The 283,753-nt window shown below is 42.2% G+C and overlaps 9 protein-coding genes and 3 pseudogenes across 14 annotated transcripts; 8 read left to right on the top strand and 4 right to left on the bottom strand.

Annotated features, from left to right (window-relative positions):
* Positions 1-5,503: 5,503 nt before the first annotated feature.
* LOC138072637 (small ribosomal subunit protein uS8-like) lies at positions 5,504-5,884 on the top strand (annotated as a pseudogene).
* Positions 5,885-47,990: 42,106 nt separating this feature from the next.
* On the top strand, positions 47,991-49,163 carry HPDL (4-hydroxyphenylpyruvate dioxygenase like). The gene has a single exon (XM_068966753.1). It carries the CDS (start codon positions 47,991-47,993, stop codon positions 49,161-49,163), a length of 1,173 nt encoding a protein of 390 aa, XP_068822854.1.
* Positions 49,164-50,020: 857 nt separating this feature from the next.
* On the bottom strand, positions 50,021-59,716 carry MUTYH (mutY DNA glycosylase). Its single transcript, XM_068965724.1, has 17 exons — positions 59,293-59,716; positions 54,296-54,379; positions 54,016-54,142; positions 53,336-53,523; positions 53,207-53,246; positions 53,012-53,085; positions 52,833-52,874; positions 52,679-52,750; positions 52,488-52,601; positions 52,310-52,407; positions 52,083-52,227; positions 51,933-51,996; positions 51,567-51,758; positions 51,320-51,462; positions 51,084-51,236; positions 50,852-50,893; positions 50,021-50,152 (listed from the first exon to the last, which is right to left on the bottom strand). The coding sequence occupies exons 3-17, from the start codon at positions 54,134-54,136 to the stop codon at positions 50,021-50,023; spliced, it is 1,620 nt and encodes a 539-aa protein (XP_068821825.1). The 5' UTR covers positions 54,137-54,142; positions 54,296-54,379; positions 59,293-59,716.
* Positions 59,440-63,188, top strand: TOE1 (target of EGR1, exonuclease). 4 transcript variants are annotated; one of them, XM_068965722.1, is made up of 9 exons: positions 59,440-59,643; positions 60,357-60,499; positions 60,586-60,626; positions 60,772-60,868; positions 60,997-61,155; positions 61,426-61,685; positions 61,886-62,045; positions 62,124-62,442; positions 62,518-63,188. In XM_068965722.1, exons 1-9 carry the CDS (start codon positions 59,592-59,594, stop codon positions 62,826-62,828), a joined length of 1,542 nt encoding a protein of 513 aa, XP_068821823.1. In that variant the 5' UTR covers positions 59,440-59,591; the 3' UTR covers positions 62,829-63,188. The 4 variants fall into 4 exon arrangements, with proteins under 4 accessions (XP_068821823.1, XP_068821822.1, XP_068821821.1 ...); XM_068965721.1 differs by having other exon boundaries at positions 60,814-60,868; positions 62,124-63,188; XM_068965720.1 differs by having other exon boundaries at positions 62,124-63,188.
* On the bottom strand, positions 63,092-166,302 carry TESK2 (testis associated actin remodelling kinase 2). The gene is made up of 10 exons (XM_068965719.1): positions 166,107-166,302; positions 133,031-133,152; positions 103,930-103,978; positions 76,802-76,948; positions 67,006-67,088; positions 66,696-66,780; positions 66,129-66,212; positions 65,836-65,922; positions 65,015-65,132; positions 63,092-64,701 (listed from the first exon to the last, which is right to left on the bottom strand). The coding sequence occupies exons 1-10, from the start codon at positions 166,233-166,235 to the stop codon at positions 63,977-63,979; spliced, it is 1,629 nt and encodes a 542-aa protein (XP_068821820.1). The 5' UTR covers positions 166,236-166,302; the 3' UTR covers positions 63,092-63,976.
* Positions 116,240-117,869, top strand: LOC138073608 (BCL2/adenovirus E1B 19 kDa protein-interacting protein 3-like pseudogene; annotated as a pseudogene).
* Positions 166,303-204,839: 38,537 nt separating the features above from the next.
* On the bottom strand, positions 204,840-209,426 carry CCDC163 (CCDC163 homolog). The gene is given in 9 exon segments (XM_068961694.1): positions 204,840-205,548; positions 205,781-205,908; positions 206,984-207,051; positions 207,163-207,349; positions 207,511-207,592; positions 207,695-207,885; positions 208,057-208,090; positions 208,190-208,319; positions 209,105-209,426. Coding segments are annotated over 8 exon segments (876 nt in total). The 5' UTR covers positions 208,268-208,319; positions 209,105-209,426; the 3' UTR covers positions 204,840-205,440.
* On the top strand, positions 208,933-214,149 carry MMACHC (metabolism of cobalamin associated C). Its single transcript, XM_068964835.1, has 4 exons — positions 208,933-209,043; positions 211,444-211,638; positions 212,313-212,465; positions 213,413-214,149. Exons 1-4 carry the CDS (start codon positions 208,963-208,965, stop codon positions 213,824-213,826), a joined length of 843 nt encoding a protein of 280 aa, XP_068820936.1. The 5' UTR covers positions 208,933-208,962; the 3' UTR covers positions 213,827-214,149.
* A 1,202-nt stretch (positions 214,150-215,351) lies between these two features.
* PRDX1 (peroxiredoxin 1) lies at positions 215,352-225,788 on the bottom strand. The gene is made up of 6 exons (XM_068965063.1): positions 225,669-225,788; positions 223,898-224,014; positions 222,117-222,270; positions 221,264-221,386; positions 220,865-220,995; positions 215,352-215,659 (listed from the first exon to the last, which is right to left on the bottom strand). Exons 2-6 carry the CDS (start codon positions 224,001-224,003, stop codon positions 215,574-215,576), a joined length of 600 nt encoding a protein of 199 aa, XP_068821164.1. The 5' UTR covers positions 224,004-224,014; positions 225,669-225,788; the 3' UTR covers positions 215,352-215,573.
* A 6,581-nt stretch (positions 225,789-232,369) lies between these two features.
* On the top strand, positions 232,370-232,922 carry LOC138073688 (large ribosomal subunit protein uL22-like; annotated as a pseudogene).
* A 25,083-nt stretch (positions 232,923-258,005) lies between these two features.
* On the top strand, positions 258,006-258,140 carry LOC138073983 (thymosin beta-4-like). Its single transcript, XM_068965956.1, has one exon. The coding sequence runs from the start codon at positions 258,006-258,008 to the stop codon at positions 258,138-258,140; it is 135 nt and encodes a 44-aa protein (XP_068822057.1).
* A 7,196-nt stretch (positions 258,141-265,336) lies between these two features.
* AKR1A1 (aldo-keto reductase family 1 member A1) lies at positions 265,337-275,591 on the top strand. Of its 3 annotated transcripts, XM_068964951.1 has the most exons (10): positions 265,354-265,467; positions 266,184-266,334; positions 269,426-269,513; positions 272,518-272,637; positions 272,809-272,960; positions 273,560-273,755; positions 274,090-274,289; positions 274,540-274,612; positions 274,752-274,838; positions 275,462-275,591. In XM_068964951.1, the coding sequence occupies exons 3-10, from the start codon at positions 269,430-269,432 to the stop codon at positions 275,525-275,527; spliced, it is 978 nt and encodes a 325-aa protein (XP_068821052.1). In that variant the 5' UTR covers positions 265,354-265,467; positions 266,184-266,334; positions 269,426-269,429; the 3' UTR covers positions 275,528-275,591. The 3 variants fall into 3 exon arrangements, with proteins under 3 accessions (XP_068821051.1, XP_068821053.1, XP_068821052.1); XM_068964950.1 differs by lacking the exon at positions 266,184-266,334 and having other exon boundaries at positions 265,337-265,467; XM_068964952.1 differs by lacking the exons at positions 266,184-266,334; positions 272,518-272,637 and having other exon boundaries at positions 265,337-265,467.
* The last annotated feature ends 8,162 nt before the right edge of the window (positions 275,592-283,753 follow it).

Here is a 283,753-nt window from a genome sequence, read left to right as displayed (position 1 = left end):
AAGTGGGCCTTAGGAAGCATCACTGTGAACAAAGCTAGTGGAGGTGATGGAATTCCAGTTAAGCTATTTCAAATCCTAAAAGATGATGCTGTGAAAGTGCTGCACTCAATATGCCAGCAGATTTGAAAAACTCAGCAGTGGCCACAGGACTGGAAAAGGCCAGTTTTCATTCCAATCCCAAAGAAAGGCAATGCCAAAGAATGCTCAAACTACTGCACAATTACACTCACCTCACAGGCTAGCAAAGTAATGCTCAAAATTCTCCAAACCAGGCTTCAATACTACATGACAATGAACTTCCAGATGTTCAAGCTGGACTTAGAAAAGGCAGAGGAACCAGAGATCAAATGGCCAACATCCTCTGGATCATGGAAAAAGCAAGAGAGTTCCAGAAAAACATCTACTTCTGCTTTATTGACAAAGCATTTGTGTGGATCACAATAAACTGTGGAAAATTCTTAAAGAGGTTACCTGCCTCCTGAGAAATCTGTATGCAGTTAGAACTGGACATGGACTGGTTCCAAATAGCGAAAGGAGTACGTCAAGCCTGTATATTGTCAACCTGCTTATTTAACTTACATGCAGAGTATATCATGAGAAACGCTGGGCTGGATGAAGCACAAGCTGAAATCAAGATTGCCTGGGGAAGTATCAATAACCTCAGATATGCAGATGACACCACCCTTACGGCAGAAAGTGAAGAGGAACTAAAGAGCTTCTTGATGAAGAGGAGAGTGAAAAAGCTGGCTTAAAACTCAACATTCAGAAAACGAAGATCATGGCGTCCAGTCCCATCACTTCGTGGCAAATAGATGGGGAGACTGTGGAAACAGTGAGAGACTTTATTTTGGGGGGCTCCAAAATCACTGCATATGGTAACTACAGCCATGAAATTAAAAGATGCTTGGTCCTTGGAAGAAAAGCTATAACAAACCTAGACAGCATATTAAAAAGCAGAGACATTACTTTGCCAGCAAAGGTCCATCTAGTCAAAGCCATGGTTTTTCCAGTAGTCATGCGTGGATGTGAGAATTGGACTATAAAGAAAGCTGAGTGCCAAAGAATTGATGCTTTTGAACCACAGTGTTGGAGAAGACTCTTGAGAGTCCCTTGGATTGCAAGGAGATCCAACCAGTCCATCCTAAAGGAAATCAGTCCTGAGTATTCATTCGAGGGACTGATGCTAAAGCTGAAACTCTAATACTTTAGCCACCTGAGGCAAAGAACTGACTCATCGGAGAAGACCCTGATGCTAGGAAAGATTGAAGGCAGAAGGAGAAGGGGACGACAGAGGATGAGATGGTTGGATGACATCACCAACTCAATGGACATGAGTTTGAGTAAACTCCGGGAGTTGGTGATGGACAGGGAGGCCTGGCATGCTGCAATCCATGGGGTCGCACAGAGTTGGACATGATTGAGCAACTGAACTGAATTGAGACAGATAAATCTAGAATGATACCACTTACCTAAAGTTTCAATATATGGAAAATGATACTATATATTATTTTGGAATACTTCTGCATTGAATAGTAAGATTATAAAAACATACATGTGAACGTTAAATACTAAATTCATTTTGGTTACTGCTGGAAAAAGAGCAGGAAGCCTCGGGGGAAGAAAGGGCTATAAGAGGGTATTGTAATAATTATATTGTAATCATTCACTCCTTTATCTGGGTGGTGAATTAGGTGGGGTTCAATATTTAATTTTCTCTTCTCTTTCACATGCAACAATATTTTATAATTTGTTAAAGTTGGGGAGAAAGGGCCTTTTGGAATAGACTGTTTGTTAAATTGTAGTAGTGACCCTAGAGCAGTGTCAGTAGGTGGTGGGAGCAAAGGCTGAATGCAGTGGTGAGAAGATGACAGGAGGTACCATTTGAGCTGCATTTTAAAGACTTGCAAGGCCTCAAACTGTATTTCCGGCCTCTAGTCAAGCTAACCAGGTCAATATGCCTTAGATATAGCCCACTTGATCCCCACCCTAATCCTCACACTTGATTCCCACATTTATTTACATCAATTCTGTTCCCAGGGATTAACAGTTGTAGCTGTGACTTTCTGACAACCTGCTGCAGTCCTGGCCACTATGTATAGAATACCTACTATGTGCCGGGAACTTTACAGATACTCTTCTAGTTATCCCTGACAGCAGACAGAAGTAGATGTCATTCTCATTTTACAAATGAGAAAACTGAGCTTAAATGTCATATTCCAGGTCACTCAGGAAATGGTAAAGCTGAGATTTATATCTATGTTCATCTGAACCTAAAACATGTTTTTCCATTATAACAGCCTGTCTTACCTTCCTAACCCTGGCCCCACTGTACTCAGTTTCCATTCCTTGACTCAGTTCAAATATCCAATGCTTCCTTTTCTGATTCAGCCATTCAAACATGTATTGAGTGTTTCCCAGGTACTGGTACTCCATCCATATGCCCTTGGCCCAGCCCAGAGACACTTGCAGCTTCTGAAAACTGAATGGCTTATGCTTCAAACACTGGCATCTTTCAGCTTGAAGGCTTTATCTGGCTGCAGGAGGACTTGGCCCATGTGGCAAGCAGGCTAAGGTAATAGAGAATTAGCACTTGAGGGTGCTAGCTTCAACCAATGCAGGGTGGTGCTTGGTAGAAAATACCCCCACTTGCTCTCTTTGATGGGACAACTCGGAAGTACATTCTACACACTTCCTGAAAGGGCACCCAGCAGGATGGAGCCCTAGTTGTCCATCGCTGTAGCCCTCTGATTAATGAGCCTTTATTGGCTTTCTTACCTTTTGTGTCTCACTTTCCTACTCTCTCACCATACTTCTTGGAATCACACTCAAATAAGCTCCATGTGCTTTCTCAGAGGGTACTTAGGGGAACTGAGACTAAGACAGAAGGTCTTCCTTATGCAGAGTCAGCAAAGCCTTCCCTCGAGCCCAGGCATGGTTTGTGTTCCCTCCTTCCACTTGCTTTGCTCTAGCTCTCTGAGGCTCTGTCATGCTATCCCAAAGCCTTTCTAAATGTGGGTCTGCCTAGCTCACTTTGAACCCCTCAGAGCTGATGCCCTGTTCTTCTTTGTCTTCCTTGACCCTAGCACACCAGAACTGCCCACAGAATGCCTGCTGAGTGGGCTGAACTGTTTAAAGTCCTTCTTACATTTGATCTAATTAATCTTCACCCCCTTTCAGGAAACCTTGTATTACCCTTAAGCCTAGAACTATAAACAGGTAAAGTCAAAATACATACAAGTTGTAACAGTGTCAGAATAAATTCTTCTTCAGTTTGAACCAGAAATAAACTAGAAAAACAAATCCAGGGACTACATCTTCTAATGCAGGGGGTGCAAGTGATCCCTGGTTGGAGAGCTAAGATCCCACATGCCTCGGGCAAAAAACTAAAACATAAAACTGAAACAATATTGTAACAAATTCAATAAAAGACTTTAAAAATGGTCCACATTAAAAAAAAAAAAAACACAAATCCAATCATTGATTGCACTTAAGATATTAATTCTGACAGTTTTCCTTTTGAAAAAACAGAGCCGTACTTACGTTGGTGCTTTGATTCAGACTATGAAGATGAATTGAAGTAATTGTTTTTAAATTTGTTTATTAATAAAATGCAAATGCGTTGCTTGAAATGAAGGCAAGCAGGTTAGTCCAGGACCAGAGATATCTGAAGAGAAATACATTTTTTTGTTTGTTTTCAGTGAGGCACCCTTATGAAACAATATAAAGTGGTAGACAAGAGCATGGATTTTAAAGCCAGCTTGCCTCTGTTTCTGTTTCCACCACTTACAGCCATGTGATTTGGAACCATTTACCCAATCCCTCTATTTCTTAGTTGCCTTAATTATAAATTAGAGATAATAATAGTGCCTATTATCTCACAAAGTTGCTGTCATTGAGATGGGGGTGGGGCTGATAATCTTGCTGCTGTTTTGGCTCATCCCTGCATCTTCCTCCCGCTCCATCAGAGAGCACCTTACTCCATGTTTCTCATTCCTGCACCTCCCCCCACCTTCTCATAACCAGCCACTTCCTCACTCTTAATCTGTCTTCCTTCCCTCACTACCTGGGCCTAGCCGAAGAGCTCTCTCCATTGTGGTCCCTCCTGTTTCTCACACCTCCTTTTCCTACCTCATCTCTCTTCTCCAATTGAGGATATACGTATTTAGAAGAGGCATATCTATAGGACTCAGAAAGGAAGTTCCAGAGAATACAATGGAATGACTAAGGAGAATGCAAGAAGGAAGGGCTGGGTCAGTGGAGGGGACCCAGGGAAGGACCTGTATAGAACAGATGGAAGAAGAGTCAGAAAGGCAGGGTGACCCCAGTGAATGGGGTTCATCCTGAGAGTCTCTTGGAGAAGGAAGCATTAACCCTGACTCACTGGGGTTCATCCTGAGAGTCTCTTGGAGGAGGAAGCATTAACCCTGACTCTTTTCTCCCCAGAGCAGTCTGTTCTTGTCCTACCCTAGGACCTTAGGTGAATCCCTCATTCCAAGTGTCTGGAAGAAGTAATTGAACCAGAATTATCTGTCTTTCTCACTGATAAAGGTGCCAGGTCTGTCACTTTGAAGAGAGGGTCCTCTAGCTTCCAGCCTTCCCCAATCTTACAGCATCATCTTGACTGTATCTGGGAAGTAGGAGATAAGAATATTCTGCTTCTTATCTATAAAACACTGGCTCTCTGGCTGTAGACCTAATTTAGATTATAATCTCCTAGAACCATGTCTAGCAGTGCTGCATAGGAAAAAGCATAAACCATGGTGTCAGGTAGACATAGATTCTATTTCAGCTCTGCCACTCACCAGTCACATGACTTTGAGGAAGTCATTAACCTCTCTGAGCCTCAGTGTCCTCATGGGGACTGAAGTCCCCACCTCATAGATCACAGAAATAATTTTATTTATTTATTTTTTATTTGGCAGCACCAGATCTTAGTTGCAGCATGTGGGATCTAGTTCCCTGATCAGGGACCAAACTCGGGCCCCCTGCATTGGGAGTGCGGAGTTTTAGACACCAGATCATCAGGGACGTCCCGGTTATAGGAAGAGTTAAATGAGATGATGTATGAAAGACTCACAGCTGGGAGGACTGAGACTGGGCCAATTTGTTCACTATTTGTGGTTCAATGTTCAGCACAAAGCATGCTCTCAATAAATATTTGTTATAACTGAACGAATGAGTAGGTATCTAACAAACTGTAGCAGGTATCCCTCTGTCTGGGCTGATTCTGGCTGGCTGCAATGACACTCTTCCCTGACATATTCCCAAAAAAACTCACTGCATCGAATCCAGAGATAGTAGCACACTAGTCTAATGTGCGTGGGAGATTGCATCATGTCCCAGCAGGTTAAAAGGGGCTGGTGTGAAACAAAAGTTTCAATAATATTGATTGTGCCCATTGAGGAGTTTAATATAGTGCTTCTCAAATCTTACTGTGCCTCTGAATCACCTGGGGATCTTGTTAAAAAGTAGGTTCTGTCTGCCATCTTCCTGTGCTGTCATAATGGTGTGCACAAATGTCCTGACTGATATTCTCAAGAGCATCAACAATGCCAAAAAGAGAGGTTCTTATTAGCCTGTACTCCAAAGCCAACATCCAGTGTCTAACTGTGATGATGGAGCATGATTAAATTGGCCAGTCTGAAAGTCACTGACGATCACAGAGCTGGGAAAATTGTTGTGAACCCCACAGGTAAGTTACACAAGTGTGGAGATCAGACCCAGATTTGATGTACAACTCAAAGATCTAGAAAAATGACAGAATAACCTGCTACCATCCAGTCACTTTGGTTTCATTATACTGATAACCTTAGATGGCATCAAGGACCACAAAGAAGCAAGATGAAAACACACAGGTGGGAAAATCTTGGGCTTCTTTTTCTAGGGATATATGTGTATGCTCAATCACTCAGTTGCGTCCGACTCTTTGTGACCCCATGGACTGTAGCCCACCAGGCTCCTCTGTCCATGGGATTCTCCAGGTAAAAATACTGGAGTGGGTTGCCATCTCCTCCTCCAGGGGATCTTCCCACAGGGATTGAACCCACATCTCCTGAGTCTCCTGCATTGGCAGGCAGATTCTTTACCACTGCGCCACTTGGGAAGTAATACATACACGGAAAGAAAATGCCTCACTGGGGGAAAAAAGAACAAGTTCTGACTCATCAGTTGCAAGTGGAGATCTGACAAGCTGCCAGGTGATGCCGAGACTGCTGGCTTATGGACCTCATTTTGAGTAGCAGGGGTCTAATACAGGGGTGAACAAATTTCCTCTGTAATGGGCCAGACAGTAAATATTGTAGCTTTGTGAACCATGGGATTCCTGCTGCAACCGCTTAACTCTGCCAGTACTGAAAAAAAGGCAGCCATAAAAAACACTCAAAGAAATAAGCATGATTGTGTTCAAATAAACCTGTATTTCCAAAAACCCAGCAGACCGAATTTGGCCTATGGGCTGTATGTAGTTTGCCTACCCTTTATCTAATATAGGTAAATCAGCATACCACTCTTGTAATGAACATCAGTGAGCTTGCCACCTGAGTGCCCGATAATTCCCTCTCATATAACTTCTCTTTCCTGCAGATCCGCTTCCCTCTCCCCACTATGATGCCAGGAGAGGAGTACCCACTGCCAGGCTCTCACAACGGGCCTCTGCTTCCAGACCCCATTGGACTGGTTCAGAATGGTGACACAAGTCCAAGGGGCATCATTCACATTCACATTATCCATACTCTCTTGCACAGAGTGCTGCACTCCAGTAGTACCCTCTACAGAGAGAACTATGCACCTGACTAAAGCAGGCTACTCATAGTCTTTCCTTAAGATTCTGGAATTGAGTGTAGGGGATTCCTGTTTTTGTCTGCCTATCTGTTCTCTTAAATGGAGAATACATAAGCAGAGATAGACCCTTTAAAAAAAAAACTGTTTACTGGGATGGAGATAAAGTTAGTAGAGAGAAAGAAGGAAGCATATATTCAGAGAGAGACAATGGTGAGAGCTGAGAGGGGCTTCCTGGGTTTTCAGCAGCTCTGCAGTCACTGACTCCAGGTCACCTTGAGGTCCAGCTGCATCCTTGCCCTTGCCTTCTGTGAGAAGACCTTCTATAAATGTGTTTTTCTTTTGCTTAAATCCAGTAGATCTCGGATGCATGCGAACTTCAGCCCTAATAGCACTGGTAAGCAACAAAAAAGTTCTTCAGTGAAATTCAAATTTCATAGGATTTTTTTTTTTTTTAAATCAATGGATAGGGACTTTCCTGGTGGTCCAGTGGCTAAGACTCCACACTACCAATGCAGGGGGCCTGGGTTGATCCCTGGTCAGGGAACTAAATCCCATATGCTGCAACTAAAAGCTTGCATGCCGCAATGAAGACTCACCACATCCAAATAAATAAATGTTAATTAATTCATTTATTTATTTAGGCTGTGCTAGCTTCATTGCTGTGTATGGGCTTTCTCTAGTTGCAGCAAGCAGGAGCTACTCTGCAGTTGCAGTGCATGGGTTTCTCATTGCAGTGGCTTCTCTTGTTGCAGAGCATGGGCTCTAGGGGCGAACAGGCTTCAGTGATTGTGGCATGCAGGGTTAGTTGCCCCATGGCATGTGGCATTTTCTCGGACCATAAGTTGAACCCATGTCCCCTGCACTGGAAGCACGAATTCTTAACCACTGGACCACCAGGGAAGTCCCCAAAATATGTTAAATAAATAAATGCATGAACAAATAAAAAAATCAATGTCTAGATTGTTGTAGAAGCACTTATTTTTGTTGAAACTGGATCTTCCTGACAATAGAGTATGTCCAGTGCGTGGTTCAGTCCAGTGGTTAGGACTCCATGCTTTCACAGCCATGAGCCTGGGTTCAGTCCCTGGTTGGGGACTGAACTAGGATTCTGTGAAAGTGAAATTGCTCAGTCATGTCTGACTCTGTGACCCCATGGACTGTAGCCTGCCAGGCTCCTCCGTCCATGAAATTTTCCAGGCAAGGATACTGGAGTGGGTTGCCATTTCCTTCTCCAGGGGATCTTCCCAACCCAGAAATCAAACCCAGATCAAAAGAGTATGTGATACTTCATAAATATTAAAGTACATCCATATTCTAATAAGCCACATAGTAATCAACCATTGTGTCAGATGTATAATAATTCTCAGCCCCTAGGGCTTAGTGGCAGAGAAAACTACTCACTTGGGCAGAAAGGGATTTGGTGCAAGGTATTATTAAGTGAAGTCGCTCAGTCGTGTCCAACTCTGCGACCTCATGGATTATAGCCTACCAGGCTCCTCTGTCCATGGGATTTTCCAGGCAAGAGTACTGGAGTGGGTTGCCATTTCCTTCTCCAGGGGCATGGTATTAAGTGGCTTACAATGTTGTTAGATGCCCTGAGGAAACAGATTCCAGTTTGATCACCCAGGAAAAATTCTGTAATCCACTCTGCAGAACTGGGTTGTGAAGAAGGCTGCTGCTCCCTAGAAAAACAGGAGACTACTTGCTGAATCAGGGAGTAACAACCTAGCACTAGCTCTGGAATCTTGATACCTCTTCCGCATCAGGAATTTCCCTGCCAAATTAGGGAGTCAGTACCTCTGCTTTAGGTACATATCAAACTCCTTTCCTCTCAACCATTAGAATGAGTAAGATAGATGCCTCAAACTCTCCCTCTTAACTGTTCATTTTCAGGTTACAGGTGGATGCATTTGAATGAAGGAACCTACATCTCATTTAGAACCCTAGCAGGAAAAGAGTCTCGAAAATGTACTTTTAAACTTTTCAGTCTCTGCATTCCAGGAAGACACACTGTAATGAGAATGGAACAGATGTTGAATGAGCCAGTCCACAGAATTAGCCGCACCCTTAATCGACCACAGAGTTGTAAAACAAAATTCTTATTTTTGTGAAGAAAATGTAAATGTGAGCAAACAAACAATAACACAGTAGTTCGCTGCACTTGTCACATTGATGCTACCTAATTCAGACTTTCCTTCCTTTTGCCAGATAGTGTTAGTTATGCATTCATTTCTACTTAGGCAACTGGAACAGCTTTTAACATCGCAATGACTATGATGAGTAAAGAGATCTATTCATTCATTCATTTATTCAACAAATATGTTTCAAATGCCTGCTGTGTGCCAGGCACTGCTTTTGTTCTGCAGCTACAACAGGGAACAACAGATGCTACATCCTATTAGGTCAAGATTCCCTTTGAAAATTCCCTCCATCCTCTATGAGGCTGAAAGGATTCTCGGGGTTCTGTTGACAGGGGCAAAGACAAAGCTGTTGCAATAGTCAATGACCCTTAAGTAGTTGGCCTTTTAAATCCAAAAGGTGCAAACATTTGATCAAAGCATGCAATGACATGAAAGTTAACTTTATTGACTTAAAAATTGTGTTTAAAAAATCTACATTAGAGATTTATTTTAAAAAAATTTTTAAACCCTCTCTCAGCCAAAATTTCACCATTATTTGACGATCCTTACGAATTTTGCCTTGTCAGCTTTACTTTTATGCCAACTAATCTTTGGTAATATGTAATGGAAGTGAAATATAATTAATCTTTCCTTATACTGAGATCACTCAGATAAATGCAATCTTTTAAGGGTTAAGTATTTTTGCTGATTTCTTGGTATATTTTTCTCCCACTCATAAGGATGAAAAAGTCTATATATAAAGTGAAATGCAGAGAAGAGGCAACAGGAAGTTTCAGGCACCTATTAGAACCATTATTGATCTAATTACTGATTGACACCAAAGCTTAAAAAACAATAAAAAAATGTTGTTCATGAATTTGGTGATTCATTCATTCAGTAAATATTTGTTTAAAAACCTATTATATTAGTTACCTATTGTTGCATTATAAATTACCCCAGAACTTGGATCCTTAAACCAATAATGATAATCATTTATTACCTCTCACAAGAAGCAACTTGTTGCAGTGGCTTAGATTCTCTCATGAGATTATAGTTAGATGCCAGTCAGAGCTGCAGCTATCTTGAAGGCTTGACCAGGGCTGGAGGATCCACTTTCAAGTGCCTTCCTCCAATGGGCGGAAGGGATAGTTAGGGAGTTTGGGATCAACATGGACATTCTGCTATATTTAAAAGGAATAAAATGGATAACCAACAAGGTCCTACTGTATAGCACAGGGAACTCTGCTTAATGTTATATGGCAGCCTGGATGGAGGGGGAGTTTGGGGAAGAATGTTTACATGTGTATGTATGACTGAGTCCATTGGCTGTCCACCTGACACTATCACAACATTGTTAACTGGCTATGTGTGATGGCTCAGTGGCGTCCAACTCTTTGTGACCCCATGGACTGAAATTATAGCATTAGGATTCAGAGAATTCTCAGTTGCTCATAAAGAATTTGAAATTTTATTTTGTCATATTTCTTGATGGAAGTATGATTCCTTGCTAAAGTCTGAGTAAAAGAAGTGTCCTTAGTATGCAAAAGTTGTGGCTTATATGGAACATCTTATCTGTCCCTAACAAGAACCAGCACAATGCATGCCAAGAGTTGTGGTTGTTGAGTCACTAAGTTGTGTCTGACTCTTTGTAACCCCATGGACTGTAGCCAGACAGGGTTCTCTGTCCATGGGATTTTCCAGGCAATAATAGTGGAGTGGGTGGCCATTTCCTCTTCCAGGGGATCTTTCTGGCCCAGTTAATTGGCTATACTTCAATAGAAAATAAAATATTTTAATTAAAAAAAAGACAAAAAGGTGCCTTCCTCTCATGACTGAAAACTTGATGCTGGCTATTGGTAGGAGGCCTCAGTTCCTCTCCATGTGAGTCTTACCATGGTGTTTCTTCTTTTTTTAAAAAAAAATATATATTTATTTATTTATTTGGCTGTGCTAGGTTTTAGTTGTGGATATCTTTACTTGCAGCATGTGGAATACAGTTCCTTGACCAGGGATCAAACCCAGGCCCCCAGAATTGGGAGCATGGAGTCTTAGCCACTGGACTACCAGGGAAATCCCTACCACAGTGCTTCTTGAGTGATGTCATAGCATGCCCTGGCTTTCCCTGAGCAAGTGATCCAAGAACAAGAAAGCACCAGGAGGAAACTTTATTCTTTTTGTAACCTCAGAAGTTATATATTGTCACTTCCACTACATTCTATTTGTTAGAAGCAAGTCACTAAGTCTGGTCCACATCAACAGGAGGAAAATTAGTTTTCTGCCTTGAAAGGGTGAGTGTCAAAGCATTTTTGGATATATTTTAAAACCATCACACCTATTATATGCAAGTATTAGAATACCATGTGTATCAAACAGACATGACCCTTGTGGAATTTACAGACAAGCAAAAGAGAGGGGCTTTAATTAAATGAGCATACAGATAACTGCAAAATTATAACTATGATAAGCTCTGTGAAGGAGAACACAATGTAATGAGACAGAATAACAGGGGAGCCTGGGGTGTACCCAAAGGAGCGATGTTATAGTCAAGATCTGAAGGATGAATAAGAGAGGGCAGAGAGAAGGGTATGTGCCCCTGTGGCAGAGAAGAACATGCAAGAATTGAGGAACTAAAAGGTGGCTATGATATCTGGAGCAGAGAGTGCAATGAAGTGAGAGGAGGCTGGTGGGAAAGGCCTACCATGAGTTGGGCTCTAGGTCTCAGTGGCTGTTCCATGTGAACCTCGGGGCAGATGCCCTGAGTCATCAAATCCCCCTCTGTGTGCTGCACCCCCATGTGAAGCTGCAGGGACCATATTATTGCCAAATCACCACAAGAAGGCTCCCAACTATACTCGGCCAGTGTATATCTCTTTCAATAAGTAATTCTCAGGACAAATTCCATTCAAAAGGATCACCCGACCTTTGTGACTCTCCTTACCTGTTCTCGATATCCCCTCAACTGGTCCAGCACTCTTTCTTGGCCCTGAACCCCAGTCATTCCTTTGTATCCTCTTGAACCTCCTTCTGAAACTGATAAACTCCCTTAGATACCAACATCCCCAAGCTTTTCTTTTGCCTAAACTGAAGCCTGGTGATCCCTTGAGGACCCTCCCTCCACCCACCACAACCCCCTCCCCAGCCAAAGCTCCCTCTCCAAATGGAAGGTGAAATCAATGTCCTTCTTACCACCATGTATAACTTCTAGAACTTTACTACTTCTCCTTGTAAAAGAAAACTTATGAGAACTTCCCTGGTGATCCAGAGGTTAAGAATTCGCCTTCCAATGCAGGGGACACAGGTTCAATCCCTGGTCGGGGAACTAAGATCCCACATGCTTCGGGGCGACTAAGCACAAGTGCCACAAACAGAGAACCCTGTACACTGCAATGAAGAGCCCATGTACCATAATGAAGACCTAGCACAGCCAAAAAAAAAAGAAAAAGAAAAGAAAAATTATGTGCCTTCAATGTCTCACCTCATCCAGATTTACCACCATCTTCTCCTCCCCACACAACTATCATTTTCCATTTTCTTAGTCATGACCTGTCATCCTCTGAAGACTTTGGCATATGATTCAAGACTTTTCTCTCATTTACAATTCCTATTATCCTTCTGCGTGGTATTGGTACCCACACAGCTAAACCTGGGCTCTTGGTTTCCTAGACTTCCTCACTGTCAGTGATTATTTTCTTCATTCCATCTCTGCCTCCCTATGTCCATGGTCACATATGGACCTTGTCATCATCAGAATCCAATCATATCCTAAATAACTTGTCCAAACATATTCTTCTTGAAAGGGCACCACAGTGCCCTCTCATTCCAGCTTAATTATTTAATAATCCCCATGGAAGTCACTCTTGGCCTTACCAGGATCTCTAACTTTCTGGTTTTGCTCCATTCTGTCCATCAGCACTTACCTTCCTTGTCTCCTTAATGCCTTAAACATGGTCTGTCTTTGTGGTCATTCTTTTGCAAATATCCTTGACCTCCCTGCCCCTGTCTCCTGGCTGGGGAAAAAATCTATCCTCATGGGCTCTTAAGCCTGGTTTTTACCCTTCTTGTTTCTTAGAAAGCTCACTCTTTCCACTATCCCCTTCTCCAACCCCCACCTTATCGTCTACATCTTTAACTTCTTCCCCTATAGCAGAGATTGTTGGCTACCAAATCCTTTTCTTCCTCTTCTTGCACGCAGCTAGACAAGATTTCTGAATCTCTCTGGAAGTTAGGTATGTATTGATAGTATGGCTCTGTGTGCTGAAGTGATCACTGCTGCTTCCAAGCCAGACCCCTAAAAACATCCCATGAATATTATTCATGCTCTTTTCTCTTGATGCAGACAAGCTTAGAATCACAGGAGTCTGTTGAAGGTGGGTGAGTCACAAGGTATAGGAAGTCAAGGCACTAAATTACCATCTGGAGTAAACCTGATTGCTTTAGAATTTAAGTTATCAAGACACAAACTTCTATCATGTTTGAGCCATTATGCATAATTGGGTAAGTTTATATAGGAGCTGGGCTTCCCCAGTGGCTCAGCGGTAAAGATTCTGCCTGCTGTGCAGGAGACATACCAAGAGGGACGTTAAATCCCTGGGTCAGGAAGATCCCCTGGAGAACATGGCAACCCACTCCAGTATTCTTGCCTGGAGAATTCCATGGACAGAGTAGCCTGCTGGGCTACGGTCCATAGGGTCTCTAAGAGTTGGACACGACTGAAGCAACTGAGCACACACACACACAGAGCAGCTAATGTTAGCTTAATCACTACATCATTTACTGAACTGTTTTCATCAGCACACAAACATAGGCTGGGATCCTCCAGTTACAGGAGGAAATGTCTCCCTTGATCCAATACCCTTTCCAGCTACTACCCTCTCTTCTCCCCTAATTGCCAAGTTTTGTCAAGAATGATCTCAGACTTTCCTAGTGGCCCAGTGGATGGGAATCTTCCTGCCAATGTGGGGCACATGGGTTCAATTCCTGGTCCAGGAAGATTCCACATGTCAAGGGGCAAATAAGTGAGTGTGCCACAACTACTGAGCCCATGCTCCAGAGCCCATGCTCCGCAACAAGAGAAGCCACCGCAATGAGAAGCCTAAGCACTACAACAAAGAGTAGCCCCCACCCATCACAACTAGAGCAAGCCAGTGTGCACCAACGAAGATCCAGCGCAACCAAAAATAAGATAGACAAATAAGTTATTTTTAAAATCCCTCATAGGCTATTTAAAAAAAGAAGAAGAATGTTCTCACACTTGGTTTTCTCCCCCAACTCATTCTGATAGTCTCCAACCTAGCTTCTACCCACATCACCAAAATTTCTCTCACCTCAGTCACCACTTTTGGTCCAAAGCCTTTTGGACACTTTCCAGTGTCCATCTTACTAGCTCTCTCAGGAATATATGACTCAGTTGGTCAGCCTTTCCCTCTTGAAACACTTTCTCTTATTTTCTGTGGCACCACACTCTCCTGGTTGATCTCTCACCTCTGTACCTATTCTCTTTCTCCATTGCCAGCTCATTTTACCTGACATGGACTGTCAATATATTTCTTTCACTCTCTTTCTCATTCAACTTTCTCTCTCTACACAACTTCATCCACACCCATATCTTTAACAACTAGCTATATACAAATAACTCAAATTTATGTTTCCAACATAGACTTCCCTTCTGAGCTCTAAATACTCTATCTACGTGAGGTATTCTACTTACTCATTTCATGATATTAAAGATAGAACAAGAGTCCAGGGCCAGAGAAGTGAGAGTGATTGCTGGTATATCCAAATCAAGCAGAAGGAGAGGGGACTTCCCTAGTGGTCTAGTGGATAAGACTTTGCCTTCCAATGCAGGGAATATGGGTTTGATTCCTAGTCGGGGAACTAAGATCCCATATGTCTTTGGGCCAAAAAAACCCCAAAACAAAACAGGAACAATATTGTAACAGATTCAATGAAGACAATAAAAATGGTCCATATCAAAAAAAATATTTAAAAAAAACTACAGGAAGGACAGATTGGACTGGGAGTGGAGGGGATAGAGAACACGGAGGACACACTGTTTTACAGCCCATGGAGCACACAGCCTGGATGGATCAGTCTCTCTCTTTAAAAAATATATATATATTTATTTGGCTGTACCAGGTCTTAGTTGTAGCATGTGGGATCTAGTTCTCTGACCAGGGATTGAACCTGGGCACCCTGCATTGGGAGCATGGAGTTTTAGCCACTGGAGCACAAAGGAAGTCCTAGATCAGCCTCTTTTAAGGGACTAATGAAGCAGAGACACGGTGACAAGTATTTTGCTTCATCCTTTGCCTATAATTCCCTTCCTCTAAATCAGAGAACTAATTTAGCCTGAAAGTTAGACTTGTACATTCCCAGACATTTGGGAAAATGTATTAAATATGAAATTCTTCTTTGTTGGATTAAGAACATAAACTTGTATATAATTTTATTTGTTCAAGATTGTTATACTTTATATGTAATGTTTCAAAACATTTCAAATTCAGAATATAAATTACAAATTCACTAAATTATTTTTAAATATAAAAAAGATGGAGCCCACAAACTACAGGACTTTAAGAACAAAGTACTGTTTGCCAGCTATAAAAAGTAGGCAAAAACTGCAAATATAAGAAGATGAGGACTTCCCTAGTGGCTCAGTGGATGGAAGTACATCTGCCAATGCAGGGGACACAGGTTTGATCCCTGGTTCGGGAAGGTTCCACATGCCATGGGGCAACTGAGCCCCTACACCACCACAACTACTGAGCACAAGAAGCAGCAACTACTGAGCTTGAGTGCTGCAAATACTGAAGCCAGCATGCCTAGAGGCCCTGCTCCACATAAAAGAAGCTATTGCGGTGAGAAATCAGCGCACGGCAATGAAGAGTAGCCCTCACTCACTGTAACTAGAGGAAGCCCAGGGACAGCAACAAAAATAATCCAGCATAGATCCAGCACAGCCAAAAATAAGTAAATAAATAACATTTTCAAAAAGAGAGAAAGAGAGAAGATGATATCCTTTTGGTAATCACCCTGAGTCCTCCAGCCTGCTGGGGTTACTCTTTAATATCCAAATAAAGATTGCTCGAGACACTGCCCCACAGAATGCAGAAGTCTGTGCCCTCCTGATGTTTCGTATATTGCTTGGGAAGGACTCGTGTTCTCCTTATCACTGATTGCCCTGTTCTCCAGCTCATGATGACTTACTTCACTCAAGGTTCTTCTTTGGATCTGGTATTCCAAGCTTGTCATTTCTTCTCATTGTTTCACTCTCTCCAAGTTATCCAGGCCTATTCCCCCAGGCTGCTCCTGAACTCCAAATTCCCCTCACTTACTGCTTACTTTTCCTGGCAGATCAATTCTGCCCTCTTTATCTCATTTCTTCTGTCCTCCTCTCCCCCTGCCCATTCCTTATTCCTCTCCTGAGAATCACACATTGTTTTCCAATCTGTGTCATGAATGCCATCTTCCTCCTGAGCCATGATTTTTTCCCTGAAGAGCAATTTGTTCCCACTCCACAGAGAAAACCATTCTTTTAATATCAACATCTGCCTCTGTGCCTCAGCATATACTGTTCCCTCTGCCTGCAACAGCCCACATACTCCTCTCAACCCTTCTCATGGCCCACACATCCCACACAAGGCTCACTCAAGCATAACCATCCCCAGCACCTGGTACACGTTTGAGAATTGAACACATTAATTACGTCTTCTCAACTCTCAAGTACAAACAGCATTCATTTCTAGAAAAAATCTTCAGGAAAAATAGAGCAAAACTGACTCAAACTTTTAATCTAATGGGTCTCATATTCTGAGCTACTGTTACCATCATTTTCTACTGCTGTAGTTTTAGAATTTGCATTGGCTCCTCCAAGTTCAAGGTTAGCCAAGACGGGAGCATCCTGCTCTTTCTTCCCTCATGTTCCTTTACTCCTTTAACTGATACATTTCCAGGAGGGAATGAAAATGATTTCTGATGGACATGCTTGTTAGGAACCCAGCTGCTCTCTGTGGTGTGTACACTATTTTCAAGATCTTTCTGGTATGCTGTCATTTGGTCAACATTTGCGGGTTTGCATTTCTGCCTCTGCAAGTAGAAAAGTGCAACAACACAGTTCCATTTCTTAAAAATTCTTCTCCAGATAGTTTGGAAAAGGGCTGTTTTCACATTGTAACTAAGAAGTCAATTTCTTCTTTAATTATTTTTGATAGTCTTTTAAATTTTTTAATTTGGAGTATAGTTGCTTTACAATGCTGTGTTAGTTTCCACTGTACACCAAAGTGAATCAGCTAATATGTATACATACATAACCCTCCCTCGTGAGCCTCCCTCCCACTCCACCTCCACCCTACCATCCAGTTCATCACAGAGCACCCAGCTGAGCTTCCTGTGCTATACAGCAGCTTGCCACAATGTGTGTCTGTGCACTCAATCAGTCTATCCAACTCTTTTTGACCCCATGGACTACAGCCTGCCAGGCTCCATCGTTTGCGGAATTTTCCAGGCAAGAACACTGGAGTGGGTTGCCATTTCCTTCTCCAGGGGATCTTTCTGACCCAGGGATCAAACCCACATCTCTTGCCCTCCTGCATTGGCAGGTGGATTCTTTACCACTGCACCACCTGAGCTTCCTGCCAGCTAGCAATTTTACACATGGTAGTATATACAGGTCAATGCTACTCTCTCAATTCGTCCCACCCTCCCCTTCCCCCACATCCAAGAGTCCATTCTCTTTGTCTGTCTCTCTATTCGTGCCCTGAAATAGATTCATCAGTACCAAGAGGTCAGTTTAAAAAAGGAATGCATACATCACTCAAGAGTCCGTCTTCAGGTGGAGACAGATGACTGTGCAACATGGCAGTAATATTTTGACAATTCACTTATTGTGCTGTTGGTCCTATTTACCTATAGCATTCTGATATACACTGCAGGTTAGTAAATCAAATGTTTCATTGGCCCTGCTGCTGCTGCTAAGTCGCTTCAGTCGTGTCTGACTCTGTGCGACCCCATACACAGCAGCCCACCAGGCTCCCCCGTCCCTGGGATTCTCCAGGTAAGAACACTGGAGTGGGTTGCCATTTCCTTCTCCAATGCATGAAAGTGAAAAGTGAAAGTGAAGTCACTCAGTCGTGTCTGACTTTTAGCGACCCCATGAACTACAGCCTACAAGGCTCCTCCATCCACGGGATTTTCCAGGCAAGAGTACTGGAGTGGGTTGCCACTGCATTCTCCGTCATTGGCCCTAGTCTTCTACAAAATGTACTATCATTAACTCATAATACATTGGGTGTTCTGTTATTTCCCTTTTAGCACTTTTATTAAAATTATTTTGAGGTGTTATCATGAAGCTTATTCTTTCTTGTTCCTGAAAACGTTTTATCTATCCAGGGAAGACACAGAGACTCATGCCTTTTTTTCCACACAAGTTTTATCATCTGGTTATAATCTCACTTTAAAAGAGGTTTGTTCTGGGGACTTCCCTGGTGGTCCAGTAGCTAACACTCTGTGCTCCCAGTGCAGGAGGCCTGGGTTCAATCCCTAGTCAGGGAGCTAGATCCCACAGGCCACAACTAAAGACTCCACGTGCCACAATAAAAAGATCTCGTGTGCTGTAACTAAGATCCAGTGCAGTCAAATAAATACGTATTTTTAAATTAGATAAATAAAAGAGGTTTGGTCAAACTTGACTATTGTGCAAATAGGTAAGTAATACAAGGCAGTGATTACCATGGGCTTTGGAATCAATGGCTTCCCTGGTAGCTCAGCTAGTAAAGAATTCAGCTGCAATGCCGGAGACCCCGGTTTGATTCCTGGCTAGGGTAGATCCGCTGGAGAAGGGATAGACTACCCACTCCAGTATTCTTGGGCTTCCCTGGTGGCTCAGCTGGTAAAGAATCTGCCTGCAATACGGGAGACCTGGGTTTGATCCCTGGATTGGGAAGATCCCATGGAGAAGGGGAAAGCTACCCACTCCAGTATTCTGGCCTGGAGAACTCCATGGACTGTACAGTCCATGGGGTCACAGAATTGGACAAGACTGAGCAACTTTCACTTTCACTTTGGAATCAGTAAACGCCTCTATGTACTGGCTGTGACTTTGGACAAATCATTTCAATTTGGTGAACTCCAGAATGCTACTTTAGAAAATGGAGGGCCATGCATAACTAAGAATTGCAACTAAGGATTGAAAAACATTAAATGATTTTCAACTTGTTGACACAACAACCATAGAGCCTGAAACATAGCAAGCACTTAAATAGGAATTACTACTCTACTCAGTTCAGGTCAGTCGCTCAGTCGTGTCCGACTCTTTGTGACCCCATGAAATTGCAGCACGCCAGGCCTCCCTGTCCATCACCATCTCCCGGAGTTCACTCAGACTCACATCCATTGAGTCCATGATGCCATCCAGCCGTCTCATCCTGGGTCGTCCCCTTCTCCTCCTGCCCCCAATCCCTCCCAGCATCAGAGTCTTTTCCAATGAGTCAACTCTTCACATGAGGTGGCCAGAGTACTGGAGTTTCAGCTTTAGAATCATTCCTTCCAAAGAAATCCCAGGGTTGATCTCCTTCAGAATGGACTGGTTGGATCTCCTTGCAGTCCAAGGGACTCTCAAGAGTCTTCTCCAAAACCACAGTTCAAAAGCATCAATTCTTCGGCACTCAGCCTTCTTCACAGTCCAACTCTCACATCCATACATGACCACAGGAAAAACCATAGCCTTGACTAGACTGACCTTAGTCGGCAAAGTAATGTCTCTGCTTTTGAACATACTATCTAGGTTGGTCATAACTTTTCTTCCAAGGAATAAGCATCTTTTAATTTCATGGCTGCAATCACCATCTGCAGTGATTTTGGAGCCCCAAAAAATAAAGTCTGACACTGTTTCTACTGTTTCCCCATCTATTTCCCATGAAGTGATGGGACCAGATGCCATGATCTTCGTTTTCTGAATGTTGAGTTTTAAGCCAACTTTCCACTCTCCTCTTTCACTTTCATCAAGAGACTTTTTAGCTCCTCTTCACTTTCTGCCATAAGGGTGGTGTCATCTGCATATCTGAGGTTATTGATATTTCTCCCGGCAATCTTGATTCCAGCTTGTGTTTCTTCCAGTCCAGCGTTTCTCATGATTATTACTGCACTTATAGGATCTGAAAAATCCTGACATTCCCCTTGAGTTTGCTTGTCAGTTTTGATCAGTGGTGTCCCAGGAAGAGGTCCAAGAAATAAATATTCTATTTTCCTACATGATTTGCTCCAAAATCTTGTATAAAAATCAAATGTGTGAAAATTTAACTATCTATTCATCAAGGAAAAGAAAGGTATCTATTCTTAACATGCAAATATATATGTGTGTATATATATATATATATATATACACACATACATATATACATAAAGTCTCAAATTATATCTGATTATATATTCCCAGTATTTTTTTACCTATTCATTAATTCTTTTTCCATCCAAGTCAACACAAAATAAACTGAGTTAACACATTCTCATCTAAATGAGAATAAAGTCAACACTTCCAGCTTAACTGAATGGTAACCATTTAATCTCAATAGCAATACATTTCTAAGACATATACATTTTATCACCACTATCAGCAATTTCTTTTTCTGTTTTCCACTTAGTTATATAAAATATACAAAAATTTCAAAGTTGGACAAATACTGTTACACCAGCAAAAATGGAGAAACCAAATTGCCACTTGGTATTGTGTGATGGATTAAAACGCTCACTTATCAGCAGATGTGCAAACATTCAAAATGTTTTATTTAGAGATATCAAAGTATAATGTATAAAAGTACAGGTTGTAAGTCAGTCAAGAACTACCCCCATTGCATTTTGACAATCTTTTCTAAAGTTAACCAATAACTTTTCGTAATGATTATTCATCTGAGATTGTTAATGGGCAATTCTTTTTTATTCTTAGTTTTCTTGGGGGGCAGTGCCATGCAACATGTGTGATCAATGCAGGATCTTACTTTCCCAACCAGGGATGGAAACCTCACCGCCTGCAATGGAAATATAGAGTCTTAACCACTGGACCAACAGGGAAGTCCCTGGGCAATCTTTTTAATAATGCTGATGTAATGGAGCAGAGGAGATTTCTGGGCAGAGGATGTTAGGAAAAGCAAGAACACCTTGTCCATAGCCACAAAAGACTTTTAAGGTGTGGAGCTAGCCCTAGTACATGAGGCGGGTGGCCATTTGAATGTAAACTGGAACTGTGTATTTCATGTGCCAGTATTTGCAAAGGTCTTGCCTGGATTGGGGCTTTTTGTCTCATTCTCAGAAAAAATTTCAGTTTGGAAATGTTTTTATGCCAGAATTTCCCCAGGCCTCATCAAGTACAAACGAGGTCACATTAACAGATAAAAGACAGATCGTACTGGCTGAGGCCCACGTTCAAGACTGTAGGCAGTGAGACTGACAGGTGACCTAGAAAACTGGGTTACCTGTGAAACTGATGTTTATTTAAAGGTTACAATGGGAACAAAAGTAGCAGTGGAAAATCTGAGTGTGATGGCAGAAGCATGGGTGCTGCTGCATGAGGGGGTGGGGGAAGTTCCAGCTTAAGGGTATGTTGCAACAATGCAAAAAGACAACTTTCTGTGGCTTCTTTATGGTGACCCCTAGATCCTCATGGTTCAGAGGTGCGTGTATGCTGAGTCACTTCAGTTGTGTCTGACTCTTTGCGACCCTATGGACTGTAGCCTGCCAGGCTCCTATGTCCACAGGATTCTCCAGGCAAGAATACTGGAGTGGGTTGCCATGACCTCCTCCAGGGGACCTTCCTGACCCAAGGATTAAATCTGGTCTCCTGTGTCTCCTGTATTACAGACAGATTCTTTACCTCTTGGAGAGGGAAACAGCAGCCCACTCCAGTACTCTTGCCTGGAAAATTCCATGGATGGAGAAGCCTGATAGGCTACTGTCCATGGGGTCACAAAGAGTCGGACACGACTGAGCGACTTCACTTTCACTTTCACTTTTCTTTACCTCTAGCGCCACCTGGACAACTTGGACTTTAACAAAGGCTCAGTTTAACCAGTCGAAACAAGACACGCCTGCAATGTAGGCCGTCTCTTCTCCCTGCTCACCCAATTCTCCCCTACAATATCAAGTTACATATTAAGAAACATAAGAAGGAAAAAAAAAACACACCGAGTCATAAGCTCAAACCATAAGCAGCACTGACTTTAAACCCGGCCCAGAGACAACCTGCAACAGAGAGGTGCCCTCTGTCCCTGACTGGGAGCTGTCTTAACACAAGCTTCTGGCACAGAGGATGACAGTCACAAGAATCACTTCTGGCCTGAGGGAGTCTCAAGCCTGCTTAAGTCACCACCATGACTCCATGAGGCCAGACTCCTGATAGCACACAGAGGAACCAGAGCCTTCATGTGCAGAAGCGTTTCCCACTTGAGAACAATACCTCCAAACTACAAAAGCTAAAACTTGAGAAGCTGAGAGGCAAAAATCCTGTGGGTTATTGGGTATAAGAGTGAAATGTATATTTGTATACATCACATTGTAGACATCCTAGTTGCATGCACTGATTCCCAGACCCATGTATTCTGGCTGTGGGGGAGAAAGTACCATATAATCATCTCTGAATCAGAACATATACTGTTACTGAAAGAGTGTGTGGGGGTCTGGGAGCTCGCTGCTCAAAAGGCAATAAACAGGCCAGGCTGGAGGAAAGGAAAGTTTGCTTTATTTCACATGCCGGCAACTGGGATGGGGGCGAGGGGGACAGGAGGAACCAGCATCATCTTGGTTGCTTTAGATACAGCTAACCTTCAGTTCCAGGGTCCCGTCTGTTCCCATTTCTTTGAGGCCAGTTCTCAGAATTGTGGCAACTCATGTTGTGGGTACAGTCTGGTCATCATGTGGTTAACTTCTCCATCTGTGTTTTTTAGTATCTATAAGACAGCTCAGAATATCAGCTATAGCCCTTGAGAAAGAACTAAATGTCCTTGACTATGCTTAAAGAGTATATTATTATTATTTGGTTTCCCTTTGTTTACACATGTTCTTATTTCTCCAGTTAAACTTATTCTTTGACTTAAGTTTCCCACAGACAAAAGGCAGGCAGAGGACATGGGTGGGGAGGGCAAGGACCATACAGTCCTGCTCCATTTTAATATTTCAGTCTATAAGACAGAACACTGTCCCTTCAAAGTGTTGCCTCCTAACTGACTCCAAAACTGAGTCTTCAGTATGCCATTCCACCTTTTTAGTAAGCCAGATACTTCTAGGTAATGGTAAAAGTAGTAAGACCAGTCAATTCCCTGGGCATGAACCCACTGACTGTGGATAGAATCCACATACATAAAGTATCCTGAAAGTCTGTAGGTGGTAGAATTGACAGAAACATTACAGGCAGGATATGGAAAATCCATATCCATAATATATGTTTAGTCCTCTAAGGATGGATTTATGACCTTTTCGTGATGAAAGAGATATAATATATTCAGCCTACATCAGCTGGCTGGCTTGTTCCACTAGGGAATGCTATCTATTGGGGACTCAGTGTTAACATCATCTGTTAGCAGATTAGGCACTCAGAAGTAGCAGCAGTCAAGCCAAGTCAGCTTCCTTAAGGGAAAGACCATTTTGTTGAACCCATGCACAGTTCTCACCTCCATCATCAAAGCATGCTGTTCATGAATCCATTAAATATGCACTGGGTGGCTGATGAAAGGGCATAGATTTGACCCAAAATCCTAAAGGTCTATACTGTGATTCTCTTACTGGTACTTGCCTAAGGTTTTATTACCATCCTTATTTGTTAGAGATTCTTGACTGTCACTGGACCTAGTGATCATAAGGACCAAGTAGAAAAACATCTTGTGCTATAGCCTGGACTTGCAGAAGCTTTGTTTCACCATTTGACACTTGCAGCCTTATAAGGGACTCCTCAGATGGTTCCAACTCAAAATGTGGTTTACACTGCCTCCAAAAGCCAAAAAGACCTATCAGTTATGATTCTTTTGTCATGGTAGATAATACATCAATTTGTCTGTCACTGTGGAAAGAATATCTCAACATGCTCCAGTCTGCTGGATTCTCAGAAATCACTGAAGTGGCAGGTCCCTCAGATTTATCTCAAACTTTCTGGTTTGCTCATATCTTAGTAAGGCTTCCAAAATTAACTGCTACTTTTGCTCATCAGATTCAATCAGCAAAATGTCATCTATGCAATAGACAGAGTGACGTTTTGCAGAACATCAGCACCATGGAGATCTCTGCTGACTATAACATGGCAGACAGATTGAGAGCTGACATAGGACTAAGCCAAGTTGGTGAATGTCTTGGCTGTTGTTGCTGCCAGGTAAAAGTAAACTGTTCATGGTTACCTTTTCAACGTGGTATGGAGAAAAAAGCATTAGTCACATAACAGGGCCAGGGACTCTATTGCTTTGTTCCAGTACAGAAACTCTTTTATAATGGGAGTTGCAACTGAAGTCCCATCCTAACTAAGTTTATTGAGATCTACAGTTATTCTCCAATATCCATTCTATCCAGGCCAAACAGGTAAATTAAATAAGGATATCCTAGATATCACCAATCTTGCATGTTTCAAGTCTTTGCTATTGAACTGATCTTTGTAGTTCCCTCAGAAATACAGCATTGCTTCTGGTTTACTATCTTGGTAGGAGGAGAAAGTTCAAGGGCCTTCCATTTAGCTATTTCTACCATAATGACCTTGTCCCATGGGTTAGAGAGCCAACACAGGAATTTTTGCCTCTGGTCAAGTTTGTTCCAATCACTGGGGGAATTACCATAGGGTAGACCCATGAACTGACTAATCCCATACACTGGTGGGCCACAGTGGCATTTTGGGCTCCCAGGAATTAACATTAATCTAAAAGTAGTGTCTAGACATCCACCAAAGCTCTGAGTATTTTCTTTTCTCCACTTTAGTAAATGATATTAGGTATCTTAAGGAAAGGCTCACAAGGAAGATTTATATCATATATTTGTGGCAATTCTATAGGATTCTTCCATAGTGAGACCTAGCTTTCGGTTCAGTAAAGGAGCTCTGGATTTCAGAACTGGATTAATTATGATTATGTAAATTGAATGAGAAGCCATGATTTTCCACTGTGGTGACCCAAAAGAACTGAAAACAGGTACTCCAACAGACAATTGTTTATGAATGTTCACAGCAGCAATATTCACAACAGCCAAAGAGATGGCATGAATAAATTTTAAAAATTGTAGTATATCCATACCATGGGTATAATTTATCCATAAAAACAAATGAAGCACTGATACATTGCTATAGCTTGGATGAATCTCAAAAGCATGCAAAGCCAAATAAGTGAGACAGAAAATAGCACATACTACATGGTTCACTTAATATGAAATATCCAGAATGGGAAAATCCAAAAAGACATTAAAGCAGATTAGTAGTTGCCAGGGACTGGAAGAGGGAGGATTGGGGAGGGATTGCTTAATGGGTATCTTCTGGAGTGATAAAAAAAAGTTTGAAGCTAGAGAGAGGTGGGTGTCTACAACATTGTGACTGCACTACATGATACTGAATGGGACACTTTAAAATGGTTAATGGTATGCTATATGAATTTCATCTCCATTTTTTGAAAGAAAAGTAACAAAACAGTACCCATAAATTAAAAAGTAATGAAATTATTCCTTCTCTAGTACCAGTGGAAGCAGAGCATCCTGTTTTTCAGTCATGCATATTTTTACCCTTTTACCTCAGAGAAACAGTACTTAAAAGAAATTGCAATGATCCAATACTACTAAATAGTTACGCATTTTGCTGAGTCGTTGGAATTTTGGGGGGTCGGGTAGGGATTGTTATGAAGTCTGACAAGGAAAAGAAGATCTATATAAAGCCTTTTTGTATTGGTCTCTTTGTTCTCAAAGAGAACATTTCTTTTTTAAAAATATATATATATTTTTTTATTTGGCTGCTTTGGGTCTTAGTTGCGGATCATCCTACAGATGCTCTTTTGTAAGCATCTAATTTCTTGCATTGAATTCTTTTATGTTCCTTTCCTTTTGAATGGTTTCCGTTTCTTATCCTGAACCTCACTGACTTTTGAGGGTATTTAAAGAGATAAAGCATTAAAAGCAATCAGCCCAGTGCCTGGCACATGGAGAGGGGTCAAAATTGATAGCAATTATTATTATTACAACACTTTATTTTCTAGTTTTTATTATTACTACATGATGTAGGATTTCAATGTTTCTCCCTTTTCTTTGTTTCCCAATCCTGGATAGATTATAAAAGGTCCACTCAGGGACTTCCCTGGTGGTCCAGGGGCTAAGATTCCTTGCTCCCCATGCAGGGGGCCTTGGTTCGATCCCTGATTGGGGAACTAGATTCCACATACTGCAAGGAAGACCCAATGCAGCCAAATAAAGGAATATAATTTTAAAAACAAACAAACAACAACAACAACAAAAAGGTTCACTCAAAGAACTGAGGAGTCCTAAACTTTTTCTCTGTTTTCATTTAGGCTCCTCATATTAGTCAAATTTCTTCAGAAAGAGACTTCCCTGGTGGTGCAGTGGTTATGAACCCACCTTGCAATGCAGAGGATGTGAGTTTGATTGCTGGTCAGGGACTAAGATCCCACATGCCACGGAGCAACTAAGTCCACACACCACAACCAGAGAATTTATGCACCGCAACAAAGATCCTGTGTGCCACAACTAAGACTCAATACAGCCAAATAAATAAATATTTTTTTAAAAGGTTCTTCAGAGAAAAAAGAATCAATAGAATATATGAGCGCGTAAGGATGTGTGGGTATGGGTATGTATGTGTAAGCATGCACACACACACCCTAGCAAGTTTGAAATTTGTAGGGCTATCCAACAGCGTGGAATTCCTGGCAGAAGTTGATAGATTCTTGAATCAGAAGGCAGAATTCCTCTCTCTTCAGAGGACCTCAGTCTTTTCTCGTAAGGCCTTCACCTGACTGGATGAGGCCCACCCACACGATGGAATGTAACTTGTTTGACTCAAAGTCTACCCATATAAATGTTAATCTCATCTAAAAATACTCTCACAACTATTTGACCACATAACATAGACTAGCTAAATTGACACAAAATGAACTATCACACTATTCAAACCATCAATCATGTCATGCAATATTTATCTATTGATGTTAATCCACAATGCTTTTGGGCATAAGACATATTTGATTTCACTATGTACATGCTAGTAAAGTAATGCTCAAAATTCTCCAAGCCAGGCTTCAACAATACGTGAACCATGAACTCCCTGATGTTCAAGTTGGTTTTAGAAAAGGCAGAGGAACCAGAGCTCAAATTGCCAACATCCGCTGGATCATGAAAAAAGCAAGAGAGTTCCAGAAAAACATCTACTTCTGCTTTATTGACTATGCCAAAGCCTTTGACTGTGTGGATCACAATAAAATGTGAACAATTCTGAAAGAGATGGGAATACCAGACCACCTAACCTGCCTCTTGAGAAATCTGTATGCAGGTCAGGAAGCAACAGTTAGAATTGGACATGGAGCAACAGACTGGTTCCAAATAGGAAAAGGAGTACATCAAGGCTGTATATTGTCACCCTGCTTATTTAACTTATATGCAGAGTACATCATGAGAAACGCTGGACTGGAAGAAACACAAGCTGGAATCAAGATTGCCGGGAGAAATATCAATCACCTTAGATATGCAGATGACACCACCCTTATGGCAGAAAGTGAAGAACTCAAAAGCCTCTTGATGAAAGTGAAAGAGGAGAGTGAAAAAGTTGGCTTAAAGCTCAACATTCAGAAAACGAAGATCATGGCATCCGGTCCCATCCCTTCATGGGAAATAGATGGGGAAACAGGGGAAACAGTGTCAGACTTTATTTTGGGGGGCTCCAAAATCACTGCAGATGGTGATTGCAGCCATGAAATTAAAACATGCTTATTCCTTGGAAGAAAAGTTATGACCAACCGAGATAGTATATTCAAAAGCAGAGACATTACTTTGCCGACTAAGGTCAGTCTAGTCAAGGCTATGGTTTTTCCTGTGGTCATGTATGGATGTGAGAGTTGGACTGTGAAGAAGGCTGAGCGCTGAAGAGTTGATGCTTTTGAACTGTGGTGTTGGAGAAGACTCTTGAGAGTCCCTTGGACTGCAAGGAGATCCAACCAGTCCATTCTGAAGGAGATCAACCCTGGGATTTCTTTGGAAGGAATGATGCTAAAGCTGAAACTCCAGTACTTTGGCCACCTCATGCAAAGAGTTGACTCATTGGAAAAGACTCTGATGCTGGGAGGGATTGGGGGCAGGAGGAGAAGGGGACGACCGAGGATGAGATGGCTGGATGGCATCACCGACTCGATGGACGTGAGTCTGAGTGAACTCCGAGAGGTGGTGATGGACAGGGAGGCCTGGCGTGCTGCGATTCATGGGGTCACAAAGAGTCGGACACGACTGAGTGACTGAACTGAACTGAACTGAACTGATGTACGTTTTAAAGGTATGGTACTTCAGTTTTCTTAGACTGAGTATCTGATATATGCAATAAACTACAGAAGACTGCAAAATGAGTAAGGAATAACCTGGGGCCTCTTCCTGCCTTTCACATGCCACAGCTAGAAGATCCTGCATGCCCCAACGATCTAAGAACCCACATACCACAACTAAGACTCAGCACAGCCAAACACATAAATAAATATAAGTGAAGTGAAGTGACTCAGTCATATCCGACTCTTTGCGACCCCATGGACTGTAGCCTACCAGGCTCCATCCATGGGATTTTCCAGGCAAGAGTACTGGAGTGGGTTGCCATTTCCTTCTCCAGGGGATCTTCCCGACCCAGGGATCGAACCCGGGTCTCCCGCATTGCAGGCAGACGCTTTACCGTCTGAGCCAAAATTACACAGAGTGTGAGATATAGGGAGACCTTTAGGATCCATGGCAGTAACCCAGGCAAGAGATGTCAGTCACATGGATTAGGATAATAGCAGTGGAGGTAGGAGTGGAGATTAGAACAAAGTAAATGATTTTAAGAGCCCTTTAAGAGGAAAAGTGAAAACATTCGGATACGGATTGGGCACAAGGTGAAGGAGAGGTTGGGGTCCCAGGTTTCTGGCTGGTACAACCATCTAGTCAGTACATTGTTCACTCAGACAGGGAACACTGGACAAAGAAAAAGTATAGGAGAAACTGTGTGTTCAGCCTCAGGTATGCTGAATTTAAGGTAAGACACTCAAATAGAACTATCCAATAAGCAGCAGGGTATGCAAGTTTGAAGGTCAAAAGGGAGGTACAGCCTGGAGATGAATATTTGGAAGTCATATCCAGGGCCAGTCTATCTACTAGGCATGGCTAGGCACATTAGTGCCCCAATACTCTCAGGGCTCAGTTCAGTTCAGTTACTCAGTCGTGTCTGACTCTTTGCAGCCCCCATGGACTGAAGCACGCCAGATTTTCCTGTCCCTCACCAAATCCCAGAGCTTACTCAAACTCATGTTCATTGAGTCAGTGATGCCATCCAACCGTCTCATCCTCTGTCGTCCCCTTCCCTTCCTGCCCTCAATCTTTCCCAGCATCAGGGTCTTTTCCAAGAAGTCAGTTATTTGCATCAGGTGGCCAAAGTATTGGAGTTTCAGCTTCACCATCAGTCCTTCCAATGAACATTCAGGACTCATGGGGCTCATATACACAAAAAAAAGCTTTAATCTCCTTTAAATCAGAAAAAGAAGTCTTAATAGATAAAGATGTTTTAATAGAAATTCCATGGACAGAGGAGCCTGGTGGGTTGCAGTCCATGGAGTTGCAAGAGTCAGACACAACTGAGCACACACACACAACACACAATATATTCATCTTTACACCAATGCAGTCGTAAAAGATAATTTTAAAAGAAATGGTTCCCTAGGAAGGAGTGAGCCCACAAAAGTCCTAATGCTGTTCTGGTTGTATCAGTAAGGATGCTTCCTACCACAAATATCAGAAAGCCCACTTTCAATGACTTCAGCAGCGATGATATTTAATTTCCCTTGTTCAGCATTAGCGTGGCCTCCAGAGATGACAGGAAGCTTATGCCCTCAAGGACAGAGGCTCCTTCCAACTTTCTACTCTGCCATCTCTGCTGTTGGCTCCATCCTCAGCTGGAAGCACACCAGTGCAGTAGGTCCAGAACACATCCAGACTTGTCAACATTTCCAGAATCCAAGCTCCTGAGGAATGTCATGTCCAGAGAATGCTTCTCTCCTAGCAGTGAGAAAACCTTTCCCAGAAGCCCTGCAGCAAATGTCTTCTTAGTCTCACTAGGCAGATACCCATTCCTAAACCAGCTACTGGCAAGAAGGAAGGAATTTATATGCTGGGCTCAGACTAATAATCTGGGGTGCAATAGAGGTTAGGGGGTCAACCACAATGCCTTCTCTCAAAGACTTCCTCCAGGAGGTGGGACTAGAAGCTAAAAGCAGGGATGAGCTCACCCAGGGAAGAGTGTTCAAGAGGAAGAAGCACAGAGGACCTAGGAACTTTAGTATATCCATGTTATGAGGGCTTCCTCACTGATGGAAGAGACTCATCATTAAATACAGTTGCAAATGGACTGGAATGTGAACACTCCAGCCTGGGTGTTGGAGGCCCAGATGTATGTTAAAACCTGTGTGACTGGGTAGGTTTCTTAAACTTTCTGCTTCAGGTTTCCTCTCTGAATAATACCCTACACATAGTAAATATCAAATAAATTCAGCTATTATTTTTTTATGGTCATCCACATTATTATTATATTTAGGTGATGGGAAGACACTGGAAGGGAATTGACAGGCAAGTGTCCTGGACAGATTTGTGGCTCGGTTATATGGCTTGGGCAGGTTGTGCTCTGCACTGGGTTTCCTTTTCACGAGGTCACTGCGAGCAACTCTCCAAGTTTCCCTCTGGCTGCCCCCAAGGTTGAACCCCACCAGAACCCTCCAGGCCCCAGCAGCATCTCTATAAAATCTGTGTGTTGTTTTTAGCTACACTCCTGTGTCTTGGAATCAGGATAAATTACTATCTCTCCTTTCACCCCTGTCTGCTTGCATTGTTGTCACTCAAAGAAATTAATCAGGTTTATTAAGCATGACCTCCCTTTCGTGAGCCTTGCTCCTGGTCCGCGGATCTGTACCTGTCTGCTGCTCTCCTAGCTCAGTTCCAGTTGGGGAGGCCTCAGCCTTTCTTGGTGTTCTGGTGGGGGCAGGGACAAGCAGCCGAGTGGCCACATCTTTTGTTATTTGCAGAGATTGACGCACTGGGCTGGATTGGACAAAGGCAGGATGCTCCGCTGTAGTGAGCACAAGGCTCTTTGTTGCCATGGCTGTGGAAGAAATAGGAATAGAAAGGATAAATGTTGCATCCAAATACACTAATAATTAACACTTAGCACCATGGATATAAAAAGCACTTAATGCTAAATTACTGTGATCATAATAGCTATTCTTTATTCAGCCTGACTCCATATGGCATCATGGTTTGGTAGTTAAGTGTGTGTGAACTGGAGCCTGACTGGGTCCAAATCCTGGCTCTGCTTTTTGCCAATGTGGGCCAGTTACTCACACTCCTTGAGTCTCAGTTTTGCATCTGTAACGCACAGACAGTGGAAGTACACAACCCATTGTGTTATGTGAGTTCACACAAAAGCACTTAAGCATGACCTGCCACATAATAAGCACTCAATAAATATCATATTTTCATATAAATTGGTGGGCAAATTTAGACCTCAAAACAAACTTATGACATAGATGTTATTATTACCCCTATTGATTGATTGAGGATTCCAAGACTCAGAGAGGTTTCCCGAAGTTACCCAGCAAGAAATTAGCAGGACCGATTCTGACTGACCCTAAAGTCATGTGCTTTCTACCGCACATGTCACTGTCTTCCACGAGCTCCTGGCAAGAGGCCCCACATCAATGTGATGGTGCAGTATTGGTGACTTTCACAACACTCTCTTTCATCACAGGTGGTACAGACCAGGTATTTTCAGAATGAAGGACAGAGGAGTCTTGTGGACAAGGCAGCTTAATCAAGGTTTCTCTGTTCTTTAGCCTGGCTTCATGCCCAGACCCCCAGGCTTCCATATGTACAATGCCCAGTTCTCTGGTGGAAGGTGGAAGGCCAGCTAGGGAAGAGCAGAGACATAGCCCAGGTCTGTCTCAGGCACCATCCGTCTGATGGCTTGGCTTGTAGAGAGGAGCCACAGGGCAGAACTTGGCCATGGGACACCAGGCTACACCAACATCAGGTCTGAGCCCAAGATGGTCCAGGACAGATCTTGCACCCCAAAAGTAAATAAAGTAAAACAGCACAGCGCAAAGCACCTTCATGCCAAAGCACTTAAAATTCTTGAGGGATGTCTACATTTTGGTTTTTTTTTCATGTAAAAGAATCCAAGTCTGGCTTATCATACCTTCTGTGGAGTGGACATCTGGCTGCCAGACCAAAAAGTGCCCACAGGGCTCTGACCACTGTCTAGCCTAGTCAGGCCTCTGCCCATTCCTCCACACAACCAAAGTTAGGCCTCTGCTCATACTTCCACACAACCAACTCTTGTTATGTATTCAATAGCAGCTCAATTCCTAAATGACCACCCGGGCAAAAATAAAACAGCCTTATAAATATCTCTGAGAAAGAGAGGCAATTGGCTATATCATTAATTGCAACCATTCACTGAGCCCAAACTCTGGGCAAGGCACTGTACTTACCATGACCCTTGTCACAGGTCCTACCCATCCCTCACTTATCAAGTTTAAGTTTATGGCTAGCTCCTGATGGCTCCTCCTCTGTGATTCATGTTCAGATGTCCATTTGCAAGCAGGTAAGATGTGGCTGGGTTTACCCTTGACTCTGGGAAACACAGCCTTGAATATACAGCCTGGTGTCAGGAGAAGAGCCTGTGAAGGGGGCTCCTTAGAGTCCACAGGCTATGCCCACCTCTACTTCAAGACAGCAAAGACTTCTCTTGTGTGGACAGGAAAACTGTCAATGCTATGCGGATTCCCCCACTCCTACACAGGCTCTGATCACAGACCCTCTTCCTCAATCCCTTCCACCCACACCTGCCTCTTGCCTCCTCCTCACACCCCAGGGGCTCTCAAATGGTGACCAGAGAAGGAAGGAAATGGCCAGGCTAAAGATTTAGTGAAAATAACAGGATCTTTATACTTGGACAGACATGGGTTTGAATTCCACCATGTTATTTAATAGCTCTGTGACCTGGGCTGGTCACTTGACTTCTCTGAGTCTGTTTTCTAATCACTGAAAGGAGAATAATCTTCTGTACTCTTAGGGTTTCTGTGAGGATTAGAAAAGGTATATATCAGTATGTTATGCTCAGTGACACTCAATAAATGGTAGATATTGTCAGATATAAATCGGTCTCTTTTTTAAAATTTGTCAAAAGATTTTATTTATTTATGGCTATCCTGGGTCTTTGCGGCTGTGCGGGCTTTTCTCTAGTTGAGATGAGCAGGAGCTGTTCTACAGATGCACTGCGCAGGCTTCTCATCACAGTGGTTTCTCTTGTTGCCAAGCATGGGCTCCAGGGCACGCTGGCTTCAGTAGTTGAGACTCCCAGGCTCCAGAACACAGGTTCAATAGTTTTGGCGAAGCGGCTTAGTTGCTCCATGGTATGTGGGATCTTCCCCGATCAGGGGTTGAATTTGTGTCTCCCCCATTGGCAGGCAGATTCTTTACCACTGAACCACCAGGGAAGCCCTATAAGTTGGTCTCTTTCCATTCATTTAAAGTATATACACTTTCTCTCTATAAATGCTTACAACCACCAGGCAACAGTCAGCCCACTCGTGATGCTGCTGTAAGGAGCTTGGCTGAGTTAGAGTATCTTTCCTGCTGGGCTTGGAGCTTAGATGGTTTGGTGACCAATACTCTCGAGTTGCCTGAAGTTCAGCCTTGGGAAATCTGGTATGATTGGTCACCCTATCAAGACAGTTGACCCAGAGCAGATGGAGAAGATGTGAGACCTGGAAAATAGCTGGGATTCCCATAACCTCTCCCAGTTTGCTGGATTGATGAGCCAGACTGGGCATCAACACCACCCTCGCTTCTAGGTTCCCAGCCAAAGCCTAGTTAAACTGAAGTCAAGGGCGACACCTAGAGTCTGTGTGAAAAACTGCAGTCTGGTAACCACCTACCTGGCCCTTGAGGCCTTAGTTGGTTAGTTCCTTTCAGTTCAGTTCAATTCAGTCGCTCTGTTGACTCTTTGCAACCCCATGGACGGCAGTATGCCAGGCCTCCCTGTCCATCACTAACTCCCAGAGTTTACTCAAACTCATGTCCATTGAGTCGGTGATGCCATCCAACCATCTTATCCCTCTGTGGTCCCCTTCTCCTCCCGCCTTCAATCTTTCTGAGCATCAGGGTCTCTTCTAACAAGTCAGTTCTTCACATCAGGTGGCATTAAAGTTTCAGCATCAGTCCTTCCAATGAATATTCAGGACTGATCTCCTTTAAGATGGACTGTTTGGATCTCCTTGCTGTCTAAGGAACTTTCAAGAGTCTTCTCCAACACTGCAGTTCAAAAGCATCAATTATTCAGCGCTCAGCTTTCTCTATAGTCCAACTCTCACATCCATACATGACTACTGGAAAAACCATAGCTTTGACTAGATGGACCTTTGTTGGCAAAGTAATGTCTCTGCTTTTCAACATGCTGTCTAGGTTGGTCATAGCTTTTCTTCCAAGGAGTAAGCGTCTTTTAATTTCATGGCAGCAGTCACCATCTGCAGTGATTTTGGGGCCCCCCAAAATATTCTGTCACTGTTTCCACTGTTTCCCCATCTATCTGCCATGAAGTGATGGGACCGGATGCCATGATCTTAGTTTTCTGAATGTTGAGTTTTAAGCCAACTTTTTCACTTTCCTTTCATCAAGAGGCTCTTTAGTTCTTCTTCACTTTCTGCCATAAGGGTGGTGTCATCTGCATATCTGCAGTTATTGATATTTCTCCAGGCAATCTTGATTCCAGCTTCATCCAGTCCAGCATTCTCATGATGTACTTACTCTGCATATAAGTTAAATAAGTAAGGTGAAAACATACAGCTTTGACATACTCCTTTCCCAATTTGGAACCAGTCTGTTGTTCCATGTCCAGTTCTAACTGTTGCTTCTTGACCTGCATATAGATTTCTCAGGAGGCAGGTCAGGTGGTCTGGTATTCCCATCTCTCTCAGAATTTTCCAGTTTGTTGTGTACACATAGTCAAAGGTTTTGACATAGTCAATAAAGCAAAAGTAGATGTTTTTCTGGAACTCTTGCTTTTTCAATGATCCAGAGGATGCTGGCAATTTGACCTCTGGTTCCTCTGCCTTTTCTAAATCCAGCTGGAACATCTGGAAGTTCACGGTTCACATACTGTTAAAGCCTCACTTGGAGAATTTTGAGCATTACTTTACTAGCATGTGAGATGAGTGCAATTGTGTGGTAGTTTCAGCATTCTTTGGCATTGCCTTTCATTGGGACTGGAATGAAAACTGACGTTTTCCAGTCCTGTAGCCACTTCTAAGTTTTCCAAATTTTCTGGCATATTGAGTGCAGCGCAGCACTTTCACAGCATCATCTTTTAGGATATGAAATTAGTTAGTTCAGTAAATATTTATTATTGAGCTCTCACCATGTGCCAACCCTTGTATTAGGCACTAGGCACAAGTCCTGGGGGTCTTAGAAGACATCCTCAAACAAGTTAAATTTATGTTGAGACCTGAGGTTGGAGAAGGAAATGGCAACCCACTCCAGTATTCTTGCCTGGAGAATCCCATGGAAAGAGGAGCCTGACAGGCTACAGTCCATGGGGTTGCAGGAGATGGACACGACTTAGTGACTAAACCACAACCACCACCTACTGAGGTATTTGCTAGGTTAAGGCAGGAGAGCAAGAGTCTTCCAGGCAGGAAGAAATAGCAAAGACAAGAACTCTGAGTGGGAAGGAGCACAAAACATCCAAGAAGCTAATTACAGTATGAAGGAGGGAGCCAGTGATGACAACAGCAGTTGGGAGGGTTACTAGGGCCTATTAAAAAAAGTCAGGGGATTTTTGTCTTTCAGGGTTTTTCTTTTGGTCTTTACCCTGAGTGCAATCAGAACTTAGTGAAGGGTTTTAAGCAGGACTGTAACATAATAGGGTTTCCCCAGCGGCTCAGTGGTAAAAAAATACGCCTGTAATGCAGAAGCTGCGGGTTCAATCCTTTGGTCGGGAAGATCCCCTGCAGAAGGAAATGGTAACCCACTCCAGTATTCTTGCCTGGGAAAGCCTACGGACAGAGGAGCCCAGCAGGCTACAGTCCACTGGGTCACAAAAGAGTCAGACACAACTTACCAATTAAACAGCAATAACATAATCAAACCTGCATTTTTCAAAGCTTATTCTGGCTTGGAGGTTATTAAGTCTAAAGCCAGGGAGGCGATTAGAAGATCACTGCAGTGTCCAGATGGTCCACAGTCTGGACCTGGATGGTGCAGGGAGATGATGAGAGATGATGGTTTGAGAGATGTTATGGAGACAATTGGGCAGAGACATGGTAATTGATTGGAGGTGAGGGTTGAGGAACAGTGAAGTTCAAAAATGACTTGCAGGTTTCTGGCTAGGATCACTGGACAGCAGTGGAATAGCTGCTGTGATGGAAGCACAAGAAGGAGGATGATGTTGGACACATGGAATCTGAGGGACCCATGGGACATCCACATCAAGATGGCAAATAAGCATGTGAATAAAGATTTGTTGTTGTTCAGTCACTAAATCGTGTCCAACTCTGCAACCCCAAGGACTGTAGCACACCAGTCTCCTTGGTCCTCCACCATTTCCCAGAGTTTGCTCAAATTCCTGTTCATTGGGTCAGTGATACTACCTAACCATCTCATCCTCTGCTGCCCCCTTCGCCTTTAGCCTTCAATCTTTCCCAGCATTGGGGTCTTTTCCAATGAGTTGGCTCTTCACATCAGCTGGCCAAAGTACTGGAGATTCAGCTTTAGCATCAGTCCTTCCAATGACTATTCAGGGTTGATTTCCTTTAGGATTGACTGGTTTGATCTCCTTGCAGTCCATGGGACCCTCAAGAGTCTTCTCCAGGTTAGGAAGAAGGAAATAATGTGGGGGTCATACACTTGCAGATGGTAACTGAAGCCCTGAGCAGCACCAACCTTTACAAGTGGGCAGAGGAAGACCAGGCAAGTATTATAAAAAAGTATTATAAAAGCCAGGGCCAGAGTGTTTCAGAAAGAAAAGTGTGGTCAACCCCATAAAACATTTCTGAGAGGCAGCGAGATGAGATCCGGAAATTGTTGACTAGACAACATGAAGATCATTAGTAACCTTAGATCCTTTTAAAGTGGAATGAGGGAGAGAAGTCAAGTTAGAGTGAATTGTGCTGTGAACAGGAGGTGAAGAGGTGGAGAAAGTAACTGAAGCCAATTCTTTCAATAAATTTGGCTAAACTATCACAAGTTACCAGTGAGAGTGTGTGTGCTATGTCACTTCAGTCATGTCCAACTCTTTGTAACCCCATGGACTGTAGTCTGCCAGGCTCCCCTGTCCATGGGATTCTCTAAGCAAGAATACTGGAGTGGTTGCCATGCCCTCCTCCAGGGGATCTTCCTGACCCAAGGATCAAATCTTTTGTCTCCTGCATTGGCAGGCGGGTTCTTTACCACTGAGCTACCAGGGAAGCCCTAGCACTTCAGGCAGAAGGATGTGCTAGTAACTTCAAGAATGTGAGAGTGTAATTAGGTACAACTTTTTTGAATGGCAATTAGGCAGAACTTATGAAAATTAAAAACTCACATAGTCTTTATCCCAACAATTTTACTTCCAAGAAGTTAGACTGTAAATGTACTTTACCCATGTACAATGACTTACAGAAAGGATATTTACTGTGGCATTTTATAAATAGCTAAAGTGAAATACAACTAACACATTCATCAACAGGGGGCTGGTTAAATTAGCTGTAATACATCCATGCGACAGGATGTTATACGTCCATTAAAAAGAACATGTTAGATTGATATGTATTGAAATGGGTACATACCTAAGACTGGATTTATCAAGGAAAAAAGTATGCCATATAAATGCTTGTATAAATGAACAGAAAATACTTTAAATGGATACATAAGAAACTCTTCATAGTGGTTACTTCTGCAGAGTAGTCAGTGTAAGAATTTTACTTTTCATTTTATGGTTTTTCTTATGTTTGGATCTTTATTGAGAGCAATGTACAATGAAAATTTATGTAATTTATATATCTATATAATAACTGATATAACTAGTTTTTTAATGGGCAGCAGACTTAAATAGACATTTCTCCAAAGAAGACATACACATGGTCAGCAGGCACATGAAAAGATGTTCAACATCGCTAATTATTAGAGAAATGTAAATCAAGACTACAGTGAAGTACCCACTCACATTGGTCAGAATGGCCATTATCCAAAAAATCATGAATGCTGGAGAAGGTGTGCAGAAAAGGGAACACCCCTACACTGGTGCTGGGAATGTAAATTGGTACAGCCATCATAGAAAACAGTATGGGGGTTCCTTAAAAGGCTAAAAATAGAGCTACCATGCAATCCAGCAATTCCACTCCTGGGCAGGTAGCAGGGAAAGATGAAAACTCTAATTCAAAAAGATACATCCAGGGAATTCCCTGGAAGTCTAGTGGTTAAGACGGCACTTTCACTGCTGTGGGCCTGGGTTCAATCCCTGTTTGGGGAACTAAGATTCTGCAAACCATGAGGCACGGCCAAAACACAAGTAAACAAAAATCCCAAGAGGAAAAATGCACTGTAATGATTAAGAGACTAAAAAAACTAAAAAAAATTGTAAATTTAAAAAAATTTGAAATTCTATCCTCTCCCTTTACCAGCTGTCTGATTTGCTGACTTGGCAAATTATTTAACTCTTCTTTGCCTCAGTCTCCTCATCTACAGTGGACAAAATTACAGTATTTTTGCTTAATGAGTTAATGTGTGTTACAGAAGGTTTTGTTCTTATTACAAACATTCATTATCCATAATTAGATTAAAAGTAGGGGCAATGTCAAGTGTGTGTGTGTGTGTGTGTGTGTGTGTGTGTGTGTGTGTGTTCTTAGCAGATAGTAAAGTTCCTCATACATAGTATAACAAATATTTATTAAATAAATGAAATACAAGAAAGAAAAAAGTACTTGGAAAATCATTTTTTGTTCTCATTTTTTTACTTTGCATATGTTAGTTCCATGAAATAATGTTAAATAAAAAAATAATAATCTAGGGGACTTCTCTGATGGTCAGGGGTTAAAAATCTGCCCTGCCATGCAGGAGACATGGGTTCAATACCTGGTTGGGGAACTAAAAATACCACATGCCACAAAGCAACTAAGCCTGGGCAGTGCAAGCACTGAGCCTGCATGCTCTGGAGCCTGTGTGCCACAGCTAGAGAGTCCATGCACCTCAACAAAAGATCCCTCATGATGCAAGGAAGGTTTTGCATCCCACAACTAAGACCCTCTGCACCCAAATAAATTTGTTAATGTGATGTGTATCTATATATGTATACATACACAATGGAATATTAGTCAGCCATGAAAAGAATGAAATATTGCCATTTGCAGCAACATTCATGAACCTAGAGAATATCATACAAAGTGAAGTAAGTTAAAAGAGAAAGACAGATATTATATATCACTTATATGTGGAATCTTGAAAAATACAAAACAGAAACAGACTCACAGACATAGAAAACAAACTTATGGTTACCAAAGGGGAAGGGGATGGGAGGAGAAGGAAAATAATCTGAAAAAAAAAAAATATATATATATATATATAACTGAATCACCCTGCTATACACCTGAATCTAGCACAATATTGTAAGTCAACTTTACTTTCAGAAAACTTATTTTTACAAGTTTGACTGTGAAAGGGAGGAGAATTATACAAAAACAGTTGTAGAAGTAAGCAGGATAGAAGAGAAAGGAACAGTTTGGGTTCTTTTCTTTTTTTTAAGATGAGAGACAAGAGCAGCTGGCGGGGGCGGGGGCGGGGTGCAGATGACACATCTGACTACAGAATGGAAGATTCTAGATGAGAGAGAACTATTGATCTCTTAAGAGGGAAAGAATAAAGATATATAAGAGAGAGAGGAAAATCAGTAAAGCAAGTTCACTGATTTTACAGGGATTTCCAACTGTGCAGGGATTGTCACCCCAACTCTATCCTTTTCTTCACCACCTGTGTTGTTCATGCATGCATGTTAAGTAGCCTCAATAGTGTCCGACTCTGTGTGACCCTATGGACTGTAGCCCACCAGGCTCCTCTGTCCATGGGATTCTCAAAGCAAGAATGCGGGAATGGATTGCCAGTATCACATCAGTATCACTGATGATGTGAGTGTTGGTGGGATCCAGTGCCCTGGTTAGTCCAGCAGGTTTTCAGAGCCTGGCCCCAGGGCTATGAAAATGAAAACACATTCTGCCACTCCCACCCTCCCAGGAAGCTCCCAATCTAGGGGTTTAATTAGTTGACCCCTGAACAACACAGGGCTTCCCAGGAGGCACTAGTAGTAAAGAAGCTGCCTGACAATTCAGGAGACATAAGAGTCACGGGTTCGATCCCTGGGTCGGGCAGATCCTTGGGTCGGAATGGCAACCCAATCTAGTATTCTTGCCTGGAGAATCCCACGGACAGAGGAGCCTGGCGGGCTACAGTCCATAGGGTCACACAGAGTTGGACACAGCTGAACCGACAGCATGCATGCATGAACAACACATGTGGTGAAGGAACAGATAGGGCTGGGGTGACAATCTCTGCACAGTTGGAAATCCCTGTAAAATATGCATATAACTTTATAGTCAGCCCCCCATATCTGCTATTCCACATCCTCAGATTCAACATACCATGGATGATATACTAGTACAGTATGTATTTATGTATGATGCCAAAACCATCACAAAGAAAAAGAAATGCAAGAAGGCAAAATGATTGTCTGAGGAGGCCTTACAAATAGCTGAGAAGAGAAAGGGAAAGCAAAGAAGAAAGTAAAAGATATACTCAACTGAATGCAGAATTCCAAAGAATAGCAAGGAGAGATAAGAAAGTCTTCTTAAGTAAACAATGCAAAGAAATAGAGGAAAACAAAAGAATGGGAAAGACTAGAAAACTCTTCAAGAAAATTATACCAAGGAAACATTTCAGGCAAAGACAGGCACAATAAAGGAAAGAAATGGTAAGGACCTAACAGAAGCAGAAGAGATTAAAAAGAGGTGGCAAGAATACACAGAAGACCTTTACCCAAAAAGGTCTTAATGACTCATATAACCATGATGGTGTAATAATCACTAACCTAGAGCCAGATATCCTGGAGTGTGAAGTCAAGTGGGCCTTAGGAAGCATTACTATGAACAAAGCTAGCGGAGGTGATGGAATTCCAGTTGAGCTATTTCAAATCCTAAACAATGATGCTGTTAAAGTGCTGCACTCTATATGCCAGCAAATTTGGAAAACTCAGCAGTGGCCACAGGACTAGAAAAGGTCAGTTTTCATTCCAATCCCAAAGAAAGGCAATGCCAAAGAATGTTTAAACTGCACAATTCTGCTCATTTCACATGCTAGCAAGGTAATGCTTGAAATCCTTCAAGCTAGGTTTCAACAGTACGTGAATTGAGAACGTCCAGATGTACAAGCTGAATTTAGAAAAGGCAGAGAAACCAGAGATCAAATTGCCAACATCCGTTGGATCATGGAAAAAGCGAGAGAATTCCGGAAAACATCTAATTCTGCTTCACTGACTATGCTAAAGCCTTTGACTGAGTGGATCACAACAGACTGTGGGAAATTCTTAAAGAGATGGGAATACCAGACAGACTGCCTTACCTGCCTCCTGAGAAACCTGTATGCTGGACAAGAAGCAACAGTTAGAACTGGACATGGAACAACAGACTGGTTCCAAATTGGGAAAAGGGTATGTCAAGACTGTATCTTGTCACCCTGCTTATTTAACTTATATGCAGAGTACATCATAGGAAATGCTGGCTGGATTACTCACACACTGAAATCAAGATCACCCTCAGATATGCAGATGATATCACCCTAAAGGCAGAAAGTGAAGAGGAACTAAAGAGCCTCTTGATGAAGGTGAAAGAGAAAAGTGCAAAAGGTGGTTTAAAATTCAGCATTCAAAAAACTAAGATCACGGCATCTGATCCTATCACTTCATGGCAAATAGATGTGGGAAAAATGGAAACAGTGGCAGATATTACTTTCCTGGGCTCCAAAATCATGGCGGACAGTGACTACGGCCATGAAATTAAAAGACGCTTGCTCCTTGCATGAAAGCTATGACAAATCTAGAAAGCATATTAAAAAGCAGAGACATCACTTTGCTGACAAAGGTTCATATACTCAAAGCTATGATTTTTCCAGTAGTCATGTATGGATGTGAGAGTTGGACCATAAAGAAGACTGAGCATCGAAGAATCAATGCTTTTGAACTGTGGTGTTGGAGAAGACTCCTGAGAGTCCCTTGGACAGCAAGGAAATCAAACCAGTCAATCCTAGATGACATCAACCCTGAATACTCATTGGAAGGACTGATGCTGAAGCTCCAATACTCTGGCCACTTGAGTTAAGAACTGACTCATTGGAAAAGACCCTGAAGCTAGGAAAGATTGAAGGCAGGAGGAGAAGAGGACGACACAGGATGAGATGGTTAGATGGCATCACTGACTCATGAGTTTGAGCATACTCTGGGAGATGATGAAGGACAGGGAAGACTGGCGTTTTACAGTCTATGGGGTTGTATAGAGTTGGACACAATTTAGGGACTGAACAACAACAGTATGTATTTACTGAAAAAACCCCACATATGAGTGGACCTGCATGTAAGTTCAAACTCATGTTGTTCAAGGGTCAACTGTACTAACAACTGTCAATCAACTACACTCGCTCTCATCTCCCAGACCTTTGTATAAGCTGTGTCCTCCACCTGGAGCATTTCACTCCCAATCTCCAACACATAAAGTTACCCCTCACCTTTTCAATTCCTACTTAAAAATCTGGTCTGAACTTCCCCTGGAAGCCTTCCCTAGACCCCCAGACAATGTTAGAAGCAACAGTTTCTTCACTGGCCTCCCCAGTCTGCCCTGGCACCCCTCCAGCCTATTATCAACTCAGCAGCCAGCTAGGTTCAATGAAAATGCAGTCTGATATGTCAGCCTTCATCTTAAAACCTCCAATGGCTTCCTATCTTGTTAGATAAGTGAAAGTGTTTTTAAGTGAGTGTTAGTCACTCAGTCCTGTCAGACTCTCTGAGACCCCAGGGCCTGTAGCCCGCCAGGCTCCTCTCTGTTCATGGGATTCTCTGGGCAAGAATGCTAGAGTGGGTAGCCATTCCCTTCTCCAGGGCATCTTCCCTACCCAGGGATCGAACCTGTGTCTCCCACATTGCAAGCAGATTCTTTACCATCTGAGCCACCACGGAAGCCCATCTTACTCAGAGTAAAAGCCAAAGTCCTAACAGGCTAAAAGCCCTCCTCCCTATCTTCTTCCAGCTTCACTGGTCCCTTGCTCCAGCACACCAGCCCCATTCCTGCCTCTGAGCCTTTCCGTTTGTTCCTCTTGCCCCCACACTTCCTTCAACAATTAATTAAAAAGTCACCAACTCGGAATTCTGACATTTTACAACATGGATGAAACTTACAGGCATCATGCTAAATGAAATAAACCAAACACACACTGCCCAATTTCATTTACATGAGGTACCCAGAGTAGTCAAAATTATAACAGAGACATTAAAATAGAATAACGGTTGCCAGCGGCTGGGGGGAGGGGCGAGTGGAGAACTGTCTACTGGGTAGCGCTTCAGCTGTGGGAAAAGGGTTCTGTACTTGGAAGAGGTGCTGGGTGCACAACACGAATGTACTCAATGCCATTGAACTGTACCTTAAAAATGGAACATGGTAAATATTATGTGTATTTTACCACACACAAACACACGCACAAAGTCACCTTCTTTAAGGTCTTCCAGGTCACTCCTTATAAAAAGTCAAGAACTCAAGGAGAACGGAATCACGTGGAAGAAGGGCGAGGGCAAAGCCAGAAAGGAGGGAGCCACACAGGGAGCCTCCTTGAAAGGGTGGGCGCCCGGAAGAGGCGCCGCCTGAAAGGCGGGACCTTCCCAGAGCGCGTTTCTGAGGAAGAGTGAGTCCAGAGCTTGGGAGGAGCGGGCTCCAGGAAGGGCGGAGTCGGGCGCGATCATGGAAGGGCGGTGGTGGGGGGTGGGGAGAGGAGGGCGGGGCGGGGGAGAGGCGGGGAGGAGGGGGAAGGAGAGTGGGGAGGAGGCGGGAGGAGAGGAGGGCGGGGCGGGAGGGGAGGGGGGAGGAGGGGGAAGGAGATTGGGAAGGAGGGGGGAGGAGAGGAGGGCGGGGCGGGAGGGGAGGGGGGAGGAGAGGAGGGCGGGGCGGGAGGGGAGGGGGGAGGAGAGGAGGGCGGGGCGGGAGCGGGGGGCGGGGCGGGAGCGGGGGGCGGGGCGGGAGCGGAGGGGGGAGGAGAGGGGTGGGAGGGGCTTGAACGGTGAGAGCTCTCCTGTGGAAAGAGGCGAAAAGTGGGAGGGGAAGCGGTGGGGGAAAGAGCTGGAAGCTGCTGAGGAACCAATTTCCTCTGAGGCAGAGGGCCTCTCGGGTAGCCGGCTTCCTAGACTGAGCGCTCCACGAATTCGACCTCTTGGCCCTCCACACTCCCCACCTCGACCTCTTCTGACCTTGTCGTTGTAGACGGCAGATGTGTTAGGCGTGGCGTCACCACCTCACCTCTAGGACCACGCGCCCTCGCGTACTACAGGCCGGTTTGCTCAGGTCTCCACCCTCAGCATCAGTAGCCCCAGTCAGTCAGTTCAGTCGCTCATCCTTTCCGACTCTGCGACTCCATGAACCGCAGCATGGCAGGCCTCCCTGACCATCACCAACTCCCGGAGTTCACCCAAACCCCTGTCCATTGAGTCGGTGATGCCATCCAACCATCTCTTCCTCTGTCGTCCTCTTCTCCTGCCCTCAATCTTTCCCAGCATCAGGGTCTATTCTAATGAGTCAGCTCTTTGCATCAGGTTGCCAAAGTATTGGAGTTTGAGCTTCAACATCAGTCCTTCCAATGAACACCCAGGACTGACCTCCTTTAGGATGGACTGGTTGGATCTCCTTGCAGTCCAAGGGACTCTCAAGAGTCTTCTCCAACACTGAAGTTCAAAAGCATCAATTCTTCAGCACTCAGCTTTCTCTATAGTCCAACTCTCACATCCATACATGACCACTAGAAAAACCATAGCGTTGACTAGATGGACCTTTGTTGGTAAAGTAGTCTCTGCTTTTTAATATGCTGTCTAGGTTGGTCATAACTTTCCTTCCAAGGAGTAAGCGTCTTTTTAATTTCATGGCTGCAATCACCACCTGCAGTGATTTTGGAGCCCAGAAAAATAAAGTCAGCCACTGTTTCCACTGTTTCCCCATCTATCTGCCATGAAGTAATGGGACTGGATGCCATGATCTTAGTTTTCTGAATGTTGAGTTTTAAGCCAAATTTTTCCCTCTTCACTTTCACTTTCATCAAGAGGCTCTTTAGTTCTTCACTTTCTGGTGTAAGAGTGGTGTCATCTGCATATCTGAGGTTGTTAATATTTATCCTGGCAATCTTGATTCCAGCTTGTGCTTCATCCATATATTATACCATATACTATTTCTTTTAATCATAACAATCCCATGAACTAGGTACTATTATTATTCCTATTTTTACAGATGAAGAAACTAAGGCTCAGAGAGGTTAAGCAACTTGCCCAAAGTTATACAAGTGCTAGTCAGAATTGGAGGTGAATTTTAATACCAGGTCTTAATGGCCTCTGGAGCCCATGTTCTCAAAATCACTGGTGTGTGGAGTAGCACAAAGTGCCTTTCACCACTAATGACCAGCTTCCAGGTACTGACTTACTGACTGTAGGCCTGAACACTCAGCCAGGCCTTTTGCTAAGCCCTGTCTCCTTGTTGCATCCTTCTTCCTCTTGCCAGTGAAACTCAATAATAAGTTGTCACACCTGGCTGCCTGATAAAGGAGTCTCTTTTACAATGCCTCAGACCATAGCATCCGTCCCACTATCTCCCCAACCTTATGCTCCATGGGTCCTCTGAGGGCTTGTCTCACACTCCTCACTGAGCTTTTGCTTATGCCATTTGCCCTTCTTGGAATGCCCTTCCAATCCCTTCAAGAGCTACCAGTGAAGTTCCAAAAGAGTCCTAATTTCCTCAACCCAGGGATCTCACACTGTTCTGAATGATGAGACCAGCAGCGCCCCCACTAAGCTTCTCTGGCCCAGTACCCAATCAAGAAACTGCAAACAGCAGGGAGGGCTTGTTCAATCCTAAGGCTTTCCTGGTGGTTCAGCTGGTAAAGAATCCACCTGCAATTTAGGAGACCTGGGTTCGATCCCTGGGTTGGGAAGATCCCCTGGAGAAGGGAACAGCTACCTGCTCCAATATTCTGGCCTGGAGAATTCTATGGACTATTCCATGGGATCTCAAAGAGTTGGACAACTGAGTGACTTTCACTTTTCTTTCAATAGAGTCAGGAGGGTGAGAAAGGACACCCATGCAGCTATTCCTTTCAGATCCTGAGCCACTGTTTTTTGTTTTTCCCTCTAAATCTTGCTTAGGACAAGGAGGGTAAACCATATTAAGGGAGAAGTGGGGTTGAAAAAAGAGATGGAACTGAGAGATTTCCCAAAAGATAGATGCATGTAGTGAAGAAGGAATTCATAGGGCCTGGACTCCATCTTAGGCCTGGTCAAGCTGATCATGCTCAGCCACCTTTACAATGGACTCTGAACTCTGTGTTTAGTGCCTATGAAAACAACAACAGAAGGATAAGACCAACTCCAGACAGGGGAACCTTGAAGATCGTATCTAGGTTACTCTTCGCCTAAGAGAAAACATACACTAATCACCCCTTCCTCCATCCAGGCCATAAATTTTTCTGTATCAATCGGAGTGTAACCTCGGGTTTATTGATTATTGGCTAATTGTTTGACTGTTTGAGCACGTGAGCACATAGCACGTGAATGATGGGGTTATTGGGATTGTATTTTCCTTGGTTTATGTAAGTTTCAAGGAATTTGGAGTGGTGGGTTCAGACACATATACATGGGGTATAAAAGATTTTCGCATATGCTGGTCGGGGTCTTTGGCTAAAAGGAGACTCTGCCTTGGGGCCGCCAGTGTAATAAACTGCACTCCACTATCTGCATTGTCCTTCTGACTGAGTTTGTTTCCTGGAACGTGTGGCTACATTAGGAGCTATATAAATGATCTATCTTCCTATAACATAAATTTCTCTGCACGACTTTGGAGAAAGAGTGAAAATTTGTAACTTAAAGCATTTTAAGTGTTAGGAACATTAAGACTTAAAAGCAAAATTCTCCAAATATTTTAAGCTAAAGCAGGAAAATTGCTAAGAAATTCCGTGCTTGTAGAGAGAAAATCCGGGCTTTTCCCCCAACTAGAGCTGATTCCCTTTGCTCTGAGGTTGGGACATGAATGGGAGCCCAATGCCTGGAATCTAATGAAGGCAGCTATTGTGATCTCAAGAGTTGGGGGAAGGGTGAATCAGTGCCCAAGGGTGTGTGGCCCAGACAGAGGCCATGGGAAGGTCAGTGCTCAAGGGTGAGGCCCAGCCAGAGGCCGTGGGAGGGGGCAGTCCTGTGTCCCCGGGTTACCGTCTGCGACACACGCTGAGCAGAAGGTGGAGCATGGCAGCTGCAGCCACTGGCTCCGCCCCTTCTCCCGCCCCTTCCCTGCCGTGCCTCCACGTGGTTCTCAAAAGCCGCAGCTCAGACTTGGTGGTCCCCAGGCAGCTCCAGTTTGCGGTAGCTCGGCAGCACGAACTGCAAGCCCCCAAGGGGGTCCGTCTGCGGCCTCTGCCAGAAAAAGATCGAGGAAGGTGCTTTGCCGGCAAAATTGGACTCCACAGGCTTCCGACGACAAGACTGAGCGTCTCGGAGTCCTGAACAAGTGAGCATCCCCAGGGGAAGGACAGGCCAGGGTCGCCATCCAGACCGCTATGGCCGCGCCCGTCCGCCGTCTGTGTCATATTGCCTTCCACGTGCCGGCAGGGCTAGCCCTCGCCCGGGATCTGCAGCGCCTCTTTGGCTTTCAGCCTTTGGCAGTGCGGGAAGCAGACGGCTGGAGGCAACTGGCTCTGTGCAGCGGCGACGCTGTCTTCTTGGTGAATGAGGGCGCGGGCCCCAGGGAGCCGCTGTATGGCCTGGACCCGCATCATGGGATACCCAGCGCCACAAACCTGTGCTTCGACGTGGCCGACGCGGGTGCTGCCGCCCGGGCGCTGGCGGCGCTGGGCTGCAGAGTGCCGGTGCCCCCTGTCAGCGTGCGAGATGAGCAGGGCGCTGCCACCTATGCCGTGGTCAGCTCGCCGGCAGGCAACCTCAGCCTGACTCTGCTGGAGCGCACTGGCTTCAGTGGGCCCTTCCTGCCTGGCTTTAGTCCTGTGCCCTCGGCACCCGGCCCCGGCTGGTTCAGCCATGTGGATCACCTGACCTTGGCCTGCAACCCCAGCAGCTCCCCAAAACTGATGCACTGGTTCCACGACTGTCTAGGCTTTCACCACCTGCCACTGAGCCCAGGTGAGGATCCAGAGCTGGGCCTGGAGGTGGCAGCAGGGTCTGGGCTTGGCGGGCTAAGGCTCACCGCCCTGCAGGGCCCTGTTGGCTGTGCTGTCCCCACCCTTGTGCTGGCAGAGTCCCTGCCAAGGGCCACCAGCGGACAGGACCAGGTGGAGCAGTTTCTGGCCCGGAACAGGGGACCTGGATTGCAGCACGTGGGGCTGTACACACCCAGTATCAAGGAAGCCATTGAAGGGGTGGCAGGGGCTGGGGGTCAGCTTTTGACTCCTCCTAAGGCCTACTACCAGCAGCCAGGCAAGGAGGAGCAGATCCTGGCTGCAGGGCAGGAGCCTAACCTGCTGGCCCAACAGGGAGTCTTGCTAGATGGTGACAGAGGCGAGTTTCTGCTTCAGGTCTTCACCAAGTCCCTGTTTGCGGAGGACACTTTCTTCCTGGAGCTGATCCAGAGACAGGGGGCCACTGGCTTCGGCCAGGGCAACATTCGGGCCCTGTGGCAGTCTGTGCAGGAGCAAGCTGCCAGGGTCCAAGAAGCCTGCAAAGGGCCCAAGCTGGATGCAGCCGGCTGTCCCGGCACACTGGAAAGTTCAGCATAGGGCCTGCTGGAACTGAGGGACATTCACAGAGGCCTGGAGTAAATGCTTTTGTCTTTAGGGGCTTCCATCTCATCAGTACCTGCCAGAAGCTGAAACTCTCACAGGGGTCCAGAGAGGTGGGATTTTTTTAACTGTGAAGTATTTCTCATATTGTCTGTATCTAATATATATGCAAAGTGTAAAGAATAGCAGAATTATATGATTAGGAAATTAAACATAATCAGTATTTCTGAATCCTCCTTATGTCTTTCTGACCTCATTTCTCTCCACCACACCTCCAATATTATGATTAAAAACTTGTTTTCCTGCAGTTTCGCTCCATATATAATGTATCCCTAAACAAATTATCTACATGGCAACCCACTCCAGCATTTTTGCCTAGAAAATTTCATGAATAGAGGAGCCTGGTGGGCTACAGTCCACGGGGTCGCCAAAGAGTCACTGAGCACAGGAGTCTAAGGCAAAATAAATTCTCCTCTGTGCTTCCCTGCTCCCTAGGGAGAAGCCACTGAAGGAAGGAGGGGCTGAGTCAGGGCTAAGCCCAACCACCTGCTCTAGGGTGATAACGCAGCTCCAATCAGAGACCTGGCCGGCGAGCGCTGGATGTAAGCCACTGGCAGGGCTCCCTACAGCTGCCTTCTCCCTTTCTGGGGTTGGAGGAGGACAGAACACCCCCCTCCTCCATTTGCCCAGGGCTGGCTAGGAGCTCAACAGAGGTCAGCACCAAACAGAGCTCTACCACTTTCTGGGTCCCTCAGAGGTGAGGAATGAAGGGGGTCAGGAGAGGGTGGGAAGCCTCCAGAATGACTACAAAAATAAGCATTTTATTAAACAGGATTCTCAGCAGGGTGGAGGCATCACTGGGCTGCAGTGTTGAGGCTGGGTGCATCAGTGGGGACGTGGGGCCGAAAGAAACTCTCCAGGACTTGCTGGCCTGGACTGGGCTTTTTCCGTTTGGACAGGGTGGCCACCTGGGATCTTTTGGAACCCTGTGCAGAAGACGAAGGAAGGAAACACCGAGGTGACAGTAGAGAGTCTTCCTTCCACCTCGCCCCCCCATACCACTGATCTAGCTCAGATTTTAGCCTTAATACTGTAAAGCTTCCATCCTGTTTCCAGTGTCTAACTCTTCAATCAATCAATTCTTTAAAAGGCAGCCTGAGGTAGTCTTCCTAATAGGCAAATCTGACTCCTCTCTCCACCTAAAATCCTTCAGGGCCTTCACTGGCCTGGGCCAGTCCTGCTAACAACTCCAACTAATCCAACAGCTCACAGGCTGTATGGTACTTCACCTTGGCTCATACAACTCTCGGGCCAGGAAAGAATATCTTTACTGCTGATTCTCCTTCCAAACCTGGAGAAAATGATTTAGTTCTAGGACCTAGATTACCAGCTGCTTCTTCCAAGCATCCATTCCTGATTCTTGTCTCCCAGATAGAAATGACAGCTCCCCACTTCATATCCCACAAAACTAAGTACAAACATTTCACACACTGTGACTCTACTGTCTCCATCATTTGCTCCTGTCCCCTCTCTACCTGTAAGGTCTTCAGGTCAAGAACTATTCCTCTTGCCCCAGTGAACTCTGTCATGCAGACTGTTCACCCAAACATGCATCACTTAACTCACTGAAAACCTGTAGATTTGGCCCTGGGGAGAGATGGCTGGGTGAGGGCCAAGAGACTCACCTTGGAGGTGCCAGGCTGTTGGCCCTCATACATGCGGAATACCTAGACGAGAAGAGGGAAGTGCAGGGCTGGCATCTTTCCCGCAAAGAGACAAACCTCTGTATTCTACCCTTAACTTCATGCCCCAGCCCTTTTGTTTAAGATATGTTTTTCATTTGTTTACATAGTAACAGGTTTACTCAGAACATGCAGGGAACAGGAAAAAACACAACAAAGACAACAAAGGTAGTGCCTTTTTCATGGCGGTGGAGACAGCTGCAGTGTGAAAGTCCTCCCGGGTCAGCCAGCGAGCGCCAGGTGGTACAATGGTCACTGGGGTGTGTTCTTCCAGGACCTGACCGTATACTTGGTATGTCATCTTGATGTGAGAGAAGGTGTGGACCACCTAGGGGGTGCCAAGAGGCTGAAACAGACCTGGAGATGTGGCCACAGAAGTCATCATTCCTGGTCACTTCTCTCCTCACTCACCTGCCCCAGGTGCTGAAGGCGCATGTCCGGGAGGGGCCCCACCCAACTCTGCAGTTCCTGCAGCAGGGCCTCCCGCTGATGCTGCCCTGAGGCTTCCGCATTCACACTCACCGATGGGAACTCCCACAGTCCTGCCAGCAGACCTGAGAGGAAGGGCAGCCAGGCGTGGGTGGGGCCTTAGCTGCTGCTGCCTCCATTTCTTCCCTGTTGCTCACGCCACCTCGCTGCACTCCCAGGGTCCAGGTACCTGAGTTGGGCCTCTGCACCAGCAGAATGCGGGCACCCCCAAGAGCCTTGGGCTGCTCCAGAACACAGATGGCAGAGCACTCCTCCCTGGGGGGCTTGCGGCTGGCCTTTCTGGGAAAGTTGGTTACTCCCAGGGTTTGGTCCCAGGGCTCTGTGGGAGGCGCACACAGTGGGCATTGTCCAGAGTTGGGAGCTGGGAAGAGAGATCAAGAGCCTCACTCAGGCCGAGTGGGCTCAGGTGCCAAGTCCAAAGAACAGGTCTTTGCCCCAGCTCTGTAGAATCTGACTCAGTTGTAGGATAAAAGGGAATGAGGCTGCCACAGGCACCTCCCTGACAGCACAGGGAAGGGCTGGGGCTGCCACTCACCACACTCCTCCACATCACAACTGCCAGGCAGGCTCTGTGAGGCTGAGAGCTGCTCCCGCTCCACCTGAGAGGCACAGACAGGGCAGGATGCCATGGGGCAGTGGTCACTCCCTAGGACCCCTTACTGCCTCCCTTCCTTGGGCGGCTCACCCTCTGGCGTGCCCGGCACAGGCTCTGCACAGGGCAGTGGCTGCAGAGTGGGCGCTGCGGGGTGCACACTATGGCCCCCAACTCCATGGCTGCTTGGTTAAAGTCCCCTGGCCGGGCTGGGTCCACCAGCTGCTGGGCTAGGCTCCTACAAGAAGGGAATATTGCTCTGAGCCAAAGACCCTTTGGAGACACCTTTTCCAATCTTCCCCTTTACCCTAGTATCCTACCAGAGGTGCTGGGAGACAAGAGTGCTGCCAGGATCAGCACCTATGGCTCGGACACGGCACAGCACCCGTATGACGTTCCCATCTACCACTCCGGCGGCCTGGCACAAAGGAGTCCAGAGTCAGCCTGGTCTGGGAGGAAGGTGGGCATGTACAATATGGGGGTGGGTGGTGGGCTCACCTGGCCAAAGGCTATGGAAGCAATAGCTCCGGCTGTGTACCGCCCTACCCCAGGTAGGAACTGCTGCAGGGTCTCTGCTGTACGTGGCATGTGGCCCCCTAGCTCCTCTACCACCTGATTAGAATGGGAAGGTTCATGGTTACGAGGCACCCAAGGTCCTGGAGCTTCCAGACCCCTCGTCAACCCCTTACCTTCCGGGCTCCTTCCTGTAGCCACCGGCCTCGAGAGTAATAGCCCAGGCCGGCCCAGAGTTGGTTAACTTCCTGTGCGTGAGGTCAGAGGTCAGAGGGGTCAGGGATCGGTCCTCAGTAGTCCCCATTCCCCCTACCCTAGGGTGGTTCTCACCTCCAGGGAAGCACTGGCCAGGTCCTGCAGCGTTGGCCACTTCTACAGCCCAAAGGCAGACAAAAAGAGATGAGGCCAAAGGTGAAGGAAGTGGAGAAGGCCTTATTTTATCCCCACCCCCAAGGAGTCATCTGGGGTCTGGACCATGACTGACCCATCCCTTTGTTCCCGGAAGTCACCTGCATCCATCGGGTATAATAGTTGATCACCGTGGCAACCTGGGTCTGCTGCAGCATGACCTCTGAGACCCACACTGGGGAAGAGGGGCTGGCATGAGGACACCGCTGGCTGCCCTACTCTTAGCCCACAGCTCCTAGACCCCGAACCTGAGGTCGTCTAGGCAAAGCAGCCCTGCTCCAAGGAGATGTACTCACCAGCGTATGCCCGCCTGTCTAGGTCCACCTCACCCTCCACCTGTCAATGCAATCCCAGATGGACAGTTAGTGTGGAAGGCGCTGGGCACCAGTCTCCTACCTACCCCCTCACATCCATTGTCCTCTTACCAGCCTTCTCCAGGGTAGGTCCCGCTTCTTTCGGTCATACCAGCCCAGCAAGCTCTCCTGGAAGGCTGTGACCTCGGCCACATCTCTGAATAGATGGTATGGGGAGACAGAGGCCTGCAATAACGCCTTCTGCTGCCTGGCCGGCCCTGCTGGGGTTTCAGAAAACTCAGGGATCATCCCTGCACAGGCTGTGCACCAGAGGCCTGGTTTTAGGCTGTCCACTTAAGGCTTAAGTGGACACTCCCACTCCAATCCCTTGATTGAGCTCAGACCGGAAGGCTCCAGGGTTTCGTAGCCTACGTCAAGTTTCTAGCCTTTATTTCCCCAGGGAGGTACCCCTGGCTCCTTTGTCTCTGGATCATAATGAAAATCCAAGTTTCTGCCAAACATACACCTGTGGAGGGCCTTCCCATTCACAGAACACGTTCAGGCTGATAAACTCGTTGGATCCCATGAAAGCCAAGTGAGGAAGGAAATGCACAAACTACTGCTCCATGTCACTGATAGAACGCATCTTATACAGAGCAATTATCCCAAAGTACAGAGCAAAGTCAGAATTAGATCCTTAATTAGTCCCCTAATGACTTGATACATACCATGCTCTCTTCTCAGCCTGAATTTGCCCCCTTTCACGGCCAATTAAACCAGCCCCTGAGTCTGATTAGGACCCAGATCCTCACCACTGGGGGCAGACGGCTTGGCCTGGCTGCTGCCAAAGGCACATTTCTCCTTTCCCTCCTGGCTGGATGCCTGCTTCCTGCGACCACTTCGATTCCCCACAGCTGCTCGTGGCTTCTTCATGATCAGCTAGAACAGAATGGCCCAGCCAAAGTATGTCAGTCACCATGAGGCTGAATCTTAGGGTCCTGTAGAGGGTAAAGCTACCTCCCTCCCCACACCATTCATATAAAGTGTCTAGCTTTTCTCAAGCACCCCCCGGATGCTCACGGGCTTACTTACTCTTGGCTGGCTGTGGTACTGAGGTATGACCAGTAGGGCTGAACTTCTGCAAGTAGCCTTAGTAGAACCAGCATTAGTATACACCTGGAGACATAAATAAGAGCTGGGCTGAGTCAAGGACCAAAGCCGCCTGTGCAGGAGCATATGTGTATCCCTGGGAGCTCAGGTGTAAGAGGTTTATCTCCTTAGAGATGTAGCACATTTACACTGAAACAGCTTTTTTTTTTTTTTCCTAAATTTTAATTGGAGACTAGTTACTTTACAATATTGTAGTGGTTTTTGCCATACATTGACATGAATCAGCCATGGGTTTACATGTGTTCCCCATCCTGAACCCCCCCTCCCACCTCCCTCCCCATCCCATCCCTCTGGGTCATCCCAGTGCACTAGCCCTGAGCACCCTGTCTCATGCATTGAACCTGGACTGGTGATCTGTGAAACAGCCTTTAGTAATCATCTAGTCTAAACCTTCATCCTATAGAAAGGAGAAACCTCAGTGACGATTTTAAAAATAAAATGCAAAGGGAAAAAGAAAACAGAAAAACTAAGGATCAGAGAGGGTAAAAGATTTGCCTGAGAGCAGATGGCAAGTTGGGAAGAGGGGGAAATGAGCTATTTTTATTTCTAGTCTTCTACTGATTCAGTAAATCACAGCTGCCTATCCACTAGTAATGAGAAAACATCTGGTTGATCTTCACTGCTCCCTAACTGTTCTGGCTGCTGATTTTACCTTTTATCTAACAGCTAAGTTAGTGAGTGTTATACATGCCAGAGTTCTTATTCAGTCTCTTTAACAATCTCATGAGGTATGTTCTAGGATTACCTCCATTTCAGTTACGAGGAAGCTGACGCTTGTGATCAAGCAACTTTTTGATTCAAACTCCAAAGGTCTGCCTGCAGAGCTATACTTGGCTCTGCTGCAGTCCCTGCTGAAACTCTGGTTCAAACCCTCTCCTCAAACTTTTTGCTTCACATCTGATTTTCTCTTTTTTAAATTAAAGGGTAATTGCTTTACAGAATTTTGCTGTTCTCTGTCAAACCACAACATGAATCAGCCATTCAGTTCAGTTGCTCAGTCACGTCTGACTCTTTGCAACCCCATGAATGTCAGGCCTCCCTGTCCATCACCAACTACCGGAATCCACCCAAACCCATGTCCATCGATTCAGTGATGCCATCCAACCATCTCATCCTCTGTCGTCCCCTTCCCCTCCTGCCCTCACTCTTTCCCAGCATCAGGGTCTTTTCCAATGAGTCAGCTCTTCACATTAGGTGGCCAAAGTATTGGAGTTTGAGCTTCAACATCAGTCCTTTCAATGAATACCCAGGACTGACCTCCTTTAGGATGGACTGGTTGGATCTCCTTGCAGTCCAAGGGACTCTTAAGAGTCTTCTCCAACACCACACTTCAAAAGCATCAATTCTTTGGTGCTCAGCTTTCTCTATAGTCCAACTCTCACATCCATACATGACCACTGGAAAAACCATAGCCTTGACTAGTTGGACCTTTGTTGGTAAAGTAATGTCTCTGCTTTTTAATATGCTGTCTAGGTTGGTCATAACTTTCCTTCCAAGGAGTAAGCATCTTTTAATTTCATGGATGCAATCACCATCTACAGTGATTTTGGAGCCCAGAAAAATAATGTCAGCCACTGTTTCCACTGTTTCCCCATCTATCTGCCATGAAGTGATGGGACCGGATGCCATGATCTTAGTTTTCTAAATGCTGAGCTCTAAGCCAACTTTTTCCCTCTCCTCTTTCACTTTCATCAAGAGGCTCTTTAGTTCTTCTTCACTTTCTGCCATAGGGTGGTGTCATCTGCATATCTGAGGTTATTGATATTTCTTCTGGCAATCTTGATTCCAGCTTGTGCTTCCTCCAGCGCAGCATTTCTCATGATGTACTCTGCATATAAGTTAAATAACCAGGGTGACAATATACAGCCTTGACATATTCCTTTTCCTGTTTGGAACCAGTCTGTTGTTCCATGTCCAGTTCTAACTGTTGCTTCCTGACCTGCATACAGGTTTCTCAAGAGGCAGGTCAGGTGGTCTGGTATTCCCATCTCTTTCAGAATTTTCCACAGTTTATTGTGATCCAAGGCTTTGGCATAGTCAATAAAGCAGAAATAGATGTTTTTCTGGAACTCTTGCTTTTTCGATGATCCAGCGGATGTTGGCAATTTGAATCAGCCATAGGTATACATATATCCCTCCCTTTTGAAACTCCCTTCCCATCTCAACCCTCTGGGTTAATACAGAGCCCCTGTTTGAGTTTCCTGAGCCATACAGCAAATTCCCCTTGGCTATCTATTTTATATATGGTAATATAAGTTTCCATGTTACTCTTTCCATATATCTCACCCTCTCCTCCCCTCTTCCAGTGTCCATAAGTCTATTCTCTATATCTGTTTCTCCACTGTTGCCCTGTAAATAAATTTTTCGTACTATTTTTCTAGATTCCATATATGTGTTAGAATACAGTATTTCTCTTTCTGACTCACTTCACTCTGTATAATAGGTTCTAGGTTCATCCACCTCTTTAGAACTGACTCAAATGTGTTCCTTTTTATGGATGAGTAATATTCCATTCGGAGAAGGCAATGGCACCCCACTCCAGCACTCTTGCCTGGCAAATCCCATGGATGGAGGAGCCTGGTAGGCTGCAGTCCATGGGGTTGCTAAGAGTTGGACACGACTGAGCAGCTTCACTTTTCACTTTCATGCATTGGAGAAGGAAATGGCAACCCACTCCAGTGTTCTTGCCTGGAGAATCCCAGGGACAGGTGAGCCTAGTGGGCTGCCATCTATGGGGTTGCACAGAGTCAGACACTACTGAAGTGACTTAGCAGCAATATTCCATTGTGTATATATACCACAACTTCTTTATCCACTTATGTGTTGATGGACATCTAGGCTGCTTCCATATTCTAGCTATGCTTCACACCTCATTTTCATCAAAAGAGCTTGCTTCTGCCTTCAGAAAAAAAGAACCAATGCATAAACTTCCCTCCATCTGCACTTTCCTTCTCCTTTATCCCATTATATGGAGGAATGTTCTCTCTTCTTCCTCCAATCCCATCCACAAGACACACCCACTTCCTAGCAAAAGTTCCTTGACCAAACTCACTGACTTCCATAATTCCTTATGGAGTGCCTACTATGTGCCAAGCAGTTTTAGGTACTTGGAATACTTCAATAAATAAAACATCAAAGGTTTGGGCCTTCATAGAGTTTATGGGGTCTACAAAAAATAATGCACAAAATCAGCCAATTATATAGGATGTTAGGTGATAAAAACTGGCATAAACAGTCAAAGTAGACTTGTGAAGGGGATAAGAAATAAGTGAGGGTGGTGGAATGTCGCAATGTTAAAGAACGTGGTCAAGGTGGGCCTTGTTAGAGCAATACTTGACCAATGACTTAAAGCAGTTAAAGGAGTTATTCATATGGATGACTACCTGTGGGAAAGGCATCCTGAGAAGCTAGTCCAAAGGCCCTAAGCAGGATTCCTGGTGTGTTTGCAGACTTAGGAAGTCAGTGTGGTTAGAAATGGAAGGGGTGAGTAGTAGGTGAGGTCAAAGAGGTAAAGAAGGGGAAACTGAAAGTGGCTCAGTCATTTTGTGACTGTAGCCCTCCAGGCTCCTCTATCCATGAACTTCTCCAGGCAAGAATACTGGAGTGGGTGCCATTTCAAACAAGGTGGGGGGAATAGGATTACAAAGTACCTTGTAGGCCACTGGAGGACTTTGGCTGTCACACCCATTGCTCTCAGGAGCCAATTCTCTTAATGTATCTTTGCGGGATACAAACAGCTCAACCTGCCTCATCCCCTCACCCACTGCACTCCAGCCGTGAAAGTGAAGTCCCTCAGTCGTGTCCAACTCTTTGTGACCCCGTGGACTGTAGCCTACCAGGCTCCTCTCTCCATGGGATTCTCCAGGCAAGAATACTGGAGTGGGTTGCCATTTCCTTCTCCAAGGGATCTTCCCAACCCAAGGATCCAACTCATCTCCCACATTGCAGGCAGACGCTTTAACCTCTGAGCCACCAGGGAAGCCCAGCCATGTTTGCCTGAAATAGTTGCTTCAATTCCCAAAGTGTCTGTCCACCTTGAGGCCTCACCTAGTTCATTTCCTCTGCTTGAACAGCTCTTCTGTTTTACCTAACATTTATTCACTCTTCAGGTCTAGACTTAAATGTCCAAATCAGATACCCCCCAATAGTCTTACCCTCTTCTGTACTTCTCCATTGTTGCTCTTATATCAATCATATTTTCATGTTTATTTGTGATTCTTTGATCAGTGTCTGCTTTCCCCACTTAACTGTAAAATTCCATGAAAGAAACTTGGCTGTCTTTTGTTGACTGTTGTGCACAGTGCCAGGCAAATTGCATAAAATGTACCCCTTTTTTCCAGAATGGGAGAAATCCAAACAATTCAGAAAGATGACAAAAAGATTCAGTAGAGAGAAAGGATGAACTGGAAACAGCAAATAATCAGAGAGAGAAAAGGTGGAGTCCTTGGTGGAACTCTTGGGAAAGTTCTGCTCTACGGTAGAGACAACTCTCAGTAGCAGAAATCAAATCCAAAACCCCTCAGGAACAACTATAACTCCTAATTGCTTACAAGCTGTCACTGCTGGAGCTTAATTCAAGTCCTTATTATCACGCGCGTCTATTGTTCCAAAAGTGTCCCCGCCAGCGGTCGCTTTCACCCTCCGCAGCCTCATCTCCTGTCCCCCTCCCCGGCTCCTTTCACTTGCTGCAATGCAACCAGCTCTCCACCCTTCCTAGGAGCTTGCCTTTTCCCAAATCCTTTTTCCCCCGCACACTCTCTAGTCTGCATAACTCCTACGGTTGCTTTAAGCTTAGCTCAGGTATCATCTCATCCTCCACAGACATAAAAGCCCCAACCCCCACCCGGGGCAGAGTCGATGAAGACAGCGTAACGCGAAAGCCTGCTTTCCCGCCGGGTCGCACGGGAAGAAGGAATTACCTCCCGCGTGATCTCCCGCGCCAAGCTCAACGGCGAACTCCAGGGGGCGTGGCCCCGGCCAATTTTGGCGGCGAGCCGATCCACGCCGGCCAATAGGATTCCAGCGCGCGCCAGGCTGCCTCTTCCGCGCCAGGCTGCCTCTTCCGCATCAGACCCAGATCTTAAAGGAAGTCCGACCGTTCGGCCATTCTGGGCATGAGACCCCGCCCCATCCCCGACTGCGGGAACCAAGACAGGAGAAGAAGCGGAAGTCCCCCGTGCCCAGTGACTGACTATACTGGCGAGGGACCCGTGGTGTCATGGCCGCCGAGAGTGACGATGGCGCAGCCTCAGCTCCCGCGGTCTCAGACGGTGAGTGGCTTTCCCAGGGGCCGTTTTCAAAGCCTGTGCGCTCCGAGGCAGCAGAGGGCCTCGGACTCGTAGTGCTAAGAAACCGGCCTCAAGTTTCAGAGGACTTGCGCCTTCCTTTTGAATCAGCCACGAGGAGACTACATGTCCCGGTGTGCACCGCGGTCCCACCTCCAAAAGCCTGTAGTGTTGGGCTAGTTTGGACCAGTGGGGGCATCTCGGGAGATGTAGTTTGGAGTTGAAAGCGCTGTTTATTGGGGGAGGTTGGGAGTTGTGGTGCACAGGAAGTGGGACGGATTGGGGCGTTATCTATTGGGCTCTGGCGCAACCTGGCTACTGCCGCTTGTGGCTGAGGCACCATGGGAACGGTTACAGAGCGTTGTGGGATATCAACGGGCCTGAAGTCCTCAAACCTTGCAAAGTATTTCCTGCAGGATATGGGGAAAAGGAACCTCAACAGATTATCTAGTTTCAGTCTTCCACTTTTACAGATTTTGATGCTAAGGGGAAATATTTTCCTAGAATTTTACATCAACCACTGGAAGACCCAAGCTTTCTCTCCCCAAATTCAGGGCACTGTTCACTCCAATCCTGTGTATAAAGCATATGCAGTATAACTCTTGAGGGGGAAGCTGCCCCTAGCCATGGCCTAGCTTGGTTTCTGTTCCCTTGGCTCTTTCCTGAGCATTAATATCCATCACCCTTCTTATCTCCAGATGGTGTCAGCCAAAGCACAAAATCTGGGGAGGAGCTAGTAGTCCAGGTTCCCGTGGTGGATGTGCAAAGTGACAACTTCAAGGAGATGTGGCCATCCCTCCTCCTGGCCATAAAGACGGCTAACTTTGTGGCTGTGGACACGGTGAGAGCTAGGGAACTGGGAGAGCAGGTGGTGGTTAAAGGGCTGGTACTGCAGAACCTAACAGCTCTCCCTTTACTGATCCATAGGAACTGAGTGGGCTTGGGGACAGAAAATGTTTGCTGAACCAGTAAGTATAAGCCCTGATCTCTTTAGTCCTAGCCTTGCCAGGAAGGGCAGACCTCAATCCTGGAGTGGAGGTCACAGTCCTGGGTGGTTTGGGTCTTTCATGAGGCTAACTCCCAGCCACAGCCACCCCCAAACCCAACCCCAAGGTGCATCGAGGAACGTTACAAGGCCGTGTGTCATGCTGCCAGGACCCGTTCCATCCTCTCCCTGGGCCTCGCCTGCTTCAAGCAGCAGCCAGACAAGGTATGGGTTACTCTTACCCCCATCCCAGATCTGTGGCAAGGGAAGGAGGGATTAAGATACTGAGGAACATCAGCTATGAGGTTTTTTTCTCCTAAGGCTGGATGTAGCAGAATCTCTTTTTCTCCCAGGGTGAACACTCATACCTGGCCCAAGTGTTCAATCTGACCCTACTGTGCATGGAAGAGTATGTCATAGAACCAAAGTCTGTGCAGTTCCTGGTACAGCATGGCTTCAACTTCAACCGGCAGTACGCTCAGGGAATCCCCTACCACAAGGGCAATGACAAGGTAGATCTTCAGCCTTGAGACTGCCTCTTCTGTGAATTCATTTCTTACTACTCTAGGCTGGGTACACTGGGGAGGATCTGCTTCTTAGGGAGTATCGGGACTCACCAGTGACAGAGCTGGAGAAACAAGATTGATATACTGGTGAATAGCAGTAAATTAGATGAAAGCAAGGGAGAACTTTCCAGGTGAGGCTGCCTGGGACAGGTGTCCTGCAAAAGAGGTTCCCTAAGGCACTCTATCCTTCTTGATGACCCCTTTCTTTCCACCTAGGGTGATGAGAGTCAAAGGCAGTCAGTGAGGACACTGTTCCTGGAGCTGATCCGGGCCCGCCGGCCCCTGGTACTACACAATGGTCTGATAGACTTGGTGTTCCTCTACCAGAACTTTTATGCACACCTGCCTGAGAACTTGGGAACCTTCACTGCTGACCTTTGTGAAATGTTCCCCGCTGGCATTTATGACACCAAATATGCTGCTGAGTTTCATGCCCGCTTTCTGGCCTCCTACCTAGAATATGCCTTCCGGAAATGGTGAGGGACTGGTTGAGGGAACGGGGTGGGGCCTGGCATAAACCTGATTATTTCATTCACTTAAGATATTCAGTGAGTGCCTACCATGGGCCAGGCACTGCTTTAGTGCCAAGGGTTCAGCAGTGAACAGAACAGACAAAAACCCCTACTCTCACGGAGCTTACATGCTAGTGGACCTATATCCTTTTGTTATGTTGCAGTGAGCGGGAAAATGGGAAGCAGCGGGCAGCTGGCAGCCCACATCTGACCCTGGAGTTCTGCAGCTATCCTTCTAGCATGAGGGCCCATATTGACTACCGCTGCTGTGCGCCGCCCCCCACCTATCGTACTCATTCCACCAGCATCTGTGACAACTTCTCGGTGAGCACACCTGCCCATTTACTGGGGAAGGGACTTTGATGCCTGGAAACCCTCTCTAAGCTTCTTTCCTACCTCTAGGCCTATGGTTGGTGCCCCCTGGGACCACAGTGTCCTCGGTCCCATGATATTGACCTTATCATTGACACTGATGAAGCTGCGCTGGAGGACAAGAGGCGACGGAGACGACGTAAGGAAAAACGGCGGAGGGCTTTGTTGGGCCTGCCTGGGAAACAGCCTTCTAGGGAAGCTGAAGACAGTCCTCCCACCAAGCAGGTCTGTAAGGACAACCTCAAGCCTGAGGAAACTGAGCAGGAGGTGGCTGAGGATGAGACTGGGACCCAGCCTGGCTCAGGGCAAGGTCACACAAATGACCTGGAGATGGAGCCTAAAGCAACAAGTGCTGACACAACTGACATGGCCACCTCAGACGTGCCAGAAAGGCAAGTTACAACTGACATGGCCACCTCAGAAGTGCCAGAGAGGGAAGTCACAACTGACATGGCCACCTCAGAAGCGCCAGAGAGGCAAGTCAGTCCTAACCCAGTGCCTGGGGATGGACTGCATCGGGCTGGTTTTGATGCCTTTATGACAGGTTATGTGATGGCCTATGTGGGAGTGAGCCAAGGATCCCAGCCTTGTAGCTCTGAACCATGGCTACCTGAATGTCACAACAAGGTATACCTGAGTGGCAAAGCTGTCCCCCTCACAGTGGTTAAGAGCCAGTTTTCCCGTTCTTCCAAAGCCCACAACCAGAAGATGAAGCTGGCTTGGGGCAGCAGCTGACCCAACTTCTATGCAGCACTCAGGGCTTAGGAAGAGAAGCTGAGAGTGGATCAGAGGGGTCTGGATCCCTTTAGCCTGTGAGTGACTTAATCCCAACTACTCGAGGAAAGGATGGGGTCCTGGCAGAGATACTGTTGCACTGCTCTGGCATTTCTGCCTTTACCCCAGAGGCTGAAGAACAAGGGTACAAGTAAGAAGGCTGACCAGCACCTGTAACACCGACTTTATTCATTTTTAAATCTCAAAGTGTCCTGGGAAAGTTTTACCAAAAAAAAAAGAAAATCAGAAACAAGATATGAAAATATCTGACCAGCTTCATCTTTGGTTATTTCTTATTGTGGTTCTATTAGGACAGACTGTTCCCATAGCTCCGGCCATAGCAGAAAGGGAAGAAATCAGTCCATGTATAAACCAGTTGGGTGTATCATGTGTCGACAAATTCACAGAGCAGGCCCTAGGGCCTACAAAATCAGCCCCACTCCCAACCACAAGGTTGAAAGTCTTTTAGGGCAGAACATTAAGACTCCTTCATAAATATGAAAATAGATTAATCAACTGGAAAAGATCTTTGAATAGGTTAGCTGAGAGCCACGACCACCACTCTGCCTTGCCTTGCATAGAAATGTAGTGACATGGTCTGGCTGTGCAGTAAGTGCAAACAGCAATTATTATTCAAGTGTCTTAGACATTCTGGCAAGAAGCACCCCAGTCTTCAGGTCTGAGAAATAGCCATGCCCTTTATGATCTCCTGGTCAGCTCCAGGTTCCATCCATTAGCTTATATGTCCCAGGAAAGGGCAAGAAACAGACCCGGGGTAGGAGAAGAACCTGGGGTAATAGCTGCCTGCCAGCTCACAGGAACTAGGAATCCTCTGGTCCTGTTGGGAAGTCTTGGGGATCTGGTGGGAGCCAGAGCTCCTTGCTGGATTTCAGAGGCTTCGTATCAGCCATTGGCCCTAACTAGGAATGTCTCTCATGGCTACTTCACCTCACATAGCCACTGGGCAGTGGGAGCCTCACAGATGAGTCTGGCTTGGCTTAGCTTGCGTGCTCTGTGGGCCCTGGGGAAGAGTCTAGGCTTTGCACCAAGGGGGCCCTGTGGCTTCAGCTGAAGGTCTGTCCCCAAGGTGAGGTGGGGATGAACTCTGCTCACCCATCCTGTTCTCCCTGGGTCCTCAGGCCCATGCCTGAGACAGAGAAGGGGACTGGAGCCGAGTCTCTTGGCCTTTCTTCTTCCACCTCCATCTCCTCAGGGTCACCTGCAAGGCATGGACTGACTCCCTGGGGCCTGGGCCCAAAACCATTTTCTTCCTGGGGGTTGGAGCAGTCCATGGCCTCATGGGCTGGAGCAGCTGGCTGGGCAGATGCTCGGAATGGTGGGATCTCCCTTACTCTGTACTTGTGACTGCTGAGGCGTGGTGGGGGCCCATCAGATAGTGATTCTTCCCGGCCCACAAATGGACAAGCCTCCTGATGCAAGAACTCGGGTGAACTAGGCAAAGAACGCCACCGGCGAGCAGGTGGGCCCAGGGGCTCCTGCCAGTCAGCCATGGGCATCGTTCCAGGCCCTGGTGCATCCAGGTCAAATACCAGGGAGATGACAGATTTGCTGGGCAGGTCAAAGAACTTGATCTTGCCACCTTTGAGGTCCTGGCGAGCACTGAAAGGGTTGATTTTGGGGGCTCGGGCAGCACCAACTCGCTGTGGCTGGTAGTAGGGATCCAAGACGTTCACTGTACGTGGGGGCTTATTGGAGAAAATGTCTGACTGGCTTCGAGACAGCCAGATGGTACGTTTTGGGTGTGGGGACTTAGGAGGTATCTTGTCATCCAGTAAGCTCAGTTGCTTCACCCCAGGTCCTTTCTCCAAGAGTCCTGAAGAATAGTGAGTCAAGTCAGCGTTTCTAGTCGTAACAAACAGAAGCAGTATCGTACACAATGTGTTACCACTTGAGAAAGCAAAGGTAGATACTGTTGTCCCCATTCAACAATGAGAAAACAGACTCAGAAGGGAGGCGGTATGCTAGCGCAGAGCTCTATGACTTTTCCCATCATCCCCTGCTTTTTTGCCTTTCTTCTGTACATGGGATCCTGTGATCACAGCCCTAGAGTGGAAGCCCTTTTGCCCCCCCACCATCCTAATATCCTCCCATGGGTTCAGGCTGGACATTCTGGTTTCATTTCTTACCCTTGGCTGTGGGCTGCAGCTTCCTGTCCCTCTCCAGCTCTTCTTCCTGTAGGCGGCTCAGAATTTCCTCCAAGGTCTTCCCAATCTCCACAAAGGATGGGCGTAGTTTGGGGTCCATCTGTAGTCATCCACAGCAGCCATTAGCCCTGACCTCCTATCTTCCATCCCGAGGATGGCATTTGAGTCTGTTTCTGGCATCTTTTGAGAGTCAGATGTATATCTAAGAGATCTTTTCTGAAGGTTCCAGACCATAAGACTGAGCCCCAGAGTGAAGGTCAGGGAAGATGCTATTGTCTAGTACCCTCCCCTATCACAGCAGCCTTTCTATGTCTTGTCCCCTTGTTTGGCATAGAACCCTCCAAAAGTGGGTGTTCACATTGGTTGGTTCTATTCTTTGTTGAGTTCTGCAGCTAACATGTTTCTGGAAGCCACCTGGACCAGTCCCAGCTACCCCTTAGTCATAACTGGTAGGCGCGGCCCCAGACCTAAAATGTGAACAAGAGCCTTTCTTATGGGCCTTGGACCAGTTGGATGCATGGTCCAACTAAAACCTGACCAAAGCTCCATCAATATCCAAGAAAAGGTGTAGTAGGTTTACATTACAAGCTGAGGACTGGATAATACAAAGCAATTTCCCTTTCCTTGGTCCAAGGCTCTGGGCCAGAGTCCAACAGGCACAGAGGAAGGAACATAGGCACTGCCACTCATCATTGAGAAAGAAGTCCCTCATAAGGCTAATTAGCAGCCTCTCCCTGTGGTCCTAACCAGGTGAACAGGGTTCAGCCAGCCCCAACCAAAGGCCAGGAGAAAAAGATACTCACATTACAGCAGTTGAAGGTGAGCTGCAGGAAGTCTGGGGGACAGTCTCCCACCATGTGCTGGAAAGCATCATAGTCTAGTCCGAAATTCTGTGGATGGGTATGGTGGAGAAGGAGCAGGGACAGGTCATTAACCCCTCCACCCATGTTGGCCTGCTCAGGAGAGGTGGAGAACTGCCCCAGAGAAGAAGCCACAGACTAAGTTCCAGGAACTCCACCCCAAGAAAATAAAAAATTCCATGGCCTTGAAAGCAGCCCCATCCCAGTGGCACACTGATCCCCATCCTGGAGCTCACCTCTGTTCGGGGAAGATAGTCTGGATCAGCCTGGATGCGGGCGATGATCTCACAGAGGATGATACCATAAGAGAACACATCGGCCTGGTGGGTAGTGAGATCTCAGTTTCCCTCGATGGGGTAAGAGGTGGGGTTTCTGCCTCTCATGTTCACTAGCCCAGGCTTGGGCTCTACTGACCACGTGCTCAGTTGCCCAGTCATGTCTTAACTCTTTGTGACTCTGGACTGTAGCCCGCCAGGCTCCTCTGTGGGATTTCCCAGGGAAGAATACTGGAGTGGGTTGCTATTTCATACTCCAGGAGATCTTCCTGACCCAGGGATCAAACCCACATCTGCATTTGCAGGGGGATTCTTAACCACTGAGCCATCAGGAAGTGGAATGAAATACTGACCATATTTCATTCAGTTCATTCACCAGGCAGCTGACAGGTACCAGTGCTGATTTTGCAGGAAGGATATAGATCCTTACCCTATATGTGAAGGGTGATCCAAGATACTTGATGCTAAGAATGGATTCTACAGAGAATCAGGCCTTGGGGTCCCCAGACTCACCTTCCCCAGACTTACCTTTTCATTGTAGGGCTCATCTCGGAGAACCTCAGGTGCCATCCAGAAGGGTGAGCCCACCACAGCTAGCTTCTCGCTTCCCGTGCTGTGGGGTAAGATTGTATGGAAAATGAGCTTGCCACTGGTGGGTGCAATGGGAGATCTGACTATTGGGAATTTCTCTCCCCCAAGGATGGGCACACCAGAATTGACTGAATTTAGGGAGCTGAGATTGGGCTGTGACCAAGTCCTAGCCTCTGAAGAGGATGCTGGAGTTTTCCCCTTTGCCTCAGTCCCTTCAGTGACCCCAGCACCCATTAGGGCTACCCACCTGACATCAGGGATCTTCTCAGCCAGGCCAAAGTCAGCTACCACTGCAGAGTAACCATTTTCATCCCTCTTTATCAGGCAGTTCTAGGGTTCCCAAAGAAGAAGACATGCGGCTCAGAAGAGGGGACCAGCCAGCCATAGAGTTTCCCACCACCCCTCCCTACTACCACAAGGCACCTTGTCCTTTTGCTTTTTGGTGAAATCATGCTCTTGGGCTGACCCCAGTGGGGCTCTGATAGCCGTGAGAGATGAATTAGGCCTGGATCTTGGGTGGCTGCCCTAGGATTCATACCATGCTCCAAACACAAATATTTATCTTTGTTTTCCATGTGCTAGGCAAGGTTCTAAGTATCAAAGATACCAGAGTGAATAGAAACCCTTGTTCTCTTGGAGCTTATAATCTAGTGGAAGAAGACAGGTTATCAGACCCTGACCTCCCTTCATTCTTCCCTCAGAACATAGACTCAAAGACCAGGCCTGACCTTGCCAAGTAATGTATGCACAGGACAAGTACCCAAGCCTATACCAACTTTCACTGCCCACAAGATCACAACCACCCTCTCCTCTGGCATTAAAATTCCATGATCTGGCTCTGTTCTGTGATCTGAGCCCCTGGTGCCCCTATGTACATATCTTCATCCAAACTTCTTACAGACAAGCCTGAACAGGCCCTTCAAACCTTTGCCTTTGCTTTTACTTTTTCTTTCTATTTGGAATATTCTCCCAATTCTTTTTTCCTCAGAAAATTTAGTGTGCTTTAAGGTAAGCTTACCTTTCCAGTCCTGACCTCTCTAGTTCTCACCTTCAGCTTTCTCAACTCCATTAACTCCTCTCTGCCACTTCCTCTTACAGCCTAGCAGAGAGGCCATCAGCCTCTCAGGGGCAAATTCGGGTTTGGGCCTTCCTCACAGTATTCAATTTATGAGAGAGGTTCAAGACAAGCTTGTTGAACAAATGCTGCTGTCTCCAGAGAAAGGATGAACCCAAATGACTAAACATAAAGCAGCAACGAGCTTTCCCCAAATATCATTCAAAATGGACCTTCACCACTCTGGCTCAGGAGGCGCCTCATTCCATCCCCCTTCCTCCAGGGCCAGCAGAGAGCAGGGATCCTTGGCTCACAGGGACATTTCTGGGACTGGCAAGGCCCTCTAGCCCTCCCTTTTCCTCACCTTGGCACATAGTTGCCAAGGTATTGCTAAGTCACCTGGTTACTTCACATCAGGTACAAAGTAGTCCCTTACTCTGGCCTCTCTTTTTCTGAGCTGGAAGCAGCCTGTGATTTCATTACCATCTACTGCCCTCATTTCCTGATAGACATAACTGTCCCTGGCTTCTAAGCAGGCCTGTCCTTGTGCTTGTCCTGGCTTCAGCCCTTCCATCAGTCCCCTGGATTGCTCAGCAATCTACCACCCCCAACCCAGCTCCCTGACTGTACAATCTATGAGAAGATGGGTTCTAAGCCAGCCTATCTATTAGACAGCCAAAGTCTAGGCTATTGGGCACTGGCTTGTGAGGCAGTGGCGGCTCAGATCTGTTGCTTGTTTTCCTCCCCTCCCCCTGTTCTTTTATCAACAACTCAGGCTCCTGTCTCCAAGGATCAGTCTAAAGTCCTGTTTACTACTGGCTTTACAGCCTTCAGAAACAATCCTGTGAAATTCAGCTTAGGTGCAGCAGTAAGGAACAGCATGGCCGGTAGCCCTTATCAAAGCTGTTCAATTTCTGTCCCACCTTCACAGTCATGAAGCCCTCTCGTACACTCACCGTAGACCAACCATCCAGGAGGAAGTGACTTACAGTAGCTTCTTGAGCCGCTGAAAGATGGCTACGGCAAGGTTGATCAGGGCCCCACAACATGGGTGAGCCTGCCTAGCCCAGTCTGCCTCTGATTTGGAATGTGACCCCTGCCTATCTTAAAGCTTCTCCATAGCCAGCAGCCAGGCACTGGAGCCAAAGACAAAGATGGAATACTGAAAACCAAAAGAACCAACTTTAGGAGTCTGTATCTGAGGTGATAAGGAAAATGGGGAGGAACCCTGACCAGGATTAGCTCCTATGGGGTTTTTCAGTAAACTCCTGAGCCTGCCTTTAATGAGGTCTAGACTAGTGAAGTCTGGCTGGCAACACTTGCTGTTTTTACTTCCTCATCTCCCACCCCTTTCACTGGCTTCTGCTGGAAGTGTTCTCCCTGAGGATCCCTCTGAGTTCCATGGCATTAAACTCAATAGACAAAATCAGTCCTTAGTATTACTTGATTTTGCTGCTGTTGACATTGCTGATTATTTCCTTCAGCATTTTTATATATGATTCAGGAATCCTAGCAATGCTGGACATGTAGAGACTAAGCCATTGTGGTCCTAGAGCAAACAGACTAGCTATCACAGGCTAGTACAGGCTATTTCTGTTGCTTTTGATTCTTCTCTCCTGGCTTCTGTGACACTGTAGATTGCCTTCTCTACCTCTGGCTACTCTGAACACTCTAGGGCAGGCCCTTCCTCCCATCCCCCCCAAGGGTGATGGTCTCAGGGTTCTCCTAGGCCTACACCTTGTGCTCTATTCTGGAGACTATTCCACATTTCTTTTCTAATTACCACTTTTGTACTGATGACTCCCAAATGTATATCCTCAGCACTGACCTTTATTTCTCAATCTTCAGCTTTGCATATCCAGTCTATATCTGGACGACATTTGGATTATTCACACTGAACTCTGTATATGCAAACATGAACTCATCTTTTTCCCCCAAAACTAAATCTCTAGCTGTATTCTTATGTCAGCTAGTACTGCCGTTTTCCACCCAGTTTGCTAAGCTAAAAACTTGGGATTCACCTAGACTTTCCACTCTTAACTCCAAATAATTTTAGCTTCTAAATGTTTTCAAATTGCCCCCTCCTTTTTCATCCCCATGACTACTGCCTTAATTCAGGTCCTCCTCTGAATACTCCAATATTCCACATGGTCTCTGCCTAGGCTAGGCTTGATCTCCATAATCCACCTTCCTCACTTCTGCCAGCACGATCTTTGTAAAATGCAAATCTGTGTTACTCACCTGCTTAAAAGCCAGCAATAATATATTGTATGATTCTATTTCTATGAAATGTCCAGATTAAGCAAAGCTATAGAAACTGAAAAAAGATTAGTGGTTGCCAAAGGCTGAAGGGAGGGGAGAACAAGGCATGGGGTTTTCCTTTTGGAACGATGAAAAGATTTGAAATTAATAGTGGTGATAATTGAATATACTAAAAACCACTGAAATGTATACTTTGGAAGGATGAATTTTATTTTATGTGAGTAATATCTCAAAAAAGCTGTTATTTAAAAGAAGCCTACAATGGTTCTTCATTTCCTATCTAGAAAATAAAATCCAGGTTAGATAGTATATGATCAGACTCCTCTGCTTTCAATTCTTATCCCCTACCACTTCAGCCTCACAGTCTGCATATCATACTGTTCATGTCTCTATGCCTTTGTTTATGTCGTTCGTCTGACCTGATCTGGAATATAACCCCACCACATACACAATGTGGGTTGCCACACCCTCTTCCAGGGGCTCTTCCCAACCCAGGGATTGAACCCAGGTCTCGCACACCAGGGCTTCCCTGGTGGCTCAGTCAATAAAGAATCTGCCTGCAATGTGGGAGACTCGGGTTTGATCCTTGGGTTGGGAAAAATCCCCTGGAGGAGGGCATGGCAACGCACTCCAGTACTTATGCCTGGAGAATCCCCATGGACAGAGGAGCCTGGCGGGCTGCAGTCCAGGGGATCACAAAGAATCAGACATGACTAAGCAACTAAGCACACACACACAATACTTACTAAGTAGAATTCAATTTTCAAGATTCAGCTCATGCATCACCTTCTCCAAGAAGTCTTCTCTGTACCCTCAGGTTAGGTTCAATATCCTTTTCCAAAGTATCCTTTGCATTCTCTTCTCTCTAACCTTAGCATTTGACCTAAGTGCCTGTTTCTATAGTCCCTTCCTATAGCTATAGGCTGTACGCCATATACTAAAAGATTCAGCAAAGCAGCAATATCTTAAGAGCGAAGTGCCCTCGAGAATATTTCCTAGCTGCTTGTGCAAGGGAAAGACTGTCTACTTCTGCCTGTGTGGTACCTTACGAATTAATTGTAAAACACTATTCATAAACTAGTCCAAGTGATTCAAACAACCTTGTCAGGTGGGCAGATCTGAGATTTTTACATTTAAGATGAGAAAAGTGAAGCTCACAACTATGAGTGGTAAAGATGTGGGTCTCCTGATTCTAATAGGATCCCCCCCTAATGATTCTGACCTTTCCAGAAAAACTGGTTGAAAAGCTTTCCACTAGAGACAGCAAGGCTATGGCAGGAACACTGTAGTCTTAAGACAGAAGCAGAGGCCCAGACCCATGGAGAAGGCAGCACTGTTTGTGCAGGCAGTACAGTAAGACCCCTTCATCTGGGATGCTAGCCCCCACCTCCAAAGCTGATTAATCCAAGGGCGCCTACTGTAATGCTTGCATTTCTCAACCAACTTGGACATGGCCACAGTACAGACTAACTACAGAGCATAAAATATGAACTCAGACCACTGTGCGGCTCTGAAGAACCCAGACTAATTTTCAGGCTGTGCGGGATACAAAGTCCATTAAGTCAAGCTAAAGAATGCTTTATTCAAAAGTATGCCTGGAGTAAGCAACAGACATAAGAAAGGCCCAGTCAGACTTCCCTGAGGTGAGAGGTGACCTTTTCTGGTTCAAAAAGGAGCCCAGGCACTGCTGCCGCCTGGCTCCCATTCCTCTTTGTCCTCACTCCTATTATAATACATCACACAGTAGCAGAGAGACTTACATGTCTGCCTCTTCAAAGGGCAGAGACTGATCCTATTATCTCTGTATCTCTAACCTAGCACAGACATGCAGAAAGAACTCGGCCAAAGTTTGTCATGTGAAAGTCTGACGAATAAAGCTTCTTTCGAAAGCAAGTGAAGAGGCACACACTAATCATCCATTTGACTCTCCATGATGGGGACCAAGCTGACAGATTCAAAAGGTGGCCGTGAACGCATTTCTGTAAGCCAGCACAAACCCTTCAGGACTGGGCCAGGGGAGACACCTGAGAGCAGATCCCGAGGGCTCCTAGGACAGCTGCACGTCTGTACTGGCACTGGATGAAACCACCCAAACGGAGAAATGCCAGGTCCATTTGTAAGTGTTAGCTCTAAGCTAAAGCTATTTCTATAACAACAAAAAATGGCTTTCCGTGTACCAACACCTCTCTCCCCTTACCCCCAACAAAGTCACTCCATAAATCCAGTTAGAAAGAAAGTACTGATTCTATGTCTCAAGAAAGGTTAAAAGTTTCTTTTCACAGCACAGCCAGATCAGAGATTGAACTGCCCTCCTAAATGTCCCAAAGACAACTAGAGTCCAACTTGGAGAAGATTATCTGGTTTGCTCTAATGTTCCTGTCCCTTCCTCTCCATTCCACCATATGATCCTATACTTTCTCCATAGTTCTTGGAAAGTAATCTGCTCACATATCTGTATCTCCAACTTGACTCAGAGCCCATGGATGGTACAGATTAGGTTCCAGTAATTTCTATCTCCTCTAACAGCACAGTATAAGTGGTTCCAAAAGGCTGTTGATGGTTCTCATTATAAAAAATGACTACAGAGTGCGCTAACACACACTCTCTACATCCTCCAGCATTCAACTCTGTTTCTAATTCATGTTCTCTTCAGTCTCTGAAACTGTTCTCTTGAGTTTGATGTGTGACACAGGGAACCCAAAGCCAGTGCTCTGTGAAAATTTAGATGAGCGGGATGGGGAGGGAGCTGGGAGGGGCGTTCAAGAGGGAGGGGACACATGTATAGCTAATGCCAATGCATGCTGATGTATGGCAAGAACCATCACAATACTGTAATTATCCTCTAATTTAAAAATATATATATTTAAAAACAAACAAAGAAGCCCTCCTCAGCTGCCCTTAATAGCAAGGCTCACATACAGTGGAATCAACTGCTTCTAGCCTGCATGTGGCTGTTGCCACTTCTTGATGGAGCCCAAGAACTGAATGTTTTTAAAGCCACACAACCTCCCATTTCCTTCTAAGTAATCAGCATTGCCACTGCACAAACCTAAATCAGCCTGTTTCTTAGAAGGAGTTATAAAATTAGACTGAACAGCTATATCTGACAGACTTTTCATTCTTGAAAACAGTGTTGCAGTAACCACTGATGTATGAATTCTACAAAGGCAATACTACTTTCAGTAGGCACTCTGGAAACTAGGATCCTCTCTGCCACTACTCTAGGCCCAGGATCATTTGGAAAATGGCATATGCTTCTCTCTGTCCTGGTTTACCCACCTGAAACACACTGCCACTATTTTAAATCCCTCTTATTAGCTCTGGTCTGAGAAGCCAGGGCTGATGTCAATAGCCTAGGGACACTAAGGGCCCAAGAACACTGAAGTCATTTAAAGAGGTGGAATAAAACTGGATGTGGGACTCAAAATCTCAGTTCTCAAGCAGATGTTCTGGCCTCTGTGCCATCAAGCACATTTTCTGCAAGAGGGCCAGGAAGCCTCTACTCTGACAGGCCCTATGTTAGGTGCTAGGGGGAAAAAGGTGAATAAGAGCAGCACTTGAGAAACTCATGAGTTGGTGGGGGAGACAGACACAGTATAACCATCAAATAACTGGAAGTGTACACACTAAAATATAGGTAAACCTTTTATTGCACTTAAAGAAATCAAACTCAGATGCAAGGCTGACAATGAGATAATTTGGAAATTTCAAAGCCCTGCTCTGTCCCTTTAGCCTTATTTTTCCCTTGGGCTTCTCATTCTTAGGGTCAATGTCACCACCATACAGGTCTCCTGGGTGGGGCTGCTCTGGTCTAGGTGTGAACATACAACCTCTCCTTAATCTCTGCAACACTGTGAGGCTGAAACATTTGGATAAAAGGGCAATAAATACAGTCTCTCAAAGTGGATGGTCTGGCTTATAAAATGTGCTTGTTTTTCTTCAACTTGAGATTCCCTAAAGTGTAGTTCCCAGCCTGTCTTCCAGTTGCAAAGTCAATTGTTCTCACCACCACCTAAAGTTCAGATCCAAGAAAGTACACCCAGTAATACCAGAGAATTATTTCTCCTAAATTCCTAGTTTCTCATCACAAGCCAGCTGACATGGGAACACCCACCATCAACTAGGAAAACCAAAGGACAGTGGTCTTACCCTAAAGATCCAAAAAGGGTAGTCATTTTTACAATACATACAATATGACAAACCCAGACAGAACCACACTAGCACAATGGGATAAAATATTTTGGGGGCACAGAATGGAATATGATGAGTTCCTCCAGAAAACCTAGGTACCCTAGTCTACTGATTTTTTTTCGCTGAAAATACATAATCTATAGCTAAACACTCAATTATAAAATGCTATGAACTTTTCTGCAAGGAGATCCAACCAGTCCATTCTGAAGGAGATCAGCTCTGGGATTTCTTTGGAGGGAATGATGCTGAAGCTGAAACTCCAGTACTTTGGCCACCTCATGGGAAGAGTTGACTTATTGGAAAAGACTCTGATGCTGGGAGGGATCGGGGGCAGGAGGAGAAGGGGGCGACAGAGGATGAGATGGCTGGATGGCATCACTGACTCGATGGACGTGAGTCTGAGTGAACTCTGGGAGTTGGTGATGGACAGGGAGGCCTAGAGTGCTGCGATTCACAGGGTCACAAAGAGTCGGACACGACTGAGCGACTGAACTGAACTGATGAACTTTTCTTCAGTTATTTGCCAACAGGCTATCTCTGGTCAGAAATTATCTTTCTTGAATATTCCTTCATGCATGGTGCCAGGCACAGAAGACACTCATGTGGGTGTGTAGGAAATATCTGTGTGATTAATAAATAACTGATCATGACCTCCCTCCAGTTAGAAGACATGATGCTCTCTGAGTAGGAAGCAACAATTTGATTTTAGTTGCATGCCTAAGGTAAGAGTATGCCATCAACTTGAGACAGTATCTAAGTTGATACAACCCAACCCATCTGCCAGGAACAGGTGCAGTTTTCTAAGTCTTGACTTTCTAAAACATTCTAAAGAAAGAGAAGAGGCTGATGAAGGGATAAGATACTACCTTCCAGCTCCCAGCTGTCTAGCTCTTGCTTATACCAATGAAGATAAAGGACTTCTCACAACCAGGTCTCAGCTGGTCACCAGACTCCACCAATCTACAAATGGCACTGCCACACCTAGAGCCCTACGAGCACTACTTAAAGCTATTTTCTGTGTAGTAGTCACAAACCAATGGCCAGGGTCCCTTGGGGACAGTACTGCTGTTTAGAACACCAGAACCATTCTAATGGGAGGTAGCCAGGGAGTCACTGCTCTAGGTCTATTGGCTCTGAGAGCACAGCCTGCTTTTGTTCCCTTTGCAAACTTTTTCCTGTAACAGGTTTCCTTACCCCCTCATCCATGACAGAAGAGCTGCGTGAATATGTATATGCATGTGCATATGCATGTGTTGAGGGTGCAGAATGAAGTGACTGCTGTTCTTGGATGGGTATAAAACTTCCACACACCTCCCCTGCATGCATGTGTGTGTGCTCAGTTGCTTAGTTGTGTCCGACTCTTTGTGACCCCATGGACTGTAGCCCACCAGGCTCCTCTGTCCACGGGATTTTCCAGGCAAGAATGTTGGAGTGGGTTGCCATTTCCTCCTCTAGGGGACCTTCCCAACCCAGAGATCGAACCCATGTCTCCTGCATCCCCCACATTGGCCGGCAGATTCTTTACCACTGAGTCTCCTGGGAAGCCTCATATACCTCCCTAGGAGACTTTTAATTCAGCTTCTGAACACAAGTTATATTAGATGATTTATAGTTCCCGTATCAATGGTCCAACAGTACTATTTTAAAAAAATTTTTATTGGCGTATATTTACAATGTTATGTTACTTTCTGCTGTACAGCAAACTGAATCAGATATATATATATATAGATATATATATCTATATATATCTATATATATATATCTCCACTCTTTTTGAGATTCTTTTCCCATATGGGTCATTACAGAGTACTGAGCAGAATTACTGTGCTATATAGTAGGTCCTTATTGGTTATCTATTTTTTATATATAGTAGTACAAACAGTACTATTTATATAAGCCTTGTCATGTGGTATCCTGTGCTACTTGGCCCTGAGGTGTCTGCCTTGTAGTATAGCCAACTTCCTCTAAAAGCAACTCTTTTCTAACCTGGTCACACAGCAATTTGGACAGCAAGAGAATACTACAGAGACCAGCTGATGCAAAAGAGGAACTGGCAGGATGGCAGAAACTCAATCACACAGAAAGAAAATGGGTCAGTACATTATGGCCTCTAAAACCTGTACTCAAGTGACTAAAAATCACAGAATCCCTGCTGGAGACCATGGGAGAGAATACAAAGAGGCAGGTTCCCACACGGCCTTGACTGCTGTCACCCCTAAAGGGCAAGAATCTCTTACGTGTTCTCGTGCCATCTATTCCTGCAACATACATTCAGTAGTGAGTGAAACCAAGAATAAAGGTTCTCAAGATGTATGTGCTGATGGACTCAACAATGAAAGGAACCTGCTGTGAGCCAAGTTTGGCTTTCTAAGGACTAGCTATACACAGTAATAAGCTGTATCTTCCATGATTAAATGTTGAATTTATAAGAGATCTCCAACATTCCAAAGCTCATTAATGACTGGTTTCTTAATGCAGTTTTCTTGGTAAACGGGAGATAGTGTCTCACAGAGTTGTCCAAGTAAAGCCTTCGTACCTTAGAGGTGAGGTCCCGATGGAAAATGCCTTTGAAGTGAAGGTAGCTGAGGCCCACTGCTATGTCATAAGCCAGTTTCACCCTCACAGTCCAGGGCAAATGCAGGTTACTGTCTAGCAACTGTTCCAGGTTTCCAGAGTTGATATACTGCAAAACAGAAGGAAAACCCAGCTACCATTTGTCAGCAACGTTTAGGGTGGGGGTAAAACTACTAGAGGGTAAACACCTAGAAGACAGAGTGTTGTGTTTTTTTTAAGTTACTGAGCAGTTATTCTGCATCCGGGCACTATGGTAGATGCTGCACCTTCCTTTGAGATCACAATCTGTTAAGGGATATAGACAAACAATATCATGTAGTAAATGCTAAAAGATAGCTTTGTATAGGTGTGACAGCACAAAGGGTAAAGGTACAGACTCAATCTAGACACGTCAGGGAAAGCTGCACAAAGGAACTGAGGAGTTCAAAGGATGACTTGGGGGAGCAGGAAAGAAAGTCCACACAGAGGGAGCAGCAGACATAAAGCTATAGGTTAAGAGTATGGAGTATTCATAAAACTAATTTCCTCAGTGTGGCCAGAGTACATGAGAGGTGAGGCTGATATCTTTGCTAAAGTATATGGACTTTATCCTGTCTATGGGGAACAAAAGAAGCCTTTCAAGCCAAAGAGCAACATGTTCATACTTGCTTTTTTAAGGAAAAGATTATTTCAGCAATGGTATGATGGATGGATTAGAGTGGAGTATATGGAGAAGGGAAAATAGGTTAGGAAATTATTGCAATAATCCTGGTGAAGGAAGAATGCCTGAGTTAAGGCAACAGTAGAGGCATTGGAACAGAGCAAGATTCAAGAGTTTAGACGGCAAAGTCAAAAAAACTTGATGAATGCCTTGATGAGGAGGATGAGAACAATGAAAAGTTCCTAGGTGGATTGCAGGCTATTGGCCCCTGTGTGCCATTAAAAATATCCAGAATATAGGGAGAGGAGGTTTTTAGAAGAGGCAATGTTAAAACACAGGGAGTACAACTAAGACATGCTGGGCTTGAGGACATATGGAGATACCCTATACCAAGTCAGTTTAAAGGTCGGGAGCAAAATCTGGGCTAGAGACTAACATTTAGGAGACAATGACATTGAGCTGAAATAGTCACTGAGGCTAAGGAATGTATGGAATTGCCCAGGGTTTAACATGTAAGGTGGGAAATTAACAGAATCCCAAACAACTGGAACATTTACAGAAGCAGGCAGAGGAAGAACCACCAAGCAAGAATGTCACCACAGAAGCCAAAGAAGGAGAACATTCCAAAAGAGAAAATGACCAAAGTATCAAAATGCTACAGATCAAGTAAGATGAGCCTGAAAAGTGTCTACTGAATTTGCCTCTAACAAGTCACCGGCAGGATTTCCCTGGTGGTCCAGTAATTAAGAATCTGCCTTCCAATGCAAGGGATGAGGGTTTAATCCCTGGTCTGGGAGCTGAAAATCCCACATGCTCTGCCTCAACTGCTGAGCCCACACTCTGGAGCCCATGGGACACAACCAGAGAGAAGCCCATGCGTCATAACAGAAGATGCTGTGTGCAAGACCCAATGCAGCCAGATAAATAAATAAGTCGCTGGCAACCATGGCTAGAGCAGTTTCAGTAAAGTGGTTAAGACCAGAATAAGACCAAAGTGAATTGAGGAGTGAGTAGGAGACAAGGCTAAGTGGAAACTACATGAAGATATACTCGTTCAAGAAATCTGGCTGTCTGTCATTCCTCAGTTCAGTTCAGTCGCTCAGTCGTGTCCCACTCTTTGTGACCCCATGAATCGCAGCACGCCAGGCCTCCCTGTCCATCACCAACTCCCAGAGTTCACTCAAATTCACATCCATCGAGTCAGTGATGCCATCCAGCCATCTCATCCTCTGTCGTCCCCTTCTCCTCCTGCCCCCAATCCCTCCCAGCATCCGAGTTTTTTCCAATGAGTCAACTCTTCGCATGAGGTAGCCAAGGTACTGGAGTTTCAGCTTTAGCATCATTCCTTCCAAAGAAATCCCAGGGCTGATCTCCTTCAGAATGGACTGGTTGGATCTCCTTGCAGGCCATGGGACTCTCAAGAGTCTTCTCCAACACCACAGTTCAAAAGCATCAATTCTTTGGCACTCAGCTTTCTTCACAGTCCAACTCTAACATCCATACATGACCACTGGAAAAACCATAGTCTTGACTAGACGGACCTTTGTTGGCAAAGTAATGTCTCTGCTTTTGAATATACTATCTAGGTTGGTCATAACTTTTCTTCCAAGGAGTAAGCGTCTTTTAATTTCATGGCTGCAGTCACCATCTGCAGTGATTTCGGAGCCCCAAAAAGTAGTCTGACACTGTTTCCACTGTTTCCCCATCTATTTCCCATTAAGTGATGGGACCAGATGCCATGATCTTCGTTTTCCGAATGTTGAGCTTTAAGCCAACTTTTTCACTCTCCTCTTTCACTTTCATCAAGAGGCTTTTTAGTTCCTCTTCATTCATACACACAAAGAGCTGCTTTGTTTTGTTTTGTTTTAAAAGAGCAAATAAGTCTATTCATACAGAGATAATAACAATAGCAGCAGCAGCTATTAGTTGGTGCTTACTTTGTGCTAGGCACTACTCTGAGGACTTACCATTAATTACATCATTTAATCTTCACAAAACCCTAAGGTAAGTGTACTATTATTCTCATTTCACAAGAGGTATTTGGAGGTTTAGCAACCTGCTCAAGGTTACCCAGTTATTATGCAGCAGAGCCAGGGTTCAAACTCAGGCAGTCTGGCTCCAGAGTTCACGCTCTACCCCTGTATTAAATTGGAGAATAGAGGCCGTGGCACCTGGACCAGGGAGCCTCATGTAGAAGAGGAGCTCAAAATTTTTCGCTAATTAAATTCATGAATTTACTCAAACCTCACATGATGTATTATTTCCCTCCTCCTTCCAAGGAAGAAAAAGGGGCAAATTCCTCTAAGCCTAAAAATAAGCACCTCATACCTTTTCAGAGTGGGGGGTGATATTGGTTTTACAAAAGACTAGGGAGCCTAATGGGAGAGAAGACAAGAAATCTGAATTTTAGTCCAACTCTGCCTCTAAACAGCCATTTTACTTTGGACAAATCAACTAATGAGGCTTTCCTTCTGTTTTCCCATCTATACAATAGGTATGATAATCCATGATCCATATACCTCATGATGTTATTAAAAGAACTGAATACAAATACATGAAAGTGCTAAGAAAAAAAATAATAGAAGTTTCATATAATCGTAGATTCTCTGATGTGGTAACATGAGTACCAAAACGAACCAGTTGGGGGCAGCATGAGGCAGCATTTCAGATCCTTGGATGAAGTAGATCAGGTTTGGCAAGGCAGAGAGAATGGCTAAAAAATATGCCGAATTTCTCAAAAGGGAAACCTGTTGATCTGCTTCATCTTGTTTGATAATCCACCTTTGGAAATCTCAAAACAAAGCATAATGACGGCATTAGCATAGCACCTTAGCCTCTTCACTCTAGTTGAATTTGTTCACGGTTCACATCTGAGGTGCCCATTTGCTAAAAGGAAAGTGAACTTGCAAATTCCAAGCTATAGAGGGGCAATGAAGCTGACAGCTAATCATGTAGACAAATTTCTCTAGCTCTGAGAGTAAAAAAGGTATGACAAGGTTGTAGTCCACTTGTTTGGCACCATGACAGTGTGACATGGAAGGCTTGACTTCAGCAGCCACTCAGGTTTCCCACTGAGGGCCAGGCAGAAAAGACAGGTAAAAAGCCTGTATGTGTACTCTCTGTGGGCCAGGGTAAGCCAGGACTCTTGGTTCAGACAAACGCATGTTTACTCTGTCCCACCACGTCTCTGAAAGTCTGAGAAATCCACAGACCAAGCCACAGGGTGGAGAGCAGAGGAGAGAGGTGAGACAAGGTGAGGAATCACACTAGCTATTAGGCTCTGACTTTTCCAGACAAGATGGAAAAAAAGCACAAACTCAGGACCAGAGAGGGAAATCAAATGGAGTTTACTGTTACAACCCATTTCTCTTGCCTGCCTTCAGTGAATACTTCGGTGGGGCTGATAAGCCTCTGGGGCTCTCAGAAACCACAACTTCTCACTGTCTCAAGACCTTCGCATGTATGAGGAAAGGAAGTTTGAGATCTGCCAACAAGGAAGATTTCTAAGTTGCTACACACTCTGTGTGCCCATTAGTCGGAATATCCACTTCCCCATAAGCAACACCACATGCAGACTCAGCTGGTGTGTGCTCTGAACAAATCCCTCTGTGGGAAGCTGAGGCAAGAACAACTGTCCCCACACATTCAGCTTTCTGGGCTGGGGATAACAGCCGCTTTGCTTTCATTTTCTTCCAGACCACTCCCTTGGGAGCTCTACAAACCAACTGAAGGCACTGGCAACACATTTAAATACCTACCAGAGAGAGAAGATTTTATAATTTTTATTGTTGCTCTTTTTAACTTTCAAGTTCAGAAAACTATAATATCAGCCGATCAAATGTGTCAGAGGGACTTAATACCTCTAAGTGACTGTTCCCCAAGTTCACCTACACCAAAACCTGCTTCTCCTCCTCATGGTTTAATAAAATGTTCAGAGTTTCTGCCATTTCATTTGTGTGATACTTGATTTCATTAAAGACTTTTTTCTTAAAAGGCACTGAATAGACAAATATGTGTTGGTGACTGAACAATATTACTATGTATGTAAAAAATCATAAGCCACACTCTAGAAAATTATCAGAGGAACAGGTAAGCACACACTCAGTTCACCACTCAGGAATATCAGCTTATTTCTCCAAATACTTATTGAGCACTCCTCCCCTTCCTACCACCCCCATATGAGAGTAAGAACTTGTCCATTTACATCAACATTGTATCCCCAGTGACTACAAGAGTCCCATCCACACAGTAAATGTGGGTATATAAATACTCAGTTTATACCATAAAGATGTTCATGAAAGACATACTGGTAAACAAATAATACTAGTAACCTTTTAGCAGAAGTAAATGCTTGGGGTATAAAAGTAGATATTGAAGAGTTTGGAAAGTTTCAGAGAAAAAGTAATATCTGAGTTGGATCCTAAAAGGCTGAGAATGGCTCTTTCCATATATCCCCTATAGAGTCTGATGGTACCACTCAGACAAAGACAGACACATAAACTTGTACATACAAAGAATATTCTGAAGCAGGACTAGGCAATACATACCTCTCCCTGAGGTAACATGCACTACACCCAGGACTCCTGTTCTAGATTCCTGCTGATTCTAATCATAACCTCATCCAATCATAACCAGTCAGAAGAACAAGAAAAAATGGTTAACCTTTCTTAACTCTGAATTACCAAAGTAGTAATATCTATAATCAAACAAACTTATCTGTGAATAGTAGTTCAAAGGCATATTCAGTGAGGTACTAAAGAAAATATCAACTCTAAGAATTATTATTCCTTTGTGAAAAATCTACCCAAAAAGCCTAGAGCTAGGGCACTTACCTAAGGCAGATGAATGTGCTGCCATTCCACTAACAGACATCATTTGCTGCCACCTAACTAGAGGGGTTGTCCCGAGGAAGATCCACCCACCTCTATCCGTACACCTATAGAAATACTGAAAACCTACTATGTGAAAACACAAAACTAAGCAGGGCCAATCTCTGCCCTTAGTTCACAGTCTAGTAGAGATGACACAAAAATCAATAATTTTTTTCACCCAGGACAATGACCAGATGTGCTTTAGAAATATCATTCTAACAGTAATGTAAAAAACGGTACAGAATGGTCAGGAATTGAGGCTGGGAAAAGAGTTAGGAGGCTTCTGGAATCCAAGTGAGAAGCAACAAAGGCCTGAAAAAGACTGGGAGCGAGAATAGAAAAGAGGTTAATATCTAGAGACATCTCAGAGGCAGAACCAAAGTGATTTGGTGTTTAATCAAAGGCAGGGAAAAATAAAGAGAGATAAGATATACAAAGTATTAGCATGTCTAGCACATGCTTAGCTTAGCTCAAAGTATACAACTCATTCTTTCCACTATTAATATCTTATCATTATTCCTCCCCTGGGTTACTCTACTAACTTTCGAAGTAGTCTTCTTTTCTTTTCCTTACATCTTGAATAGAGTTAGCCCTCCTTCCAATCCATTTTCCTTAATATAGCCAAGATTAACCTTCTAAATGCCAACCTTAAGTCATTCCCCTTTTAAAATTATTCACTGATGCCCTATTACTCTTAGGATAAAATCCACAATCCTTAGCATGTCATACCAAGTCTTTCACTCCTGTTTATAAGGGTCTGATCCCTGCTTACTTGCACATTTGTGCACATTGCTGGCCCCATTACCTGGAATACCTTTTCCCACTAGACCTGGCTCATCACCCATTGAGGATTCAGTTCTATTTCCTGGAAGCCCATATGCAGGGTTGGGAGTAATAAAGACATTTTATACAAAAGGAACACCAGGTGCAGCGATTAGTAGTTATTCCTCTTTTTTTTCTTTCCCTGCATGAAGCATAAGCAGGGGAGAAGAATGAAGTTAAACAGTGAAGCCAGGCAGTGCAATATAGTGGTGAAGCCCGCATACTGCAGAGTTAGGCTGCTTCTGATTGAATCTCACCTCTGACTAGCTGTGTGACCTGGGTTGGTTACTCTTTAACATTCATCTATAAAATGGGAATAATAATAGAACCTAACCCATAGACTTATGAAGATTCAATGAATTGATTATCTGTGAATGTGACCTTATTTGAAAATAAGGTCTTTGGCAGATGTAATCAAGTAATGATAAGGTCCTTCTGGAGTAGGATGGATCCTTAATCTAATATCTTAACAAAAAGAGGAGAGGAGACACAGACAAACAAGGAGAATGTCAGGTTACAGTGGAGGCAAAGATCTGAGTGATGTGTCTATAAGCTAAGGAACACCAAGAGAAACCATGAAGAGGCAAGGCTCTTCTTCCTTTAGGGCCTTCAGAGAGAGCAAGACCCTGCCAACACTTTGATTTCAGACTTCAAGCTTTCAGAACTATGAGAGAATAAACTTGTATCATCATAAGCCACTCACTTTGTGGTGCTTTGTTATGGCAATCCTAGGAAACTAATACATGACTGAAACTACATTTTAGAAAGCTCATGGTGTTAACAGGAGAGAGAAGGACCTAGACGGAGGTTTAAAGGCCACTGCATCAGCCCAGATGAGAGATGACCAAACACCTGACTTATAGTGCTATTAAAGGCATGAAAAAGCAGTCTAGAGTTAGACTAAACAGAGGTAGAATCTAAAGGATTTAGCAACTGAGTGGTAGATATGAGAACTAAGGGAAAAGAGTCAAAGGCAACTCAGAGATTCCAAATAGAGGTGTTGATAGAAACAATGGGAAGAAATCCTACAATGTTACACACCAAAAGTAAGTCAGAAAGCCCATCAGAAACCAGCATCAATACCAAACAGCCAAAGCAGAGGCTTGTCCAACCTCTGTTCTTTGGATGGGCCCTCGGCAGAGGAGGGCCTGGGCCCCGACCTACTTTTCACTGAAACCCAACAATGCCATTGTGCTGGTCACTGTATGTTTGTTGGTTGGCTCCAAACACAAAGGCTAGCAGACATCCCATCCTGCTGGCTTGGTTTAAAGAAGAAAAGAAAGCTTTGTTACTGCCCTGGGTAATTCCGGGACAGGCATCCCAAGAGCGCCCTGTGGGAGGCTCATGCTCTAAAGGAGCCCCCTGTTCTCAGCCCGAGGTTCCACAGCCACCACACAAGTGCACATCCACACATCTGCCAAAGCCTGAGTTTGCCACGGTTCAGCCTCCACTCCAGGAGGTCCACTGGGACCTGCGTGACTCAAGCAGGCAGCAGTAATGAACTGAGTCAAAGAGAAAGGGAACCCAAGATGTATTTCAGAATATTTAAATGTTAAACTCTCTCTGCCTTCATATATGCTTAATTACTATGCAGAATACTCTTCTTCCCCTTCATAGCTTTGCTAATCATCCGTCTAAACCCAACTTGAGTCGCTTATATTGGAAAGCATTTCCTGATACCCTATCCCATCCTTTGTGCCTCTTGGGCCCCCTGTATGTATTTCTACCATTGCTTATCATATTGTACTATAACTTTGATGACAGGGACCAGATCTTTCTCAAGTTTCTAAGTCTAGTATCCAGTAAGGTAAATAATAAATCACTGAATTAATAAATGAATGATTAAGTACATTTAAATAATAGAGGCAAGTTTTAAGTTCCCTCTTTTATTAGAAGCCCTCCCATTTCTGTCATTACTGTAATTTAAGATCAAAAAGAGAGATGTGCTTTTAAAGGAATTTTCTGATAAATATCACGCAAAACAAACATTTAATAACGCCTACTTGAAGGCTTCTCAGATGGCACTAGTGGTAAAGAACCTGCCTGCCATTGCAGGAGACATAAGAGATGTGGATTGGGAAGATCCCCTGGAGAAGGGCATAGCAACCTGCTCCAGTATTCTTGTCTGGAGAATCCATGGACAGAAGAGCCTGGTGGGCTAAGGTCCGTGGGTCACAAAGAGTCGACACAACTGAAGCGACTTAGCACGCATGCACTATATGGCAGATACTATGGTAGCAATAAATACAAAGCAAAATATAAAACAGCCTGTCTGGCCACTCAGTGGAAGGAAATCCTGAGGATCTTTTGATCAGTCTATCTGTAGACTCCTTAATGTGATCAGAATCACATGGACTTAAAAATATATCTAAGATCTCTTTTTGAAAATTAGAGAGGGCATTTCTTTTATCAGTAGCTGAAAAAGCCAAGTTAGAAGAGGCCATAAAGATACCACTCACTTTTTCCTCATACTTCCTGCAGACACTAAGTATAGTCCGCTCACCACTTTAACAACATGTTTGTTTAATGCACCTGAAGTAGTATGAGTGTTTTTCTACGCACATAAACTACTATAAACATCAAAATGACTGTTTACCCACAAGATTCAAAAAGTATGACTAAACTTCTCCCACAGATCTTTAACTCTTACTGTAAACATTTCATAATCAAAATCAAATTTGTTTAAATAAAGTAAACATTAAAAGATAAATCTGTAAAACTAATCTTCTCAAAGAAATGAACTAAGATAACACTAAGACTACTTTATTTGCCCATAACACTCTACTAGCAATCAATGGTCTCAGACATGATTTAAGATCAGCCTAGGTCTCCGGACTGCTCTATCCAGTCTGCTTTCCCATCCCCACCTTCGTGATATCTTCACCAGCGACATAGTTATTAAGGTCATGTTTGAAAGCTTTCTTCCATACTTCAATAAAAAAGTTTTTTAATTCAAATTTTAAAAAATAAACAAAAGCATTCTTCCCTCCAACTTGCTACCCCATATCTACTACAACCTCACATTTTCCAGATTCAGACAAGAACCTCTGACATTCACCTTGTGATTGAACTCACAGTGAACAAAGCAATCTGTTAAGGAAGACAACAGACCCTGCTTCCCCCTTCACCAGATCTCAGGAATAAGGGCTTGGCAGTGGACAAAGTGAAAATGGAAACCAAAAGAGGTTTAAGTTTCTAATTAAGATGATTTATATCAAAGGAAACTACAACATGGAAACTTACACTGCCATACGTAAAATAGATAGCCAATGGAAATTTGCTGTATGGCTCAGGGAACTCAAACAGGGGCTCTGTGACAATCTAGAAGGGTGGGATGGGAGGGAGATGGGAGGGAGGTTTGGGAGAGAGGGGACATAGGTGTCCCTAAGGCTGATTCTTGTTAATGTTTGACAGAAAACCACAAAATTCTGTAAAGCAATTATCCTCCAATTAAAAAAAAAGGTGGCGGGGGAGAGACTCTATCATCAAATAAGCCAATCATTTCTTCCACCTCTTCTGTCCATATCAACATACAACTTGGCCTATGGATAAGGAAAAAGTCAAGCAAAATTTAGAGGCAAACTATAAGCCCAAATGGTATCTTCTAGTGGCAAATGGTAGGTAGAGAGGCAAAAAGGGAGGAAAGGTTTCCAATCTGCTATGTAGAAAAACAGCTTCCCAACTCAACAGTCACTCCAAGTGCAGGGAGAATTCTCCTCTAAAGGCTAAGGGTTAAATAGGTAACTAATTACCTGCAAGATCACAAAAATTCACAAAGACTAGCTGGAGTTATCAAAAGAAGGGGCAGGCAAAGAGGAGTCAGCCAGTTTTGGTTCAACTGCAGAGAAAACAGATTTGAGGTCTGGTGTATACATAAGTGAACTTCCCAGGTGGCTCCGTGGTAAAGAATCCACCTGCTAATACAGGAGACACAGGTTTGATCCTTGGGTCAGGAAGATCCCCTGGAAGAGGAAATGGCAACCCACTCTAGTATTCTTGCCTGAATAACCCCATGGACAGAGGAGCCTGGTGGGCTATAGTTCATGGGGTCACAAAGAGTCAGACATGACAGCAACTGAGCACGCATATATACGTAAGTATCTACAGCTGTAAAGAAAGAGAGAGAGCCTTTTCTTTGGTTTCAGACCATCTCAAATGTTGGAATTATGTGCCCTCTGTAATGACAGAGTAGAGAATTCCTGGGTGGTCTGGTGGTTAGGATGCCATGCTTCCACTGCAGGGGCACAGGTTTGATCCCTGGTTGGGGAACTAAGATCCTGCAAGCTACACAGGAAAAATGAGAAAGGAAATGAGAGAAATGAGATGATTAATCTTGAGTGAAGTTAAGTCTAGATTTTTTTCTATCAACATGTTTCAAATTATCTTTTCTCTATCAGTCACTGGACTCTCTGAGAAGCAGCTAACGCTAGTCTAAGGCCAACTCTCAATTCAAACAAAGCAGCAGATCTGGGATATTATATCACTCAAAGGGATTTCGGGGATGCTAAATTCTAAGAAATTTTTCTAAATAGCTAAAAGTAGAGAATGACCAAGGTGCTGAATTCTGAATACTTTTCCAAATAAATTCAGAAGGTTCTAATGCACAATTAACTTCACTTCTTGAGTTCACTGAGATTCAATGCCATTGCTAGATCAGTGTAAGCCTCAATAAAAGGGAATTGAATTAATGAACAAATTAAGCATCTCCAACCATTTATCTACATATAGAGATCCCTTCTACACTCTCCATGAATCTACTCTCATCAGCTACCTCAGTCTTTAGAGCTTAGACCAAAAAGGTCTTGTCCACGGAAGGGCTTTAAGATGCAGTGGTGTGTTATTCTTAAAAAGCTCAAAGGCTGAGTCTGGTCTTCCACAGCAAACAGACTATTCTGATTGGTATGTTTGAAAAAAAAAAAAATCTCAGGTAATACATACATGGCTGAGTAGGCATTCCATCAGCATTCTGCAAATTTTCCAAATCTCAGTAAATGAAACAACCACTCATCTAGAAAATGGGCCTCATTTGATTCCTTATTCTTTTTCTTATCAAAGTCGCAAGACCTTGTGTTTCTATTTCTAAAAAAGACCTTTAAAAATCTTCACAGATGTCACTCCAGTTCAAGCTACCCACATTCTCTCATATAATCCGTGTTTCTCCCCACTGGTCTCCTTGTCCTCACTTTTGTCCCTCTACAATCTATTCTCCACGGCAGCCAAAGTGCTATTTTTTAATGCAAATTGCATCCTACAGCTCTCTTATCTAAAATCTTTCAATTGCTTCCTGCTGTATTTAAAATAAAATTCAAAATCTTCACCATGGTCTATAAGGCTCTGTATGATCCAGCCTCTATCTCTCAAATTTTTAACATTCTTTTCTCTAATCTTCATGAATGTCTCCTTATCTTTTAAGTATTCCCAGAAAAGTATTTCTAAGAAAGTATGTACAGGATAAGTCAGTCAGTATCAACATAGGTACATTCTCCTTCCTGATTTCATGGATGGATCAACAATTTTTTCAAAGATGCTCATGAAAAAAACAATGCCCAAAGGTATGGAATAACAATATAATAAGGTGGGATAGACCTGAAAGGCAGTCCATGCTAAACTCCACATCATACAATTGAAGTCCTTCTATAACATCCTTGCCTAGGGGCCAAAGTAACCCATATTAGCTTTGTAAAGAGAGTAAGTTAGGGAAGAGAATAATCACACTAAACACAACAGTCCTCCTTAACTGTGGTGCCCTCTAACACTCCAAATTCCCAGCATCTAAGAATGTGGTCTTCAGCTTCCTGAGCTTAATATAAAGGCAGTAACTGAGGAGGTCCACTACTTCCTCTACCAACCCCATGCCCTTCAATGACCTGCTACTTACTTGTTGCTGGTGGTAAACAAAACAGAACATGGTCCCAGTCCTACTGGAATTGATATATGGGAGAGGGACAATAAACAAACATCAAATAAATAAAGAATTATATGTTATGATATGTGCTACAATGAAAAAGAGAAGAGTACTATCAAAGAGAATAATAATCTAAGTAATGATCTAGATGCGGGGGGAACTATTAGGAAAAGCCAATATAATGAAGTGAAAATTTAAACTAAGACTTAAAAATTGGGCTAAGTAGATAAAATGAAAGAAGAGCTTTTCAGGTACTATTTAATCTAATTCTCAGCTTCTTTTTATATAAGATAGCAACAATAATACCTACATCTCACACGGTTGTCAAGTTGTCACAGGGTAAAAAAAGAAAATGCATGCTAAACTTGACATTCTAGAAATATTAGCTACTTCTTTAATGAGCATGTGTGATTTCATAATCAGAAAAAAAAGTTATTTTTTAAAAGCATTCCTGAAACTGCCAAGTACAACAAACTATTGGTTAAAAATTAAAATATTTCCTCATTCTAACACTTTAGTTGACTTAAAGATTTATTGGGCAAGTAATATCTATTGTTTTATTTCTAAGTCCAGTATTCAGTTCTATTCCTTCTGAGCATATCAGAAACACATTTGACTAGCTAGTCTGGGTAGAAAAGAAATTGCTGAGTGAATTAGTTACAGAAGGAAAGGATAACTATGCAAGAGGTCTTACAATTGAACAATTTAGGAAGCCATTTAGAAATTATTCCATTCATGAGGCAAGAATTCTACACATTCGTACAGGTACTAAAAATCAATGGAAGATTTTTCTCAATTTCATTTTTTTGATGACATAAATATTTACTGTTTGCTTCCTTTCCTCCCTATTCAATCATTCAGCCAATACCTATAAAAGTATCTTCTAAACCTGGGATTTCTTTGGAAGGAATGATGCTAAAGCTGAAACTCCAGTACTTTGGCCACCTCATGCAAAGAGTTGACTCATTGTAAAAGACTTTGATGCTGGGAGGGATTGGGAACAGGAGAAGAAGGGGACGACCGAGGATGAGATGGTTGGATGGCGTCACCGACTCGATGGACGCAAGTCTGAGTGAACTCCGGGAGTTGGTGATGGACAGGGAGGCCGGGCATGCTGCGATTCATGGGGTCACAAAGAGTCGGACACGACTGAGCGACTGAACTGAACTGCACTAAAACATGAGGTACTGTTGGGAGATTAGGAATATACAGATGAATGAGCCACTATGTTTGCCATTATATAATAACCAGCAAGTGATTTTACAAAGCACTTTCACAGTTACCTCATTTGAACCTTGCAAGATCTTGAAACATTCCTGTCATCCTTTTCTACTGAATAAAGAAACCAAGCCCAGAGAACTTAACTAACTTGCCTTTGGCTATTCAATGGATCTGAGATAGGGATCTGAACCCAAGTCTTTTGACCCTGAAGTCTGGGTTCCTCCTTTACTCTAGGAGCTTACACTGCTGCAAGGAAGCTAAAGCAAAAATAACTTTAATGCATGGTGAAATGTGTAATAAGAGAGGTACCAAAAAAAAAAAAAACCTGTAAAAGATCAATGAGGGAAACATTTCGACTACCTAAGGGAGAGGTAGGGAGGTGTAGCAATGGTAAGGAAACAATCAGGAAAGGTTTTATGCAGAAATAAGTGGCCTTTGAGCCAAGTCTTGAAGAGGGGGAAGATTTCCATAGGATAAAGGAAAAGAGTATTCTGGGTTGAAGAAATAATACGAATAAGGAGGCAGGAAAACACACACTGCATTTAGTAAACACATAAAGCCCAGTTTGCCTGAATTATAGAGTACTTGGTAAAGAGGAAGAGAACTAGAAGAAAACAGGCAGGATGATGCTAGAGCAGAGAGGACTGGATACCAGGCTAAGAGTTCCAGGCTACTTTGAGTTCCATGTTTTAACCCTAGCTGTGTACTAGATAACTACAGTGCCCTATTAATTTATTTTCAAATACAGATGCCTGGGTCTCACCCAAGACTTTAACTCAATAGGCCCTGTGTGAGGTCTCGGCATCTGTACTTTGTAAAAAAACTCCTAAGCAATTCTAATAAGCCACTGCTGCTGCTGCTGCTAAGTTGCTTCAGTCGTGTCTGACTCTGTGCGACCCCATAGACGGGGGCCCACTGTCTCTGGGATTCTCTAGGCAAGAACACTGGAGTGGGTTGCCATTTCCTTCTCCAATGCATGAAAGTGAAAAGCGAAAGTGAAGTTGCTCAGTCATGCCCAACTCTTAGCAACCCCATGGATTGCAGCCTACCAGGCTCCTCCGTCCATGGGATTTTCCAGGCAAGAGTACTGGAGTGGGGTGCCATTGAAGGTTAAAAACTGTGATTTCCAATGAGGAAATCACAAAATACTTTTGAGCCAGAAAATGCCACTGATTTTTTATTCACTCACTCAATCAACAAATACGATAAGCAGTTATCATTGTCAGGCACTATGAAGGAACCAATGGAGGCCAATGGAAACAAAACAGACCCTGACCTCAAAAAATTTATAATCTACATACAAAGTCAGTTCAGTTCAGTCACACAGTCATGTCTGACTCTTTGCAACCCCACGACTGCAGCATGCCAGACTTCTCTATCACCAACTCCCAGAGCTTGCTCAAACTCATGTCCATCGAGTCAGTGATGCCATCCAACCATCTCATCTTCTGTTGCCCCCTTCTCCTCCTGCTCTCAATCTTTCCCAGCATCAGAGTCTTTTCTAAGTTCTTTTCAGTTCTTCACATTCGGTGGCCAAAGTATTGGAGTTTCAGCTTCAGCACTGTCCTTCTAACGACTATTCAGGACTCATTTCCTCTAAGATTGACCAGTTTGATCTCCTTGCAGTCCAAGGGACTTGGAAGAGTCTTCTCCAACACCACAGTTCAAAAGCATTAATTCTTCAGTGCTCAGCTTCCTTTGGGCTTCCCTGATAGCTCAGTTGGTAAAGAATCCGTCTGCAATGTGGGAGACCTGGGTTCAACCCCTGGGTTGGGAAGATCCCCTGGAGAAGGGAAAGGCTACCCATTCCAGTATTCTGGCCTGGAGAATTCCATGGACTGTATATAGTCCATGGGGTCGCAAAGAGTCAAGCATGACTGAGCGACTTTCACTCATAGCCATCTTTATGGTCCAGTTCTCATATCCATACATGACTACTGGGAAAACCATAGCTTTGACTAGATGGACTTTTGTTGGCAAAGTAATATCTCTGCTTTTTAATATGCTATCTAGGTTGGTCATAGCTTTTCTTCCAAGGAGCAAGCGTCTTTTAATTTCACGGCTGCAGTCACCATCTGCAGTGATTTTGGAGCCCCCAAAAATAAACTCTGTCACTGTTTCCATTGTTTCCCAATCTATTTGCCATGAAGTGATGAGACCTGATGCCATGATCTTCGTTTTTTGAATGTTTTGAATTTTAAGTCCGCTTTTTCATTCTCCTTTTTCACTTTCATCAAGGGGCTCTTCACTTCCTCTTCGCTTTCTCCGTAAGGGTGGTGTCATCTGTGTATCTGAGGTTATTGATATTTCTCCTGGCAATCTTGATTCCAGCTTGTGCTTCATCCAGCCGAGCATTTTGCGTGACATACTCTGCACAGAAGTTAAATAAGCAGGGTGACAATATACAGCCTGACCTACTCCCTTCCCAATTTGGAACCAGTCTGTTTGTTGTTCCATATCCGGTTCTAACTGCTGCTTCTTGACCTGCATACAGATTTCTCAGAAGGCAGGTAAGGTGGTCTGGTATTTCCATCTCTTTAAGAATTTTCCACAGTTTGCTATGACCCACACAGTCAAAGGCTATGGCATAGTCAATGAAGCAGAAGTAGATGCTTTTCTGGAATTCTCTTGCTTTTTCTATGATCCAATGGATGTTGGCAATTTGACCTCTGATTCCTCTGCTTTTTCTAAATACAGCTTGAACATCTGGAAGTTCTTGGTTCACATACTATTGAAGCCTAGCTTGGAGAATTTTGACCATTACTTTGCTAGCATGTAAGATTACTTTGCTACATACACAAGCAAAGAGTAAATTAAAGTCAATGATAAATACTATGGTATTATGGAAGCATATAGGAGAGATGTCTAACTAATCTTGGGAGATTAGAAAAGACTTCCCAGAGAAAGTTACATCTAAGCTGAGTCCTAAAGGTTAAATAGGATTTGGCCAGGCCAATGAGAGACAGAAAGATTCTGTTCTCTGGGGCAGGGACCCAAAGGTGGCAAAGGTCACATCTCATTCGTGGAACTGAAGGAGAAAGAGGTTCAGTACAGCTGCAGTATACAACTGAGACAAGAACCAACAGATCAGAGAAGAACAAGCAGTGAGGAAACAGAGATGGTGAGGACCAGGATTAGATATTTTGACTTTACTCTGAGGATCCAAAAAAGGGTTTATGAAAGGAAAAACAAAATTAGCTTTGCATTAAACATTGTGGTGTTGGCATAAAGACAGACATATAGACTAACGGAATAGAATAGAAAGCTCAGAAATAAACCCTCATATATATCAAAGGGAAAAGGACAGTCTCTGCAACAAATGAGAAATGGAGAAATGCAAGTCAAAACCACAGTGAGTTATCACCTCACACCCATTAGAATGCAACTATTCAAAAAAAGAAAGAAAACAGTAAGCTTTGACAAGGATGTAGAGAAATTAGAACTCTTGTGCACTACTTGTAGCATTGTAAGATGGTACAATAACTATGGAAAACAATATGCTGGTTCCTAAAAAAGTTAAAAATAGAACTATTATATCATTTAGCAACTCTGCTTCTTGGTATACATCAAAAAAAAAATTGAAAATGGGGTCTCTGAGAGACATATGCACACCTTTATTCAAAGCAGTATTGTTCACAATAGTCAACAGGTGGAAGCAACCCAAATTTCCACAGATGAATGAATAGGTAAGTAAAATATAGTATGTATATACTTGTGGTGGAATATTATTCAGACTTAAAAAGGATGGAAATCCTGTCACATGTTACAACATGGGTGAACCTTTAGGACATTAAGCTAAGAAAATGAGCCAGTCACAGAAAGACAACTACTGAGTGATTCCACTTTTTTTAGGTACCTAAGTAATCAAAATCATTGAAACAGAAAATAGAACAGTGGTTATCAGGAACTGGAGGAAGAGGGAAATAGGGAGTTGTTCAATAGTACAGAATTTCAATTCTGCAAGACGAAAAAGATCCAAAAACCTGTTGCACGACAATATAAACATATTTAACTCCAATACTTTGGCCACCTCATGTGAAGAGCTGACTTACTGGAAAAGATGATGCTGGGAGGGATTGGGGGCAGGAGAAGGGGACAACAGAGGATGAGATGGCTGGATGGCATCACCGACTAGATGGACATGAGTTTGAGTGAACTCCGGGAGTTGGTGATGGACAGGGAGGCCTGGTGTGCTGTGATTCATGGGGTTGCAGAGTCAGACATGACTGAGCAACTGAACTGAACTGAATACTAACTACTGAATTGTAGACTTAAAAATTGCTCATATTGTTAAAAAATAGATTTGTATTTTAACAGGAACTCTGGCTGGCAATATGGACAATATGGATGCAAGGCAAGGAACAAGACTGATAGGGAGACTAATTTAGAAGGTTGTGGCAAAAGATGATGATAGCAGAAGGAACTTGCCTGAGGTGAACGGATTCAAGATAGGAGGCAAAATGGTCAGGACATGATAATTGATGAGATGTAAAAAATGGGAGAGGTCAAGGAGGAAGGGAAAGAGAACTAGTTTTAGAAAAGCTAAGCATTATACTAATATTTTTACAAGTTATTAATTAATTTAATAAACGTTATTAAGGAGCTACTTGTGCCAAGTACTTCAGAAGGCTTTAGACAATTGTTCTGCCACCTTCACAGAGCAGCTTCTCCTCTTGGAAGTTCATCTAAACTAGCCCTTGACACAAACTGTCTCCTTAATAACTATTTGTTGAAAAGGATATAGACACGAGCAATTACTATGAGAAGGTCAAGTGTATTAAAATGAGCATGTTGAGGAAAGAAAAGCTTATGATTCATTTTGGAAATCATTGATCTAAGAACCTACTATATAAGCAAGCAACAGTGACTGTGATAACAAGAGAAGACCAACATAAACAGCAAGGAAACACAGAGTAGAGTGATTAGGTATCAAGTGTAGGAATGCTGAAATGCCCTGAAGTAGTAAAAATGTGTGAGAGATACATCCTCCCACCATTGTCCTATTTGCTACAGAATCCAAAGTAGGAGAAGCTCTTGAGTCAACACAGATCCAACTCTGATGAATGATACCACCTATCAAATTAAGAAAAACATACTTGTCAAAATTTCTGTTAGAAACAGGTTTAGCCTAAACTCACAAGGGGCTCTATGAATTCAAATGCCACACTAGTTTCACAGTCATGGAGAGGATTAAAAGAAAGATTAGCTAGAAGTCTCCTGAAACATTTTGTAAATTCTCTGTCCTATCACTATTAACCACTGAAAAGATTCATCAGTTGCCCAAAACAACCCTTAAGGCAGATGTCTGTGGGTAACAGCTTAATGGCTGGAAGTTCAAGTGTTGGGAAGCAGTGTCCACTCATTCACCTATTTATCCATTCACCCAACAAATATTTATTGCATGCCAGTTATGTGAGATTCAACAGTGAACAAAATAGCCAGGATCAACGAGCTTAAAGTTGAGTAAATGGAATTACAGTCAGGTAGAACTTGACTCAATCCCAGGTCCACTACTTAGCTAAGAGATCTCAGGTAAATTAACTTCTTTTTGAGCCTCAGATTTCTCACCTGTAAAATGGGAAAATACCACATATTCCATGGGATTGTATGCTAATGTATCCCCTCCACCCCAAAGGAGAGGCTTATAGGACCTGGGACACTTATAAGAAGAACAACTTAATGTTCTTCAGAACAGCTTAATGTTCTTCTTATAAGAAGAATAACAGAAATACTAGTAACAGAAAATAAATTATTTTTCTTATAATAAGAAAAATAGCTTAATGATTTTCATTATTATCACTCAGAAAGTAATACAAGCAGTTGAAAAACACCTCCTTCTAAATCAATAAAATGTTTTCTAGTGAAAAAGCTGATAAACAGGATCTGTACAAGGAAGGTATCTTTCAGAGCACTCCTTGAAATCCTGATGCTTTATCAAGTTATCTCCACTTCGATGTTCAGTAAATACCACAAACTCAATCTGTTCAAAATTGGCCTCTTGATTATCTTCCATCTTGTACCTCCTGAAGTCTTCCCATCTCCATTAACAGAAACTCTATCTTTCCGATGTTCAGGCCCAAAACTTCAGTTATCCTTGAATTATTTCATCTTCTCACTTCCTTCACCTACTGCATCAGGAAAGTTTGTTTTCTCTACTTTCAAAATAGATCTAAAATCACAAGGTTCACTGCTACCACTCTGGTCCAAGTCACCATTCAGTTCAGTTCAGTTCAGTTCAGTCGCTGAGTCGTGTCTGACTCTTTGCGACCCCATGAATCGCACCACACCAGGCCTCCTTGTCCATCACCATCTCCAGGAGTTCACTCAGACTCATGTCCATCGAGTCAGTGATGCCATCCAGCCATCTCATCCTCTGTCGTCCCCTTCTCCTGCCCCCAATCCCTTCCAGCATCAGAGTCATTTCCAATGAGTCAACTCTTCGCATGAGGTGGCCAAAGTACTGGAGCTTCAGCTTTAGCATCATTCCTTCCAAAGAAATCCCAGGGCTGATCTCCTTCAGAATGGACTGGTTGGATCTCCTTGCAGTCCAAGGGACCCTCAAGAGTCTTCTCCAACACCACAGTTCAAAAGCATCAATTCTTCGGCGCTTAGCCTTCCTCACAGTCCAACTCTCACATCCATACATGACCACAGGAAAAACCATAGCCTTGACTAGATAGACCTTAGTCGGCAAAGTAATGTCTCTGCTTTTGAATATACTATCTAGGTTGGTCATAACTTTTCTTCCAAGGAGTAAGCGTCTTTTAATTTCATGGCTGCAGTCACCATCTGCAGTGATTTTGGAGCCATTACCTCTCACCTTTTTTGCATAGTCTTTATTTATTGCATGGACTCTGTTGCAATAGTCTCTCTTTAAACTAGTCTTTCTGCTTTCACCTTTGCCTCCTTTTCAGTCTATTCACCACACAGTTGCCAGGGTGATCCTGTTAAAAGGTAAGTCATATCATGTTGTAATTCTACTCAAAAACCTCCAAAGACTTCTCAATTCATCCTGAGTAAAAGAGGAAACTCTTACAATGGTCTATAAGGCACTTTGCGGGCTCTGGCCCATGTTTCTTCTCTGACTTCCGTCTACTACGATCCTTTTTCTTCCTACTTCCTTTTTCTTCCTGCAGCCACATCACCGTCTTCAGAGTTCTTTGACCACACCCAGCACCAGGCATTTCTCCCTCCATATCTTTACACTTGCTGTTTCCACTGCCTAGAACACTTTTCCCCCAGATATTCACATACCTAGTTCCATTACCTCCTTAATTTTTATCTCTTCTGTGATATCTTCTCTATCCACACATTGAAAATTGTAAACCCCAGAGCACATAACATCATATATACAATTTGTTTCTTGTTTAGTCTAACTCCTCTCCCACCCCTGATGATTACAATGTAATTTCCATGAGGGCAGAGATCATCATTTGTTCATTATTATATTCTACAGTCTTCCCGTAGCTTAAATGGTAAAGAATCTGCCTGCAATGCAGGAGACCTGGGTTTGATCCCTGGGTCAGAAAGATCCCCTGGAGAAGGAAATGGCAACCCACTCCAGTATTCTTGCCTCGGAAACCCCATGCACAGAGGAGCCTGGCAGGCTATAGTCCACGGGGTCTCAAAGAGTTGGACACAACTGAGCAACTAACACTGCACTATATTCCCAGTACCTGGAATAGTGAAAGACACATAGTGGGAGCCAGTAAATTTGTTTCTTTAATGAGCTAGAGGCATGCTAGCAAATCAGGGGGAAACTTCTTTAAGAAAAAAGTAAATTAAATGAACTCTTCTATTATTTGTAGGTTAGGCTGCCAACCTCAAATTCTTGTTTCTCAAATGTCTTAGGGAGTTACTAAAAATAAGGGCAGAAAACATGTACCACAATTTATTTAGAGATTTTTAAAGTTACTAAATGACCAAACCAAAAGTGAAATAAAAGCTACATTTTTTTCAGAAGTAAAGAAGACGCCAACATGTATTCATAGGAATGCTTTAGCTATTTTTACATGTATAAATGGAATGAACTTCTAATTGTGAAAGGACTTGGATGTAACATTTCACACTATTTTTGATTGCTGGCTCTTTCCACTGGAGTTAATGCAGCTTCTACATGTACTATGGACCCAGTCACACAAGGTATCATTATACAGACCCTATTTAAGAGACTGACCTTCACTAGAGAACTTGGAATTTGACATAACTTGGAAAGTGGAAGGGAGAAGAGAGACAAGGGCATCCCAGGTCCTGGAAGGCATATCTAAGGCCGGCACGTGTAGAAGATAGCAAAGTGACCCACCTAACTAAAGGGAGCAATTTGAATTTTGAAATCCGATTAGAGAAAGTCTAGAATACTAAACAGAAGTTTTTAAACAGAAGCATCACATTATCAAAGTATGCCTAATGAAGATTACTTATGTAGTAACATATCAAACTGAAACAAAGGCAGACCAGGGACAAGAAAAGCAGCCACATGCTTTAAAGATAGAGGGCATGGCTATGCTGCCAAAGTTAACTCAAGGCAGGCACCAGACAACTTTGCATTTGGCTCAAGGTAAGTTAGACCAGGAGAATACTCTGTCCTGGGTCACACAAAAATAAGAAAAGCAGTAGGCAAAACCAATGGCAATATCACAGCACACCAAGAAACTGGAATCAGGGTCTGGCTGCTCGTTTTTATAAATAATGCATGAGTTTGGTTACCGAACCCACAGAGTTTCCTTTCATTGTAAGCTCTCTCATTATATAAGGCTTCTTAGAGGTCTGACAGAAACCGACTCAGAAACAACACATATCAACCCACATAAACAAGGAAATTTCCAAAGTAACTCTTCTTTAATAAAGCAGGTGGGGAAGGGGGTAGAAATGGTGAGTGAGAAGAGGATGAGGGCTTTGTGAATTAAAAATTCTCTTCAGCCACTTGCAGGGCTAAACACTCCCTCATGAGTGAAGAGCATTTCTTTCAGTACCAAGTATCTGACTGGCTGAGGTGACTTTGCTGTAAAGAGGCCAAGCAATTGCTCTGTTTATAGCTGCCATGCCGTGTTCAGTTGCTTCAGTCGTGTCGACTGCGACATCACAGACTGTAGCCTACCAGGCTCCCCTGTCCAGGGGACTCTCCAGGCAAGAATACTGAAATGGGCTGCCATTCCAGAGGATCTTCCCAACCCAGGGATTCAATCTACATCTCCTGCACTGCAGGCAGATTCTTTATCACTGAGCCACCAGGGAAGCCCCCTTTTTATAGCTAAAGGGCTCTTATAGCCACAGTGGAAAAAAGAAGTTTTTCCATGGCAGAAATGGCAAGACCGACCCCAAAACATCCTACCAATTCTTTTGCTGACTCCCTTGACCAGAGTATTGTCACTTGAGGCCCCTACCCACAACCTTATACTCCATTCATCCACCAAATTCCCAATCTTCTAGGCACTAAAACGTTCTATACAAAGAGGTCCCCCCCAAAAAAGAAGTTCCCCGAACTGTTTGATATGAGAATATTTCCCTCCTTGTGCTTAACAAAGTAAAAAACGAAAAATATCCCCAAACAAAAACAAACCATAAAAACCATTATGAGATGACATGTAATCTGTCTGTAAGCATCTCTCTCTCCTCTCTTTCTTTGACATCCCTCCTACCTGAATATGGAATAGAAAACAGCATGTAAGTTGGTGGCAGCTACTTTTTGATTATGAATGAGAGCCAACCTTAGGACGAAGCTGACAATGTAAGCACAGAACAAAGAAATGGGGAGAGGTGGGGGGTCTCTGGATAACATCTATTTAGCTGCTGAATTAAACCAAGCTCTAACCTAATAAGCTGCTAGAATTTCAGTTTATATGAGTCCTTTTGTTGTTTAAGGCCATTTAACTATTTTGTTTCTTGCACCCAAATACATTATAATATATCCAATAACCAGAAAACAGCTTTCCCAAACAACAGAAAATATACAAAGTTAATCAAAAATGAATTCTACAAATACTACATGTGTTACACATACAAGAACCTGTGCTCAGGACTATGGGGAATACATAAGTAAATTAAGGATGGCATGTTGCAATGAAAAGAGTATCGACTTTGAGGTCAGATGAACCTAAATCCACATCCTACTTTGAGGAAGTCACTTAATTTCTCAAGCCTTAGTTATCTCATCTATAAAATAGAAGAAACAGAACTACAGAATTGTGAGAACTATAGCTAATATATAAAGCACCAAGCATAGCACTCAGCCCACAGTGGGTGCTTAATAACTAGTAGTTATGATTTTTAAAATGAGAGCAAGTCTTTACCCTCAAGTAGGGTAGAAAAGACAAATAATTATAATGTGCTAACTGGGATGTTTATAGGGTATGAGATATTGCAACAAAGGTCCCAATTCTTCACCCCTTACTGAATCAATGTTCTTTGACACAAAGAACTTTGCAGTATGCTCCCAGTGTGGATTCAGGCATGTGATTTGCTTTGTCCAATCAGATATTAGCCAACCAAACTGGAACATAAGCAGAGTCATGAAAAACACTTGTACAAATGTGCTGGCACACTCTTGCTATTCTGGTATCATCTTAAGAAGGACAAGTCCAAGTTAGCCCAACAGTCCCAGAAGACAATGAGAAACAGCTGAAGCAAAGTGCCCACACAAAGCTCACCCTACAGCAGACCACCAGCAGACCTGCAGATAGATGACTGAGCAAGAGAGAGAGCAGCAAAACTGCCCAACTGGGCCCCTGGGCCCAGTTCAGCTTAGCAGAGCCTCCAGAGGTATGAGAAATAAATGTTTATTGTTGCATGGTTTTGTTGTTGACTATTACATAGCAATAACTAACTGACCATACGGTTATATTTCTGTCTTTAAAAACCAAAGATTTCCACCTCCTTGATACTCGTGACTAAATGAAAGACAAGGTTAGGTCATCTGAGTCAAAGACATACTTTGGGATTCTTAATTCAACTCATTAAACTCGAAAGTGCCTGATCTTCCATCAAACTGCTTTCTCTTTAACAAATACTAATTTGTTAAAAAATTAGAAGTCTATGCTTACTATAAGTAGTTAAAAAAAAACACTCGTAAATGTCTGACTGTTCCAAGTTCAATTAATGTTTACAATTACAATGAACACTTGTAGAAGTAGCTGAGGCCCAGAAAAGTCTGTATCAGCATTGTATGTGAGAAATATTCTTCTTAATAATAACAATACTTTATAGGCATCAATAAGAGCTGTGCTTCTCTACTATAATTATTGACAAACTATTTTGAGAGAAATAAGGAATGGTGCTCACGTTACTGTGGAGGACAGGCATTCCACCAACCAAGAAATATTTACTAAATATCATCCAAGTTCTAAGCAGTGTGCTTGATGTTATTAGTAATTTTCTTTATGATCCTTAGTGAAACCAAGAGCTGTGCTGTCAAGTCAAATTATTAGGCCATTAAACCAGAAATCTATGCCATGAAGGCCTTTATTGAGTCCCTTATGAAAACAAGCAAGAACATTTGGATATTTGGGCTTCATGACCTGTGGCCTATTAATATCATAATAAAATTATTAATATGATAAGTTGTATCAATATCTCATTAATTATACAGAAATACACTCACAAAGCACTTACTGTATCTTGCATATGACTATAAACAAGCTACTAAGCAACAGAAAATATTATTTAAGTGCAACATGGCCAAAAGAATGTTGCACTACAATCATCCATTTCTGCCCTTTCTACTACATCTACTTTCAAATTTGAACCATGGTCACAGGTTTTAAAGCATATTCTTATTTGTCAGTAAAACCAACACACAAGCTCTTCCAGTGAACTCACATTTCAGAAAACAATGATATAAACAGGGAGTGTAACAAATACTTTTACAAGTGTTTATCATTAGTGTCAGAGCTCTAATGGATAGAAGGCTTGAGAGGAGAGAGTTTTGTCTTTGAGGAATATATATACTCACTTCTGAGAAAAGAAATACACAGAAAATATTTCTTGATTCAGGATGCTGGTTATGGGTGTGTTCATTTGTGAAAACCTAGTGAGACACACATTTCCATATGTGTGCTTTTCTTTATACTTTGTAAAAGGTTTTAAAAGTTTAATGACATAAACAGCAGTACAGAATTAAGTACTAAATGAAAACTACTGACAATTCGAGGAGTTCAGGAGGGACTGGTCACTGTTAATGCTATAATAGTTAAAATGTATTAAGCAATTACTGTATGCCACCTACTGTGTTAAATAAGCATTTTACATCCGCATAGTATTCAGTGTGGTCATAATCTTACCAACAGCATTTGTCACAACTACGTAATTATTTCTTCCTCCTTGAAACCCTTTCCTTTCCATTACAGGCCAACACACTCCTGGTGTTCTTCCTATTTCCCTAGCTACTCCTTAATCTGCCTTTCCCACCAGACTTTAAAAATGCAAGTACTTTAACACTCAGCTACAGTCCTCTTCTCTATCTGGACTCCTTGGGATAGGCATTACTATTATTATTCCTGTCTCACAAATGAAAACACTGTAGCACAGGGAGATTCAGTTATTAGATTCAATTAGTTATTAGGGAATCCAAAAATACTAAGAGATATGGCAATCAACACTACAGAGCCCGTACTCTTCACTACCTCACTAACCCACTTTCTTTGGCCTTCCATACAAGAGGCAGGACATAGCTATACACATTCCACATTTCGGTGTTCTCAGTAATTGAGAAAAAAGACACTGAGTGAGGCACATGGGACCCTCCTTGATAATATATTAAGGATTAATTCCAGGTACCACGCCAGTAGGAAACTAATGCTCTTGCAAATTCTGTTGAACAATTTTCCTTCTTAAATTCTTCACTTTTTATTCTGGTGCTTCTCAAAGAGAAATGTGAAAGCATTCTAGAAGATAGAATCTGAAGAGTTTTCAAGAATACCTAGGAGCCTTATGAAGACCTACTAAACCTAGAATATTCTAGGAATCCAAATTTCTAAGAAGCGACCCAAGCAAATTATGAAGCTGGTAACCTAGTACCTGAATTTGGGAAGCATTTGTTTGAGAGGGGATTCCCTGGTCCTCAGAGGCTAAGTAGTGACCACTACATATTTACCTGCCTAGAAGAGACTGAAAATGAAATGAGAATAGAGATGTAAACTCTACAAGGAGTACTTTCCTCCAGTCAGGAAACTAGAGCAGCAACAGTGGAATTTTAGATCAGGACCCCACACATTTCTTAATAGTCTGGGAATTTGTTGTCATGATACAGCATGCAGCCAAGTGACATCATCCCTTAGTTTAGGAGGGGGTCATCCAGGCAGCAACAACCAATATAATATTTGAGCACTCATTCCCAGTTCAGTTCAGTTCAGTCGCTCAGTGTCCGACTCTTTGCGATCCCATGAACCGCAGCACTCCAGGCCTCCTTGACTCATTCCCAGAGTACTCACCAAGTGCTATCAGGGAATCCGAGAGTATTAAGAGATATGGCAAACTGTCCCAAGGCTACAGAAGAAAGCTTTGTTAACAATGCCTCTTTTGCATAAACATAAATGAATACATATTTTGCATACGTATGCGAGTAACAATTAGAGTGGAACCATAAATGCTGAAACTAAGGCAAAGAAGTCACTTTAACATGCGTATTGGAGTCTTACCTCTGTGAGTGCATGCAACTGTCCTTGATGTACACACACACCCATGAACCTACAAAATAAACAGATTTTTTTTTAAACAAATGAAAAGGACATGAACTTAACTAGTGTAGTTGTGCATGCATTAGAGACAGTCCAACACCTGTAAAGTCTACTGTCCTGAATAACACTGTAGCTTCTCAAACTTTAATACCACTCTTGTAAACTCTAACTTTATCATGAAATATCTGGCTGTGGCAAGACCCAGTGGTAAAAAGCATTGGTGGAAGAGGGAGGTGAGCAAGCCTTTAAAAACAGCATGGTATAATGAGACAAGCACCAAGCTGGAACCAAGGAAACTTGATACTGGTTTAGCTTGGCCATTATCTGTTTACATGCTCACACACACAAAAAGGTCACTAACCCTATGGTTTCCTCAGTTTGCTCATCTAGGAAGTAAGTAGGTTGAACTGCCCAATATGAAGGTCTGTAATTTACAGTCAATGAACTGGGGTTGGGAATACCCACATTAACTAGAGGACAGAGAGCTAACTTCCTTAACATAAAAAGAACTCTTCTAAATATGTAACTTTAAAAAGAACCCAATAGAAAAATAAGCAAAAAGTATGTACATTAAAAAAAAATACAAAGAAAACTAAGAATAAAGGGCTAATCATATAAAAATGCGCTCTCTCTCATAATGAGAGAAATGTATACTAAAACAAGGAGCTATTACTTTTTAAATCTATCAATGAATGAAGATTAAGAATGATAATGATTGGGAGAATTCCTCAAGATGGATCCAGTGGTTAGGACTCTGCTCTCACTGCAGAGGGTGAAGGTGCAATCCTTGGTTAGGGAACTAGGATGTTGCTTAGGAACGCAAGCCCAACAGGGCAGCACCCCCCAACCCCCAGAAAAGAGTGATAATGCTCAGTGTTGTCCAGAAGGGAAGGAAACAAGAATAGGAAATACTGCTGAGTTCTCAGTACAACTTTTTCAAAGGGTAATTAATTGATCATCCTGGCAAAAATTTTCATTACTCCAACAATCCACTTCTAGAAATTTATCTTACAAGTATAATCAATTTGGGTGAGCAAAAATTCACATAAAAGGACATCTACTTCACCAGCATATGTGAATCTAAATACCCATCATATAAAAGACTTGTTAAATATTTACAGTATAATTCATACATTAGAATACTATACAGGCATTAAAAAGAATGAAGTACTCCTTATGCATTGACATGACAATATACACAAAATATACTGCTAAATGAAAATGTCAAGCTTTAAAATACCATTTGTGTAAAAAAATTTTTATACATTAATAGAAAGTATCTAGAAGCATTAATAATAAATGGTACTGAGGGGGTAAAGGGTGATTTTTATTTTTTAGTGCACAACTTATGTTATATTTGAAGTTTCTTCAAACATCAGCTTAAATTTTTAGGTAAAAATAATTTTTAAACAAAAATCACAAATCAATTATTATGACTGATGATAATCATTAAGTGACAGAAGATAAATGATATAAAGCCAGTGACACTCAGGGCTTAGGTTGTCAAGAAAAGTCTCATTAACAATACCCACAAGGCCCAAGTAAGTTCTAGTTTAGAAGAGAAAAGAAAAGGGAAGAGATTGACTAAAGTGATAGTGAAGGCATAGCAGTGACTGTGCTCAAAAGGACCATAAAGCTCTATGAAGGCAGAGTCCAGGTCATAGCACCTAACAGTGCCTAGCAAATAGTTTGCTTACTCAGTGAATAATTGCTGAGTGAAAAGGAACTGAGTGAGGGAGAAGGCCAGCTGTAACATCACAGCGGTTTTAAAGACATGCTGCTCTAACCAAAATTACTAGTGTGAAAATTTCACAGTTTCTCCAAGAGGTGTTATCTAGACCACTGGTTTTCTCTAAGGGCATCCAGAGACACGATGGGGACTTGAGAAAGGAAAAAAACCCAAGGAAATATTTAGGTAGTACTGAAAATAAGATGCAGGTTTCAATGACAGGCTAAAACTTACCTCTTGGGAATAAACAGGCTTAGGAATAAAAAGGAAGTGAGAGTAATTAAAAGAGTTCTGGAAAAAAAAAAAAAGAGGTCCTGGATCTCCCTGGTGGTACAGTGGATAAGAATCCACCTGCCAATGCAGGGGACATGAGCGGGATCCCTGATCCAGGAAGATTCCACATGCCATGTGCCACAACTACTGAAGCCCACACATTTTAGTACCCACGAGGCCCAACTACTGAGCCCTCATGCTGCAAGTACTGAAGTCCAGCACACCTAGAACTCGTGCTCTGCAACAAGAGAAGCCACCACAATGAGAAGTTTGCACACCACAACCAAGAGTAGCCCCTGTTTGCTGCAACTAGAGAAAGTCCACACAGCGATGAAGCCCCAGCACAGCCAAAAATAATTAAAAAAATTAAAAGTACAGAAAGAAGATAATTGACAATCTAGATAACGATTTAAAAAAGAGCTCTGAAGTTAGAAGGTGTAGGTTCAAATCTCATCTCTACTTGTTACTAGGCAAGCATTAGTTTCCCTCTTATAGGATAATAGTGTCCACAACGTAAGGTTGTTGGAAAGACTAAATGAAACAACTTTATTCACCAGTCAGTTTCTTTACTGTGAAACTCACTACATAATATGGAAGAGAATGAGGTGAGGAATGTAGACAGGTAAAAGTTTAAAGAATAATTAACGTAAGTAACACAGAGTGCTGGAAGACTGAATCTGGAATGCTGAATGTTTCTGGGCAGCATGGCATAGTGTCTTTGCAAATAAACAGCATCTGATTCAGTTTAACATCAGAAACCAGTTGAGTAAAAGAGAGGAAGCTGTACTAGAACAAAGGAAATCCGGGCAAGATAAATGAAAAAACAATCAATCTGGGGGAGCTGAAGTTTTAGAGGTATCTTTTTTCCCCCTTATTAAAGACACTTTTTTTTTTTTTTGGTAATAATGTTTTTATTGAAGGACAGTTGATTACAATACTATATTCACTTCAGGTGTACAGCACAGTGATTCAGTTATATATATATATTCTTTTTCAGATTCTTTTCCCTTATAGGTTATTACAATATATTGAGTATAGTTCCATAGCTATATAGTAGGTCCTTCTTGGTTATCTATTTGATATATAGCAGCATGTATCAGAGAAGGCAACGGCACCCCACTTCAGTACTCTTGCCTGGAAAATCCCATGAATGGAGGAGCCTGGTAGGCTGCAGTCCATGGGGTCGCTAGGAGTCGGACACGACTGAGTGACTTCACTTTTACTTTTCACTTTCCTGCATTGGAGAAGGAAATGGCAACCCACTCCAGTGTTCTTGCCTGGAGAATCCCAGGGACGGGGGAGCCTGGTGGGCTACCGTCTATGGGGTCGCACAGAGTCAGACACGACTGAAGCGACTTAGCAGCAGCTTCAGCAGCAGCAGCATGTATAAGTTAAACCCAAACTCCTAATTTATCCCCTTCCCACCTTTCTCTTTTGGTAATGATAAGATTGTTTTCTATGTCTGAGGGTCTATTTCTATTCAGTGTCATATGTGTGTGTGTGTGTGTGTGTGTGTGTATGTATGCACATATATATCCATTTTCAGATTCTCTTCCATTATAGGTTATGACAAGATATTGAACATAGTTCCCAGTACTATACAGTGGCTCCTTGGTAATTACCTATTTTGTGTACAGTAGTGGGTATCTGTTAATTCCAAACTCCTAATTTATCTCCCACTTTCCCTTTTGGCAACCATAGATTGGTTTTCTATGTCTGTGAGTCCATTTCTATTTTATAGATAAGTTCATTTTGTATTTTTTAAGAGTCCACATATAAGTGATATCATATGATATTTGCCTTTGTCTGACTTACTTCACTTATGATAATATCTACGTCCATTCATGTTACTGAAAATGGCATTATTTCATTCCTTTTATGGCTGAGTAATATTCCACTGTGTGTATATATCACATCTTCTTTACTGTAGAGGTATCTTTTAAAAAGGTCAGTGTTCTTTAAGTGTTTGTACAGTTCCTCAGTCACCAGAATTATGAGAGTCAGTATTCTATTCATTTATTTAACAACTATTTGTTGAGTGGTCACTATGTGTAAGACATTACGGACAGAACAGTGAATAAAACAAAGTCCCTGCTCTCAAAGCAGTTTCATTCCAGGGATCATTCTATTGGAAAGCAATTGTAATAAAAAGTTAAATGGATGTTTTGCAGAATGCAGTTAAATTGTTGTGCATAAATAGCTGTATCTAGTGAACCTCTTACAGGAAGGATGCTTCCCTGAGATTACATGGTATTTCTGCCTAAGGATGATTCTATTCTCATTATTCCACCATAGCAAAAAGAGGTAAATAACACACAATGTGCTTTTTTTACAATTATACAATAAGCTTTTATTACAAAAATTTTATTACAATATTACAATAAGTAACATATAAAAGCTTCACTACAGCTTTCTAAACTATAAAGGGCACTAGCAGGGGTTAATAACTAAGGCCTACTACTTGTTTTTATAAAAATTTTATCAGAACATAAGCAGCAGCAGCAGCAACCATGGTATTTTCTGGGGCTGCTTTTGTGCTACAACAGCAGACTTAAATAGTTGTGACAGAGACTGTATGGCTTGCAAATACTGAAACATTTACTATCTCGTCCTTTACCAAAAGAGTTTGCTCATACTACTTTAAAAGACTGTTAGAAAGATAAAATGGGATATTTCAGGTACAATATCTACCCTGTAATCAAATAAAGGTTAAATTTTTTTTATTTTATTATTATTAACAATTCTAAATTATACCATCTCTTATATGACTATTAGAGTTACCTTTTCAAAACCTGAACTATGTAATTTCCTTCTTTATAAGCCTTCAATGGCTCCCTTCTGCCTATAGAATAAAGTCAAAATTCCTTACCACAGCATTTGAAACTTTCCATGATGTGTTCTAGCTTATCTTTGGAAGCTCACACTTTCCCATGAGCCTTACTCTTCACCCATTTCTCCCTTTCTTCTGCTTCTATCCTACAAATATATTTAAATTTACTCATCTTAAAAAATGCTTCCCTTGCCCTCTCTCTAATGGTTCAACAGTAAAGAATCTGCCTGCAATGTAGGAGATGTGGAGACGTGGAGCTCTGTGGGTTTGATCCTTGGGTCAGGAAGATCTCCTGGAGGAAGAAATAAATTTCTAATGGCACTCCAGTATTCTTGCCTGGAAAATCTCATGGACAGAGGAGCCTGATGGGCTACAGTCCATGGGGTTGCAAAAGAGTCGGACAGGACTGAGCGACCAAAACAACAACAAAAACAAAGCCCCCTCCCTAAAATATGATCCTAAGTCATTCTTTGCATTTGTACCCAACCTTTAAGAGTAGGTTACATACACTATACAGCTTCCCTAGTGGTTAAGACAGTAAAGAATCTGCCTGCAATGCAGGACAGGGGTTCAATCCCTAGGTTGGGAAGATCCCCTGGAGGAGAAAATGGCAACCCACTCCAGTATTCTTGCCTGGAGAATTCCATGGACAGAGAAGGCTGGCGGGTGACAGTCCATGTGGTTGCAAAGAGTCAAGTCGGACACAACTGGGTGACTTAACAGTTTCACTTTACATACATATCTTTGCACTATCTGGCTTCCCTGGTAGCTCAGCTGGTAAAGAATTTGCCTGCAACGCAAGAGACCCTGGTTTGATTCCTGGGTCAGGAAGATCTGCTGGAGAAGGGATAGGCTACCCACTCCTATATTCTTGGGATTCCCTGGTGGCTCAGCTGGTAAAGAATCTGCCTGCAATGCAGGAGACCTGGGTTCAATCCCTGCATTGGGAAGCTCCCCTGGAGATCTTCATGGCTACAGTTCATGCGGACACGCCTAACGCCTAAGTGACTAACACTTTCACTTTACATACACTATCTACATATCTTTAACCTTCCTTTGTTCCTAGACTCATTATAACCTGCCTTCTGCCCACATAACTGTTTTTGAAACTTTCCTTACTGTGGAAGATTCAGAGTTTTATTTGTCTCTGCATTTCTAGTAACTAGTATAGTATCTTACACACAGTAAGCAAGATCTCAGTATAGATTTGTTGAAGGCCATGAATGATTTTTATGACCTAGAAACTTAACTTCAAGCTCCTCCTTGAGCTGGAAGACTTCATTTACTTACAGAAAATTATCCTAGGATCAGCTAAAATTTCATTTTCTCTGCAATCATCTTTAGGATGCCTTCAGTTAACATTAGTACTCTCTCTCTTTCTTCCTGGCTCCAAGCAGTGCTAACATCCTTCTTTGCAAGATTGCTCATTAGCATAAGTCAAGAGGTCCAAGGTCTGGAGTCTGCTTGGATTTGAATCCTGGCTCTGCTTACTGATGACCGCTCTGTATTTCAGGTTTTTTCCACATGCAAAATGGAAATGTTGGTATTATCTAATCTATATGGTTATTGTGATGATTAAAATAACTTGAGCTCTTAGAACATAATATGCACTAGAGAATGTTAGCTATTCTTCTTTTTAACCTTTCTGACTTCTCCAGATTGGAATATAAGGAAGGCTTTTAAGAGTACAGAACTCATCTAGTTTATTTCTATATACATACAGTGCTTTGCACATAAGATGCTAAACAAGTATTTCTTGAATGAAAAGGCAATAATCACCAGATTAGTTTCACAACGTAAACTCATTTTATAAGAAAGAACATTTAGAGGCAGGTACAAGGCTAGAAAACCAAGAGGTATTTATTTTATTTCATCAAATATTTGTATAGAAGGGAGGCAATAGGATTCTATTAGCAAAACAATGGCTACATTCTAAAGTTAAGAGTCGTCTAGAAACTGAAAGTACTTGGTTTGAGGGTGATTTACCCTTGCTTCCCATGCCCTCAGACCCACCATCACTATTACCACACCACCCACAGAGATGTCACAGAGGACATGTTCAGGCAGGCATGGCTTCATATGACAGTCTCCACCCCCCCACTCTCATCACCACATCATAGTGGTGTCGCACAATTCTACTTCTACGTGAAACTTTTCTGCTAGACCTTCTCAACCTCATTTCCTTTCTACCACCACCACCACCGCATCGAAAATGGTATTAAAGAGCTGGCAAGCTGAAACAGGCATTAGCTTTCTATTGGAAGAAGAGCTTGAGCAGAGCTAATCATTCGAGTTGCTATAAAAAGCATATACTTTTAAAAGGGAAATATTACTCATCCTTAATAGGGAAGTGATTTACGCCTAAAAAGGCATTTAATATATCAACAGTAAGTTTCCACTGATATTTTTATTGCTACTTTAATCAAAATCTAAACTGTAGCCGAAGCTGAAAATCTTTCTTGGTAAGAGATAGGATCTTAAAAAAAATTACATTATGAATGATTCTAATTCTCCACTACCAACACCCAAAATCATGTAAGCTTAAATTATTTAGCTCAGAAAGAGGGCATTTTCTTAATGGATATGCTTGAGAGTGAGTGACAGATTACTCAAATTTGTTATTTTTAATTTCATATTACACACACATTTGCATTGTCTTTTACACCAGTGCTTCCTAAATTTTAATATGGAAACAGATCACCCAGAAGTTATATAAACTGCAGACTTTGATTCTATAAGTCAGGGGGGAACTGAAATTTTGAATTTCAGTAGCAGATCACTACTCTAAAGTTACTAAGACTATAACAGGAAACTCCCAACTCTGATACTACTGGTAAACTAGAGTTTGAAAGAAAATTTCCTGTCTTTCCTGTAGAATGATTTACCATTCCCCATAAAGTATCATAACCACACTTTTCCATAACTTAGCTTTTTTCCTCAGACTGTTTCCAATGTTTAGAATGCCCCACCCTTCATTTCCACAGAGTTATATTCTGCCCCAAAGCTCATTTCCTTTCCCCAAAACAAATCTGGCTCTAAGTAGAAGTATTTCTGAACTAGCATGCTTCTGAATTACCAAGGCACTCCATCTACACCACACTGCCACATCATCATAATTTCCTACCTTTAACTTTTATAATATGCCTTATGTTTCCCTTAGGAGACCATAAGCTTCTTAAAGCATTCTCTTGAGTGGCATACGATAGTATATAAACACTTGCTGGATAATTTAAAACACAACTCTGATATTTCTGAGTGCCAGTTATGTGCCAGGCACCGGTAACAATCATAACAATGATAAGAACTAACTCAAAGAGTGCTTACCATCTAGGCATTGTTCTAAGCACTTTATGTTATATTCATTTAATCCTCATAATAACCCAAAGAAGTAATACTTTCATTAACCTGATCACATTGATGAAGAAACTGAGGCTCAGAGAAATTAAGTAACTTGTCCAAAGTCACACAGCTAATAAGTGGCAGAGTCAGGAGTCAAATCTAAACAGCGGGTTCCAAAGTCTGTGGTTTTGTTGTTTTTGTGGGTATTTTTGGCCGGGGGCAGGGGGCGGGTGTGTACCATGTGTCTTGAGGGATCTTAGTTTCCCCTACCAGGGATCGAATCCAGGGCCCCTGAAGTACAAGCATAGAGTCCTAACCCCTGGACCACCAGGGAATTCCCAAAGTCTGTGCTCTTAACCATGATGTTATAATACCTCTCCGTATAGTTATAAAGAGGATATAAAAATGAGTAAGACACAACCTGTTCACTTAAGAAGCTACTGGCTACTCAAAATAATTGTGGCAGCTCAGAGCTCCTGATATAAGTCCAAACTCCTTAGCATGTTATTCAACAGTCTGAATGATCTGACCCAAACCTCTCTTTCTTTATTACATCCATCTGCATTCTCTATGTTTTACTGTAGTTATATAACCAGCTTCTCCTAAATATGTCCTTCCACTTCCATTCTGTTGCTGGAATAAGTCCATCTTTCTCATCAAAATTAATCTTTCTCTTCCCTATACACTCAAATTACTCCATTTAAACTTCTACTGTAACACTAACCAGGCTTGCCTTCTACATGTTTTAGCTATCTCCATCTTTTCCACTCAATTAGAGGATTCTTGAGGGCAGAGATGGAAGAGTATGGAAGAGATGGTTACTTGTTAACTTCCCTTTTCCTCTTGAAGTAGGCTACATTTCCCAGATGGTTAAGATCATAACACTGAGTTCTGGCCAGTGGTACAGGGATAGAAGTGATTATATCATTTTCAGGCCTGTCCCATTAAAAACTTCAACATCATCTTCCATGCTTGCTTCCTTCATCTGCCAGCAGATGCACAGGATCCAATAGAGGAATCTGAGGCCCTGTCCTAGGTCAAAAGGAGCCCCCTTCAACCTCCACTCAACATGCACTGGATTAGAATATGAGTAAGAAACAGCTTTTAAGCCAATAAGATTTTAAGTTAGCCCATCTGGACTAAATACATGTTATAGTTCTGTTTCTCTATATATACCCAAAACACTGTCTTGTTCATAATTAGTGTTCAGTAAATATTTAGAGTCCAATTAAAAGTTAAAATTCTTATTGCAGGGCAGAACCTTTCAAGACTCTACTATTAGCCAGCAGTCTTCAAAACTGGGGGTATGAGAGAAATTATTCATTGAAGTATGGGAAGAAAATTGAAATTTTTACTTTTTTTATACAAAAAAAGAGAAATGTTTACTAATATTTAACATGAGTTGATAGTAGCACCTGGGATGGGCTAAAAAATGTTTTCCTAATGGGATTCTACGGTAGACAGAAGATATCCAAAGATGTTCATGTCCTAATCCCTAGAACCTGTGACTATGTTAGATGGCAAGTAGAATAAATTTTAAAAACTGCAGGTGGAATTGACACTGCTAATCAGTTGACTTTAAATTAGGGATATTATCCTGGATTAGCAAAGTGGGTGCAGTGGAACCACAAAAGGTCTTCAAAGGTGGAAACAGGGAGGCATAAAAGTCAATATCAGAGGGCTATAATATGAAAAAGACTCAACGGGTCACTGCAGGCTTTGACGATAGAAGGGGACTACAAGCCAAGGAATGCAAAACAGTCGCTAGAAGTTGAAAAAAGTAAGAGAATAGATTCTCCCCTAGAGCCTTCAGAAAGGAATACAGCCCTCCTTGAATTTAGCCCAGTAAGATCTGTAAGATAATAATTTTCTGTTATTTTAAGCCATTAGGTTTGTGGCAATTTGCTACAGCGGTCCTAGAAAACTATCAGAAAAATCTAAGGGTCGCTATTTTATGTTATAATGTTCACAGATCTAAAATAGACTTTGGGCTTTGACTCTTTGTAAAGAAGCATAAGGAAAATAATAACGTTATTTTCCTTAGTGGCATTTACATCTAGTAGGTCAAATATTTGTTGAACTCACAGTCATGTATAAAGCTCAGAGTTAAACATTAAAGTTCAAATGTTATCCCTTCTCAAAAGTTTATTACCTAAATAAAAGAATAAGGGAGAGGTATGGTAACAGTCTAAAACACATCTATCCTTCTAAAAAACAAAACAAAACAAAATACTGACACTACTATTTTGACTGGGACCTCTTCAATTCTGCATAACAGGACCTAGGAATAGAAATGCAGCCACTGCATCAAAGCTGTCAAGAAAATTACTCTGTACTGCTCACCTACAATATACCTGGAAACTGTGCTAGGTGTTTTATAGGTACTACCTGATATGAAATTACCCCTATTTTATCATCTAGGAAAATAAGATTCAGAGTATTTAAGTGACTTGACAAAGACTAGAGAAGGTACTGGAAATTGGATCTATTTGGCTCAAAAGCCTATGTTTTGTTCTGTGATAATCAGTATGTATGAAAAAGGCCAGTAGATCAAGAATAATTTTATTTTTTATTCATAAAAAAGAACTATCTATCTGCAAACCAATGAAAATCTGACTAGTTTGCTTTACAAGCCCTTCTACTGCCAACTTTGAGCAGTAAAAATAGCACTCTTATTATAAAAGTTTTTCTGACCTGTACTGGTCTTTCTGGAAAAATGTCTGACTCCAAAGTTTGGTAAAAACAATTAAGAGGCCTGAAAGGTCTGCATTTGAAACTTACTTAGATTTAAACCAAAGTTTTCCAGAAGTTTGAATACATTTTTATCTTATTTCCTCACATAATTTTGGAAGGCAAGGCCCTGGAACATACTCCATGAGATTCCACTAAGCTGTAATGTGTGGCACTAAAAGGAACTGCTTTGCATTTTACTCCCAAATAAAGCAAAGATACCAATACACTCTCTTGGACTAGAAAAAATTACCAATAACCAAAAAGGAGAAGAGGCGGAAATGGCTCAAATCTTAAGTCCCAAAAGAGCTATGAATCCAGACCCATAAAAAAAGGAATAATATCCTTAGGTAATTAAAGCTTGCTGGAGTTCAAACGTGTTTTAGAGGTATTACATCATGGAACACTGGTTGTACTGGGTCCTAGATATGAAAACTCATAAGGAAAACTCAGCTGAACTGACATTAACCACTAGAGCTCACATCAGGTGACACTGAGCAGAGCTGGTTCAGTCTGGTTTTCTCTTTTCTGCCCATAGCTTTTATAGTCCAATTTTAAGATTGCTAAAGGCAGAATAAATATGCCTCAGCCATCACTAGATTATGTCAATAGCACTACATATAATAACAAAAGGACGAATCAAGTTCATGTTCAAATTTTACTTTTTCTTAGTAAAACAATACAAATATCTAAAAAGTTAAAATGAGATCTGCTTGTTTATAAATATTATACCAGTATAATAAATATAAAATCCTAGATTTCTGAGAGAAAAATATCCTCTATCTTCAATAACAATTGAAAATAAAATGAGACTAAGAATGAATTCATTCTGTATTTTATTTCATAGAAAATTTTAAACCAGATTGCTCAAAACAGCCATGCAAGCAGCAAAATACCAAGTCTCCCACCAAAGGCAGAGCTATTAATAAATATATGGGCAGTGACTTCAAAATGTCCCCAACATGCTTCTGTTTGTAAACCCAGGAAGTTCAGAAGAGAACTAAAATCCACAAACCCAAGTATATAGATTGTCTCCCCAAGCACTGAAAAAGCTTCTTCCTCCTTCCCAAAATTATCTTTTAGCCTACAATTACTCATAAACTCACGCCAAAATAGCAAAATATAAACACAAACTTCAATTTATGTGAACATACTTTTGAAACTATACTCTCCCAATGATTTATTTCTTCCCCAATTCAATCCAACAAGCATGTATCAAGAAATACTATGTGCAAATACTTGTATTCTCCATTGATAAACAGAACACTTTCTTTTTCACTGCCTGTCACATATATATAAGCACAGTGCCAGGCAGTAAGGATCAAGTAAGATCCGTCTAGTCAAGGCTATGGTTTTTCCACTGGTCAGGTATGGATGTGAGAGTTGGACTGTGAAGAAAGCTGAGCACCAAAGAATTGATGCTTTTGAACTGTGGTGTTGGAGAAGACTCTTGAGAGTCCCTTGGACTGCAAGGAGATCCAACCAGTCCATCCTAAAGGAGATCAGTCCTGGGTGTTCATTGGAAGGACTGATGCGGAAGCTGAAACTCCAATACTTTGGCCACCTCATGCGAAGAGCTGACTCATTGGAAAAGACTCGGATACTGGGAGGGATTGGGGGCAGGAGGAGAAGGGGACGACAGAGGAGGAGATGGCTGGATGGCATCACCGACTCAATGGACATGAGTTTGAGTGAACTCCGGGAGTTGGTGATGGACAGGGAGGCCTGGTGTGCTGCAATTCATGGGGTCGCAAAGAGTCAGATACGACTGAGCAACTGAATTGAACTGAGAGGCCATAGAAATAAACATAAATAAATCCTTCTTTAAGGCGCTCACAGACAAATAATGATAATAGTAGATAACATTTACTGAGCACTTATGTGTCAGACATTGTTCTAAATATTTTACAGGATTTACCTCATTTAATCTTTATGAAGATATTATGTAGTAGGTACTATTACTCTCTCCATTTTACAGACATGAAGACTGATTAAATGGCAGTCAGAAGTAGATCCTTAATCTTTTTTTTTTTTTGCTTAACAAGTTATCTATTTATTGTTGTTTGAATCCTTAACTCTTAAGCTTTATGCTATACAGCCTCAATATATAATGCTTCAGATGATTATAACAGCAACAATAATAAAAATATAATAGTTAACATTTAGTCCCTTGCATTGTGATAAGTTGTTTGTAGACATTATTTCATTTAATCATCTCCATAAAAGCAAGCAGGACCCTGGGCACACAAGCCTTTCTAACAGTTGCTAATCTGGGAAAGGAGGGGATGCTGAGACAGGGAAGGAGCAGTCAGGAAACAAAGGCTAGTGTTGCTATCCAACCTCTTGGCGGCTGCAGCTCTTCCAGCTGCCCCAACAGCCGCTGCCCCCTCGCAACAATAACAACTGTGTGGAAGGTGAACAGTCTCTGCCTCTGCCAGCCAGCCTCAACAGTTCCTGGGCGCAGCTCCCCAGGAATAGCAGCAATGGCAATGGTTATAACAATGGGGAAAATAGGGGGCTAAAACAGGTACCCTCCTCATCTTCTATCCACAATGGAGACATAGAGAAGATTCTTCTGGATGCACAACATGAATTCAGAGTAGTTCAAGAGACAGTTCGCACTGCAACAACCCTTCCCCACCAGAAGAGGGGGAGATCGTGTTTGATGGGAAACACAGCAGCAGGGACCATAGCTCTCAGTCAGAAGAAACTGCCAAAGAGAGAGATGTGGGTGCACTGAAGAAAATCGCAGACTGGGTGTCCAGCTGGTCTAGCAGACCTGAAAACATTTTGCCTGAGGAGTCCCACTCAGGCACCCTAAATATTCCATTTCCTTAAGCATGAGGAAAAGTGGGTCCATGCAAAAAGGGGAGATTTTCTTTCTCCGCACAATTTCTTAAGGTATTCATTCCATCTCTCTTCCTTTGCCACGTTATGGCTTTGGAGGTAGGCACCTACATTGGAAAACGACTCATCACGATTACTGCCAGTACCTACTGAAGGAAAAGAGCCCCTGGGAAAGCGTGTGACTTGTGAAGTGTGTATTGTCAGTAGTTTATTTGAACTTGAGACCATTGCGGGCATGACCCAACCTACACCCTGTTTTTATATATCCAAGTAGTTCCAGTAATTCTCAAATCCATTATTTTACTCAAACTCGAGGCATTGAGTTTAACTAATCTCATTCTCTTTTTGACCTAAAAAACACTTAGGTATTTCTTAACAAAGTTTACTGTTGTTGACCTTTATCATTTGTGATAGAAATTTTACTCTTGCAAGATTATTTCCATCTTTCTTTTTAAATGAGACCAGGTTAGCAAGTGACATAAAAGCTTTGTTGTTTTTCAAGACAAAGGCCAGTTTGAATTTATAGTTATTAAAAAAGAAAATAAACAAAAGAAGACACAATAAAAAATATCCTGGGCAATAAAAAATTATTTTAAACCAGAAAAGAGAGAGAGAGAAACAAAGAGCAGTTTGGGGGCAGGGTCCTGGTTCCTCCTCAAGAGATAAAACATAGTATCTTTGAGCCCTTCTACAGAATTAAAATCTCCAACAAGTGGAAGATGTTAGCATTCTTCATTCCAGAGGAGATCATAGTTTGATTAATCTCAGGAAGACCATGAGAAGACCACCTAAGGCCAGATAAAAGAAGGACAAGCCCTGCACACACCTTGATCCTTATCAGCAACCCTGTCCTTGAACCATTGCTATAAATCTCACCAAATCTCCTGGATTGGGACACACAGCTTTTATTAGAGCATAAGCCTCCTGTGTCCCTCTTTGCCTGGCAAAGCAATAAAGCTATTCCTTTTTCCCAAAACTGTCTCCAAGATTTGATTCAGCACCACTGCACAGAGGCTGAATTTTTAAGAGCACCACCAGCCTGGTACAGTAGTAATACTATTCTTTTCTACTTCACAGATGAGAAAACTGAGGTTATGAAGGTTATATACCTTATCTAAGGTCCCCTAACTATTAAGTGATAAAATCATCCTGAACCTCTCCTCTAAATTCCAGACTTGTTTACCCAACTTGCTCCAAGAGGAGCAACCCCACATCCAGGGAGAGGCAGCTGGGCGGGCACAGGAGGGCCGAGAGGAGCTACTCCACATTCAAGGTCGGGAGGGGTGGCCGTGAGGAGATACCCCTCATCCAAGGTAAGGAGCACCGGCAGCACTTTGCTGGTGCAGCCATGCCCCACATCCAAAGTAAGAGAAACCCAAGTAGGTGCAGCCAGAGGGCATCAGAGGGCAGACACACTGAAACCATAATCATAGAAAACTAGCCAATCTGATCACACAGACCACAGCCTTGTCTAACTCAATGAAGCTAAGCCATGCCCTGTGGGACCACCCAAGATGGGTGGGTCATGGTGGAGAGGTCTGACAGAATGTGGTCCACTGGAGAAGGGAATGGCAAACCATTTCAGTATTCTTGCCTTGAGATCCCATGAACAGTATGAAAAGGCAAGATGATAGGATACTGAAAGGGGAACTCCCCGGGTCAGTAGGGGCCCAATATGCTACTGGAGACCAGTGGAGAAATAACTTCAGAAAGAATGAAGGGATGGAGCCAAAGCAAAAACAATACCCAGTTGTGGATGAGACTAGTGACAGAACCAAGGTCCGATGGTAAAAAGAGCAATATTGCATAGGAACCTGGAATGTCGGGTCCATGAATCAAGGCAAATTGGAAGTGGTCAAACAGGAGATGGCAAGAGTGAACGTCGACATTCTAGGAACCAGCAAACTAAAATGGACTGGAATGGGTGAATTTACCTCAGATAACCATTATATCGACTACTGTGGGCAGGAATCCCTTAGAAGAAATGGAATAGCCATCACGGTCAACAAAAGAGTCTGAAATGCAGTACTTGGATGCAATCTCAAAAACGACGAATGATCTCTGATCGTTTCCAAGGCAAACCATTCAATATCACGGTAATCCAAGGCTATGCCCCAACCAGTAACGCTGAAGAAGCTGAAGTTGAACAGTTCTATGAAGACCTACAAGACCTTCTAGAACTAACACCCCCAAAAGACGTCCTTTTCATTATAGGGGACTGGAATGCAAAAGTAGGAAGTCAAGAAACACCTGGAGTAACAGGCAAATTTGGCCTTGGAGTACGGAATGAAGCAGGGCAAAAGCTAATAGAGTTTTCCCAAGAGAATGCACTGGTCATAGCAAACACCCTCTTCCAACAACACAAAAGACTCTACACATGGATATCACCAGATGGTCAACACTGAAATCAGATTGATTATATTCTTTACAGCCAAAGATGGAGAAGCTCTATACAGTCAGCAAAAACAAGACTGGGAGCTGACTGTGGCTCAGATCATGAATTCCTTATTGCCTAATTCAGACTTAAATTGAAGAAAGTAGGGAAAACCACTAGACCATTCAGGTATGACCTAAATCAAATCCCTTAATCTTCTACTACAGTGGAAGTGAGAAATAGATTTCAGGGACTAAATCTGATAGACAGAGTGCCTGATGAACTATGGACAGAGGTTCGCGACATTGTACAGGAGATAGGGATCAAGACCATCCCCATGGAAAAGAAATTCAAAAATGCAAAATGGCTGTCTGAGGAGGCCCTACAAGTAGCTGTGAAAAGAAGAAAAGTGAAAAGCATAGGAGAAAAGGAAAGATATAAGCATCTGAATGCAGAGTTCCAAAGAATAGCAAGGAGGGATGAGAAAGCCTTCCTCAGCAATCAATGCAAAGAAAGAGAGGAAAACAACAGAATGGGAAAGACTAGAGATCTCTTCAAGAAAATTAGACATACCAAGGGAACATTTCATGCAAAGATGGGCTCGATAAAGGACAGAAATGGTATGGACCTAACAGAAGCAGAAGATATTAAGAAGAGGTGGCAAAAATACACAGGAGAACTCTACAAAAAAGATCTTCATGACCCAGATAATCACGATGGTGTGATCACTCACCTAGAGCCAGACATCCTGGAATGTGAAGTCAAGTGGGCCTTAGAAAGCATCACTACGAACAAAGCTAGTGGAGGTAATGGAATTCCAGTTGAGCTCTTTCAAATCCTGAAAGATGATGCTGTGAAGGTGCTGCACTCAATATGCCAGCAAATTTGGAAAACTCAGCAGTGGCCACAGGACTGGAAAAGGTCAGTTTTCATTCCAATCCAAAGAAAGGCAATGCAATGCCAAAGAATGCTCAAACTACCACACAATTGCACTCATCAAACACACTAGTAAAGTAATGCTCAAAATTCTCCAAGCCAGGCTTCAGCAACACGTGAACCACGAACTTCCAGATGTTCAAGCTGGTTTTAGAAAAGGCAGAGGAACCAGAGATCAAATTGCCAACATCCACTGGATCATCGAAAAAGCAAGAGAGTTCCAGAAAAACATCTATTTCTGCGTTATTGATTATGCCAAAGCCTTTGACTGTGTGGATCACAATAAACTGTGGAAAATTCTGAAAGAGATGGGAATACCAGACCACCTGACCTGCCTCTTGAGAAATCTATATGCAGGTCAGGAAGCAACAGTTAGAACTGGACATGGAACAACAGACTGGTTCCTAATGGGAAAAGTAGTACGTCAAGGCTGTATATTGTCACCCTGCTTCTTTAACTTCTATGCAGAGGACATCATGAGAAATGCTGGGCTGGAGGAAGCACAAGCTGGAATCAAGATTGCCGGGACAAATATCAATAACCTCAGATATGCAGATGACACCATCCTTATGGCAGAAAGTGAAGAACTAAAGAGCCTCTTGATGAAAGTGAAAGAGGAGAGGGGAAAAGCTGGCTTAAAGCTCAACATTCAGAAAACTAATATGGCATCTGGTCCCATCACTTCATGGGAAATAGATGGGGAAACAGTGGAAACAGTGGCAGACTTTATTTTGGGGGCTCCAAAATCACTGCAGATGGTGATTGCAGCCATGAAATTAAAAGACACTTACTCCTTGGAAGGAAAGTTATGATCAACCTAGATAGCATATTGAAAAGCAGAGACATTGCTTTGCCAACAAAGGTTCGTCTAATCAAGGCTATGGTTTTTCCAGTTGTCATGTATGGATGTGAGAGTTGGACTGTGAAGAAAGCTGAGTGCCAAAGAATTGTTTCTTTTGAACTGAGGTATTGGAGAAGACTCTTGAGTGTCCCTTGGACTGCAAGGAGATCCAACCAGTCCATTCTAAAGGAGATCAGTCCTGGGTGTTCATTCGAAGGACTGATGTTGAAGATGAAACTCCAATACTTTGGCCACCTGATGCGAAGAGCTGACTCATTTGAAAAGACCCTGATGCTGGGAAAGATTGAGGGCAGGAGGAGAAGGGGATGACAGAGGATGAGATGGTTGGATGGCATCACCGACTCAATGGACATGTATTTGGGTAATCTCTGGAAGTTGGTGATGGACAGGGATGCCTGGTGTGCTGCAATCCATTGGGTCGCAAAGTGTCGGACATGACTGAGCGACTGAACTGACTGACCTCAATTCTTCCCCAAATCCTCCGATAGAACTGCAAAATTTTTCTGAACATGAATGTCCATCCTGTCAAACACATCTGGGAATCTATAAATTCTTTCCTCAAACTCCACTCCCCAATATCTCTCCTGAAGTTCTTGATCCTGCCACTCCAGTTTAAACTGCTTTTCTCTAGACTATTGCTCAGCAGTCACCCTGGGACTTGCTATCACTCTTCTTTCCAGATCTTATGTCTTTTTATTTTTATGTGTTGTTTTGTTTGCCCCCTTACTTTTGATGGGGGTCATAGTCCAGCAGCTTCATAAGAAACAGCTCACGAGAGGTAACATTTTCAAAACCGTGCATGTCCGAAAATGTCTTTACTCTCCTGCCTGACTGGTAGTTTGACTGGATAAAGAATTCTAAGAAATAATTTTCTCTCAGAAAGCATTGTTCTACTCGTAGAGCTTCCAGAGCTGGGTTTTGGTTTTTTTTTTTTTTTTTTTAGATTTATTTATTTATTTTTTGGCTGTGAGTCTTCGTTGCTTCATGCGGACTTTCTCTAGTTTCCCACAAGTGAGGGCTACTCTTCATTGCAGTGTGCAGGCTGCTCATCTTCTCTTGTTGAGCAGCACAGGCTCTAGGTGCAAGGGCTTCAGCAGTTGCAGTATATGGGCTCAGCAGTTGTGGCCCATGGGCTTAGCTGCTCCAAAGCATGTGGGATCTTACCAGACTGGGGAATCAAACCTGTGACCCTTGCTTTGGAAGGAGGATTCTTAACCACTGGACCACCAGGGAAGCCCCCAGAGCTGGTTTTGAGAAGTCTGATACCATTTGAATTTTCAGTCCTTTATATGGCCTCTGATTCTCTCCATCCCTATGCTGTCAAAGTACTTAGAATCTTATTTTTATTACCCATATTCTAAAATTTCACAACTATATGCTCTGGGATGGGCCTTTTTGTCATTCATTGTGCTGGGCACTTAGGAGGCCCTTTCACTTTGGAAGTTTATGCCCCTTGGTTGCAGAAAATGTTCTTGTATTAGTCAAAAACAGACTTCCTAGATTAATCCTTTACTTTTTAATTCTTTTCTCTCTTATTTTCCGTCTTCGGTTTTTTACCATTAATGGATGATTTCCTCTTTATCTCCTTGGCAGGCCAATCAAATATGTAAAACCATAAACAAAGAATCATATAAAACTATATATAAACATATAATCATATTTTAAAATTTTCAAGAATCTTTATGGTTAATTACTCCTATTTTACAGTATATTATTATTTCATAGATGCAGCTCCTTCTCAAACCTCTCCTAGAAGAAGTATATTTAGAAGATAATCATTAGTTTTTTTGCTGGTTATACTTCAATGTTTTCTTCTTTTACTTGGGGCTCTTCAATTTCTCCAAATCTACCAGTTTCCTGGCAGATGAGGGTGGGATGGGGATAATTCCTACCTGCTTAAGAATCAAAGGATAGAAGAGGACTAGAAGTCTCAAGAGCCTCACCATTCAGTACATAGACAGTCCCTTCATTTCCCTCTTCTTAGGATAACATTCCTTCTCCATCAGCTGTCATACTAGATGCTTACCTAGTATGAAGCATGTATGGTTCAATTTTTTTCCAAAAATAAAAATTCACCTCTTGTTGAGGTAGGTGAGACTTAACTGATCAATTGCAATGAATGGAGATGGTGATTTTTAGGCCCAGTTACCCCTGAAAAGACTTAATAGTCCTCCTGTTTTCAGCCCAAGCCTGACATCCACCTTCAGTTCCAGAGGTGAACTGTAGGTTTTGTAGGTTTCTGTGATGCAAACTGGCTTGCTTCTATCTAGCATCTACCTCTATAGACACTACCTTCAGGGAACTCACGCTATCTGAAGGCTATAAACAATAAGTAAACAAATAAACAAGATATTTTCAAAGATGATAAGAATGATGTAGACAAAGCATAATAATGAGGGGGTAAAGAGTGATACTGGATGGCTATTTTAGACAGGCTAGTCAACAAAAGTCTCTTTGAGGATGGGATATCTCAGAAGAAGCATGCTAAATGATTCTGGAACAAAGACATTATAGGAAAAGGGAAAAGAAAGTACAAAGACCCTGAAGTATGAAAGACGTTGGTGTATCTGAGAAACAAAAAGGCCAGTGAGGGTGGTTAGGATGGTGTAAGCTAGGAAAGAGTGATCAGAAATAAGGCCAGGGACTTCCCTAGCGGTCCAGTGGTTAAGACTTTGCCTTCCAATGCAAGGGGTGCAGGTTCAACCCCTGGTCGGGGAGCTAAGATCCCACATGCCTCGTGGCCAAAAAAACATAACCTCATAGCCAAAAAACATAAAACAGAAGCAATATTGTAACAAATTCAATAAAGACCTTAAAAATGGTCTACATTTAAAAAAAAGAAGAAGAAAATAAGGTCAGAGAAGCAGATAGGTCAACTCATTTAAGGTCTTTTATGCACACATCTCAATATCAAAGCCCTGAGTTTAGACTTCATTTGAAGAGTGACAAGAAGTCATAGAAGGAAATTCAGCAGAGGAGGATGGTATGATCTGACTTACCTTCTTCAAGTTCAAACTGGCTACCATGAAGCAAGAGGGGATCTGGGAGATCAACTAAGAGTGTTGAAGTAGGATGGTGGCTATGAAGATAATAAGTGGTAATCAGACTCAGGGAATATTTTTTAAATAATGCTAAACTACTTGAAGGTTTGAAGTAGGGTATAAAGGAAAAATATTAAAGATGACACCTAGGGTTTTGGCATAAGTAACAGATGAATGGTAATTCCATTTGCTGAGAATGGGAGACATCTAGAAAGTAAAACATGTGAGTGGGATAGGAAATATGATCAACAGTGGCCCAAAACAGGTGCTCAATAATTGGTACCCATTGTTTATATTAACAATCATCTTACATTGTATGTCAATTATATCTCAATAAATTTGTTAAAAATCACCTTTTCTCTGGGGTTACACTACTTCACTATCCACAGACAATGACATAAATAGTACTGAAGCTTATTCCACATTTATTTTAAACAAAAACTTTCTGGTTATATGAAATTAGAACTCAGACTCAATTCATACGTTATCAGACTTTCTAGCTTAGTACAGAGAAGAGAAAACAATATTAGGGGAAACCAAAGCCCAGAGGTCAAATAACTTGTCCAAGAGAACACAATTAGGAAATCACAGAGTGCATAAGAATGTGCATAAGACTAGCTGAAGATAAGGCTAGAAAAACAGAGCAGACATTAGCTGTCTGTCTAAAGAATTTCTGATTCAATTCTGAAATAAATTGGAGCCGCAAAAAGTTTTTAAGAAATGTTCAGTCGCTAAATTGTATCCAACTCTTTGTAACCCCACGAATTGCAGCACACCAGGCTTCCTTGTTCTTCACTATCTCCTGGAGTTTGCTCAAATTCATGTCCATTGAGTCAATGATTCTATCTAACGCACTCATCCTCTGCTGCTCTCTCCTCCTTTTGCCTTCCCTTCTCTTCTCCTTTTGCTTTCCCAGAATCAGGGTCTTTCCCAATGAGCCAGGTCTTTGTATAAGCTATACGGTTAGAGCTATGTATCAGGAAAAGTAAAAAGGAGGGCAATTCATTCAAGGCAAAAGTGAAGAGGATTGAACTGACAGATGCATAGGGGAAGAAGAAGATGCTAAAGTCTTTGAAAGTTTAAAATCAAGAGCTTAGTTTCTGATTAAAAGCAAGGAATAAAAGGAATAACTAGAGATGAGTTTGGGATTTTCATAATGGGTAACTGGAAAGACTGCTATCTTAATAATGAGGTTGGGAAAATACTCTGACACATCCTCATAGCATTAGCAGATATTAGTCTGTTTCCTAGGCATACAGTTTGCTTCCTAAGGTGACCATCTGGGAGATAACAGCCCTCTACTTTTCATCTATTCACCATGGTATTACCTAGCATGGGGCTGGACTGAGTAGTTCTAAATAAATATTTGGTGATTTGAAAGCATATTCTTCATTTTAACAAAATGGCAATCATATTGTTGAATATGGATTCTGAATAAAAATAGGTAGATAGGAAAATAAACTGAGAATGTGGCCTAAAAAGAAGTAAACATGAGACTGTCAACAAGGAGTCTAAAAGAAATATTAAATTTCTCATGGCGTGAAGAATAACAAAGAGGTATGAGAACAAATCTTGGTACAGGTCCTCAAAAAGGCCATTGGGGAGTGGAAGTGAGCGGGGCACAGAATTGGATTACAGATCTTTGAGCATAAGACTTCCTGGCATAAACAACCTTATTCACAAGAGGTCCAAACTATCGGTCCCTGCCCTCAACAAAGCATTTTATTGTTCTTTTTTTCAACCGATAAGTTAGAGCAACTGATGATAAAACAATCTTAACCGTATCCATGTATTAAAAAAATACATACACACAAACAAAATATACACATCTACTTGCCTCTGTGTCTCACCAGGGCCACTCTCTTCCTTCCAACTAGAAATCTTAGGAGGGAGAAAGATAAAAAGAAAAGAGGAAATAGGGAGGCTGGGGTCAAGAAACAGAGAGAAATAAAACTGCGAAGGTTCAGCTCATTCACTCATGCTGGGCACAGAATAGCTGTGCCAGCAGAGGACCAATTCATGCCCAGAGGATCAGATGCCCACCATCTGGCAGCACATGCAGATAGCCTTTTTTTCCCCAAGTACACCCTCAAAATCACTAATGTAGCAATTTTCAACTTTTTCTTTGTTTTTAAGTAGGAGATCTTTCCTGCAAAACTCTTAGATGGAAGTCCAGTATAAAACAGCTTCTCTGGCTGGATGAAGCAGAGATGGAAACTGAAAGGCTCATCTGCTCAGCCACCTCCCTCCTGAGGTTAAGCCCCTGAGGGTTAAGCAAGTTGGTGAAAATCCTAGGGTTCCAAGAGATGGATTCTTCCCAATTTAAATCCCATCTTGAAGGAAAACTTTGGTGCATATTTCTGTCTCAGCTTTTGTACCTCTAAAAACAAACTAACCTATACTAACAGCTTGAAAACAGGCTAAGAGCCATACTAACAAATAGGAACAAAAAATTTGAATCACAAAAAATATTAAGTATGAACAGTAAATTTCTAAGACAACTAGAAAAGCATTCATAGAGAAGGAAATGGCAGCCCACTCCAGTATGGAAAATCCCATGGACAGAGGAGCCTGGTAGGCTCCAGTCCATAGGGTCGCAAAGAGTCAGACACGACTGAGCGGCATCAGTTTCACTTTCCTCACCTCCTACTCTTCTCTGTCTATAAAAGAAACTGGCATTCAGACCCAGATAAGATGATACGCGGGGGCACTAGCCTGCCATCTTCTAGGATGCCTAGCTTTCCAATAAAGTTGTATTCCTTGCTTCAGCAAACAAACAAAAAAAAAGCATTCAGTTCAGTTCAGTCGTACAGTCGTGTCCGACTCTTTGTGACCCCATGAATCGCAGCACACCAGGCCTCCCTGTCCATCACCAACTGCCGGAGTCCACCCAAAACCATGTCCATTGAGTTGCTGATGCCATCCAACCATCTCATCCTCTGTTGTCCCCTTCTCCTCCTGCCCTCAATCGTTCCCAGCGTCAGGGTCTTTTCAAATGAGTCAGCTCTTCACATCAGGTGGCCAAAGTATTAGAGTTGCAGCTTCAAAATCAGTCCTACCAACGAATACCCAGGTCTGATCTCCTTTAGGATGGACTGGCTGGATCTCCTTGCAGTCCAAGGGACTCTCAAGAGTCTTCTCCAACACCACACTTCAAAAGCATCAATTCTTTGGAACGCAGCTTTCTTCATAGTCCAACTCTCACATCCATACATGACTACTGGAAAAACCTTAACTATAAGGACCTTTGTTGACAAAGTAATGTCTCTGTTTTTTAATATGCTGTCTAGGTTGGTCATAACTTCCCTTCCAAGGAGTAAGCATCTTTTAATTTCATGACTGCAATCACCATCTGCAGTGATTTTGGAGCCCCCCAAAATAAAGTTAGCCACTGTTTCCACTGTTTACCCATCTATTTGCCAGGAAGTGATGGGACTGAATGCCATGATATTAGTTTTCTGAATGTTGAGCTTTAAGCCAACTTTTTCCCTCTTCTCTTTCACTTTCATCAAGAGGCTCTTTAGTTCTTCTTCACTTTCTGCCATAAGGGTGATGTCATCTGCATATCTGAGGTTACTGTATTTCTCCCGGCAATCTTGATTCCAGCTTATGCTTCCTCCAGCCCAGTGTTTCTCATGATGTACTCTGCATATATGTTAAAGAAGCAGGGTGACAATATACAGCCTTGACGTATCCTTTTCCTGTTTGGAACCAGTTTGTTGTTCCATGTCCAGTTCTAACTGTTGCTTCCTGACCTGCATATAGGTTTCTCAAGAGGCAGGTCAGGTGGTCTGGTATTCCCATCTCTTTCAGAATTTTCCGCAGTTTATTGTGATCCACACAGAAAAGCATTAAGGAAATAAAAATTCTAAGAATTTGAGACTGGAACACAGTTATGCATCCTCAGTTCAGTTCAGTTCAGTTGCTCAGTCGTGTCCAACTCTTTGCGACCCCAAGGAGTGCAGCACACCAGGCCTCCCTGTCCATCACCAACTCCTGGAGTTCACTCAAACTCATGTCCATCGAGTCAGTGATGCCATCCAGCCATCTCTGTTATCCCCTTCTCCTCCTGCCCCCAATCCCTCCCAGCATCAGGGTCTTTTCAAATGAGTCAGCTCTTCGCATCAAGTGGCCCAGAGTACTGGAGTTTCAGCTTCAACATCAGTCCTAGGGACTGATAATAAATGCTTCTACTGCTATGGGACTCCTCTGGTTAACAAAAGCCAAGAGGACTCTGCTTGCTCTAGGCCCCCTTGATAGGATAATTTCCTTCTATTGTATTCAAAATATACAATGAGAGTAAAGGCATGAAAACATGAAAGATAAAAACAACTAGAATTTCTTTTAAAAAGTAATCCACTTCCAGGCTTTTAACTGCACTATACTTGAGACAGACGGGTTATGCAGGACAAAAAATGTCACCATCAAAATGCAAACCCACCATGGTTAATAATCATTATAATAATTTTCATGTATTATATGCTTACTGTGGATTATAACAGATCTATAGACTTTATATATATTATCTCATTTGTTGGCTTATTGTGAAGATCAAGATAGAACTAACATTACATTTTATATGTTAGAAAACTTAGCTCACAGCAAAGAATGTGATTTTTTGTAAGTTAAAAGGGAAGGGTGTGTCATTCCTGAACAACGAGGCAAAAAAAAGATAGGCTGAGAAAGCAGACCAAGGAGACATCAGAATAGGAATGGTATTCAACAAGAGCAAAGATGTACATAGACTGAAAGCCCAGGATTGTCCAATATAGTAGCTGCTAAGCTTCCTGTGGCAATTTAAATAAAATCAAATAAAAATTTAGTTCCTTCTTTGTGCTAGCCACATTTCAATGCTCATCACCACATGAAGCTATTGAACAGCACAGATAAAGAACATTCCATCATTTTAGAAAGTTCTATTCTATTCAATAGCATCACTCTAGCAGAAAACTCTTGAATGTATTAGAAACAGCAGTAAACCCTCAACAAATGTTTGGTGAGTGAATGAATGATAAAAGACAGATGGGATGCAGTGAGCCATTTAAAGAACTAGCCAGAGGAAAAGAAACTAATAATAGCTAACATTTACTGGACACATAACAAAAACCAAGTACTATTCCAAGGTGCTTTATATGGATTAAATTGATCCTCAATAACAACTCTATGAGGGATTTAAGGTCATTATCCTCATTATAGATGGGAAAACTAAGGATGTCAGAGGTTAAATAACTTTCCAAAGATCCAGGATTTGAATTCAGGCAGCTTGATCTGGAATCCAGAGCCTCTATTTTTAATCAGTACACTATAGTATTCTACTTCTTTATATAACAACTACATCTTTAAACTTTGCTGTCAGGAAATAAAATTTGTTTAGAGTTAATCTTCCCATGCAATTACCAGTCAAGTTCATAGTGAAGACAATAAAAACAGAAGTGATGAATAAAGAAGACTGGCAGAATATATATCAAATGTTAATACGAGCTTGATGCCCAGATGCTGAGATTAAGGACCATTTTTTATTTTCCTGTTTTTGAGAATACTATTTTCTCAATGATCCACAGTGATGATGTATCAATAATAATAAAACACTATTTTTTAAACAAGATGAAAATATAATCAGCTTAAAAATTCCTTGATTTGAACATCAAATCAAGACTCAACCATCTCGAGGAAATGGCAACACACTCCAGTATTCCTGCCTGGGAAATTCCATGGACAGAGGAGCCTGATGGGCTACAATCCATGGGGCTGCAAAGAGTTGAACACAATTTAGCAACTAAACAACACATACTATATACTGTATACTATACATTAAATAGTAGAAAAAAAAAAAAAAAGACTCAACCATCTCAAACACTGTAGATGTCCCCTAACTGATCTCTTGGCCACCAGTCTCCCCATCATTAAACCATTTTGAATTTGCCATTAGTTACCCTCTGTCATCTAATCCCTGTTCAGAATTCAACACATAAAACATAAAATAAAATCTTCTTGGCTTTGGGCAAAATATTTCTGCATAGAATGGCCCAGCTCTACCTTTCCACATTTATCTACCAATGCTATCCTGTCAAATCCTTTAAGAGAGACATGACAGAAAAAGTTCTTCTAGGAGAAACATGGTAGAAAGTGTCCTACCTCAAAGTTACAGACCTCAGACAACACATAATCTCTTGGCCTCAGTTTCTTCAATGGAGAAAAATTGTGAAAATTAAATCTTTAAACAGGCAAAACATCCAGCATACAAGGAAGACTTCAATAAATGGTTTTCTCATTGCTTTTATTATTAACAAAATGTTCTTTCAGTCCAATAAATTGCTCTATTTACTTCCTGACCAGATCACAAAAATAATCATAGTAGATATCTTAGTTCATCCTTTGAACAACAAGCTGTTGATCTAGTCTTCCCTGTGGCCAGCATCTCTACCTTCAATAAAATGGGTGGTCTTTTTCTTCATTCCACCTCATGGAGAAGAGAATTTGAATGGCCAAAGGAAGTTGTTTCCTTCTTTGAAGAATTTTCCAACAGTATGGGTCTTATAAATCAGATCCTCCATGTAGATAATGCTATATTTACCAAGACATCAGGCAATCCATGTGTTATCTGTCAGGGAAATTTGCTTCTTGTTGATTTTGTCATAACCACATCTGCAGATCAATTCATCTACTGACTGCAGGTTCGGTTACCCCCACGCAATATATGGTTCCATGGTCCTTGGCATGTTAAATGGAGCATAGTTGATCTTAACGAAGGTGCCATTGAAGACTTGACAAAGGTGAAGAGGTTGCATCATCTTTCAGATCTGTGAACTGAACAACACCGATGCCTCTGATCCTGACGACAAATGCCAGTTTGGGCTCTGCAGGTGCATAGAAGCTGCCAGCTTTTCTTGCCATTCTAGCCATCAGAATCTCAGTTCTGTACATCTGCCTATAGTCTTTGTGAGAGCACTTAGCTTCTTTACAGATAAGCTTCATTCCTTACCTTTTGAAGGATCTTTTGGGCAAATTTCTTTCATAGGCACTTGATATTCAGCTCTGCAAAATTCCTTCCCATTTCAAACATATATTTGTTTTCTAATTTTATTTATTTTGTGCCAGTCATAGTGGCAGCACACACAATCTTCCATCTTTGTTGCGGCATGTGGGATCTTTTACTTGTAGAATATAGAATCTTTAGTTGTGGCATGCAGGATCTAATTCCCTAACTAGAGATCAAGCCCAGGCCCCCTGCATAGGGAGCGAGGAGTCTTAGCCACTGTCCACCAGTGAAGTCCTCAAAATTCCTTCATTTTTTCTTAAGGGTTTCAGTAGGAGCATTAGTTTTCTCCTCTTCTGCATACTCCAGAGCCAAATGGGCTTTTAATTCACTGACTCCTTAAAAAGCTTTGTACTTTTACCTTTATGCTTTATTTGTTATTATTTTGTTCCTTTCTGAGTTTCTAGAAGACTCGTGAAAGTTCCTTGGACAGCCAGGAACTCAAACCAGTGACTTAAAGGAAATCAACCCTGAATATTCATGGAAGGACTCATGCTGAAGCTGAAGCTCCAATACTCTGGCCACCTGATGCAAAGAGCCAACTCACTGGAAAAGACCCTGATGCTGGGAAAGATTGAAGGCAGAAGAAGGGGAAGACAGAGGATGAGATGATTGGATGGCATCACCAACTCAATGGACATGAGTTTGAGCAAACTCCAGGAGATAGTGAAGGACAGGGAAGCCTGGTGTGCTGCAGTCCATGGGGTCACAAAGAGTCAGACACAATTTAGCGACTGAACAACAACAATTTTGTTCCTTTCTGAGTTCCTTCCCTATCTTCTAAAATCCTATTAAACTTCACGTTCCAATTTGAGTCAACCTCCTCCAAGAAAGCTTTCTGGCTCTACCAAGGGAAGTCCCCAAAGTTGCCTTATTAAATTCAGTTAATTACCAGAAAATTGTTTCAATAGGTAGAAAAAGACCTACAGCACAGCTAAATTCCAGCAAGACAGCTTCAGTATGAAACCTGGAATCCCTCTTTTCAGATATTACTACTATTCTAACAAGTCTCCAATAATGTTTTAGCTTTCTCACTGATCTCTGGAAGGAAGGAAAAGCCATTACCTAAGGATGTTGGGATGGGAAAGTCTATTCATGAGCTGCACTTCTTTCAGCATGTTTGCCCGGTTACTGCTCAACGTGTTCATCTTAAGAGCCATCACCTGGCCGGAAGCTCGGTGGCGCACCTAGAAAATAAAATAGAACAAAAGACTCAAGGACAGCAGCTATATATGAGGTCAAAGTCTCCACATGCAGAGCATGCTGAGATGTTTTACTGCCAATTCAGATAAAACAGACATGGTAAGGGATGTTTTTCTATAAACTCTGATTACATAAGGGTTTCACATCCGTTAACAAAGATGGATTTATTCCTTTGAAGACCAAAACTGTTTCATATTAAGCTGGCTAGAAAATACATGGTTATACCTCAAGAAATCATGACTTCTTACTTTGCTCTCCACCTCAAACTATCACAACATTGTTAATTGGCTATACTCCAATACAAAATAAAAAGTTTACTTTAAAAAAAAAGGAAAAAATCATGATGTCTTAAAAAAAATACCTTAGAGAAAAATGGGGAAAATGTATTAGGCTGGTTCCTCACGGCCAATGCTTCTGAGCCTTAGGACACTAACCGGAAAGTCTCTTTCGTGGAGTTTTAATTGTGCGGAGAAAAGATTCATTCACAAGGCTTATGTAACATTTAATGAACTATAAAACTGTCTTTATAGGACACTAAACCCACATCTTCAAAATCTCTCCCAAGCACCATAAAATGTATATCTATACAGAAAATATTATTGCATATTAAATATAGAAAGAAGGCAGTGGATCTTCTGGACCTAATATTGAGTAATGCAACCCAAAGTTCCTTATAATCATTTACAATCAAGTCAGATACAAAAAACCTGAGCCACACCACTTACACCATTACCTATATACACAGAGCAAAGTCTACTTCTAAAACATTCATCCACTGTAGAACTCAATCTATTTTACATGTAAAAATATTATTTTATAATTTCAATGCACACTCCACAGGTTTAAAAAACTCAACACTTCACCTGCAAGAAAATTAACTATGTTTTCAGTCTCCAAAAGGAGTCTCAGTAGTATCAAAATGAGAATCAAAATGAGAGACTAACAAAATGACAGAAAATATTTTGTCTTAACCAAAAGAAGCTCAATTATTCACTTAGATATGTGTTTCCCACTGGGCAATTATGAATGAGGCTGTAGAAAAGTTACAAAGTACCAAAGACCTCATTACTTACTAGTTTAAAAAAAATTCATTTCAGATCATATACAACAGGGACATGCCATGCACAACTGTCATCATTTTATGGACTTTCAGAGTATCATTTCAGGATATTATTTCTACTTCACCAAGTGGAAATTCCAATAGAAAACACAAAAATCTACTTAACTCTTCAATCTCCAGAAATTCTTTGACAGGACAACAGCCTCAGAAGTTTAGTATAGCTATTAATATAGGACAGACAACACAGTTTTAAGCTTATCTTAAAACTCAAAGAAACAATGTTTCAGAGTGTCTAGACAGAAGAAGGGGAAGGAAGAATTAAAACACTCAGAGCCAAAGGAACCCTGATCAGAAGAACTGAGCGCAACACTGGCTTCTCTCCCCTCTTCTAGATCCCTGAGTGAGATTTGGAACCCAACTCTCTTCCTAGTGCATCAATGATTCTGTTGTCATGTACCTCGTGACTGATGAAAGAGAAGTGGCTTTCCTTTTCAGATCCTGGGTGGATAAGTTAAAAGAGACATTTATATACAAAGAACACACTGACAGTATTTTTCAAGCTTTATTTACAGAAGACATCTGTTTTTTCATAAGGGCTCTCCATTCTGAAAGTCATTCCTCTTTTTTTTTTTTTTCCATCATCTGAAAACTATCACTCTTGAGGTCTTTTTTTTTTAATGTTTGCTTTTAAGAAACTTTGATAAAACAATGTGTGAAATTTAGGGATAAAAAAGTGGTTTCAAATTAATCATAAAAAAAACTCTACTTCCTTAAACAATCGGACAAGGATATGAACATGTTCATAACACTGTATATCTTTCATGTGCATAAAATAGTTTCCTCTTTCTTCTAGCCCCTTCAAATTCTACCTATCTTTGAAGGCCATACTCAAATATCCCCTTCCTGTCTGACATCTTCCTTGTCTGTCTCTAGGAACTGTTTGTGGTTTCCTTCTTCATACTGCCTCAGAACAACAGTATACCACTCAAGACATAGTTCTGTGCATAAATATATCCTCACTAGGCTACAAAGCATTTTGAGACCAGGATCTATATTGTATTAATTTTTATTTTGCAGTACCTAAATAAAAGGCCTGGCACATCATAAGAGTGCAATGAAAATGAAAACAACAGCAAGAACGGTTAGTTAAATGATACTTCTAACATAGTTTTTAAGGGCCAGTGCATCATTCATTTATCCAGGTAATTTCTTTCGGGGTAGTGCTTTTTTCTTTTTCTCTTTTTGGTGGCAGAGGTACAGGGGGAGAATATAAACAGAAAAGCAGTACAAGATGTGGCTTAAATTTTCTGGAATTAGCCATCTAGAAAAGGACAAACAATAAGCAATTTGACCAATCAGTAAAGAAACAGAATAAAGACTCAAATATATCACAAGAGGTATTTATATGAATGTTGATGCACTTACGCGAAAACTTCATGGGACCTCAGTGAAACTTCCAAGAATTAATAGATTTGGACAGATTTTTGAAGCACAAAACTGACTACAGGCGATAAAGAAAAAGGTATCATCCAATACAGAGGTCCACAGGACTTCCCTGGCAGTCCAGTCCAGTCCACATTTCCAATTCAGAGGATGTGGGTTCAATCCCTGGTCAGTGAACTAAGATCCCACATGCCCAGAGCAAGGCAAAAAGAAAAAAAAACAAACAAACATAGAGATCCACTAAACATAGGGAACCTGTCTAAATCCAGAAGGATCTTCATTCCACGTTGTCAAAACCACAAAAATTTGTTAGCCCTCAAACCTACTTAGATTTTCAGAATAAAGGGAAGGTCAATTTCTGCTTAAGTTTGTCCTCTATACATAGATCATTGTTACTACTACTAAGAGGATTTCCAAGAGACTGATATCTTTAAATATCTTTTTTTTAAAAATTAAAAACAGAATTGCCATACGATCCAGCAATTCTACTTCTAGGTACAAACCCAAAAGGATTGAAAAAGGGTCTCAAAAAAATATTTGTACACTCATGTTCAAAACAGCATTATTTATAATAACCAAGAGCAGAAGCAACCCAAGAGTACATCAATAGATGAACAGATAAACAAAATGTGGCACATGAGGGAATGTTATTCAGCCTTAAAAAGGAAGGAAATCTTGACATATGCTATCACATGGATGAACCTTGAAGATATTATGCTAAGTGAAGTAAGCCAGTTAGGAAAACGCAAATACTTATGATTCCACTTATATGAGGTTCCTCGGACAGTTTAATTCAAACAGAAAGAATGTAGAATGGTGGTTGCTAGGGGTTGCAGGGAGGGGAGGAATTCAGAATTGTTTAATGGGTACAAAGTTTTAGCCTTGCAAGATGAAAACAGTTCTGGAGAATGGTGACACAAAAATAGGAACTGAATTGTACACTTAAAAATGGTTACGATGGTAAATTTTATATATACTTTACCACAAGTATAAATAAAGGAAGGAAGGAAAGAAAGAAGAGATAGAGAGGGAAGAGAAGAGAATCACCAAGGTAAGAAAATTACTATCCCTCTTTGAAGCTTTCTGTTGTAAAATAAAGAGAATGATAGTCTCTATCTTATTTGGAGGATAAACTGATGTTGTTATGTTAAAGAAACAAAAAAATGTGTATAAAGTACTTAACATAGTGCCTGGCACATAGTATTCAGATAAATAGGTATTGTTTTTAATAGAGATAAGAAACTATATGTTCATAATAGTTTAGCATATCAGGTGATTTTAAGATGATATAGAAAATGTATACCTGTAATTTTAAGTGAAAAGAGCAATATTCAAATCTGTATTGGCCTCCAAGATGATTTATTTATCACAAAGGGGAAAAGGTAACCTTTACAATGGAGAGGTCTGGCAGCTAGCACCTTAATCAAGGGTTTATAAATTCAGTTATTAGCAAAAGTGAGACATGCAACATTATCAACCCTCTGAAGCAATGAAATACACTTGCCAAATGTTTACTCAAATCTAATCATAAGAAAACTGACTCATCAGAAAAGACCCTGATGCTGAGAAAGACTGAAGGCAGGAGGAGAAGGGGATGACAGGATGAGATGGTTAGACGGCATCACCAACTCAATGGACATGAGTTTGAGTAAATTTTGGGAGTTGGTGATGGACAGGGAGGCCTGGCGTGCTGCAGTCCATGGGGTCTCAAAGAGTCGGACATGACTGAGCGACTGAACTGAACTGAATCATAAGAAAAAAATTAGACATATTCAGAATATCTAAAAGACAACTGTACAGTACTCTTCAAACAAACAAAATGTGGGGGAACATTTTAGATTAAAAAAAATTTTGGCCATACCTCATGGCATGGGGGATCTTAGCTCCCTGACCAGGGATCGAACCCATACCCCCTGCAGTGGAAGCACAGAGTCTTAAGCACTGGACTACCAGGGAAGTCCTAGAATATTCTAGATTAAGAGAGATTAACATTCATAACCACTGAAATGAAGCAGATGAAATCTTAACTGAATTCAGGGTCTAAAAGTTATAAGACTTTTTGGAGGCAAACAGAAAATTTTAATAGAGACTGTACATTAAATTATTTTACTGAATTAAGGTTAATTACCTAATGTATAAATAATGATATTGTGACTTTGTAAAAGAACGTATTCTTAGAAGATACATACTAAAGTATCTAAGTGTTATGATGTCTGCAATTTGCTTTCAAGTGGTCTGTCAAAAAAAATACAGATACATAAAGCAATGTAGCAAAATATTAACAACTGATGAATCTAGATGAAGGGACTTACAGGAGTTTATTGCATTATTCTTTCGATTTTCTATAGATTGAAAAAGTTTTCAAAAGTTGGAATAAACAAGTAAAAACTGAATTTTATTTCCTTACATGAATTTAGGAAATTAGGAAATAAAGATTCGCTGTTAATTGTAGGGAGAAAAATTCTGCATATGGCATATGCCTAAGTTTATGTCAAAACAAAAAGAAGTAGAAGTAAGTTTATAAAATATTAATGATGCTTGTCACTGACAGTAGATCAATGATTTTTTTCTTGCTTTTGTTTCTTCATTTTCTACTTTCTTCCATAATGTACTTGCCTTAATTTTCTAATAGAAAACATAGCTTTTCAACTTGAATTTATATTCATTTTTAGCTAAATAAGTAATACATGCATATATTTTCTTTGTAACACATTTAAACAATATGCATAAGTAAAGTCCCATTTGACTATCAGATTCATTAATCCCAATCTTCTGTGCTCATTCCCAGAAGCTGTTATTATTGCAAGCTTAACTAGTACCTTTCTGGGCCTTTTACAGAATGCACTGAGCAAAACAACAACAAATCACTGGTGTGTATAATCATGTGTATATACACATGATCTACATGAGGGATATATTATGTGTATCAGAAGATGAAAGCTCTACAAAACAGAGGCTTCTTTCAACATGCTCGGAAGTCCAAGTACCCTATATGTCTTTTTTTTTTCCAAGTACCCTATATGTCTTAAGTCCTAAGAATATTTCAGTAATAAGCTGAAACAAAAAAACAAAAAAGCCATAGATACCATTACCACAATGAGAAACCCGAGAACCAAAACAAAGAGTAGTCCCTGCTCACTGCCACTAGTGAAAAGCCTGACCAGCACTGAAGACATAGCAGAGTAAAAAATAATTAAATGATTTTTTAAAATAATAATGATTTTTTTAAAATCAAAAAAACAAAAACAAAGATGATCCACAAACAAAAACTACAAACTAAGCTAAGAACTAAGAGTTGGCCAAGTGTGTGCATGCAGCTTGAAAGTAACTGATAATTTTTCATTAGTCTTTTCAGTCACATTCAAATAGCAAATACTATCAGTCCAGTTCAGTCGCTTAGTCATGTCCAACTCTTTTGAGCCCCCATGGACTGAGCACACCAGGCCTCCATCACCAACTCCCGGAGCTTACTCAAAATCATGTCCATTGAGTCGGTGATGCTATCCAACCACCTCATCCTCTGTCGTCCCCTTCTCCTTCCGCCTTCAATATTTCCCAGGATCGAGTCTCTCCAAATGAGTCAGCTCTTCTCATCAGGTGGCCAAAGTACTGGAGTTTCACTTTCAACAGTCCTTCCAATGACTCAGGACTGATTTCCTTGAGGATGGACTAGTTGGATCTCCTTGCAGTCCACGGGACTCTCAAGAGTCTTCTCCAAAACCACACTTCAAAAGCATCAATTTTTTGGCATTCAGCTTTCTTTTTAGTCCAACTCTCACATCCATATATGACTACTGGAAAAACCATAGCTTTCACTAGATGAACCTTTGTTGGCAAAATAATGTCTCCGCTTTTTAACATGGCGTCTAGGTTGGTCATAACTTTTCTTCCAAGGAGTAAGCGTCTTTTAATTTCATGGCTGTAATCACCATCTACAGTGATTTTGGAACCCCCAAAATAAAGTCAGCCACTGTTTCCCCATCTATTTGCCATGAAGTGATGGGACTGAATGCCATGATCTTAGTTTTCTGAATGTTGAGCTTTAAGCCAACTTTTTCACTTTCCTCTTTCACTTTCATCAGGAGGCTCTTTTTTTAGTTCATCTTCACTTTCTGCCATAAGGGTGGTGTCATCTGCATATCTGAGGTTATTGATATTTCTCCAGGCAATCTTGATTCCAGCTTGTGCTTCCTCCAGCCCAGCATTTCTCATGATGTCTTCTGCATGTAAGTTAAATAAACAGGGTGACAATATACAGCCTTGAAGTACTCCTTTCCCTATTGGGAACCAGTCTGTCGTTCCATGTCCAGTTCTAACTGTTGCTTGCTGACTTGCATACAGATTTCTCAAAAGGCAGGTCAGGTGGTCTGGTATTCCCATCTCTTTCAGAATTTTCCACAATTTATCCACACAGTCAAAGGCTTTGGCATAGTCAATAAAGCAGAAATAGATGTTTTCCTGGAACTCTTGCCTTTTCTATGATCCAACGGATATTGGCAATTTGATCTGTGGTTCCTCTGCCTTTTCTAAAACCATCTGGAAGTTCACTGTTCACATACTGTTGAGGCCTGGCCTGGAGAATTTTGAGCATTACTTTACTAGCGTGTGAGATGAGTGCAATTGTGCAGTAGTTTGAGCATTCTTTGGCATTGCCTTTCTTTGGGATTGGAATGAAAACTGACCTTTTCCAGTCCTGTGGCCACTGCTGAGTTTTCCAAATTTGCTGGCATATTGAGTACAGCACTTTCACAGCATTATCTTTCAGGATTTGAATTAGCTCAACTGGAATTCCATCACCTCCACTAGCTTTGTTCGTAGCGATGCTTTCTAAGGCCCACTTGACTTCACATTCCAGTATGTCTGGCTCTAGGTCAGTGATCATACCATCGTGATTATGAGTCATGAAGCTCTTTTTTGTACAGTTCTTCTGTGTATTCTTGCCACCTCTTAATATCTTCTGCTGCTGTTAGGTCCAGACCATTTCTGTCCTTTATTGAGCCCATCTTTGCATGAAATGTTCCCTTGGTATCTCTAATTTTGTTGAAGAGATCTCTAGTCTTTCCCATTCTGTTGTTTTCCTCTCTTTCTTTGCATTGATCACTGAGGAATGCTTTCTTATCTCTCCTTGCTATTCTTTGGAACTCTGCATTCAGATGTGTATATCTTTCCCTTTCTCCTTTGCTTTTCTCTTCTCTTCTTTTCACAGCTATTTGTAAGGCCTCCTCAGACAGACATTTCGCTTTTTTGCATTTCTTTTTCATGCGGTGGTCTTGATTCCTGTCTCCTGTACAATGTCATGAAGCTCTGTTCATAGTTCTCAGGCACTCTGTCTATCAGCTCTACTCCCTTGAATCTATTTCTCACTTCCACTGTATAGTCACAAGGGATTTGATTTTGGTCATATCTGAATGATCTAATGGTCTTCCCTACTTTCTTCAATTTAAGTCTGAATTTGGCAATAAGGAATTCATGATCTGAGCTACAGTCAACTCCCGGTCTTGTTTCTGCTGACTGTATATAGCTTCTCCATCTTTGGGCTGCAAACAATATAATCAATCTGCTTCCAGCATTGACCATCTGGTGATGTCCATGTGTAGAGTCTTCTCTTGTGTTGTTGGAAGAGCGTGTTTGCTATGACCAGTGCGTTCTCTTGGCAGAACTCTATTAGCCTTTGCCCTGCTTCATTCTGTACTCCAAGGCCAAACTTGCCTGTTATTCCAGGTGTTTCTTGACTTCCTACTTTTGCATTCCAGTCCCCTATGATGAAAAAGACATCTTTTTTGGGTGTTAGTTCTAGAAGGTCTTGTAGGTCTTCATAGAACTGTTCAACTTCAGCTTCTTCAACATTACTGGTAGGGGCATAGACTTGAATTACCATGATACTGAATGGTTTGCCTTGGAAACGAACAGAGATCATTCTGTCGTTTTCGAGACTGCATCCAAGTACTGCATTTTGGACTCTTTTGTTGACTATGATGGCTACTCCATTTCTTTTAAGGGATTCTTGCCCACAGTAGTAGATATGATGGTCATCTGAGTTAAATTCACCCATTCCAGTCCATTTTAGTTCGCTGAGTCCTAGAATGTCAATGTTCACTCTTGCCATATCCTGTTTGACCACTTCCAATTTGCCTTGATTGATGGACCTAACACTCCAGGTTCTTATGCAGTATTGCTCTCTATAGCATCGGACTTTGCTTCTATCACCAGTCACATCCACAACTGGATGTTGTTTTTGCTTTGGCTCTATCTCTTCATTCTTTCTGGAGTTATTTCTCCACTGGTCTCCAGTAGCATACTGGGCACCTACTGACCTAAGGAGTTCCTCTTTCAATGTCCTATCATTTTGCCTTTTCATACTGTTCACGGGGTTCTCAAGGCAAGAATACTGAAGTGGTTTGCCATTCCCTTCTCCAGTGGACCGCATTTTGTCATACTATCATCTTCCATATATAAATCACCATGCTAGCTGCTGAGAAGGCTTTTACATATCAACATGAGACATCAGTTTGTCAGATCTCCCAGCAATCCTTGTTTCCCAATTGCAAAGTTATCTTGTTGCTCTCCAGCTTAAAATTCTTCAGTGGCTCACCACTACCTGGAGAATAAAGTCCAAACTCCTTTTAGCAAAACTAAATCCATCGACTTCTCCCTGTATATTCCCACCATCCTCTCCCCTTCAGTGCTCAGTGTGTGCTCAATCATGTCTGATTCTTTGTGACCCCATGGGCTGCAGCCCACCAAGTTCTTCTGTCCATGGAATTTTCCCAGCAAGAATACTGGAATGGGTTGCCATTTCCTCCCCTAGGGGATCCTCCTGACCCAAGGATCAAACCCGAGTCTCCTGCATGGTAGGCAGATTCTTTACCACTGTGCTACCTAGGAAGCCCTCTTCTCCCCTTACCTTTAGTTATTATATACTAATACTTGTAATTATGTCTAAATGCATCACCCTCTCCACTTTTCCTTTCCTTGACACATTCTATTCTCCTTGTCCTGATGTAATCCTCAACCCCCTAAGCCCTATCCTAATCTCCCTTCCAAATTCCTTTCAATTATTCAAGTTATAAGAAACATCATTTTCCCTGAGAAAAATCTCACTTCAAGAAAAGTTAGATGGCTCTACTCTGTTTTCTTAATACTCTGTTCTTATTTATCTCTGTTACAGAACTTGCATATTTTTTCAAAACGCTTATTTGGCTGTGCCAGTCTTAGTTGTGGCACTCAGGAGGTCCATTTTCGTTGCAGCACACAGGATCGTTGAGGCATACTGGATCTAATTCCCTTACCAGGGATCAAACCTGGACCCCCTGCATTGGAAGAGCAGAGTCTTAGTCACTGGACCACCAGGGAAGTATCAGCACTTGCATATTGTATGCTCTTAGTCTGTCTACTTATCTCCAATATATCTAAGGGCAGTTCTGGTTCAAGGAGGCAACTAGGAAGATCCAGAACTTACCTCCTCCCAAAGACACAGAATCTACATTTGCATATGCAACAACTTCCTATATGCTTAAGGGGAGTTCAGCTCAGTTCAGTCGCTCAGTCGTGTCCAGAACTGCCTTATTCATTATTCATTTCTTTATTCCAAGAATAGCTATTCAGCTCCTCCCACCATCCACCAGCAATACACACCTGACAAGCAAGACTTTTCATATGGACAAACCTAGATTTTCGTCAAAATTCATTAAAAGCTAATCAGGAAAGAAAAGCATGCAATTATTATATAACTATCAACAGACACTAGTAGATTGCAAACTGTAGACTGAAAAGGCAGATTACCGGTTATACACAATCTTACGGCCACTAGTTATTACTCTACCCATTTTTATCCCATTCAAGTAAGCATATTAACACGCAAGTGAGAATGACAGGAAACATAGTTGCTGTTGTTTAGTCACTCAGTTGTGTCTGACTCTTTGTGACCCCATGGACTGCAACCCGCCAGACTCGTCTGTCTATGGGATTCTTCAGGCAAGAGTACTGGAGTGGGTTGCCATTTCCTTCTCCAGGCGACCTTTCCAACCCGGGGTTCAAACCCGTGTCTCCTGCATTGGCTGGTGGATTTGTTACCACTGAGCTACCAAGGAAACCTCAATTGGGGTGGCTCTGTGTGTGTGTGTGTGTGCGCTTAGTCGCTCAGTCATGTCCAACTCTTATGACCCCATAGACTGTAGCCTGCCAGGCTCCTCCATGGGATTCTCCAGGCAAGACTACTGGAGTGGGTTGCCATTTTCTCTCCAGGGGTGCCTCTAATTCAGCTCTAATTTATATTTTTCAAATTAAATTATTTGCATATGCTGGTACTTCAATCATTTAAAATAACAAACTACATGCAATAACTTCAGCTTTAGCAATGTGGTATGAGACCAAATTGAGAAATTCTTCTCTGGCACAGTGCCTAGCATCTAGTAGCTGACTACTCAAAAACTGTTTGTTGAATTTAAATGGTTAACTTGAGTCAGGACACTTATTTTCTAGAGGGGAAGAAAAGCATAAGCCTCTGACCAGCTCACAGAAATACTAGAGGGAGAATTAAGTAATAAAAACAACAACAGTGTAAGAACTGTAACAAAGTAATTAATCATAAAGTTAACTATTAGATGAGTGGCTTAGGACTTCCAGCCAAGAAGTCACAGTGAGCGTACAGTATAGAGTAAGCTGGTATAGCAGCATTAATATTAGGCAAATAAAGTTTAAACAGCAGTCTTCAAAGGAGGCTATAACACCTCACTTCAGAAGTGTTTTTGAAGTTTTCAGGTGAAATGTTTTGGTTCTAACAATGACTGGGGGCAGGGACTGCTGCAGGCCTGAGATGCTAAGACATCCTGCAGCTACAGGACTGTAATGCACAAGGAAGCATTGTTCCATGTGCTGTAGAAAATGCAAATGTCTTACCAGATATTCATGCAAATAAAGAAAATATTTATTATTATCTACGCTTGGGTTCTAACTCCATTTTACATTAAAAACAAAGTCACTTTGCATGGTATTAGTATATACTGAACTTCCTAGGAATGCAACTAACTACCTGTAAATTAAGGAAAATTGCTTTTTGTTTTGTTGAGAATATCATTAAGAATTGGTCCTCATTTCAGAAAATCAGACCACCAATGACAGTGCTGCTCCTGAATCCCAATATAACACATCTGTATCAGATCAATTTGCAGTTTTTATATTTATGGTGATTTATTTAGCCTTGAAAAAAAAAAACACTTTTTATTTTGTATTGGGGTGTAGCCAATTAACTGGAGAAGAAAACAGCAACCCACTCCAGTTTCATGGGAAATCACATGGGCAGAGGAACCTGATGAGTTGCAGTCCATGGGGTCACGGAGAGTCAAAGACTACTTAGTGACTAAACAACAGCAACACCATAGCCAATTAACAATGTCATAACAGTTTTCGGTGAATAGTGAGTGCAGAGACTCAGTCATACATAAATATCTATTCATTTTTCCCCAAACCCCCCTCCCATCCAGGCTGCCACATAACATTGAGCAGAGTTCCATGTTATTTATTTAGCCTTTTTAAAAATATCAAACATACATAGGACTTTCCTGGTGGTCCAGTGGTTAAGAATCCTCCTGTCAGTGCAGAGGACACAGATCTGGTCCCTGGTCCAGGAAGATTCAACATGCAGGGCATGTGTGCCACAACTGCTAAGCCTGTGTGCTGCAGCTAGTGAAGCCTGCCCGCCCTAGAGCTCAAGCTCTGCAACACGAGAAGCCGCCACAACGAGAAGTCCGTGCACCACATCTAGAGTAGCGCCCTCTTACCAAAGCTAGAGAAAGCCTGCGCACAGCAACCATGACCCAGCACAGCCATAAATAAATAAATACAATTTCAAAAGTATATATGTATAAAGTGTATTTTTGCTTTGCCTACAAATTTATCATTGTGCCTATTCTGCCAACTTTTTTCTCTAATGAAACATTCCAGATTAAATGAACATCTGATAAACCTGGCAAAGATATATTATACCTCCTTAATCAATCTGTAATTTGTCTTGGCAAGCTATTCCTATTTCAACTGAAGTTCCTCTTTCCTTTATCACACACAAGTAAGTCTGGTCTATTATTATACTTTTATTCTAATATTCTATGGCATCTCTGTTCTTTTTTTTTTTTTGCATGGAGTGGTTTCTGTCTTCTCTTAAAACTAGAACTAGTCATGCTTAAGAAGGTAAAAGCATCTAACTATTTTAATATGTATTCCAGCATAGTCAGGCCCCAAAATGTGCATACTGAAATCTGTATTTTTACTAATTTAATTTTACTCTTCTTTTATCATACAATTTTAATAATGATGTTTACCATTGATCTTATATAAGTATAATTATAAACAACAGAACCACTGTTCCCTATCAATTTCATGTCAGGGTAGTTAAGAGTTAGGTTTTAAAAAATTGTTATAACAGCTAAATTTATACCACTTGCTATATACTAGGTTCCGTTGTGTAACTGCTTTATATATTTTAACTCAGCTAATCCTCAAAATAATTCTATGAGATATTACTAACATTTCCTATATTACAGCTATGGAAACTGAGGCAAAGAGAGATTAAATAAGACTTTTTCAGAGCTCCAGCAAATGGCAGAGCCAGCATCTTAATTCCGATAATGCAAAGAACAGTGGACCTGAAAGTGTTCAAAACAAGTGGTCTAAGAAAAAAAGCACTGCATGCACGAGAAAACAATTTACCAAATGCATGGATACTACATCATAATGACTGAGTCACATTCTCAGACCACCATGAAATAAAATTTAAAATCAACAGTAAAGAGATCATTAAAAATAAGCATAGTGGGCAATACTAATTGTTTACCCAACATCTAACGTCCCCTTTTCTTGACTAACGTAACTCCAGTTAGGTGGCTTAATTAATTAAACTATTCAATCTTCCCTTCCCTGCAGCTAGGATGGACAGATGTCCTAGTCCTAGTGAGGACATGGAAGTGGGAATTGCTTGGTGGAGGATTCTGGGAATGCTAATGTTTTCCTGATGCAATTGTTCTTTTTATCTGCTGAAGCACAGATGTAGTGCTTGCATCAAGAGCAAGAGGACAAAAGCCACCCACTAAAGAGAGCTAGTGGAAGCCTAGATTGTTGATGACCTCCTCAGGCAGTTATAAAGCACAGGAATTTCTCAAGATTTCCTGATAAAAATTAATATCTTATTTGAATAAGATAGTGGTGTTCTGATTTCTGTAACATACTACCAAAGACAATCCTAACTCATCTGTAAAATATTAAAAATAAATAATTTAGAGTTCAACCTAAATATTCTAGGAGGACTTCCCTGGTGGTCCAGTGCTTAGGCATCCACCTGCCAGTGCAGTGGGCATGGGTTCAATCCCTGGTCTGGGAAGATTGCGCATGCTGCAGGGGCCCAAGCTTAGCAACTACTAAGCCCATGTTCTAGAGCCTGTGCTCTGCAATAAGAGAAGCCACTGCAGTGAGAAGCCCACACACCCGAACTAGACAGTAGCTCCTGCCTGCTGTAACTAGATAAAGGCCTGTGAGTAGCAATGAAGACCCAGACAGCCAAATATTAAAAAAATAATAATAAAAATAAAGATTCTAAGGAAAAAAGAAAGGATAATAATAAAGATAAAAGCAAAAGTTAATGAAACAGAAAATGAAAAAATAATAAAGAGGGTCAACAAACCAAAAGCTGATTTGGGAGAAGAAAAAAAATATATACAGAAACATATCTCCAGGGGCTTCCCTGGTGGCTCAGCGGTAAAGAATCCACCTGCCAATGCAGGAAACACGGGTTCAACCCCTAGTCTGGGAAGATCCTACATGCCAAGGAGCAACTAAGTCCATGCACCACAACTACTGAGCCTGTGTTCTAGTAGCCGCAACTACTGAGCCCACATGCTGCAACTACTGAAGCCCAAGCGCCTAGAGTCCATGCTTGGCAGCAAGAGAAGCCACAGTGAGAAGCCTGCACATCACCACAAATAGACCCCCTGTCCCCACTGGCCAAAATTAGAGAAAAGCCCATGCGGAAGCAAAGACCCAACACAGCCAAAATAAATAAATAATAAAATTATTCAAAAAAGAAAACATATCTCCAGAAATCTTTCATTTTCAGGTCACTGCTTACCTTTCTAGACTCATTACAGGCTTGCCACTTCTTTCCATGCACGCAGCAGACATGAACTAAACCCAATTTTTCACTCACCACTCTGAGAATACTCCATGCTCTTATTCCCCTGTGCCTCCACAAATGCTTTTCTTCTTGCTTGAAATACCCTTTTCCCTGGTTGTCTTCCTAACAAGCTCTTTCTTCTAAGAAACTCACTGGTGGCCTCCTCTGAGAAGCCTTCTCTGACTCCTTTAAACAAAGTTTGTACTGGTGGCCCATATTAAATTCCTTGGCACCCTTTGCATACTTTCACACACTTATTAACTATATATTAAGTAATTTGAGGCTCTTGCTACAGGCTCTGTTTTAGCAAGTACTATATTTTAAATATATTTCTTTTCACCCTTAAGCAAAGAGCTCATTTAGGGTGAGATTTTATTCATTTCTCTATCCCTAACACTAGCTCAATGTCCTATACCTAATGAGCTGCTGCTGCTGCTAAGTCACTTCAGTCATGTCCGACTCTGTGCGACCCCATGAACGGCAGTCCACCAGGCACCGCCGTCCCTGGGATTAGCCAGGCAAGAACACTGGAGTGGGTTGCCATTTCCTTCTCCAATGCATGAAAGTGAAGAGTGAAAGTGAAGTCGCTCAGTCATGTCCGACTCTTCGCGACCCCATGAACTGCAGCCCACCAGGCTGCTCCGTCCATGGGATTTTCCAGGCAAGAGTACTGGAGTGGGTTGCCATTGCCTTCTCCGATACCTAATGAATACTAACTATATATTTGCTGAGTAAATGAATGAATGATTAAGATAGCAAATAACTGCAATATTTATTACATGCTCGAAGTATCAGCCTTATGAGATCTCAAAGAGGAAGCAACCAACCCTCTCACCTTCCTTATTGCAAAAATAATATGCTTTAAGATAAACTTTTTTTTTTTCTGGCTACACCATAAGGCCTGCAGGACCCTAAGTTCCCCAACCAGGAATCAAACCCTGGGCCTCTGGCTCAGTTCGAAACAGAACACAGTTTCTAACCACTGGACCCCCAAGGAAATTCTAAGATCAGTGTTTTATATCTCTCACATGCCTTCGCATATATCAACGTCAACAAAAATACACCCATACACTGAGTGAATCCAAGCTGTACATACAACTTCTGTGCTTCCAGTTTTTGTTTTTCTAGCTGGATTATCAATTAAGGTGAAGGATCTTGGGAACATAGCAGTACACACACAGTAAAACTCTCAATCTGATAAATTATCCCCTGACATTAACTAGTGCTAAGTTCATCCCCCAGAGACATCTGCAAAGTTCTTTACTAATCAGTAGCCCAACTTTCCACATCAGCCCTGGAGGAAACAGTAAATGGATGGAATATGGCCAAAAGCTACAATCATACATTACTGTGAGTGAACCTTAAGAATACATGTGATACAAATAGTCTCCTTTAAAACATATCATTTTACCCCAAAACCCTGAACCTCCCCAAGAATGCTCCCTCTCTGAAACCTCACTGTACCTCAAAGAGGTTGCAAAACGAGATAAATGCAACAAGAAAAACAGCAGGAAATTTAGCAAGAAGCAGTTTTGACAGACAGCAAGGATATGTAACAAGGACCATTTCCAAGGTGCAGAGCCCTAAGAAGCCTTGGACTGCTATCATCCTTTCTCCCAGGGTTCTCAATGCTAAACTCCTTTTCAAAAGGTGGTGGGAGATGGGAAGGAACTTCTTTCCTCTCTATTCTCTTTTGTAAATCTCTGTAATACATTGTTAGCCCCTTGGATTCAGCACAGGCAAAAAAATAAATAAAATTATTTTTAAAAAATTAAAGAAGAATTAACAATTAAAGAAAAATTAAAGAAGAATTCTGGTGGGTCAGTAGCTAAGACTCCATGCTCCCAAGGCAGAGGCCCCAAGTTCAACCCCTGATCAGGAAATTAGATCCCACATGCCGCAACTAAGAGTCTGCATGTGACAAAGAAGATCAAAGATCCTGCATCCTGCAACTAACATTGGGTGCAGCCAAATAAATAAAAATAAATAATTTTTAAAAGAATAGTTAACTGCAACCTAAATATAATGATGATAGATAAGACTCTAACCCATAACTTGCTAGGAGACTCCCATGTTTGCTGGCTTTGAAGAATCAAGCTGCAACATGGAAAAGGAAATAGCAAGGACCTACAGCCTTCCATTCAGCAATCTGACAGGAATTGAATGATGCCAACAACCACATAAGCTTAGCAGCAGATCCTTCCCCAGTTGAGCCTCATGTAAGACAGCTGCCCTAACTGACGCCTCGATTGCAGCTTTGTGAGCTTCTGAGGCAGGGGACCCAGCTAAGTCATACCTCGACTCCTGAACTACAGAAACAGGTATAATAATATGTGTTCTTTTTAAACCACTGCATCAGTGGTAAAATTGTTATGTAGCAATAAATAACTAATATACTATCCTTCCCTTTGTGTGGCAATTACCCTTGTACTTAATGTTAAATATAAGTGATTACCATTAGATTATAATTTCTACAAGGTCAGGATTAACAAGTTTTAATCATCTCTGTATCTCAGCACTTAACACAGTGTCTGGTGTGAACAGATGGATAGATGGATGAATAAATGCCTACTCTGTTCCAGGCATAATGCTATATCTTAGAGAAACCAAAGGTAATTAAGACGTAGTCCCTGTTCTTATGGAGTTTGAAGCTAAGTAGGATGACAAGACACTTAATCAGATGATTTCAAAAGACTATGTTAAAAGTAATAAAGGCTTCTGTGAAGACACAGAACATGGGCTTTTAACTCAGACTGCATGGGTCCAGGTACGCGAGAGGAGAAAATCTTCTACAAACAAGGTTGTGGGGGTATGATCAAATCAGTGCACTACGAGTACTACTCTCTCAAGACTGACATCATTATCAATAACGTCTTCAGAATATAATCTAGTCCCAAAATGACAAAGTATTCGGTATGCTGCTGCTGCTGCACTGCTTTAGTCATGTCCAACTCTTAGCAACCACATGGACTGCAGCCCACTAGGCTCCTCCGTCCATGGGATTTTCCAGGCAAGAGTACTGGAGTGGGTTGCCATTGCCTTCTCCCGAGTATTTGGTATAGCGGGATTAAAAACAAGGAGCCACACCTCTTACAATGTGAGAAGACACATTTTAGGTACTGTATTAGTTACAAGAAAATCTGATATCAAAGAAATTCAATTAATCTTCTAAAGGAATGTTTGGGGATTCTCAATAGATCAATAAAATCAAGATTTCTATTGATCAGGCAACATGATCTTATGTATAGAAAATTATAAAAAAAAACTACAAAAACTATTAGAATTAATAGAAGAGTTCAGCAAGGTTATAGGATACAAGATAAATATATAAAAATCAATTGTTTTCTATACTGTGCTGTGTGCGTCCATAGTTGCTTAGTTACATGTCAGACCCTTTGCAACCCCATGGATTGCAGCCCGCCAGGCTCCTTGGTCCAAGAGGACTCTCTAGGCAACCCACTGAAGTGGGTTGCCCATGCCCTCCTCCAGGGGATCTTCCCAACCCAGAGATCAAACCCAGGTCTCCTACACTGCAGGTAGATTCTTTATCATCTGAACTACCAGGGAAGCCAGTTTTCTACACTAAGAATAAGCAATCAGAAAATGAAATTAAGGACATAATTTTCCTACAACAAAACTGCTAGAAACAAAGACTGAGAACCTTAGGACTTTGAACCCAAGGTAGCTGGAGCATTATCCTTATAGCACATAAAGTTCTCTTCTAGAGGAGGCAAAAAGGTTGCTGCTCTGCCTGGGTTTTTCCCTACAGTATCCCTTGCTGTCACTCTGGAAGACACCAACTGACTTTTGCCTGACACTGACATTCTCAGTTTGATCTCAGGCACTGCATCCTTCCAACACTTACACTCCTGAAGTTAAAGAAAGGGTCCTCATTGCTTGAGTATAAAAATCCTCCCAAGTGAAACATCACTCTTAGTTTTCTTTTTAAACCCCCTTTCACTGTAATAACTTTTGTTTTAATAAAATATTCCTTTTTTTTAAGACCTAGGAAGGAAGGGAGGAACACAGAAAGAAAGGAAGAGAAGAAAGGAAACAAGACAATCACACTTACAATAGCACCAAAAGTTAAGAGCTGAAATGACAGAACTATTAGAAGAAAACATTAGGGGAAATCTTCACCACATTGCATTTGGCAACAATTTCATGGATATGACATCATAAGCACAAACAACAAAAGGAAAGCTATAAACTGAATCTCAACAAAATTAAGAACTTTTGTGCATCAAAGGACATTACATAAAGAACTACAACTCAACGAAAACAACCCAAGTTTAAAAAAAAACGAAAGAAAGGAAGGAATATGCAACAGATTAAAGACAATCTCTTCAGCAACTGGGGTTGGGAAAGCTGGACAGCTACATATAAATCAATAAAATTAGAATACTCCCTCACACTATACACAAAAATACTCACTTAGTATCATGCTTAGTGAAATAAGTCAGAGAGAAAAAAAGACAAATACTATATTTTATCACTTACTTGTGGCATCTAAAAAAAAAAACTAGTGAATAGAACACACAAAAAAAGCAAAACAGACACAGATAGAGAGAACAAGTTAGTGACTACCAATGAAGCAAAGAAAAGGTGCAAAATAGGGGCAGGGAATTAAGAGGTACAATCACCATGTACAAAATAAACTACAAGCACATTATCTATAGCACAGGCAATATAGCCAATTTTTATAATAACTATACATGGACTATAATCTATAAAAATTGTAAATCTCTATGTGGTACACCTGAAACTAATATTATATTTTAAATCAATTATTATCTCAAAAAAAAAGCTCATGAGATACTACTTCACACCCACGAGGATGACTATAATAATGAAAAAATTTTTAATAATAAACAGAATAGTAAGTGTTGGTGAGATGTAGAGAAACTGGAACCCTTACACATTGCTTGCAAGCATGTAAAATGAAACAGCCACTGTGGAGAACCTCAGTACCTCAAAAAGTAAAATGAAATTACTATATGATCCAGAAATTCCACTTCTAGATAGACAGCAAAAGAATTAAAACAAGTGCTCAAACAAATACTTGTATACAAATGTTCACAACAGTACTATTCACAATAGCCAAAAGAAGGAAACAATCCTAATGTCTATCAACAAATGACTATATAGACAAAATGTGGTATTTCATACACTGGAACATTATTGGGCTATAAAAAGGGATGAAATGTTAATACATACTATAACATGAATCAATGCTGAAAACACTATGCTAAATAAAAGAAGTCAGTCATAAAAGTCACATATTGTATGATTCCATTTATATGAAACCTCCAGAACAGGCAAGTCTATAGAGATATGAAGTAGAACAGTGTTTGCCTGGAGATGGGGGAAGGGAGGAACGGACAATGACTATTAATAAGTACAGGATTTCTGTTTAGAATGATAAAAATATTTTTAAATTAATGGTGAGAGATGTACAGCCATGTAAATATACTAAAACCCACTGAATTTTGTATTTTAAAAAGGAGAATTTTATATTACCTGAACTATTTCTCAGTAAAGTGCTTATTAAAAAAAAAAAAAGTACCCTGATACTTTGTTCTGGAATAGGATTCCAGGTTTTATAGGTTTCACAATATACACTAAAATACAGAACTATCTCATGGGGGTACTTTAGTTATCTCAAGAGACTGGAAAAGTCATCAGCCTACAAATCTTCCTTTCAATTATATTTCCAAACAAAACAAGGACTAGCATAAGAAGAAATTAAGAGCCTTCTCCTGTAGCCCAACAGAAATACTCTTAATGTGAAACTGAAAAGGTTGTCAGCCACTGCCACACTGGAGCTGAATAGATTTTCCACTTACCAGAGGTAAGAGATTGGGGCCATTGTGCCATTTGGTTTTACCTTCTTTTCTCTTTACAAATGTACATACAAACACTCATGTCACCTCTGTTTACACATACCACAGTTCTTCCCTAAACAGATTTCACTAACATCCAAAATATCTAAGTCATTTTCTTAGAAACAACTGAAATTAATCTGTTTTATAGTATTTTTAAAATAAGAAGATTAACAGTCAAAAGAACTCTCTGAAGCTCACAAATTGTTTTAAGTGTAAATCCAACCTATTTTGCTTCTAAAAGGGTGTTTTTTCTAATTTCAGTAACAGATGTTTTATATATCTTTCCTAGTACTTTTAGGTCAGGGCTTTATAACCTCCGCACTATTAACATTTTGGGCCAGACAATTTTTGGTGGTGGATGGCTATCCTGTGCATTGTAGAACTGTTAGTGGTATCCTCTACCCACTAGATACCAGTAGTACCCCCTGCCCAGTTTTGACAATATCTCCAGACATTGCTAAATATCTCTTAGGAAAGCAAAACTGACCCCAGTTGAGAACAACTGCCCTAGTTCATCAGTCTTAATTATTTCCGGACTTCCCTGGTGGGCCAGTGGCATCCACACTTTCAATGTAGTGGGCCTGGATTCAATCCCTGGTTGGGGAAAATCCCACATGCCACATGTTGTGGCAAAAAATAAGGAAAATGACAAATTATCTAATTGTGACTCATGGGGTTAACGAATCACAAAGTATACAATAAATACCATGAAGTTTGATAGTCATGGCTTTCTATCCTTCATAAAATATAGCCTAGTAGTCTTTGTTACTTATCTAAAGACAGGCTTCAGAACTAAATTGAACAGATAATATAACTAAAATCTATTCTTAAGGAGGAATGACCAGAAGGTGCTAAATCCTAAAACTGAACTATTTCAAAGGAACATAAATAAGCTGCATAAATCCACATTCTTGGGACTTTCCTGGCGGTCCAGTGTCTAGGGCTCCTTGCTGCTGCTGCAGGGGGCACAGGCTTGATCCCTGGTCAGGAAACTAAGATCCTACATGCCATGTGGTGCAGCCACAAAATAAAAAATAAAAAGTTCACATTCTTTAATATGAAGTCATCCATCAGCCAGTTTTCTTTTGCTATCTAAGGCAACTAAACGTCCTTAAGCTACCTGCATAATTTATACCTCCCACACCAGAAGTTAAATATTTTCTTTTATTGCTACTGATACATTTTTTATTTAACCTGACCTTTAAAGCTCTGTAATCATCTGTACTTTGGTAATCAAAGATAAAAACTAACCATCACCTAGCTGTGCACTACAGAGCTATTAGACCAGAGGTTGGAAAACTTTTTCTGTAAAAGGACAGACAATAAATATCTTGGGCTTTGAAGTTATATAGTCTCTGCTGTAACTACTCAATTCTGTCACTGTAGCACAAAAGCAGCCGTAGAACATACATTACCAAATAAGTGTAGATGTGTTCCAATAAAACTTATTTACCAATGCAAAAGGCAGGCAAGATTGGTCCAAAACCCTGTATCAGAATACTACATGTAAGAAAAAATAAAAATATTGATCCCTCTCTTTCCCAATGATGTTTTCATCATCAAATTAAACTAATAACTTTCTAAAATACCATAAAATACAATTAAGTTTTGTTGTTGCTGTTCAGTTGCTAAGTCATGTCCGACTCTTTGTGACCCCATGGACTGCAGCACACCAAGGTCCTCTGTCCTCCACTATCTCCCAGTGTTTGTTCAAATTTATGTCTATTGAGTCTGTGATGCTATCTAACTATCTCATTCTCTGCCACTGCCTTCTCCTTTGGCCTTCAATCTTTCCCAGCATCAGGTTCTTTTCCAATGAATTGACTCAGCTGGCATCAGGGGGCCAAAGTATTGGGACTTCAGCATCAATCCTTCCAATGAATATTCAGGATTGAGTTCCTTTAAGATTGACTGGTTTGATCTTCTTACAGTCCAGGGCACTCTCAAGAGTCTTCTCTAGCACCACAGTTCAAAAGCATCAGTTCTTCGGTACTCAGCTTTCTTTATAGTCCAACTCTCACATCCATACATGACTTCTAGAAAATCCATACTTTTGACTATACAGACTTTCATAAGCAACATTATTTCTAATATGCTAAGTTTGTCATAGTTTTCCTTCCAATGAACAGTATCTTTTAATTTCATGGTTGCAGTCACTGTTCACAGTAATATTGGAATTCAAGAAAATAAAATCTGTCACTGCTTCCACTTTTTCCCCGTTTAACTAGCTTTCTTCAATTAACAAGCTGCTTTCTCCTTTAGTAACAGGCATTCACAGTGGGATAATGCTGGACCCTATTGCTTTAAATGAGGAAAAAGAGCCAACTATGAAATCAGGCTCAGGACTGAGATTTGTACTATACCAGTATACAGAAGCCTGACCCAAGAAATTAAAATAAATCCTTTAGGTTCAGATCCAGAACCTAAACAAACCCAGCAGAAGCAATGTCAGACCTGTATATTAAAATACACCCACAACCTTGAAAACTGCAAGGTAAAACCTATCTCCCTGAATATAGGCTCTCAATATAAAATTATAAATCACAGAAAAAATGAAATACCAGCAGGTCAAAAGACCAAATAATAAGATATTCATACCCTAAGATTTGCAACTAATCTGAAAGGGACTAAAAACAAACAAAACAGTTTAATGGTCAAAATTTACTCATCTCTATGCAAATCTACTAGAAAACCTATAATAATAACATTCTCTTTTTTCAAATTTTTATTTTTTTTTGGTTGCATTGGGTCTTCGTTGCTGTGAACAGGCTTTCTTCAGCTGCAGCAAGCAGGGGCTACTCTTCATTGCAGCGCACAGGCTTCTCACTGCGGTGGCTCCTCTTGTTGCGGAGCGTGAGCTCTCTGGGCACAGGCTTTAGCAGCTGCAGCATGTGGGCTCAGTAGTTGTGATTCACGGGCTTAGTTGCTCTGCAGCATGTGGGATCTTCCCAGATCAGGGATCAAACCTGTGTCCCCTACATTGGCAGACAGATTCTTAGCCACTGGACCAGCAGGGAAATCTCAACAATAATTTTCTGGTAAAATATAATTACTGAAATTGACATAGAAGAAACAAAAATTTGTACAGATCAGTTAAACTAAAAGGATAGAAAAATTTTTCAAAGTACTTGGCCAAGATTTGACAGAAGAATTCAATCAAATATTCAAGGAGTAAATTATTCCAATAATATTTCAATTGTTACAAAGCATAGGGGAAAAAACTTCTGAATTATTTTTATGAAACAAGCACAACATTCCTATCAAAACCTAAAAACAGAAGCATGAAAGAGAAAAACACAACCTATTCTCATAAATATTTGGATATAAATACCCCAGCAAAAAGAAGTTAGCAGCTCATTAAAGAATAATATACCAGGAATGCAAAGATAGTTTACTATTAGACTACTTACTAATATAATTCACTTTACTGATAGCAAAAGACAAAAATACATGCATCATCATACGTATTACAGTTCTTCAGAGAAACAGAACCAATAGGATATTTACAGAGACAAAAAGATTTATCACAAGGAATTGGCTCACACAGTTATAGAGCCTGATAAGTTCCAAGATCTGCAGTTGGTAACATGGAGACCCAGGAAAGCCAAAGGTGTAATTCTGAAGCCCTGAGAACCAGGAGAGCCAATGGGATAAATTCCAGACCAAAACATGGCATGGCAGTTCAGTTCAGTTCAGTCACTCAGTCCTGTCCAGCTCTTTGTGAACCCATGGACTACAGCATGCCAGGCCTCCCTGTCCATCACCGACTCCCAGAGTTTACTCAAACTCATGTCCATTGAGTCGATGATGGCATCCAACCATCTCATCCTCTGTTGTTCCCTTCTCCTCTGGCCTTCAATCCTTCCCAGCATCAGAGTATTTTCAAATGAGTCAGTTCTTCGCATCAGATGGCCAAAGTATTGGAGTTTGAGCTTCAACATCAGTCCTTCCAATGAATATTCAGGACTGTATTTCCTTTAGGACGAATTGGTTGGATCTCCTTGCAGTCCAAGGGACTCTCAAGAGTCTTCTCCAACATCACAGTTCAAAAGCATCAATTCTTCAGTACTCAGCTTTCTTTATAGTCCAACTCTCACATCCATACATGACTACTGGAAAAACTATAGCTTTCACTAAATGAACCTTTGATGGCAAAGGTCTCTGCTTTTTAATAAACCTTCAATAAAATCTTTAATAAAAGGTCTCTGCTTTTTAATATGCCATCTAGGTTGTTCATAGCTTTTCTTCCAAGGAGTAAGCATCTTTTAATTTCATGGCTGCAGTCACCATCTGCAGTGATTTTGGAGCCCAAAAAAATAAAGTCTCACTGTTCCCACTGTTTCCCCATCTATTGCCATGAAATGATGGGACCAGATGCCATGATCTTAGTTTTCTGAATTTGAGCTTTCAGTTCAGTTCAGTCACTCCAACATGCCTGACTCTTTGCGACCCCATGAATGGCAGCATGCCAGGCCTCCCTGTCCATCACCAACTCCCGGAGTTCACCCAAACCCATGTCCATTGAGTCGGTAATGCCATCCAACCATCTCATCCTCTGTCATCCCCTTCTCCTCCTGCCCTCAATCCCTCCCTGCATCAAGGTCTTTTCAAATGAGTCAGCTCTTCACATCAGGTGGCCAAAGTACTGGAGTTTCAGTTTCAACATCAGTCCTTCCAATAAACACCCAAGACTGATCTCCTTTAGGATGGACTGGTTGGATCTCCATGCTGTCCAAAGGACTCTCAAGAGTCTTCTCCAACACCACAGTTCAAAAGCATCAATTCTTCAGAGCTCAGTTTTCTTTATAATCCAACTCTCACATCCATACATGACCACTGGAAAAACCAAGCCTTGACTAGACGGACCTTTGTTGACAAAGTAATGTCTCTGCTTTTGAATATGCTATCTAGGTTGGTCATAACTTTTCTTCCAAGGAGTAAGCGTCTTTTAATTTCATGGCTGCAGTCACCATCCGCAGAGAATTGGAGCCCAAAAAAATAAAGTCAGCCACTGTTTCCATTGTTGCCCCATCTATTTGCCATGAAGTGATGGGACAGGATGCCATGATCTTAGTTTTCTAAATGTTGAGCTTTAGGCCAACTATTTCACTCTCCTCTTTCACTTTCATCAAGAGGCTCTTTAGTTCTTCTTCACTTCCTGCCATAAGGGTGGTGTCATCTACGTATCTGAAATTATTGATATTTCTCCCAGCAATCTTGATTCCAGCTTGTGCTTCTTCCAGCATTTCTCATGATATACTCTGCATATAAGTTAAATAAGAAGGGTGATAGTATACAGCCTTGACGTACTCCTTTTCCTATTTGGAACCAGTCTGTTGTTCCTTGTCCAGTTCTAACTGTTGCTTCCTAACTTGCATACAGATTTCTCAAAGGGCAGTCAGGTGGTCTTGTATTCCCATCTCTTTAAGAATTTTCCGCTGTTCGTTGTGATCCACACAGTCAAAAGCTTTAGCATAATCAATAAAGCAAAAGTAAATGTTTTTCTGGAACTCTCTTGTTTTTTCAATGATCCAACAGATGTGGGCAATTTGATCTCTGGTTCTTCTGCCTTTTCTAAATCCAGCTTGAACATCTGGAAGTTCACCGTTCACATTCTGTTGAAGCCTGGCTTGCAGAATTTTGAGCATTACTTTACCAGCATGTGAGATGAGTGAACATGGCAAGCCCAAAGCCTAAGAAGAGGCAGTATTTCAGTTTCAATCCAAAGGCAGGGAAATACAGATATCCCACCTAAAGTAGTCAGGTAGGAATTCCCTCATCACAGGAAAGTCACCCTTTTAGTTCCTTTTGGGCCTTTAAATGATTGCTCAGGTGGTAAAGAATCTCCCTGCAATGTAGGAGACCAGGGTTCAATCTCTGTCTCAGGAAGATCCCCTGACACAGGGGAGTGGCAACCCACTCCAGTTTTCTTGCCTGGAGAATTAGCAGGCTACACAGTTCATGGGGTTGTAAAGAGTTGGGCATGACTGAGTGACTAACGTCCACATTAGGGATGGCAATCTGCTTTACTCAGTCTACTGATTCAAATGATAATCTTATTCAACATGTACTCTCAGAGACATACTCAGAATAAAATTTGACCAAATATCTAGGCATCATCTGGCCCAGTTAAGTCAACATATAAAATTAACCATCATGCTAGAGATTTTGAAAAGACATACAGTAAAAGTCATCATCCATACTGCATAAAAATAGTTCTTAACCAAATAGGAGGGTTTTTTTATTACAATTTTGAAGATCGAACAGAAAAAGAAATATCTACTTCAGCCCCCAAATCATATCATATTTAATTAGAAAACACTACAGGTATTCCCATTAAAGTCAGGAACAAAGACAAAGATGTCAAATACCAATATTATTTAACACTTTAGGAAGTATTAGTCAATGCTGTTTATTGAGAAAAAGTGAGATAAAAAATGGGAAATAAATTTATCATCATTCACAGATATGACTATATATCTGGGAAATCAAAGTCAATCAACTGAAAATCTATTGCAAACATTAAAAAAACTCAGTACACTGGATGCATCAAAGATTAATGTGTAAAAATTAGTAGTCTTCACAAGCAAACAACAAACAGAAGATATAACAGAAGTGCAATTGACATTTACAATTGCAGCAGAAAAAAATGAATATCCAACATCAGAAGAAATGTGGAATTTTTTTTTAAATTTTTAATGTCTACAAAGAGACACAAAATACTTGAACGGATGAGAAGATATGCCATATGCTTATATAAAAAGACAATAATTCTCTAAATTAATCTATAAATTTACTCAAATCTCAATAAAAGGGTAATAGGATTTTTTTGGAGAAGGAAATGGCAGCCCACTCCAGTGTTCTTGACTGGAGAATCCCAGGGATGGGGGAGCCTGGTGGGCTGCTATCTATAGGGTCATGCAGAGTGAGACAGGACTGAAGCGACTTAGGAGCAGCAGCAGCAGAATATTTTTAGAAACCAACAAACGCATTTTAAAACTCACAATAAAAATAAGGAAGAATTGCCAAGAAAATTCTGAAAAGGAATAATAATGATGAAGAAGACTAGACTAACCAGATATTAAGAAAAAAGTTGAAATGATTAAATTATTATAACAGTGTATTATGGTAGACAGTCCAATGCAACAGAATAAAGTCTAGAAAGACACCAAAATACATACTGAGGAAAATTCAGGATAGAATAAAAGTGACACTTCTAATCAGTGAGAAAAATATTAAATATACATTAAATGTTGCTGGTACAACTGAGTAGACATCTTAAAAAACAAATTCCAGATAGATCAAACATTTAAACATAAGTAGTAATACCATAAAAGTGATAAGAAAAAAATTATAATGTTATTTATAACATAGGAGTATAGAGAGCTTTTTTAATCATAAAAGAAACAGAAGGCAATAAAAAATAAACTGAACTATTTCTACATTGCAAAAATTGTTAAAAACTAACTTAAAAAGCACTACAATCTTAGAAAATATAATTCATAGCACACATAAAAAGAAGTTCTACAAAACTAAGATACTTGTAGAAGAATGAGTACTATACGCCATGTAGAATTCTAAGCACTCAGGATACAGCAGTGCAGAGTTAAAAAGAGATTTAAAAAAGAAACCTGCCCTCATAGAACTTACACTACCTCTACCATGGAGCAGGTAAGTAAGTAGGTAAATAATAGATAATTGATATATAAACATGCACACACACATACACATACAGACTATACACGTATTTGCCTACATAAGTACAAAATATCTCTAGAAGGACATGTAAGAAAGCACTAAATACCAGTTACCTAGAGAGAAGAAAACTGAGGGGCAGAAAAAAGCAAATTATTTTTCACTGAATAACCTTTTACACCTTTTAAGTTTATACTATGTGATTTTTAAAATAAATTCAATTAAAATTACACAAAATTAGATGTTCAAAGAAAAGCAGGAACAGGATATTTGAAACAAGAGAGAAGTGCATTTAAGAAACACAAATAGAAAGTCTACAAAACTCTCATCACAAGAAAAAAAGAATCTGCAAATACATGACGTGATGGACGTTAACTAAACCTATTATGGTAATCATTTCACAATATATATTCATATGAAATCATATTATACACTGAAAATTAATACACTGTTATATGCCAACTGTATCTTAATAAAATCTAAAAGAAAAAAGCCAAAAAAAGAGAAAGTCTAGAAAAGAAAAACATAGCAACTGAAATTTAAAAATCTCAAAAGCAGTTTGAATAATAGAGTAGGCCCCAAATGAAAAGAAAGTAAATAGGAAAACAGACTGAAAATCACCACCACACTCCCCCCTAAAAAAACTAGCACAAAAAGGCAAAGAAACAAAAACATGAGAGAAAAATTAAGAGACATGAAAGGTAGCACGAGACAATCCAATATACATGTAATGGGACCTTAAGAGGCCAAAGAAAAGAGCAGAATTTTAAAAGATAAAATGTCCAAGAATTTTCTAGAATTTAAGACACATGGTTCTTAAAATGAAGGAATAAACCACATTCTAAGCAGAATAAATAACAATAAATCAGCTCTGAGACCAATATAATCAAAACTGAACAAAGAAGAAAAAATAATTCTAAAGGCTGATTAAAAAGGGTAAACAACCAAACAACTAACTTAGCGACAGCAGAGGTGAACTAAAAAAAGAAAAAAGGGAAGAATAATTTTAATGTGCTGAAGAAAATACTGTCCTAAATTCTATACTCATTAAATTATCATTTAAGAGTTTATGCAGTGTAAAGATAGAATAACAATAAATATAAACAGATTACAATTTCTCTGTCTCTTTATGGGCAAATTTAATTTTGGATCAAAAAAATTAAATATAAAACTATTTCACAGGACATACATAAAAAATGTACTATCACAGACAGAATAAAAATAGAGATAGAAAAAGACATCCTGGGAAAATAATAACCAAAACAACAGATAAATGCATATAGTGAGGAAGAAGGTACATAATATTGATATCAGATAAAGTAGAAATCAAAGCTAACAGCATAAAGTGGGACAAAAATAGAAAACTAGCATTTATAAAATATACAATCTATCTACAGTGTACAATCCAATAATAAACAAGAATTTCTATTAATATATACTTCACAATATGGACTATAAAAAAAATAACCACACTGACAGAAACACAAGGAGAATCTATAAACACATTAGGAAATATTAATAGACTTTTTTCAAAGAAATAGATTAGACTATAATAAATAAGGTCATATAACATTTGAATAACAATACAAAAGCTTAATCTAATAGAGGTACACAGAACTTCATGCGATCAAACAAAACAGAAATTCATATTTGTTTCAAATATATTTGCGGCATTCAAGAAAATCTGACCTTGTGCTATATCAAAACAAAATCTAAATTATATTCCAGAGGCTTTCTTGATGGTCCAGTGGTGAAGAATCTGCCTTGTTGGACATCCCTGGTGGTTCAGTGGTTAAGAATTCGCCTTGCACATGGGCACATGGGTTTGATCCTCGGTCCAGGAAGATTCCACATGACACAGGGCAGGTAGGCCCTTGTGCCACAACTAATGAGCCTGAGCTCCAGACCTTGCAAGCTGCCACTCACTACTGAGCCCACCTGCTCTAGAGTCCCTGAGCCAAAACAAGAGAAGCCACTGCAAAGAGAAGCCCGCACACTGCAACTAGAGAAAGGCTGCCTGCAGCAATGAAGACCCTACACGGCCAAAAATAAATATATAAACAACTTTGTTTAAAAAAAAAAAAAAGAATGTGCCTTGCAATGCAGAGGACTCAGGTGCAATCCCTGGTCTCAGAACTAAGATTCCACATGCCGAGGATCAACTAACCCCCCGTAGACCACAACCACTGAGCTCTTGTGCCACAACTCAAGAGTCCCTGCGATGCAATGAAAGATCCTGCATAATCCAATTAAGACCCAACACAGGACTTCCCTGGCAGTGCAGTGGATAAGAATCTGCCTCCCAATGCAGGAAACATGGGTTTGATCTGTAGTCCAGGAAGATTCTACATGCTGTGGAGCAACTTAACTCGTGCACCACAACTACTGAGCCCACGAGCCCTCCTAGGGACTTCAGGCCACAACTACTGAAGGCCATGTGCGTAGAGCCTGAGCTCTGCACAAGAGAAGCCACCACACTAAGAAGCCTGTGCACCACAACAAGTAGCCCCTGCTCGTTGTAACTAGAAAAAGCCCACAGGCAGCAACAGAGCCAGAGCAACAAAAAAAAATACATGAGATAATTAAAAAGAGCCAACTCAGCCAAATAAGTAAATATTTTAAAAAATAAATTATACTCCAAGGACAGATTTCATACAAGCCATTTTCTGTGATCATGATGCACTAAAATTAGAAATTAAATATCAAACAATTACCAAAAAGAAAATTCACCATGTAGACTTTTTAAATTTTCATTTAAATAATTCTCATATCAAACCAAACTACATTTAGAAATGATGAGACCACACTGAAAACCTGTGATATGGCCAAGTCTAGAGGAAACTTTAAAGCTTAAGTGTATATACAAGAAAATAATAAACACTGGGAAAAACTGAAATAAGAATAAAATTCAAAAAGCTACAAAAAGAACAAAACATCACTAGATCTAATAAGAAAGTAAATGAAAGAAAGTAATACAGATATAAGTAGAAAATAGTGAACCATAACACAAACAGAAGATAATCAGAAGAATCAAAGGTAATATTCTGACTGCCAGGTTCTGCCCAGGGTGGAGTTATCAACAGGTGTGGAAACAGACAAACTTCCCTGGGACAGGTACAAGGGCAAAGGCAGGACCAATGAGACTTCATAGCTATCCCCACAGGTCCCGGAATCCTATATTTCTTAAGCCTTCAGTTTATCAATAAACAATACCTCTTTTTTTTTCCCCATTTTTGGCCACATCATGTAGCTTATGGTATCTTAGCTCCCTGGCCAGAGGCTGAACCCAGACCTTGGTAGTGAAAGCACCAAGTTCTAACCATTGGATCGCCAGGGAATTCCCAACTAGCTCAATTTTTTTTTAAGCAAATCCTTTCAGAAGAAACCTAAAATAAACTTGTGTTGTTTTATTTTTAAAATAGAAGACACAAATAAACCATATTAGAGGAAGGAGGCAGATATTGATATGGTATTAATTACACTTAGGTTTGGCTGCAAACAGAGGACCAAATATTAAAAGTCTTAAGATTTTTTTTCTTACAAAGAGACTCCAGGAGATAGTACAGAACCAGGCAGCTCTCTTCCATGTAGGCATGGAAGATGCAGGCTCTGTCCTGTTGCTCTGCCACAGATGGCCTCCATTTGTAGGGTTACACTATGATCAAAATGTACAACAGCAAATATGAAGGAAAAATGGATATAAGAAGTGGCAAAGGAAGAATTCCAAAAGCTCCCATACGACAATTCTGCTCATATCCTATTGGGCAGAACTACTCATATAGTTAAACCTAGCTATAAGGAAAGCTAGGAAATGGCATCAGTGTGTCCAACTAAAAGATCTATTAATATGGAAGAAGGAAAACACAGCTATTGTGGAAACAAAAAACCTGTGCCACATCAATTACATAAAGTATTTATGCCCACAAATCCAAAAATTTAAGTAAGATTAATTATATCCTAAGAAAATAAAATTAACAAAAATTACTTAAGAAAGGAAAGATCCCACACAATGTGAAGCAATTAAGCGTGCTCTCCTCGACTAATGAACCAACATGCTCTGGAGCCCACAAGACACAACTAGAGAGTCTATGCACCTCAAAGAAAGATCCTGAATGAAGCAACTAAGACCCAATGCAGCCAAATAAATAAATAAATATTGAATGGAAAAAAAAAATTTTTTTTTTGGCCATGCCACAGGGCTGGTGGGTTCTCAGTTCCCCAACCACAGATAAAACACAGGCCCGGCAGTGACAGCACCAAGTCGCAACCACTGGATGACAAGGGAATTCCAGGCACAAAAGAACAAATATTATAATTCCATTATATGAGGTTCCTAGGATAGACATATTCATAGAGACATTAGATAGAACAAATATTAACATGGGCTAAGGGTACTAGAGGGAGTTTTTTTTTAATGCATACAAAGTGTCCATTTTGGATGATGAAAAATTCTGGAGGAGTGGAAGAGGCTCCTATGTTATTTTAATTTTTGATCAGTATGGATTATTTTTATAGTTAAAATAAATAAAATATCTTGCAAGTTAACAGATAGCTCAAGAGGAGTTTACAATACTACTCAAGATCCACAGTCCCCTGACAAGGCAAAGCCTACTTCCTAATGAAACACGGCTGTGAACTCTGCAGTGAAACTGACCCTCAACAAGACAATATGAGAAAAACTGTGGCATCACTCACCTTGAACACTTCAGAGAAGAAGCCAGACCCTATTTTTTCACAGGTGAAGTCATCTAAACGTGTCAGTCTGGAAAAGGCACTTATAAGAGCTCGATATGAGGAGGGCCAAATTCTTCCCACTTGGGTCATGTTCCCATCCCCTCCACTACCTCCTTCAAAATCCTCAAGACGCTCCACACGTGGAGGAAATCCTGCAATTGAATTCCGTTTGCTCCGATCCATAGTCTTCAATAATCACTTGTTTCTTCTTTTAAGAATGAATTCCATACATAATAAGTTTTTGTTGAGTTTTACTTCTCTTCTGGCTTGACACTAAACAAGAGATCAAAATAATATTTCATTAAAACCATCAATAAAAATTAAACACATGCATACAGTATAATATTAATGTAAAAGTACTGCCTCTCTTATAGTCTAGTTACTGATTTTCAGATCTAAAAAACACCTTATGCCTTTACCTTCAAAAAACAATGATATAGCCATGATTTATTGAGCACCTACTATCTAGGAAACAGTATGAGAGTTGTACATATGTTATGTCATTTGATTCTCAAGTAACCCATGATACAAAGATTATAATGCTTATTTTGCAGAGAGGTCAAATAATCATACAGTCACTAAATGACAGAGATAACACTAAAATGCCAGACTGTCTGATTCAAAAACTTATACTCTTGCCAATGCCCTTCACAGTCTCACATAATTTTCTCTTCATGTGAAAAAGTCAAGTTCAAATATATAAAACAAGGATGATAAATATTTTACATTTTAAAATTATATAATTTTAAAAGAAAAAAAACTATATCCAAAGGCAATTTAAAAAGTCACTCTTGATTAAACAACCCAGTCTAGCAGAAATGACCACAGAAGGCTCTACCATTCTGGTACCTGATGAACAATAAGAACAAACGCCCACTTTTTCTTTTAGTCCATCTCTACTACTTTTTCCCACAAGAATCAATTATATTTAGGTTTAATTAATCCATTTTGAGTTTAGTTTTGTGTTTGGTGTTAAAGAATGTTCTAATTTAATTTTCTTACATCTAGCTGTCCAGCTTTCCCAGCACTTATAAAACTCTTAGAGGAAAATATAGGCAGAACACTTGACATAAATTACAGAATTACTTTTTCAATCGATTTCCTAGAATAATGGAAATAAACAAATGGGACCAAGTTAAACTCAAAAGCTTTTAAACAGCAAAGGACACCATAAAAAAAAAAAAGACAACCTACAAAATGGAAGAAAATATTTGCCAACAATGCAATGACTAAGTGATTAATCCCCAAAATTTACAACAGCTCATACAGCTCAAAAAAAAAAAAATCAACAGAAGATCTAGACAGACATTTCTCCAAAGACATACAGATGGCCGAAAAGCACATGAAAAGATGCTCAACACTGCTACTTATTAGAGAAATGCAAATCAAAGCTACATGATATCAGGCTTCCCTTGTGGCTCAATGGTAAAGAATCTGCCTGCCAATGCAGGGGACATGGGTTTGAACCCTGATCCAGGAAGATTTCATATGCTGTGGAGCAACTAATAGCTGTTCGCTACAACTACTGAGCCTGTGTTCTGGAGTCTGGGAGCCGCAACTACTGAGTCCACGCGCTGCAACTAATGAAGCCCAAGTGCCCTAGAACCCATATTCCACAAGTGAAGCCACCACAATGAGAAGCCCTTGCACTGCAGCTAGAGAGCAGACCCTGCCTGCTGCAACTAGAGAAAACCTGTGCAGCAACAAAGACTCAGCACAGTCAAAAATAAATAAATTTTTAAAATATATATATGTATCACCTCACACCAGTCAGATAAATACTGGACAGGGTGTAGAAAGAAGGGAACTCTCCTGTACTGTTGGTGGAAATGGTACAGTCACTACACAGAACAGTATGGAGGTTCCTCAAGAAACTAAAAATACAGCTACCATATGATCCAACAATTCCATTCCTGGGATTTTTCTCGAACCTGAGAAAACCATGGTTCGAAAGGATACATGCACCCTAATGTTCATTTCAGTGCCATTTACAGTAGCCAAGACATGGAAGCAACCGAAATGTCCACTGACAGATGAATGGATAAAGATGTGATACATATATTCAATGGAATACTACTCAGCAACTAAAAAGAATGAAATAGTTAGGACCAACCTAGACAGCATATTAAAAAGCAGAGACATTACTTTGTCATCAAAGGTCTGTCTAGTCAAGGCTATGGTTTTTCCAGTAGTCATGTATGAGAGTTGGACTATAAAGAAAGCTGAGCACCGAAGAATTGATGCTTTTGAACTATGGTGTTGGAGAAGACTCTTGAGAGTCCCTTGGACTGCAAGGAGATCCAACCAGTCCATCCTAGAGATCAGTCCTGGGTGTTCATTGGAAGGACTGACATTGAAGCTCAAACTCCAATACTTTGGCCACCTGATGCAAAGAGTTGACTCATTGGAAAAGATCCTGATGCTGGGAAAGATTGAGGGCAGGAGGAGAAGGGGACGACAGAGGATGAGATGTTTGGATGGCATCATCAACTCGATGGACATGGGTTTGGGTGGACTCCGGAAGTTGGTAATGGACAGGGAGGCCTAGCATGCTGCAGTTCATGGGGTTGCAAAGAATCGGACACGACTGAGCAACTGAACTGAACTGAACTCAGTGCTATTTACAGCAACATGGATGGACTTCGAGGTATCATACTAAGTGAAATCAGACAGAAAAGACAAATTTCATGTGGTATCTCTTATATGCAGAATCTAAAAAATATATGATATAAACAAACTTATTTACAAAATAGAAACAGACTCTCAGACAATGAACTTATGGTTATCAGAGGAGAAGGGGGAGGGGGAGGGATAGATTGAGAATTTGGGATTGACATGTACACACAGCTATGTTTAAAATAGATAACCAATAAGGACATACTGAATAGCACAGAATACTCTGTAATTCCCTAAACAGGAAAAGAATTTGAGAAACCATACACACATATGTATAACTGAATCACTTTGCTGTATACCCGAAACTAACACAACATTATTAATCAACTATATTCCAATATAATAAAAATTAAATTAGTATTGAAAAAAACTTTTTAAAAAGAATCAATTATGAGTCCTATGCAAAATACTACATTGTGATCCTACAATTAGTGAAATGCTTTTGTAACTGTTATGAATACCTAACTCAGACTACCTCTACCAACCTCCAATCATGGAGAATTAGTGGCAGGGCTCACAAGACCATCCTTATACTATGCCCTGATGTAGTGAAAGCTGGTGGCCTTCTACCCAATATGGACCTATCACATTTCCTTTCCTGGCAATTTGGAATTGGAATTAAGATATTCCAGCCTCAGTCTGGCTGCTTTCTAAAATGAAAGCAATGTAAACTCAGGAGATGTTGTCCATGTCTATTTTCTACCATGCAGCCTTGAAGGCACAAAAAGCCAAGGGACTGAGGCCAATTTGTAAAGAAAAAAAGAGACAGCAAGAACTTCTTGATTTTCCTAATGTGTTCTATCTAGTTCCTGATTCCTGAGGCCTAACTGCATCCTGGCAGTTAAGGTTTCACAAGCTATCCCCATATCTTTAAATTACTTTTGCTTAGGCTAGTTTCACCAGTCTTCATAGAAAGAAGCATAATCCAAGTTCCTAAAGTACCTCTACTGAACTTCTGCCAAGAAGTGGCAACAGATCACCAGTTCAAAAATTTAACATTATAAGATCAACATTTTTAAAATTTTACAGCCAAGAGAGACCATAAAGTTCATTTTATACTTGAATAAACACAAGGACCAGAAACTGGAAATTATGTGCCCACAGCTCTAAGTTATTTACTAGCAAAGCTAGACATGGAATCAAGGATAGCGCATCTCTAAAAGTTGATCATCTGCTTCAAAATTACCCAAGGATTTTGTTTAAAACTCAGATTCCTAGGTCTCAACCTTGACCTACTACTCACTCTTGGAGTGAGGCCTGGAAATTTTACCAAGTTTCCCAGAAATTCTAATGTGCACTAAGAGTTGAAGATCCTCTACAGCAAGGAAGGAAAATATTAATAGCTTATAAAAAAACCTTTTTTTAAAAAACCACCAAGAATTTCACAAGCATTTTCTCATTTAATCCTCAAAATATACCACCAAGTAGGTGTATTTTGAGGATTTTTTTGAGGATTTTCCCTAAGTTACAGAAAAAGAAATGTAGGCTCAGGAGTTAAAGTAACTTGTCTAAGGAAAAACAGCTAGTAGAATCAGCACTGTAATCAAGGTCCACCTAGCACCAAAGCTCAAGCTTTCTCCATTTCATTATTACTTAGTTCAGTGTTTTTTCCACTAAGAGAGTTAAAAGTTCAGCTAGTCATCTGCATAGAAAAGAAAATCAGGACTTGAGTGCAGAAGGCGGCCAGGCCGATTACAATTTAGACAGAGATGGAAAAGAAAAAGAAACTTTAGAAAAATACAGAATGGGAGGAAATATTTTCAAAACAAGGCAACTGACAAGAAATTAAAAGAAACTTTACAAAAATACAGAATGGAAGAAAATATTTTCAAAACAAAGCAACTGACAAGAAATTAATCTCCAAAATATATAAACAGTTCATCCAACTCAATAGCAAAAAAAAGAAAAACTCAATCAAAAAGTGGGCAGAAGACCTAAATAGACATTTCTCCAAAGAAGACATACAGATGGACAACAGCACATGAAAAAATGCTCAACATTACTATTTGAGAAATGCAAATCAAAACTACAATGAGATATCACCTCACACCAATCAGAATGGGCATCATCAAACTATCTACAAACAATAAATGCTGGAGAGGATATAGAGAAAGGGGAACCCTTCCCTACCCTGTTGGTGGGAATACAAATTGGTAGAACCACTATGGAGAACAGTATGGAGGCTACTTTAAAAACTAAATATAGAACTACCATATGATCCTGTAATCCCACTCCTGAATCCAGAAAAAATTATACTTTGAAAAGATATACACACCCCAATGTTCATTAAAAGACTATTTATAATAGCCAAGACATGGAAGTAACCTAAATGTTCACTGACAGAGGGATGGATAAAGAAAATGTAGCATATGTACACACACACACAAAGAAGTATTAGCCATAAAAAGGAAAGAAAGAATGCCATTTGCAGCAAATGGATGCACCTGGAGATATCACGCAAACTGAAGTAAGCCAGACAGAGAAAGACAAATATGATATCACTTATATGTGGAATCTAAAAAAAAAAGAGAGAAAGATACAAATGAACTTATTTATAAAACAGAATAGACGCACAGATATAGAAAACAAATTTATGATTATCAAACGGGAAAGGTGGGAAGGGATAAATTAGGAGCTTGGGATTAACAGATATACACTGCGATATATAAAACAGATAACCAATAAGGGCCTATTGTATAGCACAGGGAACTTATATTCAACACTTTTTAATAACATATAAGGGGAAAGATTCCAAAACAGAATAGAGATATATACATGTGTAATGGAATCACTGTGCTGTATTCCTGAAACTAACACAATACTGTAACTCAGCTGCTGCTAAGTCGCATCAGTCGTGTCCGACTCTGTGCGACCCCATAGATGGCAGCCCACCAGGCTCCCCCATCCCTGGGATTCTCCAGGCAAGAATACTGGAGTGGGTTGCCATTTCTTTCTCCAATGCATGAAAGTGAAAAGTGAAAGTGAAGTAGCTCAGTCCTGTCTGACACCTAGCGACCCCGTAGACTGCAGCCTACGGGGCTCCCCTGTCCATGGGATTTTCCAGGCAAGAGTACTAGAGTGGGTTGCCATTGCCTTCTCCGTAAATCAGCTATACTTCAATTATTTTTTTAAAGAAAAAAAAAGATATATATACCCCAATGTTCATTGCAGCAATATTTACAATAGCCAAGACATGGAAGAAATCTACGGACTTCAACAGATCAATGGATAAAGATGATGTGGTATAATGTGCAATTTTAAAAAAGGGTATAAAGGAACTTTTTTACAAAACAGAAACAGAGTCATAAATATAGAAAACAAACTTACGGTTACTAGAGGGGAGAGGGTGAGAGAGAAAATTGGGAGATGTGGATTGATATATGCACACTACTATATATAAAATAGGGAACTAATAAGGACCTCCTGTATAGCGTAAGTGGAGAAGGCAGTGGCACCCCACTCCAGTACTCTTGCCTGGAAAATCCCATGGACGGAGGAGCCTGGTAGGCTGCAGTCCGTGGGATCGCTAAGAGTTGGATATGACTGAGCGACTTCACTTTCACTTTTCACTTTCCTGCATCGGAGAAGGAAATGCCAACCCACTCCAGTGTTCTTGCTGGAGAATCCCAGGGACGGGGGAGCCTGGTGGGCTGCCGTCTATGGGGTCACACAGAGTCGGACACGACTGAAGTGACTTAGCAGTATAGCATAAGGGGACTCTATTCAATACTCTGTAATGACCTCTATGGGAAAAGAATCTAAAAAAGAGTGAATATATGTATATGGATAACTGATTCACTTTGTTGTACAGCAGAAACTAATACAACATTGTAAATCAACTATACTCCAATAAAAATTTTTAAAAAAGAGGTGGGGTGTATCTGTGTGATACATACACACATACAGTGGAATATTAGCCATAAAAATTGAAGTAATGTCATTTTTAGCAACATGGATGGAGCTAGAGATAATCATGTTAAGTGATGCAAGTCAGAGAAAGACAAATATATGATGTCACATATGTGGGAATCTAAAAAAAAATGATATAAATGAAATTACTTTCACAATAGAAATACACTCACAGACATAGAAAACAAACTTACAGTACCAAAGGGGATGGAAGGGGCAGGGTAAATTAGGAGTTTGAAATTAGCAGATACACACTTCAGTTCAGTTCAGTTCAGTCACTCAGTCGTGTCCAGCTCTTTGTGATCCCATGAACCGCAGCACGCCAGGCCTCCCTGTCCATCACCAACTCCCAGAGTCCACCCAAACCCATGTCCATTGGGTAGGTGATGCCATCCAACCATCTTATCCTCTGTTGTCCCCTTCTCCTCCTGCCCTCAATCTTTCCCAGCATCAGGGTCTTTGCAAATGAGTCAGCTCTTCGCCATCAGGTGGCCAAAGTATTGGAGTTTCAGCTTCAACATCATATAAAATAGACAAACAATAAGGACTACTGTATAACACTGCTACTGCTACTGCTAAGTCACTTCAGTCGTGTCCGACTCTGTGCGACCCCATAGACGGCAGCCCACCAGGCTCCCCCGTCCCTGGGATTCTCCAGGCAAGAACACTGGAGTGGGTTGGCATTTCCTTCTCCGATGCAGGGAAGTGAAAAGTGAAAGTGAAGTCGCTCAGTCGTATCCGACCCTCAGCGACCCCATGGACTGCAGCCTACCAGGCTCCTCCATCAGAAACTATATTCAGTATCTTATAATAACCTATAATGGAAAAGAATAGACAAACATATATATGTAAAACTGGATCACTTTGCTCTACATCTAAAAGCGATATATTTTAAGTTAACTAAGCGTCAATTAAAAGAAATAGTTTAAAAAATAAAATGGGCTAAAAAAGCAATGTTGAGTGGAAGTGGAAAGAAGCAAGTTGTAGTTCACGGTATCATTAAAACTGAACTGAAAACAATTTTTAAGAAGTTACCCCCAAAATTATAGGACTATCCCTATAGAATGATACCATTTTCATTTTTTAATATATTTTTAAAGTATACAATGGGGCTTCCCGGTGGCTCAGTAGCCACATGGGAGATGCAGACTCAATCCCTACTCCAGAAGGTTCCCACCTGCCACAGAGCAGCTGGGCCTGGGCCAACTGTTGAGCCCGTGCTCTGGAGCCTGGGAGCCACAGCTAATGAGCCCACTGGCAGCATCTACTAAGGCCCACATCCCTGGAACCCCTGCTTTACAGCAAGAGAGGCCGCCACAGTGAGAAGCCCACGAACAGAAACCAGAAAGTGGCCCCCACTTGTGGCAATTAGACCAAGGCCCGGGTTGCAGCAAAGACCCAGCACAGTCAAAAGCAAATAAATTAAATAAATAAATAAAAATTATTAGACTAAGCCTGAATGCCTCAACTACTGAGCCGGTGAGCCACAACTAGAGAGCCCACATACTCCAGAGCCCACATACTCCAAAGCTCTCACACCACAGCTAGAGAGAAGCCGGCATGCCACAACCAAGACCTGATACGGCCAAAATAATTAATTAATTTTTAAATACATATAAAATAACATATATTTATAAAGAGGCAGGATTGCTAAAGGTACACACTTGCTTCATTTGGGAGTTGATTGCCACAGACCTCAGGAGAAAACGCATCTTGCTTTTGCAGAGATCAACATAGTGCAGCAATGCCCAAGCTTCCTTTTCAGAGAGGTGAACCTCAGCTTAGAGGAAAGGCCAAGGAGGCTTCCACACTGAAAGTGACATGGAGAAGAGGTAGTAATCACACGGGAGCCAGCTCAGGGAACAAATGGAGTGCATGGCCACCTGCTGCTACCCTGTGCCCTGGCAGGAGAGCGCTGTAAAGCAGAGGCATCCAGGTTCCCAAGCGGGTACCAGCAACACCTCCAAAGCAGACTCCGAGGCCTCCCTGCTGGCCGGGACCTGATGAACCTGAGGATGAGGTTCCAAAAGTAGTCCCTGCAGAGGCTAAGACTCTAATCAGGAATAAAAGTAGACAAGCAGGGCGGGGAGTGGGAAACGGGGCTTGGTGTATGTATGTGTGTTCAGTCTTGTCTGACTCTTTGCAACCCCATGAACTATAGCTCACCAGGCTCCTCTGTCCATGGAATTTTCCAGGCAAAAATACTGGAGTGGGTTGCCATTTCCTTCTGCAAAGGTATACATGATTAAAGGTATAGCCTTCAGACAAATCTGGCTTCAAATCCTCAATCTGTAGCTTGCAGCTATATGAACCCAGCCAAGTTATTTTAAAACCTCTACATTATTTAAAAAATGGAAATAAACTAGTACCTGCATTATATGGACTTCTCCGGTGGCTCAGACGGTAAAGAATCTGTCTGTAGTGCAGAAGACTCGGTTTGATGCCCGGGTCGGAAAAATCCTCTAGAGAACGGAATGGCTACCCACTCCAGTATTCTCACCTGGAGAATTCCATGGATAGAGGAGCTTGATGGGCTAGTCGATGGGGTCTCAAAGTCTAACATGACTGAGCAACTAACACTTTCACTTTATACTTCCTGTAACATTTTCTATGTATTAATTCATTACAGTCACCATAAGGTTATTGGTTAAATGAATAGTGTCTGGCAAGTAGTAAGCATTCAAGCCCATTAGTTACTATAATTATTATTTTGTTGCTGTTGAGCCACTCAGCCCAGTCCGACCTTTTGTAACCCCATGGACCACAGCATGCCAGGCTTCCCTGTCCTTCACCATCTCCTGGAGCTTGCTCAAACTCATGTCCATTGAGTCGGTGATGACATCCAACCATCTTGTCCTCTTTCACCCCCTTCTCCTCCTGCCTTCAATCTTTCCCAGCATCAGGGTCTTTTCTAATAAGTCAGTTCTTCCAATCAGGTCGCCAAAGGATTGGAGCTTCAGCATCCATCCTTCCAGTGAATATTCAGGACTGATCTCCTTTAGGATGGACTGGTTTGATCTCTTTGCAGTCCAGGGGACTCTCAAGATCCTTCTCCAACACCACAGTTCAAAAGCATCAATTCTTCGGTGGTCAGCCTTCTTTATGGTCCAACTCTCACATCCACACATGACTACTGGAAAAACCATAGCTTTGACTAGACTGACTACTGTCAGCAAAGTAACATCTCTGCTTCTTAATATGCTGTCTAGGTTGGTCATAGCTTTTCTTCCAAGGAACAAGCGTCTTTTTTATTTCATGGCTGCAGTCACCATCTGCAGTGATTTTGGAGCCCAAGAAAATTAACTCTTTCATTGTTTCCATTGTTTCCCCATCTATATGCTATGAAGTGATGAGACTAGATGCCATGATCTTCATTTTTTGAATGTTGAGTTTTAAGCCAGCATTTTCACTCTCCTCTTTCACTTTCATCAAGAGCCTCTTTAGTTCCTCTTCGCTTTCTGCCATAAGGGTGGTGTTATCTGCATATCTGAAGTTATTGATATTTCTCCCAGCAATCTTGATTCCAGCTCTGCTTCACCCAGCCCAGCATTCTGCATGATGTACTCTGCATATAAGTTAAATAAACAGGGTAATAATATACAGCCTTGAAGCACTCCTCTCCCAATTTTGAACCAGTCTGTTGTTTCATATTATCTTCTAACTGTCGCTTCTTGACCTGCATACAGATTTCTCAAGAAGCAGGTAAGGTGGTCTGGTGTTCCCATCTCTTTCAGAATTTTCCACAGTGATCCACACAGTCAAAGGCTTTGGTGTAGTCAATGAGGCAGAAGTAGATGTTTTTCTGGAACTCTCTTGCTTTTTCTATGATCCAACAGATGTTTGGTTTCTGCTTCCTCTTTTTCTAAATCCAGCTTGTGTATCTCAAAGTTCTCAGTTCATAGACTACTGAAGCCTAGTTTGGAGGATTCTGAGCATGACCTTGCTAGCATGTGAAATGAGTACAATTGTGCAGTAGTCTGAACATTCTTTAGCAGTGACCATCTTTAGGACTGGAATGAAAACTCACCTTTTCCAGTCTTGCGACCACTGCTGAGTTTTCCAAACTTGCTGGCATACTGAGTGCAGCACTTTCACAGCATCATCTTTTAGGATTTGAAATAGCTCAACTAGAATTCCATCACCTTCACTAGCTTTGTTCATAGTGATGCTTCTTAAGGTCCCTTTGACTTCACATTCCAGGATGCCTGGCTCTAGGTAAGTGACCATACCATCCATCATAGTTATCCGGGTCATTAAGATGTTTTTTTGTATAGTTCTTCTTTAAGTTATTAAAGGTACATATTTATAGTAAATGTCTAAAAGCAAGAAGTAGAAAGCCAGTCACTAAATTCATCGTAGTAGTTGCCTTGGTGGCAAAGAAGAAAAATGAAATAAGGAAAGGAAAAAAGGAGACTTGTATTATAGCAATAACGTTTTGTGCGTTTTTATTAAAATATCAGAACAAATACATTTGCTAACTTTATTATTTTTTCACTAACTTGCTGTTATTGTTGTTCAGTCGCTAAGTTGTGTCTGATTCTTTGCAACTTCCCATATATTACAGTGCTCAAGGCTTCCTTGTCCTTCACTATCTCCCGGAGTTTGCTTAAAGTCATATCCATTGAGTTAGCTCAGTTCAGTTGCTCAGTTGTGTCCGACTCTTTGGGACCCTAAGGACTGCAGCATGCCAAGCTTCCCCATCCATCACCAACTCCCGGAGCTTGCTCAATCATGTCCATGGAGTCAGTGACACCATACAACTATCTCATCCTCTGTTGTCCCCTTCTCCTCCTGCCTTCAATCTTTCCCAACATCAGAGTCTTTTCTAATGAGTTAGTTCTTCGCATCAGGTGGCCAAAGTATTGGACCTTTCAACTTCACCATCAGTCCTTCCAGTGAATATTTAGGGTTGATTTCCTTTAGGATTGATCTCTTTTCTGTCCAAAGGACTCTGAAGAGTCTTCGCCAGCACAATTCAAAACCATCAATTCTCTGGCACTTAGCCTTCTTTATGGTCCATGTCTCACATCCGTACATGGAAAAAAACATAGCTTTGACTATATGCACCTTTGTTGGCACAGTGATGTCTCTGCTTTTTAATACACTAAGTTTGTCACAGCTTTCCTTTCAAAGAGCAAATGTCTTTTAATTTCATGGCTACTGTCACCGTCCTCAGTGATTTTAGAGTTCAAGAAAATAAAGTCACTGCTTCCCACTTTTCCCTCTTCTATTTGCCATGATCTGATGGGATTGGCTGCTATGATATTAGTTTTTTTAATGTTGAGTTTTAAGCCAGTTTTTTCACTCTCCTCTTTCACCCTCATCAAGAGGCTCTTTAGTTTCCTTTCATTTTCTGCCATTAGAGTGGTTATCACCTGCATATCTGAGGGTGTTGATATTTCTCCCGGCAGTCTTGATTCCAGCTTGTGACTCATCCAACCTGGCATTTCACATGATGTACTCTACATATAAGTTAAAAGAGCAGGGTGACAATATACAGCCTTGTCGTACTCCTTTCCCAATTTTCCTTTTTTTTTGTTTGTTTCCTTTCCCAATTTTCAACCAGTCTGTTGTCCCATGTCCAGTTCTGACTGTTGCTTCCTGACCTGCATACGTTTCTCAGGAGGCAGGTAAGGTAATCTGATATTCCCATCTCTTTAACAATTTTCCACAGTTTTCACTAACTAATATTTGTTAATACTGGGTGATATTATATTGTACTTTTTTCTATATTTAACTTTTCTAATAAAAAAAGAATTTTAAGTTTGTTTTGTTTTGTTTTCCAATACAACAGCTATGCCATATGCTCTGGCCAAAACAATTGACAATAATTTGGCAAATAAATAGCATCCCAATGTGCAAGCCAAGTCTCACAATTCTCAAACTTTTATTCTGCAACAGTTCAACCGTAGTTCTTGGTCCAAGGAGCATTTATATTTTAAGCTAAAAACTCAAAAGCACTGGGAGAATTTTTAGATAGCTTTCCTTATTCAAATCCACACACTCAAAATATAAAAACACTCATGAAAAACACTGATATTTAGTTGTAGAGCCCTTATTATATGCTAAAGCAATACTAATTACTAGACAGTTGAGGGAGGTGAGTAGGAAAAAGTACAGTCCCCTTACGGGAGTAAGAACTTTATTAATCGATTTAGGAGAAGTGCTGAACATGGGAAAACCTCCAAACCATGCCTTCTGCTCCCCTAGCCAACATACTGAATGACCACATTTTAATAAATGAAACCAACCAAGTTACAAATAGCTTTCAATTTAACCTAATAAATCTTAATTTAGCCATAAAAGACAGCAAAGGTATGTATGAACAGACTCTAAAACCATATGCTGTTTTTTTTTAATCTGAAAATGACTAATTTTAAAATGAGACAATACATTCTTTGAAATGTGTGAGATTTTATGCTATTTTCAGACTCTGGATTATTTCTCTTGGTGTCATTTATGGAATATTACCTTTTGATGTTAATGGTGCCCTTTAAAGTACACATTTTGGGTAGAACAGAAAAAACAACTACAGTTACTCTTGCTATCGAGGCTATTTGATTCAAGAGATGACACACTGATGATCAAGAATAATGAATTTTTAGCTTGTAAAAGCTTGAAATTCCTAAATGGAAGCTGATGATACTGTGAGCTGCTTCACTAAATATATCCAAGCGAGACTCCCAGTGGTTCTCCATTAAGGGCATGTGAAATTTAGGGGGAAGGAAGCTCTTCTCAGGGTGGCGCTATCGTCACAATGGCGGGGGTGTGGGGTGGGCACTTTTGGCATTTTAGTGGGCAGGGCCAGGGAAGCTAAATGTCCCACAATGCACACAACAGTCCTGCACAACAAAGAATTGTCTTGCCCTAAATGCCAATAGTGCCCCTGTTAAGAAGCACTGTGTGAGAAAAGCTTAATCAGTTTTGTTCTTAAACTAGGGAACAGCCTTCAGCACTCTTTCAAAAATGCCAAAATCATGTGCTTACAAGGACACAAAGAATTTTTTAGTGTGTTCTCAACTTCAATACTTATAAACTGGGAAGTTCAGAACTTTTTCCCTTTCCCATAAGCAGGTTTGTCTTTTCAAAGGCTAATTTTCACTTATCTTGGGATTGATTTCTTTTTCACAAAGAAAGTACAATTAAAAGCTTTTATTGGAGAAACTAATTGGAAAAGCTGTCAATAAAAAAAGTCAGTGAACTAAATATCCTATAAGATACATTACATCTTTCCAAAGTAGGAATTCCACAAATCATTTTCCAGAGAATTAAGAAACTTTCTTAGGACTCCCAAGTAGACCATACACTCATCCACAATGCTTCTGGAAATAATAACCACAATCACCATTTACCATAGGTCATGGATTCTACCAAGTGTTTTTGCATGTGCTATCTCTAAGCTTTATGACTCTTGAGAGTCTTCTGGACAGCAAAGAGATCCAACCAGTCCATCCTAAAGGAAATCAGTCCTAAATATTCATTGGAAGGACTGATGCTCAAGCTGCAACTCCAATACTTGGGCCACCTGATGTGAAGAACTGACTCATTGGAAAAGACCCTGATGCTGGGAAAGATTGAGGGCAGGAGGAGAGGGGATGACAGAAGATGAGATGGTTGGATGGCATCACCAACTCATTGGATATGAGTTTGAGTGAACTCTGGGAGTTGGTGATGGACAGGGAAGCCTGGCCATGCTGCAGTCCATGGGGTCTCAAAAAGTCAGACACGACTGCGTGACTGAACTGAACTGAACTGAAGCTTTATGACAACTCTGCAAGATAGGTATTATCATCTCCGTTTTTTAAAAAAGAAATTACAACACTGAGAAATTAAATTCAAATAAACATGGCTCAGCTGGTAAAAGATCTGTCTGCAATGCAAGAGACTACCTGCAATGCAAGAGATGTCTGCAATGCAGGATACCTGGGTCCCATCCCTGAGTCAGGAAGATCCCTTGCAACAGAAAACAGCAACCCACTCCAGTATTCTTGCCTGGGAAATCCCATGGACAGAAGAACCCACTTGGCTATCGTTCATGGGGTCACAAGAGTCAGGCACAACTTGGTGACTACACCACCACCACCAGCAACAGGCTGTATTCAAATTCAGAGTTCTAATACCAAACACTTCCACTACAGCATGTCTCCTCCAGAAAAATAACTAAATTTCTATGAAAAACTGTTCATTAGCTAGGTACAAAGCTACTATTATTCCCCACCCTAACTTAACAGAGACTAAAGAATATACAGACAAGAGCTTCACTAGCCTCTGGAGCAAAAGCCTTCAGTCATTTAACCACATTCCACGGGCATAAAAATTAGCATTGGCTTAAACAGACTATTTAAAGAAAAGAGGCCAAGCTGACAGGAAAGATATGCAAACTCCCAATCAGTCTTTCTTTTCCATTCTAAAGTACAGTATTAGTTGTTTCTTACCCTTTCATTCCACAAAAATGAAGCAGATGAAACTTCACAACAACGCAGATGCAAATAAAATCTTGTAACACACTGAACAGCTATCAACCATCAGGTAACTGGATATGGCCAACTGTCAGTCAGCAACCATAATCTTCAACATCCATCCAAAAATGGAATCATGTGCACACAGTTGGTAATGAAGTTCCACAAAGTGAGTAAAAAAAGATTTCTGAAACTTTTATACCCTGGGTATAAAAAGCGGAAAAAGAATGCAAACACAATATCCTGCTATCCTAATTACACTTTGTTTTCTTTCTATCATCATAAAAATTCCCTAACTGATTCAAAATAAATGAAGGATTCATCATGAGTAAGATGGAGCCCAGAAAACTGGCCATTTTCCAGAGATGGAAAACTGATAAGCACATTAGCTATATATCAAGACCAACCACATGGCAAATCTATATCACAGGTCTACTCAGTTGCTATCCTTTCTATGAACCAACATAGCAAATACAGACACATTTCAGGATGACTGACTAATTAAAAATAAAAGCAATACTGCTGAACTTGCCATCCTGCTGTGAAATAATGAGTTGCAGTTTCCATTCAAACCAAAAGCAATCTAACATAAAAACTGGCATCCCCTATTTAATTAGTCATGAGTATACACAATGGCATATATTACTGCCAGACAGATCAAAAAGCCAGTTCTTAAAACTGTATTGTCTCTTTTGGATAAGCATATTATATGCTGTTGTAACTACAATCCACCAGGCCCTAGGTCATGACATAAAACAGAAACTTAGGTTGAAAGTTGTAAAGGCATTTAGAGGTTAACTAGTCCAATCTTTCCAATATTCATTGGAAGGACTGATGCTGAAGCTGAAACTCCAGTACTTTGGCCACCCGATGCAAAGAACTGACTCGCTGGGAAAGATTGAAGACAGGAGGAGAAGGGTTGACAGAAGATGAGATGGTTGGATGGCATCACTGACTCAATGGACACAAGTTTGAGCAAGCTCCAGGAGTTGGTGAAGGACAGGGAAGCCTGGCATGCTGCAGTCCATGGAGTCGCAAAGAGTCGGACATGACTGAGCAACTAAACTGAACTGAGTCCAATCTTTCAGCCAATTCAACAATCCCCTCTATTAAAAAAATCAAATGTTAGGTACCCACTAGGTACAGGGCATTGAGATATGTGCTATAATATTTACAGAGCATTTACTATAATCCAGATATTCTTCCAAGTGCTTTATATTTAATATCCATATCAGTCCTATAAAACAGATACTACAGTTGATTCTTGAACAGTGGTGGGGTTAGGAACTCTGACCCTCGATGCAGTTAAACATATATATATATATATGGTCCCCAAGTTCCTCCGCATCCAACCAGTCTCAGATCATGTGTACCATAGTATTTACTATTGAAAAAAATATGCATATAAGTGGACCCATGCAGCTCAAACTCATATTGTTCAAGGGTCAACTGTATTAGTATCCCTGTTCTACAAATGTGGAAACAAAGACATGACATGAAGGAATTACTTAACTTGCCCAAATTGTTAGAGCCAAGAAGTGGTAGAGCCAGAAATTCAAATCCTATGAAATTCAGAGCCTATGTCATTAATCACTATACTATTACACCTCTGCGAGGACATAGAAAACTGAATAAAACATGACCATCCCTCCAGGAACTTAGTCTCTCAGGAAAACACATGTAAATCAATAAGTACAATATAGCATACTAATTGTTAGTGACAGGTTAGAAGTAAGGAGGGCATAATACTTACTGTTCTTACTTGAGGGTGAAGAAGTAAGAAAGGAAATATGTGATTTTAAAAAGGAGAACAAGGACTTTCCCAGTGGTCCACTGGTTAAAAATCTGCCTGCCAATGTAGGAGACACAGGTTCATCCCTGATCCAAGAAGATTCTACATGCCACGGGGCAACTAAGCCTGTGTGCCACAACTACTGAGCCCATGCTCTAGAGCCCACAGGCTGCAGCTACTGAAGACTGTATCAGCTCACACTCTGCGGGAAGCCCATGCATTGCAACTAAAGAGTAGCCCCAACTTGCTGCAACTAGGGAAAGCTCATGCACAGCAACAAAGTCTCAGAGAAGCCATAACTAAACCAAATTTTTTTTTAAAGATGAACAGAATAGGAATTCCCTGGAGATCCACTGTAGCCTGGGTTCAATACCTGGTTGGGGAACTAAAATCCCTCAAGTCATATGGTACAGCCAAAAAATTTTTTTAATAAAAATCATAAATAAAATGAAATTAAAAGATAAACAAAAAACCCAAAGCAATCTACCGATTTAATGCAACTCCTATCAAATTACCACTGGCATTTTTCACAGAACTAGAATAATCCTAAAATTTACACAGATCCTCAAAAGAGCCAGAATAGTCAAAGCAATCCTGAGGAAAAAGAACAAAGCAGGAGGCATAACCCTCCCAGACTTTAGACAATGCTGCAAAGCTACAGTAATCAAAACAGTAAGGTACTGGCACAAAGTCAGACCTATGATTAGTGGAACAGAATAGACAGCCCAGAAATAAACCCACACACTTTCAGTTAATTAATCAACAAAGGAGGCAAGAATATACAACAGAGAAAAGATATTCTCATCAGCAACTGATGTTAGGAAAGTTGGTCATCCACGTATGAATCAATGAAGTTAGAACACTCTGTCACACCATGCACAAAAATAAACTCAAAATGGTATAAAGACTTAAATATAAGACATGCCACCATTAAATTTTTAGACAAGAACATAGGCAAAACATTCTCTGACATAAATCATACCAATGTTCTTAGATCAGTCTCCCAAGCTAACAGAAATAAAAGCAAAGTAAACAAATGGGACCTAATCAAACTTATAAGCTTTTGCACAGCAAAAGGAAATCATAAACAAAACAGAAACACAACCTACGAATTGAGAGAAAATATTTGCAAACAATGCAACCAATAAGGGCTTAATTTCCAAAGTATACAAACATCTCATATAACTCAATAACAGAAAAACAAACAACTCAACCAGAAAATGGGCAGGGAACTTCCCTGGTGGTCCAGTGGTTAAGACTCCATGCTTCCTTTTCAGGGGCATGAGTTCAGTCCCTGGTCACGGAAGATCACACATGCCCCATACCACCAACTCCACCTCACCAAAAAACAGAAAATGGGCAGAAGATCTAAGCAGACATTTCTCCAAAGAAGACATATAGATGGCCAACAAGCATATGAAAAGATGATCAACATCACTAATGATCAGAGAAATGCAAATCAAAACTACAATGAGGTATCACTTCATGCAGGTCAGAATGGCCATCATCAAAAAGTCTATAAATAGGGACTTCCCTGGTAGTCCAATGATTAAGACCCTGAGCTTCCAATGCAGGGGGCACTGATTCAATCCCTGTCAGGGTCACTAAGATCTGGCATGGCATGCAGCATAGTCAAAAAACAGTCTGCAAACAACAAATGCTACAGAGGCTGTGGAGATAGGGAACTCTCCCACAGTTTGTGGGAATACAAACTGATACAACCACTATGGAGAAGAGTATGGAGGTTCCTTCAAAAATTAAAAATAGAACTACCCAATGATCCTGCCATCTCACTCCTGGGCATATATCCAGAGAAAACTATATAATTCAAAAAGATACATGCACCTCAGCAGCCCTGTTTACAATAACCAAGACAATGGAAGCAACCTGAAAATGTTCATTGACTTAGCACCTACGGATATTCCAGTTTCCCAGACTAGAAAAATGAGTCAGATGTAACCATTTACTGAATTGCTACTATGTTCCAAAGCCCAGTCTCTTTCCTGCCTCCTTAGCTGAGATTAGACTAAGAGGTCAAGGGACCATCAACACATACAGGGCAAAAAGAATAAAATGAAAAGGAGGCATGTCACACAGGCCAAAGGTGGGAATGACAAACATATCAAAAGTCACAAACCAGTCAAACAAAATGAAGAAAAGTGTCCACTGGATTGGAAACTACAGAGGCCAGAGTTAGCTCAGCCTACTGAAACACTACCACTAGTGAGCTCTCTTTGAGCTCACTAATTCCTTCATCAGCCTGTTCTACTACTGGAAAGTTCTGATTGTTACAAAGTTCCCCCTCCCCACCCCAAGGAAAGAAAAGCATAGAAAAAGCACAGTATGGGGACTTCCCTGGTGGTCTAATGGTTAAGACTCTGAGCTCCCAATGCACGGGGCACAGGTTCGCTCCTGGTCAGGGAACTAGATCCCACAGGCCACAACCAAGACCAGGCACAGTTAAATAAATGTTAAAAAAAAAAGAAAGAAAGAAAGAAAGAAAAAGCATGCCACGATATTCAAATTCCAACTCTGAAGGAGAATTAAGAATATTAACAACCAAAACAATGATACTTGATTGAATCTTGATTTGAACAAAGTAGGTATAAAAGACAACTGGGGAATTTTTAATAAGGACTACTATTAGCTGTTAACAGAAAGTTATTATTAACTTAAGTGTGATAAAGATATTAAGATTATATAAGACCTATTTTTGGAGATACACACAGAAATAGAAGTGAAATACACACAGAAATAGAAGTGAAATATCATGTCTATATTTGTGCTAAAATACATCAGAAAAAAAGATGTACCAAATTTTACAAAATGTTAATAATTGTTAAGATACTGGTGACAGGTAAATGGGGGTTTTGTTATATTTTTATCATGATAATAACAAAAACAAAAAAGGCTTCAGAAACAAAAGATGATAAACTTTTTGTCAATTAAAAAAAAAAATCAAGCAAATGAATGAAGCACAGAGCTCACAAACACCAACAACAGAAATGGAAAAACCAAATGGTCTTGTGTGAATGACTTCTTGCTGCTTAGAATAAAACTTCTAATAAAGTACCATATACATATTCAAAAAATGTGCTTTCTAAAACAGCTTAGAAACTAATAAAGAACCTAATGTATAGCACAGGGACCTCTATTCAATATTCTATAATGGTTTAAATGAGAAAAGACTCTAAAAAAAGAGTGATTATATGCATATGTATTACTGATTCACTTTCATGTACAGCAGAAACTAACACCATACTGTAACAATTTAACATAATATTGTTAATCCACTATACTCTAATAAAAATTAATTTAAAAAATAAAAGAGGAAAGAGCAGAAAATATACAATGCAAACTGTGCTAGATAATTAAAAAATGACCCAGTGACAGCAAAGATACTGAGATTGAAAAAGCATGTAAAGATAGATAAAATTTCATGAAATGAGAGCAGTCGGGGGGGATGACAATTTTTCTAAAATAGCATACTGTTACGTATTATTTAAAACATATGTATGTGACCAAATTAAAACAAGTTTAAAAAATTCTGACTCTAACTTAGTAGGTGAATGATCTTAGGGATATTAATTAACTTCTCCCCTAATTTACAAATTAAAGGTAAATATTAACTATATTTCACAACTAAGGTCCGTCTAGTCAAGGCTATGGTTTTTTCAGTGGTCATGTATGGGTGTGAGTTGGACTGTGAAGAAGGCTGAGTGCCGAAGAATTGATGCTTTTGAACTGTGGTGTTGGAGAAGACTCTTGAGAGTCCCTTGGACTGCAAGAAGATCCAACCACTCCATTTTGAAGGAGATCAGCCCTGGGATTTCTTTGGAAGGAATGATGTTAAAGTTGAAACTCCAACACTTTGGCCACCTCAGGCGAAGGGTTGACTCATTGGAAAAGACTCTGATGCTGGGAGGGATTGGGAACAGGAGAAGAAGGGGACGACCGAGGATGAGATGGCTGGATGGCATCACTGACTCGATGGACTGAGTCTGAGTGAACTCCGGGAGTTGGTGATGGACAGGGAGGCCTGGCGTGCCTGCGATTCATGGGGTCGCAAAGAGTCGGACACGACTGTGCAACTGACCTGAACTGAACTGAGTTGTTATGAAAATTAAATGAGAACATACTAAGGAATTCTAAAAATGCATATATGAAGGGACTTTCCTGGTGGTCCAGTGGTTAAGACTTTGAGCTCCCAATGCAGGGGGCATAGGTTCAATCCCTGGTCAGGGAACTAATTCCCACATGCCACAACTAAGAACGTGTATGCTGCAACTAAAGATCCTGCATGCCGCAGCTAAGACCCAGTGCCACTAATATAAAATTTTTTTTAATGTATATATGAAGCACAAGGCAAAGTCCTAACACACAATAAGCATTCAATAAAAATGAGTTTCCTTTCCTCTCTCTCCCCAACTCCAACCTTAATCCTAGTTCTGGATGCTGCAAGTATATAACAAATTAAGTCTGGTTTTCTTCTTTATGATACCTTTTCAGTTACCAAGTTTTCTCCAGGGCAGATGCATACAAGCCTTTCAGGTCTCCTATGGAACAGGGCATCAGGAGCTTCCTGGTCACCTTCTTTAAAGTAGAGCCTTAATTACCCTCCAAACCATCAAAGCCTCTCTAAAACACAATAGCAAAAAATGTACATGATATTACATATGTGATCCAACTAGGAGAGAATTGAGAACTATTATTTCCAATAACCTGTAATCTGGATATAAAAAGCTTTGTTTCCAATCTTTTTTTTTGGCTGCACCATATGGCTTGTGGGATTTTAGTGCCCCAACCAGGGACTGAACCTGGGCCCTCAGCAACGAGACCATGGAGTTCTAATCCCTGGACTGCCAAGAAATTCCTTCTGATTTTCCTTTTTTTTTTTTTAATTTATTTTTTTCAAATCCTTGTGTCATGGACCAACTTTCAATAGACTGCAGTGAGAGAGCTGCTCTGCTACCCACAAAATCCCGACCCAGAAGCAAGTCATCTACGAATGGTTTAGCACCAGGTTCCCCACAAACATGCGGTGCATGATGGGCAAGAGGCTCATCTTCTAAGTACACCAAATGTATCTAAAATTTTGTATGCTGGAACATGAAGCTTGACACAGGATAAACTCATATTGGACCCTATTTAAATAACCTGCATGCTAAAGTACTAAGAGGATATATGAATATGCAGAATAATCTCTATTTTGATAAAATTTCTCTCTCTTTTTTTTTTTTGGCCACTCAGCTTGTGGGATCTTCATTCACCACCAGGGACTGAAGTGGGGCCCCTGGCAGTGAGAACACAGAGTCTTAACCACTGAACTGCCAGGAAATTTCCTGATAAATTTTCCTATTTGAATTTAAGAAGACCACTTAGGTCAGTTAGGCAACTCACCTCTTCTTTTGAGTTAGAAGGCTATTTAAGAGACTGGGAAAAAAGTCAAGATAAAAGAGGAAGTTAGGTTCCTGGGGTTAGGGCAGGCTCTTCTATAGTTTACATCACAAAGTTGATGTCAAAGGAAAAATCTGATAAAAGGCAAAACAAAATTAGTAATATGAAATATTGTCAAAAAGTATTCACCAAAAATATTTTATATTCAATCTTATTTCTCTCCCAAATGTATCATTTCTACTAAAGGGAATACTTTACAGCCATTAAAAGTGACACTTAACTATAAGCACATAAAATATACATATACAAGAATGTATTACCTTACATGCTGTCAGTAACAGAAAAAAAAAAAAAAAATGAAGACAATCCAAATATCCATCAATGGGTTAGGTTAAATAAACAGTAGTATATCCAAATAATGTATTATATAGTCATTCAAAGAATGAGATAAGTTCTATATATACTAACATGGGGAGATGTTCAGTTTCACTGTCCAGTGACCATAGTATGTTGCAAAACAAAATGTATAGTGCAATCTTATTTTTATTTTTTAAATATAATAGTAAACATTAATATATATCCAAAAAACAATTTAGAGGCACTCATATATTAAACTGTCATCTTGGTGGAAGATATGATTATATAAGACTCATTTTTGTATGGAATACATTTCTGTTCAGTTTTTTTTTTTCCCACAATTATCTTGCATTAATTTTGCTTTTAAAAATTTAGATTAACAGTATTGTAAAGTAAAATAAAGTAAAAATAAAATTTAAAAAAAAATTTAGATTAAAAGGTTAGAACTAAAAATCACCCTTTTATCCCTACCACCACAGGAGCTTAAATGACATGAGACGATATTTATGATATATGTTAAATGGGAAGAGGGAAGGGCAAAAATACAAAACTGAATAACCAATAATTATATAAAATTATGCACTGGAAAAAAGGAATTATAGCAAAGTGATAATGTTGTTTTGGGTAGAAATATATGACTTATTCTTTACTCTTACTCTAAACTATCTGTAATACTATACTGATAATAAATATAGCAAAATGTAAATAATTTCACAATCAATGTATAATGAACCTGAGTCTCTGAAAACACTCAATTATGAGTGTACAGAAATACAAATATAAAAGAAGTAGTAATTCAGTTAAGTTCATATTAACTACAGCATGCATGCATGCATGCTCAGTTGCTTCAGTTGTGTTCGACTCTGCAACCCAGCAGGCTTCTCTGTCCATGAGATTCTGCAGACAAGAATACTGGAGTGGGTTGCCATGCCCTCCTCCAGGGGCTCTTCCCTACCCAGGGATCACAGCTGCATCTCCTGCATTGCAGGCAGATTCTTCACCCACTGAGCCACCTGGGAAGCCCAACTACAGCACACTACCTGGCATTTCTTCTACTTTCTGATAGGGATTTGCTTCCTTAAAAGATTTTCTTTATGATTTAAATTCAGGAAAAAAATTCCAGTTCAAAAATAAAAATGTATTCTTTAATGTAATTATGGAGCTTTAAGAGGACTTTTGCAGGGTGTTTTTGGTTTGTTTCGGGAGGGTTTTTTTGACCATGCCATGCAGCTTCCCCCAACAAACATCAAACAGAGTGCCCTGCACAGAAAAATAAGTCCTAATCACTGGATAACTATTAACAAAAGGTATTTGCAAACAATGCCTGTTTTCATGGGTCTTCACTCTGTGTGTGTGTGCATACTTTCCAAATAAAGGGTCATATTCCAGTCTGAAATGTTATTTGTTTAGATACAATTTTGATAACATTTCTATTATTTCACAGGCATAAAAGATTTCAATATCATTTCAGACTAGCCAGAAGGAAGCACTGAAGAAAGCGGGGAAAACCACTAGACCATTCAGGTATGACCTAAATCAAATCCCTTATGATTATACAGTAGAAGTGACAAATAGATTTAAGAGATTAGATCTGACAGAGTGCCTGATGAACTATGGACGGAGGATCGTGACACTGTACACGAGACAGGCATCAAGACCATCCCCAAGAAAAAGAAATGCAAAAAAGCAAAATGGCTGTCTGAGGAGGCCTTACAAATAGCTGTGAAAAGAAGAGAAGTGAAAACCAAAGCAGAAAAGGAAAGATAGAAGCATCTGAATGCAGAGTTCCAAAGAATAGCAAGGAGAGATAAGAAAGCCTTCCTCAGCAATCAATGCAAAGAAAGAGAGGAAAACAACAGAATGGGAAAGACTAGAGAGCTCTTCAAGAAAATTAGAGATACCAAGGGAACATTTCATGCAAAGATGGGCTCAATAAAGGACAGAAATGGTATGGACCTAACAGAAGCAGAAGATATTAAGAAGAGGTGGCAAGAATACACAGAAGAACTGTACAGAAAAGATCTTCACAACCCAGATAATCACGATGGTGTGATCACCCACCTAAAGCCAGACATCCTGGAATGTGAAGTCAAGTGGGCATCACTACAAACAAAGCTAGTGGAGGTGATGGAATTCCAGTTGAGCTCTTTCAAATCCTGAAAGATGATGCTGTGAAGGTGCTGCACTCAATATGTCAGCAAATTTGGAAAACTGAGCAGTAACCACAGGACTGGAAAAGGTCAGTTTTCATTCCAATCCCAAAGAAAGGCAATGCCAAAGAATGCTCAAACTACCACACAATTGTACTCATCTCACACGTTAGTAAAGTAACGCTCAAAATTCTCCAAGCCAGGCTTCAACAATATGTGAACTGTGAACTTCCAGATGTTCAAGCTGGTTTTAGATAAGGCAGAGGAACCAGAGCTCAAATTGCCAACATCCACCAGATCATCAAAAAACAGAGAGTTCCAGAAAGGCATCTATTTCTGCTTTATTGACTATGCCAAAGCCTTTGAGTGTGTGGATCACAATAAATTGTGGAAAATTCTGAAAGAGATGGGAATACCAGGCCACCTGACCTGCCCTTTGAGAAATCTGTATGCAGGTCAGGAAGCAACAGTTAGAACTGGACATGAAACAACAGACTGGTTCCAAATAGGAAAAAGAGTACGTCAAGGCTTTATATTGTCACCTTGCTTATTTAACTTATATGCAGAGTACATCATGAGAAACGCAGGGCTGGAGGAAGCACAAGCTGGAATCAAGATTGCTGGGAAAAATATCAATAACCTCAGATATGGAGATGACACCACCCTTATGGCAGAAAGTGAAGAAGAACTAAAGAGCCTCATTATGAAAGTGAAAGAGGAGAGTGAAAAAGCTTAAAGCTCAACATTCAGAACACTAAGATCATGGGATCCAGTATTATCCATGGCAAACAGATGGGGAAACAGTGGAAAGAGTGGCTGACTTTATTTTTGGGGGCTCCAAAATCACTGCAGATGGTGACTCCAGCCATGAAATTAAAAGATGCTTACTCCTCGGAAGGAAAGTTATGACCAACCTAGACAGCATATTAAAAAGCAGAGACATTACTTTGCCAACAAAGGTCCGTCTAGTCAAGGCTATGGTTTTTCCAGTGGTCATGTATGGATGTGAGAGTTGGACTATAAAGAAAGCTGAGCACCGAAGAATTGATGCTTTTGAACTGTGGTGCTGGAGAAGACTCTTGAGTGTTCCTTGGACTGCAAGGAGATCCAACCAGTCCATTCTAAAGGAGATCAGTCCTGGGTGTTCATTGGAAGGACTGATGTTGAAGCTCAAACTCCAATACTCTGGTCACCTGATGCGAAAGGCTGACTCATTTGAAAAGACCCTGATGCTGAGAAAGATTGAGGGCAGGAGGAGGAGGGGATGACAGAGGATGAGATGGTTGGATGGCATCACCGACTCAATGGACATGGGTCTGGGTGAACTCCAGGAGTTGGTAATGGACAGGGAGGCCTGGCGTGCTGCGGTTCATGGGGTCGCAAAGAGTCGGACACAACTGAGCAACTGAACTGAACTGAACTGAAACGGAAGCAAACTTCAACCTGTAACAGTTCACACAACACATGACAGTTTAAAAAAGTCAACATTTATGATAGTTAAAAGAAATTCATTGACATCTGTTGCATATAAAATTTCTTAGCTTAGTATTCAAAGCCTTTGCTCTGCTAAAACTGGCCTAATTGTTATACCCCAGATTTAACCCTTCTTTCAAGTGTAGCTTTCCCCTCCTAACTCGGCTTAAATGATGTTCACCTCATTCAGCTGTTGTATTCAACATCTTCTTGGTCTTCCTAACTTTACTGTCACACCTCTCCCAATTTACTCTCCAAAACAAGTAAATCTGAGAATTCTTCATGTGTGACACAAAGGCTCTTATTTGGCCCCTCCCCACATCTCCAGCCTCATCTTATCTGTATTCCTTTACCCACAGACACAGTCTACTACAAACATAGAGAACTATTTGTAGTGCCCTACTCATACTTCAGTGCCTAGAAGGAATATTCCTTCTTTCTGGCGTGTTTTTCTTGAGCTCTTCTACGTGGCTCTCTGGGGATCATCTCATATGGGAAGTGTTCTCTGAGTCTTCAATCTCTGCTAGTGCCTTGCAATCTCTTGGTAATGCCTTGCACAAAGCTCTGTTATAATAGTTATCATACAGTATTTTAATGGCTGCTTATCTATCCCTTTCATTGGACTATGAGCTCCATGAGGACTTAGACTTGAACTTACTCACCTCCAAATGAGTATGGCATAAAAATATTAATATTACTGTATGAATAAAAATTTACAGTGGGAATAAACTAAAATAAATAATTATGTCATTGAAATTTCATACCTTCTATATAAAAACATATTCATCCATTCGTTCATTCAGTCAACAAATATTTATTTAGCACCTTAAGGGCCAGGCACTATGCCAAGCCATACAGAGCTAGTGATGACAATATAGACACATACACAAAAAGAATCCTGAGAGTCTTTGAATTTGGGGAAGATATGAATAATTTAAAATCATCTCTATTTCCCAATTCCTTCTTAACGAACATGCATTAGTTTTATAATCTCACACACATACAAAGTGAAAGGTCCTCCCAAATTACAAATTCCTACCAATCAGTAAGAATATAACGCCCAAAGTAAATAATGTGCAAATTTGCGAACCATAGCTAATGCAAAAGCAAAACAATTTTTAACACCTTTTAGTCAGATTCCAGTTATACCTAATACAAAAAAACAAGATTAAGTACGCAAAAATACTTCATGATTTCCACAGTGCCTACTTTTGAAAAAAAAAAAAAACCATGCAAACTGTCCAAGAAAAACACTGACCACAAGATCAATACCATCCTAGTTTCCCACACGGTAGAAAAAAAAAAATTGTCATCCTATTCCATTTAATTGGAGGAGGAAATGGTAACCCATTCCAGTATTCTTGCCTGAAGATCCCATGGACAGAGTAGCCTGACGGGCTATAGTCCACAAAGGTGCAAAGAATCAGACATGACTGAACGACTAAGCACATTCCATTCAATGCAGAAGAGGTGACATCCTCCATACAATTTGTTCAGAAGACAAATTAACAAACACCATATTTCATCTGTATAATGATTTACAGTTTACAGTTCACTAAGCACTTTGACCTTTACAACAATTCTGTTTTCTTATTCCCACTGGACAGATTAAAAAACTAAGGGTTGAGATGAAGAAGGTCTTTCTAACTATGATTCAAAACCAAAAGTCATAAAAGAAAGGACTGATAAGCTTATCTACATAAAAATCTAAAAGTTCTGCATGGGAATAAAAGAAGTCAGAAGACAACTGTCAAAATGGGAAAATATCTGCAATACTTCAGACAAAAAAAAATTTATTTTATCATCTTATCATACATATATATGATACACAGTACATAGTACACATAGTATTAGTCATTCAGTCATGTCCGACTCTTCGGACCCCATGGACTGTAGCCTCTGTCCATGGAATCCTCCAGGCAAGAATACTGGCGGGAATTTCCCAATCCAGGAATCAAACCCAGGTCTCCCGCATTGTAGGCAGATTCTTTTTTTTTTTTTTGTAGGCAGATTCTTTACTGTCTGAGCTACCAGGCAAGCCCATATACATATACAAATACGCATATATTACGAATCAAGAGAGACTTACAGAACAGTAGGAAAGAGATCTATGACTCAAAGGAAAAATAGGTAAAGAATTTAGACACATATTACAGAAATATGAGTGATCAAACAATAAAAAAAAATCCTTGATCTTAATAACATAATATTTTAAAACTTAAAACTACTGTGAGCTATCATTTTTCTCTATCACACTGGCAAAAATTCAAGTCTGATAACAGCAAAACTGACATAACACTGATAACACTGATCACACTGATCCTAGAGCCAGAGTACTTAGCTTGAGTTTCTGCCACAGTAGCTGTGTGATTTGGGCAAGGCATTTAAATTTTCTACTCATTAAGCATTCTTCTGAAAAATGGAGATAATAATTGTACCTAACCCAAAGGAGGTTATTAAGATAAAATGAAGTAATGTATATAGAGCACTTAGTATCTGGAACACAGAAAGCACCATGTAACTGTGATAACAGTTAATGTTGGTGAGTGAACAGGCAACGTACATTTTGGAGCAACCCCAAAGGAAAGCAATTCGGCAATATATTTCATAGTTATAAATGCATACATCGTTTAACTTAGAAATCCCACTTTCTACAAAGTTATCCCACAAGTGGCCTTACACACATGTAAGATGGCAGGCATACGTTCAACGGTCTCCATCACAGAACTACTTATAATATCAAAAGACTAGAAGCAACACAGTAAGGAGCTATTTGACTAGAAATAAATTATGATACATCCATTCAATGAAATACTATGCAAAAAAAATTTTCTTTTAAAAAGCAGGAGTTCCCCAATGACCTAGTGGTTAGGAATCTGGGCTTTCACTGCCATGTCCCAGGTTCAATCCCTGGTTGAGGAACTGAGATCATGCAAGGTGAAAGATGTGGCCAAAAAATAAACAAAGGGTAAGAGCAAAAACCGTAAAAATAAATTACATTTTAAAAATTAAAAAAGCAGAAACTATGTACTGAACTGGAAAGATCTCTAAGATATATTAAGTAAAAAAGTAGTTTGGGGGTAACAGTTTGAAGGTGCAGAACAGTGGGGACCATGGATTAACTTCTGCATGAAATGTAGAAAAAATTAGATTACATATTCATATTTGTAAGCATTTGCCTAAAGAAAGTCTCAAAAAATGTAAAGAAACTAGTAAAAGCAGTCAGGAAGGGAGCATGGGAGGACTAGGCATAGGAGTGAGAATTTTGCTGCTTACATAAAATATATAAATGGGCAACTAACTATTTGAATGTATTACCTTTTCAAAAATTAATTTTAAAAAAAGCTCAGAGCATACAAACTCTGCCTACAAGCATCTGTTAATTATAACAGGATGAATTACAATTTTTTCACACTGTCTTTCTGAAATTTTCAAGAATGTAAGATTTAAAAATTATCACAGGACTCCCCTGGTGGTACACTAGATAAGACTCTGCTAGCCAATTCAGGGGCACAGGTTCAATCCCAGGTCTAGGAACTAAGCCCATGCACTACAACTACTGAAGTCTGTGTGCCACCACAAGAGAAGCCACTGCAGTAAGTCCGAGCACCACAAGAAGAGTAGCCCCCAGCCGCAGCAACTAGAGAAAGCCCGCGCAAACGTAAAAAAGACCCACTGCAATCAAACATCAAAAAAAAATAGTCACAAGTGAGACTTCCCTGGTGGTTCAGTGAGTAAGATTCTGCATTTCCACTGCACAGGGAACTAGCATTCCATATGCCGCACGGTGTGGCTATAAAATAATAATAATGATGATGAAGTTTTTTAAAATAAAAATAAAAATTATCACAAGGAAGTTTTTCTCTGAAACAACCACTCCCTCAACAAAAGTAACACCAGTGTGACCACACTGAAGTCATCTCCATATGATGACTTGGAAAATATATATAACAATGTGAGTCTAAAATATTCACCATCACCTACACTATTCAGTGCAATAATTGGGCTTCATTTCCTGGAAGACGAAATTCTCATAAAAGCCCTTATCATAGGTTTCAAATTCCAGTACAACATTCAATTTGCAGAAAAATGAAATATACGACACAGGAATTATATTCGTAAAAACTTTCACATGGAGAAAGAATCATTAAAGCAAGTCAGCTTTCTACTCTAAATAAGCTGGAGGATGAGTACATATAAATATGAAAATGTGTAACTTTGGTTTTACAAATAAGTACAAAACGTTATTGGGGATAATGGGTTGGAGAGTCCTAGCCTAGCTTCTCAACATACACACTTTTAAACAGAACTAAACAGGCCTGAGTTCAATCCCTCAGTCATGTCCGATTCTTTGCGACCCCATGGACTGCAGCATGCCAGGCCTAAAATATTCCAAATTACAAAAGACTGTTTGAGACCACCATCCCAAATATATATATACCTGTGTGAGAGAATACATCATACATCGAGTGTATCAAGTATCTGAGGATCTCAACATTAATTCACACACAGGCACGCAAGTACTTGTACCACCTAGTACTTCTTTTGAACAAGTGACAAGGAATGTCTAACTCAATTTTGGGTCCCTTAGGGCTTCCCTGGTGGCTCAGTGGGTAAAGCGTCTGCCTGCAATGCGGGAGACCCAGGTTGGATCCCTAGGTCAGGAAGATCCCCTGGAGAAGGAAATGGCAACCCACTCCAGTGAGCCTACAAAATCCCATGGCCTGAGAAGCCTGGTAGGCTACAGTCCATGGAGTCGCAAAGAGTCGGACACGACTGAGCGACTTTCCCTTTAATTATGAGCAGCCCCACATATAGGACCCAGCATCTCCTCTGTTCCACTTCCTGCTTCATAGTGAGCAACTACGACATCCATATTGATGACATAATATCTGTCATGTCCCTTATCCTCCCACTAGTTCAATAATCTTTATTCCCCTTCAACAGCATTGAGACAGTTACATCTTGTTTTTAGTTTTTACCTTGAAACTATATTTATATTGAACTCACAGCTTTCTCATTTTGTATCTCTTACAAAACCTAGTCTTCAACTACCTTTCTGATTATCTCCTTATTCTCCAAGTACACTAGCCCCAATGAACGTTTTATTTCTTATAGCCCCAGCTTGGACCCTCAAAGTCCATCACATCTCCCACACTACCATTAGCAATGTAAAATTACTCTCTATTTTATCTTTCTTTCTTGTAAATTCCACTTCTGGATCCACTCAATCATCTTTTTTGCCCTCTTGCTCTTAGGCTGCTGAAGAAGTATAAAATCCATGGTGCTAGGCCCCATAATTATAAATATTACTGGACCTACATGTGGTTAGCAATTTTTTGTTTGTTTAATCCTTAATCCATCCCTCTTTCATGTTCCATTCAAGATTTCCAAGGCCATAAAACTCAAGCCAGAAACTCATAGTTCCTTCAGTCTTCAAAGATAACTGACTTCTCCACAGATAACTGAGCACAGCAAGAAAATAAGACCACCTTTAAACTCGCTCACTTTCTTTCCCTCCAACCACATCAGTATCCATACTTAATGTCTATTCTTGTGGTGTCAAAACATGAAATGCTCAACATATTAAAATTTCCCCTTATAAATAAAGTTTCCCTTCAACCTACAAAACTGTTTCACTCATACTAAGAAAGACACACATGTGCCATAGTGGAAAGAACACAGGTTTCAGAACTAGACTTTTTTCAAATTCTTGCCTATAGCCTTCCCAACTATAAAAGAGGGATACTGCTGATATTAAACAAGGCTGTTGTGATCTATAAAGCATCTTTATGATACGCAACCTATAGAATAACCTCAACAAAGGTGTTTCAATACTATCAGTTTTCCTTCACAACCACAGACAGTTGTTGAACAAGGAATTTTACTCACTGTTCCACATTTCTCAGTCCATCATGATCTGATTACTGCCATCCATCATTCCCACCATCAAGCTATCTAAAGTGTCTTTCAAAGAAAACAAGTGATCTCCTAATTACTAAATTCAGTGGTTTCTTCCTAATTCTCATTATACTGGTATCATACACTGATAGTTACCCTCTCCCTTCCTGGGATCCTTTCTTCCTTTGGCTTCCATCATAATGCCACTCTGTTCTAGTTCTTGTCCCATTCTTTTAACCTCTCTTTCTCAGTCTACTACCCTACAAATAATGATATTCTTCCTGGTCCACAGCCCTTTTCATCTCTTCTTTCAGCATTACCATCCCATACTAAGGCTTCAAATATCCTGCATATATTCTTAGTTGACCCTCAAATATATGTATCCAGTTCCAAACTCTCTCCCAACTTTCAGACCCAAATTTCCACAATAATACCTGAAAAACACCTCAAACTAAACTTGTCCAAAACCAAATTCATTCCCTTCCCTCATTACTGCTCCTTTATTCTCTATTTCAATTAATATTACCAATCCATCCCATCAGTCACGTTAGAAATCTCCCACTAATTCTCTCCACTTTGTTTTGAGAGCACATGGAATTGCATGCCATTCTCTTCACTCTCCTCTGACCTGGATTAGCACATTACTTTCCAAACTACCTAGGCTGTCTGCCTCCAAGTCTTCACTTTGAATTCTTCCTCCATATTTTCACCAGAGATAATCAACCATACCAAACTCCTGCTTACAAAAGCTTTAAAAGCTCCCCATACCTACGGAATAAAGTCCAAATTATTTAGCAAGGTTCCCCACCCTGCCCAGAGGGATAAACTGACAGGTTTTTATTTTTAAATTCAACAAACCCGGTTTCACTTCTAGCTATATCTGAATACTGGCTTAGTCCGGATTGTTCAAAGAAAAGGAGAAAAGGCAAAGGAGGGAAAAGGAGAGATTGGGATAAAAGGGATGACAGGGGAGGACTGAAAAGGAGCTAGTAGTGCCTGAGGGGAAGAAAGTATCTTTCGAGGGTAGAAATGGATGAGGGAAGATTATGTTTGATAAAAGTTTGAGAGTCCAGATCTCCGTCCGAGCCGACAGGGTGAAGCTTAAGGTCTCAGACACAGGAGTTCTCCGAGGAAATGAAGGAGTCCTGAGTCTCTAAAGTGGGAAAAGTGCCTGAGAGGAGTCGGGGACTGGGTAACATTTATGAACGAACTTCTCATGGGTTCCGGGCCTCTGAAGAGGGCAGAGAGAAGGCGCGGGGGGAGGGGGGAGAGGGGGAGCTGTCCCGGGACCCTGAGGGAAGTGAAAAGAGTAGGGGAAGGGGCCGAGGAGTGTCCCCAGCCGCTGAGAGAAGGGCCTCCGGGAAGTGAAGGACTTCTGCCAGTGCTAAAACACCCGAGCACCAATGCTCCGGAGGCCAGGCGGGTAGCAGCCGCGCGCGCGGGCCGGGTGCCCTGGGTTCGTGCCCCACGCGCTCTCTTGGCGTTACCTGAGGCGGGACTGAGCAGCGAGAGGGGTGCCTGCGCAGGCAGGAGGGGGAGGCGAAGGCAAAGAGGGAGCATAGTAGCCCTCACTGCTCGGAGGCGGCAGCGGCTCTTAGCCTGCGGAGGCGGTGGGGGTCCCTCTCGCAGAAGCCGGCGACTCGGCGGGGCCAGCGGCGGCGGAGGGCGAGGAGGCTACTGCCATGACCCCCCCAGTCGGGGTCGCTCCCTCCGCTTGTTCGGCGGGGCCAGGAGGATGATCCGGCCGGAGAAGCAAAGAGGGCAGCTAGGAGCGCCGCTAGGCTCCCTGGCCGCGAGCGACTGAAACGCCTGCCCCGCAGGGCAGGGGAGTTTGGGGCAGGGTTTAGCTAGCCCCGCCCCTCACCTCAAGCCCTCCCTCAGAACAGCCAATCAATCGCTAATCCTTGAAAAAAACGAGCTGGTGAAATTGCCCAATTAGCGCTAGGAATACCACGTGGTATGAGGGCGGGCACAATGGGCGTTCAGAGAAGCCAATCATCAGCCCAAAGCGCCAACTCTGGAGGACTAAGGGAGCCAATAGGAAGAAAGTAGAGGTAAAAACAGAAGAAGCAGTGTGTGGAAAAGGCGGAACCAAGGGCGGAACCAAGGAGAAGGGAGGGAATACACCTGGGGGAAACCCAAGTCCAGGAGCCTCTCAGAGGGCGGGACAGTAAACACAAAATGGGCCAATCAAAATGCCAAACATATAAGCTCTTGGTAATTGATAAAGCCAACAGAAAATGGACTCGACTGGCGCGGCTTTTGGGTTGGAGAGGAAACAGCTGAATAAGAACTATCTGAGTAGGCAAAAGCTGTATGAACGCAGAGTCCGACAGGATCTCAGTGTAGTGTGGGGAGAAAACTGATGTGAACAAATATTAGCGACTTGAGATAGTAAGAGCAATGAATAGAAATGCTGAGCGAATAACTCATCTAAACTAAGAGATTCGATTTGGTGAGGGCTTCTTGGAGGAGGGAACCCTTGAGCTGGCTTGAAAACAGGGCAAGGAATAGAATTTTGTTCAGCTGTTCAACAGGTACATATTTCCTCTTGTTTTCCCTATGCCTGAACCTCAAGCAGTCATAATCTCATGTCTGAGCAGATTGGAATAGGATGAGAGCTTCCAGGGGAAAAAAGCAGGTAAAGAAACAAAGGAGTATGGACCTTCTTGCACCAGTGCTCCCTAGGGTTGGAGACCTCCTTTCTGACATCTTTAGGCTTGCCTCCTGCAGGGTCTTCCTGCTGGGTCTTGACAGATGAGTGGAATTTGAATAAGTGGAGTGGTGTGCATTCTTGATGGCAATAGTGTTTAAGAAAAGGGACTTCCCTCGTGGTCCAGTGGCTAAGATTCCACAACTCATAATGCAGGGGGTCTGGGTTCAATCCCTGATCAAAGAACTAGATCCCGCATCCCACAACTAAGAGTTCCCATGCCACAACTAAAGATCTCACTTGACTCAAATAAGACCCACGTACAATCAAGTAATTTTTTTTTCAAAAGAAGTTTAAGCTTCCTAGTTAGCTCAGTGGTAAAGAATTTGCTTCCCAATGCAGGGGATGCAGGTTCATTCCCTGGGTCAGGAAGACCCTCCCTAGAAGAGGAAATGGCAACCCACTCCAATATTCTTGCCTGGAGAATCTCATGGACAGAGGAGCCTAGCAGGCTACAGTCCATGGGGTCCCAAAGAGTTGGACACGACTGAGCACGCACACTGTGAGTTAGGAGATAAGAATGGAGAAAAAGTTTAAATGTGAGTTCAGTTTAAGTGCCAGACTTATCCTTTCTTTTTTATGCTGTGAGAATTATCAAAGGTTCTTTAGCAGGAGAGTACCTTAACAGGATACTGTTATAGAAAGATGGATAGCTCACAGGATCTCTAAAGGGAGAAAAGAGATCAACAATATTGGCCCAGTTTCCTTGGCCAAAAGCCTTTTCTGTATCATTCTTCTGGCAACAAATCATGTGCTGCCACCTGGTGACAGTTCAAATACCATTGTTCCACATTGCTATTGCAGCCCTGGCACCCTTACAAACCTGTCTTCCACAGACATTGATGTGGAAGAGTTGATAAATAAACAGAGCGCTGGTAGCAAGTAGATTAAATAATATCTTTATGCCAGATGTATCACCTCCCCAGTGAAAGATGTAAAACACAGGGTTTCCTTGCCCTGCTTCAGTAGGAAGATGAGCCTTGATGGGAAGGTTTGGGGGGTTTTGAACAGCTTATATTTGACCCAGGTCTGATTTTTGTCATTCCACTCTCATTAATCTCCCTAATGCTGAAGGGAAAGAAACCCTGAGGATTGCCTTATAGCTATTCAGGTGTCAGAGGCCCACTCTTCATGACTTGTCTGTTAGTTAACTCAGGGCCTTGAATGTACCCCGTAACAGGAAATAGTTCCTGCCCTCCTCACCTCAGCCTTTTATTATGCTTTTATTTCAGATAACTCTCCTCTTCCTAGCTAGATTGAGCTAAGAGCTGGGAGTCCACTGCACACTTTTGTTGTTGTTCAGTAGCTAAGTCTTGTCTGACTCTGCAACGCCATGGACTGCAGCACACCAGGCTTCCCTGTCCTTCACTATCACCTGGAGTTTGCTCAAACACATGTCCATTGAGTCAGGGATGCCATCCAAACATCTCATCCTTTGTCGCCCTCTTCTCCTCCTGCCTTCAGTTTTGCCCAACATCAGGGTCTTTTCCAATGAGTTGGCTCTTCACATCAGGTGGCCAAAGTATTGGAGCTTCAGTTTCAGCATCCGTTTCTGCCCTACTCACCCCCAGCCTTTTATTGTGCTTTTATTTCAGGTAACTGTCTCCTCTTCCCAGCTAGATTGAGCTAAGAGCTGGGAGTCCACTGCACATCTTAGCTCAGGACAAATACATACCAGGACTGGTATGCATTAAGTTCAAGAAACATCATCCACTTGTGTTAAGCAACTATACTCCACTAAAAATTAATTTAAACAAAGGAATGCCTTTGAGTCAGTTCTAATGAGGTGGATGAACCTAGAACCTATTATACAGAGTGAAGTAAGTCAGAAAGAGAAAGATAAATATCATATTCTAACGCATATATATGGAATCTAGAAAAATGATACTTAAGCATTTACTTACAGGGCATAAATGGAGAAACAGACATAGAGAATAGACTTGGGGAGAGGGAAGGAGAGGGCAGGCTGTATGGAAAGAGTAACGTGGAAACTTACATTACCATAGTAAAGACAACGGGAATTTGCTATATGGCTAAGAAAACTCAAACAGGGGCTCTGCATCAACCTAGAGGGGTGGGATGAGGAGGGAGATGGGAGGGAAGTTCAAAAAGGAGGGAATATATGTATACTTATGGCTGATTCATGTTGAGGTTTGACAGAAAACAACAAAATTCTATAAAGCAATTATCCTTCAATAAAAAATAAATTATAAATGTTACAATAAAGTTTTAAAAAGAAGAAAAATCCACTTAGTGGATAAATAACATTATTTTGGCTATGTTTAGCAGAGGAAGAGACTTCATGAGACCTCAGTGAGATGCTACTACTTCTAGGGAAATCTTGGAATGCACTGTCCAGAATACAAAGCCCAGGTAAGGAAAAAGTAAAGCTTCCTTTACCTGCCTAGGAAGACATCCTTTCCAGAGAGCATCCAAGCGGAGGAAGGGTCAGAGCCAATAGCTAAAAAGCATTTTTTAATATGACAGGAAATATCAGAGTATCTAACTCCTAGTAAGTACTGAATCATAAAATTTGTTTTGGTTAATAAATACAGATATGTATATTTACTAGGCTACAATTCAGTCTAAACTATTTTTTTACTAGAGGTCCCAGTCAAAAAATCCTGAAAGCCACTGGATTAAAGGTTGAGGCTGAAAGAACGACCAAAGAGGAAATTGCTACAGAATCACAGCCTGGGCTGCTGAGGATGAAGAGATATAAAGGGGCCAGAGGGAGCCTCAAGAGGCAGAAGCTGAAAGAAACAAAAAAAAAGAGGACTCCTTCTATTGCCCAGGTCAAGGGCCCACCAGAATGTCTTGTCCTCCTCTGCATCCCCACAACAGTACTGCCCCGAGCACTGGCCTACCTCACTCCACCCACCAGACTGGGAGATTCCATCTCCTTCTGTAAGGCTCGGAGAACCGCACTCTGAAAAGGACCTTCAGGGACAGCCTCTAGTGGACTGACAAAGTTTATTATCCAGCTGTGTAGTTTTATGGTCTCAGGGAACAGAGCATAAAGCAGACTTGCACGTAGCCTTTCTCGATAAACTTCAAAGCATTCAAGCATAAAATACAGTTCCCACTGCCCAAAACATAACATAGCTTTGGCGAAACTCTTAAGGGAGTCTTATCATGAAACAACAGTCCTTGCTCCCAGAAACAGGTGGTCAGAAGGAAGCCTCTGAATGCTTCAAGGCCAGGCGTATGACCCTTCATCATCCGTTCCCAGCCTTGGGCACTCAGTGAACGTTCATAACCCTTTGTTATGCTCGTTCCAGCTTCCAACCTTCGTCATGAGTGGAGCAAATACATTTTCAGTATTTGCTTAAAGCCTTCCAGCTCCTCCACATCCTTCCAATTTCCACTGAGCACAGGGTCTGTACTCAGAAGATACAATCATAAATGCCCATGAACTTGGATTTCAGAGAGGTGGCAGGAAGCAGTCAAGTAAACAGGAGGAAGACAAGGTACAGCTGAGCCTATCCCATGTGGGTGCTGATTCACAAACACATGAGTTCAGTTTAGTCGCTCAGTCGTGTCCGACTCTTTGTGACCCCATGAATCACAGCACACCAGGCCTCCCTGTCCATCACCAACTCCAGGAGTTCACTCAAACTCATGTCCATCAAGTCGGTGATGCCATCCAGCCATCTCATCCTGTCATCCCCTTCTCCTCCTGCCCCCAATCCCTCCCAGCATCAGGGTCTTTTCCAATGAGTCAACTCTTCACATGAGGTGGCCAAAGTGTTGGAGTTTCAGCTTCAGCATCAGTCCTTCCAATGAACACCCAGGACTGATCTCCTTTAGGATGGACTGGTTGGATCTCCTTGCAGTCCAAGGGACTCTCAACAGTCTTCTCCAACACCACAGTTCAAAAGCATCAATTCTTTGGTGCTCAGCTTTCTTCACAGTCCAACTCTCACATTCATACATGACCACTGGAAAAACCATAGCCTTGACTAGATGGACATTTGTTGGCAAATTAATGTCTCTGCTTTTTAATATGCTGTCTAGGTTGGCCATAACTTTCCTTCCAAGGAGTAAGCGTCTTTTAATTTCATGGCTGCAATCATCATCTGCAGTGATCTTGGAGTCCCCAAAAATAAAGTCTGACACTGTTTCCCCATCTATTTGCCATGAAGTGATGGGACCAGATGCCATGATCTTAGTTTTCTGAATGTTGAGCTTTAAGCCAACTTTTTCACTCTCCTCTTTCACTTTCATCAAGAGGCTCTTTAGTTCCTCTTCACTTTCTGCCATAAGGGTGGTGTCATCTCAGGGAGGGTTAAACCGTTTTATTGCAATTGCCAGACAGGGATGGACAGGCAGTGACAAGCCTCAGTAGCGAGGTCAAACAGCAACTAGATCAAGAGGGGAGGGGCAGGCAACTCAGAAACAGGACCTTGGAGGGGAAGGTGAGCAAAGAAGACTTCGTCCTACTACATTACAAGTCCTTACAGGTCACTTAGGAGTATCTTGGGGCCCTTAAAGAATAGGTCCTCTTGCTCAAGGCTCTGGGCCTGGAGCTGAAAGCTGCTGGGCTCTGGGTTAGAAAGGGTATGCCTCTGGAGATCTATGAGGAGAAAAAGGGGAAAAAGAACAAATCATCAGCAAGCACTGTGTTACACACGGACCTAGACTTGGGCCCTATTGGGGAGGGGCATACAGGCATGATGGGATAAGGAGCGACAGAGGTTGATGGATTTCCAAAGAAAGAGGCAGAGACCCCATTCTATCCAGTGTCAAACAATTAGGCAGCTGGCATCCAGGCACCACTCAGATTCAGCCTCCTGCCTTACCCTCACCTAGCTTCCTTAAAAGTTCCCAGCTACTGTTACTGTCCAGAAGCCTGACTTCAGAGCTAGATGAAGAAAGCGACATGGCGAAGGTGGGCAGTCTGGGCAGCTTAGATTGAAGGACATGAACGGAAGTCCTGCAAAGGGGAAACAATCAGAGGTAGACATGGTGACAGTGGGTTAAAGGGGCCTTCCCAGCACAGACCTGACCTGTCCCTGAGGCTAGGATTCCAGTCTCTTCCCCCTTTATCCTCTAAATACAGAGATACCTCAGAGACACTGTGTCAAGTAAAGAAAATGTGCAGTACTGCCCATATAGGCTATAACCTCCTACCATACCTTCCGTACCAGCTCATGTCAAATCTGAGATAGCTGAACTTTGGTCCCCAATGCCTGGCCTCTGTGAGCCAAATCCTTTCCACAGCCATAAGCACCCACATCCCCTCACCTGAGGAGGTCATGCTCCTGCCGGGCATCCTGGACCTCTGTTCTGACAGCCTCCAGGGTGTGACCTTTGCCATTCTGGCCACTTTGCAGCTGATCCAGCACCTGCCATACCACAGGGTCAGGTAGGACCAAACCTCTACCTCTCCAGGAGGAGCACCTGCCTCCCCATGATTAGCCTCTTGAGCCCACTTGGAGCCCTCATGCGGACAAAGATAGTTTCTTGTGTCCTTTAGCAGAGGGCTTGGGAAGAAGAGCTTTGGAGGGAGGTGGAGTCAGCACAAGGAAGAGATGGAAAGAGATAGGAGTAGGAGAGGGTATCCTGGCCTGCCCGCAAAACAGGATAGATAGAGAAAGGAAGGGGCCTTCAAAGGGAGAGATGAACAGATAGGTCTGATCCTGGTCCTACCTTCCAGCTGCAGGCCTGAGCTTGCTGCCTCTCAGTTATCTGTTTCAGTAGCAGCTCCTGGTGCTGGCCTGCAGATGAGAGAAAATGTGAGGGAACGTCTCCAACTTCCTTCCTTCCCCTTCCCTGCCTTGCGCCCAGCCTGGCACTGAAAACGGACAGATACATTCTGGTCCAGCTACCGGGCAGTTTCCAAGCTGACTGGAGAGACACACTCACACCATATGAGAAAAGACAAAATACTTGGCCAGGTTTCTGGGTAGCTCAAGCTGTCAAAGGTATGGTCGTTTATTAGGAAAGCAAGAAGGCTTTTCAGAAAAGGGAACAGGTGAATTCATACGCACCCTCAATCTTTTACTCACTCAGCTGGTCCCGTAGCAACTTTAGTTCCTCCCGAAGAATCTGTGACTCCTCGCACAGCAGTTGCCGCCTTCAGGGATAATAGCAATGTCATTCTAAAGCCAATTAACAAGCCTAGAGGAGGCTACCAGAGTACCAGGAGTTCAGGGCTGAAGAAGGCAAGGTTTTGCCCATCACTTACTCATTCTGAAGCTCTTCGTGAAGGCCACTGGTGGCACTGCACTTCTGTGGTCCTGTCTGTATTTGGGCTCGGGCCTGTTCCTGCACTTGGCTTCGAAGGCCCTGCAGTTCCCTTCTCATCTCTTCCAGAAGTTGCTCCAGGAGAAGGACCCTTTGCTCTGGGCCGCCCTGCAGCAACCTTAGTGATGCTACAGTGAGACAAGTAGGGGATCAGCCCCCTAAGAACTTCACACACGAGCCTGTAGACTCCACTTGCAAATCAAGACACAAGTGCACAGACAACAGAAGAGCCACAAAATGTGCACACACATTTGAGGCTGTGTATATGAAGAAAAGAAGGATCAGATACCTTCCAGGGCAGAGATCTGGTACTTCTGCTGCTCTCGCTCTTCCAGCAGGCCTTGGACAGCCTGCCATAGTGCTTCAGTCACCTACCTAGGCAGAAAAACCCCATGAGCTCCCCAAGCACTGGTAACCTCATCCCACACTCACACAAACCCCAAATATACACACCTCAGTAGTCCATGCCTCACCTGAGCCTGGGATCGAAGCTGGGATCGTAGCATAGTAACTTCATCCCAGAGAGAAGATGTACTGTGGGCCTCAGCCCAGTTTAGCCTCTTTGGAAATACAGGAGCCTCTAGAGCCCAAGCCTTTTGAGCTTGGATTCCTGACTGAGTAGGCAAGTGATGAGGGGAAATCCAAGTCCCAGCCAGGTCTCCTGCTGAGGGAAAAAGGAAGAGACAAGTGCAAAGCCCGTTAGGCGGAGGAGGGAACAGACGTTTCTTTCTTTTTTTTTTTTTTTTCCCAGATGTTTCTTCAGGAAAAGAAAAAGTTGGAATTTGGAAGGAACAGTGGATAACACTGGAAAGAAAGGCTGAGGGACAATATTTACCCCCGGTAGAGACTCCAAGTGGATACAGCCGTTGCTAAAAAGAAACAAATGCACAGGCCAATGAGTTCTGTTTTGCAATCTATTAACCCACATCCCCTAAACAGGGGGGCGTGGGACTCAGGCGGCCCCTCACCTTAATCCTGCTCACATTTCGGTCCGTAGCATTGAGAAGCGCGTCGAGCTGCTCAGACCAGCTCAGGGTCCTACTCATAGCCTGCGGCAGGGGTCTGGCTCCCTGGCGTCTTGTGCCCTTGCTCCCCACACTGTGGACACCAAAGACACAGCCCAGGGAAGACAACAACGTAAGCTCTAAAGAGGTGAGTGGGGGGTTGCAATACTAAAGGTAAGGAAGCAATAATCAGACCAAAACTGAGCTTCTGAGACTAATCGGGGGAGTGGCTTCCTTGCGGAACTAGGGGAAAAGCGGGATGCCCTGATAAACAGATATCAATTGGGAATTTAAGATGCTGAATCTTGGTTTAGACTCACAACTCTGGCGCCATAACACCGAAACTGTGCCAGTGACCACTACCGCCGCCCAGTTCAAACATTATGGTAGGCCAGGACCGGCCTCTGCGGCGCCACTTGGGAAATTGAGTTCTCCTCTATTGGAGACAACCGGCGATGGAAGCTACCGAACTACGTTTCCCTGGAAGCAACACGCGCAATCACAGTGCCCCCCCCACCGTGAAGCTTGCCGGGAAACCGAGTTTTTCTGCTTCTGTAGTTGATGCCTCTACGAACTGAATGAACTACGTGTTCCAGGATGCGTCGCGCAGAGACGACACAGTCCCACAGCTGATCCCCATAGCTCTAGGGAAATGGAGTCCAAGCTGTCTCAAAGCGTAAAGTCCCGAGTAACCTTGAGACTCCATTCCCCAGCAGGCTCAGTGTGTAACGTGCACTATGGAGCCGCTAGTCGCAGAGCTGAAGCAGAAGATTGAGGACACGTTGTGCCCTTTTGGCTTCGAAGTTTACCCCTTCCAGGTTGGTTTATCCCTGCTGCGGTGCTAGGGCGAAGCGTATGGATGGCTTCGGTGCCACTGACCTGGGGCCCGTGAATTTTCTGATCTTTCTCGAGCTCCTCTGGCCGCGTGTCCGTTTGATTGTCGAGACAGGGCGCTTGGGCTAAATGGGCAGAGCAGCGTTGCAGGTGTGTTCTTTTGTTGTTATTGTTCAGTCACTCAGTCGTGTCCGACTCTGTGATCCCATGGACTGCCCCGCTGCCAGGTTTCCCTGTCCATCAACGGTTCCCGGAGCTTGCTCAAACTCATGTCCGTTGAGTCGGTGATGCCATCCAACCATCTCATCCTCTGTCGTCCCCTTCTCCTCCTGCCTTCAGTCTTTCCCAACATAGGAGTCTTTCCAATGAGTCCTCTCTTTTACCCTCCTACAATGCTGTATTGATGAGTGGGAGACACCATGTGATCCAGTAACCTTGTGGTTTTGTCACCTAGGTAATTTAGGAGAAGAAGGGGATCTGTGGAGCCAGAGTCACTTTGGAAGCTTCCTGAAGGAGTTTAGGAGAGGGCAAGGTCTGGGAATGTTTGTATGGCTCATGAGCAAAGGGCATTCTGGATGTTGAACAAGCAAACAGTTGGCTTGGTTGTTCAATCTACCTGCGAAAGGTTACATTCATGATGTTGCCAATCCATCAGTGCTGGGCTGGGTTTAGAAACTGTACACTGGCCTGACACAGAAGTCTGGCATCAGGACCTACCCTTATTCACATAGGTCCATCTCCCCCCACATCCAATGCCCTCTGCACTGAGCCCTGTGCTTAGTGCAGGGCTAAATCAACTCAACCTGAGCCTTTTGCCTGATGCTTAAGAGGCCACCCTTTCCACTTCCCACTGAGTGACATACAGCAATGCTGGGAGAGGATTATAGACGAAGAGGTAGTTGGGTCTAGCCTCAGAGAGGCTTCCCTGGAAAAAATGGAGTTGAGCTATATATGAAAAGATAGGTTGGAAGGAAGGACGGTCATGTATATCTCAAATATCAGAAATAGCTTGAGTAAAGGTGTGGAGGTAATGTTGGATGGCAGGTGTGGGAGAGATTGGAGATGCCTGTCTGATATAATCAAGAAGACCTTGGCAGTAGGAGCTGTGGTATTGAACAGTGTGCCATTTACAGCCCTGCCAGTCATCCTATGTTCCTACTTCTCTCACCTTCCCAGCGCCACATAGTCATCCACAGCGATCTTTAGGAATCTGTCTCCTAAATCTGTTTCCTAAATTCAACCTGTCTATTGTATGGATGTGAGAGTTGGACTGTGAATGAGGCTGAGCGCCGAAGAATTTATGCTTTTGAACTGTGGTGTTGGAGAAGACTCTTGAGAGTCCCTTGGACTGCAAGGAGATCCAACCAGTCTATTCTGAAGGAGATCAGCCCTGGGATTTCTTTGGAAGGGATGATGCTAAAGCTGAAGCTCCAGTACTTTGGCCACCTCACGCGAAGAGTTGACTCATTGGAAAAGACTCTGATGCTGGGAGGGATTGGGGGCAGGAGGAGAAGGGGACGACCGAGGATGAGATGGCTGGATGGCATCACAGACTCGATGGACCTGAGTCTGAGTGAACTCCGGGAGTGGGTGATGGACAGGGAGGCCCAGTGTGTTGCGATTCAGGGGGTTGCAAAGAGTTGGACATGACTGAGCGACTGAACTGAACTGAACTGAATGCTCTGGTTCAGCTCACTATTAGTCATTTGGATTTCTGCAATAACTTCCTTGCTGTCACTTTGCCTCTATTCCTTCCTCTACACTGCAGCCAGGTTGATCTAAAATTGATCATGTCAGTTTTCTTCTTAAATCTTCAATGGCTAACACCTCACTGTCAGCAAATTAGACCCATATTCCTTCAACTGGTATTCAAAGCCAGTCACAGTCTCATTCTTACTGATCTCTCCAGCCTTCTCTCCCTCTGCTCCCCTCCACAGATGCTTCATTTCTATCAAACTAGACGATTTGCTATTCTCCAAGTATGCTTTGCATTTTTTGCCTCTTTGTTTATGCTGGGACCTGTTTAAAACACACCAGATTCTCCCTCTCCACCTCAGCCTGTAAGTTACCTTCCCAGCCATCAAGACTCAGCTTCCAAGAAGCCTTTTCTAATTCCAGAGGACCTTCATTGGCCCTGTTATTGCACTAACCACAGTACAATTTCTTTTTTCTTAGTTGTTTATGAATTCTTTGCCTCTCTATTGTAACTCTGTCAGATGAGTCCCCCACAAACACACATCACACAGCATCAGGAGAATTTCATTGTTTGAATAAGAAGGAAGCTGGACAAGATGCATGAAACCTTGAATGCCAGGCCAAGGTGTGGGCCTGGCTAAGGCCTAAGTTGGCCCTCTTGTGTGGCCTAAATTATCTCTCTGTTCCAGGTGGCATGGTACAATGCACTCCTGCCTCCAGCCTTCCACCTGCCCCTGCCAGGACCTACACTGGCCTTCCTGGTACTCAGCACACCTGCCATGTTTGACCAGGCCCTCAAGCCCTTCCTGCAGAGCCGCCACCTCCAACCACTGACTGACCCTGTGGACCAGTGTGTGGCCTACCACCTGGGCCGAGTTAGAGAGGTGAGCAAGGCTGGCTATAGCCTCACCCAGCTTCCAAACCTGCATCTGCTTCCAGTTCCTCTAAACTCAGTATAGAATCTAGACCTATGACAAGGAGCCACTTCCCCGGCAGAAGGCTATCCTAAAGCCAGCCTTGACATTGTGATCTCTCCCCATTCTGCCTTCTCATCTCAGGTTTAGCCACCCCATCTAGCCAACCAGGTCTGAAATGGATCGATCTCACCCTTCACTGATGGGCAACTTGATGAGCAGACTTCCCTTGACCACCAAGTGAAATAGGAATAAGCCCCAAAATTCTCCATGCATCTCCCACCTGTCTTTGCCCTAGACCTGGGAGCCTTATAGGGTCTTTTGAGGACAGAACAGGACCCCTGCACTACATACTTTACACGTATACATAAATACATATACATACACTGGGTCTCCCCAAAGCTGGACCGTCTTCCTCTGCACTGGGCCTCTGGAGGCCAGAGCCATAACAGAGGTTTCTGAACAATCCTAAACAGAACTATCATTTTCTTCACACTGGAGCCTCCAGTCCCACTCCAAGTTTAAGGTCATGACTTTAAACATGACTTCTAAGGACAGGGCCATGTTAACACAACTGAAGGCTCTGTTGAACATGATCATGATTCCTATTGTGCTACAAGTCTTCATGTTATCTTCTATCCCAGAGCTTCCCAGAGCTGCAAATAGAAGTCATCGCTGACTACGAGGTACACCCCAACCGGCGCCCCAAGATCCTGGCCCAGACAGCAGCCCATGTAGCAGGGGCTGCTTATTACTACCAGCGACAGGACGTGGAGTCTGACCCTTGGGGGACCCAGGTCAGAGGGCAAGTATGAGCAAATAGGGGCTGAGAAAGGAAATGAAATAAAACTCCATCAAGATTTCAAGTCCCAGGAATTCCCTGGTGGTCTAGTGGTTAGGATTCCAGGTTTTCACTGCGATGGTCCCAGTTCAGTCCATCGTTAGAGAACTGAAATCCTGTTAACCACGTGGCACAGTGAAAAAAAAATTTCAAGTCCCATTCTTCCACCTTCCCTGGGTAAAGGAATTGCTGGGCACAATCCAGGACAAGAGTGCACCATGGTCAATGATCCAGTTCCATGATTTGTCTACTTGCAGACACATCAGGTCAGAAAAAGCGAGGTGTTAGTCACTTAGTTGTGTCAAACTCTTTGTTTTGCGATCCCACAGACAGTAGCCCACTAGGCTCCTATACACAGAATTCTCTGGGCAATACTAGATAGAGTGGGTTACTGTTCCTTTCCCCAGGGGATCTTCCCAATCAAACCCAGGAATTAAACCCGTCTCCTTCACTGGCCGGCAGTTTACCATCTGAGCCACCAGGGACCGGGTTAGAGAACTAGTCTGTTATTCTTTGTGACAGAATGGAGCAGGTAGAGCTGCGATTAAACCCACGGTGCAACTGGGAAGCTGAGGCTCAGCTTAAGGAAACTCTTCCCTGAGGTCAGTGACTTCATGAAAAGTTGACGGAGTAAGGGAGCCCAGCCAAGACTGACAGAAGTTCACGTGTGTGTATATGCAGCACAGCTTGTGGGATCTTAGTTCTTTGACCAAAGATAGAACCTGGGACCTTGACAGTGACAGTGTGGAGTCCTAAGCATTGGACCACCAGGGAATTCCCTGACAGGCTCACATGTAGCATCACTGTCTGTTGAATGAGAAGTAAGTGAACTAGCTTGCATTGATGGTAGTTATTGGTGCCTAGGACCACCATGACCTTGCTTTCTTTTTACCCTCTCCCCAGCACATAGCAGGTGTGTGCATACATCCCAGATTTGGGGGCTGGTTTGCCATCCGAGGGGTGGTGCTGCTGCGAGGAATAGAGGTGCCGAATCTGACACCCACAAAGCCCGTTGACTGTGTACCCACAAGAGCTGACCGCATCACCCTGCTCGAACGCTTCAATTTCCATTGGCATGACTGGACTTACCGGGATGCTGTGACACCTCAGGAGCGTTACTCAGAAGAGCAGAAGGCGTACTTTTCCACTCCTCCTGCCCAACGCTTGGCCTTACTGGGCTTGCCTCAGCCCTCAGAGGAGCCTAGCTCTCCATCCCAAGAGCTTCACTTCACTACACTCTTACCCAAGAAGCCTCAGAATCCCAGAAGAGGCTGGCTCAGTCCCACAGTTTCCCCACCTATATCCCCTGGACCCTAATACCTTCCCTGCCCATGGGATCCTCATTTAGGGCAGTGGCACCTGTTAAAAGACTTTTACACTACTATTAATATTTCACCACGTTAGAAACTTAAATTTTGAGTATAAAATGATTATTTTTGATAAAGAATTCTAGTAGAGATCTTAAATGAAAATAACAAGGCTCAGGAAAGTTTGGTTAAGACCAAAGTAGATCCAGACCTCGCACCTGCCTTGGAATGTGGGATTGCTACCTGTTACCATTTCTCTGCAGTGCTTCAAAATGCTGCCTGTTACAGGGTGTGAGGAGGACTATCCCCTCAATAATAATACCTGCTTCATAGGGTTATCATGGTGACTGAATAAATGTGAAATTGCTTAGCATACAGTAAGCTGTTGTTGAAGGCCCTGGGAATCCTGTACTACTGCCCACAGGTAGGCTGGGCTTGTGGTGGGGTGTGGTATCCGGAAGGGCACATACTAAAGGATCTTCAGTTGTAAATCTGCCCTAACCTTGGGCCCAGGAAGAATCCACCTTCACCCCATTGACAACCCTCCCTCAGAACAGATATGAATGAGAACAAGTTCAAAGTGAGTGAAGTCGCTCAGTCGTATCTGACTCTTAGCGACCCCGTGGACTGCAGCCTACCAGGCTCCTCTGTCCATGGGATTCTCCAGGCAAGAGTACTGGAATGGGGTGCCATTGCCTTCTCCAACAAGTTCAGTCGCATCCAAATCTTTGCAACCCTATGGACAACAGCACGCCAGGCTTCCCTGTCCATCACCAACTCACAGACCTTACTCAAACTCATGTCCGAGTTGGTGATGTTCTCCAGCCATCTCATCCTGTCATCCCCTTCTGCCTTCAATCTTTCCCAGCATCAGGAAAGATGGGGCTTCCCTGATAGCTCAGTTGGGAACGAATCCACCTGCAATGCAGGAGATTCCTGGGTTGGGAAGATTCACTGGAGAAGGGGAAAACACTACCCACTCCAGTTTTCTGGTCTGGAAAACTCCATGGACTATAGTCCATGGAGTTGCAAAGAGTCGGACAGGACTGAGCAACTTTCACTTTCATAAGGACAAGAACTACCCTTAAATCAAGGCTGGAAATCCAGGGAAGCCAAGAGGTGCTCACCAATGTTCTTTGGACACAGAAGCCAGCCCTGGGTTTGTCTCCCCCTTTCAGTTCCAAAGGTACCTAAACCCTGTAACTCTGTAATTTTTCGTAGATGCAGTCAGGCATTATCCAGGTTTTCATGTAGCCCTGCTAGTACTGTAAGTGTCAGGCACTCATTGCAACCCAGCTACAGCATGAACTGCAGCCTCAGCTGATCCTGTAGTAGGTCTTGTTCTTTTCCCTGTTGTCTCTGTACATTTCCCTCAATGTCATTTCACGATTCTGAGGCAGCTCTCGCACCTCATTTTCTCCCAAAGTGGGAAAACAGACCAAATTCTTAAAATCAAAGGCTAATGCTCCCTCCACCACCCATCCGCCAATGAAGAATCAACAAGGTCTCATTTCAAATTTAGTAAAACTACAAAAGATCAAATGATACCCCCTTACAGTATACATCAGTTGGCCTGGCTCAGGTCATTCCATCCAGAGGAAGAAAGGCTGGCATCCCCAACCCCTGCAGGAAAGGCCCGTCCTGTCCCACACATCCTGGTGGAGTGTAAGATCATGGTTTTAAGCATGAAAATAGGAGAAAAGAGGTTTTGTTTTCAAGGCCGCCTACTGCAGCCTGGCCCTAAAATGGCTGAGTGCTCACTTCTGCTTAGAGAAATATTCTTTGCTCTTCTGGACATCAGGCTTGATGGTATCACTGCCAGGCTTCCAGCCAGCTGGGCACACTGTAAGAGAAAGGGTACTGATTAATAACCAGATCACTGGTAAGCTTCACCCTCCTAAGGACAACTGGATGCCTCAAAACCAAATCTGAGCCCTAAAGGGCTTCAACAGTCAGGTGCCAGGAGGCCTATCCTCCAGTCAGAACATTCAGCCTTTCAGTACAAAACTAAATATGCCAAGTTAATCCTCACCGTAGCCTGAATTACTATACTTAATTTGTTCATGCAGTAACCGAAATTTAAAGAAATTAACAGCTTCAACTTTATGCCGTTCTAAAAACAATCTAAACCATGTACAGCAAAATATTTGAGATTTTGTTAACAGTGCGTAGTAACATGGGTACTCATATGCTCTCTGTAATTTTATGTATGTTCCAAAAATGCACATTTTAAAAAATAATCTTCAAAAGATGTTCTGGAACAGCTGAATTTCCACATGTACAACAATGATGCTGGTCATCTATTCATACCCTATACAAGAAATTTACGTAAAAACACATTAGCAACCTAAATATAAGAGCTAAAACCATAAATTCTTTTTTAATGAAGGATAATTGCTTTACAGAATGTTGTTTTCTGTCAAGCCTCAACATGAATCAACCATAGGTATACATGTCCCCTCCCTCCCATCTCCCTTCCCATCCCACCCCTCTAGGTTGATACAGAGTTCCCTGAGACATACAGCAAATTCCCTTTTGCTATCTAATTTACATATGGTAATGTAAGTTTCCATGTTACTCTCTCCATACATCTCACCCTCTCCTCCCTTCTCCCCATGTCCGTAAGTCTGTTTCTCTGTCTTATATAAATTTTTGGGTACCATCTTTCTAGCTTCCTTAATATATATGTTCATATCCAATATTTATCTTTCTCTTTCTGACTTACTTCACTTTGTATAATAGGCTCTAGGTTCATCCAAAAGTCCATAAATTCTTTGAAGACAACTCACAGAATGGGAAAAAAATATTTACAAATAGTATCTAATGAAGGATTAATAGCCAGAATTAAATCCAAACTCCCATAATTCAACAACAAAAAGACAATTCAAAAATGAGCAAAGGACTTGAAAAAAGATGTATCTCCAAAGATATACAAATGGTCAATAAACACGTGAAAATATGCTATCACTAGTCATTAGGGAAATACAAATCTAAACCACGAGATACCACTTCATATCCCCTAAGATGGCTATAGTTTAAAAAGAAAACAGAAAAAAAGTAAATGCTGGGAAGGATATAAAGAACCCTTGGTATTGCTGCTGCTGCTGCTGCTGTTAGTGAAGATATAAAATGGTACAGGTGCTGTGGGAAAGTCTGAAAATTCCTCAAGAATCTAAACACAGAAGTACCATAGGACCCAGAAATTCTACCCCTATGTATTTATTCAAAGTAACTAGAAACAAGGATTCAGATATATTCACCAATATTTTAGCAACATTATTCACAATAGCCAAAAGGTGGAAAAAACCTGTTAACAGACAAAATGTAGTATACATATGAAAAGTGAAAGTTGCTCAGTCGTGTCCAACTCCTTGCGACTTCATGGATTGTAGCCCGACAGGCTACTCTGTCCATGGGATTCTCCAGGCCAGAATACTGGAGGGGGTTGCTTTACCCCTCTCCAGGGGATCTTCCCCACCCAGGGATTAAACCTGGGTTCCTGCATTGCAAGCAGATTCTTTCCTGTCTCAGCCACCAAGAAGCATACATACACAATGAAGTATTATTCAGCCTTTAAAAAGAATGAAGTTCTGATACATACTACAGCCTGGATAAACTTTTGAGAACCTTGAAAACATTATGCCAAGTGAAAGAAACCAGACACAAATGGATAAACATTTTATGATTTCACACACATAAAATATTTAAGATAGGTAAATTCATAGATGCAGCAAATTGAACAGAAGTTACAAAAGGCTGGAGGGAAAGGGGAATGGTGAGTTATTTCTTCATGGTTACTACTACTACTACTGCTTATTTGGGATGATGAAAAAGTTTGAGAAATAGTGATGATAGATATACAACACTGAATATAACTAGTGCCACTGAATTATACACTTAAAAAAGGTAAATTATATCATATATAACCACAGTAAAAACTGACCAAAAAAAGTGACTTACCCCCATACCCAAGAAAAATACAAGCTAAAAAATGATGAAGTTAGGACTGTGTAAACCCTAACACTAAGCTGCTGCTTCTATCAGCTGGCTCTTCAGAGACAGGAAGGCAGCAGTTTGTCTTCATGTTCCTTAACTCTGCCAAACAAGAATGCCTGAAACACAAAGGGGCAAAGGGGCAGGATCCACAGAAGGTCCTGCTTGTTTCACTACGTAATTGCCTTCTATACCCTTGGTAAGCAAAAGGTCTGAGTTTGAATCTCTCAAACACTTTATGCAGAAAAGCATAAACTTCAGTCTTTCCTATGATCCTGAGTTAGCAGTGGTCCCTGGAAAAACCTGAGGAAAGTGAGATAAGGGGAGCGATCTCTGATATTCCACTCTTAACCTGGTGTTTTGCCTTGCAGGAGACATGTAGTCACCAAAGTTCAGTAACGAAGCAGCAAAAGTCTTGCTTTCTCAAGTGAGAGAAGCGAAGCCCTTTTCTTCCCCTCTAAGAATATCATAGCCTCAGAGGTCAGACACTACAAATAGCCATTTGGGAACAAGGTATGGATGCACTTAGCTGCTTTAAAAAATCTCCATTTGATCCTTACATAGTCATTGGCTTTAGTGCCACCAAAGAGTTAGAGCACAGGTCATAGTATAAACAAGCTTCTGAGAATAAAGAGCAGCATAAAATCAGAGACCAGACCCAGCAGTTTACCACCAGGGAAACCAAAGATTCTTCTGTCCAGGAAGAAAACACAGCTTTAGAAGAGCCCAGTTACAAACCACGACACAAAGATAGAAGGAATAATGAGGCAGAAAGAAGAACCTTGACAACTTAGTATCCTTGCACTGAGGCCTCTTGGCACTTAAGACTGTACCAATAATCAATGACACAGGAAAGAAAGATCCACACTTGGACTCATAGCCAACAGTGCTGGTTTTTAGAATATGAAGCTCAGCAGAACTGGCTGAGTCCCACATTCACCAGCTTTCAACAGAACCTGAAGTACAACTCTCCCCAACACAGAACTCTCTCAACAATGCCTTTCTCATCATTTTAAACTATGTAAAAAAAGGAGGGCTTTGAATTTTGATCCCAGTTCTACCATTAACTGAATACATGCAGTGTTTAAATAGTGGTTTATTGGTCCTAAAAATAGGAACACAGGGGCTTCCCTGGTGATTAGTGGTGAAGAATCCGCTTGCCAACACAGGAGACATTTCCATCCCTGACCCAGGAAGATCCCACATGTCACAGAACAACTAAGCCCGCGCACAACCATGGAGCCTAATTTTAGAGCCCAGGAGTCACAACTACTGAAGCTTGAGTGCCCTAGAGCCCACAGTCCACAAGAGCCCCCACAATGAGACCCCCTCACACTGCAACTAGAGAGTAGCCCCCACTCGCAACTAGAGAAGAGCCCAAGTAGCAACGAAGACCCAACAGAGCCAAAAATTAATAAATTTTTTAAAAATTTAAGTTTTGAAAAATTAAAAAAAATAGGAACATAGGATTTATGTAAAAAACTTCTTTGTAGTATTGTTAGTTCACCCTTTTCTCTGCTAAAATGTAATACAGGTTAACTCAAAGATCCTCCCCCCAAAAAAGTGTAAATTCAAGATAAAAGAAATTTTAAAGAAAAATAGGAACGTAGGATACACAAATATCAGATCATTATGTGGTACACCTGAAACTAACATGTATCTCAATTTTAAAAACAGGACTGTAGGATTATTTGTCAAATAACATGACAGCACCTCATAGAGTGCTTGATATCCACAGGCACTCAAACACTAACTATCATATTATAAGCCATTAAAGACTGCACACAGAAAGCTGTGCTTGTTTTAGTGGGATGGGAAGCAGCAGAGAACAAGAGTGTTGAGAAGCAAGCTTCACAACTCATGAAACCTTGGGTTCAAGAGTCTATCCCAGTAAAAATTAAAAGTCTATACTACACATGCAAGGAAAAGTCCAATAAAGGGCCAACTTTGCCACCCATTCCTCAGCTCCTTCCATCTTTGTTCTGAACCATTCTCCACCAGAGGGCAGTCTCAGCAGCTGTCTGCTTCAATCCAGAGTAAACCCTACACATAACTTCTGCAAATGGTGCCTTCTGATTCCCGTTACCTTCTTGCCTTCCACTCCAGCCAAATTAGTACTTTCGGGTCCCCCAAACACCACTAATCCAGACTCTTAACTTTCACCTCCTGTAACTCATGAGATCTGAACTGAACAGTAGCAGTGATCACAACTATTTTATATCCTCAATTACATTAAGCTGGGGTGGCTGGGTGGGGTTCAAGATCCCCTTCCCCCTACATATCCAGCACTTGCAGCAGACTGAGGAGTTGTTCTTAAAACTAAACTCTTAGTTGGAATACGGTGGTCTCATTACAAGCAACAACTCCACTGGGCCAAAGTGGGGAGTTTTCAGAAGCTACAGTCTTGTAAATTGAGAGCCTGGGAGCAAGCAGTTCAGGACTTTATCAAAAACACTTCAAGGAGACTATTTCAGATGAGAAGGACCAGAGCAGTAAGAAAGACCTACACTCTAACGAATGCTAGACAAAAACCATATAATTGAATCTTCTCAGTAATGTTTAGATTTTACAAGGACAGACTCACAAAAACATCTTTAATCCTGAAACTTCTCGAAGGACCTTGCAATTTCATCTCAAACCCTCTTGCCCTAATCCCTCCTCAAAAAAATTTTTATATTGGACATTTATATAATTTGGTATTTGGTGACTATAATTCTTATAGATACAAAAAATATCCTGCACAACAGAATGAATTTTTAAAAGACAAAAATGTTAACACCTATGAGATCCTCCTACACTTTAACAAGTTGAATCTGCAGCAGTAAATAATTCTAAATGAGCAGGGTAGAAGCTGGGAATACACAGCTGGAACAAAAAGCCTTTATATTCTCCTCCCCAAGCTTTTCTATTATCTCACCCCCACAACACACTATAATGCAGAGATTGCAATTTCTTAAAGAGACATAATAACCCTTTTCCTATCTGGTAGACTTTGTTCTCACCGTCTTTCCCACCCTATCACTCCACTGTCCTGTCACCAGGCAAACTGGCTTACCTTCCCCATGTTTGTCAGTAAACTGGAAGGCCTGAACTAGTCTCAGTGTCTCATCCACAGAGCGGCCAACAGGAAGATCATTTATGGTGATCTGTCGAAGGATACCTTTATCATCAATAATAAAAAGGCCCCTGCAAGAAAATATTAAAGGTCAGAGGGACAGATAGTACAGTTTTAGAAATTGCTGTTAGAGTAAATCAGCAGAAACTGGCCTTGCCCTTAGGTCCTGCATAAAGAATGAAACCATTATGCCATCCACCTTCAACTTACACAGTGATGTATATAAATTATTTCTCAACAAAACAGGAAAAAAAACAAAATAAGAAACGTCTCCACAGATCACAGCTCTACTTATAAAAGATCTTCAGCCAATCAGCCAGTTTCCTGGTGCATATATACCTGAATGAGATGCCTTCATCGGCCTTTAAGACCCCATAGTCCTGAGCAATGGTGCGCTTGGGGTCTGAGATCAAGGGAATGTTCATGGGTCCCAGTCCTCCTTGTTTTTTGGGTGTGTTGATCCTATAGTAAAAAAAAACACACGTACGATCACACTCATTCAAATTCTTCTGTAACAAAAGCATTAACTGTGTCTATCCTACCCCAACGTTGCTAATCTAACTCCCCAGAAAACTTTAAATTCTTTCCATCAGTAAATGGTGGTTTAGTGGCTAAGTTGTGTCCAACTCTTGCGACCCCATGGACTGTAGCCTGCCAGGCTCCTCTGTCCATGGGATTTTCCAGGCAAGAATACTGGAGTGGATTGCCATTTCCTTCTCCAGGGGATCTTTCCAAACCAGGTATTGAACCTGGGTTTCCTGCATTGCAGGCAAATTCTTACCAACTAAGCTATGAGGAAAGTCCAGCGGTAAGTGGCTGAGGCCAATTAAAATCACCAGGGTACACTCAGCTGCAACCCAAGCTGCTTTTCCTCTGCTGCTAAGTTATAAGAGCAACAAGAGGAAGTCAGAGCATTTGCACTCCTTCCATGAGGAGCCAGAAGTCAATACTTGAAAAAGTCTACTGCCAAAGCCTCCTGGTTCCAGTTGCTGCTTAAAAGCTCCTATGCCTGGACTTCCCTGGTAGTCCAGTGATTAAGACTTCTACCACGTTTCCACTGCATGAGGCACAGGTTTGACCCCCGGTTGGAGAATTAAGATCCCACATGCCACACAGCACAGCTACAAAAAAAAAAAAAAATCCAGAATAATTTTCTAAAATAAGCCCATGCCAAATGGACCAAGAGATTTACCATGCCAGGTGACAGAAGTGAGAATCCACAGAAGCACCAATTACTTGGCAGTTCAGTTTCTTAAATTCTTCTGCCCTATCACTGAAAGCAATGATCTCCGTGGGGCACACAAAGGTGAAGTCAAGAGGATAAAAGAAGAACACAACATATTTTCCTGAAAAAAAAAAAAAAAAAGCCTGTTACCCTTTGAAATAGACTTCTTGTTTTGCAGAGAATGTAAACCTAAAGACATTTTCCTATGGGAAAAAAAGAAGCCTTTTTTTTTTTTTTAACCTGATGGCAAACAACTGTTAAAATACCAAGATGCGCAACACAGATGATGCCTAGCAGCTACTGTAGAACCTCAGCCATAAGAATTTTCCTTCTTCCATGTTAGCTGCCAACTACAGATAAGCACTGTTCAGTCTAATTTTGATCTTCTCTGAGTAGTTAAAATTAACACAAACACCAAGTTCTTCTGTGAAGAAAAGAAAAAACAAGGATGCAATCATCTACTGCCAATACTCATATAATCAGTGCCCAGAAAGAGCTGAATTACTGGATTCTCTGCCACAAGGCAACAAGACCAACAAGAGAAAGTCAGAGCCTTTGCTATTCTTCCACAGTGAACCACAGTTAACGTGATAGGTAAGGTCTAAGTGATACCTAAATCGCCACAAACATGGTTCAAATAAGTCTGATAGGATGCACAAGCAAAGAAAAAATTTCTAAGACAAAAGTTCCCAAAATTCTCCTGGTAGGTAATAGGATTTCTAGTTGGAATTTTATTAGTCATTCTGATTACCAATTGAAGTAGATCTTCAACCTGTCAAGCAGTCTCTCACCAACAATTCCAAATATTCACATTTCCAGATACCAGCAATGTTTCAAAATCAAAATATGCTGGTCCTTCTGACATTCACTTCAACCTTCCCCCAGGGTTTTGCTAACAAGCTTCAGCAGGTCAAGCCCAGGAGGGCACAGAGCAACTCTTCCTAAACCTCATGCCTTTACCCTTGGGCCAGGGTCACCTCCCTATGGTACTACTTTGTTTGCCAGGAGGAGCTTTCCTCCATAGGGCCCCACTTATCTGCTCTCATTCCAACCAGTATGTGGAATTTGTTAAGAAATCTAGTCATAGGTTTTACCCAAAAGCTAACTCTATGAACTGCTATATCACCAAGAAAGGTATACTTGACGCCTGAGTCCTTAAGTTTAAATTCTAGGAAATCCGTATTTTGAACTGTCCCAGAATACCTTGCTATTCTAGGACAGTAAAGTAAAAAGATCCTCATTAGTATTTGCCTGGTTTCTACATGAAACTACTTAACAGAAAGGAGAGTTGTTCCAATTGTGACATCAATTTTTCTCTGGGGGTAAAATGTCAAGGGAACATGCCTAAACCCTCAATCATGACACACATTTTGTAAACTGAACAGTTTCACAGCTCCAAAGACTTGAGCTCTGAGACTTTAAATTGTCCAAGGCTTTAAACTGTAACAAGATAATGAGTGTATCTCCAGTAAAATAACTGAGGAGCAATATTGGGAAGATAATTGAGCTATTATGTCCAGATATAGTGAAGTAGGCACATCCCTTCTCCAGAAGTAGTTTGGATTTGGAGATCTACCCTATGTTCACTGATGATAATCACCACTTCAATAGGAAGGCAACAGCCTCTTATCCTAAAGACAAATGAGATGTAAAAATCATTTTACACTCAAACATGACAAGAGATAGAGTGAACAAGCCCTCCCTAGACTGTAATATAATTTCATATTAATGAACTTAATTACTCTTACCTTTGTAGTCAGCTAGGCTGATATCCTTGAACTGACCATCTGGCATAACAGCTGTTGCTTTGAACTGGGGGGCACGGTGCCCAATTTTGGCATTTCCTGAAGACATATTGCTATCAGCTGGAAAAGATGAGAAAGTGGATTAGAAACAAGTCTTACTTTTCTAGATAACAACCTTCATCTATTTAAGAGACTAAGCTGTAGAAATTGTCCAGTGGTCTTGAATATACACATAAACTTTTATAACAGTAAGAAGCACGAACTGAGCTTTCCAACTTTTCAAACAAAAATATTACACATCTCTGAATCTTACCTCTGTTTTCATTTTTGAGGGGAGGGACTGTTCATTTGAGATCTTTAAATTTTTATTGGAATATAGTTGATTTACAATGTTGTTTTCATTTTAAAATGGGGATTTCTTTATAAACTGAACTCTTCCTGTTCCTGAACCATCATCAGTACAATTGCATTTTCTTGTGTACGTTTATTATACAGGTGTACAAAGAGAAGAGGGTGCAAACTCTCAAACCTGGGCCCAAATGTGCAATGCCATAAACACTAAGCACCCAAGCCTCAGAAGCTGCCATGATGCCCTTTCCCTGGACTGCACCTCCATCTGCCTTCAGAACGTGGGAAGCACACGTTCTTTCTCTGGGTAGATTTCCCAAGACACACACCCTAAAGCCAATCCAATTTTTTAAGAGGCCAAGTCCAAGATTATGGCATCTCTCAATTTCAAAATTCTAAGTGTTGTGTTTAAAGCCCAGAAGTCCTTTCAAAAGTGAGTTTACCGAGGGACCAAGATCCTGGAAAAATGGTTAGAACAAGAGTCAATTTATTGCCAAAAAGCAATGTAACACTGGATTCACCCTGGTCAAGAACATGGTAAGATTTAACCCAGTAAATTATCAGTTTGATAATCCCAAGAAGCTAACTTTTCAAGTCCCAAAATTCTTGGTTCATAATACTACAGCCAAAAGAAAGATTGAACATCGACTGTGACAATTTTTTTTTAATCGCTTAACACCTATAACAGCAAACCAAAAAACCCAACCAAACACAGGAGGTGACCCTAATATACATGTCCTCCTTATTCAAACCTTTTCCAAGGGATCCCCACGTCCACTAAAGCACGACCAAGAGCGGGAGGCGGGGAAGCTGCTGGAGTTCCACCGGGTGTGTCCCCTTCAGGAAATCGCCCCTTGAAGGTCCCTGGTGAAAGCCACTCCGCCAAAACCCACTTCTTGTACCCTCCCTGCCACTCCCATCATCACCCCCACCCTAGCATCTCAGAAAGCTCCAGAAGAGTGCTCAGTCTTCACCGAGGACATTTAGAATCACTACAAACCCCATTCTGCAGGTGGAAAAATAAAGACGGAGAACGGAATCTTGGTAACTTTCCACACCTGAAGACCGGGAACAACCTCTCCTTCTACTACACGATCGACGGATAGCCCTCAGTTCCTGATCAGTTTGCAGATTCACACGAGAAGTTTCCCTTGCCCGCCCGTCAGGAGACTCCATCACCACCAACCCGCCCAGACGCCACGCCAAGCCAATCAGCGCTTTCTGCTTGTATTGCTGGGGGTAGGGGAGACTCAAGCTGCCGTTAGCCTCGGGTTTCAACCTCGTCCCCGCACCCAAAGGAGACCCACACGAGGGTCGCTTCGCCTGGCCGCCTTCTTTGTCCGAGGAGCCCAGCTGAGTTCAGCGGGCCCCGAGGAGAAGACGGGAAAGGTGACGGGCGGGGCGGGCGCGCGGCCCTCATACTCACCAGTTCCAGAGAAAGAGGACCGATACCAGCGAGGAAGAAGACGCGCGAGGCGTGCCGCGGGGCGCTGCCTTTATAGCCTGTAAGGCTCTCGCGAGAGTCAGGGCGGGCCGGGGGTGCAGGCGGGGGAATGGGGAGGGGGATATGGCCAGCAAGCCGCCGGGACCCGACGTGCCCTGCCAGGATGACTCAGCGCTTTCCCTTGCTGGGGGCGGGCTCCCGCCCTTAGAGTACCAATCCCCCTCCCCGCCGCCGACTGTCGAGGTCTGAGTTTGAGGCGTTCTTTCAGTCCTTTCAGAACACGAACGCCTCCTCCTTGTTCGTAAGGCCCAAACCAGGGTACGGGCACTCGCTGCTGCTCACGGAAGACTACGTCTAACCAAACCCTGAGGAGAACGATCTCTTCAAGTATTTCTGAAATATTCCGCCCCTGTTTCCGCAGCCTCTGCTCTAGTACTGATCCTCCGTGTGTGTGTGTGTGTGTGTGTGTCTGTGTGTGTGTCTGTGTGTGTGTGTCTGTGTGTGTGTCTGTGTGTGTGTGTCTGTGTCTGTGTGTGTGTGTTAGTCGCTCAATCGTGCCCGACTCTTTGCGACCCCATGGACTGCAATCCACCAGGTTGCTCTGTCCATGAGATTTTCCAGGCAAGGATACTGGAGTGGGTTGCCATTTCCTTCTCCAGGGACTGATCCTCCGTAACGCTCATTATTTAGACAGCCTCTCTTATTGTTCTTCCTTATAACAGGGTTGTTGCATTCCAGCTCCCCTGCATGAGTTCCTTTCCCATTTACTCCACTGCGGCTGGAGGAAATCTTTCTGAAATTTGATCTCATTCATTCACCGCTCTGATTTGTGGTTCATAGAAACTGGGGCTCTGTCTTCCTGGGTTAAAACTCTTTGTTATTTTATGTGTGGCCTTCAGGCAAGAGTCTTAATCAATCAGCCTTAACTTTTCTCGCCTGTAAAATGGGAATACTATGAATTCTTTGTTGAGATCATGTCTAGCTTATTTAGCTATTCTCACACATAAAAGTGTTAGCTGTTGTTTTTAGTGTAACTCATCTTGCTCCTCCTTTGTAACTCCCAGGACAGAGAGTAACTGTTTGAAACCTCAGGCTTTTGTTCGAACGTGCAGAACCTGTTCTCTCCTATTTGGCCTGCAGAAAACGTGTCAGCTGAGGCATTACCTTCTCGTGAAACTCTTCTGACTTTCACTGATCCTCAGAATTCATTCCATCCTTTCTGCTCAAACAGTAGCCTGCTTGGTCACAACCATCTCTGCGCCCTCAAGTCACAACATAGCATCGGATATAAAATAAAGAGTATTGAATACATATGTTAGGTAGTTAGAGTAGGAAACAGGAGTCCAGAATGGCTGTGGCTAAAAGACAAGGAAGGGAAAAGCCCGCGAAAATAGAACAAAGGAAGGTTGAGGACTGGAATGAGGACCTCAGGTGGAACAAACTGCACTCCAGGCTAGCCCAGTTTACATAGAGCAGGCCCAGGGGGAGGAAAAAACATAACACATAGTACTGTGTTCCCCTTTCTGCCCACAGCCCCCACTACCTTATCTCCTTTGGAGCTTATAGCAGAATAAAAAGTAGGGAAGTGCTGTGTCATTCTGATTGAGCATCTCAAAAATTTTTTCGCATTTATCATCCTACCGCACAACGGTAGTGATTTTTTTTTCCTTTTTTTCCCTCTCTGCCTGAGATGAACAGTTATTTGGCCATTACTCATGTCCTTCTTTTTTTCTTTTTAATTGGTCATAGCCATCCATTACTGTGCTCAATCAAATTTTATTGTTTTTTTAATATCTATAATATTTTCCTTTATTTATTTAATTTTAGTTGTGCTGGATCTTCGGCACTGTGCGTGCTTTCTTTACTTGCTCTGGGGAAGGGGGTTGCTATGCTTTGTTGTGGTGAATGGGATTTTTATTGAGTTGGTTTCTTATGTTGCAAGCACAGACTCTAGGCATGCAGAGTTCAGTAGTTACTGGCCCAATGGGCTCAGTTGCGTTTTAGCATGTGTGATCTTCCTAGACCAGGGAAGATCCGTAATTGAATCCATGTCGCCTGCATTGTTAGGCAGACTCTTATTCACTGCACCACCAAGGAAGCCCCTCATTTACTTCTTGAGGGTTCAGGGGAAAAAGGACATTCAGAGTTTAGTGTTTTTGTGTAATCAGTCACTCAGTCCTGTCCCACTCTTTTGCGACCCCATGGACTGTAGCCCACCAGGCTCTTCTGTCCATTCTTTTGTCCAAGGGAATTTCTCAAGCAAGAATACTAGAGTGGGTTGCCGTTTCCTTCTCCGGGGTATCTTCCTGATTCAGGGATCAAACTTGCGAATCCTGCATTATCCTCAGAGCTTAATAGTGGATGGTTATTGCTGTTAAACCAACAACACACAGTCCTACTTCACCCAGAAGAAAATTGCCATTTATTGTATCTACCATGTGTCAGGCCCTGGGCTGGGCACTTGAGTTTGTCTTATTTAAGAACCAAGAGTTATCCTGGCCCAGGGAAATATTAATATCCAGTTCTTGTGGGAATATAAAAAAAAGAAATAGGACAGTTCTAACAAGAGAAGAAATCTATTGAATGCATGTGTAGAGTCTCTTTCCACAAAGAACTGTAAACATTTTGGAAATGGGGGCAGGGGAACTTAATCCTTCTACGGGACCTCTGTCCTCCCTGTTCACCAGTAGTTCTGGGAAGGATTTTATGTTTTATTTATATTTGTAGTACCAGAACCCATCATGCTAACTGGCCTAGGATATGTGCTTAATTAATTTTGGAAGGCACTACAGATTTTTGAGATGTGGAGTTGACTTCCTTGAACTACATTTTAGGATGATGATTCTAGCACCTGTGTGACAGATAAACATAATGACTAGGAGACAAGAGACCAACTGGGAGGCTACTGCAATAGTCCAGATAAGAGAAGTCTCACAGGGACTTCCCTACTGATCCAGTGGCTAAGAATCTGCCTTTCAATGCAGGGGGGCACAGGTTCGATCCCTGGTTGGGGAACTAGGATCCCACAGCAATCATAACTAGTAATGAGGGGTAACACTGTGAGCAACTAAGTGCTTGAGCCACGTCAAAGATCCCAAGTGCTGCCTCTAAGACAGAATGCAGCCATATCTAACTAACTAACTAAATATTTTTAAAAAGAAAAAGAGAAGTCTCAGAACTGTAATGACATTGGCAGCAGGAAGGGAAGAAGAAGAGAAAGTATGTTTATACAGGCTTTTGGATTAATTGCATTTAGGGTGAGAGGAAAGAGGAGGTTCAGTCTGATTCCTTGGTTTTATAGGAAACACATAGGAGGAGACAATTTTAGGTTAAAAATAGCAATGAACATTTGTTGAGTACTACCTGTTTTATAGATGCGATGCCTGATGCCCAAAGAATTTAAGTAGATTATCTAAAGTCACAGCTGAGTGGTGCTGGAGCCAGAGGCCATCCAGGCCAGCAGAGCCATCATGTTGCGCGTTAGGCAGATGTACCATTTACATAGACCATAATGTGGACGATGCCCCCTGGGGATGTGCCTTACAGTGGTTTGGCCAGGCTGACTCTGGAGTCTACCTCATTACTGACTCCTCTCTTAAAGGAGACAATAATCAGTTTGGTTTGAGGCAAACAGCACTGAGCTGCTCACAAGACATCCAAGTAGAGGTATCCAGAGTTGCCTTTTGGAGATGAACATTTGAAAATCAACAACACAGAGGTTTAGTTACATATTTATTTTTTTTCTATTTATAGGAAGCCTATTCTCTACTAGGTAACAGACATGCAAAGATATTCAAAATACCATCTATTGAGGTGTTTTGAAGTACCACTAAAGAGTTAGCTAGGGCTTCCTCCCTGGTGGTTCAGTGGTTGAGAATCTGCCTGCCAATGCAGAGGACACAGGTTCCATCCCAGGTCTGGGAAGATCCTACATGCTGCAGGGCAACTAAGCCAATGCACCAGAGCTACTGAGCCGCACGCTGCTGCTGCTGCTGCTAAGTCACTTCAGTTGTGTACAGCCTGTGAAATGAAACTACTGAAGTCCGCACACCCTAGAGCCCATGCTTTGCAACAAAAAAAGCCACCGCAATGAGAAGCCTGCACACCACAACTAGAAAGTATCCCCCACTTGCTACAACTGGAAAAAGCCCTCAAGCTGCAACTGGAAAAAGCCCTTATGCAGCAACAAAGACCCAGGACAACCAAAAATAAATAAATGAATAAAAATAACTTAAAAAAAAAGTTAGCTAAGGAGAAGGAGTTAGCTAAGATCCAACCAGTCCATCCTAAAAGAAGTCAGTCCTGATTATTCATTGGAAGGACTGATGCTGAAGCTAAAATTCCAATACTTTGGCCACCTGATGTGAAGAACTGACCCATTGGAAAAAACCCTGATGCTGGGAAAGATTGAAGGCGGGAGGAGAAGGGGACGACAGAGGATGAGATGGTTGGATGGCATCACCGACTCAATGGACATGAGTTTGAGCAAGCTCCGGGAGTTGGTAATGGACAGGGAGGCCTGGCTTGCTGCAGTCCATGGGGTCGCAAAAAATAGGACATGACTGAGCGACTGAACTGAAGGAGAAGAAAAATGTGGAATGAGTCCCAGGCAGAGAAAACAGCAAAAGAAGTGGAAAACAATATGTTTGGGGAAGCACAAAAAGTTGAATATTAGTAAAATGTAAATGCCAAAGTCTAGAATGTAGAGACTAAGAACACAGAGATTCTTTATGATGTACCCCATAAGCTAGGCTGAGGAGCTTGAATTTTATCCCAGGGGGCAAAATTGAATATGGAAGTATAGAAAGACAGTAAGAGTTTTGAATAGGAGAATAACCACATCAGGTTGTATTATTTATCATTCTGGCAGCTGCAGCAAAAATAGATTTAGGGGACCAAGAGATAAAGGATAAGAGAGACCAAGAAGGAAGCTATAGCCATGACTGGGGGGAAAGAGGTCAAGAGCCTGAGGGAAGACAGTAGTGCCAAGCATGGAAAGATGGGGTCAGATGGCAGAGTTTGCAAGATCTGAGCATCAGGTACAAGAATTAAAAGAGAGGAGGGAGTCAAGGATGAGTCCCAGGGAAACTGGGTGAAGATGATGCAATTCGGAAGAGATAATGAGTCCACTTTGGGACATGCTGAATTTGAGATTCCAGGAGGAGATGGGCAGGGGGATGCTGGAAATGTAGAAACTTGAGTGTAAACCTGTGGAAAGGCAGGGATCCTGCCTATCCTGTTCGGCACATTATAACTCTAATACTTAGCAGCATGCTTCCAGGCACATGATAGGTACAGTAGATATTTGTTAAAGGAATTAATGCATTACATTTTCTGGCATAATTTGTGATATCAAGACTATCTGAAACTGTAGGAGAAAATGAAATCCCTAAGAAAGTGGAGAGAGGGGAGCCAAGACCAGAATCTCAAAGATTTTCTATGAGGATAAGAGGAGGGACAAAAGCAGTTAAAGGAAGTTTAAAAAACATACCCCAAAGCAAACCAAAAAAATGCAGCATTTTGTGCTCAAAGGGTCATTCTTGAAGATGGACTGTTTCTACCCAGAATAGTTTCCTTTGATCTTCACCATCAGCATTGAAGTTTATTGTACCTGGCAAAGGATAACAAAAAAGCAAACAAACAAAAAAAGGCATGAGTTATAACAGGTCAGTCAGTATGTAGATATATATGCCATCCTTGAGATTTACTGCTGAGTTTTCTCTAAAATCCTTTAAATTTAAAAAAAAAAAATCTGTTACTAAGTTGCTGGTTGCTAAGGGCTTTAAGTGGGGCTTTATTAAAAAGAATTGCAGGCTCAGTACCACCCTTAACATTTTTATCTGTCTAGTTCAAATAAGGATGGCTCTCTGCTGGGCAAAGCACCAGTTCCCAGCACAGTTCTTTAAAAGATTTAGTTCTCTCCATCTATTAAAATAGTATTCTCAAACAAAAGTAACATTAGGTCCCTTATGAAAGGAAAAATATTCATGAGGACCCCCAATGTTGCTTTGATTTATTAAACTTAATTTAACTTTCATTAATTTTATTTCATTTTTAAATTCAGAATTATATGTGTGTGTGTACATGCTCAGTAGCTTCGGTTGTGTCCGACTCTTTGCAACCCTATGTACTGTGGCCCACCAGGCTCCTCTGTCCATGGAATTCTCCAGGCAAGAATACTGGAGTGGGTTGCCATGCCCTCCCCCAAGGGATCTTCCAGACCCAGGGATTGAACTTGGGTCTCCTGCATTACAGGTGATTCTTTACTGCTGAACCATGGGGGGAGCCCCATATATATGTATGCTGCTGCTGCTGCTAAATCACTTCAGTCGTGTCCGACTCTGTGCAACCCCATAGACGGCAGCCCACAAGGCTCCCCCGTCCCTGGGATTCTCCAGGCAAGAACCCTGGAGTGGGTTACCATTTCCTTCTCCAATGCATGAAAGTGAAAAGTGAAAGTGAAGTCTCAGTCCTGTCCGACTCTTTGCGACCCCATGGACTGCAGCCTACCAGGCTGCTCCGTCCATGGGATTTTCCAGGCAAGAGTACTGGAGTGGATTGCCATTACCTTCTCCAGGGGATCTTCGCGACCCAGGGATTGAACCTGGGTCTCCTGCCTTGCAGGCAGACGCTTTAACCTCTGAGCCACCAGGGAATTAAGTGGCCTGAGATGACCCCTAAAAATGGTACGCTATTCACTTGACCCAGAAAACCCCACAAAATCATGCAAATCAAGAGGTTCAAATCTTCGTGTTCACTTTAAGAACACTCGTGAAACTGCCCAGGCCATAAAGGGTGTGCATATCCAAAAAGCCACCAAGTATCTGGAGGATGTCACTTTAAAGAAGCAATGCGTGCCATTCCGTTGTACAGTGGTGGAGTTGGTAGGTGTCCACAAGCCAAACAGTGGGGCTGGACGCAGGGACAGTGGCTCAAAAGAGTGCTGAATTTTTACTACACATGCTCAAAAATGCAGAGAGTAATGCTGAACCTAAGGGCTTAGATGTAGATTCTCTGGTCATTGAGCACATCCAAGTGAACAAAGCCCCCAAGATGCGGTGCAGGACTTACAGAGCTCACAGTCGGATCAACCCCTACATGAGCTCTCCCTGCCACATTGAGATGATCCTTACTGAAAAAGAACAGATTGTTCCTAAACCAGAAGAGGAGGTTGCACAGAAGAAAAAGATATCCCAGAAGAAACTGAAGAAACAAAAACTTATGGCCCAGGAATAAGTGCCACAAAAAATAAATGCAAATAAAAGTAAAAGTGTTGGTTGTCTTAAAAAAATAATAATAATAATTTCATGGCTGCAATCACCATCTGCAGTGATGTGTATATATATATTTTGCCACATAGTGCAGCATTCAGAATCTTAGGTCCTTGACTGGGAATCAAACTTGTGTCCTCTGCCTTGGAAGCACAGAGTCTTAACCACAAGTCCTCCAGGGAAGTCCCTATATTCAGAATATTTAATATTTTGATAGGTTAAGCAATATTGAATATAATTTAAAATACTGTTTCATGAAAATGTTCTTCTTGTTAATCACTACTGTACTTGCTGCTGATGAATTATTGCCAGTTATAATATACAAAATGAGTTTATTTTAAGCAATACCCTTCATGAATATGGTCCTGATACTATTATAGTTCATCACCTCCTGGGTTCTGCATACTTTTACTGGCCAACACATGTGTTGGTGACTCAATTCTCCTATTACCTTTCTCTGTTCAACTAGCCATGAAACTGGTTCATAGTGTTTTTTGACATCATCTGGCCCTCACTTAACTTAAAGCAGTAGTTACCTCACAGCACTAATTTGCTGTGGTGGACACAGTTAACCGACTCATCAACAGCAATTGCCCTCTTCTTCATATTAGCTAGATGCAACAGGTAAGGTAATTCAATATGAGTATAAAGCAGATGTGAAGAAGGCAATGGAAACCCACTCCAGTACTCTTGCCTGGAAAATCCCATGGACGGAGGAGCCTGGTAGGCTGCAGTCCATGGGGTCGCAAACAGTCGGACAGGACTGAGTGACTTCACTTTCACTTTTCACTTTCATGCATTGGAGAAGGAAATGGCAACCCACTCCAGTGTTCTTCCTGGAGAATCCCAGGGACGGGGGAGCCTTGTGGGCTGCCGTCTATGGGGTTGCACAGAGTCGGACACAACTAAAGCGACTTAGCAGCAGCAGCAGCAGCATAAAGCAGATGTCCCAGAGCAATGAGTATCTTAACCTTAGGACTTGCTAACCTAATAGCAACCTGTCATAAACTTATAAACCATTAAAGTTAAACCTGTAAACCATTAAAGTTAAACCTATAAACCATTAAGTTTAAACCTATAAACTATTAAAGTTAAATCCAACTCTGTGACCCCAGGGACTGCAGCATGCCAGGCCTCCCTGTCCATCACCAACTCCCAGAGTTTACTCAAACTCATGTCCATTGAGTCAGTAATGCCATCCAAGCACCTCATCCTCTGTCGTCCCCTTCTCCTCTGGCCTTCAATCTTTCCCAGCATCAGGCAGGGTCTTTTCACATGAGTCAGCTCTTCGCATCAGATGGCCAAAGTACTGGAGTTTCAGCTTCAACATCAGTCCTTCCAATGAACACTCAGGACTTATCTCCTGTAAGATGGACTGGTTGTATCTCCTTGCAGTCCAAGGGACTCTCAGGAGTCTTCTCCAACACCACACTTCAAAAGCATCAATTCTTCGGCGTTCAGCTTTTTTTATGGTCCAACTCTCACATCCATACATGACTACTGGAAAAACCATAGCCTTGACTAGACTTTGTTAGCAAAGTAATGTCTCTGCTTTTTAATATGCTGTCTAGGTTGGTCATAACTTTCCTTCCAAGAAGTAAGCGTCTTTTAATTTCATGGCTGCAGTCACCATCTGCAGTGATTTTGGAGCCCCTGTCTCCACTGTTTCCCCATCTAGTCCCCCATGATGTGATGGGACCAGACGCCATGATCTTCATTTTCTGAATGTTGAGCTTTAAGCCAACTTTTTCACTCTCCTCTTTCACTTTCATCAAGAGGCTCTTTAGCTCCTCTTCACTTTCTGCCATAAGGGTGGTGTCATCTGCGTATCTGAGGTTATTGATATTTCTCCTGGCAATCTTGATTCCAGCTTGTGCTTCCTCCAGCCCAGCATTTCTCATGATGTATTCTGCATGTAAGTTAAATGAATTAACCTAAAGTTAAATGCTTTAGTGTAATTGTAACCACAAATACAATCATAGAAATAAAAATCTCAGGGTAGTATTTAGTTATGAGTGCATCCAGATAATTTTAAAAAGATTTATGTTAATTTTTTAAATTGTCACTGAAAGAAAAACAGTACATTTAACAGCTCTCAAAGAATACTTGAATCCTTTAATTTACAAAATTATATTAGGGGTACACAAAGGCCTACAAATCCCAACAGAAATGCTGTTATCAAGGATATGTTTGTTAGAATTGAATACAGCTGCAAGTAACAGACAACTCAAATAACAAGCTCAATCAGATAGAGGATTAATTTTTCCCATTTAATAAGTCAGCATCCAAGGCTCCTCTCAGGAACCCCGAGTTTTCACTTTCTCTTCCCAGATCTCTAGCATGCAGCTTTTATTCTTACAATTACCTTATAGTCACAAAATGTCTGCTCTGCCTCCAATCTTATACCTATACTCCAAGCAGGGAGAAGGAAAAAGGCAGCCAAAAGTAGGTGTGAACTCTAAATGGGGAGGCAAAGCATTCCCAGAAAGCCTGTTTATATAGTATTCGCCTGAGTATGTGCACGACTGCTCCTAGCTATAAGGGAGTCTGGAAATTGTGTCTATTAATTGGGCATTCTGCCAATCCAAACACAATTGTGATTCTGTTAGGAAGGAAGCGGGGGAGGGAGGGAGAAAGGATATTAGACAGGCAACTGACCTCGATGGATAGGACAACAGAAACAGGATTCTGACTGTAACCATGTAACAATGTTGAAATGCTAGAAAAAGAGACTAAGTTATATATTTTTCCTACTCTTGCTACAGATGGCAATTTGTTTTATTAAACTTCCAAATTTCTACATGTTCAATCAGATTCCAAACCTTAAATTCATGTATGATTTGATATCTGTTATTCTTCCATGATTATCCTGTTTTATGTTAAGCTGTTGGTTATAATTAAATGAGGCATATGTTTAGAATATCAAATTCTTGATTTTAGGCTCAAGTTTTCACCCCTCCATACCTAACTAAAAATCAACATCAAACTTGTTTCTTCTCTCTCTCTTTTAAATGTTTATTTTTTTGGCTGAAACAAGTCTTGGCCGCCACATGCAGGATCTTTAATTGTGCCATGTGAACTGTTAGTTGTGGTATATGGGCTCCAGTTGGCTGACTAAGGATTGAACCCAGGCCCCCTGCACTGGGAGAACAGTCTTAGCCACTGGACCACCAGGGAAGTCCCTGATTTTCTTTCTCTTCCTCCATCGTCCTTCTCCTCCAATTTTAGGAGAGCTGGAATAAACACACAGATACATCCAGACCAGAACAGTAAAGCAGACGGAAGTGCCTGAACTGGGTCAACCATGGTGCAGCTGTAAGTTAGACTTGTAGAGGAATGCAATCTGTGTTCATAGAATTAAAATTGATTTTTCACCTCTAACTACCTCGTGTATCAGGAACTAATGCTCAAATCCTCATCCACCCCTGCTCCCAACCAAATCTTTACAAACATAAGTACTTATCAGTTATTTCTCAACTGCAGTGCCATCAACATCATGAGTCTGATAATTTTTTGTTGGAGGGAGGGGCTGTCCTATACACCATTAGATGTTGAGCAATATCCTAACCTCCAGATGCCAGTAGCACCCCCTCCAACACATTGCCAAATGTCCCCTGGGGACAAAACTGCCACAGGTTGAGACCCTCTCAGCTAGAGAAAGTCAATAGACAACTTGAAGACTCCTGGCCTATCTAAACTTCTGGTTCATTTATCCCAACTGGTAGGGTCTTCTCTGCCTGGAAGCAGGGAAAAATACATTTTATTTCTTTCATGTATTCATACTTTACTTCTAGATATCTTGGCCAAAGCTTCCAGAAAAGAGTGCCTTGCTCATCAGAAGAATGGCAATTAGGAGAACGATGATGTTAAGACCAGAAAGACTCACACCCATTGTAATGACTCTTTTGGCTTTTTCTTCCGAGCACTTCTCTGTCAGTGACAGCTGGGAAAGCGAAACAAAGGATTAAAGGATCTGAGAAAGCACACAGATGGAAAAGGAGAGCTCTACCTCTGGGCAAGGCTTCACTGATTCATTCCTAGCCTCAACCACACCTCCGACCACAAGTTGGAGTCCCGCCTTTCCTAGAGTTCTTAGTCATGTTCCCCTGACCCTCTGCAAGCTATAATTCTGCAACTAAAGCTATGTCCACATTCTTTCCTACCACCTTCCCCCAAGGAACAACAGGGCTGACAAGCAGACTCCGGTTGGAGAACTCGTAAGACCGGAGCTGGATAGGAGGCATGGCCATCTCAAATGTTTGAACCATTTGGGCCACTGACCTAAGAGTCTAGCTAACCTGCTTACAGTGTGTAGTTTACCAAGCCAGAGTAAAAGTTGGCCCTTTCTGGACTTCCCTGGTATTATAATGGATAAGAATCTGCCTGCTAATGCAGGGGACCTGAGTTCGATCCCTGGTCAGGGAAGATTCTACATACCGTGAAGCAACCAAGCCCGTGCACAAGTAATGCCACAACTACTGAGCCTGTGTGCTGCAACTACTGAAGCCCATACACCTACAGTCTCTGCTCCACAACAAGAGAAGCCACTGCGATGAGAAGCCCGTGCACCACAGCAAAGAATAGCCCCCACTCTCTACAACTAGAGAAAGCCCATGCACTACCCCAAATTAAACTAATTAATTATTTTATAACTGACCCTTTCTGATTCTGAAGTAACATAATGAACAGCTCTTAAAATATTTCTCTCTCCTAAGTCTTCTCTTCTTCAATGTAAGTAGCCCTATTTCCCTAACGACTCCTATGTGACTTGATTTCCAACCCCCTTGCTGATATCTCCCCACAGCATTTAGACTGGCAAGCATTCAGCATAATGTTTCTTATCTTGACACACAGGCCGTCTACCCATCTAATGTCTTGTCTCTCCTTCCTCACATACAGCACGAGCTGCTCTAACCATAAAGCACTGTGTGCAATCCTGGAGTGTATCATGATGCTACGGATCTCCCATATCCTGTTTGGTGACTGTTGGTTGCCTGCCTCCTGCTTATCTCTCAGAATTGGGCTAAAGTGTTACCATTCGGGGACACCTTTCCTGACAAGCTCTCCATTCTCAAACTGATTTTCTGTGCTCCTCCCTCTTTATTTCCAGCATACCTTGTGCTTATTTCTGTCACAGCTAGCATTTATCACATCATTCTGTAATTACTGATTTTTTTTCCTCTACCCTCAGTGACCATGATCTTAGTGAGTTAAGCTTACGGTGGTAGTAAGTACTTTATAACACTGAAGAGAAAACAGATTGAGAAGCATTGCATTGGACTGCCATTCCTTGAGGGCTGGGCCACATCTTCACCTTGCCCTCTGCAGCATCCAGAGGGAAGCATGATCTGGAAGCAGCTGGTGCTCAGCGAATGTGGAGTATGCATGAATGCCTCAGACAGAGGGAACTGATCTCAGGTGGCCAATCATACATTTGGTGATCTTATCTTTGAGTGTCATGAGGATACTCATGACAGGTTTCTTATTTCTGTCAGGAGCAGAGAAAGTGCTCAGTGGGTGCTTGTTGAACTGATGTCTCAGTTGCCCCATTGTTAAGAACTAAGGTTCCTGCTCCATTCTACCTTAGGCTAGCAAGATCAAATATAAATAAAAAACAGCCTTCCCAAGTATTTAGTATTACGTTCTGAGTTTCCTGGGAGCAAAGAGTATTATGAGTCAGCTCCATTAAAATTGAGTCAACCATATCTACTCTGGTCTGAACAGTGGCCTGGAAAACTGACAGGATAGAGGTTCACTTTTTAAAAACAATTAAAGTATACTTGATATACAATATTTTGTTAGTTTCAGGTGTGGTATATAGTGATTTGACATTTACACATATTATAAAATGGTCACCATGATATCTAGTTACCATCTGTCCCTATACAAAATTATTACAATATTATTGACCATATCACTTATGCTTCATACTACATCCCCATAGCTTATTTATTTTCCAGCTGGAGCTTTGTATCTTTTAATCCTCCTCACCTATTTCATCCCCCGCCTCCCTTCTGGAAGGCAATTATTTTCTATACCTATGAGTCTGTTTTTGTTTTGTTTATCTGTTTGCTTTATATTTTATTTTTTGGCAGCATCCTAGTTCCTCGACCAGGGATTGAATCCGAGCCCCCTGCAGTGGAAGCACAGAGTCCCAACCACTGGACCACCAGAGAAGTCCCTCTTTTAGTTTTTAGATTTCACATATAAGTGATGTCATACAGTATTTGTCCTTGTCTGATTTATTTCACTTTAGCATAATACCCTCTAGACACATCTATATTGTTGCAAATTGCAAAATTTCATTTTTATGACTGAGTAATATTTATATATATATATATCATATATATCACAGTATATATACCACATCTTCTTTATACATTTATCTATCAATGGACACTTAGGTTGCTTCCATATCTTGGCTATTTTAAATAATGTTGCAATGAATGTTGGTGTGCAGATATCTTTTCAAATTAGTGTTTTTGTTTCCTTAGGGTAGGAGGGAGCTTTACTTATATGGAATTAACCTGGGCCTGAGGATTGCATTGTGACTTCTGTCCTTCTCCTTTTCAGAAAAAAAACTGCAGACATTTTTTTAAGTGTATAAGAATTGGGCCCCTAGTACCTTAGCTGGGAAAGGCCAATGTGGGGATTTTTTTTTTGTGGGCACGGGTGGATTTTCATTGGAGATTTTTGTTGTTGTTGATGTTTTAATATTTATTTCTTTATATTTATTTGGCTGCACTGGATCTTAGCTGCCATAGGTGGGATCTAATTTCCTGACCAGGGATCAAACCTGGGCCACCTGCATTGGGAGCACAGAGTTTTAGCCACTGGACCACCAGGGAAGTCTCTCACTGGAGAATGTTTTGATCAGTAAGTGTTATAAACTGGATTTATTACCTCAGACCCAAGAGGGTTTCCAGATGGGGCCTGGCCAGGGAGTTCCAGAGCTCTAATTAGCTACTAATTGGCCATTTAAGTATCAATAATAACAGCTTGGTTTGTCCAGTGTTCAGATCCTAAAATATTTCATCTGATGAAGAAACTGTTTTCCTTGCTAGTATCTAACAGGAAGTCCAGGCTTATGCTGAAGCTTAATTAGTGTTTATTTACTCTTATTTCTGAAGACCTTGAAATCTTACAATCCTATCACCCCTCAGAAATGGACTTGAGTATCTCTCCTCTAATAGAACACAACCAAGCAGCTTAACTACAGTTGGTCTATGACTAAAAGGACAGCCTTATCGCAAAGGCTTATCTGCTCAAGTCCCTTAGAAAAAGGAAATCAGATTCACAAAGTCCAGCACTAGCAGAGCCCAGGCAAGTCACCTTCACACCTTAATGAAGTGGGAAAGGCACCAAAATATACCCAAGGCTTTGGGTATATCCTCATCCTCTTTCTGCTGGTGAAGGAAATCCAGGCTCCAATGCAGGTATCTGTCATAGCTGTGACAGAGATGAAGCAGAAATGCCCATTCCATTCTGGACTCTGGGCTCAGGGCCAGTCTCCTCCCTCATTATATACAACCTTGATCCAGAAGCAGGAACTGGCACCTGGGCCTTCTGAGGCCGTAAGAGTTTGATCTTTGAATCTGAATGAACTGAACACAGCTAGGGCCAAACCTGCTTTTGGTGACCTCCTTTCTGCTCTGTTTTTTTCCTCCACTCAACAACACATCCTGGACACTTTTCTACAACAGTTACAGACCTACTTTATCCTGTGGCTGTATCCCCTTTATTGTGTGGATGCACAATAATTTGTTTTGCCAGTTCCCTTTTTATGAACCCTTGGGTAAATTTTCTTTTCTCTAAACAATACAATAAACCACCTTGTCACTTTTATTGTTATTATTTCCTTTGACTAAATTCCTTAAAATTCCTGGATGAAAGGGAAAATCAGAAAAGATGCACACTAAAATTTTAATATATATTACCAAATTGTAGAAGGATTATACTATTTTGTACTCCCATCAACAACAGTGTGGGAGTAGGTCCCTTTTTTCACACTGTCTCCAACACTGGGGCTGGCTTGATCTTTTTATTTCTTTCTTTCACTTTTATTTTTTATTGGTTGCCCTGGGTCCTTTGTTGCGCACAAGGGCTTTCTTTAGTTGTGGTGAGCAGAGGCTACTCTTTGTTGTGATGCACAAGCTTCTCCTTGCTAGGGCGTCTCTTGTTTGGGGCACAGGCTCTAGGCACATGGTCGTCAGTAGTTGTAGCACACAGGGTATTGCCCCGAGGCAGGTAGAATCTTCCCAGATCAGAGATCAAATCTGTGTCCCGTGCATTGGCAGGCGGATTCTTATCCACTATGCCACCAGGGAAGTCCCAATCTTTTTAATTTTTTCAATCTGACAGGGAAAGTAATCTGTATTTCTTTTATTGCTAGTGTATTTAAATTATCTTTTTATAGCCATTTTTCTTTCTTCTATTGGGAGCCACCCTGTTAAGAATTTTGTCTATTTTTATCAAAATATTCTTAATTTATTTTCTATCAGTTCTTTACAAAGTAATACTTGAACCCTTCAACCATTAAATGGTGCAGACTCTTCTTACTGTCATTTGTCTTTTTGTTTATGCTGTCCTTTGCTGCAATTTTCACTTTTATCTGTGAAAACTGTCAACATTTTCCTTTATACATTCTAACTTTGGTTTTAAAGTTAAGGAAAGCCTTTCCCACCCCCAAGATAATGCAAATATTCTCCTATTTCTTCCTTTAGTATTTTAAAGATGTTTTTATTTTATATTCAAGCCTTTTTTTGTTATTTATTTCTTCTTGGCTGTGCTGTGCAGCTTGAGGGATCTTAGTTCCCTGACCAGGGATCAAACCCTGATCCCTGCATTGACAGCTTGAAGGTACCAAGTCCTAACCACTGGACCACCAGGGAATTCCCATATTCAAACTTTTAAAGCTCCTGAAATTTATTTCTGCATCTAGTACAAGGTAAGAGCCTAAACTTTATCTTTTTTTCCAAATGGTTAGTCAGTTATCCCAGACATTTTAGTGTGGTAATTAAGGCTCTTTATGAACTGGTCTCATATTACCTCTCCAGTTTCATCTCCCACTTTTCTCTCTGGAACTCTGTGCTCTCTTTTTATCAAATCACATGTAGTTCATGGAATTAACATCCTACTTCACCCCACCACAACTTAACACATGTTAGTTTCTCTGTCCAGACTGTCCTTCTCCAGCTCCGTTTAGCTCCCTGACCAACAACTATTTCTTTAAAAATACTTTATTTATATATCCATTTGGCCGCTCTGGATCTTTTAGTTGTGGCACACAGGATCTTCGATCTTCATTGCAGTGTGCCTGATCTTTAGCTGCAGCATGTGAACTCTCAGTTGCAGCATGTGGGACCTAGTTCCCTGACTAGGGGTAGAACCGAGGCCCCCTGCATTGGGAGCACAGAGTCTTAGCCCCTGAATCACCAGGGAAGTCTCCCCAACCAACAGCTATTCAGTCTTTCAGAAAACTCCTGGCACATGGTAGGTATCATTAAATGCTTGTCAATGAATAGATCAATCACTTCTACCCACTTTTAGCACGGAGTGGCCTCTGTGGCAGACATATGCAATGGAAGGATGTAAAATTGGGAAGTGAAGTTGACAGGGGAAATCCGAACTGCCATATGACTTAGACTGTCTGCTTCCTGCCGTGGTTCTGCTCTTGTTTTGCCAGCCCTGCCCACAGTACTTACTCCTCTTCCCCACCCTTTTCCAGTCCCAGACCAATAGTTTCAGTTGGCTGCAGCCTCATTTCCACCACTGAACTGCAGCATTGACCTTTGTGCCTGTGTACCTCTGCCCTGATATAAGTACAGCTGGAGCTCTATATGAATATGTGTGCACACAGGTGTGTGAGTGTGTGAGAGAGAGAAAGAGACAGAGAGAGTGCAACCCTTCTGCAGAGTCCCTTTCCATTCAGGAGTGCTGCTATATTTCTCAGATCTGGGGAGGAGTTTTAGCATCTTCACTGGCTGGGGAGGGGACTGTTGCAAACCACACCCGCCTAGCCTGCAAACAGTCTATTGGAAATACAAACAATAATCACAACCATTCACCAAATCCCTACTATGTACTGTCAGACATTTTACTTCCATTGTTTCCTTTAATCCCAAAACATATCAGCAAGGTAGATATTAAAATCTCTATTTCAGGACTTCTCTGGTATTCCAGCGGCTAAGATTCAATGCAGGGGGCATGAATTGGATTCATGGTCAGTGAAGTTTCACATGATGTGCAGTTAGGCAAAAAAAAAAACAACCTCTATTTCATAAATAAGGAAATATGCCCAAGGTCACACAAAGGGTACAGGAAGGATTTAAACTCAACTGCACTTAAACAACCCTTGTAAAAAAATAAAAAAATAAACGACACTTGTTCTGGTTAATTCACAACCCGTATAGTTGGGCATTGCAAGAGGGCATCAGAAGGCAGACACACTGAAACCATACTCACAGAAAGCTAGTCAATCTAATCACACTAGGACCACAGCCTTGTCTAACTCAATGAAACCAAGCCACGTCTGCAGGGCAACCCAAGATGGGTGGGTCATGGTGGAGAAGTCTGACAGAATGTGGTCCACTGGAGAAGGGAATGGCAAGCCACTTCAGCATTCTTGCCTTGAGAACCCCATGAACAGTAAGTATGAAAAGGCAAAATGATAGGATACTGAAAGAGGAACTCCCCAGGTCATTAGGTGCCCAATATGCTACTGGAGATCACTGGAGAAATAACTCTAGAAAGAATGAAGGGATGGAGCCAAAGCAAAAACAATACCCAGCTGTGGATGGGACTGGTGATAGAAGCAAGGTCTGATGCTGTAAAGAGCAATATTGCATAGGAACCTGGATGTCAGGTCCATGAATCAAGGCAAATTGGAAGTGGTCAAACAAGAGATGGCAAGGGTGAACGTCAACATTCTAGAAATCAGCAAACTAAAATGGACTGGAATAGGTGAATTTAACTCAGATGACCATTATATCTACTACTGTGGGCAGGAATCTCTCAGAAGAAATGGAGTAGCCATCATGGTCAACAAAAGAGTCCAAAATGCAGTACTTGGATGCAATCTCAAAAACAACAGAATTATCTCTGTTCGTCTCCAAGGCAAACCATTCAGTATCACATTTATCCAAGTCTATGCCCCAACCAGTAACGCTGAAGAAACTGAAGTTGAATGGTTTTCTGAAAACCTACAAGACCTTTTAGAACTAACACCCAAAAAAGATGTTCTTTTCATTATAGGGGACTGGAATGCAAAAGGAGGAAGTCAAGAAACACCTGGAGTAACAGGCAAATTTGGCCTTGGAATGTGGAATGAAGCAGGGCAAAGACTAATAGAGTTTTGCCAAGAAAACGCGCTGGTCATAGCAAACACCCTCTTCCAACAACACAAGAGAAGACTCTACACATGGACATCACCAGATAGTCAACACCGAAATCAGATTGATTATATTCTCTGCAGCCAAAGATGTAGAAGCTGTATACAGTCAACAAAAACAAGACCAGGAGCTGACTATAGCTCAGATTATGAACTCTTTATTGCCAAATTCAGACTTAAATTGAAGAAAGTGGAGAAAACCACTAGACCATTCAGGTCTGACTTAAATCAAATCCCTTGTGATTATACAGTGGAAGTGAGAAATAGATTTAAGGGCCTAGATCTGATAGAGTGCCCGATGAACTATGGAATGAGGTTCATGACATTGTACAGGAGACAGGGATCAAGACCATCCCCACGGAAAAGAAATGCAAAAAAGCAAAATGGCTGTCTGGGGAGGCCTTACAAATAGCTGTGAAAAGGAGAGAGGCAAAAAGCAAAGGAGAAAAGGAAAGATATAAGCATCTGAATGCAGAGTTCCAAAGAATAGCAAGAAGAGATAAGAAAGACTTCTTCAGCGATCAGTGCAAAGATATAGAGGAAAACAACAGAATGGGAAAGACTAGAGATCTCTTCAAGTAAATTAGAGATACCAAGGTAACATTTCATGCAAAGATGGGCTCGATAAAGGACAGAAATGGTATGGACCTACCAGAAACAGAAGATATTAAGAAGAGGTGGCAACAATACACAGAAGAACTGTACAAAAAAGATCTTCATGACCCAGATAATCATGATGATGTGATCACCAATCGAGAGCCAGACATCTTGGAATGTGAAGTCAAGTGGGCCTTAGAAAGCATCACTACGAACAAAGCTAGTGGAGGTGATGGAATTCCAGTTGAGCTCTTTCAAATCCTGAAAGATGATGCTGTGAAAGTGCTTCATTCAATATGCCAGCAAATTTGGAAAACTTAGCAGTGGCCACAGGACTGGAAAAGGTCAGGTTTCATTCCAATCCCAAAGAAAGGCAATGCCAAAGAATGCTCAAACTACCGCACAATTGCACTCATCTCACACACTAGTAAAGTAATGCTCAAAATTCTCCAAGCCAGGCTTCAGCAATATGTGAACCGTGAACTCCCTAATGTTCAAGCTGGTTTTCGAAAAGGCAGAGGAACCAGAGATCAAATTGCCAACATCCACTGGATCATGGAAAAAGCAAGAGAGTTCCAAGAAAACATCTATTTGTGCTTTATTGACTATGCTGAAGCCTTTGACTGTGTGGATCACAATAAATTGTGGAAAATTCTGAAAGGGATGGGAATACCAGACCACCTAACTTGCCTCTTGAGAAATCTGTACGCAGGTCAGGAAGCAACAGTTAGAACTGGACATGGAACAACAGACTGGTTCCAAATAGGAAAAGGAGTACGTCAAGGCTGTATATTGTCACCCTGCTTATTTAACTTATATGCAGAGTACATCATGAGAAATGCTGGACTGGAAGAAACACAAGCTGGAATCAAGATTGGCGGGAGAAATATCAATCACCTCAGATATGCAGATGACACCACCCTTATGGCAGAAAGTGAAGAGGAGCTAAAAAGCCTCTTGATGAAAGTGAAAGAGGAGAGTGAAAAAGTTGGCTTAAAGCTCAACATTCAGAAAACGAAGATCATGGCATCTGGTCCCATAACTTCATGGGAAATAGATGGGGAAACAGTGGAAACAGTGTCAGACTTTATTTTGGGGGCTCCAAAATCACTGCAGATGGTGACTGCAGCCATGAAATTAAAAGACGCTTAGTCCTTGGAAGAAAAGTGATGACCAACCTAGATAGCATATTCAAAAGCAGAGACATTACTTTGCTGCCTAAAGTCCGTCTAGTCAAGGCTATGGTTTTTCCTGTGGTCGTGTATGGATGTGAGAGTTGGACTGTGAAGAAAGCTGAGCGCTGAAGAATTGATGCTTTTGAAGTGTGGTGTTGGAGAAGACTCTTGAGAGTCCCTTGGACTGCAAGGAGATCTAACCAGTCCATCCTGAAGGAGATCAGCCCTGGGATTTCTTTGGAAGGAATGATGCTAAAGCTGAAGCTCCAGTACTTTGGCCACCTGATGCGAAGAGTTGACTCATTGGAAAAGACTTTGATGCTGGGAGGGATTAGGGGCAGGAGGAGAAGGGGACGACCGAGGATGAGATGGTTGGATGGCATCACTGACTCGATGGATGTGAGTCTGAGTGAACTCCGGGAGATGGTGATGGACAGGGAGGCCTGGCGTGCTGCGATTCATGGGGTCACAAAGAGTCGGACAGGACTGAGCGACTGAACTGAACTGAACTGAACTGATAGTTGGTCAACCTCAAGGTTGGAGGTTCAGGGCTATGAGATTCCCTGTTCCCCAGCCTGACATTCCAGAAACTCCACAGCTACTATCCAGCTTCTTTTTTCATTTTTTATTTTTACCATTTCAACTTTTTATTTTATATTGAAGTATAGCCGATTAACAACATTGTGATAGTTTCATGTGAACCGCAAAAGGAGTCAGTCATACCTTTGTAAACTCCGCTCCCATCCAGGCTGTCACATAACATTGATAAGAGTTCCTTGTGCTATACGTCCTTGTTGTTCATCCATTTTAAATACAGCAGTGTTTACATATCAGTTCCAAATTCCTTTGCTATCTCTTCCTCCCATTCTTCCCCCTACTATCCAGCTCCTTGAGTAGTACATTTCTGTGCACAGTCTCACTGATCAAACAACCTTTCTTGATCTTGGTGAAACAGGCACTCTCTTTGAAATCAGCCACATTCTTTTTTTGGCCTCTCCACAAGGCTTAAGGGATTTTAGTATACCGATCAGGCAAAGCCAGGGCAATGAAAGCATGAAGTCCTAACCAGGAGAATTCCCTGAAAGTGAAAGTCACTCAGTGGTGTCCAATTCTTTGCAACCCCGTACTATACAGTCCATGGAATTCTCCAGGCCAGAATACTGGAGTGGGTAGCCTTTCCCTTCTCCAGTGGATCTTCCCAAACCTGGGATAGAACCAAGGTCTCCCGCATTGCAGGCGGATTCTTTATCAGCTGAGCTATCAGGGAAGCCTGAGCCAACATTCTTAATCCTATCTTCACTATTTTGTTATTTTAAGCAAGTCACTAAGCCTCTCTAACACTCAATATTCCCCACTTTAAAATAAGAATAATAATACCAACGTATTGGACTACCAAGAGGATTAAACAAGATACAGGGGATCAGGAGGCATCACTTTAAAAAGTATTTGTCAGGGAAATTCCCTGACAGTCCAGTGGGTAGGACTCTGCTTTCACTGTTGAGGCCATGGATTCAATTCCTGGTCAGGGAATTAAGATCCCTCAAGCCATGTGGTGCAGCCAAAAGAAAAAGTATCAGTGTGCCCTCCGATCTGAGGCAGATGACCAATGCTCTCTTGCCTACTCAAAAATGTTGCTATTGCAATTATTTTCTCTTTCTCCTGAACTGTCAGTATTTCTCACTCTGATGGATCAACATATAACCTGCCATACTAGTGTGTCTGCCAATTCAGGGGGAAAAATAATCCCACCTTTGACTTCATTACACATCCAACTACCATCCCATTTTGTTATAGCAAAATTCCTAAAAGAGTTATATCCACTTTGTCCACTTCTTCACCTCCAGTTCTCTTCTTAAATTGCTGTAAATGAGCTTTACCTATACCACTTCACTGAAACATCTATTGTTGAGATTGCCGATGACTGCCGTTATGCCAAACCAGTAGTCAAGCCTCATTCCTCATCTTAAATGACATCCTGGCAGCATTTGTCTTGGTTGATCATTCTCTCCCTAAAAAGCTTTCTTTACATGACTTCTGGGATTTTTGGTTCTCCTGAATTTTCTTTCATCTATCAGTTGCTTTTCCTGGGTCTTTTTCCTGACTTCTAAATATGCAGGGCCATCCGGAAGAGAGTCTTTGGTCTTCATTTCTCTTATGTCTCATTCATTCCCTAGGTGAGCTCCTCCAGGTTCAAGACCTCAGACATCATTTATACAGTCCAAACTTCATCCCTGGGCTCTGCATTCATACACCCAAAGCCTCCTTGGTTCCCATCTTTTATGCTATATAGACATTTTAAACTCAATTGTCCAGAAAGAACTCTTTTCTCCCTACCACTTGCATACTGCTTTTCCAGTTTTCCCCATTTAGGAAAAGACATCAACATTTGCCCAGTTGCTCAGGTCAAAACATCAGGGTAATCCTTTATACCTCTCTCCCTCCTTATCTCGGAGAAGACAGTGGCACCCCACTCTAGTACTCTTGCCTGGAAAATCCCATGGACGGAGGAGCCTGGTAGGCTGCAGTCCATGGGGTCGCTAAGAGTCGGGCACGACTGAGCGACTTCACTTTCGCTTTTCACTTTCATGCATTGGAGAAGGAAATGGCAACCCACACCAGTGTTCTTGCCTGGAGAATCCCAGAGACAGGAGCCTAGTGGGCTGCTGTCTATGGGGTCGCACAGAGTCGGATACAACTGAAGCGACTTAGCAGTAGCAGCAGTAGCAGCCCTCCTTATCTATCAATAATAATGCATCCTGGGACTTCCCTGGTTGTCTAGCAGTTAAGACTTCAAGCTCCCAATGCAGGAGACCTGGATTTGATCCCTGGTCAGGGAACTAGATCCTTCATGCTGAAACTAAAAGATGCATGCCACAACAAAGATCGAAGATCTTACATGCCATAACTAAAATCCAGCACAGCCAAATAAATCTAAAATAATAGTAATAATAACCCACCCGGTCAGCTCTCTCTTCAAAATGTATGCCAAATCTGACCACTTCTCACCACCTTATTACCTCCACCCTTTCCTAAGTAATGATCATCTCAAGTATGGTTTACTTTTAGAGCGTCCTAACTATTCCTCACATAGCCATCAAGGATGCAGGCTTGATGCCTAGGCAAAACTTACTTGGTCACTGCAGCCCAGGGAATTTTTGTTAGGGAATCCTAGCTTAGGGGATCTTACCAGCATTTACAAACTCAGAAAGGACTGATATATAAATTAGAAAATCAATATACTAATCACCATGGAAAGATTTCTTTTCAAGAATGCATATATGCTCCTGCCTGCCCTCCAGAACACTCTCTTCTAAGCATTAAGAAATATAGAGGACTTTCCTGGTGGTACAGTGGATGGGAATCTGCCTGCCAATGCAGGGAACACGAGTTCAGTCCCTGGCCCAGGAAGATTCCACATGCCCCAGAGCAACTAAGCCCGTGCACCACAACCACTGAAGTCCAAGCATCTAGACCTATGCTCAGCAACAAGAAAAGCCACAGCAACAAGAAGTCACACCACTGCAATGAAGAGTAGCCCCCACATGCCACAACTAGAGAAAGTCCTAGTGCAGCAAAAAAAAAAATTAATTAATTAATTAAAAAATTTTTTAAGTATAGAAAGCAGAACATTACTAAGAATTTTGCTTTGATGTATGTGGAATTAGGGAAAAGGCCATGAAGTGGTTCCAAGGACTAATCCCCTCCAGGTTAAGGAAAACCATATGGTCTCTCAAGTCCACCAAGCCCCCAACAGAAGTGCCTTGCCCAATGACTCCCTCCCTTCCATAGTAATTTATAACATCTTGATTCCATTGTCGTTGTTGTTGAGTCGCTAAGTCAAGTCTGACTCTTTGTGATCCCATGGACTGTAGCCCTCCAGGCTCCTCTGTCCATGGGAATTCCCAGGCAAGAATACTGGCGTGGGTTGCCCTTTCCTTCTCCACAACCCAGGGTTGGAACCTGACCCAGGGATGGAACCCATGTCTCCTACTTGGCAGGCAGATTCTTCCCCAGTGAACCACCTGGGAAGTCCAGTTATTGTCATTCAGTTCAGTTCAATCGCTCAGTCATGTCCGACTCTTTGCAACCCCATGAATCGCAGCACACCAGGCCTCCCTGTCCATCATCAACTCCCGGAGTTCACTCAGATTCACGTCCATTGAGTCAGTGATGCCATCCAACCATCTCGCCCTCTGCCATCCCCTTCTCCTCCTGCCCTCAATCCCTCCCAGCATCTGGGTCTTTTCCAATGAGTCAACTCTTCGCATCAGATGGCCAAAGTATTGGAGTTTCAGCTGCAGCATCAGTCTTTCCAATGAACACTCAGGACTGATCTCCTTTAGGATGGACTGGTTGGATCTCCTTGCAGTCCAAGGGACCCTCAAAAGTCTTCTCCAACACCACAGTTCAAAAGCATCAATTCTTCGGCGCTCAGCTTTCTTCACAGTCCAACTCTCACATCCATACATGACCACAGGAAAAACCATAGCCTTGACTAGACGGACCTTATTCGGCAAAGTAATGTCTCTGCTTCTGAATATGCTATCTAGGTTGGTCATAACTTTCCTTCCAAGGAGTAAGTGTCTTTTAATTTCATGGCTGCAATCACCATCTGCAGTGATTTTGGAGCCCCCAAAATAAAGTCTGACACTGTTTCCACTGTTTGCCCATCTATTTGCCATGAAGTGATGGGACCAGATGCCATGATCTTAGTTTTCTGAATGTTGAGTTATTGCCATTAGAATGGTGTTAATTAAGTTGTTCCTTACATACCCTATGACAGATTATAGTTTGTTAGAGTTTTAGCAGAAGTTTGCAATCCTGGTGCTTTTTCCCTTTGACTTCGGAGGCAGACAAGGATCATTCACTTTATTCTAGTAATGAAGTACCTCCCTAACTCAGACTCTTACAACACAGGCTTAGGCCTTGTGCTAACCAAAACTGCATCTATTTTTTATGTTTTACCCAATTAATCTTCCCAATGTATTCCTCTAATTGGTTTTTTGTTTGTTTTTTTCCCACTTAGAAACCTTTACTATCTCTGCAAAGTCCAAACTTCTTGCCTAAGCAGTCAATGTTCTACATGAACCTATTCTCCAGCTGAAGTGGCCCTCTGGCTAAGCATACTTTGGTTCTTCTTGTCAACCTGACTTTGCTAATTAATGTTCGAAAATGTTCCCTCCTTCCATTTCAGCCTATTAAACTGATACAAACATCATGGGAAAATACAGTCTCTAAAGTAATAGCTTTCAATTTTTTATAACTTATGTCCTATAACTCACTTTCCAAACACCCTCAATCCCACTATTACAGAAGTTTTTTAAAAATTTATTTTCCCCAGGAACTTCACTGGAGGTCCAGTGGTTAAGACTCCAAACTTTCAGTGCAGGGGGTGTGGGCTCTGCTGCCAAACAAACAAACAAAACCTATTTTTCTCACATTCACAAGCATCATGGAGAATAAACAGAATTTCTATGAATTAAATCACAAATAAATAGAATAATTATTTTAGTAGTTTAGACTACAGAACAATTCAAATCATAAACACACATACAGAAAAACCCATAAACACAAAAGTAGGTAATAATTTCTCATATGCTATAATAGTGACTTATTAAGTAATTGGACTGTTGCTTTTGTATTTTCAAAAGTTGCAATAAGGGGCTTCACTGGTAGCTCAGTGATAAAGAATCCACCTGCTAATGCAAGAGACACAGGTTCGAGCCCCAATCCGGGAAGATCCCACATGCTGCAGAGTAACTTAGGCTGTGCGCCACAACTATTAAGCCTGTGCTCTAGAGCCTGGGAACCACAACTACTGAAGCCTTTACACCCTGGAGTCAGTGCTCCACAACAAGAGAAGCCACCAAAATGAGAAACCGGCGCCCCAACTAGAGAGTAGTCCCACTCCTCGCAATTAGAGAAAAGCCTGTGAAGCAACGAAGACAGCACAGCCAAAAATAAATGAGTAAATAAAATTACTTTTAAAAAAATTGCATAAACATTGTAAATAAACTATACTCCAATACAAACTATTTTTTAAAAGTTACAATGAAAATATGTATTGGTTTTATAAAGGAAGCACACTATTTTTTTTTTAAGAAAAGGAATACCTAAGTATGATATCTTTTGTTTTTGCTTTTTTTTCCTTCAAGTATTATATCTTAGTTGAGACCACTCAAAAGTCAGACACTAAGACTAGTACTTAGGTACAGATCATTTATTTGGGAAACGCCCCTAAGAATTAGAAGGAAGGGAGTGGGGACATGAAACAGAAAAGGGGAAAGGATTAATACATCAACTACTTAATACTATGGGCACCAGAATCAATCCATGTAGGATTCTTCTGAAAAACTCTGGAAACCACATCTCAAAATTATCCCAGTGAAGGCTGGGGAGGCTGGAGTGTTACCCCCAGGCCCCTTTCTTTCCATTTTCTGAGGGTTTCCTGTGGAAACCATAACTCCCTCACATTTTCAGATTGCAGCCTCACACAGCTGAGCTGCCTTCCACAGCGTGGAGAAAGCCCTGGGGCAGCAAAGCAGAGAGACACCATGGTACACGGTTGACGCTGTAAGTTACTGACCTCAGTCATGTTAGATCAGGCAGGTTGAGGCATTACACAAATCTCCTACAACAAGAAAGACAGAATAATCATTGGAAAGTTCTGTGCCCAAGAACTCACTTCTATTTCCAGCTGATGGTAACCACACTCGTGTCTAGAAGTGTGTGCCTTCTGTCGGTGGTACTCTCAAGAAGGCCCGGCTCTAGTCACTGCTAATCCCTACTAGTTTGTTACTCCTTTGAGTGCATGTTGGACCATATGTGCAAACAATTTTCAGAAGTTTATTCACTGAGCCCTTAGTATGAACCAAACATCATGCTTAGCAGCAGGGTCACAGAGATCAACAACTCACTGCAAGAGGCAAAGGAGTGTCCTGGAAAAAGCATCCTTGCCTTCGTGACTTTGGAGTTATAGATGAAGGTTGCAAGAGTTCCATTTACTGTGTGAGCTTCAAAATCATTTAGCCTCTTCTCAACTGCAAAACAAGGATAATGGTCGCTACTTTCAGGGTTGTTGTGAAGATTTAGCAAGGTAATTTCTATGACATATTCAGTACAGTGCCTGATACATATAGAAAGAGCCCAATAAATATTAGCTATTGTTTTGCTATTTAAAATGGTAGCTAGGAATTCCCTGGTGGTCCAGTGGTTAAGACTTCATGCTTTCACTGCCAGGGCCCAATTTCAGTCCTTGCTCAAGAAACTAAAATCCTATATGCCTCATAGTTAGGCCAGGGGAAAAAAAAATTAATTAAACAATAAAAAGATAGCTAAAGCAAGCTTCCTAAATTGATCTCTGGCCTCAAGGATATGGTCCCAGTCCTGTGGGTAACATAGGATAGAGCACAGTCTTAGTTCACAGTGAAATATGGTACAGTGGAGTCATGCACAGGAGCAATGTCATGCTGGGAAATGAGGGGATTAGAGCTTGAACCTAGACTGATGAGGAAGGAGTCTGCCTGGTATAGCTCTGAGGGCCTGATGGCAGCCTTGCTCCCTCAGCAGGCTCTTATATTGGGTCATAGGATCCAAGGAGCTGAGGAAGAGAGTGATGCCTCCATATATAAATCCAAGGATACTCCCAGTAGCTACTGAGGCAGGGAGTCTCACTCTTAGGGAAAATTAGTCAAGTCTTGTCAAGCTGTATCATCCATTTGCTGGAAGTTTCTGCATCAAGGGCTGGTTTCTGAGCTGTTCAGTGTTTAGAAATGATTCTGCCCTTTAGGGACATTCATGGATTGGAAAGAATTCAGCTGTTCCTTAAATATACCCTGCCCTGTACTATTATGTCACTAGAGGGTCAGCTCGAGAAGGCAAGGTCTTATTTATGGTATCCCCAGCAACCTAGCAGAATACCTAGCACATGGCAGGGGCTCAATAAGTGGTAGATGAATGAATGACTACTGAATAAAAAAGCACTCAGCCATGAGCACGTGAAGGTGAGCCTAGATTTAAGGTCTCCGTCTCCTTCCAGGAATTCTGACAGATAAGGGGTTTGCATCCACGAGTTTGAGAGGCCCTGCTGAGGGGCAGGTCAGAGGGTATGAACCTCTCTTCATGCTCTTGTCTCAGGTTCCTTTCATCTTGATAAGACATTTAGGCCCCTGCTTCTCCTGGCTATAAGTTTCCGGAGTGGCCTTTTTATTGTCTTGATTTGCATAAGGCTCCTCTTGAATTTGAACTTTGTTCTTGAATTCTCAGGTAATCCAATCCAAAGTAAGCAGGAACTGCCAGCAAATAAACCACTGCTATAGATAGACTCAGAAACTTGGAAAGAGGCCATTTCCTCATCCCTTTGACCTGACCACATTCCTCTCAGATTCTATTATAGACACTTCTGCCAAATCCTGAAATGCTCAGTGAAGCAGGGCTGAGAACTTGTCCCTCTCACCTAGTAGTCCAGAGTGGGCCGTGCCATCCTCACTCCTAGGAGACCCCTCTTACTTTCCAACTCTTCATCTGTTTGAGCCTTGTCTCCCCTGCATTCCATGACGCTGCCTCTGTGCACCCATCTCAGGGTCTGCTTTCCACCTCTTTTACTTTAGCCCCTCTGAACTGTGAACCTTAAAGCCAGAGGACAAGTCTGATCCATTTTTGTGTTCTTCTTTGCGCCTAGAAAAAGACTAGGTGCTATAGTCTGAATGTTTGCCTCTCTGCCTCTCCACTCTCATTAATATGTTGAAATTCTAGTACCCAAGGTGATGTGGTAATTCCCATGGGGTATCTGGGAAGTGTGTAAGTCATGCGAGTGGAATTCTTTATAAAAGAGGCTCTGGAGAGATCCCTTGCCGATCTGCCATGTGAGGCATACAATAAGTCTATGATCTAAAAGAAGGCCCTTACCTGATCATGCTGGACTGATCAGGTGAGTCCCTGACCTTGGACTTCCATCCTCCATAATGGTTGGCAATAAATTTCTGCTGTTTGTAAATCACCCAGTCTGCAGTATCTGAAGCAGTCTGAAAACAGACTAAGATAGTAGTGCTTCGTAAATTCTCAGTAAATGTTAGCTAAAAGCATGATTCCTCCCGTTATTCTCTCTTCGTAGCTTTTCCACTTTCTTCCACTGGACCCTTCCCTTAGCACAAGTTCATGTTCAAATTCCCCATATTGTGAAAAACTCCCTCTATCTGCTTTTCTCTCAAGCCACTAATCCATCACTTTCCTTCCCTTCTTTATTTTCTTGAGAAGTCTGCCCTCTGGTTTTCCACATCTTAATCTCCTCTTCACCCCTAAATCCAAGCCATCTGGCTCAGGATTAACCAACCATTCCACAGAGCCAGCTTTCCACAAAGTCACCAGTGATTTTCATGCCAATTGAATTCAAAAGTTTCTGCTGTGAAAATTAGAGATCATAAATGTAAAGAGTATGGCAGATAGTAGATGCTTAGTAAAATGGTAATTATTCTTACCTGTCTTAGTTTCCCTAACATTACTCACTTCTGGTATCTCTTTTAAATCATTTTCCCCTCCTTCTCGCCACTCATTGTAAAGGTATATAGTTTTATCCTAGCCTATTGCCCTGGAAAACCAAAGCTCAGGGCAAAATTTACATGCTAAGGCTTACTGTGATGTTCAATAAACAATATTCAGGACAAAAATAAGGGAAAATCAGGAAGGAAGGGAAAGAAAAGTCAAGGTGGTGGTCTAAAGAGCTAGCCACAGATTTATAAGATACAGCTAATTGCTTGGTTATATAGGACTGAGAGATCATGTAAAATGCCTATATCGTGTCTAGGAATCATTTCTCGGGGAGAGGAAGAGAAAACTGCTGACTCTTCCCTTCTATCTTGCATGGGTCAACTTCCTTATACCATGTGTGTGTGCTAAGTCCCTTCAGTTATGTCCGACTCTGTGTGACCCTGTGAACTGCAGCTGGCCAAGCTCTTCTGTACATGGGATTCTCTAGGCAAGAATACTGGACTGGGTTGTCATGCCCTCTTCCAGGGGATCTTCCTGACCCAGGATCAAACCCACGTCTCTCGCGTCTCCTGCATTGGCCGGCAGGTTCTTTACCACTAACACCACCTGGGAAGCCCTGAATGAAACTTTAACTCCCTTGTACTTCCAGATTATATCCTGAATCCTCAAGGCAGTCTTGGGAGATTGATCTCAATCCATAGCAAGTGATTCAGCTTATTTTGGAAGTGGTGTTGAGTGAGATTTTCTGTGGATCTGGTTAAGTCAGACCTGAGTGCCATAGCTGCTGCAGCTCCTGCTACAGCAGGTGCAATAAAGAAAGGACAGAAGTCTGGCCCACATAACTGGGGAAGCTGAAGCAGGCTACTGCATCAGGAGACAGGCTCACTATAAAGACTAGCTCTCCACCGAGTGGCGAGGCAGGAAGCAGGTGGGTCCAAGTGAGTCTGGAGAGGTATTAACTGGATTCAATCAAGAGCTATGTTTCAAAAACTTGATAAACACAGAAGAAAGACAAAATAACCTATTTATCCAGAAGTCAAAAGCAATGCTGCGATTATTTTGGTATTGCAAAAGACTGGTATTTTCCAATCTTTTTCCTTACACATATAGGTTTTTCTTTTTTTAATTTGAAAGGATTTTCTTACTTTCTGATTGGAGTGTAACATATGGAAAGTGTACCGATTAAGTGTATAACTTGATAAATTTTCACAAATTTAATGTTTCTTTTTAAATTAAATCAATAAATAGATAATTACTATCACCCCACAAGTTTCCCTTCTTGCCCATTTCCAGTCACTATATCTCTAAGGGTAATCACTATCTTGACTTCTAACAAAACAGATTAGTTTCACTGGTTTTATACTCTATAAAAATGAAATTATACAGTATATATACACTTTCATGTCTGTTTTATTTCACTCAACAGTAAGTTTGGCAAATTTATTCTTGTTGAGTGCAGGAGTAGTTAATTCCTTTTCACTGTTGTATAATATTCTACTTCCAGCATTTCTATTTAGCCCTTTTTGGCTCTTTTTCTTTCATGTCATTGCATTCTTCTTTTTTTTTTTAACTTGTAATATTTTTACTAAATTCATATTAAATGAAAAAAGATTGCTAACACCATTCATATAATATGCATTTTGAAAGTAAACTCAGATAAAGGATTTTCTTTTTTAATTAATTTATTTTTAATTGAAGGATAATTGCTTTACAGAATTTTTTTTGTTTTCTGTCAAGGCTCAACATGAATCAGCCATAGGTATACATATATCCTCTCCCTCTCAAACCTCCCTCGTGCCTCTCTCACCATCCCACCCCTCTAGGTTGATACAGAGCCCCTGTTTGAGTTTCCTGAGACATACAGCAAATTCCCATTGGCTATCTATTTTACATATGGTAATAGATAGCCATAGTCTCTCCATACATCTCACCCTCTCCTCCCTTCTCCCCATATCCATAAGTCTGTTCTCTATTTCTGATTTTCCATTGCTGCCCTGCAAATAAATCCTTCAGTACCATCTTTCTAGATTCTGTATATATGCATTCAAATACGATATTTATCTTTCTCTGACTTATTTCACTCTGTAAAATAGGCTCTAGGTTCATCCACCTCTTCTGATTCAGTTCGGGTTTATGGGAAGCTAAAGACTGTTTCTGGTGGTCTTAGGGAAGGATTGTTCCTCACTCATTTAAGAGCTCTCAGAAGTTAGTTCTCTGAAGAATGTGGTAGCTGATGTGAAGGCTAGAAGTGTCATAATCATTTGCCACCATGAGGATGGTGATGTGATACCAACTTCAGGATGAAGATGTGAGATTGAAAAGCAGAGAGAAGGACTCGGCGGCGGCCACAGCGCAGACCGGACTTCACTGGCTCGCAGTTCGCTCCGCGCCCTCTGCAACCATGTTTGACAAACCCAATATGGCTGAGATGGAGAAGTTCGATAAGTCGAAATTGAAGAAAACGGAAACGCAAGAGAAAAATCCACTGCCTTCGAAAGAAACGATTGAACAGGAGAAGCAAGCAGGCGAGTCGTAATGAAGCGTGCGCCGCCAGTATGCACTGCACATTCCACAAGCAGTGCCTTCTTATTTTACTTCTTTTAGCTGTTTAACTTTTAAGATGCAAAGAGGTTGGATCGAGTTTAAATGACTGTGCTACCCCTTTTCACATCAAAGAATGGAGAACTACCGACAACGTAGGCCGCGCCTGCCTCTCCCATCTGCCTGTGTGGCTGGCAGGGAAGGAAAAGAACTTGCATGTTGGTGAAGGAGGAAGCTGGGTGGGACGACAGTAAAATCTAGAGTAAAAAGCTGGTCCAAGGTGTTCTGCGGGCTGTAAAATGCAGTTTAATCAGAGTGCCATTTTTTTTGTTGTTCAAATGATTTTAATTATTGGAATGCACAATTTTTAAAATATGCAAATAAAAAGTTTTAAAACCTGAAAAAAAAAAAGAAAGAAAGAAAAGCAGAAAGAAGAAATGGAGAGAAAATGGGATCCTGACGACATTGTTGAGCTGCAGGATCAAACCAGGCTTGAAGCCTGTCTATGTGAGCTCATAATTTTCCTCTATTGTTGAAGCCAATTTAAATTGGGTTTTCTGTTAAGGGCAACATAGAGTCTTAACTTATCTATGGGTCAGTACAGGGAGCTTTGGAAACACAGAAGAGGGGCACATAACTCAGTCTGAGTCAATCAGGGCGAGAGAACTAATTCTTAGGTAGATTGTAAGGAGTCTGGGTCCCTCAAGGAGGAACGGATTGGGGGCCCTCAAAGAGGAGAAAGGGGTCCAGGGTTCTTGAGGAAGAGAAAAAGACAAACATTTTTTTCTACATTCTTTGGTCTTAATCATAGAAAATGTTTTTTCTTTATGCCCAGAGCTAATGGCTCAAGCTCTGTATGTTTTTCCTCAAGCTCTGGACTAATGATTATACAAGAGTGAACGTCGACATTCTAAGAATCAGCAAACTAAAATGGACTGGAATGGGTGAATTTAACTCAGATAACCATTATATGTACTACTGCGGGCAGGAATCTCTCAGAAGAAATGGAGTAGCCATCATGGTCAACAAAAGAGTCCAAAATGCAGTACTTGGATGCAATCTAAAAAACGACAAATGATCTCTGTTCGTCTCCAAGGCAAACCATTCAATATTACAGTTATCCAAGTCTATGCCCCAACCAGTAATGCTGAAGAAGCTGAAGTTGAACGGTTTTATGAAGACCTACAAGACCTTTTAGAACTAACAGCCAAAAGAGATGTCCTTTTCATTATAGGGGACTGGAATGCAAAAGTAGGAAGTCAAGAAACACCTGGAGTAACAGGCAAATTTGGCCTTGGAATGTGGAATGAAGCAGGGCAAAGACTAATAGAGTTTTGCCAAGAAAACGCACTGGTCATAGCAAACACCCTCTTCCAACAACACAAGAGAAGACTCTACACATGGACATCACCAGATGGTCAACACCGAAACACCGAAATCAGATTGATTATATTCTCTGCAGCCAAAGATGGAGAAGCTGTATACAGTCAACAAAAACAAGACTAGGAGCTGACTGTGGCTCAGATCATGAAATCCTTATTACCAAATTCAGACTTAAATTGAAGAAAGTAGGGAAAACCGCTGGACCATTCAGGTATGACCTAAATCAAATCCCTTATGATTATACAGTGGAGGTGAGAAACAGATTTAAGGGCCTAGATCTGATAGATAGAGTGCCTGATGAACTATGGAATGAGGTTCGTGACATTGTACAGGAGACAGGGATCAAGACCATCCCCACGGAAAAGAAATGCAAAAAAGCAAAATGCCTGTCTGGGGAGGCCTTACAAATAGCTGTGAAAAAGAGAGAGACAAAAAGCAAAGGAGAAAAGGAAAGATATAAGCATCTGAATGCAGAGTTCCAAAGAATAGCACGGAGAGATAAGAAAGCCTTCTTCAGCGATCAGTGCAAAGGAATCGAGGAAAACAACAGAATGGGAAAGACTAGAGATCTCTTCAAGAAAATTAGAGATACCAAGGGAACATTTCATGCAAAGGTGGGCTCGATAAAGGAGAGAAATGGTATGGACGTAACAGAAGCAGAAGATATTAAGAAGTGGCAAGAATACACGGAAGAACTGTACAGAAAAGATCTTCATGACCCAGATAATCATGATGATGTGATCACTCACCTAGAGCCAGACATCCTGGAATGTGAAGTCAAGTAGGCCTTAGAAAGCATCACTACGAACAAAGCTAGTGGAGGTGATGGAATTCCAGTTGAGCTATTTCAAATCCTCAAAGATGATGCTGTGAAAGTGCTGCACTCAATATGCCAACAAATTTGGAAAACTCAGCAGTGGCCACAGGACTGGAAAAGGTCAGTTTTCATTCCAATCCCAAAGAAAGGCAATGCCAAAGAATGCTCAAACTACCGCACAATTGCACTCATCTCACACACTAGTAAAGTAATGCTCAAAATTCTCCAAGCCAGGCTTCAGCAACACATGAACCGTGAACTTCCTAATGTTCAAGCTGGTTTTAGAAAAGGCAGAGGAACCAGAGATCAAATTGCCAACATCTGCTGGATCATGGAAAAAGCAAGAGAGTTCCAGAAAAACATCTATTTCTGCTTTATTGACTATGCCAAAGCCTTTGACTGTGTGGATCACAATAAACTGTGGAAAATTCTGAAAGAGATGGGAATACCAGACCACCTAACCTGCCTCTTGAGAAATCTGTATGCAGGTCAGGAAGCAACAGTCAGAACTGGACATGGAACAACAGACTGGTTCCAAATAGGAAAAGGTGTATGTCAAGGCTGTATATTGTCACCCTGCTTATTTAACTTATATGCAGAGTACATCATGAGAAATGCTGGACTGGAAGAAACACAAGGTGGAATCAAGATTGCCGGGAGAAATATCAATAACCTCAGATATGCAGATGACACCACCCTTATGGCAGAAAGTGAAGAGGAGCTAAAAAGCCTCTTGATGAAAGTGAAAGAAGAGAGTGAAAAAGTTGGCTTAAAGCTCAACATTTAGAAAACGAAGATCATGGCATCTGGTCCCATCACTTCATGGCAAATAGATGGGCAAACAGTGGAAACAGTGTCAGACTTTATTTTTTTGGGCTCCAAAATCACTGCAGATGGTGACTGCAGCCATGAAATTAAAAGACGCTTAGTCCTTGGAAGAAAAGTGATGACCAACCTAGATAGCATATTCAAAAGCAGAGACATTACTTTGCTGAATAAGGTCCATCTAGTCAAGGCTATGGTTTTTCCTGTGGTCATGTATGGATGTGAGAGTTGGACTGTGAAGAAGGCTGAGCGTGAAGAATTGATGCTTTTGAAGTGTGGTGTTGGAGAAGACTCTTGAGAGTCCCTTGGACTGCAAGGAGATCCAACCAGTCCATTCTGAAGGAGATCAACCCTGGAATTTCTTTGGAGGGAATGATGCTGAGGCTGAAACTCTAGTACTTTGGCCACCTCATGCGAAGAGTTGACTCATTGGAAAAGACTTTGATGCTGGGAGGGATTGAGGGCAGTAGGAGAAGGGGACGACCGAGGATGGGATGGCTGGATGGCATCACGGACTCGATGGACATGAGTCTGAGTGAACTCCGGGAGATGGTGATGGACAGGGAGGCCTGGCGTGCTGCGATTCATGGGGTCACAAAGAGTTGGACAGAACTGAGCGACTGAACTGAACTGAACTGATCTTGCTCGAGGACATGTTTCTCCTTCTTAACAAGAACCTTCTGACTAATCTTGTTATCTTCAGAGGTATGTTGTGGGAGTGAGCCTGATAAGACCTTTCTATTGTTCTAATCTTGTTAATTTAACATGTATGTTGTTGGATGGGTCTGGTAAAAGTATATAAGGCCTTGATAAGACTAGCAAGTGGGGCATTCTCCATCCCCCTTCTGATATCTATTTCAGAAACTTTTTCTGTCCTTTTTCACTGTAATAAAACAAAAGCTGTGAGTAACCAAGCCTTGTCCCTGATTCCGAAGCTGAATCTTCTTCAGAGATCACAAATCCGACACCATTTGCTGTAAGCTATCAAGGGGGGGCTTCCACAGTAAAGATGTTTTGGAAGTAGGGGATATTTAAAAGAAAGTGTGTTGTAGGTAGGAAGCGCATATACAAAGACCCAAAGTGAGAGAAGACATGATGTGTTTGGGAAACCATTCACCATCCTCACCATCCTCATATGTACTCAAGCTGGAAACCCAGGAGTCATTCCAGTGTTTTTGTTTTTATTAAAGAATAGTTAATTTACAACGATGCACCAATCTATGCTGTACAGCAAAGTGACTCTGTTATACACAAATGTACATTCTTCTTTTATGTTCTTTTCCATTATAGCTTATCATAGAATATCGAATATAGTTCCCTGTGTTATAACAGAAACTTGTTTTCTACTCCATCCTAAATTAACAGTTTGCATCTACCAACCCCAAACTCCCAGTCCATCTCTCTCCCTGCCCCCCTTCTCCTTGGCAACTACAAGTCTGTTCTCTGTTTTTTTTTAATCTCCTACATCTAGTGGATCACATTACATCTAGTGCTGCCAATTCTACTCCTAAATATTTCTAAAATGTGTCTCTACTCCACGCTGAGAGTGTGAGCTGCTGTCCTAAGACAGACTTTGGACGAACACCCTCCATAGACAGCATTGTAGGCTAACTCAGAAGGTGAGGATGGTCCTGAAATATGGGAGTGGTTAGTTTTTATGGCTGGGTAATTTCATAGGCTAACAAGTGGGAGGGTTATTCCAACTATTTTGGGGGAGGGGGTGGAAATTTCAAGAATTGGGCCATCACCCACTTTCTGGTCTTTAATGGTCAGTCTTGAAACTGTCATGGTACCTGGGGGTGTGCATTTAGTATATGTTAATATATTATAATGAATGTATAATGAGGCTCAAGGTCTACAGGAGGTCGAATCTTCCACAATCTTGGGCCTAATAATTTCTAACCAGTTTTTGTTGCATCCTCAATGGCTACATCATTCTCCTAAAGGTTGTGCCTTGACTCTTCCCTCTTATCTCAGTTCCTCTTACATCTTATACAATACCTTAATCATCTCAAAAAGATGTGAAAAAACATATTCACAGTTTAGTATAAAATCCTAATTTGACATTTCCTCTTTCCATCACCTTTTTTTGAGTTACCTATGATTTACTTCTCCTTGTAGCCTCTGATACTATTTTTACTCTCTTGTGTCTGTTAGAGTTCTTTAGCTGTAAGCAGCAAACACTGGCTTTATTTAACCAAAGAAAAAGAATTTTTTGGAAGGCCATAGGAAAATTGCAGGATCAAAGGGAAGGCATGGCATGGGATTGACAGAAACCAGATGACTTCAGGGAGGCTTCCCAGATGGCACTAGTGGTTAAGAACCTGCCTACCAATGCAGGAGACTTAAGAGATGCTGGTTCGATCCTTGGGTGGGGAAGATCCCCTGTAGGAGGGCACGGCAACCTATTCCAGTATTCTTGCCTGGGAAATTTCACGGGCAGCAAAGCCTGGTGGGCTATATATCCATAATGTCTCAAAGAGTCAGACATGACTGAAGCAACTTAGCACACACACAGGTGACTTTCAGTTCAGTTCAGTCACTCAGTTGTGTCTGACTCTTTGCGACCCTATGAACTGCAGCACACCAGGCCTCCCTGTCCATCACCAACTCCTGGAGTTCTCCCAAACTCTTGTCCATTAAGTTGGTGATGTCATCCAACCATCTCATCCTCTGTCGTCCCCTTCTCCTCCTGCCCTCAATCTTTCCCAGCATCAGGGTCTTTTCAAATGAGTCAGCTCTTACCATCAGGTGGCCAAAGTACTGAAGTTTCAGCTTCAACATCAGTCCTTCCAATGAACACCCAGGACTGATCTCTTTTAGGATGGACTGGTTGGATCTCCTTGCAGTCCAAGGGACTCTCAAGAGTCTTCTCCAACACCACAGTTCAGAAGCATCAATTCTTTGGCGCTCAGCCTTCTTCACAGTCCAACTCTCACATCCATACATGACCACTGGAAAAACCATAGCCTTGACTAGACGGACCTTTGTTGACAAAGTAATGTCTCTGCTTTTTAATATGCTATCTAGGTTGGTCATAACTTTCCTTCCAAGGAGAAAGCGTCTTTTAATTTCATGGCTGCAGTCACAATCTGCAGTGATTATGGAGCCCAAAAAGTGAAATGTTGCAGACTTAGTTCATCAGGATGCCACTTCTACTGGAGAGACAGTGGGAGTAATCTGGGCTATAAACAAATGATGGGGAAGAAACTTCCCCTGTGGAAGAATCCACCTTCCAATGCTGGGAGCCAAAATTGGATCCCTGGTTCGTTAACTAAGCTCCCACACGCCTCACAGAGTGGCCTAGAAAGAAATAAGCTTAAAAAATGATAAGAGTCTCGCTGGCAGAGTACAGAGGCGCAGGTAGGAGGTGAGGGAGAGAAAGAGCTACACCAGGACAAACCTGCTTCCTGTCCATTCTGCCAAGGAAAACAAATTCAAGACACCTTTGAGTCCGAATGGTAAAGCTGTTTCAAATCTCAGAACTGCAATTTAATAGCTATCTGACTCTGAACAAGGTACAGCCTGCTAAGTCTGCACAATTTGTAAAGTGGAAGGTGAATACTTTCCTCACAGGAGACTGACTGCAAGTGCGTTGGATGCTGATTACAATGAAAAAGAAAAAATCAGAGTTGCATGTTTAAGATTTGTGCGTTGTTCTGTATGTATTAATGAATAAAAAAATACTGACAGTCTAAACGTTGAATTATGTTTTATTCGGTGGAGAGAGGGAAGAGCCCACTGCAGAAGAAGCCGCCATGAGGACGCCGGATTCTCCCTCTGGCTGGAGAAAGAGCCGGGACCGCCCAGAGCCGCCTCACAGGCGGCGCGCGGTGCAGTGTGGGCCAGGCAGAGGCGCGGCCTAGTCCCGCCCTCGGGGCAGCGTACGTGACCCTAGGCGCGTGCATCCTTTACGCGGGAGTTCGGCAAACCAGCGGTGTGCAGTGTACAAGCTCCACAGGAGGACACGCTGTGTGGCCCCACGTTCCGCAGGATGCTCGTGGGCAATCCACTCATCACCGTCCTGCGGAACGGATGGTGCAGCCTCCTAGCTCAGGCTTCCTCTCCTCAGCTTCTTTCTGGAGGTAGGGGCGGGGTCCACCACGCGCGTGATGCTGAACGCCCGGCCCCCGCCACTCCTCTGGGAGGAGCTTCCTCGTTACTGCCAGGCTTAAGTCCCTGCATCAAGCGCAGGCGGGTTTCTCCTGCTGCCCACCTATCCCGGAAGCTGAGGCTCACTCGGTGGCTAGCAGGGCTAGCTGCGAAGCCATACCACCCTCTTACCCTCTGTGCCGAGGTGAGTCTCTCCTCTGCTGCCCTATTTCTTTGGCGCACTGGAGATGGCCTCGAACCTTTACTCCAGATGTGTCCGCCCCCTTGTTTGGAGCGAAGAGCAAATGGAGGCGGCCACACTTGGTTTCGGATTTGCGCTTCCTATTATTCTCTAAATGATCTTGGATAAGTCCTCAGTTTCTCTGGCCCTCAGTTTTCTCAGCGGTAAAATCGGTTCCTACATCAGAACTGTAGCAAGAGTTAAGTGAGATAAAGCTCTTAAAAGCTACATGCACCGATTGTAGGTTTTGGTTGCCATCTTCCTTTTTTGTTTGCCCATCGACACGGTTTTTCCAGGAAATCTGGCTTTCTCATGGAATCGCAGATTCCATAGGAATTATGAAATTAATAAAAGCTGACGTGGCAAGACGGGCGTGGGTTCGCAAGCTTTGGGACCTGCCTTGGGTTTGGGAAAGCCAGGGCATGTTTCTGTTTTGCCCGAGTGCTCTTTCAGACTGAAATCTGAACCTTCACCGGATGGGGTTATTATTAATTAACTCTTTGCTTCAGCCTGTCCATACTCAGGGCTGCATGACCTCCCTTAGAAGAGTCTTGAGGGTTCTGGTCAGTCTTGTTACTGCCCCCAAGGTCTCAGATTTCTTATCTGTAATACCAGAGTAATGCCTAATGGAATAATTTTTTTTTAAATCGGAGATGGTAAAGTGCTTTGTTATTTTCCAGAAATCGTTGTTTCCAGGTTGTCTAAGAAGTAAAGAAAGAAGGTGATGGAGGCAGTGACTTTCTCAGATGCACCTCCAGCTGTCAAGATCTCCCCTGTTTGCCTGTGTGTGGGATAGGGGAAATGGGAAGCAGGCACTGTAGCAGCTACCAGGTTAGACAAATGACAGGCCCTGACCTTGAGGAGTACTTAAATTTCTGAGGGAAAATGAGCACACAAATGCAGTGTTGTGCACAGCTGTCAGTACATGGGAGGAGCCAGAAATTTAAAGCTAGCTGAAGGGTGAGCTGCAGTTAGCCAGCCAAAGGTGGGACTTGTGCATAAGGGAAGTGTGCAGAGGCCTGGAGTCAAGTATGGTGGCTGCTTCTGCAGAGTCTGGAATATGTTGTCTGAAGTGAAGAGGTGGAGAGATGGGGGAGGTGGGAGCCAGGTTATAAAGGGTATTACTAAGGAGTCTGGACTTTACCCTGGTGGTAGGAGAGAACTACTGGAAGAGAGCCTGGGAGTCACATGGTCAGATTTGGGGACTGCTTTGTCAGGGAGAGGGGCCTCACTGGATCAGAACAATCCCACAGCTGGAGCAGTGGCCCTGGAGGTGGATATGGATGGGCTGGGTAAAGATTTAAAGAGTATATATTTTAAAATTCTTTTCACATACATCAAGAAGTCCAGAGAGTGGTACTGCAGTCTTAGGTGTTACATTACAGTTTAGAGCAAACAGTATCTTTTTAAAAATATTTACAAGTATTACAGGATTTTTAACCCAGCCAGATAGACCAAATCTTGGCCACTGTTTCATATTTAAGGTGGCTTTCCGTGCTGGCGTCAAAGTTCAGGAGAAGCTATAATCCTCTTCCCATTACCTGTCAAAACCCTAATCTTATAATACTCAGAAATGCCTCAAACAAACTGAAATACTTTAGACGGCTTTTGTAAGACCCCCATGGATTATACTGTGAACGTGTGGTCTGGTTTGCTTTCACGCTTGTCATCCAGGGCCTTGAGTCCTGGGGAGACAGAGTGTATAGAACAAAGAACATGGTCAGGCGCTGTGCAGAGGACTTTAGGCATAATCTCTTCAAAATGGAGGAGCTGAGATTCAAGCCCAGGTCTGTGCAACTCCAGAACTTAAACTGTTTCCTCGTGCTCTGTTGTTGGGTTTGATAAGTTTAGTTTTGGATATGTTAAGTCTCATACCTATAGGATATACTGGTGGAAATGTCCAGAGGGAGGTGAATATATAGAACTGGGGTGGGAAGAATTAGTGATTAAAGTCATCACTGAAGCTTAACTAGGGAGCGAGATGGGACTGAGGACAGAACCCTGCTGCTGCTGCTAAGTCGCTTCAGTCGTGTCCAACTCTGTGCGACCCCATAGATGGCAGCCCACCAGGCTCTGCCGTCCCTGGGATTCTCCAGGCAAAAACACTGGAGTGGGTTGCCATTTCCTTCTCCAATGCATGAAAGTGAAAAGTCAAAGTGGTGTCGCTCAGTCGTGTCTGACCCTCAGCGACCCCATGGACTGCAGCCCACCAGGCTCCTCTGTCCATGGGATTTTCCAGGCAAGAGTACTGGCGTGGGGTGCCATTGCCTTCTCCGAACCCTGAGGCACACCAGTATTTTTTGTGGGGGAAGGTGGCAGAGAGGGAAGGCCTATGCAGCCAGGGAACACTCATGTGAAGACTGCTGCTTCTTCCTGTGTTTTCAAGTTTCTTGCATCCTGGCAGCAACTACAGAGCACTTCTCTGAGAAGGGAAGACTAAGCCCCAGAGAGGAGGAACCTAGGCACTGACCTGGGATTAATAAAACCTGAGTCCTGATACTGCCCTCACCCGCCCCCCTATACACTCAGCTTCTCTTTCTTTCCCACCTTGAACCTCTCCCAAGATAACATGGGGGTGTCTGAATGCTGCTAGAGGTCCAGCTAGGCAGATGCTGACGAGCTCAGAGCCTTTTAACACAGGGCTAGGCTGAAAGGCTGATGCACAGGCAGAAGATAAGGAAGTCAGGAGCTGGCAGAGGATGACTTCCTGTCCTCTGATAGAGAAAAACATCTATCTTCTGCCTTCCATCTGTCCTTTGGAGCGTTTGTTCTTTGAAGATCTGTGTTCACTGTTTCTACCTCTGATCCCTGGCCCCCAAGCCTTAGCCTTTTTGGTTTTCAGTTTCACCTGCAAAAGAAAGGGGAGAGGCAAGCTTCAGGTTTCTTCTTCCTTTTCCCCCAGGCCAGGTTTTTGTTCACACTCTCAGCCCAGGTGTAATTTCAGAGCCAACCCTTGTGTTCTGAGAAATCTGGAAGAGGCCAAGAGGCCGCAGGTTGAAGATCAAGCCCAGGAAACCAGCCACAGTCCCTGGTAGCAGCTGGCAAGCTAGTTCCTCGGGTGAAGTACAGACATGTTTGCCTGATCCTGGACAGTTTGTGTCCCTGAGAAGTTTGGTAACAAAGAGTATTGCCCTCAGTGGTCCATGGTTTGCTGCCCAAATTGAACTGTTTTTATTTTAGCAGAAAGAGTGGTCTCCAAAAGGTTGTGTGTGTGTGTGTGTGCGTGTGTGTGCGCGCGCGTGTGTGCTTAGTCAGGTCCGACTCTTTGCTACCCCGTGGACTGTAGCCCACCAGGCTCCTCTATTCATGGAATTTTCCAGGCAAGAATACTGGAATGGTTTGCCATTTCCTACTCCAGGGGATTTTCCTGACCCAGGGATCAAACCCGCAGTTCTTTTTTAATCTAAAAACTAAGATACTTCCCTTGTAAGAGCCCACTCAGGCCTAGTAGCACGGCTGCTCAGACCTCTGTGAGAGGGACTCAGTCTCTGTAATGCTAACAGTCTCCTGGAACGTTCATCTCATCCTTCGATTCTGTCACCTGGTCTCCCTTTGTCTCATAAAGGCCTTTGCTTATCTTACACTGGCCTGAGACCTCATGTAGTCAAGGTTGAGTACTTCTGGGGAGCCACCTCGCCTTTGTTTTTAGGTTTAAGAGCTCTTTAACCAGACCCTTAGCCTGGTGAAAGGAAGGGCAGCCAGACTGGTGGTCCTGTTAGTGTTTGTCTGGGAGTTACTGGCTTTGGTTGGTTCTGGGCACCCTGTCTCAGCTGCCTTTGCTCCCAGGCATATACACATGACCCAGTGTCTGTTCTTCTGTCATCTCTGTGCCCCCTTCCTCCCATGTTTTACAGGAGGCTTGACCAGTCTCCCCAACAGCAACACTGACCCTCACACCATTTTCTTCCTTCTGTGTTTCAAGGACAATGGCGGCTTCCTGTATCCTCCTACATACTGGGCAGAAGATGCCCCTGATTGGACTGGGCACCTGGAAGAGCGACCCTGGCCAGGTGAGGGATGGGGGCAGAAGAAGGGGGTTCTTGCCCCTCTTCTAGGGAAAAGGCACTATTTGGGAGAGGGTCCTTATGTTTTCTCTATCACCCCCATTCCTATACTTCATATCCGGTAGGGATAAGCCTGGAGGGTGGTGGGAAGAAACAAGGGAAGAAGGGACCCATAATGAGCTCTTGGCTTCCCCAACTGATCCAGAGCAGTGGTTAAGGGACCCAGCAGGGCCTCAAGCATAGGAAGCAGCCCGTTCCCTGATGATCTGCACTGAATGCTGTGGAGATGTGGGACTCCTTTGTGCCTGACACTGGGCTGACCCCTGAGGTACCATTTATCACCCTGTGCTGTGATCATGTCTTCCGTTCCACATTTGGTTCCTTACACACAGCAGGTTGTTGTTATTCAGTTGCTGAGTCCTGTTCAACTCTTTGCAACTTCTTGGACTGCAGCATGCCAGGCTTTCCTGTTCTTCACCATCTCCTTGAGCTTGCTCAGACTCATGGCCATTGAGTCGGTGATGCCATCCAACCATCTCATCCTCTGTTGTCACCTTCTCCTCCTGCCATCCCAGTATCAGGGTCTTTTCCAATGAGTCGACTCTTTGCATCACGTGGCCAAATTATCTGAACTTCAGCCTCAACATCAGTCCCTCCAATGAGTATTCAGGATTGATTTCCTTTAGAATTGACTGATTTGGTCTCCTTGCAGCCCAAGAGACTCTCAGGAGTCTTCTCCAACACCACAGTTCAAAAGCATCAATTCTTCAGTGTTCAGCCTTCTTTATGGTCCGACTCACATCCATACATGACTACTGGAAAAACCATAGCTTTGACTAGACAGACCTTTGTTGGCAAACTAATGTCTCTGCTTTTTAGTACACTGTGTAGGTTGTCATAGCTGTTCTTCCAAAGAGCAAGCGTCTTTTAATTTCATGGCTGCAATCACCATCTGCCCAAGAAAATAAATTCTGTCACTGTTTCCATTGTTTCCCCATCTATTTGCTATGAAGTGATGAGACTGAATGCCATGATCTTAGTTTTCTGAATGTTGAGTTTTAAACCAACTTTTTCACTCTCCTCTTTCACCTTCATCAAGAGGCTCTTTAGTTCCTCTTCGCTTTCTGCCTTAAGGATGGTGTCATCTGCATTATTGATGTTTCTCCTGGCAATCTTGATTCCAGCTTGTGCTTCACCCAGCTGGGCATTTTGCATGATGTACTCTGCATATAAGTTAAATAAGCACAGTGACAATATGCAGCCTGATACAGGTGACAATATGCAGCCTGATACAGGGTGACAGTATATAGCCAGATCCACACAGCAGTATCAGGGTTTAAAGAACAACTCAGTCAACTGTTTATACCAAAGGTCAGCAGACTGTTTCTTAAAGGACAAGGTGGTTAATAATTTAGATTTTGTCAGACAACTTGCAAAATGCAGGTGGTTATGTACTTATATAACTATTTAAAAATATAAAACTTGTTCTTAGCTCAAGGGCTGAAAAAAAAACAAAAGGCAGCTGCTAGCTGAAGTTTAGTAATCCCTGGTATAGACCTTCCAGCCCAGGGGAGCCTGGGAATGAAAACTTGCTTTCCTAGATGGACACAGTTAGAGACTCAGCTCCCACCTGTGGTGGAGCAGCTCCCACTTGGGTGTTCCTTGTTCTTGGAATCTGAGTCAGAGTTGAGAGAAGTTTGGGAGGAACTCTGGCAGGGATAGTGGCCTCTTTTGTCTGGGATTTAGGCTGGGATTGGTGGCGTGGTTGAATGAACCCTGTCTGCCTTTTCTCCCTTTGCTTTCCTTCCTACAGCTGCCTAGAGTCTGGTGCTGTAGGCAGACACTGACACCGCCTGTGACAAGCCCAGGCGCTAGATGAAGGCTGAGGGTGGAGGCCAGAGCCAGGGCCAAGATGGGGTCAGGGATGGAGGAGTGGGAAATGGGTTGGAGCAGCGTCGGTGATAAGGGCACATGTCCGGATAGTAACTGCACCTAAATGGGGATCTTGAGTTGCAGGGGGCCTAACACCCTTGGGTCTGCTCCTAATGCCATGTTCCTAGTCTGGTTTTTAACAAATTGACTGACCCATCAACCTTCTTGGTGCCTGCTTTATTCTCTTCTGGTGGGGGACTCTGGGCCCAGCTTCCATCTCACTTTTCCACCTTCCTTAGTTTTCTCTTCTCCCTCCCTCACCTCTTCTGTTTGTCTGAGCCATGGTCTACATGGCTTCCCCTTTAAATATATACATATTTTTAAAATGGAATTTAGATTTATATATATATATGTGATTTTTAAATTTACATTTTCTGGGCTGCACTGGGTCTTTGCTGCGCACAGACTGTCTCTAGCTGCAGCGCAGTGAGTGGGGACTGCTCTCTAGTTATGGTGCATGGGCTTCTCATTGCAGTGGCTTCTCTTATTGTGCAGCATGGGCTCTAGTCTCCCCAGCTCAGTAGCTGCAATGCACAGGCTTAGTTGCTCCATGGCATGTAGAATCTTCCTGGACCAGGGGTGGAACCCATGTCCCCTGCTTTGGCAGGTGGATTCTTAACCACTGGACCACCAGGGAAGTCCCCCATGACTTCTAAGCATCTGTCTCCATGTGGCCTTGCTCTAGGAACTACTTATCTGTGTATCACGTTTCCCTAACTAGCTCCTCAGGGTTGGGACCTATCTCCATGACTATACTTCTGCTTTCTGTCCTATCAATGTGTCCATCCATCTTCTGAGCATCTAGCAGGGAACATATTGTTAGTTTTTGTTGGGCCCTGCTGAGATTGCTTGGATAGGAAGAAACCTTGGAAGTTAGTAGGGGGGAGGAAAAAGGGTTTGAGGTCTCCACAGAGACTTCTGGTCCCCAAGACTGGAGCCATCTTCTATCTTCTCACTTCCACTGTGTGGATGACTACAGTGGTAAATTCCTGCCCCCTCCCCCCATCAGTGACCCTCAGGAGGGCAGTTTCTGGTCCAGACCAACAGAGTTAAAACTTTTGCTTTTCTCACCTGGCAGGTTAAAGCAGCTATTAAGTATGCCCTCAGTGTAGGCTACCGCCACATTGACTGCGCTGCTATCTATGGCAATGAGACTGAAATTGGGGAAGCCCTGAAGGAGAATGTGGGACCTGGCAAGGTGAGGACTGGGGCTACAGAGAGGTGGGGTGAGAAGACTCAGAGGCTGGGGCTAAGGGCTGACTAGAGGGATCTGGCATCAGCTTCCTTCTAATTCTTTTCCCAAAGGTGAGGGTGGGCAAGACTGGGTGCCCTTGGCTCTTCTCACTGTGGACTCTGTCCCCTGTCCCAGTTGGTGCCTCGGGAGGAGCTCTTTGTGACTTCCAAGCTGTGGAACACAAAGCACCACCCCGAGGATGTGGAGCCCACCCTCCGGAAGACACTTGCTGACCTGCAGCTGGAGTATCTGGACCTGTACCTGATGCACTGGCCTTACGCCTTTGAGTGAGCCTTGCCAGGGTCTTCATCTAGGAATCGGGCTGGGGGAGTCGTGTTAGTAACTTTTTGTAAGTTATAGGAGCAGAGCAAGAGAGGAGCATTCAGTCTTTTCTGCTACAGTCTAGCTACAGAAAAAAGGAGTGCCACTTCACATGGCATGTATCCTAGGGTGTATACAGATGAGTCCTTCTGCTGCCTTTTACATTGGAGAAATGTTCTAGCTTTTGCTGCGTTCGGCCTTGGGGTTGCAGTAGAGTAAGCTCCCACAGAGGGTGTGGGAGGAGACGACCATAGCTCCATGCTCTGTACTTGAAGAAGACTGTAGGCGCCTACAGTGCACTTTCCCGAGGCGGGGCAGAGGGAGTTAAGGATGACTTCCCAGAGGGGAGGGGATATAATCTGTGCCTAGGAAGGAGAGAAGGGGGTTGGGCATTCCATATGGAGTTAACACTTGGATCATGACCTGGAAAGCTGAAAAACCATGCTTGTTTCTCATTCTTGGCCCTCTACCCTTTCTGGGCTTCGATTATGGGATGTAGAATGGCTGGACAGGCAGGTAGACAGGCGCCTACATGCCCATACCTGGGGGGCTGTCTTTCACTCAGGCGAGGAGACAGCCCCTTCCCTAAGAATGCTGATGGGACTATACGCTATGACTCCACCCACTACAAGGAGACCTGGAGGGCTCTGGAGGCACTCGTGGCTAAGGGGCTGGTGCGGGCTCTGGGCCTGTCCAACTTCAACAGTCGGCAGATTGACGATGTGCTCAGCATGGCCTCTGTGCGCCCAGCTGTCCTACAGGTGAGCACAGCAAAGCAGATCAGTTGGTTTGGGGATGGTGTGCATGTATGTGTGTGCGTGTGTGCGTGCGTGTGTGTAAATGAACATGAGTGGGCAGATGATGAGTTTACTTCAGGAAATAGCTAGAAAGTTGTCAGAAGTGTTGGTGCAGAAATCCTCTGAAGTGTGGGAAGAGAATGAAATAGACAATGGAAAACTGTCTAGAGAGTGAGAAAAGCAGAGTGAGGGGAAGTGGAGGGTCAGCGATTCAGGGCTGGTCAGAACGTGTATGTCCGGGTGGGGCCAGCAAGCCAGCTGCGGCCACCCCGTAGTGATAGGTTGTTTCTTGGTTTAGGTGGAATGCCACCCATACCTGGCTCAGAATGAGCTGATTGCCCACTGCCAAGCACGAGGCCTGGAGGTGACTGCTTATAGCCCTCTGGGCTCCTCTGATCGTGCGTGGCGTGATCCTGAGGAGCCCGTCCTGCTTAAGGAGCCAGTGGTCCTGGCGCTGGCTGAAAAGCATGGTCGGTCTCCAGCTCAGATCTTGCTCAGGTATGAGCAGTCTTAGGCAAAGACAAATCAGGTTAGGGAGAGGGCTCCTGGGCTGGGAGGCACGGGTTGAGGGGTTCCAAATGCCTGAATGAGGCTGAGAATCTTGCTGTGTTCTCTCGGGAGAGGCTATTCTGAGGCTCGTTCCCTCTTCCAGTGGGGCTTGGGGGCTCTAGGAGCTCAGAGAATGCTGCATGGAGGACAAAATGCTCATGAGTACTGACTGTTTCATTTACTTCCATCCCCTACTTAGGTGGCAGGTCCAGCGGAAAGTGAGCTGCATCCCCAAGAGTGTCACGCCTTCCCGTATCCTTGAGAACATCCAGGTACTTGATGTGTCTGTCCTGTCTTCTTTAGCCCACTGGGACACAGTCTGACCCTGACTCTGGCTAAGAAGGCAGTGGTCTGGAACCCCAAATTCCACTCACAAAACTGGCTTTCCTGACCCCGACCTTCCATTCCCAGGTGTTTGACTTCACCTTTAGCCCAGAGGAGATGAAGCAGCTGGATGCCCTGAATAAAAATTTGCGATTCATTGTGCCCATGCTTACGGTGAGTGTGTATCACCCCCCAGAATCAGGGAATGTGAGATTCAGGGCAGGATTCTGGCCTAAGTCTGGCCTCCATATTGCTGAATAGAGGCTTGGCAGGATGATATTGTTGATAGGATTGCTGTCCTGGACACAGTGGGCTGTTTTTTATTTATTGAGCTCCCAGAAGTAATCTGGTTCAGGGATAAGGCATTTAGCCTGTGAGTTCCAGTCCTAACTCTCAATACCTTGTAACCTAGAGCAAGTGATTTAACTTCTCTATGCTTTAGCTTCCTTTGTGTAAAATGATCCCAGTTCCTGACATGTAACAATTTCTCAGTATAAATGGGGCATTCTCAACCTTGTTAGAAAGGGAAATAAATAGTTCCTTATCCCAGCTAAGACTGTAAACTCTTGGGGACAGAGTCAGCCATGTACCAGGCTGTGGGTTTGGTGCTGGAATGCTGTTGGTACCGTGGCATTCTCTGAGGCTAGGTCCCTGTCACTGACATCTGTCATAGTGCTGTACACAGGTGAAGCTGTTCAGGAAGATTCTTGGGAAAAGATGTCCTGGAATGTCTAACTAGGACGGGCAGGGTGCGGGAATGTCACCTCCTGCTAATGGAGTCATGTCTGTTTTTCCAGGTGGATGGGAAGAGGGTCCCAAGAGATGCAGGGCACCCTCTGTACCCCTTCAATGACCCATATTGAGACCACAGCTTCCTGGCTTCCTTTTCATCTCTCCACAGAAAGGAGTTAATAAAACCCTTGGAGTATCCATCCATGCTACTTGCTTGTCTTATTGTCTGGTCAGACTTGGTATGGAAATTGTTTCTCTTTGGGATGCTAGGTGTTACCTGCCCTGAGCCCAAACCCCCTTACTTTCTTGGTTCTGGAGAAACAAGCATGTAGCTGAATTCCATTTCCACTTTCATAGTTCAGTTCAATTCAGTCGCTCAGTCATGTCTGACTCAGTCGCTCAGTTGTGTCTGACTCTTTTTGACCCCATGAACCGCAGCACACCAGGCCTCCCTGTCCGTCACCAACTCCTGGAGTCCACCCAAACTCATGTCCATTGTGTCGGTCCATCTCATCCTCCGTCGTCCCCTTCTTCTGCCCTCAACCTGTCCCACCATCAGGGCCTTTTCAAATGAGTCAGCTCTTCGCATCAGGTGTCCAAAGTATTAGAGTTTCAGCTTCAACATCAGGCCCTCCAATGAACACCCGGGACTGATCTCCTTTAGGATGGACTGGTTGGATCTCCTTGCAGTCCAAGGGACTCTCAAGAGTCTTCTCCAACACCATACTTCAAAAGCATCAATTCTTCTGCACTCAGCTTTCTTCACAGTCCAACTCTCACATCCATATATGACCACTGGAAAAACCATAGCCTTGATTAGACAGACTTTTGTTGGCAAAGTAATGCCTCTGCTTTTTAATATGCTGTCTAGGTTGGTTATAACTTTCATGTGAAGCTGTGAAGCTCTCTCAGTTGTGTCTGACTCTTTGCAACCCCATGGACTGTATGTAGCCTACCAGGCTCCTCCGTCCGTGGGATTCTCCAGGCAAGAATACTGGAGTGGGTTGCCATTTCCTTCTCCAGGAGATCTTCCCAACCCAGGGATAGAACCGGGGTCTCCCACATTGTAGGCAGATGCTTTGCCATCTGAGCCACCAGGGAAGCTCAGACTTTCACAAGTTAGATATATTAGTGGAGTATCGCCATCTAGTGGCATCTATTAGCACTGCATGCCGCCCCAGAGTAGTCTTTGTGAGAATAACAAAAATTAGTCACTTAGGGACTGAGATCAGAGTCCTGTGGTTTCTTGGCTCTGCTGGGCATGGGTCTTGAGTTCCCACACCCTGCCCCGCCTCCTAGTTAGTGCCTAGATTTAGGAATTCAGTTCAGTTCAGTCGTGTTCGACTCTGTGACCCCATGAATCGCAGCACGCTAGGCCTCCCTGTCTATCACCAACCCCCGGAGTTCACTCACACTCACGTCCATCGAGTCCGTGATGCCATCTAGCCATCTCATCCTCTGTCGTCCCGTTGTCCTCCTGCCCCCAATCCCTCCCAGCATCAGAGTCTTTTCCAATGAGTCAACTCTTCACATGAGGTGGCCAAAGTACTGGAGTTCCAGCTTTAGCATCATTCCTCCCAATGAACATCCAGGACTGATCTCCTTCAGAATGGACTGGTTGGATCTTCTTGCAGTCCAGGGGACTCTCGAGTAAATTCTGAAGTTTGGGAGGCCCAGCCTGGAGAATCAGGACAAAGGCTTTCTCTCTCAGACACTATAGTCAATGTGCATAGGCTACCCGAGGGAGGCAGAGTCAGCACCGAAGCTTGTCACTTGGACCTGAGGTCCTGTCTTACATAATTTATGCTCCCACCAGAGACTTCTGAGATTTTAGGAGGGTTTTTGGAAAAACCCTCTTAACTCCATCATACAAAACTCAGTTTTCTAGTTGAACCATTGCTCTTCATTCAGAAGATATTAATGGAGTCCTTATATGGGTTAGACACAAATGCTTAGGCCCTGGGGATATAGCTATAACTAAGACACAGGTCCCTGCAGTTTACTTGAGACGGACTAAGTAATTGCATAATTAGTTTAATTACAGTTGGGAAAAGTGCTGTGAAAAAGCACAGAGTAAGAAGCCTACTGATTTAATTGGCTAAGATCTGAAGGATGAGTAGGGAATAATTTATTAAAAGAGGTGAGAGTCATAATAGTGTTCCATGCAAATTGGATAGCTTAGGGGAAAACTTTGTAACTGGAGGAAGCTATTGGAAAAACCTAAAGAAGTCTTCTGTGACAAACTGAAAACAAGGCGGGGGTGATGGGGTGTGTGGAATGGTATGAAATAAGATAGGGATCTGATGCTGGAAAGCCTAGGAGACTGGGTTAAGATTTTAGGTTTTTTAATCCTGAATGTAGCAGGAAGCTATGGAGGAGTTTTGAGCAGGAATAAGATGGCATGATTTGTATCTTAGAAATATAGCACGGCTGCTCTTGCCTTCTGAGATGGCCCATGCTTTGTGGAATGTTTCTCTCTAAATATATCCCCTTCTTGTCTATCAAAAAAAAAAAAAAAAGAAGAAGAAGAAATAACAGCACTAGAGCAGTGGGGAAAATGGATTAGTAAAAAGTTGTTAGAGGCATGTTGCAAGTTAGTCTTTTTTTATTTTATTAATAGTATAGTCAAAGCTATGGTTTTTCCAGTAGTCATGTATGGATATGAGAGTTGGTCCATAAAGAAGGCTGAGCACTGAAGAACTGATGCTTTCAAACTGTGGTTCTAAAGAAGACTTGAGAGTCCCTTGGACAGTAAGGAGACCAAACCAGTCAAGCCTAAAGGAAATCAACCCTGAATTTTCATTGGAAGGACTGGTGCTGAAACTGAAGCTCCAAAATTTTGACCACCTGATGCGAAGAGCTGACTCATTGGAAAAGACCCTGATGCTGGGAAAGATTGAGGGCAAGAGGAGAAGGGAGCGACAGAGGATGCAATGGTCATGAGTTTGAGCAAACTTCAGGGTATAGCGAAGGACAGGGAAGCCTGACATGCTGCAATCTGTGGGGTCGCAGAGTTGGACGTGGCTTAGCGACAACAATAGTTGATTTACAATGTTGTGCCAATCTCTGCAGTACTGCAGGGACTCTGTAAAATACATATGTACATTCTTAGGGCTTCCCAGGTGACACTAGTGGTAAAAAACCTGCCTGCCAGTGCAGGAGATGAAAGAGACTTGGGTTCAGTCCTTGGGTTGGGAAGATTCCCCTGGAAGAGGGCGTGGCAACCCACTTCAGTATTCTTGCCTGGAAAATCCCACAGACAGAGGAGCTTGGCAGGCTATAGTCCATAGGGTCACAGAATGAGACACAACTGAAGTGACTTAGCATGCACATGTACATTCTTACTTTTTATGTTCTTTTCTGTCATAGTTTATAACAGAATATTGAATATAGTTTCTCATGCTATACCCTGGGGCTTCCCTGGTGGTTCAGACAGTAAAGAATCTGCCTGGCAATGCGGGAGACCTGGGTTTGACCCTAGTTCAGGAAGAGCCCTTGGAGAAGGCAATGGCTACCCACTCTAGTATTCTTGCCTAGAGAATTCCATGGACAGAGGAGTCTGGTGAGTGACAGTCCATGGATCCATTAAGACAGTCAATGGATACATCCATTCTAAATTTAATAGTTTACATCTAGCAACCTGATAAGTTAGTCTTTCATCTCCAGTCCTTTCTACCTGGAACCTGTTAGCCCACTGTTGGGTGAACATCTATTATTAAACATTCCATTTAGCTGTCACTTCTCTAGAACATCTTTCCTGATCTCACTCTCCCCAAGTGGCTTGCTGTATGATTCCGTATCCTCCTTATACCCTTTCATGATCCAAGTTTCCACAGTTAGGAGGTAATGTGAGTTTGAAGTGTATTAGTTTGCTGGGGCTGCTGTGACAGTACCACAGAATGGCTGATTTAAACAACAGAAATTTGTTTTCTTACAGTTTTGGAAATTTAGAAGCCTGAGATCAAAGCAGGAGAGGTTCCCTCTGGTGTAAGAGAAAGGTTGTTCTAGGCCTCTCTCCTTGGCTTGTAGATGGACATCTCCCTGTGACTTTATGTTGTCTATCTTCTGTACACATCTGTGTCCAAGTTTCTTTTTTTGTTTAAGTTTGAGTTTTTTTTGTTTTGTTTTATTTTTTGGCCATGCTGCATGGCTTGTGAAATCTTTGTTCCCCGACCAGGGATTGAACCCAGGCCCCAGCAGTGAACAGGTAGGGTCCTAACCACTGGACTGCCAGGAAATTCCCTGTGCCCAAATTTCTTATAAGGCAGTCATATTGAATTAGGGCCCATCATAATGATTTCATTATAAATGAAGACCCTGTCTCCATGTACAGTCACATTCTGAGGTATTAGCGGTTAGTACTTAAGCATAGGGGCTTCCCTGGTGGCTCAGAGGTAAAGAATCCACCTGCAATGTAGGAGGTGGCCTGCAGTGCAGGAGACAGGGGTTCGATCCCTAGGTAGGGAAGATCCCCAGGAGAAGGAAATGGCAACCCATTCCAGTATCCTCGCCAGGATAATCCTATGATTATCCTGATGGGCTGCAGTCTATGGGGTCATAACAGTCAACCCTACTTAGTGACTAAACCACCACCACCATAAGAATTTAAGGGAGGAGGACACAATTCAGCTCATATCAGGAAGTGAAAGTTGTCATAACATCGAATTATTCACGAGTAAACTGACTATATTTAGAAATCATTCTTGACTCAGACATCTCACCCTGCTGAATGTTAGCATTTCTCTATTGACATCTTTGTCTAAATCACTGAGCAGTACAGTGCATATTCACTGAAAAATGAAATTGCACATCTTGTAAAAGATAACAAGTCTTTAAGAAGCAATGAAGCGATACTGGGAACTTAACACATTATACCCAAAGCAATAGAAAAGTGAGGATCTGACAGTTAATTGGGAAAGAAAATCAAAGATTAAGACACTAGACTTCAAAAGAAGATACTTGGCTTATCAAGGTATTAAGGACAGACTTTGAGAAAACCATGATGTCCTTGGGACTTCCCTGGTAGTCCAGTGGTTAAGACTCTGAACTTCCAATGTAGGGGATGTGGGTTTGACCCCTTGTCAGGGAACTAAGGTTCTACATACCATTCAGTATAGCCCAAAACAACAACAAACTGTCAACAACAACAAGCTATGAGGTCCTTAAGTAGTTTTGCAAAAATGATTATTTATATGACTGTTTTGAGTAAAAGACCAGAGACTCATTTTAAAATGAGACTTGCCTTTACTATTTAAAAAAATAAATAAAAAAATAAAATAAAATGAGACTTGCCTTTACAAGACTATATTCTAGAAGGAAGGGGGTGCTCACCAGCCAGAGGCTAGCACCACCACATTCCATTTCCTTATATCAAAATTCCTTATACAGAAGTACAATCTTAAACCTCTCTCAGAAACTGCTCTGTGGTCTGCAAGGGAGGAGGGGCTATCTCACACTCAAGGAGGGAAAATGAGGCCTTGTGATGTTCTGTAGGAGAAGGAATGTGAACCTTGCAGTTAAAGTCAGGCAGAAAGAGAATACTTGGAAAAATAGGACCAAGAACATACATTTGAAAGAAATCACAATATTTGTCCAGGAAAATGTGATCTATGGAGTCCTTACATTTGTCCAAAGCAGTAAAACATTGAAAATCTGTTTGTTTGAGATGTTTACTGCTAGAATGTTCATGACAAGTTCTGTTGATTTTCCTCTTTGGGGATCATCTGCACTCTGACATCTGTATATTCATGAGGCTATAAATATGCCTGTGCAGATGTGTCTTTGTTTTATTTCCCTGCCCCTTGGGCATTTGGCTAATCAAGGTTTAAATAGGTTGTTTTATATAACATGACAAGTAAGTCTGAGCTAGTATAATGAGTACAGGAGAGCATTTTTTTTTTTCAGGATAATTAATGGACTTTTGTTATTACTGTTGTTGTTTAGTTGCTAAGTTGTGTCTGACTCTTTTGCAGCCCCATGGACTGTAGCCTGCCAGGCTCCTCTGTCCATGCGATTTCCCAGATAAGAATACTGGAGTGAGTTGCCATTTCCTTCTCCAGGGGATCTTCCCTACCCAGGGATCGAATCCACTTCTCAATTACATTTAAATCTCATTCTCTTTCATTTGCCTACACCCAGGATCTATCTGAATTAATTAACAGTTCTCAATAGAGTGGAGAACCAAGGCTGTTTAATTTTAGAGATGTTTCTTTTGTTTTTCTTCTATTTTTCCTTTCTTGTGTAGGATCTTCTTGGACCAGGGACTGAACCCATGTCTCCAGCATTGGCAGGTGGATTCTTTACCACTGAGCCACCCGGGAACCCCTAGGGATGTTTCTTTCTAATTGATTGTACAGTTTAATAATTTGTGTTGACAACAGTGTAAACATCACCATGAGCTATGAACATGAGGTCAAGAGCCATTCAATTCTGCCACAACAGAGGTAGATGATACTTCTGCGTGTGGAGATCCAGGGTGTCACTTTTTGCATTAAAGCTTTGCTCTAGTATTCCAGAGATATTAAAATGACTTGTGTTGACCAACAAAAAGAAAAATTATGTGTTGGTTCCAAGTGAACGCTTTAAGAGCAAGTGTACGTTGCAACATATTCTCTCTTTCCATCTGAAACGGTGACAAGCAATACTCTACATTATAATTTACAGTCGCTGTTTCATCAGCTTGAGACCCAGAGGGAGGATGACACAAAGCAAAGGCTCCAGCTCACATGAGATGAAAATATAGTATGAGTGAAGACTGAATCTTATTGAATGAAGACATTGAAGTTTTGGGGTTACTTGCTACTGCAGCAAAATTTACCCTGTCTTGATTAGTGCAGTTAGCTAATACTTTATTTAGGATATATGCAATGACATTCATAAGTGAAATGGGCTGGCAACTCTGTTTTTTATATTTTTCTACTTTTAGAATCAAGAATACATTACCTTTTGGACTTCCCTGGCAAAAAGTGATTAAGTCTGTGATTCCCTGGTCTAGTGATTAAGACTGTATTTCCACTGCAGGAGGCACAGGTTCAATTCCTGGTCGAGGAACTAAGATCTCACGTGGCCTGTGGAGTGCCCCGCCCCCATTGCTATGTATGAATGCATGTGCTCAACCCACCATTTTAATTGAAAGTCTTCCCTGAATCTATTAATAAAAATCAGGGTTCTGGACTTCCTTGGTGGCACAGTGGGTAAGAATCTGACTGCTAATGCAGGGGACATGGGTTTGATCCCTGCTCCAAGAAGATCTCACATGCCTTGATGCAACTGAGCTCAGGCTCCACAAATACTGAGCCCCTGCTCTAGAGCCTGTGAGCCACAACTACTAAGCCTGAATATGGCAATCACTGAAGCCTGAGCACCTAGAGCCTGTGCTCCACAATGAAGAGTAGCCCCCACTAGCCTGTGCAAAGAAACAAAGACCCAGCACTAACAAAAAAAAAATTATTTTCCTAGAAAAGCTTTTTTTCCCCTACGTATGAAAATGTATCTTGAAAATATGTTGTGAGAGTGTTAGTCACTCAGTTGTGTCCGACTCTTTGCGATCCCATGGACTGTAGCTCACCACACTCCTCTGTCCATGGAATGTGTTAACCTCACCTATAAAGCCATCTGGGCATTTGAGGGAAATGGTAATTCAACCACCATTTTCAAACGTGTATTATTTATTGATCTACTTAAAGTCTCTGTTTCTTCTTGTGCCAGTTTTGCCACTTTTTTTCCTAGGATCACTCCATTAGGTTTTCAAATTTATTAGCATATAGTTATTATTAATATAATTATCTTTCCATTGTACTTATTTCTTCTGCACTTTCTTTTTTTTTTTGTATTTGCTATCTGTATTTTTCTATTATTATAATTTTTTTCAAAGAACTAGTTTCTAGTTATGTTAATCTTTAATTTCTCTCCGTTGATTCCTGCCCTGTCTTTCTTATGTCCTTTCCTTCTTTTTTAAAATAATTAATTAATTTTTGGTTGCACTAGGTCTTCATTGCTGTACCAGGGCTTTTGCTAGTTGGAGCGAATGGGGGCTACCCTTCATTGCAGTGCTTCTCATTGTGGTGGCTTCTCTTATTGTCGTGCACAGGCTTCAGTAGTTGTGGCACACAGACTTAGTTGCTCAGAGGCATGTGGCATCTTCCCAGACCAGGGATTGAACCTGTGTCCCCTGCAGTGGCAGGCAGATTCTTACCCATTGTACAACCAGGGAAGTCTCCTTCATGTTTTAACCCAAGGGCTGTTTATACTATATGTATAATATATAGAGGTTAATTTGCAATGCAATAAAATTTTGTGGGTAGAGAAGATAGTCTACATGATAATGATTCTTTAGAATGTGTGAGGCTTTCTTTGTG

The sequence above is a fragment of the Capricornis sumatraensis genome, chromosome 2, assembly GCF_032405125.1.
Source record: "Capricornis sumatraensis isolate serow.1 chromosome 2, serow.2, whole genome shotgun sequence".
In the NCBI taxonomy this organism is placed as follows: domain Eukaryota; kingdom Metazoa; phylum Chordata; class Mammalia; order Artiodactyla; family Bovidae; genus Capricornis; species Capricornis sumatraensis.
The sequence above is the reverse complement of the archived record's forward strand: the minus strand, read 5'-3'. Positions and strand labels throughout refer to the sequence as shown.

Coding starts and splice junctions, on each gene's coding strand:
- TOE1 (XM_068965720.1), top strand. CDS start 59,592: ATGGCCGCCGAGAGTGACGATGGCGCAGCCTCAGCTCCCGCGGTCTCA. Junction 60,627..60,771: donor AGAAAATGTTTGCTGAACCA/GTAAGTATAAGC, acceptor CCCAACCCCAAG/GTGCATCGAGGAACGTTACA. Junction 60,869..60,996: donor TCAAGCAGCAGCCAGACAAG/GTATGGGTTACT, acceptor TTTTTCTCCCAG/GGTGAACACTCATACCTGGC.
- MUTYH (XM_068965724.1), bottom strand. CDS start 54,136: ATGAAGAAGCCACGAGCAGCTGTGGGGAATCGAAGTGGTCGCAGGAAG. Junction 52,751..52,832: donor TGGCCAGTGCTTCCCTGGAG/GTGAGAACCACC, acceptor CCTCACGCACAG/GAAGTTAACCAACTCTGGGC. Junction 51,237..51,319: donor GCCTTCAGCACCTGGGGCAG/GTGAGTGAGGAG, acceptor GGCACCCCCTAG/GTGGTCCACACCTTCTCTCA.
- HPDL (XM_068966753.1), top strand. CDS start 47,991: ATGGCCGCGCCCGTCCGCCGTCTGTGTCATATTGCCTTCCACGTGCCG.
- PRDX1 (XM_068965063.1), bottom strand. CDS start 224,003: ATGTCTTCAGGAAATGCCAAAATTGGGCACCGTGCCCCCCAGTTCAAA. Junction 222,271..223,897: donor CAGCCTAGCTGACTACAAAG/GTAAGAGTAATT, acceptor TTTTTTTTTCAG/GAAAATATGTTGTGTTCTTC. Junction 220,996..221,263: donor GATGAAGGCATCTCATTCAG/GTATATATGCAC, acceptor ATTTTCTTGCAG/GGGCCTTTTTATTATTGATG.
- AKR1A1 (XM_068964950.1), top strand. CDS start 269,430: ATGGCGGCTTCCTGTATCCTCCTACATACTGGGCAGAAGATGCCCCTG. Junction 272,638..272,808: donor AGAATGTGGGACCTGGCAAG/GTGAGGACTGGG, acceptor CCCCTGTCCCAG/TTGGTGCCTCGGGAGGAGCT. Junction 272,961..273,559: donor CACTGGCCTTACGCCTTTGA/GTGAGCCTTGCC, acceptor TCTTTCACTCAG/GCGAGGAGACAGCCCCTTCC.
- LOC138073983 (XM_068965956.1), top strand. CDS start 258,006: ATGTTTGACAAACCCAATATGGCTGAGATGGAGAAGTTCGATAAGTCG.
- MMACHC (XM_068964835.1), top strand. CDS start 208,963: ATGGAGCCGCTAGTCGCAGAGCTGAAGCAGAAGATTGAGGACACGTTG. Junction 209,044..211,443: donor TCGAAGTTTACCCCTTCCAG/GTTGGTTTATCC, acceptor TCTCTGTTCCAG/GTGGCATGGTACAATGCACT. Junction 211,639..212,312: donor ACCTGGGCCGAGTTAGAGAG/GTGAGCAAGGCT, acceptor CTTCTATCCCAG/AGCTTCCCAGAGCTGCAAAT.
- TESK2 (XM_068965719.1), bottom strand. CDS start 166,235: ATGACCCAAGTGGGAAGAATTTGGCCCTCCTCATATCGAGCTCTTATA. Junction 133,153..166,106: donor TCTTCTCTGAAGTGTTCAAG/GTGAGTGATGCC, acceptor TTTATTTTCTAG/GTGCGCCACCGAGCTTCCGG. Junction 103,979..133,030: donor TCCCATCCCAACATCCTTAG/GTAATGGCTTTT, acceptor TTTATTTTGTAG/GTTCATGGGTGTGTGTGTAC.